We start from the raw sequence: 216,644 nt of genomic DNA on the forward strand, positions 1-216,644 counted from the left end.
TTAATTAAGTGATAATTACTGATTATCTGCTTTGACTCGGATATCATTTTATTTTTAATAATATTGTAGACCCGTACATATTATATTTAAATAATAAATGTACATATTTTGTATTGCTAACGTTTGAAAGAAGACGATGTAGGTTTCACACGTCTTATATGATTGTCTGAACCTATGAAACTAACTACCACTGAGTTAGACCATGCCATTTTATACCCACAGAGTTTAATTACATGATCTTTAACGTATTTATTATAACATTCATTAGTATTTAAAGTGGCAACGGGCAAACTAGACAAACCGTTACATTAGAAAGTACTTTATTTCGCAATAACCCAGGTGTAAAAATTAGAATTTTTTCGGAATATTTTCTGCTCTTTTATTGTCAATATAAAGTGTTTTTAAAGCAAACAAATACGTATAAAATACTTACAATAGGACATGGCTTGAATTAAAGAATATAATAATAAAACGTATAAAATAATTCATCCAGACAACGATCTCTAATCAGATATGTACGTCGCTATCAATAGAAAATAAATTAACAATTACACACTATCATCATTAACTCCGCGGGTTTTGTAAACTCGTATTATGTTCATTTACAACTAATTTACTACAAGATGTGTTCGTTGTTTGTATGCGGCGTCTCCAGCGCCGTATTAGGCGCTGCATTAGTTGTTGTGAGTTGCGTAGTTAGTTTCGTAGTTGTTCCCGATATCGTAGACAGGATGATTATTGATGTAAGTAAACTTTAAGTAAGACTTTTCCTCGAGACACCGAACCTTTACACTAATTTTTAAATGGTTCCAACTTGTATAAAACCACGAAAGTGACACGTGTCCGCAACTTTGCGTTTCACAGTGAAATAAAATTATATTACATTTAATACTCATATAATAACTGTAAACCTATAAAAAATTGCACTAATCTGTCGAACCGTTATTCGCTTTTTATCGTGTGACTGACTATTCACTTGATTGATTCTTACAAGGCGCATTATTAGTTATGTACAAAATATATCAAATATTAACAACGGTTTAATGAATTATATTAGATATTCAACGTGTGTAATTGATTTTATGCCCAGCATCGGTAAATGGCTTTATGACTATTCTTTTTATGTGCAAAAAAGTTCATTGATACATTTGCAAAAAAAAAACAAGTTATTGAAATATTTGTAATCTTATCGTACATTATGTATGAGTATCTATATATCTTTGCAGGGGGACATAAAATCGATTATATCCGATGCTATACTGTGATATAATTGTGTTATTTACTTTTACTCATATTGCAATAAAGAAAGATGTTTTATAACTATACTAGCTTTCCACCCGCGGCATCGCCCGCGCAGTCAAAGAAAAACCCGCATAGTTCCCGTGGGATTTCCGGGATAAAACCTATCCTATGTCCTTTCTCGGGTATCAAAATATCTCTATACCAAATTTCATGCAAATTGGTTCAGTAGTTAAGGCGTGATTGAGTAACAGACAGACAGACAGAGTTACTTTCGCATTTATAATATTATGAGTATGGATATGTATATTGTACAATTTAAATCGACAAATGCTTAATCGATTTTGAAAAATATGTATTAATTTTAAGGATGACATCTTTATCGAGTGACTTAGGATAATATTTTTTATGCCGGGTCTATCGGCGGACATCGGGCAAGGTTATACATATACAATCCTCCGTCAATAAAATACTGTAATTATGATACAAGTATCAAGATACTTGATCAAAAACCTAACATAACAATAATATACCACTAAGTATCTGCTTAATGTTTTAATTATAGGAAGTAGCTCTAGTTAATAATACCGAAGCTTTGGAAAGGTTTGAGGAAATACCTTTCGCACTATCGTTCAAAATAAGGATTTTCAATATCTCCAACCCAGAAACTGTCCTTGCCGGTGGAGTGCCCGCGCTCAACGAAGTGGGTCCTTATGTTTATAAGTAAGTTGTACATGCTATACAAATATAGGTAAGGTACCTACCTATATTTTTACTCATCCACTTTTGAATATCTCTCCTGATATCTATATTCTATATAAAAGAATAATTATAATTTGTATCTGCATATTTTTCTCTTATTCAATGTTATTTCTGTATTATTTTCTTCCGTTTGTTCAATAAACGTGACTTTACTGTGTTATTGTTCTAAATTATTATAATAATAATATACATTACGAATTAATAAGATTCTTCGTTTAAACCATTTTAAACCATTTTTTAAAATAAACTTTATTTATAAGCCTTTTTCAAATACAATAACATGATTAATTATTTGTTAATTACTCTCCTGGAAAAATACAAGTTTACGTTTACAGTTAAACAACAAGTACTTAACAAGGTTGATTTATTTTAAGAAAAAGGTGGGCGTATTGATTAGCCGTAGGCGTTTCTTCCTTGCGAAGTTTGTAATTAATTCGCAGTAATAGGTATTAACGAGAATAATATTTAAAAGGTTGTACAATCGGAGGGAAGTAGAAGAAATGGAAGTGGATGTAATTAAATACCGGATGAGAGATATGTTCGAGTTTGATGCTGAAGCCTCTTATCCTTACACAGAAGACGACCTCGTTACTGTAGTCAACATTCCATACCACGTGAGTGATTTCAGTTATTAACCTATTTCAGAACTAAAACTATAGCTGCTATAGCTAAGCGTAATTATATGTATATGTATAGTTTTAGGTGTGTTTGAAAATCTTCTAGACAGATATTCCATATTTTTTGATAATAGGTATCTATCTAATATCCTTAATCAAATCTCTGGCCCTCTGGGATGTGGGCTTATATTAATTATAACTAATTCCTTTAAAACTTTGTAAACACTTGACTTAATTCTGTATATAGGTATATCTACAAGGACTAGATATATTTATACGACAACACTTTTTTTACAATTCGTCTAAATATTAATAATATACTCCAACTATAAGTAATTCACAAGTAAATGACCTTATACGAACGAACTTATAACAAACTAAAGAAAATTTATTTATCGAATACCTACTCATAAGCATTTGAAATGTCATCATAATTCATTAGCGACCTCGCAGAGCGATTGATAAAGTTGTTAAATAAATAAATGCGAATAAACAACAAAGGCATTGCGAAATACTAATAATCGATTTATTAAAAAATATAGCTGATAAAGTATTGAACAACTGAGTTATAGTAACAATAGACTATAGTAGTCTTGAGAATTGGTTTGATTATAGTAGGGCTTGAAACAAGGTATGGAATTTCACTTTCCAACTATCCCGCAGGTACTCTATCTTTTATGAAATTCGCTGATACAAGGTATATTAATTTTTAAAAATATACAGTACCTAGAAATCCGCTGACTGACTATCACCGTACAAGCACAATTATGTACGAACGTCATGCTTTTATGGTTTTTTGTAAATATTTGTTTTTCTACTGATAATAATGTCGAGTGTCCGAACTAATGAAGGTAGGTTAATCTAATTAATTAACTTTTCTGTGATTTTTTTCTTCATGGAAAAGTTAGATTTGTCTAAGCATTAAATAAGTTTATGTAATAAAGCAATTATATGCCGGTCTTCCCTGTTCATTCACATGCTGCGCTGGGGGTAATTAATCTTGTCATTATAATGATGGCAACGTTTTTACGTTTCCATTGTCTAGATATGCGGTTATCACACATTCCTATAAGGATAGTGTTATTGTGAAATGCTGTGTACTTTGTACCATTTAATAATATGAAAAAATTGAATAACTTGTCTTACGTGACACAATTAATTCCAAGAAGACAAAAACATCTCAGTATGTTTACTTTACAAACAATCTTATATTTTGCTATGAGATTCATAACAAAAACACAAATTCAGGGCCTTTATTAAGTATCAACATTCACCATCACTAATTTGACGAGCCCATTGTATTGACAGACCTTTATACAACGCACTTTACCGGCGTCACATGCATCCCGCTAAATCAGATATCGGAATGTTGTAATTGAGTCGTAGGCTTTTGTACCTCGTACTCTATTGTGGTTCGCGTGTGCCCTAATGGATTTTAAAATTACTGGAATAATGTTTTACTTACACAGCTAGTAGTGGTGAAATTCAATTATTTTAATACTTAAAACATAGTTTTATAAATTATAATCTTGATCATAATAATTCATAACATCATTAGATAGATAACTAAACTGCTTAATTTATAATTAGTAGTATCTACATAAAAATGATAGTAATAATAATGATAGTATAGTTGCTTTAGGGAAAACGCTAATGTACCTACATATTAATATGTATGTACCTACCTAAGTACTTACCTAGCTGAGACTGTCGTTATAACAAATGCAGTTAGTTTATAGGTTTGATTATAATTTAATCGACTCTATTAATTAATAAATGATAATGTTATATTCTCATAATCCAACGCTCCTGAAGTGGAAACCAAAAATTTTCTAAAGTTTTCTGCGTTCCAAATTACGTTTGTAAAATCTGTATTTCGTTCGATCTATTGTATGTTTAAGCCCCAAAAATGCAGACAGGCAATGGTCATAATAACGATGAAATAATAAAAGGCCCTGCAGGGGCTATTTCAAAGGCAATCCGAGATTAATGAAACAAAGGGAAGCGCGTTTTGCAATAGGAAATACCTAAATGGAAATTGCATTCTCAATTAATGCGTATCATTATTAATAGTCGAGCTTATCGACAAGCTTTTAAAATAGATATGTTGCTAATTCATTGTTCTGCTTACCTATATTCATTCATAATATAATACCACAAACATTCAGATACAGATCTATAAAGTAAGTTAAAATAAGTTTGGTATTGTTGTAAAGTATATTTAACTTCGAAACTGTCCAGATTGAAGACACCGATTTGGGTAGCCGTGTCGCGATGGTAACATTAAGTTAAGGGTATCATTTTAGAAATCAATTGATAAAGCAGTATTTCAATTTTCAATACTTACATGTCATTACTTACTGTTAAAACTTAATGTTCACTTAGGTATACTTACTTTTAAACAATAGCGAAACAACACTCGGGGTTAACAATTCTGGTCATGTGTAGCTGTATATTCACATATACATGAATGCCACCTTCTTGAGTTAAATACCAAAACAAAACAAATTATACATATTTTAAGTAACTATACATAAATTGTAGACAATCCGTCGCGCCCTATTGTCGCGGCACTGGTTTTGCGCTTTTGGCTTATTATTCCTATTAGCACAGACTACTATTAGGTATGTTTATGCATATGCGATACTCAAACATATGTAAAGCATTTGGGATAATTAATTTATTATTACCTAGTGACGAAATGAAATGAGTTTTACGGAATTTTCAGTGGGGTGGCGGAGGTAGCCACCTCCCTACTCCCTCACGGATTTAACCGGTTTGTTGGAGAACGGGAAGCCTCCATCGGATAATTGTGTTGTCTGATGCAGTCACCTGTTGCCTGCGTAGAGATCTGATTCTACTGTAATAAACATTTTTGGTTTCGTGAATGTGCGAACAGCGCGGGTAATGTAATTGAAGTTCAAGTCCTGATCAAACGTCGGAGGAAATTCAAATGATTACCTCTTCGCTCAGCGAAGACGTTCCTTATTATATTGATACGATATTTATTTAATAACAAAATAAAAGTTATTATCCAAATCTGTCTATCTTACGAGTAGGTACTCGATATAGGTATAGGTATCCTCCGATAAAATGTTGTATTTACCTATGCAATTTGTATATTGAAATATCAAATAAGAATTCATGTTCAGTAAGAATTTCCCAATACCAATACCAATATACAATACAATACACAATCAGTATACAATCCCTGCAATATGCGAGGTGAAGTCTTACAGTTCAGAAATATTTGCTGTAAAAGGTAGCATAGTCCGTAGGTAGCGATAAAATTATTTACCCATTTCACAAATATGATGTAGGTACATAGTAACTTTATTTACATGACTACCTAAAAATTACAACCCAATTGTAAGATTTGTAAAATAATTTGCTTAAATTATCATTCTTTTAATCGGAACATTAATGAAAATTTGGGAAACTTTAAATTGACTTCAATTTTGAAATTTACCCACTTATTTTTCTACATCACACTATTTATAAAAATGTATATAAAATTATTAGATCCATTTTGTAGAATCTATGCTTGCATCAACATCATATTGATTTCCCATCAATGAGACGGTTCCAGACTTCCGACGATATCAAAGCTTTGTGATGCCTAAAAGACGACAATTTAGTGTTTCCAACTCGGTCGCACTAATTCAATCTAATATTCCTCTCCGTTCAAAGGTGGTTTCGAAATCTAGTTTTTAATTAAATAATAATTAGTTACTAATCCGATATTTGTTATCTTTGCTTTCGTAATTCGATATCTAGGTTGAATAAAAGTGTTTGTTATCTTAATCACATTGCACTGGTATTTCTTAACAGTAGGCATAAGATAAATAAAGATACCTACAGGTAATTGTTTATCAACATAAAAAATATTAATTATATCCACTGCTGGAAACGTAGGTACCTACCTACTACCTATGCCCTCATGAGAATAAACGTACAAATATACCTACGTATAATCTGGGGTGCAGATCTTTCGATAAATTAGAATCATAGTACTATACTAGCTTCCGCCCACGACTTTGTACGTGCATCCCCGTTTTACCGCGTTCCCGCAAGAATTTCGGGAAATCCTTTCTTAGCGGATGCCTACGTCCTAACATCTACCTGCATGCCAAATTTCAGCCCGATACGACCAGTGGTTTGGGCTGTGCGTTGATAGATCACTATATCAGTCACCTTTGAGTTTTATATATGTATATAGAAGTATAGGTACCTGCCTAATGTTTTAATCACAAGACTAATGTTACTACCACAGTATTACAATAAAATAATATTGTAATACTGTGTTACTACTATACGTCATTATTTAACTTAGATACCTCCTTCCCTTTACATCACTAATAAATGCTTTTGTTTTATAATATATGTAATAATCATCGTAAATTCCCGTTTTAATAAGCTAATAAAATTGAAATAATAATGCTTCAATAATTTTCCAATAAATTTTCATCAATCAATTCTGTTTTATTTTCCGTTTAGACTAAATTGAGCCAAATTAAATTTTAAGTACATAGGTATGTTCTGTGAAATACCTCTGATATTACGAATATCAAAGGTTCATTTTAAACTATTAATTAATTTTCATTATACAAATAAATACCGACCTGTTATTCGGACTATTTTCGCTCCCTGGTATTTTTATGTAATACTAGATAAGTGAATACATTATTAATCTATACTAATACTAGCGGTACGCCCCAGCTTCGCCCGTGGTACCTACATGTTTAAACTATCCTATCTCTCAAGTTGGATCGAACTGCACATGGTGTGCGAATTTTATTATAATCGGTTAAGTGGTTCAGGAGTCCATTGAGGACAAACATTGTGACACAAGATTTATATATGTATATCTATACTAATATTATAAAAAGGAAAGGTTTGTAATTATGTATGTATGTACCTATCTATGGTTTTCACGCATAAACTACTGGACCGATTTTGATGAAATTTGGCACAGACAATCTTTAGACCCTGAGAAAGAACATAGGCTACCTTTTATTGCGGGCGAAGCCGTGGCGGACCGCTAGTACCGTATAATTTTGATCAGTTGTATTGTTACTGTTTTGCGAAATATAGGTATTCATGAAACGGATACCTTCGTGATCAAATAGATGACAAATGGGACTTTCAAATTTAAATTAAGTAACGTGGAAATAATGATCATTATAGGTACATATAATGGAGTTGTGTTCTAGAATAATAAATGTTAATATTAAATCGCTGTGCGACTGTACCTAAAATGTAAAATGAATTTAATTTTTTACAATTTGCAAGAGCAAAAATAAATTCTATTTTATAAAGTATAGCAGTTATTTTATTTAAGTCAGTGTAAAGGAAAATTTCATTTCCTTTACACTAACTCTGTATATTTTCATCATATATAGTGGCAAATATCTTGTTTTCAGGGCATTCTGCAAATGGCTGAGAAATTATTCCCGTACCTGATGCTTGCGTTGAGTTTAGCCCTAAATAGCGTATTCGGGGAACACAATGGTCCAATTATGACGACCCGTGTTGGAGACTTATTGTTCGACGGCATTCCAATATGCAAGAACCCTGGGATTATAGGCGGTGTAGCCTGCGACCAAATTCGGACAATTGGCGCTGATGTAAAGAACTTAGTGGAGCAGGAAGATGGCTCTTTAATATTCACTGTTGTTGATTATGTAAGTATGAAGAATCTTGTAGATGTAGTCGAAAACATAACTGAAGCAACATTTTGTTGTTGCGTATCCATATGGAATTTCTCAGTTGCAATCTAGTTGGTCTCGGATTAAGGTAGGTACCTAGAAGCGAAATATAAGTAAACTGCACGTGCACGTTTCCAAGCCTTCGGGAAATATAGATTTCATGTCTATTCCATATTGTAAATGTACTCAGCATTTCGTCATTCTCACTGATTCCACTGAACTGATATTCGATACAAACGGCTAGCGATCAGGTGGACCGTGGAGCCGAACAAACAACTTTAGGGGCGCACCGAGATAGAGGTGCAAAAGTCAAAACCACCCACACCCGGTTCATCATTTACCATCTAATATCTATTTATATTGTACTTACACAAAAAAATATGTACACAAATACGTATTGTTTATTGCATTACCTTATAAACACTTTATTATATTTCACAAAATAATATAAATTCTCAGTAGTTACCGTGTATTAAAGTTAGAATGCTTTATTCCGTACCTAGGTACGAGCTAGCTCGTATATTAATATGAGCTAGGTATTAGCCCTTTCCAAGAATTAAAACGTAATAAAGTGCTGGAAAATTCTTCTTTCAATAAAAAATTCCATACTTTTTATATCGTTGAAAGAAAGTTTCCAACTTAATTAGCAATTCGTTTAAAGACAATTAACAGTGATCCTCTATCCATTTTCTTGGAACACTGCACAGACTTCTGTAAGAGGACTTTATTCTCAACGTACGGATATATTATCAATCAATCAATTCAAACAACTCGGTACTGATGAATATTTATACATTTATACGATATATTTTATCATCTTAAAACTATATCTAAGTATTTTTTTCAATTACCATTTAAATCGGCATTCGAAACTAATGTAAGATATTAAATTATTATGATATACTATGATATACTATTACACATAATATATAGAACTAAAAATTAATATTCACAATTATTCAAATATTTCGTGCACAAAATATACCAAACGTACTCCAACAACACATTGATAATTAATTATGTTCTAATTGGAATGTGTTTCAAATTTATATAGGTATTCTATTGTATGCTTTAAACTATTATTTCACTGTTAACAATAAAATAGATCACAATAAGCATTTCGAATTAGCTTCCCCCGGCTATATTAATTAGGTAGTTACAACATAAATGCAAATTCACATCATCAAAATGGCTGCAGGGTATAATCGCTAATCGATTTAATTAAAACTGTACTACATAATTATAAAATGAAGTGAGGATTGTTTAATCGTTCTGGTCTTCAGGGAGCAGTTATACGTCTTGGACCTGACCTTTATCCCGTCTCTCAATGCCTGCAGTTAATTACCTCTCCGTTGCATTACTGACTTAGTGCATAGTGTGGTTCATTAACTCGATTGGATGCCCTCGTCACTTCTATTCTATTTAACTAAAAGGACGGTTTACTTTATAATTTATTTACGCTGCAGCTTTTATTGTTTAAATCACTTACACACAAGTTATATTTCATTTGATGTAGCAGTGAGTTTTGTCTTAAAGTAACAGGATCGCTTCTATAACTATGAACATAATAACTGATGAATTGCAGGTGTTCATATATATTATTATGTTTATGCTTGTATAGTGTAGGTACCTACTATCTCTGTTTAAAGTAAGCCTGAATTAAAAGCATATACTTACTTAAAAAAATGGACAACAAAATATCAGTCTGGAAAATTGGTGGTTGTAAAGCAACAAACACAACCCTTTCAACTTAATTACATGCCATTAGATGGTAACAAAATGGAGAGGATTTATTCTATTTTTAAGTTTTGTTTTAAAACATTGCTTTCTGCCTTCCTTCCTTCGTCTCTTTCCTTCAAGAAAAAATACGCAGGAGTAAAAGAATAGCATATATGCTTTTCGTATTCTGTCTGCAATACAAAGGCAAGGTAAAGAGACACGAATATGTGTACGTGATAAAGTGAAGTCTGAACGATGTGTGTGTGTGCGTGTAAAGAAAACTAAATGACATTGGTCGCTAAAACTCATCCTGCTTAGTGCTTCCCTTTAACATTATAAATGCAAAACTTTTTACGGTGGAATATGAATATGTTTAGACGAGGTGGTGAATATGACATGCAAAAATAATTTTCTTGGAAATTTGTTAAAAAAATAAAAAACCAAGAAATAATCCTTTTATGAGGTTATATTTAAACAATGACTAATAGGTACTATGTAAATAATATGGCAGAAATAGCTAAATATATTATACTAGCTTTCCACCCGCGGCTTCGCCCGCGTTTTCAAAGAAAAACCCGCATAGTTCCCGTTCCCGTGGGATTTCTGGGATAAAACCTATCCTATGTGTTATTCTGATGTATAAGCTATATTGTGGTTCATTCAAATCCATTCAGTAGTTTTTACGTGAAAGAGTAACAAACATCCATACATCCATACTTACAAACTTTCGCCTTTATAATAGTAGTAGGATAAAGGATTGGATATTTATAAGATACTAATAAAGAACTTTCGAGTGAAAAAAATTTCGACTGCAATAGTCTATAACAAAGCTGATTTTTTATTTTTGTGTTGTTCATTTATTGAGGAAGGCTAATTTATTCCATCAAGCATTGATCAATAAGATCAAGGGGATTAAACATTGAAAATGTTGCAAACGTGTAAAAAATATTTTTATTTTTTGCTATCGTTGGTTGCGTGTACACGGATATATGCACAAATAGTTTTATTTGTATACGCGGGTTGATAATGTTGTATGTCCGGATAAATGTTTTCTCAGGTGCTTATAGTTATTGCGAAGGAGCTATAATACAGAACTTACAGAAAACTATCTATTACTTTAGGAAATTTTATTAAATGTATTGCCCAAAGGACACAGAATGACATTTTAATATTATGAGCTTCGTCGGACATACTACACAAGGCACAATGCGACGATGAACAGAATAATATATCTTATATATAAAATTCTCGTGTCACAATGTTAGTCTGCATACTCCTCCGAAACGGGTGGACCGATTCTCATGAAATTTTCTGTGCATATCGGGTAAGTCTGAGAATCGGCCAACAATTATTTTTCATATGTACCACGGGCGAAGCCGGGGCGGACCGCTAGTTAATTTATATTATGTAATACGCTTTTGTAAATTATATAACAAAGGTGAGTAGGTCCCTCAATAGAATGAAAGGAAAGTTATTTTTAATGGAAATACAAGCCTAACATGAATATTTGATGTAGGTAGGTATTATTAGGTGCGTTCAAAAGCACATGAGATTTCTATATTTAAATGTCGTTTTACTGCTAAATTGGCTATAATCTATACGTATAGGTATATAAAAAAATGAAACCCGTTTTCCTTGGTCATGGTACGCGTTAAGGCGTTACCAGGCAATTTCGACTATGTTCAACCTCTATAAAGTCTGGTACAACATAAAGCACAATACCGAAAAAAATATATAAAATAGGATGGTCTTTGATCTTTAATTGCTCGCGAGGACTTTTTTCCAAAGTTAATAGATTTCTAGAAAAAAAATGTGCCGTGGTCATCGATTTTTCCGCATATACTCTATAAACTTCGTAACCTGCTGACTTAAAGCTCTGAAAATTTTATGTTTAATAAATTATCAGTTACACAACAGTCCCTGACGAGGATTTTTTGTTTCACTGATTGGTATCTTTTTAAATACAAAATGCGAGGAAAAAAGAAGGTGCAGCGGGATAGGTTTGAGATCCGTCAAGGTTATTAGCGCATGTATAAGCCTTAACGGGTGAACCGATTTCGATAATTCTTTTTTTATTATATTCCTTGAAGTATGAGGATGGTTCTTATGAAGAGAAAACGTAAATTGTAAAATGTACCACAGGCGTAGCCGGGGCGGACCGCTAGTAATAAGATAATGATACTTAATTTCGATGTACACACAACTTTTACGACATATACATTATACACACATCGTAGTGAGATTTATCTAACACTAAATTGCGGTTTATTGAGTGACTGTAAGCAAGACAAAGACAAGCACAATATTCAAACATGATTAATTTCATTCTAGATAAGATTGTTAAAATTTTGAAATAAGTAAGTAGGTATACCGTAGTATGCAGGAATATTTTCGTCGGGCTATTTTGAAATCAATCCAATCTAATTATGTTGTATCTAAATATTTTTAAATTAAATAAAAAAAATAGTATAAAAACAGATAATAGTCATATTGACAGCACAAAAATCATATTGAATTATAAATAAATAATTAGTTAAAATAAACAAAAAAAGCCTTTTGTTTCCATACAACATCAATTCTAGGTAATTTACAATTTGTAAATCAGATATTGTATTACCTAGGTAGTAATTATTTTACAATACAAACTGTTGTCAAACCAAACTTATATTTGAACGAGTATAACTTTTGCTTCGCTTCGATATAAAGCAGGAAATACAATTTCGGCAGTTTAGGGTGATAGGAAGTCTAGCCTCTACTTAAATTAAAAATAAAATATCATTTAACAAAAATAACTTAATTATTGGACCCGCCGACGGGCGGTCGGTCTATAGAACCCCGAATGTATAGGGAGAGAATGGGTTGCACCCCCTTAGCGACGCCCGTGTTTACAGCAGGTAAATTAGCAGAGAAGTTATTTGACGGATATTGATCAACGTCGCCTTTAGACCACTGCTTTGTTCTAAGTTACAAGATGTTACAAGCCAGTCAAGCCATATACAAGTATAATAAGACACTACGCATCTGCCGCATACTTAAAAATTAAGTAGGTAAAAACGTTCTATCGCTTTAACTACATTAATTTTAATGACTTATGTTTATGTTGACAGAAACAAGACAATCCCAGCGAGATATTCGAAGTATTCCGAGGTATCGAGGACCCCAGCAAGCTCGGCATTATCAAATCGTACAATGGATCGTCATACGTCGACTACTGGGTCCCTCAACGAAATGAAGCAGGCGACACATATCCCGGTATATGTAACATGATTAATGGCACTGACGCCGCCATATTCCCGCCCTTCGTTGATAGAGATGAATCTAAATACGCTCTCAATCTCGACATTTGTAGGTAAGTGATTATGAGACAAGAAGCCTTTTAACGTTTGTAACAACAAAATATTTGTAAAGAAAAGTTACAGATAAACTTGAACATTGAAATAAAAGAAAGGGCGGAAAATATAAGTTTATTTCGTTACCGATGAAGCCAAATTTACTGCTTTGCGAAATAGCGAAAATTGCGATACGAAACTCGTAATCAAAATTAAATTAACATTTTCTTTTATGCGAACTTTAATTAGGTTTAGAGACATTTATTTTCAAAGAATTTAGTAAAGCTTTATAATATTATAACTCCAATTAACTTATAATGAGGCAGATTTCATTGCATGATATCATCAATATATCCTATATTATCAATTTATAATATAAAATTTGTGTAACTTCAATTTCACCAAACTTATATATTTGATCTCGTATCACCCGTGCGCGCGATTCGCGAAAACTGATTTGCAGGGGATCATTCCTGTGGTCGGATGACGATTATCATTTCTGTCACCACAAATTAATTTGATTATAGGAATTCATGACAATATCAATCCGTTGCTATTGTTGAGCCAATTTAATAGGCAACATTTGACGTCTATCAATTTTATCTTCATAGGGTGGTAACCTGCTTAAAAACATCGATTAAAGTGAATTAATCGATACGGACTTGAAACATTTGTCAATCGAACTTGAAACACATGTCAATAATTTATGATGATTTTTATTCCCAAGTAATCAATGCATTCGATTCTAGATGTCAGTTTTCGATTTTTAGAGTAACGTCTCTGGTATTTAAAAAGAAAAAACGTTTATTGACACAAAATTGTAGCGACGTCTGATCTTTAAATCAGAAATTGTTTATTATGTTTATAATGGTTTATCAGTATAATCAAATCCTAAAATTACTTGTATCGGTCATTATTGTTATAAATATGTAATCGTAATTGAAAAAAAGTTAAGCAAATGTGGAGTTCTAACAAAACGAAATATCATGTTATTCTATGTCGTCGTTACTAGGTTACGTTGTTGAATTTTGTTGAAATGTTGCCTATTAAAATGGCTCTACTATATAAATATTCATTCGGCTTCAGGTATTTATTTTAGTAATTGATGATAATTAAATTCCATATAAATTTGGGAGAGATCGACCACTCGTGCTAATATATTTTATTTTATTTCGCTGAAATTTAACTGATTTCCTCGTAATCAAATTAATGAAACTTTAAATATTGTGTCATTGATACATATTTTTTGTGGAATAAATTGAATGGTAGGTAATGTAGGATGCGATTACGGTCGCGGTGTAGTGTACCCCTATATGCCGTCGCCTAGACCAATTCGGCCACTCAGTCAAGCTGACATCATATCGAATTTCGTCCGTGCTGTCAACCGTGCCGCTCATTGCGCTCAGACGATGTTTGTCATCTACCATAGGCTACAAGAATATCCTCGAAAATGATACGTTTCGCGCATAGATACATGAAGACAAATTAATACGATTCTATGTGATTCTATTGTCGACATCGGTGTCTTGTAAAGATTTGTACACATTAAACGTTGTAAAATTTATTTTGTGTTTACAAAGTAACGGTCAATAAAGTTAAATTAATGTAAATGTGTCATAGTTTTGTTGTTGTCTTTTATTTTATTATGTGATGTCCTTTTTTATTTCTATTTTGTACATAATTTGCCTTAATTTTCTTTACTTTTTTTTTCAATACATTGGTTGGAAGAAATTGCTTGAAGCAATAAAGCCGCCCTTTAGATCAAATGTCCTGTCTGTGTGTGTGAAATTTGTATTTTGTTTTGTATGCAATAAAGATTAGAAATAAATAAATAATAAATGCAATTTTCCAAAGTATCGATTGCTTTGTTATGATAGGATTCTTTACTCTTTAGGAAAATACATACCATTTAAACCTGTGACTTTATTTTAATAAACTGTAACAAAAAGCGCAGTTACAAGAAACAGCGTTTAAATTAGACCTCAAGCATTAAATATGGTGCACAATAATTAAATAGATGCTTTGTCTCTAAATACGGCGCTGCCACGAGCTTCCTCCAAACTATTCGAACTTCATCGTTTTCCAACAACAATGTCATCCAAGATAGATTCCCCTGTAACTTTCTCTGATTACTTTGATGAAACCAAATTGTCTCCTATAAATATCTATAACCTCAAGTATTAATACAATCTGTATTTGATAGGGAAGGTATTTGTGAACATAATATACTGAAAATACGAATTACTATAGAATTCCAATTATGTGCAAAGTGACACATTTTTTAGCGAGTGTAAAGTTTATTTTGTTTTTAATTTTATTCAATGTAATTTTTATAAATGTGTAATTTTATATTTAATTTATAGATCGGTAGAATTAAGGTATCAATACGACACGGAGTATAACGGGATCCCAGTCGCAAGGTTTGCTGCTCACGAGTGGTTTTTGGACAACGATGAGGGCTGCTTCTGCCTGAACGTGACTAGCGGCATCACGAGGGAAAACGGGTGTCTCCTCAAGGGCGCCATGGAGCTGTATAGTTGTGTTGGTGAGTACACTTTGATGCCTACATAACACGGAGGCTAATTATATTACCGCTCGAAAAATCTATACGCACATATCCGTAAGTCTAGCTTGGCCACGCCACCCCCCAGGAACGCAACTCGCCCCTCTTCCGCTTCTTGCTCCGCATGATTTTCGTACCTATAGGTACAAAGATTTCGCTCCACTATGCCTTTTCCACTCGAAATGCGCTAAATGAAGCTAGATCCTTTTAGATAGGTACCTCAAGAAAGTCCAGTGTAAACGCGACCTTAAAATTTGTAAATTTGAAGCCCAATCAATATCTGTCAATATCATAAGCCAATGAAGGATCGCTCGTGGTATCGATGAGCAATGCCACGACAAGTCGTTTGATCCGTCGTGACATCGCTTTGAGCTCAACTGATGCAAGGACATGATAATCAAATATAGGACTGTGTTCAGTCATCAGTGCTTACTTATCAAATGATCAAATAATTAACTTTTTACATCATTCATTTATATTTTGGCTTCCGCTATAGACATTTGCATCTACTCGAAATCAAGTAGTAAAGTCGTCGGCAAATTCAAACCCATTCTTGCCAGGAAAGGCTTATAAATATTATTTAACGAGGATGATATAAAAAAACTCGGCAATTAAACTTATATTAATCTCAATCAAACGGCTTTTAAATTCGAGATCGGACGGAACCTTGAATTAGTTCATTAATTAACATATTAAAACGAATATAATATTTGTGGCTATGCGTAACCTACCTAGAATTTTCCTTTAAAATTCGTGAGTAGGTATTCACATAGTATTCTTCGGAAACTTACAGGAAAAATGCAGACAATATTTTAATTCCGTGAATATTAAACAGTTTAGTGTTCTTAGATTATATTGTTCAATATAATCTAAGAACACTAACCTGTTTAATATTATCCCCTTATGTGATAAAGATTGTCGGGAAAACCATCAGTGAGTAGGTATTCCCTTAAAATCTGGGTAGATTATTTTCTTTCAAAGGCTTTCCGGCGCCCGTCTATTTGTTCCAAATTATCCCTAATACTAACTAAAAGTAGTCCATATATTTAGAACAAATTATTTGCTTAGATTTGCTTCCTTGCGAATTACAAAGTTCATAAGCAATCATTATTATTAATTATTATACATTTTTATGAAACTTTCATATAGGTAATAAAATGTTAAGAAAATTAGATCCAATAGCATCCAATGAAATTAAAATTGTTATAAAACGTTGAATCATTCGAAAGCTTTTTCAAGTTGCCTGATGCCTCAGTATTGATTATCACGACATTTAATTTCTTATTGCTCGGTATACCGTACAATAAATGTCTTGTTATTAAATGTCTTGTTGTTATTCATTGTAATGTATCTGAAGGATTCAGAAGATAATTATAACGATAAAGTGTAAGTACACATTATTGATCGTTGCAAGATTATTGGAGGCGAGTATACACAGATCCGACCATGCCGTTACATACAGTCTGTAATCACTGTATTGTCATGCATTGCGACTGTATTAGGTGGCATTAGTCTCCATTTTCATCTGAGTAAATTCGGTATCCAACGGTCACAGGAACGTTCTGCTTTAGTTTGTTTGTAGGTAGGTACCTATAACTCAGAACGCTCACAAAATTAATTAATTTAAAATGTATAGTTGGACGCTACTTTTGTAGACCGTACTAAAGTTAAGTATTACATTTGTATGTTTTAATACAATAACAAAACCCAACAATGCAAACTATGTAGTGAGTTATTATGTTAACATACTTGTTATAATTGTTTCATTAAAATTATTTAGCGGAAATCCCTTACGCTTAATTCCCTCATTGTTGCTGAAATGAGTAGGTATTTGTTATGATTCCGTAAAATATATTTCATAGTGAAGTGATTGTCGGTTGCTAGCACATAAACAGATAGGTAAGAGGATTTTATGCAGCGCGGCTGTAATCCCTTTGAAGTACTTTCGATACAGATCATAATATATATATAGTAAAACCAACCCTGCTTTTAAATTAAATTTATTTATAGATATTTTATGGAAAATCTTCGGAGAGGGAAGCCTTTTGATAACGTTTTACCTACTCAATTTGTGAATAAATGCTAAATGGGTATTAGAATTTTTACTCTAATCCTACTGTTAATATCACAAAATACTTAGGTACTTACACATGAATTCAAAATAATACAATTTGTGATAAAGTAGTTTTACAAGCATAGAAATGGAATACGTAAAGTTTACTTCATTCATTTTGAACGACATAATACATCTTCTGAATATAAAGCAAAACGGGAGACAAAAGGTACGTATTTAATATCTAGTGCACGTTATTAGCAAGGTCTTGTGTCCTGTGCAGTGCATTGTACACTTGTACGTTAACTGTTGGAGAATAAGAATGAATAAATCGTATTCAGATATGTTTTTACGACAATTTTATAACAAAATATATAATAGTAGATAGAATCCCTCATTGAGTGTGGAACCGAATATTTCAACTAGGTGTTACATCAATTTCCGAACAAAGAATTTCTCTTATGATCTATTTGGAATAATTTCAATATTAAATCAGGGAACTGATTTACGAAATTTTATAGCTCAAGTGCTGGATTATTATCGTTAAAACAGTATTTCGTAGCTTTTAAATAATTTGTATTGTTGAAACATCCTCGGGATATAATTACGAGCGGATAAGAGGAGTAAGCCTTTGAACGGGGCTTTTAAAAATAAATTTACAACAGGGTAATTTCTTCCGTAGGTACTTATGTTCGATTTTTTTTCTAAACTGCTATAACCAGAGGTCTTTTGTTACACCAGAGAAGCAATTAACTTTTTATTTTAAGTTTTCCATAAAATTCAATTCGGTGCCTTTTTTAATTTCATGTTTCTTCTTCACTTTTCGCCATTTACTTTCATATTTTATGTTTATGATTTGGTCTATATTATATTACAAATCTAATACGTTATGTCTTCATTCTAATATAACTACACATTGTATCATTAATTCACAAAAATATAAAATAATATTACAAAGTTTTAAATTAAAACACCAGTTTATTAGCATTGTTAATAAGACCTTGAACTATTATTGAAAAAAAAAACAAGAATAGCTCATTATGCACACATTAATTACAAAGTGTAATGTCCTGAATTATTGAATAGTTGAATATTAAAGAAGTTTAATTTCAGCAATATTTTTAAAAAAGCTTATGGTTGGTTAGATGATAGATCGCTACCGGACATTCTATGTATATTGTATAGATATTTATTTACACTGTGATATTTTATTTTATATACATAACATGTATGTCTTTTACTAAAAATTGGCGTAGTACTTACGTAGTAATTTAATCTGTAGTAGTACCTGTACATTATATCAGCTCTCAACTTTCAACTTGCAGTATCAATGCTATTTGTTCCATTAACACGCATTTAAAGTATCTCTTCATAATTATTATTAATCGAAAAATATTGTCAATTGATAATAAAAATAATTACGACCATCGCAAGCTGATAATAGCCTCAGAAACAATTACATTTTGTTATTTGTGTTTACTGATCTACCGATTGATATTGTTATAATTTAATAAACACGAGCGTTACTTTTGTAGCGATTTTCCTTTGTGTTTTATTTACAGTTGGCACTGTTGGTAAACATAAACTTCGTTATGCCTGTGAAATTTCACCCTTACATTTTTCAGCTCCAACAACTTTCAATGTTGTAACAGCTTTTTTCCTGAACAATAGCAGAAATTGTATTATCAATCACTGTGCCTCAGTTACTGTAATAAATTTAAAAAATTTAAATCTTCATGGTTATTAAAATTGTTTACACTCGCTCCAAAAAAAATCCTACTATCCTACTATGAATAAATAAAATTATAAATGCGAAAGTTTGTGAGGATGTGTAGGTATATATGTGTGTTTGTTACTCTTTCACGCAAATATTACTGAACCGATTACAATGAAAATTTAGCACGCGCATAGAGGGTAACTTGGATTAACACATAGGATAGGCTAATCACGGAAATCCCGGTTTAAAGGAACTATGCGGGTTTTTCTTTGAAAACGCGGGTGAAGCCGCGGGCGGAAGGCTAGTCTTTTATATTTTACGTAGGTACGTATGTTTTAAACTCCCTCCATCTGCATCGCAGACACGTTCCTTTAAAGCTTTTGTTTTTTATTAAGCAGGTATATCATTTTGTATTATGATAATTTATGACATAATTTATTTTCTACTTAAAAACTTACTTTAAAAAAGTATAAAGTACCTAGGAACTTTTTATTTTATTTTCACTATTATAGTGCGCAGAACTAGAAGTATTTATTTACAGTTGCTCTATATAAATGAATCGATCGTATCTAATTAAATAAATTGTTTCAATTGATATGCGTATAATGAGCGATTGATTTATATTTATAATTCAGGATCCATCGCCCATTTTTGCAAGTGACTACTATCAAGCTAATTTTCCGTGAGTAGAGCCCTTTATTTTGATGAGACGACCAATAATTTCCTGTACGAAACTCTCGATTGTGGTAGCTAACAGAGGTAACAAGGATACCTTCAAGGCTGGCACTTTGACCCTGTCATAAAATTTTCTCTTAAGTGTAGGTATACCCCCTATGCAGATGAAGTTATTTATCATTGCTCCAAAATGCATGGCACTTTAATCTGCTGCAGTCGAGATTACCGTTAGCATGCGGGCACGGCAGTCGGCACGAAATGGGCGCGGGCGCGCGGCGGGAGACCACAAGTAAAAAAGCGCGCACTCGGTTATGGTACGCAAACGCAAATTGAAATGTTCGGCGTCGCGTTGTTGACTAGCGCGCTTCTTGCGTCGGCCGCTGCACGTATTTACGATCGCTGCGAACTCGCCCGCGACTTGCAAGCGCTCGGTGTTGACAAGGACCATCTCGCTACCTGGGTGTGCATCGCTTTCCACGAATCGCGTTTCGACACCGCCGCCCGCAATCCGCACAGTGGTGATCATGGACTATTACAAATAAGTGAATTATATTGGTGCGGCCCTGGAAAAGCATGCGGAGCACCCTGTTCTGCGTTCCGAGACGAAGACATTTCAGACGATGTTGAATGTGCTCAACAAATATACCAAGAACACACGCGGCTGCAAGGCGACGGTTTCCTCGCTTGGGTGGTTTACCCTCACCATTGCAGACATAATGCCAAAAAATATCTCGCTGATTGTGATAGTCATTTAAAAAATGTTTCTTATAAACTTGACGTCGATAGAGGGCGAGCTTTGAAGACTAGGCATCGAAATCGAGGAAATAACAATGAAACCGTTCCTTACTACAAAAAATTCCCCAACATCGACGATCTAAAACCACCCTATATTCCCATAAATACCCTCTTAAGAGGTAAATTTGAGGAATCAGAAAGAGAGAGAGAAAGAGAAGCGGTTAAAAATTATGATAATAGTAATTATTATAATGTTTATAACGAAAATAAAAAACATCCCTTCGAGTGGCTTAATAACAAACTATTTATCACAAGCTCTATGAAAATTCCTCTAACAAAAATTTACAACATCGATGAACTCAAGCCACCAGTATACGATGGGAAAACAAGGTTTGAATACAGTGAAGCTCCTGTTGTTCGCACAACAACAACTCTTCGTACCCCTACTACTACTATCGATCCTGCATTAAGGAATATAAAACCACCGAATCCAAAGAGGATAGAATCAAATCAATTCCGGCGCCGAAAAATGATGTCCTTTGACAATAACAATGAAAATAAGAATTTCCAAGTGACGTCTACTCCTTCGTTCCATGTGCATAATTTTCGATTTCCGGTTATTACAACGACTGCTATACCGACCACCACGACTACTAAACGGCCTACATACATATCACAGTCATATTCCCAATCCCCGATAAATCAAAATCAAACTTCACATAAATGGAACAAGAAAGAAGAGTCACCTCGAGAAGTCAGTCGGAAAAATAATCGCCAAGAAACTGTATTTGTGCCTCTCTCAAGAGCAGAAATTCCTTCAAATCATTCTACAATTTATGCAAAACGTCAAGAATTTAGTGCCTCAACAACACCAACTTCACCAGCTCATTCGCCACTGCATAAAGATTTCGAAAAAGACAGAAGTTTGACCGTGTTAAATTCGGGGGCTTATCAGACAACTACGGCGACACCTATTAGATTTCATTATATAGGTCAAAATAGCAATAGCAATATATGGCATGTACCAAGTCCGGCACCAGGTACTCTTCAATCTCGCTTTAAAACCAGTAATAATCTAGATCTATCATTTACAACAACAAAAAGAATAGAACCGCCTATAACACCTACATTATCGACTTCCACGACACCACACACGTGGATAAATCATCAATTTAAAAACCAACAAGATTATGAATTTAGCACTGTCACACCTCCACCGACACGACCATGGGTGACATTTACATCCCGAACTAAATGTGCCTCAAGTAGTACAGTTCAAATGGAATCGACCACAGCTAGATCTGCAGCATCTTCCTCGACAACAATAAAACATTCAAACATATTTCCAAGTCAACAACCTCGTACTACCGCAACGGAAAGAACTACCACCACCACTCAATCTATATTTGACCTCTATTTAAAGCCTACAAAGCGTCCAAATATTGTATTAAATTTTCCTGAATTCAAAGACAGGCCAGTCAAATTAAGAATATTTTCTGAAGGCACCACATCTTCCCCATCCCATTTCTACTCGGGACAGGTCAGATCCTACAGCACTGACAATAAAAAGCCGGACCAAAAGATAAGTTGATCGATCAATCTTTAGTTTCCTTAATTATTTTACAAAAACACTGCCATATGCTTATTTTGCATAATTTTCCTAGGATTAGACCAAAAAGCATTTATTAATTAGTGTAAAGACATGTTTATTCATAATAATAAAATTTAATGTGTTGCTCTTACAACTGATTTTTATTCAAAGTTATTCATTAATAAGTACCTAATATTATATTATTATATTTGTCTTCCTAGTATTTAGTCTGATGAAAATGAAAATAATAATAATTTAAAGGTTTCAAGCTATGAGTTGTTATTGCACAGCGAAAAGATTTTGCAAAGCCTCACAATTTGCTTCAAATTTATAATATTAGATATGCATATTGCATACGTAGTATATCTGTATTACAAATTGTTATTTTAATGACTTTCGATTACCTAGTCTGCTTTTATTTTATTAATATACTAGCGGTCCGCCCCGGCTTCGCCCTTGGTACATATTTCCCAATAAAAAGTAGCCTATGTCCTTTCTCGGGTATCAAAATATCTCCATACCAAATTTCATGCAAATTGGTTCAGTAGTTTAGGCGTTATTGAGTAACAGACAGACAGACAGAGTTACTTTCGCATTTATAATATTAAGTATGGAGTATGGATATGGATAACATCTTTGTACCTATTCGCTCACATACAGCGTTTATCTTTAAAATACGCATCTCGTTTATAATTTTATGCTAATATAGTAGAATAACGACTTTAATATAAAAATTAGTTAAACGTGTTTTAAACAGAAAATAATATATTGAACACTATATTATTATAGATCGACCTTGCAACGAACTCTGACCTTTGTCAGATTTCTAAATAATTTATTCCAAATAATTAATTAAAAAAATACGTTCGACGACAAAGATCTACTCGATTGGAACTGGCTGTCCAATAATAAAGTAAACATAGATAACTTCCTGCAAATCTAAAGCTTTTGGTCTAAACTCTAAATTAATAAATACATATTTAAAGTTCAATTTATATTCATACAATTTATAAAATCTTTGCTTCTACCTACTACCATGGTAAATAAATACATGTGTTTGAACATAAAAAAATGATAAAGAAGCCGAAGTCGTCAGCTTTATTTATTGGCTACCTATTACGTGTCCTTTGACACAGGTGATGTTAAATGTTCGCTATTGCGGGTGATTATTATTCATAATATGAAGCGTCGGAAAACAACTTGACCATACAGCAACTCATCCCGTCCTACCGGTTGTTTAAGGCCGCTGCTTGACCGACTGAGAAAGATCACCTCACCGAGCCAACCTCACTGTCACAGGAAAATATTTAACAATTAAAGTTTAGTATTATTGATATTATGGCAGGAAGCAATGCATATGCCATTATTAATAAAAGAAATTATTAACCGTCGTTAAAAGTTAACCTATCAATGATATTACAATATTTAATTCAAGGTTCATTCTTAGATATGACTTAATTGAATGTTATTATCTAAAATCTTATCGTAATAGAACAATTATTTATATTTTAATACAATAACTATTTTGCGAACTTTATTTTTATTAGAAATAAATACAAGCGGAATTTATCACAAATCAAGCCACTGAAATTGAGAGAGAACTGCGATTTTCAATCAACCTAATTAAATGTGTTTCCATTACTCGTGGAACGGCAAACATTGCAATGGTTTTGTGATGTTGAAATTGCCCTTTCATTCACTAAACATCTACACCGCTTGAATACATTTTCTTTTATTTTACAAATCCCGATACTTCTGCAATCTATTCTATTTACTTAGAATCAATTAAGATATTTTGAATTTTTTTTCCAAACTTTAATAGAGATTCACCAAATTACCTTATTGCGAAACAAATATAAAAACATACAAACATTGATTGATTTGACTCTTGACCTGACTTCTTGTGCTTGATACTTGTTTAAAATAAAACGTATTTAAAGGTTTCGAGTTATGAGTTGTTATTACACGATTAGGACATCATTGAATAATTGCCTAAATGTATGAGTTTAAAAATATTCCAAAGGCGTCTCTCGTTCATCATTTCATTTGTAGAGCACACGTCGTTTAAATCGCGTCCGACCAGTTTTCCAAATTACCTATTTATAAAAGAACTTTTCGCTTAACGTAAGTACGTCAACGTATCACGTATGTGATAACTTGAAATCTTCAGAGCGTACCTATAACTTGCGCGATATGTTTATATTGGGCCGAAGCCCGAAATGCATTTCAACTGAATGCATTATTTAATGAGAAGTATATTTCCGACTTCATTTTGGAGCCAGATTTTATTCCGGTGACAGTATGAATTGTTCACGGATGAGCAAAGCTATAAACAGAAAGAAGATCGTTATTGTAGATTCTTCAAACCCTATTTTAAATTTTTGATAAATTTTATTTTTGATGCAAAATAAAAAAATTAATAAGCATTTCATATGATTTTACTATTAAATATTTTTCCATTTAACTAATACCATGCATACAAGGATCTTGTATAGAAAATGTTCAAAAGACTCGTATCGTTAACTTCAATGAATCATTATAACATTATATAATACTATAATAGTACAATCGATTGCATGTATTTATTTAACAGTCTTCACACCTAACGTAAGTAATATACGTACTCAAATAATAAATATTGAAGATGTGTGAGCAATTTGTCGCAAATAACTCAACTATGCGTAATCAATATCCACATTTAAACAAAAATTAGACAGACACCCGTAACGCAATCAATGTCCAAGGTTGTAATGTTAATGTCAAGGAACTTAATTTTTAACACAACAAGCAATGGAGCCTACAAGTATTTTTTTGATAGCGGACATTAGGTACATGTACACACATCTCTACAGATTCAACGGTATATCTCCGAAAGCATAGACGCGTAACAGCCAAAGGTTAAATGAAATTAATAGTTTATTGTAAACACAATTGTAAATAACAAGATAAGATTAATCAATATTGAGAGGTATCAAAGAAGCTCGATAGTTCGAATGATACTCCTACTAATATCTACAGCAACGTTGAAATTAGTCATACCTACCTACTTAGAATAAATCAAAACTCCTGGTAGCCTCTGGAAATGCAAACGCATTTTTAGTTGCGTTTATAAATATATATATATATATATATATATATATTTGAAAAGCTTTGATACAAAGCTTTCCAAATAATATTTACCTACAGTTTTAACTGGTTATATGAATTTTCAGTTTGTTCAACGTAAACATTCGAATGAAACTGTATCCTTTGCCATTCGAAAGGTCGAAATTCGAGAAATAATATAATAAATACTTTTTAATTGTAACGTTTCCATCAGGTGGGGTGGCGGGCAAACATCGACCCACCGTGAATAATAAAACCCACCGTGAATAATAAAACAGGAAAACATATATTTAGTTAGCCAGGCTCAGACTGATGGACCGAAAATCTCTTTAGCCCTGAAACAGATCCATTTGCAGTTCTTTCTTTTTGTTTTCAAAATATTTCCTATAACCGAATCTCTGTCTATCCAGTACTATTAAAATAGCATATTAATGCTTGGTTCAAATAAAAAAAATATGTAGGTATGTGTAATGTAGAGTGATAATAATTATTAACGAGATTATGTTAAACAAATAGGTAGGTAAACAGTTGACAGTTTACAACTTCTTACAAAAAATAGGAATATATGAATAGGTTTTATTAAAGTTTAATTTCAGAACCAATTTAAAGGTGTGTTGTAGGTATATGGAATTAAGTGTCGGTATTAGTACCGGTCAGCATTTTAAATTATATTTGTACCTTTGTTAGACATTTGCCAAAGACAAATGGTCGACGATACAAATAATAAATTGATCACATTGATCGGTTACTATAAAGAACGTCACCGTTGTAAATTAAATAAATTTTTAAACGTAACTGTACCATTAGTAGAGGAGCCACACTTTGGCGTTTTATATTATTATTTATTATTCGTATATGGAAAAGTAATTTGTTACCTTTAATACATACGCATTTTTCCATGACGTGACATTTTTAGAACTGCTCGTTTAATTGATCAGGCCAAACTTTTTAATTTTACCCCTAACTTAACTGTTTTGTTCCTATGTTATATGGTCTCTATTGATAGTCATTTATATTTTGCAATGAAAAGATAATTACGTATTAGTAGATATTTGTAAATTGCATGATGAATTAATTAAACAGTTAAATCTTTAAAACGATAAATAAGTTACTATCTTCTATAATTTTCCACTTTTGCAAAATTTAATTTATCGATAATTAAATTAAATAAATGAACTTATATTCTAATATAATAATTCACAAACTAAATTATTTGTATTAAGTATTGCCAACTAAACGTCGAACTAAATGAAATATTGAATCGTACACAGCTCTATTTTCGCTATACGCTTCTACAGCAATTAAATTATAACAAAATTGTGGTGACATATAAACTAATTGGACTGAATGCATTGTTTTGTCTCGCTAATTACCTTTTAATCTCGTGCAATTATCGAGAATGAAGATTGCTTTTAATCGGTATGAGGACAATTAACGTACTTACAAATTAAATTGATTTACATGAGAATGAAAGGGATGAACTATTTCACCAGAGAGAGACAAGTTATTTTCAGTCCACTTGTAGAAATCTTAGACTATTTTATTTGAGCAAATATCATAAGGTACACATTAAAAGCTTCTACGGACATTTGGAGCGTGTTGTATGCACCCTTGCGCTGCGACGAGACCCTCCACTGAACTTGACCTACTTTGTATTAATGGTGCTTATTGAACTAGTTAGAAATAAACGGTCTTTAGTTTTGTTTTTTTTATTTCTTCACATTAAATAAATGAGTGAATGATAAATTCTATTAAAGCTTATTCAACCAGCTTAAATTCATATAAACGAACTTTAGTCCGTGTAACTTATAAGTGCTGCAAAATAAAATGCTTATATTCATATCTAAGTTTTGTAGATCATACAAATGTATGAAAAGACTGGTGAAAAACTCATACAATTCGATTTTTTTTTATTCATAACATTTTAAAAATCGTAACCATAGAAATCTAAATAACATGTGTCTTGTTATTTAGATTTCTATGATCGTAACATACTATACATAGTAGCTTATTAGAATAATTTTGTGTATTTTTAAAAATTTACACATTATAAAAATAAATTTTGACATTAAAAAACTTGCGTACAATACGTAAGTAGGTATTTGTCTTTAAACAAACAGTGCAGTTGCAATTTAATTAGTTATATTTAACAGAATTCGATATTGAAACAAGGTTTAAATGGACGAGCTCAGACGAAGTTTAAACAGCGTTCTCTTTGGCAATAAGTTAAAATCACAGGAAGCTTATCATAGTAGATTCTACGGAACCATTTGTAGACGTTTTAGTTAATATAATTATTTTAAATTGTGTACCGTAAGTGCATTTCAAAATCAAGGTATGAAAATAATAATATATCTAATTTATGTAAGCCAATTCAAAGGAAATAATACACTACAGCGAATAAAATGACAGGCTCTATGCTCGCACCTCTGTGTAAATATCATATTAAACAAGAAATATGTAGACCTTGAAAATTAATAATTCGCGGAATCGCTGTAGGTACCTAAATAAGTTTAGATAATATTTAAAATGTTTTTGATTCTACGAAAAATAAACCACATAATTTTTCCGATAAGTTTGTGACAATATTTATTTCTTTATCTATTATACCTAAGATAAATTTAGAAATTGTTTTGATTGAGCAGGTACAACATTTTATTTTTCAGGCCACATTTTATTTCGAATATTTAAAGCAATTTAAATTCGTTTCTTTTGAAAACATTCGGATTTAAAAATTATATACATGGCAGGTACGTAAAATTTTATAGTTACTCACTTCTAAATTACCTAGTTATATATGAAATGAGTTATGATGAACCTACCGCTTAGGTACGTCTTCTATTCTTCGTACCTACTTTACTAACACGTGTAACGTAAATAAAGGTATATAATATATATAATCACAGTTTTTGTCGAACTTTTAGTGTTTATTTTTATTGTATGCATTTTATACATTTTAACCAGTTTTTAACATGATTTGAGAGAAAGAACCCGTGTTACAGGAAGCAGAAACGTCTATTCTGTACAATACGAAAAAGCGATTTGAACAATATGTATGTGTAGTATAGTTTTAATTTAATTACAAAAACTTGTATGATGATCATCCGTTTACTTTCCTTAGATGTCGATGGCTTTGTTTACACATAGAACTGCTCTCCTTATTTGCATAATATCTCTATGAATTTTTTCTTCAATACATATAAGATATCCACTTTTTCCATAGTACTCGAACCGTTGTAAATTCTTTGCTATGTTTTTATTCATATTGTTATTAAACGAATTATGAAGTTTTTAACTGCGAATAATTCAATTTTCGCCAGCGGCCATCTTATCACATAAACACAGAGCTTGGCGCTTGCAGCACCTCTACCAATGATTAATGTAACTATTTTACGATATGATCAAATAATTTTGATCATTTCATGAAAAAACCGCGCGTTTAGTTGGCCATATCGTGAAACAATTTCTTATCATTGATCTGCTCAAGCCACATCATGATGTGGCCAAATTAAATTGGCCATTTCACGAAATGCGACCATTTCGTGAAATGGCCTACCACTGGTATATACCTATATTTATTTTGTATCATTGTATTCCGTCATCATAGCCTAAATTAGTTCCAAGCCCAAAGGTAACACGACATTCATTGACTGCAGGGCCCGGGCGGTACAAAGTTCGCCCGGCCAGCTAGAATGAATCGCAAAATGTGTTGGTAAGCGCATAACTCGAGAACGGGTGGACCGATTTCGATAATTCTTTTTTTATTATATTCCTTGAAGTAACTACCACGATGGATTGATGGATGGATTCTTATGTAGAGAAAACATAAATATGTACCACGGGCGAAGCCGGGGCGGACCGCTAGTGTTAAATAATTCTATTAGCAATTAATTTATCTAACATCTTATTACGTATTGGGTTGGCCTTGTCATAATCCTCGGTCTGAGGATGAATAAAATAATCACTTAATTATGCATTAAAACAACAAAGTATTTCCAACTCATAATCATTTTTATCGACTCTAGAATTATCAATATTGCTTATTATTAACACGATTGTGTTAAGTTCGTTAAAGAAGCAAGTTAATTACTATTATTGACGTTCATGCAGTCAACCTACGAGTATCAAGTAGTTATGTGTTTAAGTATATTTTTTCACTCTTTGTACTACGACGGCAAATTATGTTGAATTGTGAGTTAAGTACCCACCATGTGTTCAGAGTTCAGACATGAGGGACCGAGCGTAATTATAATGCAACAGAAAGAACGTAAAACGTTTCCAAGTTTTTGTCGATGTCTAGTAGCTACATAGTAGGTAATTAGAAAAAAAAATCTCAATAGGTAACCTAAGTAACTATGTATTTATATATTTTGAAACATCACTTTAAGATAACATGAAAACATCTGAATATCAATAATTATCTATCACTATATGACTTACTATAAAATGAATTCATGATACCTACACCTTCAATTCAAAATTAAATATAATACCTATAGCAGAATTATTTAATTCTTAAATACTTATCTTTTTTTTTTTGGTAACGGGGAGGAAATCTTCAAAAGATACTCTCTTTTGGGGGAAAAAGAGAGCATGTGTAAATACTTATCTACTGATATATTTTTAAGTGGCGACTTCTTTTATTTTATTCACGCTCAAATCTATTTTTAAAAAGCTTTACATCGATAGCTCCTTAGCAATCTACAATAGTTTCATCGAATCAGAAAAGCACCTACGCTTACTTTATTTTATGATACCGAACGTATGGAATTGCAAATAGAAATTCTAACAATAGCCGATAGGAAATTCATTCAATTGGAAACGAAAGATTTGATGAAAGATTTCTATTTGATTTATTTTATTGACCTCAACAATTTCAGATAGCTTGAAAGGAATTAAAACTATAAACTTACGAAGATCTACATGCCTACGAGACTCTCGTAGGCATGTAGATATTGATAGATCTTCGTGAAACTGTGGAGGTCAATAAAATAAATCAAATAGAAATCTTTCATCAAATCGTTCGTTTCCCGTTGAATGAATTTCCTATCGAGAGTGTAATGCACATTGGTAATTCTAACTTCTCATAATTATTATAGGTACTTATTTGATTTTTGCACGTAGGTACTTAGGTAAATTATTATTAAATCTACTAGTCATTACATGATGTAGGTATGTGGAGGGATTTTGGTGTACAGAACTTATATAATATAGGTAGTTACTATCGAGTTCTTAATACAGGGTGTAATCGTTAAGTGTGCACAGGCGATTTTTCCGTAAGTATTACAGATAACAAAAAACTTTAAACTGATATCGAAAGTACTTAACCTAATGAGTAAAATGGCCGTAATAAATTTTTAAAAATAAATCGAGAAATATCAAAAAAAATATCTTTAAACCCTCCCATACATATGAATATCCCGTATACATTTAATATGAAAGATTTTTAGCTTTCTTTTTCTTTTTTGGTTTTCTGCTTTAATTACTTCGCAAATTTGAAGTGGCATTTTCCACGATTTTTCCGGACATTTTCACGCATTTTCCGGATATTTTCCGGGGATTTTCCGAGCATTTTCCGGGCATTTTCCATGCGTGGAAATGTCCGGAAAAGCGTGGAAAATGCCTGGAAAATGCCCGGAAAATGCTCGGAAAATCCCCGGAAAATATCCGGAAAATGCGTGAAAATGTCCGGAAAAATCGTGGAAAATGCCACTTCAAATTTGCGAAGTAATTAAAGCAGAAATCCAAAAAAGAAAAAGAAAGCTAAAAATCTTTCATATTAAATGTATACGGGATATTCATATTACATACTTAATGTATGGGAGGGTTTAAAGATAATTTTTTTGATATTTCTCGATTTATTTTTAAAAATTTATTACGGCCATTTTACTTATTAGGTTAAGTACTTTCGATATCAGTTTAAAGTTTTTTGTTATCTGTAATACTTACGGAAAAATCGCCTGTGCACACTTAACGATTACACCCTGTATATGTAAATTGTTTATTAGGTACAGTTATGCACACACGTTTTAAAAAAGCATCCTTTTCCATTTTTACTTACCCTTTGGTAAGCTTAAAAAATGATTCAATATATCAATCCTGAAATAAAAACATCATCACATTAATAAGATAATTTCTCACATTATTATTTTTAAATCATTGATTTACTATCTATGTATAACATAAACACTCTATTCATCTGTTCTGTCCTAGTCCTCTTTATCGAATTGATTGTTTCTAAAAAGTGCCTAAGGCGCAAATAACAATTCGTCAGCCAGAAAAAGACATGGACCGTTAGGGAGTTCAAAAAACAAATATTCGACGTGCACTCATAAAAATTGCAGATTACTGAGGATTAACGTCCACTGCGTACTAAGTGTTAAACCTTTTATTTCAGGTGCTCTGTTGGTCCTGTCGTATCCGCATTTCCTGTTTGCAGACTTCACATATAGGAACGGCGTTTTAGGAATGCATCCGAATTTAGAGGAACACAGAATTTATGCTGATTTGGACCCCGTATGTGATTTAATATATTTCATCAACCTTATTTTCACTAGGTTATTTAAAAGAATATAATAATATTTCTATTTTAGGGCTGATTTTTCAATCCTTGGTTAAAACTTATTCGTCGAATAATGTATAAAACTACCATTTTAAAAACGTATTCTAATTGCCCGTATTTGACAGTTTACGTGACATTTTAATATTATCGTGTAATACTTTATTGGACGGATAAGTTTTATCCAAGCATTGAAAAATCGGCCCTTAAAAGTATAGACTTAAGAGGATAGATAATCACTAAAAGCTTTTCAATAAGCCTACTGTAGGTTTATTGAAAAGCTTTTTGCCTGAACAAATGCATTGTAATAATTAAAGTATGTGTAGTAGGGTGGAGTGAAAAATATTTTTTTTGATTTTCGTTTCGGCATACCTGTAAAAAGATGTCATTATTGCTCATAAATACACATGCAAAATTATACTTTGCAGATGATACATTTAGAGGTGCCCCCAACATCATGAACTTTCAGAAATTCAAAAAATTTAGTCGAAAATCATTAAAGTTTAATTTTGACAAATTAACGCTAAATCAGATTCTGTGTTATCTCGTTGGTTGCCAACGGGAAGACACAGAATACATAATATTTCAATATATAAAAAAGTGGCTATCGCTGGCTACCAGTGGCTCTGGTCGGTGGCCCGTTTGCGCCGACTCTTATTGTAGGAAACGTTGATTTTAAACAGTGCCGTTAAGGAAAAAACACTAATGTTAGTAATATTTCTTAACTACATTTTACACGTAAATACAATTAAGATCATAATTAAATATTTTTGATGTGAGTTCTATCTATAATTTCGCTTTGTTACAGTAAAGTGTTGCAAGTCAAAATACGACAAACGACATGTTGTCCTGTATTTTGTTTGCCAGAGAAGTACCCAGTGTCTCAATTACCAACTTGTACTGATGCTAAGAAACTATTATTTATTTATTAAATATTAATTTAAACCTGATAAAATAACAAAATTCATGATTTATCCGAAAGATTAGCTACGGAAATGTTTGATGTGTGGCGAAAAGCATCGCTTCCCACTATTAGCTTGAATAGAGTTCTACAACTTATTCGACACACCGTATTCGATGAATATAGACGCTTATTAAAACCTTATCAAGACCGACAAACTAACAAAAAAGAACAAGAAAAGATAACTGAAGTATTTTGTCACTCAGTACCAAAGGTTATTTGATATTTGAAGTTGCAAATGCATTTTTTTATAACTCTCTTGTACTTGCTCAAACGATTATACCGACTTAACTATGTGGCAAGAATGTAAGAAAACTGAGCCTCTGACTTCTAATTTATCTGAAGAAACCTTAAAAGACATCGTGAAACGCGGTTTGACTACGTTTCAGAATATCAAAGATTTTCTATGCCTTGCCCAGGCCGTAAAGCATATTATCAAATTGGTGACATAAGCTTCAAGTGCAGTTTGCTGAAAAAGTAAACAAAATGATTTTATAATGGCAAGAGCATCAGTATCACGACTGCGAATGCCTAATTTTGAAAAAAAAAACAGCGTTATCTATACTAATATTATAATCTATACTAATATTATAAAGCTGAAGATATTGTTTGTTTGAACGCGTTAATCTCCAGAACTACTGGTCCGATTTGAAAAGTTCTTTCGGTGTTAGATAGCCCATTTATCGAGGAAGGCTATAGGTTATATATCATTACGCTTAGATTAACAGGAACGGAGCCACGCGGGTGAAACCGCGAGGCAACCGCGAGCGCAGCTATAGTACTAAATAATTACTTATTTCTGATATTTTCATTCCTCTATAATATCATTTTCATTAATGAAATACGTTAAAACAACTAATCAGGCTATTATTTAGTGTATCACAAAGAAGTTTGTTATATAATAGACTTGACGGCCATAAAAATACTGTGATTAAAAAAGAAATCAAAGTTTGCGAAAAAATCATATTTTTCTAATTTTCAATTGGGTTGGGGCACCTCAAAACATCAAGACAGGTAAACAATATTTTGTATGCTGAATTCACTCATTAAAAGGCACCTTTCTGTCGCTATGCCGTTTGAAAAAAAACAAAAAAAAATTTCTTCCATACATTATCACTCCACCCTAATGTGTAGTCTAATGATTATACATATTGTATTTCTAGTACACAGGAACAGTGATCAGGGGCTACAAAAGGGCACAGTTTAACATATTCATGCGACCTGTGACATCGATAAGTGCAACAAACAATCTACGCGTTACGCTCACTCCTGCGTTTTGGGTGGAAGAGGTAAGATTGCTATTTGATTGACTAATCATCAGTAATTAATATTGATAAATTATCACTTACTTTGTCTTAATAAATATAGCTTAGCGTTTAACAAAATAGCGCTGGGTTCAATCCCCACAGGAGGATAATGGCTCTGGAGACCGATCAGTATAATAGGCATGAAATGCAACTGCCCATGAGTAATAAACATTAAATATATATTAAACATTCATAAATCTTTTATTATCTATTAATATCTTTGTAAATAAGAAAGCTGAATACCAATGCTGATCGACTTTTACATATTAATCATAATTTATAGTGCAAAGGTACATATTTCCGACCATTAATTATTTATGTATTCATTCTAATAATTAATTTTCTTTTTACAGGGTATGTCCTTACCGGACGAATATGCAGATATAATAAAAAATAGATTGCTCAGTTCCTTAAACCTACTTAGTATATTTATACCCCTTATCATAGCTTTATGTGCTGTTCTTACTGTAGTCGGCTTCGTTATTATTGTATGGGCGAAAAGACGACAGAGGAGCAACTTCGTAGCTACGTCGTCGTGAGAAGTTTCAAATAGTTTAAGTTAATTACGGATTACACGGGGCATTTGATATAAATTTTATTTAAGTAAATCTAAATGGACTTTTATATTGATTTTTATTTACATAATATATTTATTAATAAACTATTTAAATACTAATTGACTGAGTTTTACTTCAATAATCCTCATAATATTAATTAGGTAGGTATATTGTATTAGATATTGTCTAATACAGCTACCGCAAGTTCACCGGAGTATGCATTACGCCTTCGTTATCATGAACAATATAATTGTTCTATAACATCCGTGACCTATATTAGATATCAAATTAGCAATGCTTATAGTTTGCGGAAAGTCCAGGCAGTGAAAGCTAATTGGCTCACGACTTACGTGTGCATCCTAAATTGTAATTATGTAATAAAAAACTTTAAACTGATATCGAAAGTACTTTACCTAATTAGTAAAATGATAAGTCTGATAATTTTTTAAAAATAAAACGGGAAATATCCTAAAATTTTATCTATACATTAAACACTCCCGTACATTTAGTATGAGATATGACTATCCTATACAATTAAAATGTAAGATTTTGGTTATTCTTTTGGGTTTGTGATGTAATTAGTTCGCAAATTTTAATGAAAGTTCATTTAAAAACTGTAAATAGAGCTCATTGAGGAATATATTATGTAATATTCCACAACGAGAACGTCACTTCGAACATTTGCTTTGAATACAAAATGTAGGTATGGGAAATAAAATGTATGGGAGTGTTTAATGTAAAATTTTGGGATATATCGTTTTATTTTTAAAAAGTTATTAGTGTCATTTTACTCATTGTGTAAAGTACTTTCGATATCAGTTAAAAGTTTTTTGATACCTGCAATAGTTACGAAATAATTGCCTGTGCACACTTAACGATAACAACCTGTATATTGCATTTACTACTTTTTAAGTCAGTGAGACATGCCATTATTCCCATGGGAATTTTATTATAAGGCCGCAGCCGGGGTAGTACATTTTTGTTTTAAATAATTCCTTCTTTTTTGGTTTTCCTTTCTTATTTTTAACTAGTGGTCCGCCCCGGCTTCGCCCGTGGTAGTACATATTTCACAATAAAAGGTAGCCTATGTCCTTTCTCGGGTATCAAAATATCTCCATACCAAATTTCATGCAAATTGGCTCAGTAGTTTAGGCGTGATTGAGTAACAGACAGACAGACAGAGTTACTTTCGCATTTATAATATAAGTATGGATTAGCTTCCGCCCACGACTTTGTACGTGCATCCCCGTTTTTCCCCGTTCCCGCATAAATTTCGACAAATCCTTTCTTAGCGGATGCCTACGTCCTTAACATCTACCTGCATGCCAATTAATTTCAGCCCGATACGTCCAGTGGTTTGGGCTGTGCGTTGATAGATCACTATATCAGTCACCTTTGCGTTTTATATATATAGATACTAGCGGGCCGCCCCGGCTTCGCCCGTGGTACATATGAAAAATAGATGTTGGCCGATTCTCAGACTTACCCGATATGCACAGAAAATTTCATGAGAATCGGTCCACCCGTTTCGGAGGAGAATGCAGACTAACATTGTGACACGAGAATTTTATATATAAGATTTCCATTGAATTGTAAAATCAATAGATATCTATGCATGCAGGTGTATTTTATAAAAAATAATGTAGGTATTATAAATTAAAATACCTAGAGTAACTGACTATTTATAAGTAGGTATGGCTAAGAATTAAGATTGACATGAGACCTGCGCATGATTGTCATATAAACAATTTTTACTATGAAAATGCAAAGAAAAAATAGCAAATTTGCAGCTTGTCAAACTTAGGTGTTTGCTTACCTCGGCCGAGTAATATCCACATGACCGAGCTGCTTAGCGCAGAGAGCCGCCTAATGATTTTGGCTATACATAAGTTGTAGGCACTCAGAATGAAAATATATAAAACGAATATTTCGTGGATTTTTTAAGCCGCAGGTTTTTTTTAAACTCAAATGATAAGACAAGCCATATTTTTGTTTTTTTTTTTTAGATAGAATATAGTAAGCGCAAATACTTAAATCTCAATAATTAAGTATATTTTTGGATCAGAATTTTCATCAATGTGTGTATGTGTGTGTTTGTGGGTGTTAGGGTCAGAAATAGAAGATAGTAGAAATAAAAATAAAAACACGCATTCTCTAGATACCACATATATTTAAAAAGTATGTATTCATAATTTATCTTAGAAATAACACTGATTTATAATCATGACACGCAAATGTATCTTCAAGACAGCAAAGTACATCGATCGATATAACAAGACATTTGATGGGGAACCAGGAGCCTGGAGCTAATATGTAAATTTGGGAGACGTCAGCTAAGTATACAGTGACATGATTAACACAACATTCAATACATTTACCATACATATATCGTGTACGTATCGTAGGAATTATGAAACCACTGCAACACTGAAAGACATACAAGTTATGACATTGATATGAGAGGTAATTAATTTTTCTAAAGTGCTTATTGTATCAATTATTCCGTGAGACTAAATATATGCATCGTCTCATGGAATCTATAACCGAAATAACGATTGTTCTAACACAAATTGGAATATTATGCTACATTACGACCAGTACATTTACGTTATCAGCTAAAAACAGCATATAGCAGCTTCCCTATATGGAAACTGCCTTACATATAAAAATTGCACGTGGTATCAAGCAAATAAAATAAATTATTGAGCTTTGTCAATGTCATTGAAAAATAATTATTACAATATTATCGATCGTCGATTTCCATGATCGTAAACGCAGTTAAAATTAAAATTGATTTAAAATAGTAGTCTTATTTTTGTTAAAATAAATCACATACCCTAGAAGGAGGCTGATAGTGGGGTTATAACTTTTTTACGCTGGACTAGATAAAACAATAACTAAAGCTTGAGATTTCATTTGTAAAGTGACTATTCAAAAATATCTTATGTTTAAAAATAGTTAACAAATTAACCAACTCAAATTATACACGACATCCAGACGCCATCATATCAGCCCCTTTCAAACAAATGAAACAAATTCATTTCTATTTTATTTAAACTAAACAAGCATAATCATGCAAAATATAATTTTGCAACTTCTAAATATAATATATGTTTGTAAATTAAATACATTTCATATAAATTTATATATAATTAATTAAAATTTTTCTCATCTAATATTATGCAAGGAACACATGAATAAATTTATTTACATAAAACGTATCAACAGTCCTAAACGTGGTGCTTTTAATCAAGGACTAAATTAAAAGGGCTTTTGTTTTAGTGTTTAGTATTAAAATGAAAAATGTATTATTTTTATCAATAACTTATGAGGCCAAAATTGTTCTAAATATTCTTAAAATATTATGCTTTTGACATATTATATAAGCTCATGTCGAAAGCTGTGCTGCTCCACGACCTCGTTAAAAAATACAGAAATATAAAACGAAAATATAAAAAAGGCTTCACGACCATCGATTTAACCAAATTTAACTATTACACATCTTATTAAAATTAAAAATAAATCAAGTCCCCACAATGCGCAGGATCACCTAAAATTTAACTAAAGTACGCTATAAACGATATACAATATGTACAAAACTCAAACGAATAAAAATTTAGCTTTTAAAAGTTTCTGGTCAAATGTCATGAAAAATGACATATGTAAAGAGCTAGAGAATATTATGTACAGTATATTTACAATTATAACATCTAAAACTTAATCTAATTTTTACTCAACCAAATGACGTTTATCGTCATTGTTTCGTTTACCTTTAGCGTGCGCTAGCATCGTAACTAATTTCTTATGGCTATCGCCAACAATCCAGCCGTGTTGTTGGACGTGCTCCGGCTCGTCCTCGTCGTCGGACCAGTAGTAGGGCGGCGGGCGCGGACGCACCTTCTTGCTGGCCACGCCCACTGCGCTCGGCCGCGTCGTAGGGACGACTCTTGCGTAGCTATCGCCCGAGCTCCGATTGCTGCGCATACTGTCCTCGGCTTCATGCTTTTTCCCTAGAACTTGCCGATTGTTCACTTTTCGACCGCCGAGTGCGTGACTCTCTTTCTTCCTGCCTTTCTTTTTTCGACCCACGCCCGCAACCACTGAATCGGCGCTGTTGGGCCGCGGAGGAATTCCATCTGGTTCAGACTCCGAACTCCACGTTTCAGCCAGAACGTTTTGTTTTCCCACGGTGCATTTCCGACGCGCCCGCTGTCTAGCCACTCCAGAGTCTTCAGCATTGTCAAACATGCCATCGTTATATTCAAACTTATTACTGTTCATGCTCTTATCGGAAGCCTTTATAGTAGGTTTAATCTTAAATTCCTTTTCTTTTGATTTCCGTTTATTATAACTGAAACTATCATCAGTCTGTGGCAAAGATACGTCAACTCTCAAAAGTGAATCATCATCGTAATTTGGAGAATACGTATTTCGGCGTTTCGGCGTGTCAGCTTCGTTGTGTGAATTATTCTTCTTTCTATGTGATGATTTCTTATGATGTTTTTCTTTATCCACGTTCTTTTTTCCCTCATGAACCTTTGATGTTGACGGCCTATTTTCATCTATTGATGACACTATTTTCCTCGTTGGTGTTAAAGAAGATCGTTTTTTCGAAGATGCAATGAGGCTGGTGTAGGGTATCGGTGAAGGTGTTCTAATTACTTTTCTATGTGACACGATATCGGAATCGTCTACAGATTGGTCGTCGTAACATCTCATTGAAGTTGATTTAGAGTCAACCTTTGATCGTGCTTTTACTTTTTGATCCGCCAATGGAGAGTCTAGATTGTACTCGTCATAGTTTTCATGCCCGGGAGAGGGAGAATTTTTTTCAAGTATTGACGAATTTGGTTCTTCTTCCAACAGGCTATCAAACAGTTGATCCAAGTTTGCTTTTGGTTTAACTTGATCTTTACTTTTAATAACTTTTTTCTCAGTACGAACAGCATTGTGCTTAAATATTTTTCCCATGACAGCATTCTTTTCAGCAGTTTCCTTTCTCTTAGGCGGAGTAAAAGGCTTTTTAGCTTCTGGTACACCCTTCACATTTCCAAATTCACATGACAATAAGCTGTTTTCAGTTTCAGCATCACTACAGACATAATCATCTGACATGTACACAAAATCGTCACCATCAGACCCACTTTCACTAGATAATTCTTGATCCTTGTAAGGAGCTTGGGATTTGGAAGTGCTAGGCATATCTTTATTGCCGATACTTTTAAAACGTTCCATTAGTGTGGACGGTCTAAATTCAAATAGTTCGGCATCTTCATTATCCATAAACTCATAGACATCCAATTTACTTTGTGGATCTTCTTTGATCTTGTCATCACTGTCACATCTACTAGTATCAGAATAAGATCGTTCTCGTTTCCTTTTTGAAGTGCCTTTCTTCTTTTTCCTTAGAGCAATTGCTGGTGGGGGCAGGATTGATGACATATCAATTTCTGATGTCGAAATTGAAACCTTAACACCATCAAATCCTTTCAATGCACCCTTCGTTGGTACTGAACTGTGAAGATTTTTCTTGGGACTCTTTTTCCTCTTCTTTTTGTCGACTTTCTTCCGGCTTTTATGGCTGCAAAATAAACAATCAAGAAATTAGTTATTGTCTGTAATATAATTGACATAAAACAAAATTGAAAGATAAATACCACCTTGTACTTGTCTCTACATATTGAGTTTGTTTAGCGGCCTGGGATCTACACTTTCTTTTAATTTTGTCAAATTTATCTTCAAACATATCAATATTTTCAATGATATCTGGGTACATTTTTTCTTTAACTTCAAAAACTTTTTTACATTTCGCTTTGGTGGCTTCAGCTTGATTTTCAGAAATTTTTGAAATATCTTTATTAAGTTCTCTGGCAATTGTTGTTTCTGATCCGTAGGCTCTACTAATGTTGTTTGCGTTGAAAGTATTTGCACATGCGGCCTCTTTCAAACCGGTTATTAAGTCATTCTCCAAATTTCGCACCTCTTCACTTTCTAGTATATGTTGAGCTGTAATAGAATCTACATCACCATCATCACATTTGCCCTCAAGAGTTTCATTTATACGTTTTTCTAATAAATTTAAACATTCAATAGAAGCGCCTGAACATGTAAAACAATTATTTGTACATCGCTGAGAAGGCTTGGGCCTACCTGTACCGTCATCTTTATGAGTTGCGTTCAATAGCTCACAACAATCTAGGAACAGTGCTTCGTCTCTACTTAGTCCTCGCCGCGCAAGTTGTTGCTCCTTGAGTGTGGTTGTTAGATCTGCAATAATGTCCCCTAAAGTTGGTAATGCAATTTTTTCAAGAGGTTTACAGTATTTTTTCCTTCTTTTAATTTTATCCTGTAAACGTCTGAAACGATCTAACTGACGTTTAAAAGTAACTAAATAAGTAGCTCCATCCATTCTGAAAGGGTCACTCTTGACTTTTGAGTCAGCTTCAGAGACCCTAGTCACATGAGCAAGTGTCATTTGATGTCTTAAAAAGTTATCAGGCCTATGAAACTCTTTCCTACATACATCACAAAAAGAAGGTTCTAATTTAGCAGAAATTTTCTTTTTCCTACCACGTTTTGAAACTTTTTTATTAGATGAACTAATAGATTCCCTCAAATTACCTTCATCGTCTGCTGATTTTCTGCTCTCGAACTGCATGCCCTTCTTGTTGGAAGATTTATCCTTTGAATGGAAGAATGTGTCATCTTTTTCATTTGCAATAATGTGAAAGGTTTCAGATATTTTTTTAGTCGCTAGTAAATTAGACTTGCGAGGTTTCCTTTCTGAAAAAAAGCCAAAACTTTCCATAAATTGTTCAGACCTAATTCTTTCTTCATTTTCGTCTCGACAAAGTTCACCACCAAGTTTGTTCGAATAAACAGACAGAGAATGTTTATTTTTTTTACGTAGAGCTGTCTTGGATTCTTCAATGTTTTTATCTTGAACTTTTACTTCTAATTTCTTGCGTTCTTTATCTTGGACATATTTTTTTAAAGGAATATCGCTCTTTGAGGAATCATCTGAATCACTCATTACCCCTCTAGTCTCAACCATTGATTCAACCTGGATGTTAGTTTCAGGTTTTTTATTTGTGTTTGAATTATCTTTGAAATTAGTTGATTGCGTTTGTCCTTCAACTTTTTTCTCAATTTGCTCAGTGAGACCGCTTTTATTTATTTTCTTACCAATAGGATGCTTTAAAGATCCTTTTTTTGGGAAGGGTACCGTCTTGGGCACCATATCTTCTAAGTTTATGTCATAAGGATCATATAATTCAGACACCGATGATTTTACAAAGACTGATTTTGAGCGACCTCTTCGTGCAGCTGGTTTATTGTCACATTTTAAAGTCTCTACTTGACCTAATGCTTCTTTACTTTCTATGTTCCTTTTGGTGTCATCATTAAGGGATGGCTCTTTTTTCTCATCATCGATGGTTGATTTCAATTTCTTTGGTATAGAACTTATAATAATATCACTGTTGTTTGAGTTATTGGATTTTCGTTTAACAGTTGAAGGTTTTGAACTCTTATCAATAGCGTCAATAATATCTTCTGACTTTTCAAAACTTTGCTCGTCAATAACAGAATTAGGCAAAATGTTCCTCTCCGCCAATATTTTTTCAGTATCATCATTTAGTTCAGGTGTAATCGATTCTTTCATAAGTATGTGTTTATCATTATATGTAATTTCCTGCACTTTTTGAGATAATTTAGCATCTACTCCAATGCATTCAACTTTATCTGATGATTTTTTTCGCTTTAATTTTTTCTTTGTCATCGGCGACTGCTTACGTTTGCAAGTTTTATTTGTAGAATTGTTCTTATCTTCGCTATTTTTTATAACGAATTTAGCCGAAACTGAATTTGAAACATAAGTTGCATTCTTATTATGATCTTCCTGGTGGTCAGTATCGTTTTCAATCTTACTAGTTTCGTCAGTTGATTTATCTCCGTCCAAAAGAAGTTTAGAAAATATAAGCTGCTTTTTCGTGAGAGGCCCTCTGTGATCGGCTACATTATCGTTATGTTCTTTAATATCCACAGATATGTCAACATTATCAACGAAAAGAGACTTGCCCCGCCTACTTCTACGTAGTGGAGTTATTGATTTATCTTTTTGTAAGTTTAAGTTTTTAACACTTAGTGAGTTATTGGTTTGAGGTTGCTTAGAATCACTGCATGCTTGCTTTTCTTTTTCTGTTACTTCAGAAAATGTTACTGAACCTGTTATTTCTGTAGGGAAATCTTTAAGCGTCTTTACGGGTGAATACGTTTCTGAATTATTTTGAGTTAACTTTTTAACTTTCGTTTTACTTTCAATATTTTCGGCAGCAACTATTTTAGAAGCATTTCTAATTTCTCCGGTATTTAATTTAGAATGCGTGGAATAAGTTTGTTTATTTGTATTTTTCATTTCGTTTTCAATAACATTCGAATTTCCATTATCCGTTTTTTGAATATTTTTCTCATGATTCAATTGTTGGTCTATGCCTTGTGCTAAATTTGGTTTATCTTTCAACTCAATTTTTTCTTCACTGTCTTGGATAGTTATACCATCGTTTTCATGTGGAAGATTTTCATCAACGTGATTTAAATGTTCAATGGGGTTTTCTACACATTTTTGTTCACATTCATCCGATTTTGATACTTGTGTGTCATCATACAACACTGTATTTTCTTTGTTAACATCGGCCTCGTAGTTATTTTTAGCGATATTCTCATTAACAACCTGTGTCATATTAGGATTAATATTTCGCCGCGATCTTTTTACTTTTCTATCTTTTTCTTTGGAATGTTTATCTTTTGTTTCTTCAAAAGCAACCGCATTTTCAGTAATCATAGTATCTGTGTCTTTATTAATGATATCATTAGATACTAAACTTTCAGTTTGAGGCACTAAATTCTTTGTAACCGAATCGTTTTCTGATTTCTCGTTAACTATTTTCTCAATCTCGTTTTTTTCTTTGTTTTGTAACTCTTGATCTCTTAGTTTTTGCTTTACTATAATTGCCAAAGAAACATCGTCTTCAGAATCATCTTCATATGTATCCTTTACCAAATTCTCTCCTTCATCTACATTAACTTTAAATTTATTTTGTGACTCATGCAATGAATTCATTTTTTTGTCAACATTACCCAATGGGGGTCGTAGATGTATGCTGTCATCTTTCATAATAATTTCCGATTTGGAAGGAGAAATTTCGGGAGGCACAGGAATCGAAGGTATGTCATTTAGTAATTTAACGTTTTCAACCATAGTTGAGGATGTGCAACATAATTTCGAACCATTATCATCTTCTACAACGATGTCGGTTACAATAGGTTCAAAATTAGAATTCGTCGATTCTCTTTTATTATTTATGTTGAAATCTACTTGGACACTAGGTAATGCAGTAGGTGATTGTGTATTTATTTCTTTTGCTTCCTCAGTAGTGCTAATTTCAAATTGCTGAACAGCCAAAAGACCTAGAGTATCTTGGCTGTTCTTATCAGGATTATTCAATTTAATAGTGTTGTTATTCTCTTGGTAAGTTTTCTTGAATTGTGTTTCAGCAATCATAGACTTGTGTCTTTCAGAAGGGGCTTTAATACGAACTGCTCGTAGGCTTGCAGTTTTTTCGTTATTAGTTTTCGGTAGAATAGGCTTCAATGGCACACATGAAGTTTTATTTTCTTTATCGGGAGATGGAGTTTGAGATGGTTCAGTTTTATCATCTGTAAGATCAATTATTCTATCTTCTATTAGAAAACTATCACTCAACCTTTTCTTTACTGTAAGGTCATTTCGTGTATATCTGTTGTCGTTCTTTTCAATCCTAGAAAGCATTTGTGCATTATCCATAAGAGTGTCATTTGTATTTTTTATATTATGGGATTTCATGTAATTAACAGTTGAATGTTGTAACTGAAATGCATCAACTGATGGATGTTGGTGTTGTTGGTTATGTGTTACTGAATAGGGGTATTGAGACAGATTTGAGTAACTCAATGAATCTCCTTTGACCTCATCATTTTGTGACTTGATATTTGATGAAGGTGAAGTCGATGTCGATACATATTGTGGTAAGACATTTAATAATTGATTTCTATGATCCACAGGCATGTTCCCCAAAATATCAACAAGTTCTTTTGGCAGCATAGCAATTTTTTTAGCTGTTTCTGGATCTTGTTCTAAGCTGGATGTTATTACTTTATCTTTTATTTCAACATTTATCACAGGTTCTATTATGGGAATAGATTTAGTTTTATATCCAATAATATTCTTGTCTAATGCTTTTTGTTTGTCTGTATTTGATGTAGACGGGATCGAAGAAGCAGTTTCCGGTAGTATCACATTTGGGGTATCGGTCATGGTAGAATATAAATTGGTATTAGCAATTGACTCATGCATTATCTTAGATGATGACACACAACTCATGTCTGAATTTGCAACAGTCTTAGCAACACGAGGTAGCATGGGAGATATTGTAGAATTCTCACTGTTTCGGCGAGTTATCGGAATACCTGGATTACTTGTAAATCCAACATTTGTGGACTCACGGGAATGACTGTTTATAATGGTATGCGCATTTCCCAATAAGTATGTTCCTTTATTAACATTTATAACGTCATCGTGAGGTTTATCAAAATTAATATGTTTATTTACACTTTGAGAAAAGGCATTGTGTTTCTTCATTAATGAGATAGTAACATCAGCGGCGGACATGAAAGGGCGTTTTGGAGTGGTATCAGTACGATTAACATTAAAATGAGAACTTCCAGGATATAAATGTTGTTCGTGAACATCATATACTGATCTCTCTATATTAGTTTGGTTATGAGAAGATGGCAGAGTTGATTTTCTTGTATTGCATTCTGAGGATGGGTGTGTTATGTTGCAATCGAGCGTACCAATTTGTCTATCTAGTTTACCTCGGCAAGATAGATCTGCAGGATTTATGAACTTGTTTTTATCGTTAACAATAGAGGAACTAGAGTCTTTATAAATTGTATTTTCAATAGCAACGCGAATATTAGGTTTTATTGTATTTACACAAAGACTTTTAGTAGATAAATCAGTGGGTATTTCAGCATCCTTCGCTGATAAATTCAAACAAACATTATTTGCATCTCTATCAGGGTTATAAGGTGTATCAACAGGGATGATATCCTCTTTTCTTATGTCATAAATTGAAGTAATCATTGTTTTTCCTTTAATCGATAAATCTGTTGGAGTACAATCGATTTCGGTGTTTCTTACCGATAAATCAGTAGCAGCAATAATATTACTACTATTACCTTCAGAGTAAAGAGATGAATCTGCCGTTTGAGTAGTGGTTATGTGTTTAACACGCAGATCAACTACTTCATCGTTTAGCGTAATTGGTGCAGCTACAATATTATCTTTATGGAAACCTTGCTTATTTGATAAGTCCAATGTTTCATAATTTTCACAGACCCTCGTTTCATAAGTTGTATTTTGTTTAGAGCAATGTGCTGTTACATCATTGTCATATTGTCTTCCAGACAAATCTAAAGGAGCACTTATTATGGATTCTACGCCACTATTGCAATGTGCTCGAGGAATCACTCCAGCACTGTCTTTTTTGGATGTTGTTGTTTCAGTTGCTAAATTATTTACATCCGTTTTTTGAGGAACTTCTTGGTTAGTTACTATAGGTAGCCCGGTTGGAATATTGCCGATATTTTGTTTATCATAGTTTACCTTTTTTTCTAAAACGTTGTCAGTATTAATATTGGATGAGACTAAAGGGATGTTTGCTTTATATGATGAATCAGAGCGTTTGATTTGAGGCATTGGTGCTGTCTGCGCCCGTGCAGACTCATTATTATTACACTTTAAAATTTCCAATACATCTTTCTTTGTTGGTTTGGTTTTCTCAGGTTTACTTTCATTACTTTCGCGCACTTGAGGTTGTATCGTTGGCTTTGGTGTATTCAAGGGAGCAGTATGAACATCATTTGGCTGTTTCGATTGCCGTGTATTGGGACTAGTTGATACTTTTGTCGAACACATTTGGTTTTTAGATTCAACACTTTGATAGTTAACCTCACAGTTTAAACTTTCATAAACCTTATGTTTTATTAATAATTCCGGATTTTGTTTTATGTATTCACCTATTGTTGGTAAATTAGCTATTTGTTCTTCAATAGATTTCTCATTAATTGATTGTCTACGACGTGGTGTAATAATCGTATCTGTGCTTGAACTATCTGTATCAGGGCATTGTACGGTGATGTCAATTCGGTTGGAGTTAACCGTCGTTTTTGGCACCGGAGGTGGTTTCATTGGTTCATCAATTTTGCATTGGATTGATACGTTAGGTGCCGTGGTAACAAGTCGGTCATTAGGTTCGACTAACTTGTTTTTCAACATTGCAATACAATCATTTAGTCCCTTTCGGGGTTTACTGGATTTTCCTTTTTGTGTAAATTGATTATCCAGAGGTTCATCTCTTTGATTGATGTTTAAAGGCGGTTTATCAAGTTTAGTAGCAACGGCTTTATTTTCGAACAGAACCGGTTGACCAGAAGGTACGTGTTGTGTCACATTATTACATTCTTGCTGAACTAAAAATAAATGATGGAACTGCACGGCTTTATCTTGGGTCTCATAATCAGCAGTCAAACGTGCAATGGAATGTTTTAACGGAACATTTTGAGGAGGTGCACCTTGATCACGAGAATTGCCATTATGATCATTACGATCATTATTCTGATTGTCCCGGTTATTTGATCCGTTATTGTTCGATCTGTTTGCCTGTTCCCTCGTATTATAAGGACCGGTATTCACATCCACTTTATTTGGCGTATTCTGGATAGACAATTGTTCAATTTGAACTTTATTTGAACTTAATTCAATACTTGGTGACTCAATTTGTGGGGCATCTTTCTCTTCTTCTATATTTTCAGTAGTTGGTGTGACTAGAACCGTTTTTCGTCGAGTTTTTGTCAGCTTCTTTTTGTTCATAATTTCGCTACGACGCGATCCTTGATTCTGGACTCGTTTAATACTACTTTTAAGAGATCGATTTTCTTCTTGTACTTTGTTAATTTTATTAGGATCATTATTTTCAGGTCTATCGCTGCCACATGAAGCCGTGCTAGGGTTGGTTTTTCTACTCTTAGGTTCTTCGGTAGAACGTCTTTTTAGCGTCAATTGATTTCTTTGTTTAACAATTTTTCTTCTGGGGCGTAGTGACGAATTTAGAGGATTAATCATCACACGCTGTCGCTTAGCAGGCAAATCGGCTAACATTTTCCTTATGGTTTCAGCTGCAACAAAAATGCTTGGTATTAAAAAAAATCACACATAAACTTAAAAATAATTAATAAAGTTATAATTTGTAGCTTACCATCTCCGACTTCGGTTCTAATCTTTGGTCTAGGTCTTCCATTCTGTCTTTGAATTTCTTTTCTTATTTTTTTACGTATTCTATTATCTGCGATTCGCGATCGGCGTTTACGAACTCCAAACTGTCGATATCGACACTTTCTTCGTACCGCAGGCATATCCCCAGCACAATCCAGCATGTGCTGGTGTAAGTCCTCAAGTGTAATAGATTTATTACATTTGGTACACTCTCGAAATCCGCGCAATGGCCTAGTCCTGTTATGAACTGGACTTGGAGGAACATATAAATGTTTGAGAATATCTGCATTTATTAATTCACCAGCTATTTCATAATGTTGTACTTGAGCAATGGGGTGTTGCGTGGAAATGTGCGTTGAAAGTGCTCTCGGATCCAGTGTCTGTGCTCCACAAGCACAACAGACGTAGCATCGGGGTCGCACCCACTCTCCGCTTAATACTGCTGGTTGGATTTTATATTTTGGCACGGTTGGTGCTAACCCCAATGATGCTGGAAAATCTAATCCATCACGAACAGGAGTAGGAGCTTCAGAAGAAAAACTTCGAGAAGAATGCGACGTAGATATGGGCAATTGTCTACTCTCAAGTATCTCTTTTAATTCTTTGCCAATTATATTTCGTTTCTCAGTTTTCTTTTCGACTGGTGTAATTTTAAACTTTTCTTCAAATTTTCGTCGCATACATAGTTGTGTCCATATGTCTAGACTCGAAACCAGGGTCACAATACAATTATTAATATGTGAATCTCGTTTAATAATATCTGCGCTAAATGGATTTTTCTCATTTTCTAAATTATCCCATTTCCATTTGTGCTTTGGGGCGATAGCTCGTGGCATGTATCCATCAAATAAGTTTCTCGAGTATTGTTCACATGATAAAAGAATGGGAAATCCCTCTACGGTATTAATAGGGACACTATTTTTAGCTTTTCTAGTTTTTATAGTGTGGTTAGGGTCTGGGTTGAAATTGAAAGACCCATCTAGAAATTTTGATAAGTTTTCTTGAACATTGCTTGCTACTTTAGAGTAGAAGCTTGTATCAAAACATCTTTCAAACTTCTGCGACGCATCGTCTATTGCTTTAATCCAATCCTTTCGCGTAGATTCACCGGTTCTTGGAGATCTATGAACCACACCTAATCTTGATAGTATTTGGTCGGCATCGGTATTGTGAAATGAAAAGTTATGTGAGATACGCTTGTTCCACTGCAGATCATCCAATACAATTACAGCGCTTTTGTCGATAACTTTGTTAGTTAAATTTTTACTAGATGGCAAAATTAAATTCGTTGTTATGTTATCTTCAATATCAGCTGCATCATGCACATGAGTAGGTTTCAGTTCACAAGAAATTACTATTCCGTTGTATCCATGTCTATCTTCCTCTCGGATAACGACTTGTCTCTCGATGTTATGAGATTTTTTATTCGGTCTATTAGATTTTTTTCGCAATTTACTCCTATAAGGTAGTTTCTGTCTTTCGCAAACATTTATCTTATGTTCTGCTAATTCTGTGGTAGATGGAAATCGAGTGTGGCAATCGAGACATGCGAAGTATTGATTTGGGTGACTGTCAATCATATGCCGAACAATTTCATTAGGTTCAGCTTCTGTATGATTACAGTACAGACAATTAATAAACGTATCTTGTTTAGAAGTTGAAAAATGAATGCGCCTAGCGTGTTTGGAGGCTGCTTGTTTTGAAACAAAACTTTTATCACAGTAAGGACAAAGAAAATCTATAACAGAGGTACAGTCAGACTTTTTGGAGAGATCATCTGGTTTATTTAGCAAAGCTTTGGATGGGGTAGTGACACGTTTGGATTTTTCTTGAGAAGTTTTAGGATCTAATCTCCGAGAAGTTTTTATTTTTTGGAGACTAGAAATGTAAGATTTCCTCGGCCTCAATCTTCCATTTATGCCAGACGATACATCATCGTCACCCGTGCTCATCGTGTTAAGTTGCTCAATCCTAAAAATGAAAAAAATATTAGATTTCTAGACAAAACGTTTATACTATTAATGCTACCCGAAAGTTTGTGTGGATTAATGGGAACGTGTTTCACGCCAAAGCGACCGCGTTGGTTTAAGTGAAATTTGGTATGCATAGAGCATGACCTGGAATAACATATAGGCTAAATGATATTATCCAATATCCACGCCAATGAATTCGCGGACTTTATCTAGTACCTTATATAAGATTTTTTTTGGGCATTGATAAGTGTAAGGGTAAGTGAGCTGAACAATTCTTATTATATTTTATGTACAGCGGGAGACTAGATGTCTAATGAGTAATGCTGTACCTATATAGAATATACTACATTACGTACTGGATTGTTTAATTAGTTATTTTACATGAAAATGAAATTGAAACTAGACAGTACTACTTGTATATGTATCTAATAATACAATTTTACAATAGTGACACCAAATACCCTTATATTCAAGTTTAAGACCCGTTACTAAAATATTCATACATAAAAAGTTTATCCTTACGGTGTCAGCAGGTCCTCGTTAGCCGGGCCAAAAACATCGAAATACTGATCCGTCGTATCATATGGATCAGGAGCTATGATGTGTGGATCCAACCCTACATCATGCTTACATTGAGCCTTCGTCAATATATCATCCGGGTATCTGAACCAAAACGATTTCCCAAATTACTATTAAAAATCTACCTTACTATGATTTTACATAAAAAAAATATTCAAGACCAAGTGTCATATAAGTCATATATTAGAATTGTGTATAGTCTAATGCTGTTATTGATTAGTCATCAGAGTATTATTTCCCTCACCTATCACATATTTACACCCGTCACAGCAATAAAAAAATTTGCTATCTGCTTTCATCGCAACGCAAAATCGTCTAACTATTTGTATCATTATTTGTTTAAATTAATGAACCATAATATTTTCAAATGAATAATTATTTTGATGAATTGACACAAAATTTGCTCAACTAGATACTAATTGCTTTAGTATAACGAGCGTACATATTTTGAAACACAACAAAATTCGCTTGCATTGCATAATCAAAACACTATTGTAATAAATTTATTCAAATGTTTGTTTAAATTAAATTTAAAGTATTTTTCAAACTTTGGCCACTTGTAAGTGATGTAGTCATTGATTTTTAGAAGATTGGTGTACCTATTTGTTGATAAAATGTATAACCTATTTTTTTGTTTAACTTAAACGATTAACATAACAAATAGGAACGCAAAAACTCAAATATAAAATGAAATAAAAGAAAAATATAAGTGGGTTATGGTAGCACATGTAACGAAGTATTGAATTATGCATACAAATAATAATAAAATGTAAAAAAAAGTAAAATAAAAGCATGCATTGCAACAAGTCAATTAATACATTCGCATTTGCATAGTAAAGTAAACATTTTATTTGTTTCCATTTCATTATGGGCGTTGCCTATTGCGGATATTTTCACAAGCCCTTCAATTAATATTGAAGCATCTTTCAAGATTTATAAAAAAATCTAAACAGTGCATTAAGTAAGTACCTATTTAAAATACCAAATAGGTATGCACAAACATTACGCAAAATTTTCGCATATAATATAATGTATTATTTTATTAATAACCGCAACAAATTTCAATTGTAAAGTAAAAAAAAAATTACTAAGTAGCTCAAATTTCAATAAAATCTAAATATATGACAATCCAATCCTTTTTCCTATGAGATCAAGAATTTTTTTATCAATGCTCACTAGATATTCTTTTTTACTGAACTATTATAATAACTGCGAACAAAGTAATCGAAATAAACCTAGCAAGCCTAGTAGATAAAGTACCTTTCACAGATATAATACAACGCGAAGCTACTGAACATATTTTAGATAAACTTTGTCTGAAAAGAAGAAAACATTGGCATATGCACGGCCTTATTTAAAATACACGTCACACATCAGCATAAGAACATCGCATCACAATCACAACACGGTTGCTAAAGCGTCCACTGACACTTGAGAAACGGTAACATCTAATTAAGAAAATATTTTCTGTAATGCTTACGTATGAAGTTGTGGGGCGGCGCAGAGCGCCCGCCCCCGGTTGTACGCAGGCCCACACGTGGCGCCTTCTCCCCGCTTTTTCGAATATTCAAAAAACTGCTACTTATTATTTCACAGTGGTGACTTATCACAGCCAGCCCTGGATAAGCACAGGCTTTTATTGAATAACAGTACCTGAAAGATATTTTATATGTTAAAAAAGAAAACATATAAAGAATACATATAAATTTGCGCAATAAGTTTATTTAATCGGTATTGGAAACTAAAAGCTATTCTCCTTCCCCTACTACCCTTTCATAGACCGGAAGAAAAAATCAGTTATGGAACAGGGCCTTTAGACAAACGTATAGATTGTCTAATCTAAAAATGAACGCCCCTCCACTGTGTTTACGCTCACATTCAAAGTACGTGTATAGACGCAATACACACAAATTGGTCTGCCTCATTGGTCGTTCAGTCCTCCAGTCCCGTCCATGCCCGAACGACAGGACCAGTTGGCCAACTAGTGCATAAATGACGGGATGCACGACAGAACGGACGTGTCATTCCGTACATAGCGCGCTCTCCCCGCCATACAATGCTAGGCACCTGAACTGATCGCCCGATTAGTTGACAAATCAGTGTGCGAGTGTCAAAGTTTGCAGTAGAATTGACGCGCGCACACATATAAAGTGGTTCAATAATTATTTGTCCTCACACATTGAAACAATTAAGTTTAGTGGAGGGGCGTTCATTTTTAGATTAGACAATCTCTACCTAACGCCATGGAATAGAAACTGCTAACGCTAATTATTGACATAAGCTCATGAGATTTTGGTAATGGTTCGTTCACACTACCAAAGACGACGACGACCACGACTAAAATTACAATCTTGCCGAAATTTGTTCAAAATCAAAATTAAAATCTCCCGTCATTAAACTCGGAACTCGGAAATAAAAAATTTCGAGGTCAATTAATAAAAAAAAATAGGTTTTTTGCGATTTTCGCCGAGACGGTAAGTTTATCATACAATCAGCTGAACCAAAATTGTAGATAATCTAATTATTATCTATAAAAAAAGGTTAAATACATTTTTTCTAGGAGCCACCGTTTCTATTAAAAACCTGTTTGTTTATCCATTGATCTCAAAGATTTTTTTACAAAACACCAATACGACAGGAAATTCTTAAATTTAATTTTTAATTGTGTTTTGCACAATTTTATTTAATTGCGACTGGATGAAAATTTTTTATTTGGTCGTCTTTGTCGTTGGTAGGGTGACCGAATCCTTAGGCAAAACATCATACGCTTATGTCAATTTCTATCGATAGCGTATTCTATTCCTTGGCGTTTTGACGTTCGTCTCGGCCTGCAGGTAAGTATGAATGAATTAATAGGCCGTGGCGGAAACGTTCCGGGCCGCTGTTTTGGCATGTATTTGACAGAGGATTTTTTGTAAAATTGTTTTGAATTTTATTTTTGTAAAATTGCATTGTTATTTTAAGTAAACACTTGTTTTGTTTAACACAACAACTTAATTAACAATAAATACATTGAATAAACAAATAACGTGCATAAGGTTGCCAACATTATATTTTGGATAAAATAAAATAAAACATGTACATTCCATCAATAAAAGATTTATTAGTGACGAATGATAACATAGGTAAGACTTCACCTAGATTCTAGAAGGCATAAGGAATATAAAAGGCACATTAGACTAAAGCATGCAAATTAAGCGTATTAACGGGTCACTACCTCTGAATCTAACATATCTTGGATAATATGTAATCTATAATGCAAAGAGACCTATGTAAGCCGGAGGCACGTATATGATTATTAATATAACTGGGATGAACCGACAGATTTATGAGATAATAGATATTGAATAGAATGCGTATTAGCATGGTTACAAATGTACAAAACCCAACCAAGAATTGACCCGTTTGTTAAAATGTGATTTGCTACGCATTTGTTACTAATTTACCAACCACTTTCACATGTACAATATTAACTAATTGAGCAAGCGATGTTTTTTTTTATTGCGTCGGATAAAAGAATTTCATCACCTTCAGACAAGCCAATCGAAAAAATATATAAAAGAAACGCGCACTCATAAACAATGTAAGTATAAGAATATGTAATTTTTCCCTTATTTATTATCTAATTATTCTACTAGTTGGTGATGTGGAATAACGTTAAAAATATCTTCCAACGTTGTTGTAAGTTGTAACTAAAAGCTTTTGAGTTTAAGCTAACGCGACATGGTCAGTAAAAATGATATTCATGAATAAATAACCGGATGGCTTAATAAAGGTCGGTGAAATCTTTCAATAATGTGTGGGTTTCGTTTTCTTTGTGCCTTATTTTTGTCATTTCCATTTACTCGCAAAATTTTCCATTCATTAGTCAGTTGAGATGCTTCTGTTTATTCGCAACTGTAGATTATTTAGAAACAAGGTTTTTATATTATTTCGTTTGTCAGCAAATTATAAGGACCTAAAGTATCCCTTGTGCAAATTGGTAAAATCATAAGTTTCATAATTAAAAAACGTTCAAATCCAATAAGATTTATTCTTACCACTTAGGGGTACGAAGAATAGATTTTCTATAATACCTACCCGATATGCACACAAAATTTAATGACGAGCGGTCGAGCCATTTCGTGAGTTTAGGTACAAATACGAGACATTTATTATACCTGAACCGCAACACGATAATTATATACCTATTATAACATTTTTAATAAAACCGGAACGAACCTTCAACAATCTACGCAATATCGCCTAGTCTATATTTAAAAAGGGGACTTACACACCTACGTCCTACAGTCAACACGTAGGAAATCAACCTGACAACGTCCCCGTATTGCGAACCCACGTAAACAATTAAATAAGGCAGGATCTACATATTCAGACTATTACGGCTCGACACCGGCGCGGTGTGACAATCGAACCGGATGAATAATCCAAGCGCTCTTCCGAACTGGAGCTAACATACACGTCGGCGTTATGCGGGACAAATCACTGCGTATTATTGCATTGCTTTCAGAACTATACATATTATCATTTTTACTTTTGAACACTTAAATCTGTGATGTTTATTTCAATTTAAATGTTGAGATGAAGTTACAACTGTTTGGTTTTAAATATTAACGACTAAAAAGATTATTAAAAATTAAAAAAAAAATAATATTATATTAATAAGATTATAATAATTGTCAATTACTGTAGAAAATCGTTAAGTTCTTTTCTTTTGCGTTATTCCTGAAGTAATGTAAAAAAATAATTTCCCTTCGTAAAAAAGATGATTCCATGGAATATAATTTAATTATGATTTTTCTTTTATTTTTATTCTCTTTTTTAATATTACAAGGGCATTTATTTTAAATCCGATTATCTGAAGAATTATATAACGGTAAAACGATGCTAAAGAGCTTCCATCAATAGCGATCAAATTTTGTTTTTTTTTTAACGAGACGAATGAATACCTATTAATGTCTACAAATTGAAAAGGAAGAAGATACTTAGACAATTGTTTTTATTCAATATGTTTCAATATCAAATATTTTTATTGATACCTGCTGCGCCCTTTGAGTAAAAAGCGCCTAATTGTTTCACCTACGACCGATATTGTACACAATTAAAAAGAAATTAGTATTAAACTTTTATATATCCAGCGATCGCCGGGGCTCACATAAATCATCATTATTTTTCCGCTCGCAGCATAAAGGCATTTGTTTACCAACGATTATAGCGTGCTCGTCACCTTTACAAGTCTATATTTTTTAAACGTTTATTGAGCTTTCTAGTTAAGTAAATTTCTTGTGCAGATATCTTGTAAACAACAAACATTATTAATTGTTCGAAAAAAAACTCGATTTATGGTCCTGTCCAATAAAAAATGATTAAACATTACTTACGTGAAGTCATGAATGAACGTCTAACAATCGGACATATAAAGTAAGAAATTAAATTGTAACGATAAATGAAAAGTTTCAAAACAAGCTATTAATCAAATTATAAATAATATTTAAAAGAAATTTTTAAATAATAAAAGAAAGGCTCAATTTAAATGAAATAATTAAAAGTGCTTTAAGCTTCAAAAAATACGCCGCCCAATTAAGAATAAAAGTCTTCCAAGAGAGGTAAATTTTAAAATAAATTAAAACAACAAAAAAAATTTGAATAAATAAAATCGTAGTATAATTTAAAATGTGCTTTATAGTTCACTAGCTCAAACAATTTCCCGCCGTAAGCGGCACCGCTCCGAGGAGCGATCGCAGACTACGCGGCACTTGTTGCAGCTAGATGCGAGTTGACCGATGCATTTGACAGATACATCAGAACTGAAGCCTCCGCCTCGCCACCCACAGGTCCTGCGCTATGGGTGCGACGGTTATGGGCGTGCACTGCCGCGGATTACCGGGAAATATCGCGCCGCCATCATTGTAATGGCGAAACTTCTAGACATGCCGCCATATTTTTATTATTTCTTGAATATTATTTAAACAAACTTCTAGGCTGCTTGAAGATGAATTTGCTTTTTATATTTCAATTTAAAATGGATTACTTATGAAACTTCAACGTTAATCAAAATATTTAATTAGAATCTTCTTCTGAAAAAAGCTATATTTCCCATGAAATATAATATAGGTACTCAGTATGATACCATGTATTTATGTACCAAGGGACCTCCTGGTTATTGAAAAGGTCGTGTGATTTTATTGTATTTTCACCCTCGTATGTGGGCGGCCGGCGGTTGACATGGTAACGGATTTGCTTCGTATTTATAAATTAAGTCCATTATTGATTATTCAATAATATACTTATTTGGTATTTTTACCGGAAAGAAGGCGGAAGCTCTCTTTGAGTAGGTAGCTATTATCGTTTAATATAAACATTCGAAATAATGATGTATCTCTTAAAAATAGAATGAATAGAATGAAGTCCTTGCCTTAATTCTTCCTTTTAAAATGTATTGCGATAGAACAAAATAAGAAAAATCATATGAAATTTTATACATCAAATATTTAGAAAAAAAATTGAATGTCGAATTAAGAAACAAAATTAGTTTTATTGAAATGTGTCTACTTTAATTCCACTATTTTGTTGACTTTTTTTTCCATTAGGTGCCCTGTGGTAATTTCAAAAAAAACGCGCAGATAAAGTTTTTATGCTTTTAAAATTTCTTTTGAAATGAAGTTGGATACATGTCTTTGAATTTGTTTGGGGTTTTTTGTATTTTTTATACAGTAGTCAACGGAACACACTGTCCATTAAAGTGAACATATTCATTTTAAAAGTATATTTATTATTCAATAAGACTTTAAACTATAGAAGTACTTTTTAATCATCGCAAAAGTAAAAAGAACTGAATAAAAAGTACGGGATCCAGCAACTAATTGCTAGTATATAAAAAGAAGCGACATTTAATGTTTCTAAAATCGTAGCTTATTCCGTAAAAAGCAACTGAGATTGCCAAGGTTAAGGAAGAATTAAAGAAGTGTGACATAATGTTAATCTTACCTAGTCTATTATTACATCTATAAAAATGCAATACGGCTAAATAACGGATTAGTCCCTAGAAAAGTTATATTTTTTTTTTGTTTATTAGAATTTAGGGTTATTAGAAGCTTAACTTCAAGATTTTGGGAACGCCACCCTTACCTCGCGTCCGCAATCTTGAAAAAAAGGGTTTAATTTTTAACACATTGTCAGTAGTATAGAAAGTATAGGAGATAAAGCGTAAAACCCTTTTATCAAAATGGCGGTCGCTGGCTTGAAGTTAAGCTTTAGGAACTAACTTGCACCCAACAAAAAAAAATCACATTTCAACAGACTAGAACATACTATTTTTACACGAAATGGGGATGAAACTCATCTAAATGCCAACGTTGCCGCGGCCCGCGAGTTAATTGAGCAAACCAGATATCCAATGTCCAAGCAAGTTGTCCTAAACACAATTATCTCTTTGTGTAAAAATTAAAACCATTTATATTTCATACCAGCAGACAATTATGATATTTTTTGCTTGGCAAACGCTATTAGAGAAAAATCGCTTGAAAACAACTCTTTATATAAACAAAATGAAATTTTGTAGGTACCTATACCTATATCTTTTACAGAAATGATCTATGTAAGAGAAGACGAAGACATTTTAAATTTTAACAGGAATCATCGCTGATAAAAAAGATACAGATATATTATACAAAATATAAAAAAGTTTGATAATTAATTACTGTTTTGTTACAGGTGTCGTACAGGTAATATGATAAGACAGATTATTCAGTTTTTTGGTACTCAAATGTCCACTTTTCTAGTTACTTGTGAATGTAATATATCATATAAATATGTAGTATGTATTATGAAGCGACTACACTGTATCCTGACCGGATCCAAGAGCTGTCCTTTTCCCTTGAAATAATAGGGACATACTGGATCTAATTATATCCTTTATCAGTAATAAGCAACTGACGGAAGTAGGATTTCTTGATTTTTGTGATATATGCATTTATAAAACATTATCAACAGTCATTCGTGGATAATAGGATATAATCTGTAAGATACACAGATTACTATTGATAATTACCTACTACATTATTATTTTGTCATGAGATTCAGAGCTAGAAATATTGATGTGGCTATTCCAAAAATTCAATAATCTACACAAAAAAAAGATATTTTTGTTCATGTTTAATGACCGATACGACTATACGGGCAAGTAGATGATCAGCTTTCTCTGACCTACTAAACTGAGCCCTTTCCGATCCACCCATCGGAGATCAAACCCTCCTAGTTATAAAGCTGACGTGCTAACTACTGGAACGACGCGTTGGTAAACAAATTACTCATGCTCAATTAAATATGCCCCCAGCAACCTGCCAGCTTTGTTACGCATATAATATAATATCTAGGGTACTCCCTACGACATTCTTGCATAATAAAATTTCAGTCACAAAGTAAATTTCGTCTTTCGGATTGAAAGTACGGTGTACCTATAGGTATTATATACTTATTTCATTTCATCAAACAATATTCTGACTCAAGACACCAAACATAAAAAAATATTGTTTATATGCATCATGACAATTGTCTTATAATAAAGTGGGCTCTACAACCAGTAAGCAACCTCCATATGTTTCAATAAGCTGGATATAATAGGAAGTAGGAACCACTAATGTTAGGTACTTATTAGAATGACTTGTGTGAGATTAAGTTTGAAATTCAAGAAAAACAATTTTTTGAAATAGAAGCTATAATTTACGCCTCAACAATTAAAGAGTTTAGACTCTTTATTAAACGGCGGCGTTTAATTAATGAATTGATTAGCTGATGCTGAGATTTTTAGTACCTATTAAGAGATAGTTACCTACTCATATTGTTTGTGGGTATATTTGTTTGTAGAAGGGAAGGGCAGTTTTTAAATATGTATGTATAAGTCATACTGTGCGGATGTCAACGACAAGTGGTAGAATAGATCTAACTTTAAATGACTTGCCTAGAAAAGTAGATATTAGTAAATCCAAATCATTTGCATAAATGTTTCAATTCATGACGGGACATACATCACAAGACCGCAACAACACAATTATTGTAAGTCCTTTTAAATATTCTACGGTACCGACACTGTCTATAGTACGAAACACGCTAATGAAGTGACAAATAATTAGGTAATATTAATTCCCCGATTCGAGGAGTAAAGTCCAACAAGTTCGTAGAGTTCCCTTAAAACCTAATAGCATGAACCACAAATGTGTGTTAGACACGAATACGACACAAAATCACGACTTATTGATGGCTGTTTTAACCTTTTGACCGCCAGAGCAAAAACGCATCGCCGTGCCCTCCACGCCAAGCCACAAATTCAATGAGATAACCTTGAAAATAGTAGGGATTCCAAGATGTTATCGATAAACATAATAATTCACGTCTGAATATTTGAATAAACAGCTTATAACACAAAAATAATATTTATTTAACCTCATCTCCTACTGTAAAAACTTAAGACCACATTAATAGCAACTATCAACAAAAAAAATCAACCTTTTGAGATACAAAAATACATATAAAATTGCAGCAAGTTACAGCACTATTCTCTATCAGTTACGCCCCATTGGCATGTATACATGCCAATGGCGCGGGCAACCATCCTTTTTTTTATAATCTCTCGCTTCTGATTAGGGATGTGTAGCTGTATATTATTATAACTTATCGAGTTTATTTATTAAGTTTATATGAACTATAGGTATTATTGTGGAGTGTTTATTTGTAAATATCAAAACAACTATTACCTTTAAATAAAGGGAATTGCATTAAAACTACATATTTATTTTCCAATCATTTAGTTTAATACTTGAGTTATTACAAATACTAATTATATGTAGGTACCTATTTAGGTCAATTACCATATTTTGATATGACATAGCGACAATTTGTATCATAAGAATATTATAATAAAGGCACTGATTAGACTTATTAGGTAATAAATTTTGAAAACTGCTCGCTCACGCGCCCGCTACTCGATAAAATATTTTTACAACTTTCCGCACTTAACAACACGGCACGCGCTTACGACGTCACCAGTCCGACATCTATTCATGTCAATGGCGCAGAAGGGATTGCATATCGATACTGTGCTAGGGATGCGCATGATTGGCGAAAAGGAAAATATTCAAATCAACAATATCCACAATATAGACAATATGGTATTATACCAAAGAATGTAGTATTTACCTTTTTTCTCAGTGACTAAGCTTATATATTTTTTTTGTAGTTATAACAAAAATTAAGCGAATTAGAGTAATTTCGCTGAAATTTTAATGAAGTTACTTGAATATTACACTACATCACTAGTAGGCACGTATACATGTCATTGGCGCGAGAGAACATGCTTTTTTAGCCATTAATTAAGTTATTTTTTGTCATCAAATATTTGAATAACTACTTGGCAATTTTGTTTACTGTGTACAATTATGTAATAACTGGGGATTCAGTTCATAAACTGTATAAATAAAACACGTAAAAGTAAAGGTTTAATATGTTTATTTTGTATTTATCTATGATCTGTTTCTTGGCATGTATAGGTGTCGTTGGCGCACAGGGCACGATTGCGCATGACATCTATAGATGTCATTGGCGTTCAAAAGGTTAATGAGCTAGCTAAGTTCTCCCGATACTAGGAAACTGTTTAAAACAATAACATTGCTTACTGAATTATGAAGTTTAGAACGTTACCGGAATACACATAATAGGGGATAATTAAGGGAATCATGTAAACAAATTCATAAATATAAGATAATATCTCTCCTATACAACAAAATAGCTGCTTTCATTTTAATACTTTGCTCTCATGTTGTGTACATAATAGAATAAGAGCTCAGAGCGCCGAGGCATAATTTATTTTATAAAACACAAAATATTCAGTCTCAAGGGTTCATACGAACACTAAATGCTTGCATACCTGCCGACGGCCGTTTTACAGGCACAAGACGGGAAAGGTAAAATCTTAAGTTCATTTTTTTACATAAAGTAAAGCTGCTTTTGCTGCTTTGCTGCTTACAGAAAAGCAATGAAAGCCACCAGTCATTTTCCGGAGCCTATTAGTATGATTAAAGTTCCAAAAAATAATTGAATTTATATTCTCCAATCATGGACAATTATGAATGTTGTCTCTTCTGAAAAAAAAATGGTTACTGCATGGGTCGCAATGCAAAACAATATAGTTAATAATGTATTATGTAGTATAGGTATAAGCATTGGAAAAAGGAAGTTAAGTGTATAAAGACGGTAAATAGTACATGAATTATAAACTGAGTATAAATATAAGCCGCAACAGTTAGTACCTATGTATGACTAAGGATTGGAACAACTTTAATATTCTGTCAACTAATAACAAACTTCCTATCAAGTGTCATGAGGCTTCTTAGGCGCGGGTCAAACACAAGCGGCGCGGGCGCGGGCGTGCCATAAGCGCACCTCTTGAATCTGTTTTGCACCACGTCCTTCTTATACATTTTGTATGAAAGAATTTTGGAAAGGCGACGAGGCGGCACGCCACGGTTGCGCCGCGGGCGTACCGCAGGCGTACCGCAGGCGCGGCGTACCGCAGGCGCGCTTCCCCCATCGCATCCAAATAGAGGTCAATTCACGGTCATACACAATCAAAAACAAATCGGGTGGTAGTGGTTAGGGAGCCAGGTGCAAATTTGGTTAACTATTTCCTCTCAAGAGATAATTCGTCAGACTCATGAGAGTATAGTATTATAAAGCCTCGTGAACGTCAGCTGGCGCTCGGTTGGGGGGGTGAGCGGTTGTAGCCTCCCACGCACATAGGAAAAAAAAATACATTCATTCATTCATTTCCTCTCAGCTAAAAATTTGTCAAATTGTAGCTAACCCAATATCTCAACGAAAAAAAAAAGTCAGCTGGTTACAACATGGTGTATTATACGTCAGCTGGTGTCTCGAACATGAAAGTTAAATTTAAAGAAAAATTTATTTTCCGTTATTTCCTCTCAAACAAAAATTTACCTGATGATAGCTTATATGTAACTGTGGATAAATATATATGTCAGCTGGCTGTATCTTGGTGGAAAAACCGTCAGCTGATACGGGAGGCTACAACCGCTCTTCCCCCCAACCGAGCTCCAGCTGACGTTCACGAGGCTTCATAATACTATACTTTGATGCATTTTACTAATTACCGCTTGAGAGGAACTTGGTCATAAAATCTGCTGCTGGCTCCCGGACCATAGGAGACGGTAGCCTGTCAGTCAAAAATGTGTTCTCTCTGTGTGGAATTATATAGAGCTGCTATTACATACCCTTCTTCGTTTTGTTTTTAAAGGTGAATTGAATTAATCGATGAAATGATTTACACAGGTGATGGCAGTAGGGAAAGTGAAAATGAAGAAGAGCATAATGAAAGTTCCCATGTATTTACAATGTCAGAAATAAAGATAATCCTGATTTTGATTGTGTTTTTTATTTATTTGTAATTGTAATAATATTGTGGAATGATCAGTACTGTAAATACTTTTGAACTGAGATTTTAATGATAAGATTTATATGGTTTAAATGTAAACCTGTGTTTGAAAACCATATTTTATCTATACTAATATTATAAAGAGGAAAGGTTTGTATGTATGTATGTATGTATGTATGTATGGTTTTCACGCATAAACTAGGTACTGGACCGATTTTGATGAAATTTGGCACAGATAATCTTTAGACCCTGAGAAAGAACATAGGCTACCTTTTATTGCGAAATATGTACCACGGGCGAAGCCGGGGCGGACCGCTAGTACAATATAAATTTTGTGTTATTTTAACCTTCTTTTCTTCCATCATTACACCAGTACTACTTTAAAATTACTTTAAAAGTACTATAAAATTTTCCAAGTAAATTCCAACATTTCCAACAAAGATATATTTGCAATCGTGGGGTTATCCTCGCTATTTACTTACAAGGAATTATCAAAACAAAATCGTTACTTTCAAATTAATGTTAATCTCTTTTAGCACAAAAAACATTACTAAATTATGCATGAAGAAAATGCATTTAACCACTCTATATAAATATCATTTTCGGACGCCAACAGCGCGCCCGATGCGCGCCGGCAGCGCGCCCGAGGCGCGCCGGCAGCGCGCCCGCGGCGCGCCGGCAGCGCGCCCGCGGCGCGCCGGCAGGTGCGCCCGCGGTGCGCCCGATGCGCGCCGCGCCGCTTGTATATGTCCCGCGCCTTAGTATCTTTCAAAGTAGAAAGATTCCCACCACTTCAAATAATACGTTCTAGAGCGTTCGTGAAACTTTTAGAATAACAGATCAGTATATTCCACCAATAGATTTCACGAATAATCACTCAGATTTTGTGCATAACCAATAGCACTGGATACGGAATAATTGAATCATATGCTTAGTGATTATTAGGCACGCCTCATATACACATTTTAATTTCTATTATTTTAATTATTTAAGACTAAAAGATACATTTCAATGACGACGGTAAACAAAAAATCTGACTCTAAACTCTGGTTACAAAAAGTAGAAAAAAATGGAATATAAGAAACAATATGCAAAACGTAAGTGTAAAATACTAGGTTTTACTTGCCACCTTCAATCGATCCATGTTTGAGAATAGGTCATTATATTATATAATTCATAACAGCACTCGATATAAGACGTAGATATAGCTATGAATACTTAATATTCATGTTGCATTAGGTACCTGCTTCAAACTTATTTTCTTTAAGTATTGTCGCAAATAATACCATATTGTTTAATTATAATCGACATTATCAATCGTGCAAACGCTTTTTACTTCACATTTCATAAGTATTGAAAGAATAAGAGCAACTTGCGAATATATTAAACTTTATACGCAGTTATTTGAGTACGTTTATTCAGGAGCGATATCTTATTATCGAAAGAATTCATTTCAGTATTAGAAAAAATTAATGTGAAAAGTTTGAAATACAGTCACTCAATTCTATTTTTAACGTTATCGATTTTTTAACGTTACCTACCCGCTGGACTTTTATGCCCGCATTGTGTTTTGTCCTATTTTATAATTACAGTATATTTTTTCTATTTAGAGGCGAATGTTATAAAAAAAGATAAGAAAAAAACTATCAAATCATTAAAATACAGAAAACCCAATTTACTAAAGCGAATTACTTAAAAAATTACCTATTATATTTTTTCCTTAGAATAAATTCAGTATACTTAGCACAATGATAAGCACTATACTGGTCTCATTCACACACAGTCATATAAACACACACAACAAAGTTAAGGGATATTATAACCCCAAACCCTTTTTTATTCTCCACAACCTAATAAATAGTACTGCGAAACCCGAAGCACATTTCAAATGTGTTCATTTTATGTGCCGCTACATTTCGAGACTAGAATTAGACAATATGCAGTGATAATAATTAAAAGTTACCTACCCACCTGAAAATGTAATCACTATCAAGTAGAAAATACTTGGAAAAATCTATGTTATAATAACATATTTGGATCTATAATACTTATTATATTATATTTCAAACGACTCAAAGTGAATGCAACTTAGCAAAGCTTATTCAGGATAGCTTTTACAGCAATATTTCGGTTCACATGCAAACTATTGAACTAAGCTACTTTAAAGCTAAAGGACTTAGGCATTACATGTGCATTATTGTAAACAACACTAGTTAGCCGAACTCGAAAATTCTAGCAATAAATTAGGAAGCGGATCATTTTATATTTAATCAAATAAGCTTAATAATAATGGAAATCTGAACTAATAGTCTTCACATTTTCATTAAATGGGGATTATTAATATGTCTGTATTAACCCGGGACTAACGTGTTAGTTTTTTTTAATAACAAAATGGTTGCATTTTATGCAACAAAATCACATGTTTATCAGATTCATTATTTTAGGTTTCAATTAGCAGCAACGACATGTAGAGTGACAAATGAGTAATGAAAGAACACTGGTGATCAAAAGCACTCAACAGAATGTGAGGGAATGAAACCGCTAATTGTTTTTACATTGGACAGGTCACCTGATAGAACTCGACGGCACGCTACAGAAGCATCCTCTACACTCAGTTACAAATACACGCAACACAAGCTCTAATAGAATAAACCTGAACCTCAGCAAATTTACTAAGAATTCAACTAGAGAAACGACAATTTCCAACTTAATATTTAAAATATTATATCTATATGTTTGAACTTGCTTCAAATATTATTGCGTATTGTGCAAACAGATACGTTTCGTAACATTCGTTTTATTAAACTTTACATCTTTATTACAATGAGAAGGAAAATTTTTGTTTACAAAAGTATCTTAAAGTCGATAGACGGATGACAAACTTAGCATTTAAGCTTTTTCTAAAGCTAGTAGGTAATTTGAGAAAAATGTAATAAAATAAGCAATAGTATCGCTTCAAACACTAAATGCTTCAATCTTCAAATTAAATGAAGCGATATGATTGGTTCTTTACAAACACATTCCTCCCTACATATCCTCGCACATTATTGGTGGAAAAGCAACCTTAGCGCCCTCCACACATCCCTTATGTTAGTAATTTCCAACAAATGTATCATACTTTTTTTATAGAATCAATTTATAAATGATTATAGCTAATAGTAATGTGTTCAATGTTTATAACTAGTTTATAGCTTAACTTAAACTGACAATTTTTTCTCATGTCGAAATGTAAAATTCTTGGAACCGAAATTCGTCGATGGATCCGGGCGAGTCCACCATATGCGGCAGCCGCCAGCTTACGCACACCATTGCGAAACTTAATTTGAGATGTGATGATTACACAAGTCAAAAGATTAAATATTTTGTTTTAGTTATTTATTTCATATTTTAGAACAAACTACAACTTAGAATATTTAGAAGAGGACGGAGAAGGCTTTCGCCAATATGTTATGAACTTTAAACAACATGGCCAAGGACAATATAAAGAGAACATGCTAGTTGCTATTTATAGTTTTCTTATAGTTTTGGATATTTATCGAAAAATTATTAACAAAGTTATTTTTAGTTCGTAGTTAAATTTTGCTTTCGTAGTAACCTTAGTTAAGGTTACTACGAAAGCAAAATTTATCAAATAAAAACAATTTTTTCATTATTTCGTATTTAATCCTATTTCGTATTCTACTTAGTGGAAGGACGCGTTATTTTTGCTTTATTAAATATTTTGTAGTTAATATTAAAATTTAAAACACCTATTCGCCAGAACTGGGGCTAACAGCTACTGATTACCGGAACAGCTACCGAGTAGAGATTTTTGTAAGTTAATAATTTGAATTAATATTAATAATTAACCAAGCCGTTCTTGCGCGACTTTTTTTTCTTTTAAAAGTTAAATTATATTTGTTTGTTAATTGAATAGTCCGGTTTTTACAAACCCATTAGAAAAAACATCTTTCTTCGTTGTAATTTGGTTTACGGTGTAATTTGAATACACTATAAAAAAGCCATTATTATAGTATTTTAGAGTATTTGGAGATCGATTACATTTTCTGAGGTAAAATGCATTGAGAAATCTACGAAACCACCTTCGACCCCGAATAAGATTCGAAGCACACATGGGATAGATATGGACGATTGGCACTTTATTTGTAATGGAAAACCCAAGGTTTCTAGAATAATTTGACTTGATAATAATTTCAATTGATTGTCTAATTTTATAAGTGTGTTGCGCAAATAGCCCCGTGCGAAATATTAAAGACGCCTTATGTGTCGAATAATAAATAATATTAATAGAAGTAAAAAATAATGTAAAATTACCTACAACAAAATATAGTATTGATGATGAATTTCGACCTAACTTTCGACACTAACAGGAATACTCTTAGGAAAAATATAAGTATGAAAGCATCGTAATGGTCTAGGCAAAAAAAAAAAATAGTTCAACACCACTTCTCAGTTGGGAAAGTACCCTTAAGTAACGGAACTACTTTACATTTTCTTTCAATGACAACAAGAGCAACGCAATGCGCCGATGCTGAAAGTGGGAATTTTTATCGCTCAATGAAAAATAAGTTTAGTAGTGAGTGACATAAACGTAAGAAAATAATTTGTGAGGGCAACTGTTCTATAAAAATTACTTTTTATTTTAACCCATTGAGCCCCGAACGGCCCGATCGGTCCACGTCACAATAGATTTTCTATTGTGTCTGTGATTCCGGGGCCTGAGTTATTAAATTAACCCATACTAATATTATAAATGCGAAAGTATATCCTTATGTCTAATACGCTTGCATGGCAACACAATACAGATTTGGATAGAGTTTGGAAGAAAAACATGTTGGTTGTTAAACATTTTCAATGATTTCAGTCTATTTTTTTTTTTTGGGTGGCTATTCAGTTTTTTAATATACGTAAGTCAAAATTGGAGTGGGGTGGCTATATCCGCGGGTAAAAACGAGGCTCAAAGTGCGTTATTTTTATAATGATTCAAGTCACGTTCTTTTCGCCTTGAATCTTATAGATGGATAGAAATTAAAGTAATTGAATGGGACCAATAGAAATAAACTTCCTATTCCTAGCACTGTTCAGTGTTCATTTAATAGATATTATAATATATGTAGTTGATACAGCTGTACTATTTTTCTAATTATGTATTATCATTGTAATGGACCTTTTTTGTAAGTTTTACTTGTAAAGACAAAAAAATCAATAATTTATGGAAATTATAATGGAAATTTTGAAGCTAAACATAATGTGAAAATAAATTATTATATTCATTTAGTTACTTAGATACAAAAAATAATTTTGACTATTTTATTTACACCTTTCCAAAAATTACTTTTTATTATAATTTTATTAATTCAAAATCAGCTGATAAGTTCGCAGTTTGGCTCAAATCAATTTCCAAAAATTAAAACAAAACTGAAAGCTGAACTTTTCTTAAACACAAAGTAAGCATTATGTTATGTTTAGTGAATAGAACTAGGTAAAAGAGTAATGAACTAGGCATGCTCTTTTATCTCTTACTATATTTAAATTGTAAAACCATAATGACTTTATTAAAATGAAACAAAAATACAAATTATTTCTATAGTCAACCACCTTTAATAAATTTGTTTAAAGCATTGAACAGAGTTGTTAACAGCATTGAATGGATTTTTATATGGTTTTTATTTATCAGTGCGGAGAGAAGAGATATAAAAAGCTGATGAATTAAAGCTTGATCTCTATTATGGTCATGAGTTTATAATACAAGGATGTTGACAATTATTTGTTGGATTTTGAGAAACTAAAGCTAAACCAAAAGCTTTAAAAATCAATACAAATAAATATATCTACTGCACATAACAGTTAACTGTTTAGGTAGATATAATTCTATCAAGTCCATGTTCTATTCATAGTGTGCACATTTTTTAAATCAAATAATATATTATTTAATTTATTTTTACTACTTCAACCATTATAATATTGTATATTAAGCATTAATGTCTGTCTATAATACGGTCATCATAACAAACTCAAATTTGAGTGTCAAATACATGCTATGTATGCAGTATGCATATTGAATTTCACGTCTTATTGATACACAGTGTAAAGATATTTAATACCTACTGTATTTTGGTTTAATGACACATGTTTACATTAATTAAAAATGAAACAAAAGAGCAACCCAGATAAGAACGAAAGTACTTAGATGGATACTATTTTTTTAACACTATATATTAGTATGTACCTACAAAACTACAATTATGTTTCAAAGTAACTAACCAATGTCATGGCATTACTGTTAAATGTGCAAATGCTACAATTTACTCTTCAAGACAAAAAGATTTCACATAAAAATGTCCTCTGAGTGATGAGGTCACTGTTTGATGTCTCTTCATATTATATATTTTTTTATATGATTACATATAAAAAATTATATTAATAATCCGATCCTTCAAAATTATAAATGCCAGTGTGCATTATACATATATGTAGTAATGATATATATATACGTATATACGGTTTTTTGATTTTTTAGAAATTTTCTGCCTTTTACCAAAATTATGAATTATGATCACTTAAAATAAAAACTTGCATCAACTTAAAAAGAAAAGGGTCTTAAGTGGAATAAAACTTATTTTTTTTAGTAAATTTTCCATAAGATTGATGAAGATTATTACTCGAAAAAATGTAGTAAACTTGGTGTACAAATTAAAGACGTAATTTCCTTGTTTAATAAGCTTTCTAAAAAGGCACAAACGTTATCTACTTTTGCATGGGATCGAAATAAAAATCCAAAAAAAAGATTAGACATAATTTAAATTTTGGTCAAAAAACCGTCATAGCTCAATAACCATCTTAATTTGTTGACTTAATTTGTTGCAAATGACCTCTAGTATAACCCCTTTGAAGGATCACGTCGAATTTCCAGTCACCCGGTATTGTCAATTTAGTTATTAAGCTACTGTTTTATCAACCCAATATAAATTTTGTCATAATTTAGCGCATTTTTAGCAATGGTTTATAGAATAAATCTATAGTCTAAGTTTATATTAGCTAAAATAGCTACTATGAACTGATGAAACAACAAGTCCTAAAGTAAAGTGAAACAATAAGGTACAAAGGATTAGTACTTTTCGTGTGTTTGTGACTTTTATATGTATACCTGTACCGTTTAAATTGAAACGATAAAGCTAGTTTCAAATTGAGATATCTGTTCTGATTATCTGTTGTATAACAAATTAAGTTTTCCTATTTTCATGCTTTAATTATCTTACATATGTGACAAATAAAAATAATCTTCTGTTAAATGTTGAATTTTTTGTTCCGGAACATGCCAGTATGCCAAATGCATTAAGTGCCAGTCCCCTTCGGTACCTTATTTAAGAAAAATAGCATCAATTACTAATGAAGCATGAAAATATTAATGTATTATATAAAAAGATCTTAAAGAATTCAATACAAACATGAAATATTATTTAGTTAAACACAGGATTGATGGTGTTAACATTAATGTTGGTTAGCTTGAAGAATAAAATGATGTAAGTAAATAATTTTTTTTGTTTTCAATATGTTATAAAAAAGTGGTAATATTTTAGGCATTACAAAAAAAAAATTTAATAATTACAATTTACAACCATTTGATTTCATACAAAATGTAGACTTCTATTTTTATTTGTTTTTATTTTTCGAAAAATCAAACCTCCGAAGTGACTGCATGGTCAGTGACCTTTGTCTTATCTTCTAAAGAAGATTTTTAATGGCCCAATTTTTTGAGATCGCAAAGTACGCAAATAGCATCTATTGAGTAAAATATCTTAATTAAATAATCGAAATGGTTTCCGAATATCTAATATTTAAGTTTTTTGACGATATAAATATACGAATTACGATAATTTGCGAAACTAAAAAAGGGTACGCACCCAACAAACCTTGGAATTATTCCGTATAATATTGGTAAAATATACGATGAATCTATATTAAACCCATTAAAACAACGAAATAAACAAAATAATACTAATTTTATTCAGTAATTTGAACTTAAAAACCAAAAAGGCATTATGATGAAAGCTATAGCTACTCGTATTATGTAGTTGGTACCATGCACGTAGCAGTAAAATATGGAGGATGCATAATATACGAAATGATCTAAAAACCTTTAGAACCAGAATATATTCACATAAATTAATACAGTTAGTCAATGTATAACGTTTCTTAATGATTTATTATTACTGTTAGTGATAAAACACATGTTTCACAAAGAAATGCTTTCATTTTCGATAAAATTGTACCGCCCTATGCCGATGTTGATGTAGCATTTTATTACTACTTACCTCGTCGAAGAATGACATATTCCACACAAAAAAATAAATATTAACAAACAGAGATTCAAACTATATAAAAATGTTCATAAAATAATATAGAATTTAGTTAAGTTTCACAATTTTTTTCCACAAAACAATAACACTACGCGCAATACTATCGCACCACCACTCTGAAGTTGTTGACATCGAAATCAATACAGCCAACATAACATGAAATAAAATAGTTCAACAATAAACAATTTATTTGATATTTTTGTGAAAATAAAACATAATATTTGAATTCATGTACAACTGATGATATTTATTTTTGAATTAAGTATGCGATGAAATTGGAACCGACGCCAAATCTCATTCGAACAAACTTTTTGTACGCATGTCCCACACGTATTGATTTTTATTTCATACAAACTTTAGGAAAATTTAGTTTTGCTCAGCACAGACAGCATTAGATGAATATTCCTTTATCACTAATAAATGGAAAATAACAATATATTAATAAATAAGCGTATAAATTTATATATATTCAACTGTTACTTTTGTGTACTGACTAGTCACTTACTAGTTGTGTTGAATAAATAGTTGAATTATTAATTGATGATGTAGGTATACTTTGGGTAGGTATTTCATCGTATTACTATTAACTTCAATCATTTATCCGTAATTTTGGCATACCTACAATAAAAACAACTAACCTAATAATTAATATTTTTTTTTATTTACTTGCTTTTTTATATTCAATTGAAAATAAAGTTAATTACTTGCTGACGTTAGAGATTCGCAATAGTTTGTCGCCGTTGCTATAATATATTATATTATGTAAAGAATAATATCAAAAACATACAATTAATTTTATAACAGAAAAGCTAATACCAAAAGTAAACCTACTAACTTGTGATTTGAACTTATAATGTGATATTTCACGCCTAAAGTTCAAGTGTAAAATTATGTAATTTAGATCCTTGTTTATATAAACTCTTTAATCTAAGTTTTATAAAATTTTAAGCATTCATGTCTTTTTTTGTTATCGATTTGTTTTTTTTTTACTTTAAATTAGAATTGATAAAATTTATTTAAATTTAGTTTAGAATTCTAAATTTTTGTAATCATTCGAATTGAAATTTGAACAGTTTGAAGAAGACTAAAATTAAACATAGACTAATAATTATTATTTTACCGTCACGTATGTATCATTTTAGTTACTCTATGAAATTAGATGTCCATGGTCCGCATTTGACATAGTGACAGAATTTTCACAGTTGTTGTCAATATCAATATGTACTGTGATATGTACTGAAGAAAACTGAAATCTATATTACACATTACCTGTGTCATTTTCTTTCATTTGCAGACTGTTTTTCATTGAATTAAATTGTTCCTTCTTGTTCATGAGCTCGAAATCATTGGGAAAGGTTTCCTATTTTTTTTCTTTAAGGGAGATAAATTTTTTTTAGAAATAATTATAGGTACCATGTATAATTTTTCTGTATTTGCCAGTTAAATTTTTTGAATAAATTAAATTAATGCAGCGTACAATGAGATATTGGAAATTGTTTAAAAACATTTTTGCCATGGGTATTATAATAAGTGTAATGTGGTTATTGTTTTCTTGGAGTAGTGTTGAATTATTAAGGTAAGTTTTAGGAACTCCTTTTTTAAAATATACTTATACATACCATAAATACATACTTACATACTATAATATAAAGCTGAAGAGTTTGTTTGTTTGTTTGAACGCACTACTCTTAGGAACTACTGGTCTGATTTGAAAAAATCTTTTGGTGTTAGATAGCCCTTTTATCAAGAAAGGCTAAGGCTATATAATATCATCACGCTAAGACCAACAGGAGCAGAGCAGTGCAGGTAGAACCGCAGGCACAGCTAGTGAATTGAAAATATAGGGGCAACTATAAAACAACATAAAAAATTGAGAATTTCCAAATTTCCTATTAAAAATATATTGATTTTTTTTATTAATTTTTTAATTTTTTATTAATGTGAAATATCCAAAGCATATTTTATGAATAACTTCATTGTATTAACTTGTTATTTAATTGTTAATTTCGCGCTCACAAGTATGATAAATGCATTCAACAATCTTGTTTTATATTTTAAATGTAATGCATTTTTCATACTTTGCAGCATGCAAAATTAGCAAAATCAAAACAAATACAAAATATCTGTAAAAATAGTAACTGGGATGAAAATTTATTTGATCTTTTTATATTTCTATAAATAATATAAAAAACACTGTTTGCTTGAAAATTAACACATTCTTGCTAGTGTTTAAACAATATTTCATGGTGTTGCCCTATGGTAACATGCATTTCAATATCAGCAGTAAGGTAATTTGAACAGAATCACAAAAAATAATGAAGGTGGAATAATTTTAACTTTTAAGTACTTGTGCTCCTAGATGAAGTAAGGGTAGACTACATTTTTTGGCTCTAGTAGATGCTTTATAAACATTGAATTATGACATTCAGAGTTGCTTCCCTTTTGCTAAATTAAATGAATAGTCTAACTGTGGGGCGGAGGCAAATCAATTGATGTATAGTAGATTATATTGTTGCATATAGCTACTCTAGCAAAAGATCTATAATTCATTAATTCAAGAAAACAAACAGTCTCTGTGGTTTTGGTTTGTGGTCAAAATTTATGTTTCTGTGGTTCCAAATCAAATAAGTATTAATTATTTAAAACCTTTATTTTGCTAGAAAGTGTGTATAATATCTTGAATCTTAATTGAGTATTTGAATTAAATTTTTTTTTGTGATAAATGGAAAGATTATATATTAGTTTTATAACAAAACTGTTTTTATTTTTATTTTTTTGCAATAATTCAAAAGTTATTTCAAAATAAAAATTAGTCTTTGAATACAGTACCGAAGACACGCCGACAACTCCCGAAGCGTCACCCGAGCGCGTGTGACGTCATAATGTTAGTTTTCACTCATTGCAGTTGATAGAAAATTAAATATAGTTTGAAAAACTAAACAGGATAAAAAGATAAATTCATGAAATTATTGTATTGTTACCGGGTTTTTATAAGTATACAAAATTTAAATTAAATCCGTCGGTTTATAGTGGGTCTAAATCGAATCGAAAGGAGAATTGGTTACATACAAACATATGTTTTAAACTGATCCTGGCGATCCTTATCAGGATAAATTTATGATATTATTGTATTGTCATCGGACCTTGATAAGTGTTCAAAATTTGAACAAAATCCGTCGGTTTTAAGTGGGTCAAAATCGAGTCGAAACTTCGAAAGGAGTCGGTTACATACAAACATACAGGTGAAGCTAATAAAAGCGTGTTAATAATAAAAATAAAAATAAAAAAAAAATAATAAATACAGTGTTTTCATCTATTTAATTTTATTGTCATTATTAAATTACATATTAATTATATTAATTATATTATTTAAATTTATATTAAAAATGGCGAACCTCAAAAGTTATCGTTTTGTACCATTATGTACGAATACTACAAAGGCAACTCCTGACAAAAATCGGTGATCATAAATATATCAACATCAAGAATATTATTCGTAACTAACTAACTAATTCGGAACCAACTAACAAATCGTATGTAAACCCTATGTACTGCAGTTAATAATAGTTATAACATTATGACGTCACAACTGTGGTGACCAGTCATGGCGCGTTTTTAGTCACGTGATTCTAACTTAAATTTCATCAATTTTTAATTGCTTATAATTAACGGAAAAAAATTTTTTTGTAAGTTATTTGCATTAAATATCAATATTATTAATAATAAAGTTTCAAAATACATAAAAAAAATCAATAATTTTTTTTTATTCAATTGTCATAGGAAAATGCGATTTTGATTAGATTTTAAATTTACTTCTAGTTTATCATCACTGGATACTAGAAGCATTCCAATTGCTGTGAAAAATAAGATGTGCCATGTCAATTTTAATGATGAGCGCCAGCACATCAACAACAGCACTGACTTGAAAATGATATATTACGTGACTCCGACATACCCTCGGCCGGAGCAGGTGCCGGAGCTCACCAGGCTCGCATATACACTGATGCATGTACCAAGACTACATTGGATTGTAGCTGACGATCAGCCTATATGTTCTGAAGAGGTCTCCAAGATACTTAAGTAAGTTTCAAACATGTTTCATATTATTATGGAAATTAATGTTGTTGTGTTATGTATAAAATACCATACATCTTTATATATATAAATCTCGTGTCACAATGTTTGTCCTCAATGGACTACTAAACCACTTAACCGATCATAATAAAATTCGCACACCATGTACAGTTCAATCCAAGTTGAGACATAAGATAGTTTAAACATGTAGGTACCACGGACGAAGCCGGGGCGGACCGCTAGTAGCCATATATAATGGAGAATGTGTGATGGAATGCAGGTTTACATAAAATAAGTGATAAAAAAATTAAAAATATGCAAAGTTATTCATGAATTCACAATCATGTGTATAGAGCAGTTGTGTAAATGAGTGTTGAATAAAAAAAATAAGTTTATATCACATAGTCACTACATGTAACAGCTATTTTTGTTTGTACAGACTGAAAAAAACAGCACATAAATTTTTAAAAATAAATAATTATATTAAACTACAAGCTAAGTCACTTCACTATTTAATTAGAACTATTTTTACAGACGAACCGGCCTGCCATATACTCACTTGTCTAGTCCAAAGCCATACTTGTACAAAGGAACAAACTTTCCCCGCGGAGTGTCCAACAGACGTGCAGCGCTCACTTGGCTTCAAGAGAATGTGAATGAAGGTGTGCTCTACTTCGGAGACGATGATAACACAGTGGACCTGCAGCTATTCGACGAAATTAGACTGACAAAGAAGGTGTCCATGTTCCCTGTGGGTCTGATTGGAGATTATGGTGTTTCATCACCCGTTGTAAAGGACGGAAAGGTATGTTTACATCTTAATGTTATTTGTAAGGAGTATCTACCATGATTTCCTTGAACATTATTCATTAGTAGTTTATTATGGATATTTGTTAAATTAAATTTTCATCAAGATATTTATATAACTCACATTCATTTTCAGGTTGTTGGTTTCTTCGACTCCTGGCCAGGATCTAGATTATTTGCTGTGGACATGGCTGGGTTTGCCGTGAACATTGAGTACCTGAAGCCCTCTGCTAACATGCCATACATTGCGGGACATGAAGAAGACAGATTTCTTGTTAGTATTGGCTTGAAAATGGAAGACATAGAACCACTGGCTGCCAACTGTTCCCGAGTACTTGTCTGGCATACAAAAACTGTTAAGTATAAAAAACCAACCATAAAACTTGATATTAAAAAACTCGATAGTGTTCCTGCTTATAGAAATTTCGCGAATTTGCTTAAGGAAACAAATAGGCTCGGTATGGCCACCCTCAGCGACAATAATGGAACAAAACCTTATATAACTAGAAATAGGAAATCATATGAAACACTAGCTGGTCTAGAATAAATTATATTTTTCTCAAATTTAGCTATTCTTAGCAATTGTTTGTTTTGCAGAAGCTTATGCAGTACACTACATATTAATACTTCTATAAAAAATAGAGAACATATTTTTAGGTCTTAAAGGCTTTTTGCTAATTCAAGTGTGGCAAATTAATATGCACAAAAATAGCCATATTCTGTATGAAATGTTGAAAAATAGAACTTTAATATTATATAGTCTAATAATATAAATAGTCCATCCAACATGTGCTCCACTATTATTGGTTTTAAAATATTTTGGAGATGTTATTCTTAATTCTGCTATAGAACATACATAAACGTATATGCCGGTCAGATTTTTTTTTAGATTAGTAGATAGGTTGTATGTACAAGATAATGTATAAGATCTTATAGGAATAAATTATGAAGAGTGAAATCCAGTGTGATGTTAGATAGGTTTTTAAATATTTAAATAATAAATATGTTGTTTTCAAAGACTAGTCTTACATATAATTTAACAATTATGTTGAAATAATATCAAAGCATGATTAGTACAATATTGTACATTGCTGTGTTGAATTTTTATTTGTTGGTATTTGTTATTTTAAGGGAATTTGTGTTGTCCTTTTTGATTGGTATGAAATATTATTATGATTACTATGGGTTGGAAATTGCTATTAATTTTAAAATAACATAATGATAAATGGTATGAATATAGCCAATATACCACGGCAGATCTTACTTAAGATTAGATAAACAAACATATTTTTATTATTTTAGACTAAGACATTTTTCATTATATTAATTATTGATATATCTCATGAAAATACTGAAATATTTTATTATATTAATTATTGATTTAAAATAATTCTAATACATATTAACATGTCTTGTTGATTCATTATATTATAGTATTTATTAGGTTAAAAGAATGAACATTTGTTTATGTAAAAGTATTATATTAAAAGGACCACGAAAATAATTATAATTTATAAAAAGACTATTATGTACTAAATTGATACTAACTGGTTATGATGTTTTGCCATTGGTCAATTGTGTGTTATAAATGAGTCTCATTATTAGTCAAAGTTATTAGTTACTTTTAAATTGATATTACCTGTGCCCGAATACAGCAATTTTTTCCTCACTTTGATCTTTTATAGATATTTGAGATCATAATATTACTTTTAATAGTTGAGTTGTTGTGCTGATCTGATAATTGATTTGAATCTCTTAAAAGCTTTGTTACTATCAGATACAGTTATATATGATAAAAAAGACAGTGTGTGCCGAGCACACGTATCAGAAGTGAAACTCCTTTGGCAAGATTCAAAGATACCTAAATCGTCGCCACTCCATAACGTGACGGCATTGCCATGATTCTATCAGAACTTGAAGTGAACAAAATAAAACTTGAAGTATTTGATAAACAAGCTAAATTTTATGTCTGAATATTTTTTTTTTGTAGAACTATGAGTTGGAAATTGATCTAAATTTTTTTGAATGTAAATCAAAGCGTAGACATTATTGTTATCGCTAATATTTTACTCAGTGCAATAGAAGTTTTATTTTATTACTTGTAACTTACTAAATACTAACAAATGTGTTTTAATCTTGTTTTAATATATTTTATTTTCAATTCCAGTGCAATATTTTGTAAAACATCCGGTGAATATCATATACAATAACTATAATTTAAAATTTAAAAGTAATTCTCTATAAAAATATGTAAAAGATAATTATAGCTTAACTTTTTTATGTTTGGAATGAACCAATATTGCTTTTATCTCTTTGTCTGTGTATAATATTATTTTTTTTCTAATATAATTGATCTCTTTTAGTGATATTATTACGTGTTAAAAAACTAAAACAAGAATAAATGTTAATAATCGAAAGTTATGTTAATATTGTCGGGTGACACGTGTTGTGACAACTTTTTATTGCAGAAAATAATGAATATTATACATGTAACATATATGTCTGATATTATTATTTATAAATATTATATTTTGATCTTTAGCCCTGTTGCGACCAACTAAATTTAGATTTGACGTAACAAGCGACCAAGATGTATGAACAAGAAGCTTACATACAATACATATATAAGTTTCTTGTGTATGAACAATGAAATAAGGACAATCAATGCATGTAATTATTATTATTAGTACGTACTTTTTGTTATATGCATTAACGTAAATTGTTATATTATAAATAACTTGGATTAAATATTGTGTTTAATTTTTTTAATATCTTCATCATAGACATAATTTGAAAGTGTTCACAGAAGAGTGATTAATATGATAGTAAGACGATAGTTTTAAAACTTTATGGACAATTTCTAAATTCAACACGTTCCGAGTTAATAAAATATGTATTATTATATACAATGAATAGCATATAGCTACCTATTATGCCATTTAATTATGTATTGTGTTAAAGTAATTAGTGCCACTAAGAGACAAATAATGATGGAGGACGAACAATACAGATCATAGATTTACGACTTGTAAAATTGTAATAGAAGTATTTCCATAGAAGGTACTTAAACCTTGTTCCTATTTTTATAATTAATAAACACAGGAACCATTTAGGTTTATGAATTCATAGCCATGTATGTAATATAGTACGGTTGCATAGGTACAGTTCGGCTCGCGGCTTTAATAACGAGACGTACGTGCTGCAGTCTTTAATTGTTTAAAATAGTTAATCAAAGTTATCAGTTCTACAGAGCAGTTACTTATATTATTGGTGAAGTGAACGATATTTCAAGTGCATAAAAAGTAATAAAAAGTGTCTTAATTTAAACAAATTACGAAAACAATTATATTAACATAAACTTTTTTGTTACCCTACCTGCACATCACTTTATGATTGCTTTGTCACGGAAGAATCGTTAGTACTTACTACATTAAAGTCTAAAGGATCAAGTTTAAAGTTTATTAATATAGTGATACATAATTGGCTTTATAAATATAATCACAATAATATAATAAGCCACCAATTAACAGAAAACAGCTGAAATTATTACATGACATCGCCATCTATTGAATAATTGAGGTATTATTTTGTAATAAATCAATAATTGCAACCACAGATAAAATGACAAAATGCAATGGATGTGGTAAATTTGTCTCGTCAACAGAGGGCGTTAAGTGTTACAAATGTTCAGGTGTTTACGATAGAATTTGTATAAAATTATCGAAAACTTACAAAGTCCCAAACGATTGGTTGTGCCCGGGATGTGTAAGTAAGCTCCCCAGGCGGGATAATACTGAGACGCCCATAAAGTCATTCGGAACGCCAACCGCAAGAGCAAATTCTCCATCGGATTTTAATCATTCAACTATTCTTGAAGAATTACATGCATTTAGGTCAGATATGAGATCGCAACTAGCTATGATACGCGAAGAGATTGCGGGTTTTAGTGACAAGATGGAAGAACTATCCAAAACAGTCGATTGTGTCACTCAACGCTTGGAAACAATTGAACAAAGAGTTGAAATATTAGAAAATAGCCAGATTAACTCGTCTTCAAGCACGGAACTCCAAAATACTATTACACAGCTAAAAAAGGAATTAAACGAGCGAGATCAAGAATGCTTGCTCATGGATGTAGATATTACGGGCATCCCGGAAACTCCGGGGGAAAACCTACAACATGTTATAAGTTTAGTTGCTAAAAAGCTGGCTGTAACCCTGGATGTAAATGATATAGTGCACGCTCAAAGAAGCGGCCCTCAACGTTCGCGTGTCGAGACAAATCGTGAGAACTCACCACGCCCTATATCTGTTCGCTTTGCAAGACGCTCACTACGTGACAATTTCCTAAAAAATGCGCGTGTAAGAAGAGGCGCAGATACAACGGACCTCAGCCCTGGAAACAATCCGCGGCGTTTCTATGTGAATGAGCGTTTAACTTATATAAATAGACAATTATTTCACAAAGCGAGATTAGAGGGAAGTAGACTTAAATGGCGGTATGTATGGACCAAAGACGGTCGTGTATACGCTCGCCGAGACACTGATACGGTGGTTAAACGTATACGATCTGAGGCCGATTTTGCAACGATTTTTGGGTCTGGCTAGTTTTCGTTAATTGTTTTTTTAATGTTAAATTGTCAACCAATATTGTTTCATGTAGTTTTTGTCATGTTTCACAAAATCATACATTGTATAAAGTAAGCTTCTTATTGTTTTATGAAATGTTAACACTCAACCCTAATTCATCTTTGTCATCATTATTTTTCTCGATTTGCAATGTGTTTGTATTTGTTGTGTTTTATGTTTTTTACAGTTTATTTAACCGATTCTATGTACTATCCAGACTAGTCTGTTTAACAGAATATGTGATGCCAAAATATCATAATGTGGTATTTTCATTGATGTACATGATACTACAGTATAATAATGATATGTTATTAAACATAGTAAAAGTAATTATTCTGGTCTTAAAAATGATAAGTAGCCTTGCCGGTCAATTAACCCTTTTATTTAATATTATTTTATACATGTGTATTATGTCTAATTCCATACGATACATATTATCAATTTTTTTGTATATATTTTTTATTATGAATTTTAAAAAAATATTCCATTCCAACCATTTAGAAGTACTATATAATACACAAGTTTTATATTGTGTTATGATCGTAAATTCTGTGATATATAATTTTTTCAATTTTATTACACCCTTTTCTATACAAAATTTATTTACATTTTTTATATGCGTAATGTCTGTACCTTGTATTGTTTGTGTTTTGAAACATGATTTATATTTAACTTACTTTTTACAATATTGTGTTCTATTGTTACATTACCTTTACATTATTTTGCATTCATACATGTGTATACTGCTTAATTCCATAAGATACATAATATTTAGGGATGTAACGATACCGATACCGATACCGATATATCGGCCGATATATCGGCAAGCCGATATATCGGTATCGCCGATAATAAATCAACCGATACCGATATTTTTTTATTAAATTCTTTCTTTTCTTTTATGTTTTTGCATTGTATTCATTCATATTGTTTAAAACTACTTTCTGGCCACAGTGATCCGAAGTGAGTGTATTGAGAATATTTTTCTCTAAACAGTTGCAGTCGCAGTATATATTATCAATACAGGTTGCAGAAGTAGGTGTGATTCGTGTGGGTTCATTAAAAAGTTTATACAGATTAAATGACTGAAACAAATTAACAATTCGTGTTGCCGTTTGTGTTTGTAAAAGTATATCAATATTAAAATCACCACATACTATAACTTTTTTTTTACTCCTACTTAAACGCTTTAATATTTCTTCCATGACTGTCTCAAACATATTATAGTCACTGGAAGGGGGTCTATAAACGCAAACAATAATATAACGCTCCAGCTCCACACAGGACAGTTCAATGGTCCGTTCTACAGAAAGACTAACAATGTCAGTTCGTTCTTTACATTTTACACTATCATGTACAAAAATAACAGAACCTCCGTGAATAGCCTGTGTCCTAAAGTAATATTTCTGTTTATATATTAGTTATTTATATATTCTGTTTCTGTAATAGTGTTAAGGAAGAGCGGAACCTCCAGACACAAGCATTTTATTTGCTTACTAGGAGTGTTCCAATCACAAATTTGTTTATGTAAAGGAAAAATAAATAATTTTGAATTTTTTTAATTTTTAACGTGATAACGTTTTTAAAATCGTTTTAGTCGGGTGACATGTTCATAAACTTGTGTCACACCAAAACCTCACGAGCGCGATCGCAGGTATAACGAGAGAGAGACGGACCGATCTCCCGTTTCATCTCGAGCGCTGCCACTGCATTATGTTATCACGTAAACATCTCGATCGTAAACCTACTTTACAAACAACCAATTTTTTTGATATCAAATAATTCAAAAATCCGCGCCCAATGAACGATGCGGGAGGCCGCCCGCGCGTGCGCACTTTGTTTTCTGATAAAACTCTACCAATATAGTAAACTTTTATTAGGTACTGATTGTATGTGTATTACTTAAAGTTTAACTGACTTCGTAAAATAATAATACTAAAATAAATGGTTTTGTTGTTTTTTGATTTGGCATTTTTATTTGAAAGAATACGATTAACAGTCGTCTCTGTTAAATGTTACTTAAGGTAACTTTTTATGCATAATTCACTATTTATTTTTCTACCAAGCCATCGATATCGGTATCGGTATCGGTATCGCCGATACATTACTACAAATATCGGTATCGGTATCGTATCGGCAAAATCATGTATCGTTACATCCCTAATAATATTATTATCAACTTTTATGTCTATGTCTTTTATTATGAACTCTTTAAAAATATCCTACAAAAACAATTTAGATGTACTATATATACAAGTTTTACATTACATTGAGAACATTAATTCTGTCAAGAATCGAATATATTATGTTTTAATAATTATAATCACTGCACCCTTTTATTTACAATATTTATTTGTGTTTTTTATGTGTGTAGTGATTGTAAAATGTACTGTTTGTGTTTTAAAACATGAAATAAATATTAATTATTTTTTACAATATTGTGTTCTATTATTATATTACCAATATATTATTTTACTTTATATGAATTCATTTTTAAATTTTATTAACTTTTTTAAAAATTATTTGAAAACTAAATTTTATAATAACACACTTTCAACATTAAATGCATATCATTGCTATCTAATCACATATTCACTTGAGGGTCGTTACAAGCACAGAATAATGTTATTATGTGGTATTATGTTGTCTGTCATTGCATTATGATGGTCAAGAAACATGTTAAAATTGGTCTACTTAATCCTGGCTCACTGGCAAATAAAGCAGATGAACTGGTACCCGTTGTGCATAGATCCAATCTAGATCTTTTATTTATAAATGAAACATGGATTCGCTTACATGAAGAAGGCCTGGCACCTAAGTTAATCGGATATCATTTTTGGAATATCCCTCGTCCACAGAGCATACGTACCCGGGGTGGTGGCGTAGGCGTTTATTTTAGGAAGGGTACGCATCTACAAAAATTGAAACATCCGCTGCACGCGAATGTTGAGCAGCTCTGGGTAAATCTAAACATCGGAAGTTTCAAAATTCTAATTGGCACAGCGTATAGGCCGCCATGGTTAAATATTGATACTTTCTTCGACGCACTTACCGATTCTATATGTTCTTTTCCAAGATTTGAAAAAATAATAGTCTTGGGCGATTTTAATATAAATCTGCTTCAAACCAATCAACAGTCTGCTAAGCTATATGAATTCCTCAATTACTGCAATCTCAAACAACATGTAGATGGGCCAACACACTTTACTGATCACAGTCATTCATTAATAGATATTATAAGTAGTAATATGGACATAAAAAACGTAGATATAAAGCACATACCTGAACTCAGTAGTCACGCATTTCTCTCATTTAATCTTCCTATGAATAAAGTAGTAAAAATTAAACCTTGCTGGAAAATATACAGATCGTTAAAGGACATTGATATTGAACATTTTAATAATGATTTAATGAATATAGATTGGAATAGTATTTCGTGCCTACCTAATGTAAATGATACAGTAAACGTGTTTACGGATATTTTGATACTGTTGTTTGATAGTCATGCGCCATATAAAAAAATATTTTCTAAAAGTTCTGTTTCACATCCTTGGATTACCTATACAATAAAAGAAATGATGAAATTGAGGAATGAAGCTTTTGACAACTATCGAACTACTAAAAGTGATACACATAAGGACTATTATAAACAACTAAAAAAAATTACTAATACAGCATTATTTAACGAGAAACGTGCATTTTTTAGTAAAAAAGTTAATGACCAGTTTACTAATCCACGTATACTCTGGAAAAATCTCAAAAAGTCGCTCAACATAAACAAGAAACCAGAAATAGAGATCCCACCACATTTAAATAATCCAAATCTTATAAATGCGTCATTTCTTAATGCTCCCGGCAATAATGATATTGGCATTGATATTATTCAGAGGTTCAGTGATTGTAGATATGGAGACTCTAAATTTGACATCCGCACAGTTTCCCAAAATGAAGTAAAAAAGGTTATTGATTCTTTGCATTCAAATGCGACAGGTATTGATGGTATTAACTTGGATATGGTAGCTCTAACTATGCCTAATAGCCTCTATACTATAACTTCTATAATAAATAAATCAATTGAATCACACACCTTTCCAGAATTATGGAAAAGGGCTATAGTGAAACCATTACCTAAAAACAATGAACCAATGAATGTGAAAGATCTAAGACCAATCAGCATTTTGCCATGTTTATCTAAGGTTTTGGAACGTATAGTGTACATGCAGACGATCTCATATTTGGAAGAAAACAATATTTTACCGTCACGTCAGTCAGGCTTTAGAAAGCGTCATGGTACAGCCACTGCACTCTTAGATGTTACTGATAGTTTGCTGACTGCTCAGGATCGCGGGGAAGGGTCCATCTTAGTACTATTAGATTTTTCGCGTGCGTTTGATACAATAAATATTAATCTGTTGCTTGCTAAACTGTATTTTTATGGATTTGAGCCTGGGACCATTGAGTGGTTTAGGAGCTACTTGTGCGGTCGAACCCAAGCTGTGGAAGTTCGTGGAAGCAATGGAATTGCCGTTCAATCAGACCTACAGCCGCTTACTAGAGGAGTGCCGCAAGGCTCTATTTTAGGCCCTTTACTTTTTATTCTTTATACAGCAGAGGTTATAAATAAAATTCAATATTGCCAGTATCATCTCTACGCAGACGATATTCAAATATATTTGTCCTTTAAACCTAGTGATACACCCAGGGCCGTGGTAAAAATTAATGAAGATCTGGATAGGATAGCAGCCTGGGCAGATTCGGTATCTTTAGCGTTAAATCCTAGTAAAACAAAGTTTATGGTGTTGGGATCTAAAAAACAAATAAAAGATATTGTTAGTAATAATTTGGACATAAAGGTACAAGGTGTTCCAGTGGAAAGAGTTTTAGAGGTTCGTAATCTAGGACTTATTTTTGATCAAGAGCTTCGATTCGAATCTTACATACAAAATTTAGTCAGGAACTGTTTTTATCGTTTAAAAATTTTATATCAAATTCATAGTTTTCTTAGCACTGATATTCGAATTAGGTTATGCGAGGCTCTTGTACTTTCCAAATTTAATTATGCTGACTGTGTATACGGGCCTCGACTTCTTGCAAGAACAGAGCGAATAGTGCAGCGAGTGCAAAATGCTTGTGCAAGATACTGTTTCGACATTCCTCCTCGCACTCACGTGACACCTTACCTCAACGAGAGAAACATTTTAAAGATGTCTCTCAGAAGGGAACTCCACATTGCCACTTTGCTCTTCGGTATTGTGACCAGTAAAAAACCAACTTACCTCTACGAAAAACTGGAATGGTGCAGCGGTATTGTTAACACTCGTCTGGTGAGCAACCCGGCACTGCGCTTACAGCGGTATAGCACGGCGGCTTTTCGTGGTAGTTTTAGATACGTTTCGTGTAAGTGTTGGAATAACATTCCACCTCCCATTCGTAATTTAGGATCTGTATATACATTTAAAAAACACTTAAAAAATAAACTAAATCATCACCAAAAACAGTTTCCTCCTGGCTCACGCGTTCTTCCCACTTACACGGCGTATATTACATAACTGCTGCAGCTGTACTTGCTTGCTTCATCAGTGTCTAGTGCCGGCGTATTTATTTGTTTTTTGTGTGGTTAATGGTAGTGAATTGTGCTTGTTGTGTATTTATATAATAATATATATGTATTATGTGTATATGTGTATGTATGTATGTATATATGATGTGTGTATGTGTATATGTATATGTATTATGTATAAACGATTATTTGTTGTATAATATATTATATAAATATTTATATTCGTTCAGGTTAAATTGACTGGCAGTCGTGCTCTGTTATTTGAGCCGCAAGTCATCAGTATTACTGGTCCTCACTGAAAACCAGTGTTGCAGAAACACTCTGTAACTTTTGCTGACGTGGGGACCCTTTTGGCATCACACTAATTTTATTTGTTTAATTTTAATTTTGTTTTGTGTTTCTTCTTTTTGTTTGTTTTTTATTTTATTTTATTACCTTATTTTTGTAAAATTGGTGCCAAATAAATGAGTTTGAGTTTGAGTTTGAGTTTGAGGTACATAGCAGCATTCCGATTTATAAGTTGTTGTGAAAATAATTGTATTTATTAAGTTTTACCTTATCTATCTTCGCTTGTCTTCACAAAATTTGGTTATTGGTAAATTATTGGTCAAAAGTCAAAACGGAAGGTTTTGTATTGTTCGCTATAGATCTTTTGATTTTGTTCCGAATACAGTTTGCTAAATTAAGATAATTTATGTCAAAGTACGACAAAGCTGTGTTAGAGAATTATTTTCTTTGACAATGAATGGTATGTTTTAAAACAGAGTCATACATAATACGTGTCGATTAAGTGCTCACGAAATTTTATTACTTAGAATACTGCACTCATACACATAGTTTTGTTGGACTTTACCTACACACATTGTATAATATTTCTTTGGCGGTGGACTTTTATATGTTTGTGCTATGAGCAAGTCTAGTAAAACATGTAGTTTTTAGTTTTTTTGGCTATTATCCATCGGGAAGAGAACGTGAGAAATAGAAAAGGTTATTTCTAATTCTTTTCTCAGGAAAACTGTACTTTTAAAGGTTTTTGATTGTTTTTAGTTGAATTAGTTTGTTAGAAATGCACCGGTAATATTCACGTACCTAGGGAAGATATAATATCATCGATATTATGTTTGATATTTTGTTATTCTGCAAAGAAATAGGATTTTAGTGGATTTGTTGTCTTAAATAACGCTGACCGTTACACTATTAAATTTAGGTAATAGATAAGTAATGTCTGAAAATGAACTATTATGTGTAATTTGTCCGTGTTACCAAAAATAAAAAATTCAATAAATATTATGACTTTTATTGGAGTATTACATCTTAATCTTAAATACTAACACATAATAATAATTAAAATAAGTGACTTTGGTCTTTGGCAAATTACTGGTTATCTTCTACTTCATTTAGCTTGGCTTTGTGGGCAGGTAGTTCCACATCATCCCAATGCAGAGTGATTTTATCAAAATATCTGCAAATAAAATTAAAAAAATATAATACCGAAGGACTGAAGGACCGAATGATTCTACACCTGTGTGGTTAGAGGACCAATAAACAATAAATAAATACTACTAATATTATAAATGCGAAAGTTTGAGAGGATGTGTGTGTGTGTTTGTTACTCTTTCATGCAAATTGTACTGAACCGATTACAATGAACTTAGCACCCATGAAGAGGGTAACTTGGATTAACACTTAGGATAAGTTTGATCCCGGAAATCCCACGGGAACGAGAACTATGTGGGTTTTCCTTTGAAAAATATATTGACATATTAGTTCAAGTATTACGTATCTAGTTACACAGTTGATTTATTTTCTTATTATATAATGAGTGCTAATTTTATTGTACTGTAGTATGGGAAGATTATAAATTTATAACAACTGCCTCGTTAATTATTATTTGACAAGGTCAATCATAAGCATAGAACCATACATAGAACTGACTTATTACTTAAACGGTCATACAGCTTGTAGGCTGTAGCTTACTTTACATAATTATTTATGTATAATTTATAAACACATTAACAATCTATTGCTCGCGAGTCGCGGCATCCCTCGCGTCTGTATTGTAGGTAATTCTAAACCGTTGAACCTTGAACCCGCTTGAAGACAACAAGAAACTCCTGTTATTATATTTAACATATTTTTTCTTACCTCATCTGAACCTCAGCAAGTATTGTCTTTTCGTGATCAGTCAAACCCTCCTGTAGCACTCCAAGGGTATCCACCATTTGCTCTATGCTGTAGAAACCACAAATGTTGGTGTCTATGCCTGGTTGGTTCAATGTGAACCAAGTCGCTATTCTAGCTAGTTCCACGTTACGTTCCTGTAAATAATGTTCATTTGAAGTATAGATATTTCATATTTGGGGGGAATTAAAAAGCAATGTAGTAAATCTGGGTTAGAACTTAGAACCACAGTTAGAACGATATTCTCTAAAACCAATTCTTATTAGGTAATATTTTGTAGAATGTAGTATTTTTATTATCTGAATATGTATTATATTTACGTTTCTAAAATAGTGAGTTTTTCAATTTTGTTCCATGTACGAACTAATGTCCCCCAGCTAAAGATAATATTTGAGTAAACACCTTACAGAACTCGGAGGCTTTCTTACAGATAGCTTTTATATCATCGCTTGCTGGATGCCATGGTTGAGGCCCTTTGTTGGTAAGCAGCCCCATACCAGTGGCCGCGGCATTAATTACACCGATGCCTTTATCCTGGAGAAGTAATCAATTTCGACATTAAATTTGCGCCAACGCGTACTCGTTCAACATTCCTTACAATCAGGGTTGCCTGGAAGAGATTGCTCTTGAGCAATAAGGCCGCCTTTTCGTGCATATGTGCCCGTGTGTTATTATTGTATAAAATTATAGTCTAAGTTTTTTTGTCCTGGTATGTATGTACAATAAAGCATAAATAAATAATAAGATATCATTTCTCAAGTTATTGGATTATTTTGTGTGAAAGTGATTTTTATTGTTTTGTCTTTCAGTGTAAGATTCCTACTCTGCAAAAGCATATATATATACGGCTCTAATTTTAATTATCTTCGACAGTATTTATAAGAAGATTCGGTCAAGAATTATTATACCTTATTCACAAATTGTCAATGAATCTAGACCACCTAGTAGATAACAATCATCTATGATCTATCCTGACATACTTTCATGTTAATAATATTAGTAGGATTCAATACTTATCAAAGAGAGCACTTATTTTTTATATTTAGTTCTGCAATTAATCCGTAAATAATAACGATGCTATTAGATACGTATACGAATTCAATATAGAGCATTCTACACTGATCCACAAGGTGATAATGTATTGTAATCAGTGCCTTCTGGATTCTTGAACATTCAATAATATCATGTCAATCACAAAATTAATGAAACATAAACGAGCATTAGATATTGATTTGTTGTTAACAGCTTCTAATACAGCAGTGTGTTTATATATTTTGTACACGTTTAAATATATTAATTATTCAGTTGTTTCTATCCAAATTATAATAATTAGTAAAAATAAATATCAAAGTCAAATATTTTTTTTATATCCGGTAGGCGTTAAAGTAAGTACCAACTACTATTGGGTGCTTGACGGTTGAATTTTTGTTGGTTGGTTCTCTAGAGAAAAATATCGATATAGGTACGATCAATGTGTATAAAATGCATTGTTTGGATAATAGGACGTAAGTTATGTCTACCAACAGTGACAAAATAATTGTATAATATTTATTGTTGCTTATCGTAATGAGCAACAATACCTACTGATATCGGTCACAGTGAAGTGTTATTAAAAAATTATCTGTAGTACTGTAGTGTAGATAAAATTCATATACATTCAAGAAACTAATAAAACAAATAGCGATCGCTAGTACTAAAATAGCGGAACTCCGTCATTTCATTCATAACTCGACAACTATCGGTGCCGACTGCCGAGCCAAATGTTTCACACGATAAAGAACAAAATATGATGCTTCTAGCATTCTCCCTACTTGATGCTTCTTGTGACTAGTGGTCTTTGTAAGGGTTATTTATTATAGTTCTCTGACATACTAATAATACAAGACAAACTAGCGAAAATAGTAAAATATACAGTTTTAAAAATGTGCATATAAATATAATTTACCAACTTCAGTACATTAACACCTTAATTAAATTGATAGCTATAAGCTATCTTATTATTATCGATATTCTATAGATTGAGAATCTACAATCTATTTACCATATACCTACTTTATTTATGTACTTTATTATTGTACGCGCCTTGTCTCACATAAGTTATTGTTAGACAAGGCGCGTTATAATTACGTTTTCTGATGGACCCAATGAAACTTTTATAATGTCGATCTGGATAATGCCACAGATAATTTAGTTTCTGTGATCTGTGGATAATGCTTTAATTTGGCTATGTTGGGAATAGATATTATAACGGAACTATTAAGTAATTATACTTACCTATTAGTTTTTACCAGCGGTTATAGATACACCTTACCTTAAAATACTTAACGTAGTTTTGTAGCCTGTTATCAAACAGAGTTGATTTAGCGTAAGACAATATAGTTGATATCTTGATTTCTGATTCCTCAACGATTTCCTGCATCAGATCTATGTCGTAATCAGCTAAGCCAATGAAACGCGCTTTTCCATCACGGACTGCACGTTCCAGAGTGGGTAAGGTTTCCTTCAAAATTACCGATGTATCTGGAGCGAACGTGACATCATGAACCTACAAACGAAGGTTCGTATGAAGGCAATAACATGAACATGCTTGAATCTCGTGTTCTATAGAAAAGTATTCATCTGTGACCGAACCAATGAATACATTCTGCCTTTGATTAAATCTACATCAATAAAATTAATATTTGCATATATTTTGTACTTATCATTTAGGCACCTAACTGTTAGGTTAGGTTAGCTTGTTTTCTGTGATATTACATTACGTGCACTATCAATTTTTTTAAAGGAACTAAAAAAAGTACATAAATATAAGGAAGATATTCAATATTAAAAAAAAAAAAACTAAAAACCGTTCAGTTTTATAAATAATAATTATTCCAGAATTCACTATAAAACTTCACGCAATTTTTATTGTTTCGTACAAACTAATTTAGATCAAATTGGCCGAACACCTTGACATCTGACCTGAATTAAATCAACGTAATCTAAACCAAGGAGCTGCAATGTGTTATCCACGCCAATTTCGGTTCTTTCGGCGGAAAAGTCAAACATCTTGGTAGTTTCTTTCTCATATCGTCCAACCTTGCTGGCTATGTAGAACGAATCCCTGGGTACGCCTTGTAGGGCCTGTAAACATAAAATGATAAGAAGATATATTATTCGTACTCCGCAAATGCTGTGGGCTTCAGCGAGAATAAGTTCAGCTTACTGATAGTATAGGTAGTAGGTACATATATCTATAATATAAAAATGAATCCCAAAATGTGTTGGTAAGCGCATAACTTGAGAACGGCTGAACCGATTTCGTTAATTCTTTTTTTATTATATTCCTTGAAGTACGAGGATGGTTCTTACGTAGAGAAAACGTAAATATGTACCACGGGCGAAGCCGGGGCGGACCGCTAGTAATATATAAAAATCGACAGTTGAAACGTACCTGTTCTAACCGAATATTTTAAATATCTACCACCCTTATTTCCATAAGGGATGTAGAAACTGTTTGTTTGTTTTGCCTACAACTCGAAGTCAAGACTCAAGGCTAGGATGCTGTTAAAACAAAAGAAATATCTCGTCGTTGCGCGTGAATGTACCTATTTTTAATTTCTTAGAGCACATGCTTTAGGAATTAAGTAGGTGCCTTTTTCTTAGTCAATTTGTTTATTTTAGCAAAGCTTTAATTGATACTAGACATCGTCAAGATAATCAGACATGTTCCATATGATCCATATCAACATAGAACAAAATAAATTAGATTATATTAACCTTTCCGATAGTTTTCTCCGAACTACCTTGACCATACCACCGGCCAGTTTCCAAATAGTTTATCCCTCGTTTCATAGACTCTTTTATTAGTTCTATGCCGCTTTCCTCATTGAATGTTCTGAAAGTAAACATTACGAAAATTTGTTAATAAAATTATTTATGTGTCTATCTATAATCATCCTTTAATGTGTATATCATTATCCATATACAAAAGTGATATTTTTTTAACGGAAACGGAAACGAGTCACATAATATGCAAATACATACCTATGTTACAAATACACTGCATCTAGGTAAATAAATATTCTTCACTACATATAAAACAAAGTAGCTTTCCCTGTCCCTATGTCCCTATTTCCCTATGTCCCTTTGTACGCTTAAATCTTTGAAACTACGCAACAGATTTTGATGCGGTTTTTTTTAATAGATAGAGTGATTCAAGAGGAAGGTTTATATGTATGTTTTTAACATCCATTAAATTGTGGAGAAGTACTGTTATTTTTGAGGTTTCTAATGTGATGTCGTAAAAAATTACATTTTTTCCGCTTACATTGAAAACGCAGGCTGAACCCTACGAGTTTTATCAAAATAATGTACTAAGTATTATACACATTGAAAAGGTCTACAGAAAAGTCCGCGATGGTATATGTCTATCTCTTATGGATAACCCAAAATAACTTTTTTTTGTCATTTACTTTTTACGACAAATAATGGATAATTTTCGAAGCGATTTTAACTAATACAGCATTAATCCTTAACCAATTAAATACCTTGAATACATTGTTCATTTAATATAGATCTATATGGCCCTTTACACCGTATGATTTAAGTGAATATTTTCGAAGATATTAAAGACTAGCTGCTCCGCGCGGTTTCACCCCCGTGGCTCCACTCCTGTTGCCCGTAGCGTGATAAAATATAGCCTATAACCTTCCTCGATAAATGGGCTATCTAACACCGAAAGAATTTTTCAAATCGGACCAGTAGTTCCCGAGATTAGTGCGTTCAAACAAACAAACAAACAAACAAACAAACAAACAAACAAACTCTTCAGCTTTATAATATTAGTATAGATTTAAAAATTGCGGGACGTAGCGTACCGGTACCGGCCGCCCGGCTATCTATTTTATACACGTGCGAAGCCGGAGCGGGCCGCTATGTTTTTAATTTTTATATACAACGTTCACAGTTTTTCTGTAGTGTATTTAGAATCAGCATTGCACCCGTGCGAAGCCGGGGCGGGTCGCTAGTTTAATATAAAGGAATAACTGAAAGCAGTAAAACTAAAAAGTAAACTTATTGGGCAATGGTAATTTATTAAACAAAATTGAGCATTGAATATGAGTCGAATGAATCTTATATACCTACCAAGTTAGTGAATGTTTTAATCCACTATACTCTGTCCATTATATTATTTGCTTTTTGACAGCTTCACGCCTATGTAGGATTGTATTGTCTATGTTAAAATGTCATACAAATAATTATCGTACTTCATAGGCAGGTCCCGCCCACTTAGTGATGTCTACACAGAATTATTCAATGATGGGTCGATAGATTATAATAATCGATAGAAATACTCTGTATAATATATCCGATACAGAAAAACTCTTCTATTATGTTATATAATTTAACCGTAAAGACAACCAAATTGTAAGATTGAAACCAATAAATAATAAAATATTAGTTTAGTTTAGTTTTAACATACAATGCGTAGATATGTGGTCACATTATAACACATCTTATTAGTACGTTTACGTTGTAATTATTATTTACGTACCTGATTCGATTTATGATAATATTTTGAATTTATAATTGAAATGGTATCACAATCGATAATCTTTTGAACATCACTTCTGGTATCACCCGTCGAGCTGTCAAAAAGCAATTCTTATAGTGGACAGACTATAACTACGTACCTACCTAACAACTTTTATTTCAATTAAAAATAGTTATTAGTTAACTTAGTATATTGTTTTTTTTGCCTATAACAATTATTAGGTATTAAACATAAAATTTCATACTACACAACAAGAGTAATAATAATTGTATGTACCTACAAGTTACAACCTAAACTAGGTACCTACCCTAGTTACAACCTTTTTTTTTTAAGTGGGGGAATCAATTAGCCTACAATCCTATCCCAATATTCGTATTTCGTATACAATCTATCCACTTGTTGACTTGTAGCGTAGGTAACTAGGTGTGGATGGAAAGTGGATAGGTAGTTATACTTTTGAATACTAAGAAATATATTATTATAATAATAATTATTATATTATTATTAACTATTAAAATATTAAATATATTATTATTATACGCTTTCTCATTTGCCTTGGTGAGACATTTACATGACCTAGACGCAAAATATGTAGTTGAGGGAAAACAAAAGCCACGATATAATACTGACGAAGACGAGTTACAAGACATGCACAATTTAAATGGCCACTGCATTTTCCAAGATGAGAATAAACCAGACCTAAAAGGGATCACAGAAATGATACGCTTGGTTGAGGGCTATTCAACAAATGATTCATCTTTCGACGAGTTTATCTTATTTTCGTATTGTAAGACACGAAAATAAGAGAAACATTTACTCAAGAGGCTGTAGCTGCAGTCAGCTTTCGTTTCAAGTATCAAAACTACATCCTAAATTCTACGAATCAGCCTTAGTACCCGTTGCAGTGTCTGTCACCATATTATTTCATCTCTGATAATATTGTAAGTAAGTATGGTACTTAAGTACATATAAATTATAGATAATAATTATATATTATATCTTATTGCACGCCTCATAAGCGAAGCGTTGAGGTGGGTACTACTGTCACTTCGCGCAAAACATCTGATTTTTCAAACTTAAAATGTCTTTATGTATCATACATTGCACTTGTAAGATAATACATACACACACATATTAAGAAAAAACACTATTTTTAACATTCATGATATTTTTGAAGTCATTTTTGTTATTTAAACTAGTTAAAAAACAGTTTAAAAAAGTTCTGTCTTGGACGTCCGTGTGTCTGTATGTGCGGAGGATTTTCTTGTTAACACGATAGCGACCGAAATACTTTACTAATCGAGTCTTTTTTTTCTCTTACGCTTGAGTATGCTCAGGAATAGAACCCTTTCATTTTTCAGGGTCTGATTCGATGTGGTTTAATTGTTATTAAATAAACAAAAATAATAATTAATAAAAATTATGAGGCGTGCACTTTTGGATTTTCCAAACTATTTTTAATTTCTTGTCATATTGAATCCTATATAGTTCTTACTTATATGTTTACGTTTATTTTTATTTATATACCTACGCACCAACCCACCCACACATACACACTCACACACGTGCCCCTCCCCCACACACACACATCATACAGGCTGTAACTCCGACTCAACAGGGGTTTCTGAAAATCAGTGCTGCTACTTGCTAGTTGACAGTCATTGCAACTTTATACTGAGAGGCCCCTTTTGATAACAGACGTTGCCGCACAGTACTTGTGTTATTTTTTAGGCTGTAAGTTTTAATGTGTAATATTTTGTTCTAGTTTTTAAATTGTTTCCTATGTTTTTTTTTTACATTTTTCTGTTTCTGTGTGGTTTTGTTATCAATAAATGTTTTATTTATTTATTTATTTAGTAGAACTGTATAAGTAAATTAAATCCTTCAGTACCTTTCGTACCAAAATTTAGTACAAATTAAACTTCAAGTACCAATTCAAATATAAAAAGAACAGTCGAATGAGGCGATTCGACTGTTCTTTTCAACAAGACTTAATATGAAACCAAACAAACAAGACATAAGAAATCCAACAGATCTTGCTCAGAAGAGAGGATTACTCTCCATTAAGTGAATGTGATAATATCGATAAGACTGGAAATAAAATATCTTATATAAGAACCGAATCAAGTGAAGAATGTAAGTATCATTTGCAAATGAAAAAAATCGATAGAAAAAGTAAACACGTGGTTGAAGGGTCCCGAAGAGCAAGCCAAATCTTGTCTGTTCTTAGGGCCAATTACTTTTAAGAAGAGAGAAACAAGAAAGTCTCCAAATAGTCAAACGGACGGAACCAGGTCTGTTGCAAGTGAGCCACTAAGGGTCGAACCAACACAAAAATTTGTTCCTTCAGCGTACGCTATTGAACTGTCACAAAAATATATGAAGCGTGTAAACGACAAAACTGTCTCCACACAACATATCTGGACGAAATTGAAAGCGAGCTTGAAAGTTAAAGATGAAATTATTAGAAAGAAACTTTCTAGCCCAAATTCTGAATAAAGGATAATCACAAGTAAAATAAGAACTTGAAAATAAGGTCCATTATAGAAAACTGCACCTTTACCCATCCGTCTCCAAGACGTCAATCCGAAGTCAACGTCTCGATTCTCAAGGAACTTAACATCGAAAATAGGCTTTCGTCGATTTTGCAGATGCGAATTTTGAAGTTCTTTGGCCACATCACCAGAAATAGGGATTCATTGGAGATATTTGTGTTGCAGGGACAAATTGAGGGCAAAAGATCGCGGGGCCGCTCACCTACACGTTGGACCACACGTTGGACCGACCTTATTGGTAAAACAACCCATTCCAGCCTTGTGGAATGTGCTCGCAACGCTACCGATCGTGAGAAATGTAGACATATTGTTGGACAGAGAGCACACAAAGAAGTGACAACATATAGCAAGAATAGAGCACTATCACCATAATCACGACCACTCTGTCAAGAGTGCACGACTAAGAAGAAGAAGAATAGAAAACTGTGCAAAAAGGTCCACCATCTCAAAAATGTTGTGTGGTTTTATGAAACCACGGTAAAAGTGAAACTGTTCGAACGGTTCCGAACACTGCTTTGTGTAGCGCATGTCGCGTGACGGTCGGCTGCCAAGTAGGTATACCTACTCGGCAGCCGCGATACACGCGACATGCGCTTCACAGACCAAAAAGTTTGAGACGATGTAATAAAAGTTTCACTTTAAAAGTAAGCATAAAAATACGTTAATTTTTTTTAAACGAAGTGGGCAATGTTAGGTCACACTTTTGAGTCGGTTCCTGAAAAGTAAAAATCATAATTCATAACCAATATTATGAAAATCAATTTTAATAGTAACTAGTTAACTTAAACCAAAGCAAAAAAAAAGCTTATAATAATTACTATATTTTTGTAACGCAATTAGCATATTATATGCTATATATTTTTCTTACTTTTACTTTTTTTACTTTACTATTTATATGCTAATCGCGTTAAACCGAACCTATGTATCTAGGGTATGTGTAGTAGGTACATGCCTACTTTCATTATGAATTAATTCTTAAGTCACAACCTGTAACACTGTATCTGCACAATGTCTCATAACATTGCCCAGCCATATTTCTTTGAATAAAGCGAGCAAAAACGTTCAAAATACGCAAAGGAAATCTTTATTAATAATATGACACGCAAACAAAAAAACACTCGCCTTCAGGCTGTATCTTTGGAGAAACAATCAACAGTAAATTATTGGCACCACCTTCGACAACCCCTACTTCGAACTATGCTGACAGCTAACTGAACGAGTTGACGAACAAAACCGGGAATTGGTGCCGCCACAACGACTCAAAAATGATGCTACATACAAAAATAAATTTACTACAACGCATTTTGTAAATTTTTCACATTTGGGCAAAGTTGGGTTGGGTACTACTGTATGCTACGTTGCTGTGGATGCGTTTGTTATCCACCAATCATATTCATTAATGCACATAGCACTGCAGGTAGCATAATATCTACATAGCACATCCCTGGTAGAAAGGTACCCTTAGAGAGGTCATAAAGCTCAAAATTGTCTAATAGTAATAATTTATGGATCTTACATGACCAATTAAAGAACAATAAAAGTACTCAATACATAGTATATCTATAATATCATGTACCATAAGTAATATGAGCATCATTTATCGACAATTTATGTATTGTTTATTGTTCTAAACAATTTGAACCTATTATCAGTGAGAGAAAATTTACAACATAATATTAACAATGTAATAATACAACAATATCAACCATGATGCAAGTTGATAGGTTTATTTTTTTGTTACCTAAAAATGAGGTATAAACGCAACATTAATTATATCGTATAAAATACATGAGGACTAAATTACATTCAAACATCCTTAAAAGGTCAGCAGACGAAAAATTCTATTCAATCTTTACAAGGTAATGTGAGCATAAAATCTGATATAAATAACAGAAAAAGCATTATTCACATACCCATAAATAGTACTGAATGCTGCACCTCCTATGCTCACATGAGATACATTCATCCCCGTAGAACCGAGAACGTTATAATTCATTGTAATAAAATTCAATTGTAATCTGGTAAAACGTGTCCTCTCGGAACGACCGACCGGCGGCAACTGAATTCTCCTATCAGTTTGTATCGCGTACATCTACGATACTTGTTTATACTCTAGCTATAGCATTCGCTTCTAGTTTACAATTTATTTACAACAGATTTAACATATCTACGTTTGATTGCTTTTTACCCAAGGAATCGGAAAATGAGAGCATTTCAAATTATATGCAATTTCCGATTTCAATTGTGCATCGATTTAATTTAAATCAAGCATGTCAACTTCTCAAGCATTATCGTGGGTATTATACGACGACGCAAAACGGGGTCTATAAGTTTAATGTACATGTTTGTCTGTCTGTGGTATCGTAACTACAGAACGGGTGAACTGAATTTGATTTTGTTTTTCTCATTTGAAAGGTGAAATATTCGGGATTGTTCTTAGCAATGTGTTATGATAATCATTAAATAAAAAATGTTAATTGACAACAATAATTTGTAGTAATGAAGTGTCTGATTCCAAAACAAAGTAAAAATTCTGTATGAATTGTATGATAATAATATGTGAAGGGTAGCCGCGGGCAACCACCGTCCACCACAAAATAGGGCCGGGGATTATATAATATTATATAAGGTGTACCGTGTACAGTGTACACAGTAAGTATACATAGTGTACTTCGCATGGTATATACAAATAAAGGAAATACTTAGTAAAATAAGGTAAAATGCATTATACGAATACGTATGTAGGGATAATAGGGTAGCCAGGATGCTAGAAGTGGATTTAATCGAGCGTAAGCCTATTGGTACTGGTTGATTAGACGATAGCAAGAAATAAAAGTCCTATAATGTTTGCACTTATAACGGTCTACAAATTTCCATAAAACAGGAACAGAAAATACTCAAGCGTGGCAGATATTGATAATTTCAAGATCGAGGATGGCTCTGAAATAAAATATAGACCGTACATTTATCATTTTGTGGCTACGGATGAAAAAAAAAAATTACTCAAGCGTTTCAGATTAAGGAATGAGGGCTTATTATTATTGCTATACAGGGTGTAATCGTTAAGTGTGCACAGGCGATTTTTCCGTAAGTATTACAGATAACAAAAAACTTTAAACTGATATCGAAAGTACTTAACCTAATGAGTAAAATGGCGGTAATAAATTTTTTAAAATAAATCGAGAAATATCAAAAAAATTATCTTTAAACCCTCCCATACATTAAGTATGAAATATGCATATACCATATACCTACATTTAATATGAAAGATTTTAGCTTTCTTTTTCTTTTTTTGGTTTTCTGCTTTAATTACTTCGCAAATTTGAAGTGACATTTTCCACGTTTTTCCGGACATTTTCACGCATTTTCCGAATATTTTCCAGGAATTTTCCAGGCATTTTCCGGACATTTCCCTGACATAGCCTGTAAATGTCTGGAAAATCCCCGGGAAATGCTCGGAAAATCCCCGGAAAATGTCTGGAAAATCCCCGGAAAATGCCAGGGAAATGTCTGGAAAATGTCTGGAAAACATCCGGAAAATCCCCGGGAAATGCTCGGAAAATCCCCGGAAAAGCCAGGGAAATTCCCGGAAAATAACCGGAAAATGCCTGGAAAATGCTCGGTAAATGCGTGGAAATTTCCGGGAAAACCGTGGAAAATCCTTGGAAAATGCGTGGAAAATATCCGGAAAATGCGTGAAAATGTCCGGAAAATATCCGGTAAATGCGTGAAAATGTCCGGAACATGCGTGAAAATATCCGAAAAATGCCTGGAAAATCCCCGGAAAATGCCAGAGAAATATCCGGAAAATGTCTGGGAAATGCGTGGAAAATCCCCGGAAAATGTCAGGGAAATGTCCGGAAAATGTCTGGGAAACATCCGGAAAATCCCCAGGAAATGCTCGGAAAATTCCCGGAAAATGCCTGGGAAATTCCCGGAAAATGTCTGGAAAATCCCGGAAAATAACCGGAAAATGCCAGGTAAATGTCTGGAAAATATCCGGAAAATGCGGAAATGTCCGGAAAAAGCGTGGAAAATGCCCTGAAAATGCTCGAAAAATCCCCGGAAAATATCCGGAAAATGCGTGAAAATGTCCGGAAAAAGCGTGGAAAATGCCACTTCAAATTTGCGAAGTAATTAAAGCAGAAAACCAAAAAAGAAAAAGAAAGCTAAAATCTTTCATATTAAATGTATATGGGATATTCATATTTCATACTTAATGTATGGGAGGGTTTAAAGATAATTTTTTTGATATTTCTCGATTTATTTTTAAAAATTTATTACGGCCATTTTACTCATTAGGATCAGTACTTTCGATATCAGTTTAAAGTTTTTTGTTATCTGTAATACTTACGGAAAAATCGCCTGTGCACACTTAACGATTACACCCTGTATACAGGATGTAATCACATAAATGTGCACAGGCGATTATTCCGTAACTATTATCGAAAGTAACTAAGTACCTACTTAATTAACCTAATGAGTAAAATGGCCATAAGCAAGTAGCTAAAAAATAACTTGTAAAATAGATTCCAGAAAGAAAATTGTTCAAAACAAATTGTAGTAAGTACCTACTATACCTGTTAATACTAGTTAGAATCTTTATTTGCAAGTGGCAAGACGTTCTCTCGTTGTTTGTATACATATTATAATTGTATCAAAATTTGAAAAAGTTTAATTTTGTGTTCCCGTGTGGATTTGAACTTGGTTCTCTGCGATCATTCGTTCTCGCTCGCTAAGTCAGCTATCAGTTAACTGCGTATGCGCATACAAGCCCACCCTGAGTCTTCAACCTTCAGCATGAGTTCGTCGTGTAAACGCTGTAAGGAAAAGGTATCGGATGGAGCACATTGCAAGAATATTCTAAAAATCGATGATATTTTTCCTAGTACGTCTCAAGGACGGACAAATAAACGCAAAATATGCCGATTTTGTCCATATAAAAAACGCAGAATGACTAAAAACTCATGCCACTCATGTAGAAAGGCAATTTGCGGCGAGCACACAATTCCTACATGTAATGACTGCAAAGATTGGAAAAAAAAAACCTTCTTATTTCTTAAAATAATATTTAGATAACTAACTTGGCTATGTTGTTAATTATTTGATTTAAATATAACAAATAAATAAAATACATGCATTTTAATTTGTTCGTCTGTGAGTCGAATGTTTAGTGTCAAAGTAACAACGAAATATGTTTAGTGAGCTAGGGTTAACGTGCGAGTGAAAAATCCCCGGCCAAAGGTATTTCGTCAGAAGAAGACTTGACTTGATTTCTTATCAGCGCTCTCTAACATCAACTTTTATACACCTACTCCTTACCTACTCAGAGAACTCGCCACACACCCCTTTTCCATGCAGGTACCTGCTGTATTAACAATTTATCTTAAAAACACAGCGTTTCTAAGACTTCCCAACGTTTTCAATTAAAAATTCTCATCTGTTGACATTTTCCACTTTTCTCGCGCTAAATTTAAAACTGCGATCATTGATTTGATTAATTTAGAAAATAAATAATAATTTGCATACTTACAGTAATTTCTATTATAAAAAGTAAGCGACTAAAACCTACTTAAAGCGCGAAATTATCAATTAAAATTAAATAAGTATAAATAAAGACTTTTTTCCTAATCTCTATTAAGGATAATATTAACTATTGTATTTATTATATTATAAAGAATTTAAAAACACATTAAATTTATATATTTTTCATGGATCAACAGTACCAAAATTGAGATATTCGAATGTTTAAGAATTCATATCTCTAAAAATATTAACCGTATTGTGAAAAGTTATAGGAAATTATTTTTTTGTATTTCAATAAATAATATAGAAATAAACCGATTCGAATTCTAAAAATACCAATTCATTTCAAGTTTATAAAAAAATTATGTTGCTCCAATATGACACGGGTGATAGGGTTGCGCCATTATAGCATGCATTTTTATCATTAGACCATTAATAGGCAATTCTTGCTGCATACATAAACTAATACATATCATGTAAAATTTAAAATTCAGTCTTCTGACTTTCATATTTTAAGTAAAGATTTATCTTTATTCAACTAGGTATCTACACTGGTCAGTATGAAGTTGGATGTAAATCATACTTAACTAATAGAAAAACTTTTTTTTTTAAATTATATTTTATCATTAGTGACCCTAGCCAAAATTTCAGGCTTTGACTTCGCCTGTCTGTAACATGTTTACACATTTTTTTCCAAATAGCGGGCAACTACGTGAGCTGTCCAAAACAGTAAAAGACTAATCAATGGAGTAGCGCGGTTTCGTCGCCCGAGGCCGAATGGAATAACGCTTTATTTTTTAAATTGCATGGTCTACATGCGTACGTTGTAGGTGGTTGTAGGTACACAAGCTCAGGAACTAATAATTTCAATAACTATCAAACATCTTTTAATAACAATTGGTTGTCAATATAGTTGTAACCTTTTAAAAAAATATTCAATTTACAGTTTTCACTTTCACTACGGTTTTATTATATATAAGCTTTTTCTTCTTTAAATGACCCATTTTAAACGCAATATTATGGTGTAGCCCGTGTACTACATAATATTTTACTAGTGATAGCTGCCCTCTATTCATTTTTATATGAACCGATACACTGATAGGAACTTGAAATTAAAACCATCAATTGGGATTCATTACCAATAGATGTCGCTACTATTAATAACTTGCGTGAAATCAGGTTATTTATACCTTAAAAATATTATTTTCTTAAACATCTATTTCAAATCTTTTAAAATCTTAAACTCGCGTCAGGACACGTGACCTGATCAAAAAAGCGTAAGACGGATGCATATCAAACATGCTCAACGTTAATAATCCAGTTTTCACTTCTGCCGGCACTCCCGGAGTGCAACCCGTCTTTTTTTTTCATGATTGTTCTAAAGATTCTCTAAATATTTCAAGCGTCTATGTGTTGCCGTTCTCAATATCTAGCAACAGTCTTTAATTCAAGCCTGTTGTATTGGAGCCCTTAGGGTATAATTTTTTTTTTTAATTTTCAACTGTTTTACTATCACAGTCCAGGAAATACAGCCTAGTGACATATGGATGGACAGACAAACAGACTGCAGTCTCAGTAATTGTTTTACTGTATTGTTCAGAATCCTAAAAATACTTCATTTATTATTGATAGTGCTTATGTACAATTGTTTAAATTCTTATTAATATTTTAATTTTTTAGACTGATTCGGCAAAAATTGTAAATTTATTTATTTTTAAAAAGACTTTGATATATTAAAAAAAATAATGTCTATAAAATGTTAAGGTAAAACTGCAATTTATAAAAGAAAGGCTACCCTTCGGTACAATACTTTTAAATGTATGTTAGTGTCACATCTATCAAGTTACGGGCAGTTTTTGTCAACAAACCAGATTGTCTCATGAATAAATAGAAAAATATAGTCTATCTCACTGCAACAAAATGTAGCTTTCTACAAGTGTGGTAATTTCACATTACATTTCTTAGCCCATTGAGCCCCAAGCGGCCCGATCGGTCCCAGACACAATAGATTTTCTATTGTGTCTCTGGTTCCGGGGCCTGAGTTACTACGAGTAATGTTCAATAATATAGTGTCTTAAAATAAAAAATTTTTACAACCAGGTGTACATGAGAATACCACATAAAACCAAGGAGTCCCAGTTACAAATACACTAAAGATACAGAACTCATAATTTTAATGTACTTGTTATAAGACAAAATGAACAGTGTAATGGATATGTCACAGTCAAATTGTATTATTTTGCCGTTTACAAACGCTTGGCATTTTGTAATAAGTTGAGAATTCGTATCAGAAGTTTTTGGTTTAAGGTGGTGGGTTAAGTTAGGTTTGTGTTTTTTTTTTTTTTCAGAATTCAGAAATAGGAGCCCCGCGAAGAGCATTTTTATCAAAACCCTTATTAGTCTTAGGAGGCAATTTTGGTTTTAAAAAATAGTTTCTATTGTAGGATGAATTTGAACTATTTACATTCAATCTATTTGTGGTTGAATAAGCAGATGAAGACATTAATACATCCCCAAGACTTTGATTCATTTGGGTAAAGTTTACTTGCTTCCCCGTAAGATATATTTTTTTCAGACATACTTATTTTAATATCCTTTTGGCGTTTAAATTCTGGACAGATTTTATTAGTTGCGAAATGGAAGCCTGAACATAACAAACATGATGCACAATCTTCTTCGACTGTACAAGTGTCGCCAGAATGATCTTGACCACACTTATAACATCTGGGTTTGGAACGACATATATATTTTTAGTATGACCATATCTACAGCTTTGAAAACATTGGATGGTAGGGAAAATGTAAAGATTAACTGGCAGAGAGTTATAACAGGCATACACACGTTCAGGAAGAATTTGACCGTCAAATGTAAGAACAACAGATTGTGTTGGTCTCCAAGATATGGAACCATCAATAATAACCTTATAATTGATCCTTCTAACTTTTATAATATTTCCACAGCCAGCTGGAGTTGAAATATTTTCTATTATTTCCTCTTGGGACCATTCAGAAGGTATTCCTTTAACAATATCAATGCGACTTATGTTAAATGTTGGTATTTTTGCACTTAGCTTATTTAATTCTAAATTTTTATTTTTAATAAAATCATTAGCATCCTTTGGCGTTGAAAATGCTACAATACAACAATTTCTCCCTATTTTTTTAACACTACCAGATACTATATTTTTTATATTGTTATTTTTTAAAAATCGACCAAAAGTAATGGGATGCAATGTTGTTCCATCGCCAGGTGTTGACTCTGTACGCTGAACATGAACAATATAAGGGAAGGAGTCAGTAGATAGGTATTCTGAACGTAAATTTGGTAAAGCCGATTGTTCATTCATATTATTATTATTATCATTCTTATAGGATTCAATAAAAGTAACATCAGAATTGGACTTTTTATTAGGCTTAGTGCTATCACTGTCCTGTTTCCTTAGCCTGCGTTTTTTAGGAGTGCTTTCCACCCAACTATTTTTTAATGCAAAATCGTTTTCACATTCTATACTTGGAACCGTAATATAACTAGCTACTTCAGGACCAAGTTGGAAACTTGGTCCTGAAGCTATAGGGTCGGGAGGATCGTTCATCGATCAGCCCGCCAAAATTTAAGAGCAAAATTTTTTTTACATACTATAAATCAGAATAAAATAGACTTACCAATGAAAAAACTACTAACTACACTAATTTACAAGTTTATATATAGTAAACAAAAGATATATACAAAGCCAAACTCAATTGAACATTAATTTAATTTTTTTTTCAAATTAAATTTCAAAAATTACACCCGGCTCGTTCGACGATTCCCGCGCTTTTCGACAGATGAGTTGTTTTGAAGTTTGTTTAAAAGAAATGACAATGACATTTCACATTTATATTTGAAAGGTAATATAGTCTTAGATACTAGGTGTGTCAGTATAAAAATATATAATTACGGAGAATTTAGGGAGAAAAGCCTATATGAAAAATATTGTAAATGCAGAGTTATATCAGTGAGGTGAAATTCGGAAAAATGTAAAAAGAGCGTGTGTGCCGAACACGTGTCAGAAGTGAAACATCTTTGGCAAGATTCAAAGAGACCAAAGTCGCGTCTATGACGCGGGCGTGACGGTATTGTTATGACACGACCTTGAAATTTAAGTCTTAACGCGCTTAAAGAAGTTTCACTTCAATAATATTTTATTAGAACATTTCTTACTTTTATTAAAATACTAGCTTCCACCCACGACTTTGTACGTGCATCCCCGTTTTTCCCCGTTCCCACAAGAATTTCGGGAAATCGTTTCTTAGCGGATGCCTACGTCCTAACATCTACCTGCATGCCAAATTTCAGCCCGATACGTCCAGTGGTTTGGGCCAAGGTTTGGGCTGTGCGTTGATAGATCACTATATCAGTCACCTTTGAGTTTTATTTAAATAGATTTATCCAAGATACAGCCTAGTTTGAATCTCATGTAATGATGTATGTTTTAATTTTTTTGGTAAATGAACAATTTTTATTTTTAAAGATTTTATTACTTTTTATTGAAAATGGCAGTAGCTCATTGGTTGAGCATTAGAGTCTGTCAAGCGAGTCGAGTCCACAACCCTTTTACTGATTTCTTATAATGGCAATACTATGATCTGTCAAACAGATTGTCACAAATTCAGTTGTAACCTCGTAATAATCCGGTTTTTGTTGAGTTTTTTAATGATACAATGCCGAAACCTATTAAAAGTAGTGTCAGGAGCTTGTTGTTTACAATGATTAATAAATATAATCATGTACAGAGTGAATCTGACGACGTATTATCGCAAAAACGACGACTTTTGGATGAAATCGTTTCAACATCAGGTAGATTGGCAACAACGTGTTGATACTTTTAGCACAATTGTCTAACTTTTTTTATTTTACTGTGATGTGATCACGATTTCCGTTTTGGTCTATATCCAGACGTCGTGTTCGTGACCTTGAAACTTACTGGGGCATCTTTAAGTGAAAACTACTATAAAAATTGTTGTTTTTTTTTCAGCCACCTTGGATGATGAATTAATAAAAAGCACAATTCATAATTAAGTTAAGCAAGTCATAGCCATATAAGACAATAAAAAAATGAAATCTGAAACAGACTATCTGACAAAAATTGCTGCTATGACAGGTTACTTTCATCATTTCTGTGCGTAGGTAATGATGATACTGACAGTGATTTTTCACATGAAGGCATTGATTGTCTTGATTCTGATTTTAGTTCTGATTGTGACAAATAAATACTAACATTGAAATGCTTTTTTTATTTATATATGTAAAAATATGTTTTTTTTTTCAAATATGTTTTTTTTATCAAAAATTCAAGTATCAATAAGTTTTCAGCGTTCTATATCAGTGTTGACACCTAAAAGATTTTTGAATTTGCCGCCTTTTTCATGGGACAAGACTCGCTTGACAGACTTCTACTATTTTTGCTATATTTTGTAATCACATATTTAATTTTAGCTTTTTTTTCCACTATATATGGTACTAACATATGTAAAATTTTAAGCTAAACGTTTTTATTGTATGATTTAATATTTCTTAAATTCGGTGCTCCCAAAGTACAGCAGTTTGTAGTTGGCAATACCTGCAGTCAGATAACCAAACTGTTTTTTTTGGCGGGAAGTCAAACTAAGCGGGAGGTTTAATTTTTTCTGCGATTAAATTTTTCAACATTTTGTTTAAATACTGTAAATAATTGTTTATATAGTTAATTAATACACACCAAAATATATTTTAAATATCATGGGAGTCGATTCTGACGGTGGCGAAAGCCCCGTTGAAAAAGAAACTAAAAAAAGAAAATTGACTACGACGAAGAAAGATCTCGATTTCAAAATTTTTACCAAACCGAATTATACGAGACAGTTCCCAGATAATCATAGCACAGACTGTATAGTATACGTAGAATCTCTCGACAGTGAAAAAATTGGTAATAAAAATCCAATAGCGCTTACTAAACTTTTCACTGAGCATGTTAAAGGTGTTGCTGGTGTGCACAGAGTCAATGCTTTCAAACTTGGTGTTACATTTAAAAAAGCAGTATCAGCTAACAATTTCTTAAAAATGGAGAAATTTCTTTTAAAAAATAAATTAAAAGCATTTGTGCCGGCGCACTTAACAGAATCCACTGGGGTCATTAGGCATGTCCCCACAGATTTAACAAATGAAGAGATATACAAGATTATCACTTGTGATGCGGAAGTGATTTCAATAAAACGATTCCAGAGAAAAGTAGATGGAAAACTGACACCATTAGGTACTATTGCAGTAACCTTTGCGACTACGACACTGCCACAATATGCTTATATACAAATGTTCAGATACCCGATCCAGTTGTACATCCCACCCCTGTTACAATGTTATAAATGCCTTAAGTTTAATCACTCAGCAAAAGCTTGCAGAGGTACTCAAATGTGCTCTTCATGTGCTGGACAGCACTCATACAAGGAATGTGATGTTGAAGAAATTATATGCATCAACTGCAGCGGTCATCACTTAGCAATCTCGAGAGACTGCCCAGTAAAACAAAAAAAAATAGAAGAAAAGAAAAGTAAATACATGAACCTCAGTCGATCATATGCCACTGTGGTGAGTACCGTACCCACTATCCCTGATAAAAGATTCCCAGCTCTTAATAAACCGGTTAAGCCGATTGACACAGCTACTGGCACTAATTCAAAATCACTCAACCTTGAGCAAATTGTAGATAATGAAATAATTATAAATGCATTAGTCAAGTCTCTCATAATGCTTGGTAATAGCAAAAACAGTACTCCAGTAACAAATAAAACAATTAAAGATATTTTATTAAGTAATTTAATAACATAATGGATGCATATTTAAAGATTTCACAATTTAATATACAAAGCTTACAAAGCAAAAAAGCCTTATTAAAAACATTTCTCTCAGAGCATGATATAGATATTTGTTTATTGAACGAAACCTGGCTTAAAAGTACTAGTATTATTCCTAATTTTACACCATATAACCTTATATATAAAAACTCAGTAAATACGCATAATGGAGTAGGTATATTAATTAAACAAAATTTAAAATACAATATTGTACAAACAACTTTTTATGAAAGCATTCAAAACATTTGCATATCAATTGATACATCTATAGGTAAATTACATATTCTTTGTGTATATGCTCCTCCAAATAGTAACAGATTTGCCACCAACAAAATGAAAAAGGTCTTACTCGAAACTCCTAAGCCGTGTCTTGTCATGGGTGATTTAAATGCACATCACATTTTATTTGGATGTGCGACTAATAACAATAGAGGTAACAGTTTATATAATCTTATTGATGAATTTGATATGTGTATTCTAAATGATGGTCAGGCAACAACTGTTCAATATCCCAATAGAAATGCTTCTGCAATCGATTTATCCCTGGTCACTCCCTCATTGGCTCCTCTGTGTGAATGGCATGTCCACGATGATCCAATGGGTAGTTATCACTATCCAACTATGGTCGTTATGAATGTGAAACCATCTATATATGAAGTACGTCCTGTGGATGAAAAATATATTTATAGCAAGGCAGACTGGTCTAAATATCATGAATTATCAGAAACCTGTTTTTCAAATTTAGATATAGATAACACAGAACCAATTGATTTGTATAATAATTTTGTAAATATTTTATATGATATTAGAATGTCAACTGTTCCAAAACAAAAATCCCAACAATCTTTAAAAGTAATGAGGAAACCTGCACCTTGGTGGAATAATAAATGTGAGGATGCAGTCAAAAATTCTAAGTTAGCCCTTAGAGAATATAGACAGTCACCAAGTATTCCTAATTTTATTAAGTATAAAAAACTTGATGCTCAAAAGAAAAGGATATTAAAAGAGGAAAGTATTAATTCATGGCACAACTTATGTACTAGTTTTAATAGAATGACACCTGTTTCTCAAATATGGAGTTATGTAAAAAGATTTAAAAGAATAGGTTCTTGTCACAATAGGAATTTCAATGATGACTGGATTCCAAGCTTTTTAGATAACATATCAGATTCAACACAGTTAAATGAAGATAGGTTATATGCCATTTTACATAAATCTGTTGAAAACTCTAAAAATGCATTTCTCAATAGCAAATTTACCATCAATGAACTGTACATTTCAATTAAAAGTAGGAAAGATACAACACCAGGGTTAGATAGTATTCCATACTTATTAATTAAAAAGTTACACCCCAATGCGCAAGAAATTTTATTAAATATATACAATAAACTTTGGTTAAATTTAGTAATACCAGACTCATGGAAAACTCAATGTGTAATCCCGATTTTAAAGCCAAATAAACCTGCGAACAATCCTCTATCATATAGACCTATTTCTCTGTCATCATGCTTGGGCAAACTTTTTGAAAATATGTTAAAATTACGTTTAGATTACTTTGCTGAGACACAGCAAAAATTACCAGACATACAGTTTGGATTCAGAAAAGGAAGAAGTTGCTCTGAAAGCTTTGTATCTCTTATATCAGACCTTAAAAAGGCAAAATTGAGTCACAGTAATGTTATATGTGTCTTTTTAGATGTTAAAGGTGCATTTGATAATGTTAATATTGAGAGCTTGATAAATGTATTGCAAGAGTTGGAATTACCAAGACATATTTTAAACTGGATTTTAAACTTTTTATATAAAAGAACTCTATTTGTAAAATACAACAATAAATTACATGGACCTAGAACTGTAAACAAAGGGACAATGCAGGGAGCAACATTATCACCTTTATTGTACAACTTATACACATCTCAGATCCTTAATTTTGTAGACACATCAGAAGTTAAAATATTGCAATTTGCTGATGACTTGCTTTTATATTGTGAAAATCAAAATCTTAATATAGCTATTGAAAATATTAATACAGCATTAAGACAATTGCATTATTATTATAGTAACATATTAAAACTTCAAATAAGTTCGGAAAAAAGCAATGTTCTAATTTTTAGTAAAGATCCTTTTGCACACTCTACTGTAAATATTAAATATAATAATGAAATCATTCCTAGTACCAATCAACATAAATTTCTAGGTGTCATACTAGATGATAAATTGAAATTTGATAAGCATATTAATTACATATGTCAGAATGCTATGAGGGGCATAAATATCTTAAGAAGCTTAGCAGGAACTTTTTGGGGATCTGATCCAAAAACATTGAGTATGCTATATAAAAGTATAGTCAGAAGTCATTTTGATTATAGTTCTTTAGCTTATATGAATGTTAGTAATACATTATTAAGAAAATTGGATGTGATACAAAATATGGGTCTGAGAATAATTAGTGGAGCCATGCGCACCACTCCTATTAATTCTATGGAAATTGAGAATTGCATACCTCCATTGTGTCTTCGACGATTACAGCTGGCTGAGAGATTTTGTTTGAAGGTGTTATCTTGTAATAATAATATTGTTCTAAATAATATCATTCATCCAATTCTACAGTCAGCTGGTACTCACAACATCACGGCTAATACAATTATCTCAGGTAATTTGCCTGAAATTATAACAATAGTGAATTATGTAAAAAATCTAACAAAAGATATGTACATTAGCAACAAATGGCCAATTTACAAATTCCCTTATGATACATTACTTAATTTTCTAGATATAAAGTGTGATTTAGATTCTGTTAATAACAAGTTTGAATTCAGACAATATATATCCAATAAAACTGATTTTTACATTGTATATACCGATGGCTCTAAGAGTGATTGTCATGTTAAGGCTGCATTTTATGACCCACAAATGAAAGTAACTAAATGTTTCAGAATGCCAAATAGTTGTAGTATTTTCACAGCAGAAAGTTGGGCCATTCTGGCTGCTTTGACATATGTAAAATCTAATGTAATTAATTTAAATATTTTGATAGTTTCAGATTCCAAAAGTGTGTTATCTGCTTTATGTAATTGCAATTTTGTATTTAAACAGAATTATATTTTGTATAGGATTAAGGATTTTTTACGAATTATTGGCAAACATATTGAATTTGTATGGGTTCCCTCACACAGTGGCATAACTGGTAACGAAATTGTAGACGAGGCAACACGTCAGGAGCATGATGAAGACCTGACAGGATCTTTCAAAGTTCCTTTTACGGATTATTATCATAAGTTTAAAACTTTAATGAAAAATATGTGGCAAGATTACTGGGATTTGACCACAGAAAACAAAGGAAAATGGTATGCAAATTTACAAAGAAACTTACCTACAACACCTTGGTATAATGATTTCAGATACACTAGTCGAAAGTTTATAACGATCATTAGCCGTTTGCGGTTTGGACATTGCTTGGTTCCAGCGCATCTTTATAGGATGAAAATAATTACAGAAAACATTTGTACCCATTGTTCCCAAGAAAATGCAGACATAAACCATATTATTTTACAGTGTCGAACGTTTGGTATTCAAAGATTGACACTTGTCAGTGAAATAAGTGATATCGCCCAAGGACATTCAATTAGTGTTCCCCGCCGGGTCGAAGATTTATTATCTAACAAAGATTATTTCATTCCGTTATATAATTACATTGTTAATACTGTAGAAAAGATTTAATTTCTAATACTGATTTGAAAAACGATCGAATATATAATATGTATAATTGTATTGTAAACTTAGTAAATAAGTTAAAATATTAATGTTAGTTCTGTATCTTATTATAATTATTTTATTTTTGTATAATGTATGTTTTATATTATATTGAAATGTATATTACTTTAAGATTGCGACTGAAGGACTTGTATCCATGGTCATGAATAAATTATTAAAAAAAAAAAAAAAAGATAACCAAACTGCTTGTATCTATGCCCTACTGTATTTCTGGTGAAGAAAGAAGAGTCAGATGCCGATTTCCGAACAGCAATCGGTATTGTTCGGTGTACTGCAGCGCTCGCTGTTGACTAGCGTGAGTTTGTTGTTGCGACTAGTGTTCAATTATTATCGTCATTATTATTGCCGCTAATTTTTATCAATTTGAAATTAAAATGACAAGAAACTTTATTACATTCAAAAAATCATTTTAAATGTAAGTATTTAATTTATGCGACACTTGGAATCTTAAACTGTTTACATGTTTACAAGTTTTAGGAAGGTTAATGTGGTGGTCTCAGTTTTTGTACCAAAGTTGTACGCTTTAAGATGTTCAATTTTTTTCACGCAAATATGTTGTTTTTTGTTTAAATTATAAGAATTCATGCTTTGCACAGCGATTGTATAACTCTAAAAAGTTTAAAGTTTGCATGATAAAGTAATAAACTTAGTTACGTAGAATTAATTAAAAAAAATGGTTATATTATTTGAAAATTTTTAATTAAATTATGGGAAGTTTTTTACTCATGATCTATGATCGTGTGGGTAATGGTTTAAAATTTTTGATATGCTTAAAATTATAAATACACTTAAAATTCCACTTTTTGGTTATTTTAGTTTTATTTTAATGTGTTATATTATTTCATATCAATTTATTGTTTTAAATGGTCTTTAAGAAGAATAAGATTTAATTTTGATTCTTAAAAATTAAAACGCTAGGTATCTACTATATGTATGTATTTCAGGAGCACATGTAAATATGTTGGTTAGCCCACCGGGCTGTTTGATTATTTTTGATTTTAATTCAATAAATTGTAAAAGAGTAAATAATTCAAAGTACCATTAAATGGTACCCATCTTGCCCTATTTTTATACAATGTGAATGATTTTGAAAGCAGCCCCTTTGAAGATATCTGAACTTGTTCCCTGCGAATAGCCCGGGCTCCATTTACCTTACAATGTTGTATAGAGCATCTCAAACTTTATACTGTATTAAAAATACAAGTTTGTATTTAATATATATGTATTTTAAATATTTGTACATTGTATTAATTTTACTGTGGTACGTTGTACTATAGTGTTGCCCAATTTTTTATAACATCAAATGTCATAATACAGAATTGAAATTAAGAAACAAAAATGTTTTCATTATTAAAACAGCCAAAAAGTAATAAATTTAAAATTACAGTAAAATAAAATAAGCAGTTACATTTTATATCTTTTAATCTTAAAAATAATATTTTGAAAAACTTTACTTAATGGGAATTGGGAATTGGGTAATCATTAAAAAAAATAGATCATTAATTCATTAATTATGAAATAAGTGATCTTAAATCTATTATTATAAGTAATTCATTTTACACCAATTTGTATCTACCACAAGATACAACAAAAAAATAATACTAATTTTGTCATATACTTACAATAAAATATTTCATGGCACCAATTTATATCTAACACAACTATGAAACTAACAATTTTTTGCTTTGCGAAAATATATTTTATATTTGCGACTGGATGTTATAACATCGTTATAATTTTAGTGATGATTTAAAAATCGTTTATAATCCAATATTTTCAGCAGGATTGTAAATGCAATTAAAATTCCGTCGCAAGTAATTGCGTATCATACTGGTTCTACTTTCTTAAAAAGAGACCATTAATTAAAATACAAATCCATGCTATGCCGGTATTGAAATAAAGCATTTTTATATCTTTATTAATAAATAATAATCTATTCTCATTTTCAAATAAAACACGTCTCTTTCAGTTGCCATCGTCATTAAAATACATTGCATTAAATGCCCCGTTCGAATCACATATACGAGCAAGATAAATTGATACGTAAATAACTACATACAAGGAAAAACTATTTATACCTATTATGTCGGTCAACAATGCGCCGTTATTTAAAGTTTCTGTGCACTATACAAAAATACTCAGGCCTTATCTGTCTGACTTTGTACATAAATACATAGTAATAAAATATTCTACAATGTCTGGAAGAAATTTTTCCGAAGCGATAATACCTACGGTTGTTCTAAGTTTTAAGCGATTTAAATGATCTGTTTGTTCTCTTTTAAAAGTGCTAAAAAGAAAAAATTAAATGGTAATGAAATATTTTTGTCAAACAGTCACCATGCGGTCGCTACGGTTGCTCCGGTGCCGGCCCTTCTCAACCCGATTCCTGATCCTGTCGTTTCTGGCGCTGGCCTTCGGTATATACTGCTATTACTACACTGTGACACCGGCTTCTTACCCGAAACCAAGTAAGTGGATATTTCTAGAGATTTCTAGATGGAGAAAGAGGAAGAGTGGAAATCTCAACTGGCTGCCGTCTTTCGGTTTTCCAAGATTATATTATGGAGAAGGTAAGGTATACGGAGTTATACGGGCGCGGCGCCTGAACTTTCAGCGGCGTAGGTTATAAATAAATTAAAAGAAAAAATTCCAGAGGCATACGATGTATATAAAATATAAATTCAAAAGTACTGTTCGAAAGTGAATAAATAATAAGGAAAGCGTGTTAAATCCTAGGTCACCAAACTCCATTTATAAGCTTACCATCAAACGAAAATTTCATCAAAAGCTTGTGTATTTTAAGATAAAAAGATAAAGCTCTGACATTCAATGAGAGAAGCTATAGAATCATTAAGTATATACGATTTTCCTTTATGGATACATTTAAACATTTATGAATTGAAAATTCAATAGCGTGATTCGTGATAAGTCAGCTTAGAACTTGTACATTCAAGCGCATCTTTTTAGTATAAAATACTAGCGACCCGCCCCGGCTTCGCACGGGTGCAATGCTGATACTAAATACACTACAGAAAAATTGTGAACGTTGTATAGGTATAAAAATATAGCGGCCCGCTCCGGCCTCCGGCATCGCACGGGTATAAAATACATAGCCGGGCGGCCGCAAACGCTACGTCCTGCAATTTTTAGATCTGTAATATCTTCGAAAATATTCACTTAAATCATACGGTGTAAAGGGCCATATAGATCTATATTAAATGAACAATGTATCCATGGTATTTAATTGGTTAAGGATTAATGCTGTATTGGTTAAAATCGCTTCGAAAATTAGCCATTATTTGTCGTAAAAAGTAAATGACAAAAAAAAGTTATTGTGGGTTATCCATAAGAGATAGACATATACCATCGCGGACTTTTCTGTAGACCTTTTCAATGTGTATAATACTTAGTACATTATTTTGATAAAACTCGTAGGGTTCAGCCTGCGTTTGCAATGTAAGCGGAATAAATGTAATTTTTTACGACATCACATTAGAAACCTCAAAAATAACAGTACTTCTCCACTACTTAATGGATCTTATTATACATATAAACCTTCCTCTTGAATCACTCTATCTATTAAAAAAAACCGCATCAAAATCCGTTGCGTAGTTTCAAAGATTTAAGCGTACAAAGGGACATAGGGACAGGGAAAGCGACTTTGTTTTATACTATGTAGTGATAGTGATAAATCCATTTCACATGAGGTTGCATTGACGATGGTACGGATTAATGAGCACAACTTTTACTTGTAGATATTAGAGCCAATATAGGAACGTAATGATGCAAATTATTTTTCTATTTTTCTACGTTAATTATAGATAACTAGGGGTCCGCCCTGGCTACGCCCGTGGTACATATTTCGCAATAAAAAGTAGCCTATGTCCTTTCTCGGGTATCAAAATATCTCCATACCAAATTTCATGTAAATTGGTTCAGTAGTTTAGGCGTGATTGAGTAACAGACAGACAGAGTTACTTTCGCATTTATAATATTAGTATGGATTAATAAAAATGAGCGTGTGAGCCGAACACACGTGTCAGAAGTGAAGTTAAGATTCAAAGATTCCAATTCGTCGCCTTACTCCATGACGTGACGGTATAGACATGACGCGACCATGTAATTTTTCTCTCAACGCGCCTAAAGAAGTTCTACTTCAAAAGAATTTATCGGTTTACTATTGGCGAAAATATCGATACATAAAAAGATACATAAAAGCGAACAAAGAATCTCCTACTTTTGTTTAATTCAGTTAAAAATATGTAAGTAGTAATGCATACGTTTTATTCCTAGCTTGTAATTAATTTAAATGAGAATACCTTATATAGACCATAAATTAGTTCTAAGAGTTACAGTTAACCACAATTGTTTTCGCGTTATGCACATTTTGAATATTTCACTTGTATTCGTATCTACAAATAAAATGTACAGCAATAACTATTCGTAAGAAACTACGCGTCTGCTGGATCACCGTGCAGCGTGCCATCAGACTATAAATAAAACAGCTATATGACGTGCACAAATCTTCTAGTCTTAACATACTGGAAAAAATTATATCGTATTTCTATTATTCAAATAATTCGGTTTATATATTTTAAGCACTTAAAAGACAAGTACCTATGTTGTTTCTAGCTGTTTCTTTGATGTCGGCGTTGAAATAAATCTGAAGCGCCATCATATTTATTTTTAGTTACTATTTGCAAATTTATCTATTTATTATGCATTATTTATGATGCATTGATATTATTTGCGTCACCGCTACTCTGTGGTTAGCTATATAACCTCAACGCACTGGATTAAATTCTCAATAGAGACCGCTAGATATGATTTCAATCAAAGCTCATGTAGATTATCTACTTGGCCGGAAAATTAATGGATACGTGTAACAGATGTAGGTACGTATGTCTGGGTGTATCGAGCCCAACACAGGACCTCATTTCCTCATTTAGTTTATGTCTACGTTTTACAGCTTTTCGTTCTCGGTTCTTCATTTGCTTGATAAGAGCTGATTATTGGAAAAGCAAAAACACAACTGCAACCTTGCTTATTTAATTTGTATAACGGAGACAGTTGTAACAATGCCTCATGCATATAAATCCGTTTAGGTATATTTTAAATGGTATCGTGGAACGGAAAATTGGAAACATGTAACCTGAAATTGTTGCCCTCTTTTTGGGCAGTCGTGTAATTAACACACTTCGTCTTGTTGTTCGTATTTTCTTCATTGTTTGTAAAGGTTTTATAGTTTCCATAACTCTATAAATTTTATTGTCTCTATTTTATATCTCTTTAACAAGCGAGAAAAATATTGTTCAAATTTGTTTACACTTTATCTTTCAAATCCTTTGTTAAGTCATAATGCTATTTCCCTGTCTTGTTCCTTTGAGATAAACTTGCATCCAAGCATTGCGAGCATTGCAAATCTTGGTAATTAGCGGTTGGGTTATTAATTATTGACTTCACGAATGAGGAGGTTGACATTTTCTAAAAGTATATTGTATGTATGTACTTGTATCATGTTGTATACATAACATATAATATAATAAAGAATATAATATACATCTATAGAATATATATCTTAGAATATACATCTATTTCACTAAAACTCTCGTTGATCTGTTATAGAGGATCACAATAAAGCAAGATAAATAAAAAGTTCAGCCCTAAAAACGAAACGTATAAACTATTAAGTATAGTAGATATTTTTTTCGCCTCACATCTTTATTGAATTGAATAACTACCTAGTAAAATAAAAGATAATACTTATTTAAAAAGCATCATAGTGTTGAAAATTCATGCTAAAAATATGAGATGTTCAGAAAATAACTGTTCCCGCTGAATATGCAAATTGGTATTTAAATAGATGTTATTTTTGCATATTATATTGTGCATTTAGTTGATGTCCATACTAAAATAGGAATCAATGTATTATTAGATAATTTCCGTATATAGGCACATAGGTACATATTTCTTAGCTGTGTGCGTCCCGTTTGAACCGGAAGGCATTCCGGGTCAAAATTGGCTTATAATATAATAAAAATTTCGCTAGAATTGCGAAGTATCGATTTGGTAGTATGGTATGTGTCTATGTAACTAACATCTATGTAACTTTGTCCAAGCACAATTGTATTCACAAGAGCAACTTTTGTCTCCGCAACTATTTTGTCTCGCCCATCAACTCTATGGGGAGTTGCGTCGCTACGTGCGTGCACTTTCCTAGCCCATAGAGTTGATGGGAGAGACAAAATAATTGCGGAGACAAAAGTTGTTCTTGCGCGCTAGCTCTGATTGTTTTTTTATGGTATGGCGGTATAAGGTGCTGTTTTTTAAATTGTCTATTAATTTTGTGTTTAAAAAAAAAAAAAAAAAGTTAAGTTAAAAACTAAAGTTTTTTTAGTAGTTACATCTTAATTATTAAACAAGCTATGAACGCAGCACTATAAAAATCATAATCTTTTATTAATAACAGTAGCATATAATTAAATTCCCACAAGACGTGTTGACTGTTGACTAGCTCGTCAAGTTAATTATATCTTACCTTTAACCTGTTACTACATCAGACCGTTTGAACTGGGAATTAGTTGAGTATCAAATGCATTTTACTCAAGTTTCCTCGATGCACACGTTTTAAATCTGTCTTAAGTAAAAATCGTTTATAATTAACTAAATTTGCCCTGTGGTTTTATCCGCATTGCTTCCCTTCTATTGGTCTTAGTATGATACTGCCTATAGTCTTCCTCGATAAATGGACTATCTAACATAATATTTTCAATAATTGGACCCGTGGTTCCAGAGATTATAGCGCGTTATAATATTAGTAGTTATAGATATATAACTATTGGTAATGTTCAACAGCATTTCACTTAATTAAAACTATAATAAGTAACAAATGAAAGAGATACGAAATTATAAAAGTCCTTTTTATTATATTTGGTTGTTTAAAATACAAAGCCTGGCATATAATAACGCGAATATCTTTCACAATAATTAATGAAGATGGATAGTTTTTATTTTATCATTTTACTTCATTAAAATCTGTGGCGTGTCTGAAGTTTCGCAATATTTTATGTACACGTAAAATAATAATACAAAGTGGTTTCGGGATGCATGCCGATACTTTAATTATAAATAATAGCGTTAGTAAAGAAAACTAAGCCCAATCTTCCGTGACTCACTCATATGGAGGCCAGCTGTCGGCGCTGACGGGGTCACGGAAGAATTCTACCATACCCGTGGCCCCGTCGTTGATGCGGCTTGACGGAACACAGTGGGGTTTTGGTCGGTAGGAATCCGACATAACCCACGGCCCCTTCCCCGGAGGCCGTGGGTATCTATGCAAGATTTCCCCACTTAAAAAAAAAAAAAAAAAAGGCCAGCTGTCGGCAGTATGCTGGAGATTTACATATCTACAATCTACATAAATTATGTTTAGCTTATACTGAAAATAATATCAGTCAGACCGAAATATATTTTATTATTAACTCCAAGTAAGGATTTTATTCAATTTTTCTGCTTTACCTTTAATTCTGTTATCGGAATGTACGTAACTAATCACATTTTGTCGCGTAAAAGAAATTCAATTTTCAAGCGTTTTAGTTTTAAATACATTTATTTAATAGCAACTTTTTGCTTTCAAAGTATTTTTAACATTTATTTTCACAAACACAAACTAGTATATCGATACAAAGCTAAATATTTGGTTTGAATAAACCATTGGTATTTATTTCTTGCCTAACGAGCTGTATGAAAGCAGAAACCTTCAGATTTTATATTTGTACAAAAGGTATTATTTTCGCGAACAATCAATTCAAAATTTTATCGGCTTTTCAATTACCGAGGTGGACTTTACGAATAAAAACGTATACAATCAAATAAAACGTGTTAATTGTTTTTGTATTTTTCTTAAAATCGAAAATAAATAAGTCGCAATATTAAAGTAAAGTTATTTCGTACTAGCGGTCCGCCCCGGCTTCGCCCATGGTACATATTTCGCAATAAAAGGTAGCCTATGTTCTTTCTCAGGGTCTAAAGATTATCTGTGCCAAATTTCATCAAAATCGGTCCAGTAGTTTATGCGTGAAAACCATACATACATACATACTTACATACATACAAACTTTTCCTCTTTATAATATTAGTATAGATTTAATGCATTAATCATATTTTGTTGAATTTTAACAGGGTGGAAATTTATTTATTTAACAATGTAAATATTTTCCGAAAATCTTGCTATGGTCATATGATTATGTTGATTTAGTAAATAAAATTTGCTAATCTTTGTATAAAAAGGTCTATGCACCATACAGCTGCAGCATACTTTCATAATATCCTAAATAGCTTGTGATACCGGCATCGAAGGGAAAAAAGTTTATGAAATTAACACCCGCGCTATAGTTAAGATGCCGCGAAATGAAAACTTCTTTACATCCTGGAACTCGGCAAGTGAAATGTAGTAAATACATGAGGCAAATGTTCAGTAATGCAATACATCTAAACATGTCGAATGCCTCAAGACGAACGCTCCTGGTTGTTGCAATCGACAACAAAGCAAAGCCAATTTCCTGCCTCATGCTGTGTCAAGTGTCAAGACCTACGACATGGAGGTGCTCTTGTCTGAAAATTTGTCTGGATTTGAGTAACTCGTTCACGTCTTACATGTTTATAACCAGTTATTTATGTACTAGTTAAAATGTTAAATAAATATTTGATATTTTAACCTGACTGATTAGTGATTAACCTGATTTACAGGCACGTCTTATATTATCGCTATAATATTATATAGATAAATAATTGTACCAGCGAGTAACACCAACATTTGTTATCTAGTTTAGACTTTGGTAAAGTTTATGTTTGACTTGTATTGTTTGCAATAATCGTTTTATTATATCACTTTTTACGGATTCCCTCTGCGCAATCTAATTGTTTTCGCGTCGCGTTGTTTGTACATATCACAAGCTGCTGCATCTCGTCGGAGCGAAAAAGTAAAGAAATTTACATTTCTGTACTTTGTTATTTTTTAGTTTCGTGACCGGAGAGCAAATTGTATTTTTCATTCTCCACTTTTGATACAATGATTGCTCGCTACGGGTAACGGGATATATCGTGTGCAAGTTTTGACTACGTATTTGAATAAACTTTAAAAATGAAATGGGAATTATTTAGACGTGGTTTTCAGTAAGCATTTATAGTGTGCTATAATAAATAGTAGTAATGGCTGCACCCGATGCCATCATGCCTCTCTTTATTTTATTTTAAAAATATGGATTCGTCCAAAGCTGTTTCAACTTAAGCTAGATGGGTGGGTACATCATGGTAATATAACGTCTATTGAAATTTCTGCACGTGGGAATTTAATATCCTAGCGCGTATGAAGGAGCAATATTCTTGTAAGTTTTATGTTGATATTAAATTATTTTCTTGTATTTTTTGTAAATTGTTAGTTGGCACACGAAAGTCCCTTTTATATTTTATTTTATGCTGATATTGAATAACATTACCTGATTATGTTCTATTCTCATAAAATATAGGTTTTTTAATTATAAATGAAGATAAATGTTCGTTTTGTAAGTGGTTTTATTAAGTAGGTTAGGCATAAATAAAAAATTTAAAATCATTTTACAATTGCCAAAATGGAATAGTGGAAACTAAATGCCATATGCAATAAATGTAGGTATACTTTATACCACACACATGACACAAACTTCTGAAAAGGGTCACAAATTGTATTTATTTTCGTGAATATTTTACCCAACTTACTGCAACAGTTTGTAAGAATTTTGTTGGACAGTGTCAGGACTGTTTATATCTTTTACGCAGACATAAACATGATCTCAGACAGACTTGTAAAACGGATGATGCAGTGCATTGTCTAACTGTCAAAATTCATCTAGAACCTTTTAGAACTCTACAAAGTTTCGTGCAGAAGTGTCATTATTAATTATTATTGTGTTAAAGGAACTTTAGCTGTTTACAAAGAAGGAAAAAAAACAAGTGTTCTATAATGTTATTGTTTTTGATTAAATTAATATCCTGTCGTTTCAGCCTCACGCTGGTTTAAGTATTCTATTATTCTCATTATAGTTAATTAAATGACATATGTTTACGACTTCACTTTAATTTTAAATCATATTAACATTCAAATAAATATGTGGCTTCGTAAACAGTATTCAAGTTAATTAAAAGAACATCACAATACATTATTGAACTTCTTATTACTCTGCATAATAATTTCGTTCGTTTAGAAACGAGTGCAAGTCCTCTAAGCATTATCCTGACTAATAGTAAAAAAGTGTTATTGGAGAGGATAATGCTTTGAGGACTTCACATTTACATCTAATAAAAGCACTTCAATTATTTCATTGGCATTAAAAATCAATAGTCAAATCAGTAGCTTGACGGCTATTATCTTTCTTTGTTATAAGAAATGCATGGTATGACCTTCAATATGAAACGCGAACGTGGTCGCTCATCGCATTACGCAATCAATAATAAAATTGTTCTTCATCAAGAATCGGGGTAAGTAGGGTTGTGCTCTCAAATAACAAGAGACAAGTGCCCGGTTCAGCCTACGAGAGTCGTTCAATGTAGACAATAATTGTTAATTTCAGTTTACCTACAGTTTAACATCGGCATGTTTGATTATTCGTCTGTAATAATTTTATTCGAACTCGACTGCCGAGAATCAAGCCCTGAATTTTGGGAATACTAAAGCCGACGCACATTTGTGGTATGCGGATTTTATTCGGCTTGTGTTTAAATTTTATACATTGATGAAAAGAGCGTCTGCATAACTGATACCTCATAATATTTAAATAGTGGCGTATTATTTTGCAAAATTGCATTTTGGAATATTAGCATATAATATAAAATAATTAGATAGACAAGAAAAATGTTAAAAATAAATAAAAAAAAGACGACGACGACGAGAAGTTGATATTTTGGAATGGTATCCGTCTTTCGCTTTTTCCATGAGGTCACGTGTCCTGACGCGAGTTTAAGATTTTATACCCATTACAGAAAAAGTGCTCAACGCCGCTAAAGAAGTTTTCACTTCAAAAAGTTACGATTAAATACCAACAAAAGCTTCGACATTGTTATGCCCTTTATTAAAACATTTTTAACGCATACAATAAAAATTGTATAGGAAGACCTTCTAACGTATTCTAACTTTTAAATCCAGTTGAACAAAAGAAACGGAGCGTCTTAAACTTTCAGGCGATGCTTTGAATTCTCCATAACATCTTAGAGCATCTAAATTCTATACCGAGCTTTTGTATTTTGTCTAACAATGACTTAATGAAAACGTCGCGTTCGTCGTGAGAATATTGCACCCTCGTGTTAGCGCTTAAACGTTCAATGTGACATAAGAACCAGTTTTACTAGTTTCTTGAACAAATAAATCTTCAATTACGTCCATATAGTTATTAATCAACTCACTATCACAACAAAGAATTATATTAAGTAAATGAGGAAAACGAATTAAGGATATTTAGCTAAATCGAGTCGGAGTACATTATAAGTAAACGCTTAACTGCGTCGTGAAAACTAAAACAAAAGTACAGTGACGTATAGTAAGTTGTCGAGTGGTTTTTGCTGCAGCTCTTTAATGACTGCAGGTATTTAGCGCATAAGTGGGGTTTAATGTATTGACTTCTAAATACATAGTACTATTAACATTAAAGTAATAAGAATTTAGTGGTTGGAAGTAAGCAAGAAATACTTCAGATAGGGGGCAACTCATTATATTTGCGCATTTGAATTATTTTATCTTTTGATCAGTTACGCGAATTACTAATGAAAAGTTTAAGCTGAAGGCGCTTTAGTCTGTTGAGAATTATCTTTCATTACGATCTTTATTTATTTTGTTGAAGATCTGATTCCTGTTATCATCTCTTTACCTTTTTCATTGCAGAGCGAGACGGAAGTTTAAAAATATCTGAGTGATTTCGACTTATGTTTGTGCGACTTAAGTTCAGCGAATACAGTTCTTGATATTGCAAACATATTGCGACATACAGATGGTGAACAAATTCGCTTGCACTTGATAGGGTTCCTGTGCAGTTTTATTACCGTTTCGTGGTACAGCTCCCTACAATTTAACGGAACCAAGGTATTCGATATGTCCCACTGTAATGTTATCTCCATTCTAGATATGTAGGTCGATGTTATTATAGGAATAGGAGGAATAGTTACAATGATAATCAAATTTTTATACATCTAGGGGTTTTGGAGATATTTCATAGCTATGCCTATATGTTTTAGAATGATAAGTTTATCATGAATATTCAATATAGTCGAGTATTTAAAATAAAATAAAATGAAACTATGATCTATGGTTAAGCCAAGGATCGAAAGAAAAAAAAGTACTCATTGAAATTTATATAATATTGAATGTAAGGTAATATTGAATGTATGTTTAAACTTTTTATTACAGTATCCAACTGAATTATTAAAGATTTTTTTAACATTAAAAAAGTTCAACTGACATTATCATAATACATGAAGTTACACTTCCTATAATTTGTACATAATAATTAAGTGACACTAGGTACATTAAATTGATAGAAGTAGTCAGTCCCCTTTGTTGGTAATTGAATATCCAGTCCCGGTGTGTAGTACTGGTGTGTGAAGCAGTGCAGATTTGTGCAATGATATTTATGAATTAAATAGTACATGGTTTTAAATACATTTGGTTCTAATTTTTCGAGGAACTACATCGTATCCATCGGATCGTGACGTCATATCTAAAAAGAATATATGACCAAAAGATCTCGATCCTTTGATAAGTTAGATGTTGCATATGCCTATTGCCTATCCGGTATGAAAATAGCATAAGCGGAAAATGGCACAAAATAACGGCTATTCAACGACTGACTAGCATAAGGGCTACAGAGGCTTTAAATTGAAATTTAGATTATAGTTGTCTCATATTTCTTTAGATATCGACAACCCTGTGCATGTGTGAATATTTAATATTTAGCACTATTATTAATCCTGTGGCTTTAAATTTATACACCATAATTAGTATTAAGGGCTAATATAGTAGATAGTGCAAGTTGTATTCGTGTAGATTTTTATTTTATCAAGGGTTATATTGACATTTATAAATTAGAAATAAAAGAGGATTACTTTTTAACTCATTGATACATAATTTAAAAAAGTCGATTTAATAAAAAAATCGTTTATTTGGGATTTATAATTGTATTAAATTATTCTTAATCATATAAATTGTTACTTGTGCAAAAACACAATCAAAGAAAACAAACATTATTACCAATTTATATACAAATGAGCACTCTGAACTCTTACTACTAAACTCACCTCTAGGTACTTACATATCACTTATAAGTAATATTGTTCCCGAAATAAAAGTCAATTAGAAATACATAATTAGGTACTCAATTGGTAACTATTAGGTCTTTTTATTTCATAAAAGATTCAGACAAGGTTATTGTGACTATTAATTATAGACTGTGTTCGCCAGTCAAATGCAATACTTTGAAGTACACTCGAGGATTTATAAAAATCTTATGCAGAATTTGCGTTGTGTACGTGGAAGCTTAACATTTTTGTTTGATTGCTTTCGTGCACTAATTGGCGATGCTTGTGAACGATGCATTCTTGTTTGGTATTAGTCGTTAGCTCGCTTTTAAATTCGTTCAGTATAGGATTCACGTATGACGTTAATGAGCCCTGACTGCAATTTGTTTTGATTTCGAATCCTGGAATCAGCCTGGGGCATTCAACGTATCAACTGACTATGGATGGTATAATTGTGTAAGGTATAATGTACATGATACATCACTTCTTAAAGAGAAAATAAGTGTGTCGTCTATTCAATTAATAAAATAGAAATAAAAAAAAATTTTATACAAAAAGTATGATTTGTATAACCTGCTTTGTTTTTGTACCTTCAAGTCATGCTGAATACAAAAACTACCATATTTTTCGTATTACCTACCTTATATTTTTCATATAATTCAATTTATAAAGGTTCTTTTTTCCTATTCTGTAAATTAGAGCGAGGTTATGTGTGAAAAGTTTTAATAGCTTTTGTTACATAATACTTAGATAAGGCTCTTTAAAATCGTTCATATTCGGACGTGACTACGCTTAAATTGAGCCCACGCTCTGCCAGAGAATTCTTTATAGACCTTTCTACTATCCCTTTTATATGGACATTCTGTGACTATATTCTATGTAATTTCCCGGATTGCATTTGAAGGAAATTACTGGAAATTTTTTACATTTTTGACTTTCTCACCATCCAGTAAATTCGATATCGATCGATGAGCACGACCAGGGGAAGTGGCTGTTTTTTTGTTTAAATTTAATGTCAACTTTTCTATTGGTCAACCCTTATACACCTTTAATCCGTCAGTCCTCGGATCACAGACACAATAGAAAATCTATTGTGTCTCGGCCCGATCGGGCCGCTCGGTGGTCAATGGGTTATTTATTTTCAATAAATGTTTTAGTTGCTGCACCTGTGTAAGTTTAACTATGTGTGTAAATCACTGAATGTCGCAAACATGTATCGATTCGGGATCGCTCTACCATAAGATGGATCTCTCTCCATATATCCCATGAAACTCTTTACTCTAAACATAACCTTTATTTCCAATTTTTATTATGTATTTGTTTGGTCTGTTATAATCGATTTTATTCCACTCAAATCCTCTATATTACCAATAATATTTACACGTTAAAAACTAAACTAAGACTGCGGTCGATATTATTGTATAAAAGAGTCAATATTTAATAACAAATTCATAAATTAATGAAAAACAAAGATTGGCTCGCCAAAGTGGAAAAAGGAAAGCGCAATTTAATAGTTTCGAATAAGCCGCTCAGTTCTCATCGGTTTTGTTTTTTTATTCGGAGCTTTTAGGGTTGAGCTACTGTGTCGGTTAGAGCTCAACGTATAAGTTAATATCGTTTGTTTTGCCCTGGGTCAGGCCAATTTCCGTGACGCATTTACCAATTACGCGATCGCTCTCCACCTAAATTGTTCAAAAGACTGCATTTTTTGCAATATTTCCTCAGATAGACCTTTAATATTCTGTAAAACAGATACGTTGTAAGCTTAAAAAGAACAAAGTAATAATTGAAACGAAAAACAAAAGATACTCCCGATAGCTTTCCACTGAAAGTGCAAAATGATTTAATTCGCTTCCATTATGAAACGTATAAGGCTTACGTTGTTGAAAATAATTAACCTTTTACCTCTCGTTTAACTCAGGCACGGTTTACGTTGCTACAAATTAATATTCAGATAATTGCAATAGTTAACACTAGGTCGACATCTATGGCAAAATAGTTTCGGCGAGTTTCGAGTAGGTATAGGAGACGTGTTTAGGTGTATCAGATTGTTATAATAGCTTACTATTATTTTACCTTTGTGAAGGTTTTTGTTCATTTTTTATAATTTATTTGGAAAGTTCTTTTAAGTAGGAGTAGCAGCGAAATAAAAACTAAATGTGGTTATCATTTTCTATATTAAATATGCAGATAGACATTTAAGTAAAATGTCTTATTTATTATGTATTTGTGTAAGCAGTTTATTTTTAACCAACCTTTTAAGGTTGAAATCCGAAGAAACGGAAGTAACGGAAATGGAAAACAGGATTAGATTCACAATTCGACTGTATTTTTTTATAAATTATGCTAAACCAATTAAGGTATTAAAAACCTGGTGTTTCTCATGTGGTATTTTTAATCAATAAACGTCGTCTGTATCAAAACTTCGAGAAGGTTTTTCTACAAAAAAATGTAAGTTGAAGTAAAAGTTCTACTGGCATAGCAACTTTCCGAGAAAAAATTAGTTCTAGATTCTTGATCTCAAAAAAGTAAGGATAACTAAACTTTTTTGTGTGATGTTTGTTTTAATGGAAAAAATACACTCTGCAAGAAGAATTTTTATTTGAATAACGAATATTATACAACGGAAGCTTCGTGTCCCCGTGTACATCTGTTTCATAGATCGATTTTCTTTACGGACAAGTAGGTGATCACTGATCAGCCTTCTGTGTCCTCCCAGGCACAAACATTTATTTTCTTCCTCTTCACTAGGAACGAGGGACCCTTAATTCTACGCTCACGCGTTAACCACTGTACCAGGGAGGCAGTAGTATTATAAAGAAATCAATAATCATTATTATTTGAAATAGTGCAATGGAAAAATAACGGATCAGAAATTCTATGTTATAGAGAAAGAGGTTTAACTCACTCAACTGCATTTATTAATCATGTTAAATTGGCCGTTTGATTTATAATTGAGTGTAATAGAGAAAATTAGTCATAAAAGCTATCATCCAACAAGTTGAATCGGTCGGGGACAGAACTTAGAAGCGGTCTATAATTTAAATGTTAGAAAATATGGTAAAATATAGTTTCATATAATTTATGTTATGTTTTGGTAAGCAAAAGATTGTGAAACACATCTATAATATTCAATTACTCGATAATAGTTATATGTATATTTATTTTAAATATTTAACTTCATCCTTAACGATAATAATGAGTGGCGAACGTATATTGAGGAAATATGTGTATAAAAGATGTTTTTGCTTGGTTCATTAAGAACATTATTAGGAACCTAACAGAGGGTTTAAAATCCGATTAAGGGTGCACTCACACACATCAGTCACCGTCACGGCACGTCACCGGACAGGATTAAAAAAAAATATGTATCAATAGTTCTAGTATGACTCTGTTCCCACACGACAGTCGCCGGCACGAAATCTATCAGTGACGTCCCCGGTCAGGCACGTCAAATAATCTTTCCATACATGTATCATACTTTTATCCCCACTCACCCGGTGCCGTCACGTCTCAGTTCAGTCAGCGTCGTGCTACCGTCAATTGCTACATGTTCTCTAGCGTGACACACGTCTAATCACTCACTAACCTGATGTATGTGTTCAATGATTCAGTCAAACCGGCGACGTGACTGACGGACAACATGACGGTGACTGGTGTTTGTGGATACGTACACAAACCGTCACCGATCAGTCATCGGTGACTTGACGGTGACTGATGTGTGTGAGTGCACCCTAAATCATTACGGTGCGGGCAGAATGTGATAACCAGCTGGCGGCTGCATTGTGCAAAGCGCCGGCTTTATAAAATATTGAAAATATTACGGTGAAAATCTGTTTAACACTTCATTTATAAAAGAATATCCAAGGAATATTATCTAGATAAATCGACTTAACTACGAGACAGAGATACGAGGAATTGTGAATAGTTTCTAGTTTTTATATCGGAAATATTCAGAAAATAAAAACTGAAATACATGATTATATTATTACAGTTATATTTTGTATAATACTTCGTATCTATCATGTGCACAGTGCAACTTTGTTCTCGACAGTGCAAATACCGACGTCAACAAATCAAAAGATTGTTTTATTCTATTTGTTAAACTTTAGCTGGAAAATTTTTGTATTCTTCCTAGAATAACGAAATATTTTTACTAGATAGTTTTAATATTCGGTGAATGGAAAATACTCGAACTATAAGCGTATAATTTATGGTCGAAACGAATGTGACATCGTAAGTATTTTGAACTCTTTGAAATTATGTATGTAGGACTCGTTAACTTAACTATCGCCCTCAGGGACCAACTACGTAGAACTGTCCTGAAGTTGGGAACATACGTAATACGATTAAAGTACGTTAAGAATATAGCAATGTTGAGAAGTAGCTATACACTTACACGTTTATTTTACTTAGCGCGTAATAGAGCCCGTGTGGCTTTTTATTTCCTTTGTACTCGGAAAGTAATCCACCTCGTTCGCGAAGGTATTATTAGAAAAATTTCAAATCAAAATAGTAAATTACAATGTCTAAATGGAACAGCGCGTACATAATGCAGTCTCGATTGTTAATCCGGGTTTACTTAGCAATCTTTATAAAGCATGCATTGGTTTAAATCCGTACTAGAGAACGTTAATTAGCGTGTAAAATGGGTTTAAAATTATGTGATATTCGTGTAATATTTAGACAATTATTTACTAAATATTGATAAGTTCCTTACCTACAAATTCGTGATCTATATTTAGACAGCTATTATTCATCGATACGAGTGAAAAAAATTGTTAAGTGTTTATTACACACTTCAATGGTCAATCTGAAATATTGTATTCAGAGACGTGACGAGCTTCCAATATCGCGGATTATGAAATCTAGACCTTACAATTGCAAGCGTTCTGAGGAGAGGGCGCCTTAATACTGTAGCTTTACACTGTTTATTAGGAATTTTACCAGGCGAGATTGTTGTTTACAATTTATATAAAAGAAAATAATAAATAAAATATACCCTTACTGAGCTCACAAGTCACAATATACACAAACACCTACACATTGTTATTAAATGATATATTTCGTTAACGGGCGCAGTGTAGCAAAACTTTCCATGCTACCAGCTGGTAGGAGTCTGACTGACTGACACTGATCTTCCAGGGAAAACTATTTTCTAAAATGGTAGTACCTAATTGTTGCATAATTTGACGATTACAGATGTCTAGTTAAATGAATAAGTACCTACATATGTGTTTGATGTAACGCGCCAGGCGGTGCCCATAAGCGTCGGCGGCACTTAGCCCCATAAAAGGCATTGGATATCTAGACAGGAATGTAGTATACGGACGCAAATACGTACGGATCGCGTAAGCAAATATGCTGCTGCCATAACGCACGCCGGTCTTCGAAGGTGTGGTAGCTTGACCGATCTGAGCTTGACCCAATTCGGGCCGAAATAAACTCGACTTCCACTCAAACTTAGGGTGCCATACATTTTATGGCGCCTGTGTGTCTAGTTGACATAGCTACCTTAACCGTTTGATATTAACTCAATCAATCTTGTAAATACAAAACTTTTTTTAGTAGATCAGGCTCCTGAAAAACATGTTAATTACTTTATTAGGAGCCTGGGTCATTAAATGTATGTAGCTAATTATGGTGGAAAATAAACGATTTATTTATACGTATTTATTTAGTAACTAGCTGCTCCGCGCGGTTTCACCCCCATGGCTCCACTCCTGTTGGTCGTAGCGTGATGATATAGCCTATAAGTTATAACCTTCCTCGATAAATGGGATATCTAACACCGAAAGAATTTTTCAAATCGGACCAGTAGTTTTACCGAGATTAGCGCGTTCAAACAAACACACTCTTCAGCTTTATAATATTAGTATAGATGAATAGCTGTCTTTAAAACCGCTGGAGGAATCACTTTTATATATTCTCGTATAGTTCATGAAATGAAATTAATTGATTACAACCGGATAAACGTATATTAAATCAATATAATTAATATGTTATAGCTACACATTCAACCGTTTACCATTAATAGCTGTATCAAATTCCCGACCGATTTATCAACACTTAGGGCCAGTTATCCCAGATTCTAACTCGTAACTATCCTAATTCCTAGTAATGGGCGCTTATATGTAAAATTAACTAATTAGAGCAATTTTCCTGTTAGAGCAAAATGAAACCAGTTTGTTAACTTTGAGGTACCTATATGTATTACGGAGGATCCATAGCCTAAAACTTATGAATTAACCAACTTTAATTTGCTTTTAATTTATTCACGAGTAGGATGTTTGTAACAAAGAATTTTCTATTATTGAAGAAAAAAATACTTACTTTTTTACTGTTTATTGAAACAAAAAAAATAATGGCACGGAAACTAAAAGTGCCATCTAAAAAAATATGAAAATTCGCTATACTAGCCAACTCATGACATTTTCTCTTTTGTGTGCCAACTGCCAACATGCAGTTCTGCGCTAAACTTTTAAGAATGCCCCTTTATTAAAAGAACTTTACTATACAACTATTCTGGTAATACAACGTAATGAAACAATTCAGTTTCCATATACAACTTTGAATATCATAGAAATTAAATAGACCATCAGTTTGAAATAACGTCATAACCTGCTTTATTTTCACTCACTTCCAGGTATTTCACAACTTACAAGTTTAAAACTAACTTTTCCCCACGGAAATGCATTTGTAATGCTATACATGTGTGGAGTAAGTTTTTACCGCTGCTACGCAACATTCATACCAGCATAGAAAGTGGTTTCAATTTCACTCTCGAGACAATCCGTTCGTTTGTGATAAACCCAATCATACGATAGATTTTCCCTTCATTTGTTACTGGTTTAATCGTTCCCTTTACATTGTTAAAATAGACTGCAATTTGAAGACAGTTGATTTAGTATATTCTACATCTTATTTTAGTTTACTTTTATGATAGGAATTAATCCGAAATGTTTATAAAATAATATTAATCATTATGAAATATTAAAAAGGATATTTTTACTCAGCTAATTTAAATATACATATTATACATAATAGTGTTCTTTTATTTAATTCTAAAAAGGGCAACAGTTTCAAGTTTCACTTTATTGAATAAAGTTATTAAGATGCAGTATCATCAAAGAATACAGTAAATACTTCATAGAACCCACGCTACTCTTGCTGATAGTGTAGTTGAGTATATAACTTAAAATAAATCAAATTCTATTTGATTCGTATAATGAATTGCACTTATATTTAGAAGATGTTTTCAACGTTCTATATTTAGACGTATTCCAAATAAGTAAGATTATTTCAATATGAACTTATTTCATTTAAATGTTCAGAATATTTCCTTCGTTACGCTAGCTTACACTATACAAGAATATTACTCATCGTAAATTACGCTACATTTCCCCGTATTCACACCAGTCTGATGTTGTTATCCTATTGACATCGGAGATCTATAAAATGCAATGTAAATTCGAGTCGAGCTAAAGCTATCGTCGCGTCCTTCACAATGAGCGAGAAGACTATACTTGTATAGGTATACAAGTCTTATATTTACTCTTACTTTCCTACCTTATTCACATCCTAAATCGAATTTCAGACTAGACACTCATTGTACTCGATATCTATACGTGTACCAGTTGAGCTCATTTGCCTTTAAAAATGCATATTGATAAAAGGATACAACAATAAGATAACGTTTATTTAATACGCTACGGGCATATTTATTTTTAACGTGTAAATAATTTTGCCTGAAAATATTAAGCGTTAATTTTGTTTCGCTATTGTGCTCATTTGGATATTATATCAGGCGCTTTTCATATTATAATTAATTATGTCCATAAATGATATTTTAATGAAGAGAGAATATATTTGAGTGATATAAAAATTTAGTTCAGGATATAAGTCAATATTGCGTATATTGAACTTGAACACAGACTTATCATCTTTTTCGAATTACGAGTACAGGCGTAGATAATTTTTGTCTTATAATTGTGATAACGATAATGTTATTATTACATCGGGAAGGAATTTAAATGTCTATAATTATGTGGTATTATACGATTTAGATAAGTAAAGACACGAGTGGTACATGTGTAGGATGGGAAAAAGAGGTAAAATGTGACAAAAAATACATTTAACAGATATCAATAAAAGGAATAATTATAATAATATTCTTATAATATAATTATATTATAAGACTTACGAAATTTTCCTACTAGGTGTCTTATACTGATTATACAAACGATATTTAGATTTATTTGTATTTATTTGAGAGCTTTTAAACGTAGGCCGTCCACCTGTAGTTCCAAATCAATAGAGACGATAAGTTAATTAATTGAAAGCTCAAAGTGCAGTGTCTATTAGGAAAGTTAATGCGATTGTTTCTTTAAAAGAATGTGAACACTGGATAATTGGTAGAACAAAATTCATTTAAAATAATGGAATTTTAGAGTGCTATTTTTTTCAGAAATTCAACCTGTCTCGTGTGGGTCACTTAATAGTATTAGTGTGGGATGTTTCCGCGACAGTAATCGAATCAGCAATCACGCCGCTTCATTCGTACTTCGTAGCATTGTCCCGCAAATGCAGTACCCGCGTCTGTCTGAATTGTTACTTGGCTTTGACCACGGCATAATTAATCCCTACTGCGGTTTTAGAAAAGCCATGTTCACAAGGAACTGCACGTGTAAATAGCGGTTATTACGTGATGGAACCAATTCAGTTTATTGTGATGCCATGTAGCGCGCCAATTGCGTCTGATAAAGCTTTATGCATCATCATGGCGTGTTACACGTTCATAAATTGTTTGAATAGTAAACAATAATATTATGATCGCCATCGACACCGACATGTACGGCAGTAACTAGGTCTATGGGAACACTTATTTTGTATATTTAATCTTAAATATCTAATTATACCTATAAATATTGTGTTGTAATGCATTTTTTTTATATAGAAACATGTACCCTAGTACGTTGCGGATTTTGAACAACAACCTTAATCTTACTTTAAAAATAAAAAGGGACATTACGATCCTACATTTTGATGCTAAAGCCGAGGGCGTGCCTTGATTAGAAAATAAATTTATTAATAGAATTACAAAATAGCCGGCTATCCGATCATGTAGAATAATATATCTTTTCACTAATAAAATATATATTACCTCTATATCACCATACGTTACCTAGTTACCTACATATTTCGCACATTGAGGTATATACAAGGGTATAAGCCTATACCGACGTTTTTTTACATGAATGAGTTTCTTTTCCCTCGACTGCCCCTAGTGAAACGGTTATCTTATACTTATAGATAGTTATATTATATTGTGTCATTGGAAACACATAATATACCTCTATTTTTAGACTTTAACGTTATTATTCGTCTTTAAATATAATATTGTGTTTTATGAGATACTATTAGGGATACATGTTATAAGCAATAATACCAATCATGAATAATTACAGTAATTCTTACAGTCAACAACGTTTCATAAAAAACATTGAAAATCTTTTTAGACTAACTTGAAATCATGAAAGGAATATCGGGAGCATAAAATAGAATTAATATGTGAGTCGTTTTATTTGTCCCGACATGTAGGGGCTGGGCTGTTGATGTAAGCCTTACCTTTACGGGAAAAACGCAATAAGGCTTCCATTGTTAGTTTGCTGTGCAGAAGTTAAAAGAGAAATTGCAGGCTCAAAGCCAAATAAAGAAATGCGAACTATGTCTGCTTGGCCAAACTCAAAAGCTGTGAAATATATTGGTTATCAATATTTCCTTTGTTGGATCTTTTCTTTGATTACATTCCGTCGAAGTCTTAAATATCGCGACAATATTGTGTGTGAATTTGAAAGGAGCATCTAAGCTTTTATTTTTTATTTAAGTGTCAGCGCTATTGTGAGTGGCAAAGAGCGGAGACAATGCTTTATGCTGTGTAAGGCCTGGTAATTACTTACCTGTTTATTATTATTGATAATATTCTTGTAGTGATTTAAATAATATATTTTTCACGAAAATTACTTAGTCATAATTTCTTCACTAATCCATATTCGTCACTCACTTCATATTAGATATAGTTTTATTATAAAAAAAAATTGTTTGCGTATGGAATACAGTGTAGTAAAGTTCGTAATGTGTTTCAAATGTTGTATGAAGGAAATTCAATATTTAAACGACTTTTTGAGATTGTAATTTTCTTGAAGGTTTTGTGTAGAAAATTTTATGTCTATTTTATGCGTTTTGTTCTCCGGCCACCCATTGCAGAAAGAGTTATTACTTACGTGATACAGCTGTAAATAAACAATATTAATGACTTCAATGTTGGGTTCATTTAAAAGAGAATTTTATTTAATGCAGTGCAGTTTGCACAAAAGATCTTTAAAAAAAATGTTATAGTTATGAATTAGGAATATAAATTGAACATTTTAAAGTATATGAATATTAACTCTTTATTGATTGTAATATTTTGTTTGTTTTCATGATTCCTTCACTAATAGAAAGCTACATTTTTAGGAATTAACATAAGCTATATTTAGTTTTTGTCCTGGGTCAGCCCACTGCCCAGTGCCCAGGAGGAGCTGTGACGAGCGCGGCGGCCAGTCTATATGTATAAGAGAAAGTTAATTACGCTACTTTTAACCCAAGAACGGCTCAACCTATTTTAATATTTTAGGATTCGTCTCCGCCAAGATAGAAGATAAAATTTGGAATCCAAAAAAAATTCCGGGCGGAGTCGCGGCGAACAGCTAGTTTATAATAATGGTCGCAAGATTCACTATTGGATAATACATTTACATTTGGTCCCATTGCGTATAGAAACACTATAAATTGGCTCAAGGTCCCACGCCCTCATTAAAATGCCAAAAAAGGAGCTGGTTTAATCTTCTCCGTAGAAAACCGATGTGGTTAAAGTATTCTCAAAATACCAGTATGTTTTCAACTCTATTATTAAGCCAAATAATTTGTATAAAATGTTACCTAGTGAGTGAATTTTTTTACCCTAAATATGTCAGCAAAACCGAGAAATTCAGAGGCCGTTGATTAAGATTAAGTAACACTAGATGTATTCATTATTTGAATATATTTGTTTTATAGTTAAAATAAGGTACAAACGCCTTTTTTTAAATACTTTATAGGATTTTATAGGATGCTTATTATGTGGAATTATCTGAAAATATAAACACAAATTTACAACAATATTCTTTAAACTTTACACTATTGGGTATGAGATCACAAAGTGCGCCCTATTGTTATTTGTCGGCTTGCATCAGCCAATTGAAACAACATAAACCAAAGCTACATGTTGGCGAAAAGTAAGGAACTCAAATCTTTACTTTAAGCGCTATTACATTTTCAGCAATACCGTATACCGAATAATATTTGTACAAGCATCCAATTAAGCAATGCAATCGTTATATTTCACGAAGCTTGTAGATATTGCAAGCTAATGCAAAAAGTAACGAAAGTGGTACACCTGCAAGTTTTCCGTACTTAAAACTTTTGTTTACTTCAATAAGGCTACAGCTTCTTCATCTCCGGTTAATTTTGCAAAGCCTTTAGTAATTTTATATTCCAGTAAAAAGTTGTGTTTTAATAAATATTCTATAAACTATAAAATGCATTATAAATTTATGTCTAGGAAGTTAAAGTGAGCGTCATTTTTCATGGTAGTTTGAAGTGTTAAAAATTTCGACTAAACTAAATTGTCTCGATGATTAAAGTTCCCTTTTGGCCACTGCTGGTGTCCGGTCCCCTTTCGATTTGGTTGCCCTCGGAAGGGTTCAGGTTCAGCATGCGAAAGGGCAACACGTCCACTATTTATTGGTGAAATGGAATTAATTAGTCACTACCAGTGAATACGTCTATTCCTATGTCGGATGTGTCGGATCAACCAAAATATATTAACAACACCCCATAAGTGATCAATCCTTGCCATTCAGGCCCGTCAAATTACATGTTTGCGGATCTGTAATTACACAACTTATACATAGAAATGACATGATATAAACCTCTTATTAAAGACAAAGGATGAAAAATTCGCATTAAATTTCATTCGTTCTTTCATTCAATACGGATGCCATTCGCTGAAGGTATTGTTATAACGAGCGGCATTTTTAAAAATAATTATCCCTCTGGTTTTCACTACATTTTGATATCATCTTACAAATAACATTTCATACATCGGATACTTGCACTGCAATGCGACATATAGATTTAACAATTTTTTTTTATGAAAAAGTTACAAACAATAAATTATAAACTGAGCTTTGTCCTTTATAAAAAAATCCTTTCTGTATCACATTCATCAATTTGAAATTTCAAATGCCGATCGAAATATTAAAACCTTTGGATTGGAGGCGTACAAAATGGTAATTTTGTTTTCGAAATTGAGGAACAGATAAAAACAAAACTACATGTAAGCTGAGTGGATAACGAGCTATTAACTTTGTTGAAACAACGACGGATTTCAGAGATAAATTTAAAACGGCGCCTCACACCTGATTCACTTGGTACCTTTTTTATTTATTTCATTAACATACAAAACTTTTTGCTCCCTTTGCTTATTGTAATTAACTCAATAGTATCTAGTTTATGAGTATGATATAAATTACTTTTCGTTCTAACTGAATTTAATAATACCTACTCACTTGAACTTTAAAGTAAAGTTTACTTTAGATAGAAGCGAATACTTGTTTTATTATTGCAGCTTGTATTTCTACATTTTTCCTACTTACAGTTATAGTCTGTTAATTCTTAATTTGTAAAATAAAGTACTTTAACCTATTGAATCTTTGAAAGGCTCTTTGGTTTAGTTATTTTTTTCGTTGAAGTATTGTTTTTGAGTCATTTTTTTGCCTTCACAAAGTATGTATCACTCCTAAAATGTAATTTTAAAACTGATAGAATAACCGCCGATTTTTACGTTACTAAAAGCTAGCTATCCCTTTGCATAATAGTATAAATTCTAGCGCAAGTATTCCCAGACATTTCACATAACGCTAGCTAAGCCAAATTCCAAACCAAACCAAGCTTGTTTGTGGCTACCGAGCATCTGATAACAATATTGAAATTGATACCCACAATATATTACAAATATCATACAAATGTTGTGCGCCACTGAAATCGAATTTGTACAAAATTAATACGGTATGTGCTTAGTGATAATGAATCACTATGTTATATCTGCGACTGTTATGAATGAGACCGTTTCCTAGAAATATTAATTACTGAAATATATTTTATCTGAAATTGTACGATCTACCGTATTTTAATGTGAGCTTTTAATTAGGAATTTTCATAAATACATGATATCTAAGTCGTTAATCTAGTAATCCTTTGAAAGGACTGATTTGGGTTTTATATGTTATGAACATATTAATTATTATTTAAAATAAACTCAGTACGTTCAGTGTGTAACAAAAATAATATGAGATCATAAAAACTACAGGGTGACAATAAGAATACAGTCATTTTCGTTATAAGCTGAATTATTTGACGTTCTGAAAACATGCTTTTGACCTTTATTTTAATGCCCCGGGACATGGCGAACGTTACCTCATTTTTAATGTATAGATGGATTAATAAAGAACTTTCATCTCTCAGTACATTTTCCTGTTTCCTGCAAACATAATGGTTAATAGAATTATTGCTAAATTCATTCGTATCTCGTATGAATTGGATCGAAACGTCTTAACGGCAAAGCTCAAGTTATAGGTATACATCTAAATTGGTTCGAAATCTTGGGACCTCGAAACGTGACAGAACCCAGTCACTAACTTAAACAATACCGGTACCTACCTTAAATAATAATAACATCATAATATTAATCGCTTTCCATACTCGCGTAATTTTTTCCTTGTATTTTTGTGAGAAGAAGTGGTGCGTATTTAATATGTATTAGAAGAAATAAATATTTATCGATATTATAATCAATTTAGTTTAGATTTTTTTTATCTCGATAAATATTAATAACAACATACTTGATTGTGTAAGTAGGTAATTTTCCGATTGAACATACTTAATACTTTGCTATCTAAATTATTTAGTACCTACATAACGCACAATGTAGATATTTATAAATATACGTGTGCGTTTATAGTTCTAATAATCTCAAGTTAAGTTTTCTAATATAAATCGCTAAGAATCAAATAAATGAATGCAACGCCTGCAAAAGATGTCTCTTAGTGTAAGGTACCTACACTTCGAGAACAGATTATTTTATAATCTTTTGTTTGAGAAAATGTACCAAGGCCTACGGGTATAAATGAAAAATAATATAACCTATTTCAAGATATTGTAAATGTTCATAAAAATAAGCTATTTTTGTGTGTTGGGATCTCTTATTATATTAGAAAAGAAATGACTTAAAGCAGGTAAGTACCATCCTTAAATCGTGCTCAAGTTTGTACTAATGGTTATAGCCTATAGGTACGGAAAGTTTTGTTGGTAAAGGGTTAAAGTCCTATAGGATTTAGGATAAAATAGTTGTCTACTTAAACTTGTTGGCGCTCCAAGCTAGGTCCAACAAATTTGCTCTAGGCAAAATTAGTAAACGCTGAAAACTAGTTAGGTCGCTGGTTGAAACACATCAATATGAACAGTTTAATAGCTTATAGGTAAAATGTAGTGAAAACATCTGATACACTTAGTATCTAGTTTAAAGTTAACTTTGCTATGCGTTATAGGATCCAGTATTGTTTATAAATATTAATATTATATTTATTTGCCCCTCATAAGTCTAAGCCCCTCATAAGTCTAACTCCACGTCCGGCAACAACACCACGTGAGGGGTGGAACATCATAGCCATAGGCGTACACTTTATGATGGCCAACGGAACACTAGCATGACCTTCTATAGAGAGTATAAAGAGAAATCTTAAGCAAACTATGGAGAGACAGTTAAATAATAATGATTTAATTAAGGGGATTCTAAATACTTTTATTCTCGTGGGATACGAGACGGAGTATTTAAAAGGAACCGACATCATGTCGTGAAAGTGGGCATCCACAAAAACTTTATTTTATCTAGATGTTGAGTTAGCGTTATTTAATTATAAGTCTTGTTGTTTAATTATAACGAAGCCAGCCAGTGCCAGTGGACAATGTTTTATTAACATGCTTCATTAAAAAGGAGAATACACTGATCGACGAGTAATTTTTGAAAGCGTGTGGAAATTCATATCTGTTGAAATTATTTATATTCTCTTCTTTTTACTTCACAATAAATTAATAAATTACCAGTAAATACACGGTATAAGATACGGCTTTAATAACATAATGATGATTTATGTCATTAATTAAGACTGCAGGCGTTGTTTCTGATATTTTTTCAATTCTGTGTTAATAATGTATGTGGTTGCTGGTTGTGGTGTCTGATAGCTTCGTAATTACTTACGTACGTAATTTTAATTAAAAATGTTCAAAAACATGTACCTCTTTGTGATAATCGCGACGGCAAAATTATTGTTACAATTTTAAATTTTTCGCAGTTCTTTCGTATAGGGATAAAATTTTTGAATCGAATACCCTAAATAATATAGAATGATGCGAAGCGCGGATGCAGGGGAAATGAACTGGGAGCGGCGTTTGCACCTAGCTGCACCTGACTTCGTTATGTAATATTTAGAGCGGTGGTATAGTTTTGTTAGGTATATTTTTAATAATGTGGTAGATTTCATACAAAACTTGTATAAATTTTATATTAGTACGAAGCCACCTTTCAAATACATCCTTTTTAATCTCCTGTCGATTAAAGAGATTCTAAATAATTATAGATGGTAAGCTAGGATAATGATGGTCACAAAGCGTATCTCACGGTAATAGAGCTCAAGTAACTAATTATGAATCCAATCAACCTCCAGAGGAGGATCTTAATAGAATGAAGGAGACGTTATTAATTTTATCTCTTAAAGTTTCCACATCATAAACTATGTGCCGGTTAGTGTTCCTGTGTCACCCACAGACTATATAAATTGATTTTCCCAAAATTGCGGTTCAAGAGGTAAGTAGAGTATATTGGCTGCAGTAAGTTACCAAATACTTCCCTAGGAAATCAAATATAAACTTCTCATAATTTTAAGCCTAGTCCTTATTTAAAAAGTACTGGAGTAACTACTTGTTTATTTTATTTTGTACAAACCACGTGTACCAGTGTATAATTGCTCCTGAGAAATGCTCAATATGTTTCTAACTGTAAGTTTCCTATCCGAGGTATTAATTTTTAGAGTTCCATTCCCAAAATGTAGACAAATGGAAACGCTATTACTAAGACTCCGCTGTCAGTCCGACTGTTGTGCTGTATCTCATGAACTGTGATAGTTAGACAGTTGAAATTTTAACAGATTGTGTATAGGTGGGTAGGTTATATAGTAGGGTGGAGTGAAAAATATTTTTTTTCATTTTCGTTTCGGCATACCTGTAAAAAGATGTCATTATTGCTCATAAATACACATGCAAAATTATACTTTGCAGATGATACATTTAGAGGTGCCCCCAACATCATGAACTTTCAGAAATTCAAAAAATTTAGTCGAAAATCATTAAAGTTTAATTTTGACAAATTAACGCTAAATCAGATTCTGTGTTATCTCGTTGGTTGCCAACGGGAAGACACAGAATACATAATATTTCAATATATAAAAAAGTGGCTATCGCTGGCTACCAGTGGCTCTGGTCGGTGGCCCGTTTGCGCCGAATCTTACTGTAGGAAACGTTGATTTTGAACAGTGCCGTTAAGGAAATAACACTAATGTTAGTAATATTTCTTAATTATATTTTACACTTAAATATAATTAAGATCATAATTTAATATTTTTGATGTGAGTTCTATCTATAATTTCGCTTTGTTACAGTAAAGTGTTGGAAGTCAAAATACGACAAACGACATGTTGTCCTGTATTTTGTTTGCCAGAGAAGTACCCAGTGTCTCAATTACCAACTTATACTGATGCTAAGAAACTATTACTTATTTATTAGATATGAATTTAAACCTGATAAAATAACAAAATTCATAATTTATCCGAAAGATAAGCTACGGAAATGTTTGATGTGTGGCGAAAAGCATCGCTTCTCACTATTAGCTAATAGAGTACTACAACTTATTCGACACACCATATTCAATGAATATAGACGCTTATTAAAACCTTATCAAGACCGACAAACTAACAAAAGAGAACAAGAAAAGATAACTGAAGTATTTTGTCACTCAGTACCAAAGGTTATTTGATATTTGAAGTTTCAAATGCATTTTTTTTAATTCTCTTGTACTTGCTCAAAAGATTATACCAACTTAACTATGTGGCAAGAATGTAAGAAAACTGAGCCTCTGACTTCTTATTTATCTGAAGAAACCTTAAAAGACATCGTGAAAAGCGGTTTGACTACGTTTCAGAATATCAAAGATTTTCTATGCCTTGCCCAGGCCGTAAAGCATGTTATCAAATTGGTGACATAAGCTTCAAGTGCAGTTTGCCGAGAATGTAAACAAAATGATTTTATAATGGCAAGAGCATCAGTATCACGACTGCTAATGCCTAATTTTGAAAAAAAAAACAGCGTTATCTATACTAATATTATAATCTATACTAATATTATAAAGCTGAAGATATTGTTTGTTTGAACGCGCTAATCTCAAGAACTACTGGTCCGATTTAAAAAGTTATTTCGGTGTTAGATAGCCCATTTATCGAGGAAGGCTATAGGCTGTATATCATTACGCTTAGATTAACAGGAGCGGAGCCACGCGGGTGAAACCGCGAGGCAACCGCAAGCGCAGCTAGTACTAAATAATTACTTATTTCTGATATTTTCATTCCTCTATAATATCATTTTCATTAATGAAATACGTTAAAACAACTAATCAGGCTATTATTTAGTGTATCACAAAGAAGTTTGTTATATAATAGACTTGAAGGCCATAAAAATAGTGTGATTAAAAAATAAATCAAAGTTTGCGAAAAAATCATATTTTTCTTATTTTCAATTGGGTTGGGGCACCTCAAAACATCAAGACAGGTAAACAATATTTTGTATGCTGAATTCACTCATTAAAAGGCACCTTTCTGTCGCTATGCCTTTTGAAAAAAACAAAAAAAAAATTCTTTCATACATTATCACTCCACCCTATTATATAGGTTTCTGTTTCCGATGTAACAACAAAACATGATACGGAGTCAAATTAATATGTGTACTTAAAATATATCCATAGAACAAAAAAATTGATTATTTTGGAAACATATTAGAACAGGAATTAATTTTTTATTCATACAGTTACAGATAAAATAGGATATGTGATTATGATTAACGTACCCAGACGCAAATGAAAAAGTATAAGTCGGCGAGCGAGACTATGAAAAAAAAAAACATTGTAATAAGATAATATATATTTTAGCATTCTAAGAATCATTCTGTTGATTTTAAAAGAGACCATTATCTCCTCTGCTAATGGATGATTTTTTTCCTATTCTTAGATCCATTATCTATTTGCCCTTCGGACACTAATTTATTTAATACTGAAAGAAAAGAAAACAATAATAAACAGATAGTGAAAACTTTTTACAGAGCATTAACTCTTAGTCTGTGTAAGTTCTGTTGGTAAATTGATTTTTCCCTCGATCAGTCTTCACTTAGTCACCCCGGGGGACTTTATAATAGGTTAATTGTGTACAATTGCAATTAGTGCAGTGCCCGCCATTGTCATTTAAATACATTACACTCGCCTCTTGGAAATTACATTTTGGTTGTGTTGTAAATTTTATTCCAGCTTTTGAACACGGATTGGGTTTTGTTCAGTATTGGTAACTGTGATATCAATTAAATCAATATTTCAATTTGTTTATTATAATGGAATCATGCCATTTTAATTTAAATATTTCGTCGAATGGAGATTTTTATTTGCGGGAAAATTATAAAGCATTGCCTGGAGATATGGATATTTCCTTTTTAAATGTACCTATCTCAGCGACAACCATTTCTCTCACTGCTCAGCTATTGCTATAACCAATTTATTTTGAACGAGAATCTGAAATACAATTTTCTTATGTTCGTTTGATTCCGGTGTCCGACGATATCTTATATCGTAGAATGTTTCATCAAATTCTATGAAAGACTTGAAAGGAAATTTTTAAATTAGCATAGATTATTATACATACCTACCTACGGACGTCAAAACTGATAAGAGTATAATATAATGCTATTCTACATTTTTAAAATTTATTAATTCATGTTTAAAATTTGTGTTATCTGCTTTTTCAAGAACCTAACTAATTAATAAAAAAAATGTATGTCCGTGTTCCTGAAAAAAAACGTGTATTACATTTTACGTGTTGGAGGTATAGGTACTTTTGTAATCAAAAAATTACGTTCACCACGAGTATTGGAAAAGTTTGTTTAATTTATTTGCATTGCGAATTAATTTCATATTTCAAAGCGTATTCAGAACAAAATAACACACGACGGAAGTAGTGCATGCAACGGAAGTCATAAAGTTAGTTTGTGTATTAGCGTATATATTGTATATAGCGTCATCTCGCCGCGATGTATCGGAACTAAACGGTGTGCATGTTACATTTAAACGCATTGTGAAAATCAGTTTATCACAATCGAACTCCAAGGAGGCTTTTTGTTCACTTGTTGGCGAGAGCGTGTCGGATTTTATTGGGTTTATCTCCTCTGCCATTCCACCACGCAATGGATCCCCTTACGGGCACGAAACTGTAGTGAAATGCGAAACCTATTTGGGCTTCGGCTCGCACAATCATGCCTCGCCTCGATATACAACCTATCCTATTTCACATCTGTTGATGTATGTGTCGTGTTTTCACGAATTGTTAAATTGTTGAAGTATGTAATGTAACTTGTTACTTGTATAAATGATAAAAATCTCTTAAGGTTTAAGTTACGTTTAGTTTTATTTTAACAGAAATGTCTTCTAAGCGACAGATTACCAATAACGTGACCTTTTAGGTACGATGTTCACTATGATCCTTACATTAGGTGTCCTTAGAGACGACCGTTTCTTTTTCCTCTGAACACAGACAAGAGCCATCTCGCAAGAGAAAGCTCTATCACTATCAATTAGAGAAAATCGGACTCAAGTCGAATCCGTCTAGCCACTATTTACAGATAAAACTTTAAGAATCTTTTTTTTTACAAACCATGCGTATGGTCTTCAAAGAATTTTCAAAGCTGTAGGTACCTTGAATATGATAATGCGCTTACAAAGTATACTGCTTGTTTGTATAGATGCAGAAATATCAAAATATAATGCGAACGACTTTAAAAAGTATCTTCAGTACAGTTTCGTTTTGACTGGTTTTGGTTTTAGCGATTTATAATGAATTTTATAATATAACTAAAGGTGACACATTGATTTAATCCGTGTTTCGGAATTATTATTTTCATACAACACCATTTTAGCTTGGAGATCGCGTCCGTGATCGTGTCCTTATATAGACTTATCTGTATATAAAGGTAATATATTTTTGTTATTTAAAAAAAGAGCATGAAAGTTTTATTGCTCATTCACCCCAACTACGGAACCTCACTGGGTGTGTGCGCTTCACATTTGACCGATTTTCTACCAATTACATTTTCATCCACGTGGACAATATACACTCAGCTGATTGATACGATCTAACTATTAGAGCACGTTTTAAAAATAACATGGAAGTATATTGGTTAAGTATTAATTCCCACACTGTATCGTAGCCGTCTGACACAAATAACATGAGTGGAGACGTAACAGTGGCTTATTCACGGTCATTATCAAACGGCCACTTAAATGTACAACAATGTGGACTTGGAGTCACGAGGTTATCGCTCAAAAGATAATTTGATTGCGGATCGACTTAATGAAACTGTGCTCGTAGAACAGCTGTTTGCGCTTTCGGGTTTTTATAAGAAATATATGTGGGTAAAATTGAGTTAGGTCATCATATAGATAAACTTTGAAAATTGTGAGCAGCAATGATAATTTAAAATTTTATAAAGCCACTTTTAGTAGGTATATCATTGTGAAATTGAAGTTGTTTTAGTGTTCAATAAAATCGCGTGTTATCTACACTGGTCATCAAAAAAATCGACCCACCTGCATTTTTACGGAAAATTGCGGTTTTCTCACAAACTAAAGAAAAAAATTGTTTGGAAACTGAACCGATTAATTAAACATGCATATTTACACGAATATAAACACATAAAATCATTAACATAATAAAAAAATGTCAATTTCGAATAAAGTTCAAAATCCTCAATTTTCAGCTTTTTCTTTATTTAATTTCAAATGCAGTTTATTTTGTAATCATGAAACTTATGATCACGTTTCCTTCGAATTTATACTCAGTACTTTCTCTTCTTTCTTGAATGATAGCCTGCGTTCACCATTTTAAAGAAATAATCAAGATTTTGATGGTCTCTTGAGGAATTCGTTATCATTCTTCCCTCATGGCGGTTTCCAGGTCTCCTATTGTTGTAGGGGCTGAATTACGAGCTCTAAGCTTTATTTTTTAATTGTCCCACATGTGCTCTGTAGGTTTCAAATCAAGACTTTTTGCTAACCAGAGTGTAACTCTAATGCGGACCTCTTCTAAATACTGGATCACGATTCGCTCTACGTGTTTCCGAGCATTATCATGCATAGACTCAAAGTTTTTGCAGATACAGCCGGCATATTACACCATATGATAGTCCAAAACCTCGGTAATGTATTGAACAGCATTTAATGAGCATCTTTTTATCGTCAAGCTCCGTGCGTCTTGTCAAAGAAATGCCACTCTAAAACTTTACAGAGCCTCCATCATAATCGACCGTTTCTCCTACCTAGCACTGAACAAATCGTTCATCTGGTCATCGCATGACATAAAGACGTCTATCAGCACCATATAAAGTCATTTGCATCTTGTCACTCAAAAGTACTGACTCCCATTGGCCTATAGTCCAGTTTACGTGATTTCGAGTCAATTGAAGTCTGGTTTGTCGATGAGCTGTGGCTGATTGTGGCCATGTTTCTGGCTTGTGTGGTCTTAGGTTCTACTCCTTAAGTCTTCTTCTAACAGTTCTGTCATTTATACCCACCTCCTTATTTTCACGCAGGCGTCAATAGAGATCTACACCAGACAGATGTCGATTTTGTAGAGTTGATTTCATTATCTAGGGGTCGTCCCTTTGAGGTGCCGCCCTATTTCTTGCAGATCAATATTTTCATCGATACTGCCCAGTCTCTAGAAACCTTTGGTAAACTCATCGAACTGCAAAACAGCTCAGATTTTAGTTTTTAGCCACAGCAAGTTGACATAACCCCTGTTTTAGTAGAGCCACAGTTTGGGCCCCCTCAGCTACAGCAGTATCCATTATTTTGAAACAAAATTTATCAAAACTACAGCATCAATTATTAAACTTAACGTTATGAATAAGAGATCCCGAAAAAAGTTATTTTTGAACTGGGAACACGGGCATAATTTGTCCCGCCGTAAACCGTCAAATCAACACTGTACAGTATTTCTGTATAAAAATTTGTTAAGAATCATTAAGTGCAGTAAAATTTACGACAAACATAATGATTAGCATGTTATCAGACCCTTACAACAAAATACAACAATATAAGACGACTTATTTGTGAAATAATTGATAAATAGCAAACATAGTGTAGGTGGGTCGATTTTTTTGATGGAGCTATAATAATAATATTTAAAAGCGTTTGACTGTGTTATTATGAATCAGATAAACTCAATCGTATCGACGGAAAATTTTAAAGTAGCAACTACAATAATTATTATTATCGTATGAAGTTTTTGCAAGTTATTCACAAAGGAATTATAACTAGGTACTTCACCTGAGCGATTCACAATTTAAATTATTATTCTTGATTTTATCCTCGAATGTTTCAAAGAATAAAGAGATTAGAAGGCTAATCATATTAATCGCAAGCTCTATCGGACAGTACCTATTAACTTTTCATTGAAGACACTCAATTTATTTATCTATGAATTTCCATCTCATCTCGTTTTCAAATGTTAACTTAAGATTTATTTTTATCGATCATACTGTAAGACCTGCCGACACCGCGGCGACTTAAGACCCTTTCAAGAAAATATGTAGTAAAAGGCGAGTGCAGCTTATATCGTTACCTACTTTATTTTTATAGGAAAATTTTCATATTCCTTTTCATAAGCGACCGTCGAGTTCACGGCAAATAATTTAATTGGAATAATGAACGTAAACATTAAAAGTACGGCGTACCCATGGTATCCATTACGTTACTAAGGCAAAAATTAATAAAGAACTCAACAAAAACAAAAACGACGGACTTTAATCCGTGCCGCGGAATTATAAATTCAATTTGGAGTGTTAAAATATGTAGGAAGCGTTTGCATTTAGAAACGATTTAACGCATTAACAGAATATTATCTCTGCATGTTTTATATAAAACATTCAATAGTGGCAGAGCGATGCTCTATTTCCATCTACGGGATACAGATATTAATATCTCCTACTAATATAAACGTTCTTCCATCGCAAACGTACAAAGCAAGAGATTAAACTGCAAGGCATACATTACAATATGCCATTGTTACTTGTACAAGGATAAACATGAAGTTTTTAGGTATGACTCGTTGTTGTGGAGCGTATTATTGTGAAACATTTTTTATTTCCTAATCCATTTTCAAGTTACCTTCTGAAGCGATGTCCCAATTTGTGAGGAAATGTTTTTGTATTAATAACCGTCGAAGGGATTATATTTCAAGTTAATAAACAATTTTAACGACTAGGTACTTGATACAAGAGATCGTTTTCTTATTGGAACCTGTGACCGATTACAAATGCCAATCATTATTATGTAGACAATAGGCATACTCAATTAAAATTAATCTTTTAAGATTTTACGTTACGTCACGGTCCGCGAACCAGGCGCATATTTCGTCAATTATTTCTCTAGGCTTATAAACTTGTACAATGCTAAAGATAATTCTGTCATTTCCTCCGGCTAGAAAATTTGTAAGATTATATTTAATTCATTATTTTGAAGAAGAAATTGGTCACTAAATTTGTGTATACCATAAACTGTATTTAAATAAAATGCGAATATGCGTTTAAAGTTAAAATAAAATGTAACTGCTATAAACACTTAAAGCAATTCAATTTATTAAAGTACATTTCATTCGTAACTACGCTCTATCGTATTATTTACTGCTTGTCTCCTCTCTTTTTAACGTGATTCATTCTGTGTAAAGTACCCTGTTTTAATAATTGTGTTAGCGTTCAGTAAAACCAAAAGATAAATACTTTGCACCGTAAAGGAAAGTTTTAAGTGGCTCCTTTGATACAGCCGCGTAAATATTGAGCCGATTTGTATTAAACTTATAATGACTTGTCACCGCAATGTAATGCGTTCAAATTTATCTCAAACTTCGCCTTCTGTCTGAACTAGGTCTTAATGAAGTAACTAAGTACTGACACAACGCGGGGTCAATCGATACATCTTTAAATGAATATTTCCTGTTCTATTTTGCAGGAAACTTTAATAAATTCCTATTTGTTCATTTAAGATCAAGAAATTATTTAGGATTTTATATGACATGATTTTTGATAGATATTAATAATCAAATGTACACAAGGTGAAGGAAGAATAAATAATAAAATTTATATGGCGTGTGATTACTGATTAGTATCTTTAAGATTGTACAAATGAGTGTAAATCTGTATGAAAACAATGGGGACTAAGAGCGTGCGTTTAACGCTAGGACATAAAAGTTAAAGACAAATAAATAACATTGTATTAATGGACAAGTCGTGAGGAAGGGTGAATAACAGGAACGTCTTTTGTATTGTTTTGATACCTGGTAATTGGATTATGAGCTATAAAGTTTATAGGGAGTCTAATTAATGTTGTGATACTTTTGATAGTCAGTATTTAATATTATGAAGATTTGTTAAATTATTTTTGTTCCAAAGTTAATCTTCCAAATTTCGCAAGTTTTTGTTGACACACAACCTTGAAATGTGACAGAAAATCATTAAAAATCAATATTCGTGGTGTGTGAATTAGATAGGCACAATTCAATCCGATTACTTCAATCTAAACTAGTAATATTATGAAGAGGAAAGATAAGATTTCTTGTCTGTTACGATTTAAATAAAAAAACTAATTTACCTATTTCATAAATTATTGTGCCATTGGAAAGGAACCTTTAATTTATTTTTTTACCAAGGAGCAAGCTACTAATATAATTTCAGTTTAAGTTGCTTCTAAATGTATTTCTTTATCATTACATTTATTAAGAAACGATATTTTCATGTAGATTTATTTGCTAATAGTTATTACGCTCCGCAAGAAAACAAACTGGGGTAATTGGATTTGATTCAGTTATTATATTTGTGTACATGGGTGGCAATGACAACGTCATATTCGGCATAACTTTCAGGGCAATCGCCGGAACTTCAGACTAACTCGCTAGTTCTCTTTGGAAAATAGATTTAAATATTGCTCCTTTTATAATTAAAATGTTTAAAGCGTTGCGCTATTTTTTAATGACTGCGGTTTTTAATAACGTCGTTTTTTCTATAGAAAACACCAAAAGGAGTGAAGAAGTACGTAACATGTATTTAGAAATTATGAACTCTTACAACAGAATTTTAAACGGCATATTAAATGAGTGATTACTGATTACCATACATAGTACATTACTTACGCAGTAATAATTGTACGACTTAACCCAGCGATACATCACACGAAGGGCGAGACTACGAAAGGGATGGCAACCCTCCGCGTTGACCTCCAGTCGTAACATTGTTATGGGCGCTTTGAACTTAAGTAACCTCGATGAAACCATTTTTATTCCAAAGTTTCTTTAAACCGTTTCCTATATCTTCAAATTGAACTGCCTCGCTTTAACTTTACAATTTATTTAATATTTATTAACCACACAATTTTAATTAAGTATGTTTATTAAGGTGTACGGCTCTCAACCATTAATTTTCGTTTAGTTTACTAATGTTCTAATGAAAATTTATTCATAGTTAAGTAATACGTAAACAGGATTATGTACGTGACATTTAACGTTAGCGCTCTTTGTTTTACAGTGACCCAAGTAGAGAAGGAATTTGCATGAAAGTAGCTTAAGATGAAGAACTACTTTTGCATATGAAATTTTTCTAACAGAAGTTTTATTACTAAAGCGAAAACACGAAAGGTTTTTTACAGGTTTCTCGTTTTCAATGCGGCGCAGACGGAATACGTAACTCGTAAAGTAAGACTTTGTCTATAAGTTTAGGATACTTACTTATCTTATCTGCTAAGCATATGTCTTTTATAATTTAAAATATAAAAATATGGCACTTTAAATGATGACTAACTACAAACTATCAATAAAATCGTTATTAAATTAGTATGGTTACTTCTGTATAATTTACTAGTTGCTTGTTCCGACTTTGCCATGGTTGACCGGGGACACAAAAACATAGACTATGTAACTCGGTAAAGATGTAGATTTTTAGTCGTATAAAGATTTATAAAATCTGTCGAATAGTTTGTATGTTTACTAGTTACATACTAAAACATAAATCTTTCCTCTTTATAACATGAGTGTATAGATTCAATATACACGTACAATACAAGGTGCACTTTATAAAGCTCAAAGCGTGTTCAATTATGTTCCCAAAGACTTGTCCTGATAACCGATGTCCGAATCCGGAATGACACAGTCACGGCATTGATTACCTTGTCTCCATCGAATCAAAGTGAGCATCATGTTAGATAATTTACGGTTGAATAGTGAATAGTACACTCACTACACATCGTACCATTGACGAACATCAATTAGTACGACTTCTGTCAAATTATTTGTAATTCCCAAAGGGAGAATCTAAGCCAGACATTTCATTAGCGTTCCACACGGAATTTCTGTTTTGTGAAGTTATGCACTTATCTCGTTAATATTCGTATCTTAGTCGATAGAGGCTAATTAATATAAAGGCTTGATGTAGTCTAAGCTGATGGTATTGAATCAATACTAATTCCCAAATGCAGAAGCTATTACATGGGTGATTAGCTGTTACAATTTATAATGCGAGTAGGGACACTCTAAGCGTGTTATACAGGGAATACTTAAATAACCTACTTATATTGAGAGTGATCCTCGATTTATTATAATATACATTTATATATTTTAATTATTAAATACTTACGAACACTTTGTTTCATATACGATCATATTTAGCCACAGTTTATCCATATAATAAAAAAGAATCGCTAAAGTTTTTGCTAAGCTTAAAAGTTAAATCTCGTAAACGACTCGACCAATTAACACGAAATAAGAACAAGGAGGTTAGAACAACGCCTACTGGGAAAGCTAGTTTAAAATAAGTGATTTATTCACAGAATAATAACTAGTGTTTTAGTGCGATATTCAATACATACTTAATAGTGAATACTCAAAGCATATTATGTTATAGGCGAGATACAGAGACTATATAAGTATATCAATATTAGTTAGTAAATAGTAGTTTTTGTAGGTTATTCTGGTTTGTCAATCGAAGTTCAGAACAAACAGAACGCTTGTTAGTGAGTTAGCAATTTTACAAAATCGTTATCTACTAACTTTACAAATAAAAGCACACATAATATGTATAAAGCTATAACGTTTTATAACACGCAGGTATTATATAAGGAATTTATATTGTGAAGCAATTTAAAATTTTATTCAAAGATTTTGAGGTGAATGATAAATGTGATGGAAATCGAAGGGATGCGATAAAATGGTCGTGGACTAAGAGCTCGCATGAAATCTAGTACGTATGTTACCTATTACTTACAAATGTGATTTTTTATTTGAAATATTTTGTAAGAAAAATGTTTAAAGTTGCAGAAAAATATAGAATTCAGTACATGTATGTAAACAATATTTTATACTTTGAGTATACATATTAAAAAAATACGATCGACAATTTCAATGTTAAGTAGTTATCGCTGAAAGCTGATGTTCATTAACTGCCCGCTTTGATTACGCTCGTGTAGATTTATTATCATAATTATTTAACCACAAGTACCTAGTCATCAATTCAAACTTTTATTAACGAATTTAATCCATACTAATATTATAAATGCGAAAGTAACTCTGTCTGTCTGTTACTCAATCACGCCTAAACTACTGAACCAATTTTCATGAAATTTGGTATGGAGATATTTTGATACCCCAGAAAGGACATAGGCTACTTTTTATCCCGGGAAAATGACGCAATCCCGGAAATCCCACGGGAATGGGAACTATGCGGGTTTTTCTTTGACTGCGCAGGCGAAGCCGCGGGCGGAAATCTAGTATACTATAAAGATAATTCATAGTAAGATGTTGAACAGAAAACATACATACTTCTACAAATATAAGAAAGTCTTTTTACCACCGCTCGTGAACCTTTGTAGAGCTAGGACCTAGCTAGGAGCTCCTCAAAAGTGTCGCCCGCTTCTAAAAGGTAAAGCACAAGAAAAGTATTTGACGTGTAAAGAAAGGACTGGCAGGTGTTTCCTCAAACGGTCTCTGTATGTGTTAATAGTTCCGAATTAGTACAGATCGTCGGTTTACGCAGTCGGCTCTCCATCTAGCACTTAGGCACGCGGAGAGCGTCAAGTGGCCGTCATCGACCGCACGAGCTCAGTGTCACATTACCAACACGGTATTTTTCACCGTGTATCAGACAATTGATAAATCACTTCGATGCCTTTGTACGATGATTACAATTTAAAATGGGTATTTTTGAAAAATGCGACGGATTTCCAGATCGGTTTACGGTTTTCAAGTTAGGTTATTTATTGTTTGTGTTTATCGAGTTGAATATTATAATATCAATTAAATAACTTCTTTTTTAATTTTTTTATTAATCCTAAAAGCACCAAATCCAAAGGATTAAGGGATTAAAGAAAGCTTTACCTCACAAAATTTAATTGTGATATTATTTTGGTAATTGGAAAGCTTATTAATCTACCCTTCATACACATAAAAAATATCAATTATATGTACAAGACTTCCAGCTGACAAAAGCTAAATATTAATACGTATTGACTCTTTTATACCCAGTTTGGATCAATTAAAGTTGCGACCGACAACACTCGAGGTAATGTAAATATAAATTAAATTAATAATTGATTTTCGCATTGTATTGATATAAGTTTTCCCGTTGTACTGTGGTTTTATCTCAATTACGTCTGACGCATCTTAATTAGTGATAATAAAATTCTGGTGTTCTACGAAACTGTTTGATGCGGCGAGACATACCGTATTGTATTTTCATACGCATTTTCAAGAAATCTGTAAAAAGATTTCATATTTAACTTGAATTATACTTAGTGGATTTATTGTTTTTAAGCGTTGTTTAACTTATCGGTCTGAACTGGGGAAAATAAACAAAAAAAATAATAGAAATTTTCTTCGATGGAAAATGTAAAGTAACAGTGTACTTTTTGTATATATACGCATATACTGACACTGTATGCTACATTTTAAGCGGATTCTCTTGTCGCCGCTCCGTAACGTTAGGGATCTATTAGAAGTGGAATATTATATTCTAATAGCAAAGGTTACCTTAAGCTACCTCATATAAAACGTTTTATCTTTAAAGCAAACGTTTCACGTCGCAGACTCACACATCATTTTATCGATTTTTACAAAACTGATCCTTCACGCCGCTATGTAACCGTTTTATGTTTGTCTTAAACGAGTATTTAATCTTACTAATATTTATTTTATAGTCTATACAAATGGTCTAGTTAGTATAGTAGGTAAGTACCTAAGAAAATAGTAAGTAAGTAAAAAACGGTCTTGTTTGGTCTTTGCCACATTTATTTGTTTACTAGCTTCCGCCCACGACTTTGTACGTGCATCCCCGTTTTTCTCCGATCCCACAAGAATTTCGGGAAATCCTTTCTTAGCGGATGCCTACGTCCTAACATCTACCTGCATGCCAAATTTCAGCCCGATATATAGATTAAATAAAATAACGCAATCCCGGAAATCCCACGGGAACGGGAACTATGCGGGTTTTTCTTTGACTGCGCGGGCGAAGCCGCGGGCGGAAACCTAGTATGTTAGACGAAGTTTAGAATAAGACGGGTAGTAGATATTCAATTTATTTAAATACAATTTTAAGTTATTAATATCAAATCTAATAACTGATATTTATTTTTTCATTACTTAGTTCGGAACACAAATACGCAAATTAAAAATAAAAAAAGACTACATTGAATGAACCTATGAAATGAATTAAAATTCTGAGATTTCGTCCAAGGATAGGTACACCAAGGCTATCAAAGTGAAATTACTGTGAATAAGTTACAAGAACACTTAGTTCTTCAGTAAAGACTAATTTAAGTAAAGACTAACTTCTTAAAACAGTAGTATTAATCAATTATTGAAAGCGTGCAATGTCTTACAATAGTTCCACAAGACATGTTTGTATTTAGAAATGCCTTTTCGGGATCGACGCGGTCGCTTTGAAATTGACCCGGAACAAAAAATAAACAACTTGTGTCAGTTTTACCAAGCGAACTAAGCCTACGTCGCGTCAGCGTCACCTACACAAAAACTCGGAAAATATCCAAACAGAATTCTGAAAGGTCGGTTTGAAATTTTTGCTTCATTGTACTAACTGTTAGAAATGAAACACGTCTGTTGAAAACTATGCAAACATTTCCATAGCCGATATGCACAGAAATGCAATGAATTGTCAATAGACAAACATCATATTTTAATTTAATTAGTTCCTCGTGAAGTAAAGTTTATCTGAATACCAAATGTCTAAAATGACGAGCTCTCTTTAAATTTATTTATATGAAAATTGGGCAAATAATTTAAACTAGGTGACAACGCTACGACTACGTTTGAAAAAAAAATTCTATTAAATGATCTACGCTCCCAAAACGTTTCCTGGATAGTTTCACAGTAATACCTTGTACAGTTGACATCTTTACTGTTTATATAACTTTGGTTTAGTTATCAATTCGCTAAGACTCCAGTCAACTTACTAGATTGCTCCGTAGTTTAATTAAGCGATACTATTTTCTAGGAATGTTACTAAAATCGAAGCAAGTGATTTGGCCAATCATACGCTTGTTATTAAGATCATTCATTCTGTACACTAAAGTATGCAAAATTAAATACCAAACTACCACAGTAACTACGAATATTCGGAACAAAAAGGCAATAATTTATTTTGACAGAAAACGTTTCTCAATTACTATATGTTTGAAAAAAAATGATCGGAAGAAACATTAACAAATGAAACAAGTATATCTGATACAAATGGACTTTTTATACACGATACTATGAAAAAATAAATAAACCTATTCTACAAGGAACATCCAGGCGGAGAGGAACGAGAAAAGGAATCTGATGGTTAATGAGCGTTTTGAATGTAAAGAAGAACGTTGAATGCAACTTAAGCTTTTGGAAAAGTATCAGCTGTTTATAGTTGTTAACATTTATAAGAAATTAAATGAAAACTGCTGTATTGACGCTTTGCCATTGCAAGTAAATGTGGGTTTCATAAATTTAAAATTCACGTTGAATGAATTTCGGTTTCGTGGTTACTTCGGAGAGGTACTACAAAAAGTATTTCACTGCTTGAAAATGTTCAAAGCTGCGCGATACGTTAAACTTTATTGTGCACACGAGTTCGTATGAAAGTGTTTTCTGCGCCGGACAGAATTAGAATGAAACTTGTCACGGCAAAAATGTTCGCACCATTCACACGTTGGAAACCCTTTGTTAATTTACAACTTGGTAGCTACATATGAAACTTTTACGTAAGAGTTGTTCAGGTGACAAAGAAATAAAACGGGTTCTTCAATCGGTATGTGATTTACAAACGTACGGTGAAACGAATCAAAGAGTAGAAGTGAAACAATATATATAAAAGTCAAATGTTACAATGTAACTCTATGAGCTGGAGTAATTATTCGTTTGTTGATATATGACACTAAAAGCTGCTTGCTACTTCTACCTATCGGTATCTACCTAGTGATTATATTATATTGAAACTATTAAGCCCGGCTTTTAGCTTATACCCATTGATAAAGCAGCGATAATAAAAAGCGCAGCGCGATCCTTCGATCATTATTTTGTATCAGCCCGCTTCGCTTAAAACATTTGAAGAGTTTATAAAAAATATTTAATCCTCGTGGTGGCTTTGGAATTTAAAAATATATTTCGTATCGGAACTTTATAGCATTTTAATTATTTTAATTCAATGTACAATATTTGCCGAATCTATTGAAAGGATTTTTTTATTTCATTTTCCAGACACGCTTCGAAATATGTAGGTACATGAATGGGTGAATCGCGATTAAATACAACGAAAACATTTATTGGTTTCCTTACAAATCTATTTTCTAATTCTTTAATAGGCATGGTATAATGCGGGGTCGGTTATTGACAATCAACTACTATTCATTTGGGCTCTCCTTATAAGTTATAACCATTTGGACTGGTTCGCTATCAAAGCCAAGACCTTACATTCGATTATTTAAATATTTTTAAATTTAAAGATTTTGATTAGTTATTTCTGTTGAACATATGCGACATACAATTCACATCATAAAAGTTTAAATATGTTAGCTATTGAAAAACTATTAGCCTTGTGCTTCGACCACAATCCTGCATTTTTTCAATAATGAAACACATTCATAACTATACAATTGTTTCGTTTAAGTATGTGGTAATGTATAATATCTAGCTAGTTTTCAAACGGTAAAATATCTTTGTACTCGCAATTTGCGCTCTCATTTATAATATAAGCGTGGACCAGAAAATGTATCTCTTCTCTTATTTCCGAAATTACACACCGGACTGTACAAATCATACGTTCCATACTTTTTGTTTCAGTACGTACAATGTGGGAGAATTTGCATCACTTGTGCTTTTTATACTTTCTCTCTGTTGTGAATAATTACTAGACGAATACAAACGCTCTAATTTGTATTTACCGTCCTAATAATTACGGCTACAAGTAGAACAATTATCGCGTATTTCACTTCCGTATGGCTGTGAAATTTGAGAAAATGAGATTCCTATTAATAGTGGTTTTGTATATTTGTAGGGAGGTGTACATACAAAATATCTAATGTACTTTGTACATTTGCTGGTAAATCAGGGACGTAATATTATTGTCATCAGTACATACAGCGAGGAAACGCGTGTCAGACTTTATTTTGTCTGTTCCTGTAAAATCCATTTCCATCAACGATGTGTATTTTGGATAGTCCTGTTATGTATGTATCGTATAAACGCATTCGCTAGTTTAATTTGTTACCTATCACATTAAAAAAATGTCGAGTTCTCAAAAAGTTTTAATTATATTTTTTATCCTTATTTATTATAGTATCTAGTTACGCTGTACATAAAAATAACGTAGCTTCTATGCAACAAATGCGATTATTTATATAAATTAGATTTTAGCTTAGCACCCTTGCAAGGCAGACACGGTAACGAATACGAATATTGCTTCCGAATCATTGGCTTTCATATTGAATATTAATATGGGTTCGGCTTAGACTGCATCTAATAAACTCTATATTCGGAATCTATTTCTAACAGATTTGAAATTAGTTAATTTTCCAGCTTATAATCTTATACCTATTATAAAAATGAATAGTGGGTGCCAATTTAAAGTTCAAATAGTTCTTAGAAACAATTAAAAGTTTTATGTCTAGAATAAACGAAATTTTATTATTCTTATAGTTTTCTGGGAAAGTATATAAAAACTTATCAAAACGAAGTTATTAATTCAAAACCAATTAGCAAAATGAGACCAATACAATGAAAGTAACTAAAGGCTTTTAAAAATGAAAAAGTGACACGGGACTTTGACATTTGGCGTGATTTCTGTCACACGTGTTTGGGTTATTAATTTAGTGTTTTGGCTATTTTAACAATAATATATTCACTTTGAGCTGTTTTGTGTTCGTCTTTAAGTGTTTAGTCTGTGGTTATAGTGGTAAGTGTACTAACAATTCACTAATATGGGCCCTGATCCACCCGATCCTAAACCCCCGGACGTCCAGGAAAGAAGCATGGAATTGGACATCTCTCAGAATAAGAGGCAAAGGTGTCCGTCACCTGAGTCTACAGATGAATCTCCAACCAAACGCTTTGTTCCATCTGATCCCATTTCACTTGTTAATCCGTCTATATTTGTTGATCCTATTTTAAATAATCCTATAAGATATAGTGGTGATGAAGTTGGACCATACATTGTCCACGTATCTCGCATAGAAAACGATCCTTCTGCCGGCCTGTCCATCCGTCCGATCAAATTTGGATCTTTCTTATATAGCCAAAAAGTACCTAATATTTTAAGAGACGGAGTAAAATCTGTTGGCCGCAACAGGATATCGGTTGAGTTTGCATCAGCTGAGGATGCTAATAATTTTTTATCTTTACCTGCTTTGGCTGAAGCTAAATTTAAGGCATTCATTCCTACCTATCATATCACCCGCATGGGTATTGTAAAAGGAATACCGATAGAATGGACCATGGATGATTTGGTGGAGTGTGCAGAATTCCCTAACAGGCACGGTCGCATACTTAAAGCACGTAGACTTAACAAAAAAGCTAGCCTTGATGGAATTACAACTTGGGTTCCATCCCAAACGGTGGTTCTAACTTTCTTAGGTCAAGCAATGCCATCAAAAATCTATTGTAGATACACTTCACTTCCTGTAGAAATTTACCATTACCCTACCATCCAGTGCCACAAGTGCTGTCGCTTTGGGCATATCCGCGACCAGTGCCGCTCAAAAGAGAGGTGCTACAAATGTACACAAAACCACTCGGGTGACTCCTGTCCCATTCCTGAATCTCAAGCACTATGTGTCCATTGCAATGGCACTCACTTTGCCTTTGACAAAAATTGCCCGGAACACAGCCGGCAAAAGTCAATTAAACTTTTGATGGCCACAGAAGGTATCTCATTCGAGGAAGCCTCTAAGCTTACCCCTTCAGTGTACAGACCCTTTTCGGAAACAGCCAGTTTCGTTTTTGCGCCTAGACCACAACAATCACCTGTTTTCCCCACCCCTTCTATGAAACAATCCAATAGTGTTCGTCAAACTCGTCCTCTTAATAAAACTTCATACAAAAAGACCTATTCGATACCCCCTCGCACTCATGCACCACTAGGTAAAACATATGATGTAGCTGCACACCGCCAAATAACTCAGGAATTACCCTCTACTCAACCGAATGGTTGTGCTTTATCCCAAAACCCAGACCCCCCGGTTGTACTTAGCTCTAACGTTGAGCTTTATGTTTCAGCCTTAGAAACTTTTCTTAAAAAAACAGATTCAATACCGACCAACGTTGCCCATAGACTTATAAATCTCATCTCTCTATTTAACAGTAATGGCCCTCACAATCCTCCAGTGGAACGCTCAAAGCATTCGTCCGAAATGTCATGAAGTACTTGACCTTATTTCAACCCACAACCCTATAGCTTTTGCCATCTCGGAGACATGGCTAGTTCCCGGAAGTCACTTTCGGATTCCTGGCTTTTTCTGTCTGCGAGATGACAGAGCCGATGGGTATGCTGGAACAGCACTTTTACTTAAACATTGTTTAAATTTCTCTCGTATTCTATTGCCTATGCATGATCAGCGTATTAACGCTGTGGCTGCAAGATGCAATAATGTCTCTATTATTTCTGTCTACATTTCTCATCCTCATCCTTCTATTATACCTGATCTTTCACTTATATTTTCCTCCGTACCGTCTCCTCTTTTAGTATTGGGCGATTTTAATGCTCAGCACACTTCTTGGGGATCTTCTGTTTGCAATACATTTGGGCACCTGCTAATGGATCTGCTTGATGACCTTGACCTCTGTGTAATTAACGATGGATCTCCCACTAGGAGAGTCCTTCCTAATCAGAGTCTCTCCTCTGTAGTTGATCTATGTATTTGTTCTTCCTCCTTGGCTCCATCCCTCACCAATTTAACTCTTTCTAGTACTCATGGTAGCGACCACTTTCCTCTTCTCTCTTCCCTTTCCCAGTCTGTTATCCCATTGACTTCCCCTTTCCCACCCCTACTCATGTATAGACTTTGTAAAGCAAACTGGCAGGATTATGCTACTGGTCTTGACAATCTGGTTGAGTCCCTTCCTTCCGTTTCTCTTCATAACAATTTATGTACTTATTCTGACTTTGTGGATTGTATTAAAAACGCAGCAGCGAATAACATCCCTCTTAAATCCGTTTCCAACTCTGGTTCTCGCAAAGTCTCTCCGCCATGGTGGGACGATGAATGCTCAACTTCTGTCAACTCAAGGAGAGAGGCCGAAATTCAGTACAATGCTTCCATGTCCGTTGAAAATTTTATACATTATAAAAGAATAGCCGCGCGTACCAAGCTTTTTCTTAAAAATAAAAAGAAAGCAGGCTGGCTATCATTTTGCGAGAGTCTGTCGCCTAGAACACCTGCATCAGTTATTTGGAAGAACATACGTAAATTTCGTGGCTCTCTTTCTTGTAACGACATAGATTCCAATGACTCCTCAGTGTGGCTTGAAGAGTTTGCTGATAAGTTCTCCCCTCCCTTTGTTCCTTCTTTAGATTCTTTTCCTATGGCCACTGGTCCGCTCGTCTCATCTCATGACAACAATATGGAAGCCATATTCTCCCTGGAAGAGCTAAATGTATCCCTTAGCGGCCTTTTAGACTCTTCTCCTGGATTAGATGGCATTCCTTATTCTTTCATACGCCAATCCGGTCCCATAGCCAAGCAGTACTTTTTAAACTTAGTAAACTCCTTTTATGAATTCGGTTACATCCCTGACTCTTGGAAATCACATCTCATAATTCCTTTACTAAAACCAGGTAAACAAGCCTGTTGTGCCGACTCATATCGACCAATCGCTCTTTCTTCGTGTCTGTCTAAGATAGCTGAACACATGGTTAAAAATAGACTCGAGTGGCTTGTAGAAAATAGGAGACTGTTATCCGGGTCTCAATTTGGATTTAGAAAGGGTATGAGCGTACTGGATTGTTTAGGCATTTTATCCACTGACATTCGATCGGCCTTTGAAAGAAAGCAGTATTTGGTAGGCGTTTTTTTAGATATAGCGTCAGCCTACGACAGTGTACTTCTTCCGGTACTCAGAAACAAATTGTTACAGCTGAGTATCCCAGTGAGGATGATACGATTTATCTGCAATCTTTTAATGTCAAGATCCATTCAAGTGCGTCATAACTCTCATATTTCTTCCACTAGGCTTACCTGGAAGGGGCTCCCTCAAGGATCGGTATTAAGTCCTCTCCTATATGCTATCTACACTTTCAACTTGGACACGACGGTCACATCATTCTGTGACATACTTCAATATGCAGACGACATAACCTTATTTGCTCAGTCCCATGACATGGATGAAATCACCTCGCGCCTTAATTCAGCTTTGTCGTATCTTCGTGATTGGCTGTCGGATCATGGTATGACTGTATCTGTACCAAAATGTTGTGTTGTAGTTTTCACTAAAAAGCGCCACATTCCCGCACCTACCTTAATACTGGGCGATGAACCAATTCCAGTCACTAATAAAGTTAAGTATCTAGGCGTTATATTGGATTCAAGGTTATCTGGTTCCCCACATGTTAACTACATCAGTCAAAAATGCGAAAAAGGGATTAATATATTACGATCTCTGGCAGGAGTATGGTGGGGGGCCCACCCATACTGTCAGAAACTTATTTATAATGCTGTGGTGCGTAGTCACTTAGACTATGCTTCTTTCATACTCGATCCATGCAATAAGACGGCACTGAATAAACTAGACAAAGTGCAATCTCGTTGTCTACGCTTGATTACCGGTGCAATGAAATCTACCCCTGTTAACGCCCTGCAGGTTGAGTGTGTTGACCCTCCCCTAGCTCTCCGCAGACAGTATCTGTGTGATAAATATTTTTTTAAATCCATCTATAACTCTTCCCATATCCTTTGGCCCAAACTCCATAATCTCCTTCAAATCTCCACTAATCAAAATCTCCGACCCTCTGCTAATTTTTCTTGTTTACTAAAAAGCTTCATAAGATTCACCCGTCTGCCTGATCCTACTGTTCAGTTTGAACTTTATCCTCTCTTCTCCGTTAACTTCCAGTCACTTACGTACAATCCACCCATACTTTTAAATTGTGGCATAACTAAAGATACAATTAACGCTAATGCTACATTTAATGAAATTGTAGCCAATAAATGGCCCAATTGGCACCTCTTTTTTACCGATGCCTCAAAAATGTCCGATATGTCATGTGTGGGAGTCGCTGTTTGGTACCCTCAATCCAGCATTATTCTCCAGTTTAAGTGCCCCCCTTTATCCACTGTTTACACTGGTGAAGCTACAGGCATTCTCGAAGCCCTCAATTTCATTAACTCTCACAACCTTGATAAAGCGGTTATATTTTCCGACTCATTAAGCTGCCTCCAAGCCCTTCTATCTAATCCTTTTCGATCTAAATCCTGTCACCCCTTGATTTTAAGAATACGTGTGGTGCTTCTAAATTGCCTCAATAAGGGTCTCCACATTCAAATCACTTACATACCAGGTCATACTGGTATAGGCGGTAATGAGATGGCTGACTCTTTGGCTAAGTCTGCTACGCAAGTGGGTTGCAATACTCACTTCAGTAATTATAGTCAAGACCTTGTTCCACTATCAAAATTGCGTTTGGATGGGAAGTGGTTGAATCTTTGGCAAGAGTCCAGCCGCACAAAAGGTAAATTCTATTGGGATATTCAGCCTACTATTCCACACAAACCGTGGTTTTTCCGTTTTCGCAAATTTGACAAACTAGTAACATCCACTATCTGTCGACTCCGCTTCGGCCATGCGTGTACTCCTGTCCACCTGGCGAAAATTAGAGTACGTGATCACTCTATTTGTGAGTGTGGTTTGGATGAAGGTACTACTGACCACCTATTCTTTGAATGTACCAAGCTTCGTTCTTCATTACTGGATGTCCTCCCTCCTGAAATCCCTCGTCCCACAAATTTTAAATGTTTGTTGACATTAGTGCCTTCCAAATTTGTTGAAATTCTATCTAAATTTATTTCCTTTAACAAACTAAAGTATTAACCCCTTATTATATTTATAAACTATATTAGTGTATCCTGTAGTCTGTAATATATATAACCTGTATTGTCTTATGTGTTTGTTCTAGCCGCTCCAAGTTGATCAAAATTTCTGCATTTTCCCACTCGGTTCCAAATGTTAAATGTCACAACCGAACAAGTCTAACTGGCTGAAATTTGAGTCCTGTCTCTCCCATATATACTGGACATTGGCGAAGTCCCTTTTTATTGGGTGGAGCCATTAATTAAGAGAAGAAGAAGAAGAAAAAGTGACACAAGACCATTATTACTTCTACCCTAAAACAACAAGTTTGACGGATCTAAAATTGGCTGTTCAAAGAGTTGCAACATGTGGCGGTTAAAAACAATAACAACCCTGCATTACAAAGGGCGGGACAATCGCGGCGTTTGACAGGAACTCTGGGGACAAAGTTGACACAACGTCTGATACCTCTTTGTACAACGGAAGAAAAAATACAATGCTCTAACAAACCAATATTGCTGTTTGCGCGGTGCATTCGCATCACCACCCCTTTAAATGTTTCAATATTGATTCGGAAATACAAACAAGTTTATTCAACATTCATGGCAGACGTTGATTTATTTTAAACAAATAATAATTACAAAGTCAACAGTGTCCGCCTAGTAAAAAAAATATTTTACTTTATGTGAATTTTGTACTCGTATACGATTAAACCAAATACGATCCCGATTTCTGATATAAGCAGTCGCTATTGATAGATTACTGTCTGGTGACGCATGTTATCATGCACTGATCAGTATATATTTGTCTGCGTTTATTAGGTCAGAGATGGAGTCCGCAAACAACTCGTGCAGTATAGGCGGTTGGGATTATTGAACCTTCCATGCCAAACTTCGTAGTGCAGTTGCCGTTTTGTTCTGAACGTGTCCCGTGACAGAGATTTACGAGCAGCGGCACTAAATACGCAGCAAAACCGCGTGTACCATTCCTAAAAATTTTTTCTCCGTTAAGGACAGTCGCATTGCGCTATTCCATTGCTTGCATTCAGCTTAATCACTTTTAGCATACTTATAATTTTTTACCGATGTGGTTAACAATATACTGATCGGCAACGATATCCTAATGTGTCGCTTTTATACAATACAAATAATGTACAAGCTACATTTTAAACAGGGCATGTTGGCGGCGGAGCCCAATTAGCGGTCCACCACACGGTGCGTAGCCATATTTTCAGTTACCGTGCCCATTAGAGATTAACTCGTAGTGGCGAGAGGACAACGCGAGTACGTCGACGGGAGTCCTTCATACGGCAGACATTGATGTACCGATAAATGCAGGATTCGCGCGGATGCGGGTATATTTTGTGGCGCGCGACAATGTAGAGCTATGCGGTAATCAGAGATACTGTATATACCGCATGATAATGGATGGCAGATCGTCAGCGGAGCGAATATCCACTGCGTCGAAACGTCACATAACTTGTGAAATTTTAGAATTAGGAATAAGAATTAGTAATTTTAGAATTAGTCTGTCCTTTTTTAATTTGTCGCATATTATTGTGTTTAAATATTATGATATACTTTAAAAATAAATTTTGAAGTGGAAAATTCTCTAGTCACGTTGAGAACTTTTTGTTACAGGAAAATCTTATGAGTTTTTTGTTTCTTTGTATAGGAGTGTTCCAAAAAACACCATAACCTTAATTTTGATAAAGTAGTTTCTATCGTTTTTAAAAATCACAAAAAATGTATTTCAAACTAAACTGATCTAAACTTCATGAAGAATTATCAACAGCACATATAAAAATAAACCGTTTCAGCTCTCACGTCTTACTAAGTGTATTGTAAACTTTTTCTTTATTTGCAGGTAACAACAATATAAACAGCGACAACTCCGTCTCATTGAAACACGTCCGAGAACCGCAGACTGTAAAAGTAAGCACTAATTGAAGATTAATCACTAATTACTTATGGCTGTCAACTGAGACACCGGCCCGGTACCTTGGCTAAATTCGATTATGGTTAGATATTAACACGTGGACATTCAATTAATACATAATACTGCTACAGATTGTACGGTGGTGTTGGAAATTGAGTTATTGATTATTATTATAGGGAAGCGTTTAGGTACTGCTAAATATCTTAAATAAAAAATAATTATACATTCTATTACCTATCATATTTGCCTTAAATATAAATTTGAAGTTAACTGACAATATCTTAGATTTTTGTTGCACATTTTTCATGTGTAGTTTGAATAGTTATAAAATAAAAAATATTTTTTGCAACAGTTGGAGCAATGTCCAGTGGTGCGTTCTAGTCAGGCAGAAATTGATACGGTCTCCATTTTTCCGACGTTTGACTTTCAGGTAAGCTCAGCATTAAATGCTTCTTTATTCTTGTTCCGTTGAGTAAAAAGGAGAAATAATACTTAAAAAAAATTAAAATGCATTATTACATATCTGTTTGTTTTGTCATTTAAATCAAATAATACTCTTTGGGTGGTTAATACTTAACAATAAAAGTTAAATGCAGTTTAACAAATGTGAAACGATTATTTGCATTCTCATGAAAACGTCAAATCGATAATATTACAACCTTGATTACAACCAATAGTTGACATTGCAGGCATTAATAATTAACGATACTATTATCAGTGCTATTATTGACATATTTGAATAATTATGTGGTAGATACACAGTAGATATAATATGCATGCGTCACTAATATCTAAAATATTTAAAATAACTAAATAATATATATTTATCGAGCACAAACACAAGGCACCTGTTTTTCCAGTGGCAATTTTTTTTTAAACTGATTAGAAAAACGACTTTCCCATACATTATGGATACAAGGTTTTACCATTTGCATTTAGCGGCCACGTGGCACAGTGGAGTGAAATCGGATAAAACGACAGATGCATATGAATGTATCCGTGAAAATAGCAAAAATCAATCAATCTGGACTCCAGAGGTTTTTGCGGCACGTAGCTCTGAACACTTTTTTCAATCTGGTTGTTACGTAAAAATATAAGCCAGCTTCAATTAGATTATAAATGGAATATCTTCTATATTGAATAAAGTTTTAATCCAGTATGTATTTTCTATAAAATAGCATATGTAATGCCCAGACTATGACTTTTATTTGTGATATCGTAAATAGGTGCGGAGTTTTTTTTATTTTATTATATTAATTCAATCTGCTAGGCTTCTAATACGTCTCTTATTTTGTAATCCGTCGAATAACGTATTCTAGAGAAGTGCTTTTATTCCGAAATATTTATCAAAATTTATATTTTGTCCAGAAAAGTTATTCTTATAAAAATCAAATGTTTATTGTAGCTAGTCTAGTCGGATTTATTTAAGGTTTTTAATGATTACTTTGAAAACATAAAAATAGACCTTGCTGTAATTGAACTCTCAAACTAATTAATTAACTCTAACTCCTAATAAGTTCCAATTATTTCGAAATGATCTAAAATAAATAGTATTGTAACAATTCCATTTTGTCTCATACAAAATTTACAAGTAACTACGAGTAGCCACTAGCCAGTGACATTAATTAGTGCCAACAGCTACGCCGGACTAAAATAGTGTTTAAAAGAAAAAACTCACCAAGTGAGGAAATTAAAGCTACTGTTTATTTTTCGCGCAATGCGAAATACGCACTTGACACAGTATCAAGAGTCAGTCGCATGTGAGCCCTTGTTAATCTTACCCCAGCTTGAAAAGCCCGTACTCATCGTAATTTTCGTTTAGTTCGAGTTTGGATTGAATCACGTTGACGTTATGTAAGTGCTAAGTGGTGTTATGATTTGTCAAACACGTTCGATTCAAATTTTGCTTTGTCAATGCAAGCGATTTGTAACATTGTTAACTCGGAAAGGCAAACAATGTTTTATTCATATATTTCGTCATCGTCAGTGAACCGACGGAAAATTGAACACAGCTGACTGCAATCATTTAAAGGTTCATTGAGCTAAAAAGTTCCTAATATCGATAATACTTATAATTTATATATTAAAAAAAAACACCACGAATGTGATAGCTTTGGTAGTTACTATTTTAGTTCAAGTCAAATGTGACATTTCGTTAAACGTGAATTGTAATAGTCCGGGATACATCGCCCATTTTTGCAAGTGATTACTATCAAGCTAATTTTTCGTGAGTAGCTTTATTTTGATGAGATGCCCAATAATTTCATGTACGAAACTCTCGATTGTGGTAGCTTACAGAGGTAACAAGGATAAAAATTTTTGATTTGACGGTTCTCAAATATTTATTACGCAATTTGTAGGACAATATGTCTGTTGAATTATATAAGTATTAAATAAGTGAAAATAAAAAAATCAGCTTGTTAGTAATCATTTATGATGACTTCGTTATCCATACACATTGGAAAGGGGGACTCTTTGATCAAACCATAGATTTTGTAGGACAAATATTTTTTCGAATAATTTAGATAATTATCTTGAGATTGAACAAAAAAAAAACATTCAGTTAGTAATTAATATTTGAGAACCATCAAATCAAAATATTTTATCCTTGTTTCCTCTGGTAGCTACCACAATCGAGAGTTTCATACATGAAATTATTGGGCATCTCATCAAAATAAAGCTACTCACGAAAAATTAGCTTGATAGTAATCACTTGCAAAAATGGGCGATGTATCCCGGACTATAATGGTTTCAGTGTCCATATTTATGCAGACCTCGCGGATACATTATTTATTTATGAAACAGTGCTATTGTAGCGAACTTTCTGTAAACATTAGTTTGAAATAGTTAAATACACGTTTAAACTAGGAACTGGCTAATTCATTAGCTCACACCGAAATGTATTTCGACGTGCTCTGATTTATATTTGGGAGTACGACAACTGAAATATTGTTGACATTTACAAACCTTTAATTTAGGATAATGAATGGTTCAACTATAACATGAGTATGACAAATGCGAGCGCGGTTCTAATTGAATGGAATTCGGCTCGAAAGAAATGTTCTTCTATTATTTATATGACGTTTTATAACGAAATGGGGATATGTAATGGTACGGGAGCCAGGAACAGATTTTATGACCAAGTTCCTCTCAAGCGGTAATTAGTAAAATGCATCAAAGTATAGTATTATGAAGCTTCGTGAACGTCAGCTGGAGCTCGGTTGGGGGGAAGAGCGGTTGTAGCCTCCCGTATCAGCTGACGGTTTTTCCACCAAGATACAGCCAGCTGACCTATATATTTATCCACAGTTACATATAAGCTATCATCAGGTAAATTTTTATTTGAGAGGAAATAACGGAAAATAATTTTTTCTTTAAATTTAACTTTCATGTTCGAGACACCAGCTGACGTATAATACACCATGTTGTAACCAGCTGATTATTTTTTTTCGTTGAGATATTGGGTTAGCTACAATTTGACAAATTTTTAGCTGAGAGGAAATGAATGAATGAATGTATTTTTTTTCCTACGTGCGTGGGAGGCTACAACCCCTCACCCCCCCCCCAACCGAGTGCCAGCTGACGTTCACGAGGCTTTATAATACTATACTCTGAGGCGTCTGACGAATTATATCTTGAGAGGAAATAATTAACCAAATTTGCACCTGGCTCCCGTACCATAACTCTGCCAGCTGGAAAAAGAATAAGTCAATATAGTTGTAGAATTACAAGTTGTAGAATAATTGAAAAATATTATTCCAATAATACGTACATGTAACATGTAGTCTGAAAATGACAGGCTCTTTGTTCTCCACAAATAAAGGAACAATAAAGTTTAATTATTTTTAACATCATGCATATCAGATTGGTGAAATAAAATTGCGAAATAACATTATCTGTCCGTCGAGAGCTTAATGCACATTTTTTTTTTTCTATCATTACTATAAAGTAAGACAGTACCGTAGCCGTAAAATAGGATAAAACGGTGTTTTTCTTAGATTAAACACATAAATAAGTTCCACTATACATTTTTAATCTCAACCGGCGACGCGAAACGCCTCGAAAAGTAGTGGTGAACGTCGTCACAGGTTGACGGACATGAAGTCTTGATAAAGATTGAAACATCTGATAATAAAACCGATTGTTATATAAATGGCCTTTGAGAACTAACAATTTAGATAATCGACATCGTAAGAGCCTAGCTCTTCGTTATGCAAGGTTGCTTTATTTTGATCTTTTCTGTCTGAAGACAAACTTTCTTCACACCTAAAATGATAAACAGTTCACAGATCAGGTGTTGTCAGACATCAAAAAATATTAACAATACAATTAAATATTCTAAATAATCACAACTACAACAAATACATTTAGTTCATTAACTTTCTTCTTAAAACTCTTTGTGCAACTGCACTGTTATATATATCTACGCATTATGCAGTTACGGGTGATAATTATATTTCAAAGAAACTGTTTTCATTTTAAAATATTAAGTTTACGGCGTAACTCGTGTTTACATAGAAAACATAATAGCAGTGACAGAGCCTTTGAAATTCAAAGTAGCGTGTGTCGATCATCAAATTGCAGTATAAGGGGCACAATCTACTTTATATAAATTGTTGATCCCTTTGACGGCTTACGTATGAAATTGCATAAAGCAATATCTATTCTAAACGATACCTGGAAAATAGAAAAACAGCATCAATCTTATCGATATAACTCTGATCCACAATAAGCTTTTGTTTTTATAAATTAAAAAGGTACAATTTTAAAAATATATATGGCCGTCAGTTTCTTTAATGCATTTAACGATTAAGATTGAAACTAGTAGGTAATTGTAATTATTACCGTTGCGTTTGTCTGGTTTCTAAGTAGGCTAGAAATAAATCTATGTAATGCAGTTACATACATCTGTTACCAGGCTATAATTAATGAGTCAATTTGTGGAAGATTCTAGCCCCTCCTCCTTAATCGAAAATATCGGTGAATACATCGGGTAGATATCGTAGTTTATATGAGCTGCTTGGAAACACAAATACAAATATTAGCATAGTAAAAAATGAGGTAAACCAATCTTGTTTCGGGATTATTGTATAATGCATACCTAATCTACATATATTTCACAGTTTTATCACATAACTCGGAGGATCAATTTTGGTCAGTGGTTACAATAATAAAAAAATAAACATTAAAATACGTAAAGTAGATAGTGTTTAAATGAGCATTCAAAAATCGTTCACGATAGCAAACAATAATTAATAAATACGCGCGAAAAAATATTTTCAATTTGAACACGGCACCGCTGTTGAAAATGCGTCCAATAAGCGCTTGGTGGTGCATGCTGGTGCATCGCATGTGATTTATTTCGCCGTCCGCCGTGACGAAGCCATATCAAACCTACCCACGTTACGTGAACATACAATGTGTTGTCGAAATGTGCATCACGAAGGTGCATTTCCTCGTCTAGACAAAAGGAATGCTCCACATTGTCCCATGATCGATCTGTTCATATTCCGCTCCGATGCGTTTCATTAAAGAACACATTAGTGATTTGGGTAACACATTATACCCGTACGAGATAACTAGATGCGCGAATTTTTATTACTAACGCTTCATTTTGATAGTTAATTATAAGCACTTATGCTTGTGCCGATAATTAATTTTAGCGAAGATCAAATTAAAGCGATGAATTTTCATTGGAACACAAATGAACATGTGACGCGTATGAATGGGTTGGTGCTCAATCGAGAATAAAATAAAGTATTTTGTTGTCGAAAGCCGCTCGACCAATATGCAATGAAATTTACTCTTGGACCAGTCGTGTGAAAGATTTTGATTGGAAATTCGATTTGAGGTTGTTGAACTACGCAAAATGCAAAATACTTGGAAACCAAACTGTAACTATCATGTTGCTTTTCCTGTTGCATGCTCACTCACCAATTTGGTTTGTGTAAACGTATTTCTATATTGTACCCGGAAGATACCTTACCATTTTCGTTTCAAATTTATTATTATTCAGTTGAATATAGAGATGTTGCATTGCATTTTGTATAGACATAAGTTATAAAAATACACATAATGATTTTTGTTCTCCTCCCGAGTCATGTGACTTGTGAGTAGGCAATAGTGGTAGGGAAATAGTGGAGGATTGTCCTTTAGTTATAGCGCTCCGTACAATAAATTGTACAAGTTTTTGAAGATAAAATGATTTAAGGCCTTCTGCAGATAAAATGGTTTTCATCTACAGAAGGCCTCTCGTATAATGTTTGTTTTCATTAAGTGTATAATGTAAAATAAATAACCCGTTTGTTATATTTTAGCCTAACTGGCTCCGGACAAAAGAATTTTGGGATCGAACCTTTGAGGAGCGATATGAGAACATCAAAAACGATAGTCGGCGTCCGAGATTAAAGGTAAATATTTTATTATACCCATTTACTTCACTTATATTCGCCCGGTAACTATATAGATACCATTTTTAATGTAAAATGACGCAGCCACTCGAATGTATTTTCGAGATTATGACCTAACTAGACGGTTGAATGAGCTTCACGCGGACTCACTCCGTTGTTTTTGTTGATAGTATTCATTTCGTAAACAAGAGCTGCATAATAGACTGGCGATATTAAGCCGTATGTTTTTGTCGTTTCGAGAGCTGAAACCGTTCAGGTGTTGCGTCGAGTAATGAAAACTGAAGAATATCGGAGCTAGATGCAACGAATTGCAGGAAACCCCGCGAACAAAGCTCGTGGCGATATCGTAGGTGTCGTCAGATAAAGGACAATTGAATTACTGATGCACTCCACTGTAGAGTGTTGCGTCTCTGTTGCGGGCTGCGCGCTGCGGCCCCTATCGCTGTGACGTTTATCCAATAAACTTCCATCATCCAGACATTTATGTACCATTAATAGGTGTTAAGTGACTATGCTGTTAGAGTTTTAAAAAAGAATGGCAATGTAACATAATAGTATAGTAATTGCCTGTTATAACTGGAAGCAACAACATCTTATACTTTGACTAAAATGAGTTTGATTCATGATTACTTGACTACAATTTAAGCATGTTCACAAATCTATATTTATTACCATTTTAACAGGTATTTGTTGTGCCTCACTCGCACAATGATCCCGGTTGGCTGAATACGTTCGAGCAATACTTCGAAACAAAGACGAAAAACATACTCAATAATATCGTCACGAAACTAAATCAGTATCCCAACATGACGTTTATATGGACAGAGATATCTTTTTTGAATGCGTGGTGGGAACGCTCCCATCCCGTCAAACAAAAGGTAAGTTTGTGGAATCGGCTGAGCAACTTAACATTAATGAATATTAAAAAAATTATAAGATTTGGATAATAATATATGCATGCGACATCTATTATCAAAATGTTCATTAACATCCCACATAACAACTAATACGCTTAGAAGCAATCCGCTAGACGAATTCGCAATCGCGTTATTAGACTCGTTCGTATGCTTTAATTGAACTGTTGTCGGGTTAGCAGCTTGTTCCATTGAAATTTCATTCATTTTATTTTTGGCTGTAAAACATTCCCCAAACAATGTTAAGTATTCGAAACATTTATATAGTTAACGTAGATACTTAATGCAAAATGTATGCGACGAATTTATAGAGATTTAAAAATATTATGTAAGAATGTATATTATGCAAGAATGTATTTCACGATTGAATTACAGATCGCAACTTAAATAAATATTTTTTTTTATATACTTAACTAACTAGTAACTACTAAAGAATTTTCTGAACTATTTTTTTTAACAAAACGCATAAGTAAGCAAGATACGTACCTACAGAACATCAAATTATTTAGAATGATTACATACTTACCCTGGCCACAGTCGCAGACGATAATGACAGAAGGTACCTATTTAAAACGCAACGGCGCACTTGCAAACTAGTTTCTGTCTGCGAACTATTTAAATGCATTTGAAGTTTGATACAAATAAAATCAAAGTATTGTTCTCAAAAGGAGAGGCTTTATAGTCCAGGATCCTTCGCCCATTTTTGCAAGTGATTACTATCAAGCTAATTTTCCGTGAGTAGCTTTATTTTGATGAGACGCCCAATAATTTCCTGTACGAAACTCGATTGTGGTAGCTAACAGAGGTAACAAGAAAAAAATGTTTTGATTTGATGGTTCTCAAATATTTATTACGCAATTTGTAGGACAATATGTCTGTTGAATTATACAAATATTAACTAAGTGAAAACAAAAAAATCTGCTGGTTAGTAATCTTTTAGGATGACCTCGTTATCGATACACATTAGAAAGAGGGGACTCTTTGATCAAACAATAGATTTTGTTGGACAAATATTTTTTCGAATAATTTAGATACCTAATTATCTTGAGATTGAACAAAAAAAAATCAGTTAGTAATATGTAAATACATATTTGAGAACCATCAAATTAAAACATTTTATCCTTGTTACCTCTAGTTGCTACCACAATCGAGAGTTTCGTACAGGGAAATTATTATATTCATCAAAATAAAGCTACTCACGGAAAATTAGCTTGATAGTAATCACTTGCAAAAATGGGCGATGGATCCTGAACTATTAAATGTATTCTATTATTTTATACTAGTTTTTATTTCTTAAGATAATATTTTCATATAAAGTCAGGAGACGCGCATTCTTTATTTTAGAATAGCTCCTAATAGCATTAATCAGCCTTCAATTGAGTTAAACAGTCTCAGTATCAATATATGCAACCCATATTACTTGTTCAATTGAATCACAATAACATGTTGCGCTAACATCCCATTCAGTCTGTAATTTCTTATTCGCATACAGTTCAAGAAATACAAGCTTTAATTTAACTTGCATCGTTCGTGTATACGTCATTCCTGTTCAAATGCATTTCCAAAATCCATTTTTCAAGCACTTGCTGACATCTATCTCACTTAACTGAAATTTGGTTTACTGTGTAACTAACTGTAGTGGAAATATTTAAATCGAACTGTATAGGTGTATTTCTTTGATCCTTATTTTGTACTCGCAACTCTAAATACAAATACAATGTTACCATTTCTGAAATATTTATCAATTACCATTGTCGTTCTTTATATTTTAGGAATAAATAAAATTAATCTACTAATTTGTTTTACAGGCCTTCAAAAAATTGGTGAAAGAGGGTAGAGTCGAAATCACAACGGGTGGCTGGGTAATGCCTGACGAAGCGTGCACTCATATATACTCATTAATAGATCAGTTCATTGAAGGTATATGTTTGTTAAAACTGTTCTAAATGTGCTGTAATACTGTAAAATACTTACTCCTGTTTTATATTCACCAGGTCACGTTTGGGTCAAAGCCAACCTTGGTGTAACTCCAAAAGTAGGTTGGTCGATAGATCCATTCGGCCACGGAGCTACGGTGCCGTACCTGCTAGACAAAAGCGGCCTAGAAGGCGCTATCATACAAAGGATACATTACGCTTGGAAACAATGGTTCGCGCAAAAACAAATTGAAGAATTTTATTGGATGCCCGGCTTCTCCTCTAATAAACCATCCCTAGTTATTCACAACCAACCCTTTGATATTTATTCTATTAAGAGCACGTGCGGCCCCCATCCTGCTATTTGCCTCAGTTTTGATTTTAGGAAAATCCCCGGCGAATACTCGGAGTACACGGCGAAGCACGAGGACATCACGGAACAAAACTTACACAGTAAGTCAAAAACGCTCATGGAAGAGTACGACCGCATCGGCTCGCTCACCACACACAACGTTGTGCTCGTACCTTTAGGCGACGACTTTAGATACGACTATGGCATTGAATTCGACGCTCAGTACGTCAATTATATGAAAATGTTCAATTACATTAACAAACACAAGGAGATATTTGACGCCGATGTTTCCTTCGGTACACCAGTTGATTACTTCAATGCTGTTAAGGCGAGACACGGCAGCATTCCCACATTACGCGGAGATTTCTTCGTCTACTCGGATATTTTCAGTGAAGGGAAACCGGCTTATTGGTCTGGTTATTATACTACGAGACCTTATATAAAGATTGTTGCGAGGCAGTTCGAACACCACCTCCGGACGGCGGAGATACTATTTACTCTCGTGTCGAATTTCCTTAGGCAATCTAACAAGCACATGTTCGAATCATCGGAGCGAAAACTGGAAAAATATTACGAACAATTGATCACAGCTCGACGAAATTTAGGCCTTTTCCAACATCATGATGCCATCACTGGAACTTCCAAAGCGAGCGTCATGTATGACTACGGAACGAAACTCTTCACGAGTATTTACCACTGCATTCGCTTGCAAGAAGCCGCCCTCACTACCCTGATGATACCCGATAGTAAACTTCACACACAGTCCATTCTTCAGAGTGAACTGGAATGGGAAACATACGGAAAACAACCCAGAAAAATGCTAGTGTCTGTCGTCGATAAAAAGAAAGTCATTCTTTTTAATCCTCTGGCAGAGCAAAGGACGGAAGTCATAACGCTCAGATCAAATACTACTAACGTCCGAGTATACGATACGCATAACGAAAAATATGTGCAATACCAAATAACGCCCAATATTGATATCCGTGATAACGGGAATTTTGCAATAAGCGACATTAACTTTGATGTAATGTTCGTGGCCACCCTGGAAGGATTTAGCGTAGTGACTTACAATCTCGAAGAATACACGAACCATTCCCAGCACTGCGTAGTATTTTGTAACAACTGCACTGAACAAAAATCTGACCCTGACAGAGCTAATAATTTTGTTATTAAAAAAATGATGCCAGGAAATATACAATTAGAGAACGAGGTTATGAAATTACTCGTCGATCGTAACACTGGATTTTTAAGACAAGTGTACAGAAAAGATATTCGCAAGAAAAATATCGTGGATATTCAATTTGGTGCATATCAAAGTGCTCAGAGGCATTCTGGGGCTTATTTGTTTATGCCGGATTATGATCCACCCGAGAAAGATGTATTAGGTCAATATACGAAACCGAATAACATGCAAGATGAAAATGTTATTATTGTTTCGGGGCCAATATCTACTGAGATCACCACTATGTATTTGCCTTTCCTAGTACATACACTTAGAATTTATAACGTGGATGATCATGCACTTTCACACGGAATTTTCATGGAGACAATAGTCGATTACGAGAGCCCTCCCAAAAACAGGGATACAGAATTATATATGCGAATACAAACCAATTTACAGAACGGGGAGGTACCAGAATTTTACACTGATCAAAACGGTTTTCAATATCAACGGAGAGTGAAAGTTGATAAACTGGGCATCGAAGCGAACTATTATCCGATCACAACTATGGCTTGGATACAGGACGATGAAACAAGAATGACTTTGATTACAAATCACGCTCAAGGAGCGGCTGCCTTTGAGCCCGGTCGACTCGAAGTTATGATGGACCGTAGGACCCTTTATGACGATTTCAGAGGCATAGGTGAAGGTGTCGTTGACAATAAGCCAACCGTGTTCACTAATTGGTTGCTATTGGAACCCTTAAATACTAAGAGAGCTAAAAGAGATACACATCGGCAAGGTACCGGACCGTTCCATAAACGGAGATTTAATACAGAACAAAAGGCGCCAGTTTACGAGTTGCCTTCGCAGACTGCTGACTATTTGAGCAGAACACTCAACTATCCCGTGAACGCTTATGTGGTGGATACGAGTGAGGTCGGTGAAATTGAAGTGAAGGAACATCAATCGTTTTTGACAAATTTCCCGAGCGGAATACACGTTGTATCAATGCGTACTATCACTGACGAAGTGTTGGAGCAGTTTCCGAGCAATTCCTGCTTTATGGTACTGCATAGACCTGGATTTAGTTGCGATGTTGGGAATACTTCGCCTCAGACGAATTCCCGATTTACGACTGAAACTAAATTTAATGGACTCATTGTTAACAACCTGGTTTCGGTCAGTCTGACCGGCCTTAAGACTTATAAGAATCTAAGTAGTTTAGCTAATATCACTTTGGAGCCAATGGAAGTTAAGACGTATCGAGTTCGGTTTTAAAGACTAACTTGAAATAGTATCTAATAATACAATTATTATAAAGTTTTGGTGACCTCTTGTCATCGAAGACTAACATATAGAAAGACTTATAAATCTACGCATTGGTATAAGACCAGCTACAGATCTGATAGTATCTGACGAATACCGAGATTGGAGTCAACTGTACGACGAACCTAGAAAATTAATTAGGTATAGTTTGAATGTAAAATGTAAATGTTTGATAGGATATTAAATGAAAATATGAAATTCGCCTTAGCTTTGCAAGATGACATAATTTATTAAATCTATTATGACACGCTTATTTTACATTTGTTTTGTTAAGCTAAGATTTTCAGTACCTATGCACTATTTATTCATAATAAAACAAGTCTCGATTTAGAAGTATCTACCTCAGGACCAAATAATGTAACTTTATAAAGGATTCGAAATCTTTTAAATAATTTATTTTTAGTCATAATTTAAATCTTTCCCTGTTTTGAAATCAATTACATGCCGTCGTTTGACGCAGTGTTACTATTGCTATATGAAACTGAACATTTTTGACATATTTATTGTAGTTTAGATAATAATAATCTTAGGTAATAATATTAAGTAACTGAATCGTATTTAAAGTTAGGTAGGGTACTCTGGATCTCGTATACAAACTTATTTCAGTTGTGATATTATATTCAAATGTACAGTATGGGCTTGAATGTTAATTTAATAAGTGTTTAGTAACAAACGCTTTATTTATCTATGCTTATTCCAATAAATTTCTTCTTTTAAATTTTAACTGTATTAAGTATTTTTTATTCGTATATATATTACAATCTATGTTAAAACATTCCAATAATACTTCATTTATGTAATATCAAATATGTATTTATTGCTTTATTTTACATTGATACAGTTTAACAGTGCATAATCCTTTACCAGTTATAAATGAATGAAATAATCATAAATGTTTTTGTGTTCCATTATAATAATATTATGTAACTGAATGTCTAGAAATAATATAGGAAAATTATCGTGAAATTGATCTTCTCATAATAACATTTGTATATATTATTTACATTTTTGTATATATTGTATTATGTAAAACTTAAGTACAATGATTTGAGTCAGTTAGGTATGAAAATAAAAATAAAAAATTATGTTAATTTAATTTATTTATAATCATTACAAATAAACATATTTTTTTTTTGTAATTATTTGTGATAAAAATACATCGCTCTTGAAACTAATTTTGTAAAAATGTTTATATATAGTTTTATTTATTTTACATAATTTTACTATGAAGATTATTGAAAGCTTGGTTGTATTTATGCACATAGCATTAAGAGTATCATGTACAATCTGTTCACGAATCAATAGACGAAATAAAACCATCAATTATTATACTTTAATCTTTGTTTGATTTATAGTTTATAACATCCAAACCAATACATCTATTATGCAAAAATCGTCTTACATAAAATACAACAATTATTTCTTTAAAATTTATTTATTAAAATATTATTATCCATCATATTGACGTTCTAACAATAGAGCTTACTAATAAACTTAATCACAAATGTGTTCGTCATTTCTTCTTTATTCTACTGGCTATCCATTCAAGGCCGAGATGTAAACTGAAACAAAAATTAAAATCGTTAATATTTTAGTCTATTTATATTTAACCATTAATATTTTAGTCCTAAATCTTTGCTTTTATCAAAATGTATTAAAGTACATAAGTATAATTTGTGGAACTTTTTATCGCATTTATACTAGTTGCTTAAGAATCAGTTAAATCCAAACAAACTAATATTGACATAATTTAAAAGAGCAACTATGGAGTTTCTTGCCGATTCTTCTCCATAGATACTGCTTTCCGAATCGGTGATAAATGTTAAAAATACTCATGTAATGACGATTCGAAAGTGCTACTAAATAGTAGTCTAATTGAATAAATGAATGTTTGAGTTTGAAAACAAAATATGAAATCTATTCTTCATGTTAATACAAAACTCAAATTATTTATAACTGTTGGAAAAGCTGTCACTCTTAGGGCCGATTTTTCAATGCTTGGATAAAACTTATCCGTCCAATAAAGTATTACACGATAATATTAAAATGTCATGTAAACTGTCAAATACGGGCAATAAGAATACGTTTTTAAAATGGTAGTTTTATACATTATTCGACGAATAAGTTTTATCCAAGCATTGAAAAATCGGCCCATAAGTGATAAGGCCGCATTCTGTGCTGGACTAGTTATAAGTTTTAATTTTAAGGATTTATTTGTATGCCACCACAATAAAGTGTAAATAAATAAATAAAAAGCTTACCCTTCTCCAGTGAGCGCACAGCAAGCTTGGATATGCCAGGGGTGATGTTTTATAGACGTTAAGTCCAGTTGTTCAGAAATTTCAGCAGCTGTCATAGATCCTTTTACATCCTATAATAAAAATATTATATTAATTAAGCTTCTATCTTATTTTAAATATATGATGCCTCATGCCTGCCTCTTTGGTACAGTGATTAATGTACGACTATAGAAGCATCCTGGTTTTGATTCTCAGTCCTGGACTTACACAAAAAAGTGGGTCTAGCATGACACAGATGGCCAATCACCTACTTGTTTGTAAATAATATGTAGTATACTAGCGGTCCGCCCCGGCTTCGCCCGTGGTACCTACATGTTTAAACTATCCTATCTCTCAAATTGGATCGAACTGCACATGGTGTGCGAATTTTATTATAATCGGTTAAGTGGTTTAGGAGTCCATTGAGGACAAACATTGTGACACGAGATTTATATATATATATATTATGATGTGAAACAGATGCATATTGCATCACACCAAATATATGTATTTTTAAATACTTATAGATTTTGTCTACTACTAGTTTGCATAGCCTAACTTGCACACATAAAAATTATGCATCAATTAAACTAAATTCTAACATGACAATATAATATTACCACTTCACAATTGAACAAGATTGCATTACAGAAATAACAGATGAACCATTATTTACTCAATTGATTGGTGTTTGACGAATGGTATGTACTTATCAACCAAACCAACAAGTGAAACATATTGAGACTAAAAACTTTCGTAAACACTTTATACAACCTTATTACACAAGAGTTGTACCAGTTATGCATTATTCGATGAGGAAATTACTCCATGTTCAATCTCCATAAATGTTCAATTTGAATGCATTAAATATAGATCTCAAACTTCAACATTCATATATCTTACTAAGTTTGTGAAAATATATGAGTTCACATATTATCCTAACTAATATTATAAATGCGAAAGTTAGTCTGTCTGTCTGTTTCTTAACACCTCAATCAGTCAACCAATTTGGACAAAATTTGGTACAAAGATACTTGAAACTTAGGTTTTATTTTGGAAATCCCACAGGAACGATAAATGTGCAGGATTTTCTTTAACCACGAGGGCAATGCCACAGACGGAAAGTAAGTATGAAATAAAATATTAACTTAAACTTGACAGCCTATAACAAGTTTTTTTACAAGTCAAGCTATAATTGAGCATCTTATATAATTTAATGAAGACTCATGTTATTCTGATATAAAATGATGATGTCATATCTGAATATTTATTCATGACAAATATTGGCTTCCAAAAACGGTTTGCATATGTGTTAACTTCATTTTTGATTTGGTAGTTTAATTTCTATAGTAACTATTTTTCTATATGCTAAAGCCAGGCTAATTTTCTTTATATTAGTATGTACAAATGTAAAGTAATTATAATTGATTAGATGCAATTTGTACATTTACAAAGTTGAAAAATGTATATTAATATCTTTTTTTATGATAGATGTAGATTGTTTATCATTTTCAATCATCTGGATTATGGGATTGAGACTTACTAATTATTATTGATATAATAGATGTTTGCCTCTTTTCTCCTTGATTATAATTTTCAATGAGATCCACATTTTTTGATTAATATTAATGAATTTTCCTTCTAAAATTATCCATACAGATATATTATTTTTTAAATTAAATTACCTGTTTATTAGCATATACAAGAAGACAAGCCTTGCTCAACTCCTCATGTGTCAACATTCTATGAAGCTCCTCCCGGCTTATGCTTAGTCTCTGACGATCAGTTGAGTCAATGACCATTATCACAAACTGTAACAAGACAAGAAATAATTTTGTATTGTTTTTATCATGTTAAAATATTTTATACTTATGCATAATTTATAGCAAGAATTTTGATTTCTGAGCAGGTAGAAGCAATTTTTATTTCAATACAATAACAATTAAAGTTGGTGATATAATTGATTCTGGTATGAAATATTTTAGGGTTCATTAATGATAGGATTGAGGATGTGTGTCAAATTTTTCAATAATGAAACAAGGGTTAACAATATTTGCTATTAATATACTAATTCCAATCCATGAAAGATTCATATAGCTAAAAGGTGCAATAATTATTCTTACAATTAGCATAAAACCAAACTTTGCACAGCAGTTTATGTAATACATTTCGCAAATGCTTGAATTAAATATAAGAGAAATACATTGCATTGGCAGCAATTGCATAAGCTGGTACTTGAATTCATCTATTATGAGTATATTCTAAATAATAATGTATTTATAATTAATATTAGCAATTAATTAATGAGTGTTTTAAATATTTTGGTATAATTGTTTTCCAATAGCAACTTATTGTTTTGTAGCTGCAAAATTTAAAATTATTTATGTTACTTTATAAATATAATTATTAGAACATGCAATTGAGAACATCATAATCATTTATTGCTCTTTATAGTTGCATATATTTACACTTGAAGCAAGTCAACAATGATGAAAAACATAGAAAGTTAACAAAGCCATGTAATATCTTTATTACATAATTGATCCTACCTCACTGTTAGTGTAATATGTATTCCAAGCAGAGCGCAAGCTCTGTTGTCCTCCCAGGTCCCACATCACAAAACGCAGGTTTTTCCACACCACTTCTTCCACATTAGACCCAATTGTGGGCCGTGTATGCACAGCCTCTCCCAACAGTAGCTGATAGAGTATTGTCGTTTTACCAGCATTGTCCAAACCCACTAGCACCAACTTATGTTCTGAAATAGTTAATTACAATATTTAAAACAGTTAAACCTTCAGAGACAATGATAATGTATGTAATGCCGATTACGAAAATATCTGTTTATTATTACTACTTGAAGGCCAAATATCTTACATTTAGGCCCATCTCAAGTTATCTTATCATAAAACATGCATGCTCGAATTTTTAGATATTTTAAGCAATATATATCAGTACTTACCTTCATTGCCAAATAAACTCCAAATTTTCGATATAAGAAGACCCATGATTATGTTTATTTAATTAATGGAAGAAAATTAACAGCATACTACGTTTTATTTACAATAACATTTTCCAAAACTATAAATTACATAAAATGTATTTGATCTATTAACAAAACTATACAACGTTTACAATAAAATTTCGTTTAGAAAACATTGTTGAAGCTCATAGTCACTGTGATTAATAAAAAAATATGTTACACGTCGTCCATTCCTTACTTTTGTTGTAAGTGAAGGCATGTAAGTAGTACAGCTACGCTGTAGATACTCATTCAATATTTGCCATTTAGTTACGTTACTAATTTTACAAGTAGGTCAAAGACAAATCGTATTGAAATACACTTAACAAAAACCCGAACTTATACGCAAATTTTGTGTAGATAATTTTAAAAATAAATTAATTACACATTATCTTTTTAAAACTATTTGACAAGATAGCACTCAACAAACAGTGGTACTCAAAAAATATGAATTGTAAATTCCTGTCTGATGTCTCCTGTAATGTTAATTTCTGTGCTGCCAGCTTAAAATATTCTTTACTAATAGGAACTCAAGAATATTTTTAAAACGCAAAAGGAAGAGAAGAATACTTTTATATTATAATAATTACTTTTTAGTTGTTTTACATAAAAAGATCAGATATAAGCTTCGCATAAGATCAGATATAAGGTTAACTTCATTTCACTATGACAAGTGACAACCCTTTGTTAAATAAACATATTTTTGTACCATATCTAGAGTGCGTTTCACGAAAGAGTTCCCCTGCCGTTATGTTGGCTTACCTGACTATCAAAAACGAAAATATTTTTTTTTAATCAAAAATGACAGAGAAAATATTCTCCTTTCTAGGCAGCCGACCCCGTAAGATACGGGATAAGGCTAGGAAGAAAGGAGAATATTTTCTCTGTCATTTTTGATTAAAAAAAAATATTTTCGTTTTTGACAGTCAGGTATGCCAACATAACGGCAGGGGAACTCTTTCGTGAAACGCACTCTAGGTACATCTTTCATTCTGGTAACATTAATTTGTCAAAATTAAATGATGAGTGATGAAAATATTATGTCCCAGGATATTTTCAGTTCTAATTAAAATTTAACACATAAAATTTGCTTAATAAATCATTTATTTTCTATATGGTTTTTTGCCAAATTATGCCAATACTATGTGCCAAATGCCAATACTAAAATATATTACGCAACGTGAATGCAGTACCGCGGATGTGGCGCTGTTGGCGCCAAAGGGCGTATTCAGAAAGAAAGCTTATAACTTATCAGCGCTTATAAGCGCATGTTCATATATTTTCCTACGCGTACGCGGGTTACCAGCGCTTATAAGCGCCGATAAGCGCTTATAAGTTTCAAGCTTTCTTTCTGAATACGCCCAAAGAGAATACAAATATGTACTACGTGTTGGCGCCTTAAATAATGTTGCCCGTATTTTTTTTTACAAATTGCCTCACATTTGGGGTAAATAGAAAATGAAAAGGGTTGAATAAAATGTTCCGTCATTGGATACGTATATTTTATTATTTATCTTTTGAACAATTTTGATTTTACTTAATTATTTACAGACGGTTTAAATTAGCTACTTCATAACCCGATGTACTTTGTTCATTCGTTACTTATTTTTTTTATGTTTTTTATCCTATAAACCTACCTTCCCTGTACTACGACAAACATTTCAAATCCAAAATCATCGTTATCGACCCAGCCGTTCTCGAGTTCTAGATTATTATTGAGCACTCAGACTTAATATATTGTGTGAATATATGCACACATTTATTTAAATACTTCAATGCAATTTTTCTATTCATCTGAGCCTAAAACTTTATAAAGATAACAATTATTGTAATAAGGCAACTCGTGACCTTAATCCAAATTCTAAAACATAGCCAACCTTTCAAATTTAGCTCAAAGAGTAGAGTATTAATACAAAATTTAGCTCATATTGGCTGTTTTCCAATTACAGAGCATAATGCGACTCAGTGGCGCACAATGCCGAATTATGCTGATGCTTAATTGGAACGTGAAACGCACCAGCAGGTTGCGCTAATCAGTGTTGGAAAAAAAAATATTCATAGAGTTAGCAATAACCTCATTAACCCCTTGACCACCGAGCGGCCCATGTGTGTGTTAAAAAATAAATATAAGTATAGACATGGACGTATAAAAAAAGACGGACGCCGTATTACGAACAAACAACGTGAAGCCACCATAGTAAGCTAGCGATCGTGTAAAGACAATAAACACGCACACACTCTCACCATAGTAAGCTAGTCGGCCGCCATTACGTCGTGAACTACCGACTGATTAACTGCGTCACTGTTTCACAAAAAATATTTAAAATGCCGTCTTGCGTGGTTAAATGGTGTCGCAACAGTACAATTTTAAATAACAAAACACAAGGGATTACATTCCACAAGGAAGCAAGTTATTTCTTTTATGTTTTAATGACAAAATTATTACAGCAAAATTTATAGAAAAAAATACAGCCGCCATTGTCATCAGGACAGCTGTTGCCATGGCAACATGGCACACACACATGAATGTTTCGCCGCCATAACTAGGCTTCACTCAATGTTTAGGCGATATACCGTCCGTCTTTTTTTATACGTCCATGAGTATAGACTTATATTTATTTTTTAACACAATTTGAATAAACTTTGATTATTTCAAAAAAACTATAATGAAACGAAAGCTTTAAATTTTTTTTTCCAACAATTTAATAATTAATATCATTAAATTGTTAATGGATAATCTTCGTGAGACTCTAAGTACGTTTATGAATAGCAAACAGCAGTACCTAGTACCTATTTTTATAACAAGAAACTAAATATATCAAGAAAATAACTTTTAACTCAATTAAAAACACATTTATTTGTTCCAACTTTTATTTTTGATGCAATTTAAATAGAAAACTCAAAATTGCATATTAGTATGCTTACCTAAGTAAACTCGACTTTTAATGTTATTAATTCCATAGCTGGAAAATTTATAAGGTTAATATTAGTAATAGGTATACCATCACTTGTACCTACTAAATTAGTTTGATATACAACTTTAATGTGATGCAAAACTTGATCTAAATTAAAACTATCATCGGAATTACATTGAAATAGGTCAGAATAAGAAATCTGGCACGAATAACTTTGTCTATGCAATGTTATCAGGGCAGTACTTGGAATAGAACTTAGCAGCCGTTTGGATAGTGTCCTAAAATTAATGACTATTACATCGCATGCAAAAGTACTCTGAATTAACGGTAAAAACGCATAGTAACATAGATCAAATAAATTGCGATCTATGAAAAAAAGATCTAACGGGTAGTTCAGAGTATTTGCTAAATGAACAGCTAATATACTTGGCATAGAAATTGTTGGTTTTGATAATTGATTGTCCTTTGATTCATTCTGTATCAAGTTTTCTAATAAAATATAGTGCACGTGAGTCGTCGAACTGCTATCTGCCAAGCCCTCATCAATTCCACGACCATCATTAAATAATACTCTCCTGTCAAGCATTACAAGTATTTGTCCTTCTTGTAAAGCCGTGACTCCTTGAGCGTGATCCGTTATGAACGTTAATCTGTAGGTCTCATCTTGAATGTATGCTGAACTAGTCAAAACAAACATATTTGATTCCACGGGTCTGCTTAAGTTTAATTTACGCGGTGTATACTGAAAACCATTATTATCTAATATTATTTCTGGAGGATTACCGTTACTTATATCCGTTTGAATAGACAAGAACAATTCTAGTTCTCTATTTTTTGGGGACGCTTCATAATCTATTTTACTCTCAACACGTATCACATGTGACAGGGGACAATTTGCAATGTTATTAATTTGCACGGTGTGTTGCAAAAGTCGACCGTAAACAGAAACAAAGTCAGTGGCGACGTTGCCAGACACAATTAACACAACTTTAGGATTGGTACTCTTTTTTGGTTTACCAAAAATATTGAATAAAGGATTTGAGGTGTTTGCTTTAAATAAGAATATACCTGAATTACTATCGGAACTTCTGAATGCACCGTAATTCATTAAAATTTGTTTTTCACGGAAATTTTCTTTTTCGATAACTGTTTTTAGGAATCCCGTAATTTCGTCGAATATTAATCGAAATTTATGATTTTCAATTTGTATATCCCCTTTTTCTATAGGCTGAATGCTAAACTGAAAGTTATGACTTCCATCCGTTGATGGTTCTTCAGCACACATCGTACAATATACTGTAGAAGTGCTAAGAGTTACGTCATACGTTTCTTTAACTTTAAATAATTCTATCGTCATGGGAGTGACGTTGGTAACAAAAATAATTTTATAAAACTGTCTAGATATTTGTATAACATTCCTTTCACTGTTATACTTCCAAAATGGATTAATTTGAATAGTGATGTCTTTCTTATTGTGATCGACAATTCTTATGTTAGGATTTCTTGTTATTAATTCTATTACCTCACTTCTCTCGTGATTGTATGAATTAAATACATAAAGATAGTCACCAGGTGCCACTGATTTAAAAGGGGATATAAATTCACCGTCCCTATACACATACTTAAAAACATATTTTTCATTGTTATCAGATTTGCTAGTGAGAAGGCTAATGGAATATTCTTGAATATACCAGCAGTCCTTAACTGCTACTAAAATTTGGTTCTGAACATATCTAACCATGTTAGCTGGTAAAGTTCCACTTATAACGTTGCGATCTTGGAGCCGAGCAACAATTTCTCTAACATTTGCTAATTTGTCAAACATGTCAGATACGTTACCTCGAAGGGCATTTAAATTTAAAGTGAATGTGAATAAAATTTCTGTTGATCGAAGAGTAGCATGGAGACGCCTTAATAAAATTTTTAATACAGGTCTTGTGGTAAAGTAACCAGTCCAATAAGCGGCATTACTATCGTGTATATCAGCAAAATTTAAAAAATCTCCTTTCAAAGTAGGATAGTATGATTTATGTCTTTCAGTCACTGCAGTAAAATAACTAAGTGGCGTACCAAACTCTACGGTTGCTTTATAAATATTTTGGTTTGTATTGATAAAGTCAGAAACTCTTAAGTAATTATTATATTGGTAATCAAATTCTGTTTGTGTGCTGTAATGATACGGATTGCCTATGGGAGCTATAATAATGTTATGCGGAGAAATAGTTCCTGTTTTTGAGTACTGTTCCAGCAATCTCTCAGATTTAGTTTTAACGTTATACGTATTTATGTCGAGAATTTTATTGGCAAAGTTAAACTCATTGTTACAAATGTCTTTGCTTGGCCCGCAGGCTTCAAATCCGTCTGAATTAAACTGCAAATAATGAGTGAGCAAGCTGTGCTTTGGATATCGATCTTTTCCAATTCTATTCAAAACTTGATTTATAGAATTATGTGCTGTCTTGTCATGATCCCAATTCTGTAACCACATAAAGTCACTATGCTGATATTCAGCTAAAAATTGCTCCCATGCAAAATGGACATTGGTAAAAACCAAATATGAAATTCCAGATGCTGATAAAATATATGGAAATGTAGGGCTATGTGTCACACTATTCGTGAGCCAAGCTACATTTGGTTTGTACTTTAAAAAACGATGAAGCCACTGGTGACCTGAAATCATAAGAACGTTTCATAACTTATCTCACAAGACTCTATAAACGAATAAACATTCAATTAACGCAACAGTACCTTCAATAAATTGATGAAGTATTCCAAACAGACTGGATGTAGCTTCATCAGTTTCAACCCAACCACCTGTTGTAATTTCAAGCCTTCCTTCCCTGACCAAACGACGCAAACTCTGTAAAAATTAATTGAAATCGCTATGAAAATGCCCCTGATCACAATAACCTCAATATCCCAAAGATAATCTTACTAACAACACGTCTTTTCTGTGATGCGAATTTCCACCATTCACTTAAATGAGACACTTCGTTCCAAGTAAATGTAAGATTGGGATAAAATTGCAATTTCTTAATCATGTTTGTTATTATTTTCTGTACAGTCTCCTTGTGGTACACATGGAATGGTTTTTTCCAAATAGTGTCTACATGAGTACGAGGTACAAGAATTACCTAAAAATAAGCTGTGTTGATAATTTAATTCTTTATTAATAAATAACATTCATTAGACTTCTTTCATACTCACCTTAAGTGGTGGCCAATTTGGATTTCTCATTAGAAATTCGTAGCGATTATCATAAATTTTGTTCCAAAAATGTTTTTTTGATATCCACGGCGACTGAAACATTATAGAACATTTTATTAAAATCTATTCATATCTTGGATTTAATAGAACAGAAGAATGATTACTAAAATAGTCAATTCTTCGATCTAAACTACTTAAGTTAAAAAAAAATTAAAGTCGATTGTTATAAGAAAATTGAAACTTCCGCTTACATCTATATCAAATTCCAAAAACTTGTATTGGGCGTCAATATCTACTTTCCCTTGTAATATGTTTTTGCAATTGTAAGTTAAAATCGGTATGTTGTGAGTTTGATTTGAAGGACGAATACCAGGTTCTTCTATAAAAAAATCTGCCTTCTCATGATCAACATCATATTCAGTTACTGCCAGACTTGCATTCATATCGAATTTTTTTGAACCTTGTTTTGAATATTGAACCTCGTATACATTTTGTAAAACTGGATTGTTATTATCCATTATAATGTTTTTGTCTGATTTCATTTCAATTGTATTAGTTTGTGGAAAATTACTCAAAGACGGTACTTGACCTATTTCTTCCAGTAAAATTTCTCCTGAATTACTCATATTTGATATTATGTTTGGAGAACCATAATCAGGAAATAGCACATTTGTTTTGCTCGGTACATCCGATGCATTATAAAAAGTATCTCTTGCCAATCTAAGATCATTTTGATGATCATTTTTATTTAACTTCATTTTCGAGTACGTTGCCTTGCTTCTCGCTGTTTCTACTGATGATAAAATAGTTGATACTCTGGGTCTTTGCATTTTGTGCACACTTCCTTTCACATGAGTGTATCCAGGAAACATCAAAAAGTCTCTTAAATGTGAAGATTGAGAATAATTAGTATTCATATACTTAGTATCACTGAAGGGTCTTTGGATCATTTTTGATTGATTTCGCACAATTTTTCGTAAAGCTGTAATAATTAAAATACATAGTCATTGTCGCTTTTATACTTTTCACCTCAACAAGAAAACTTTAACTATACTAATCTATCTAAAACAGGCACTTACTTTTTTCATAGCAGAAAACATTATAAATCAAAATGAATACTAAAATTCCAATAACGTGAATACTGTTTACTCCCATTATTGTAAGGAGTCAATGTGAATCGATCGTATCTATTACAATACAAATGAAGAAAGGATGTTTATTGTTTAATTTTAAAATTTCAACAAAGACGAGTATTTCCTTATTTGCCAAACTCATGGTTGAAAACACGATTAATGTTCAGATTGAATCAATGTCTTGACTGTTAAAATTATGGCCATTTTACTAGGCTCGCTACTAGGTCGATAATTACACCAAAATGTTTTATATTATCTACCAATAACTTCTCATAATTTTAAGCTGTTAAATTAGCTATGTAAAAAGTTGAATAAGCATTGTCTTATATAATAGCTTAAGTGATAAGCTGACTTTAATTAAATCTTTACTTTTAGATTTTTAAGGGATTAAGAATCAAAATAATTACGGAAGAATTTTGCAGAATGCCATTTTTTATCAATATCATTCAAGATTCTACATAAATTAGAATTTACTTCTATGTAATCTTCAAAAATAATTATTCTCATGGAATTAGGTACTGGATATGGAACTGAGTACCTACAGGTAAGGAAAGAATACCTAACATCTCTCTGTGTAAATAGAGGATTGTAAATAAAAGAAACGATTTCACATTGCAGTATATTCAGAATTACAATTTAGTCGCTAAGCCAAACAGTGTCCGTATTTCTAATAGCTCTAAGAAGGAGAAGATTGCAAACATATTCAAAGCTGGATTAAAGACGCAGCCAAATTTAGGGCATTTGGTGCAGCTGTCTTTAAATTAGTCCTTGTCAAGCCCAAATTCGATGGACCACCGCTATAACAGCCTCGGCGTCCACATAGCGAGTTCCATCCTCAGCGTACTTAGTCAGAGACTCGAGGATGGCATTAAGGAAGTTCTCTTCCTCGGGAGTTGACGGCCAGCTGTAATGGGTAATAATCAATAGTTAATTACCCTTTTATTATAATGATTTAGGTAGATATATATATATGTAGATAAGTCCGTGTATGACTTCATTACCGTAGTATTGCTTATTGGGGTAAGCATCGATGAAAAGGTATTTTAAAATTTAATCTTTATCTTTAAGATGGATTTCCTTAAAGATGAATTCCGAATAAAATTAAAATATAAAAATTTAATTCACTTAGTTAAATTCCTTTTATAAATTTTATGGAGTTGCAAGGGTGAGCACTGAGCAACTACCTGTTGATTTTATTCTCAGCAAGCAACGTTTAGAGAGCATAAATATAATACGGACTACGGAGACAACTATTTGCAAATGCTCCAGTGCATCATGTCTTCTATTTAATTAATCGTCAATATAATTTAATTATGTTTTCTTATGATAATTATTCGCTACACGTAAAAACTCAAATATAAGATATTTCATAAACATCGCAATTTATTTTACTTTCGCATTTCAGCATTGCGTTAAAGCTAATAAGAAGAAAATGTTCGTATTATATTTTTATCACAAAATGGAGTATGGAGAAAATTAAAATCAAAATGGCCTCTCAGCTTCGCATTGATAAAGTGCAATCAATTGATTTGCTATTAAGAAATTAAGACAAGTATAGTATATTTAATATACCGCAACCATGTACAAATAGTTGAAAAATGAAATAAATATGTCTTATTTCAATAGAAGAATCCCCGTTTCTACGATTAAATCATATTTCGAGAACAAAGAAAATTTTAAGTAAGTACATGGTTACAGAAAAATCATGAAATAAACGATATATATAAAGTATAAACCCAATACATTACAGTAAGGATAATAAATTCAATTAAGGAAAGAAATATGTTATATTGGAGGGGTATCTTAGTATACTTACTTTAAAATATGCTCAAGATCCATACCATTCACTGGGGCGGACACTTATGGGGCATTTGTTTCTATAATGAACGATGTTGCACTTTTGCACCTCAGCATAGACAATAATATTTTTTTAATAGTAAAGACTAGCTGTTGTGACTTACCTTGATCGGAGGGTTAAGGTAAGTCAAATGAAACAGTTATTTTACCAAACTAAATCTTTTCGTGTTTTAGTGACTGTTGAAAATATTTAATATCTTATATTTAAAAGTTTCAATATATTTCATAGTAATAATTTGAAAAAGCTCGTAACAAGTCCTCTATTTGAGTCAGTTGGTAAGTTTAAGTTGAGTCAAATAAAGCAGTAATTTTTTACAAACCGAATCTATTCCTATTTCGTTACTGTTGAAAATATTTAATATTATAGATTTATAAATTACAAGGTATAAACAATTATTCGAAAAAGCTCGTAGCAAAGTCCCCTATTCGAGTACCAACATACAAAAATGGGGCGACGCGCTTTTATTGATTTTCTAATATTTCCGTTCTCACCCCTGCGCGAGTTTTGCCACCGGTGTGTCAAGCTTTAAACGAAAGTGTTAAACATAGTAAGGCAATAACATAAGTTACAAAATGGTAAGTTATCAGTGCACAACTTAATTAGCTTTATTGTAGGGTAGTTCTAAAAATGACACGCATGCAAATGGAATTTAAAAAATCTATGCTCTGCCAAAATTTTATTCAAATGTTGCGAGTTTTATAGAACCAACACAGCAGTTACACAATAGTCTGATTTTAATCAATCAGATTCGGTATGCAATGTTTAGTTTTTAAATGTATTTTATTGTGATATAAATCAGGTGTGGCTACTACTCACTAATGTGGCTAATTGAAACTGACTATTCAGTTTTCCTTATGACTTTCTTTTGCGTGCGAATAATTAAATATTATAATTTAATCAGTAGATAATTTAAAACTTTGGGCGAATAAACTACTTATGTTATAGATATGTATTACATATATATTATTAAATGTTAATGAATATTTATAAATCAGCAATATGTTTTCTCTCCAGGATACGAGTGCCATGAGCACATCTGGTCTGCTAGAGTGGGAACTGTCTCTGCCATCAGACCAAATTATTTCACACGCATGGTACCATGGCGCTCTCAGTCGAACGGCTGCTGAAAATTTATTGCAACAGGATCGAGAATTCCTAGTCAGGGATTCCTCTTCACAACCCGATAATTTTGTACTCAGTTGTCGTTCAAATGGTCAACATTTACATTTTGTTATTCAACGCGTAAGTTCTATTCAAGAATTTATTATTATTCATTTCATGTTTATTATTTATTATAAGTTGAAACTTAAGACTAATTAATATAACGTTATCATTCGTATTTTCAGATTGTTGTTCATCCAGAAACAGTTTATGAACGGTATCAATACCAGTTTGAAGACGAAGCCTATGACACTGTAGCTGATCTAATTACTTCTTATGTTGGGTCAGGAAAACCCATATCCGCCGCTTCCGGTGCAAGGATTCAATACCCAGCTAACAGAATGATGCCTTTGACATCGTATATCACTGGAGATGAATCGAATCCTATAATATCACCAGCCGGAGAAAGCAATTATGGCAACCCATACAGTCTATACAGTCATTTTGCAGCAAAACCAGGAATGCAACTAAGAGTGCCTTTCAAAAAACAACGCTCACACTCGCTAACACCAATAGACATGACACAGCATGTAAATCATGGAAAGAGCGCAAGTGCCGATGGGGTAATACAAACGAATAAACATTTAAATAAATTTTCGAGTGAATCGTGTTCTAATTCAAATACTTGGGACGCCAATCTTCCCACGAGTCCTCCGGCTAAACCGGCGAGATACGATGGCCCAAAAGCCGACGAGAGGCGTTTAGAATTACAAAGACTGTACCACGTATCTGGATCTGATTCCGGAAATGGATCTGGTGATTCTACGCAAAGCTCAGCCCACAGCGATCCCAATAAATCAAGAGTAGAGTCGGATTACAATTTAATAACGCCCACATTAAAACAACAATTTGATTACGACTTGACAGAGGCTAAATTGTTGCAAATGGAAAACTTAGATTACACGGTTGAATCAAGGATCAATCTAGAGAACTTCCAATCGCAAATAATTCCACCAAGCCTAAATAAACCCTTGGAATCGGAAACCTTACACACGATAAAGTTACTTCTGAGAACTTCTGGGCCTCGTATTTTAGCAAATCATTTAACGAAAATTGATTTGCTTTTTTTGTTAGACGAAGCAGTTCAAATTGATGGACTGGACAAAACCGCATCTGGTTTGGAACTATGCTTCTTGCCACAAGGAAGAAATTTGCGTTTAGATATTATAGAACGGTAATTTAATTATAACAAATAAAATTGATACAATTGTATAGATTAATGTGTGTTGAAATAAATGCTTTCTTACTTAGACGGCCATAAATTAAATTTTTGTTTCAGAATTGAAACATTTCGTCTCCTCATTGCTGTTACCATTTTAACGTGTCAGACGGATCGACAAAGGGCTGACATAATCAATGATTGGATACTTTTAGCAATCGAAACAAAAACAGCTTTAGGGAATTTATATGGATTTTCAGCTATTATGTTTGGACTATGTATGCCTCAGGTATTTGATCTGAAAAAAAAATCACTAGTAAATTTTCATAAATAAAAGAAAAACTTATAAATATGTACTCTATGAGTGGTATTATAATATTCACATTTAATAAATGAGTATTTATTCTAGGTGGAATGTCTTGAAAATGCTTGGAATATTCTTCGACGAGTTTACACCGACAATGCATTTATGTTCGAAGCAAAATTACGACCTTGCTTTAAGAGCATGAATGAAGGGACTAATCCTCTACCTCCCAACACGACCACACCATATGTGATACCGCCTATTCTATGCTTCCATATATTCGGTAAGGATGTAGGTATTCCTATATTTTCATGTAAAAAACGTGTCACCGTGAAAGTAGAAAAATACGATATTTGACGTCGTAGCAGTTACAATACAGATAGGTCAAACATCCAAAAAATAATAGCTATCTGCATTATAAATGTATTAAGCTTCCTCTTATTTTCAGATGGAGACGGTGGAGCGCTGTTGCAAGCAGACGACACTTTTCCCGGTAGTCTCATAAATAATTTAGAATTCGATTTCAACGCAACAGCAGCTCACCTCGAGGCAGCCAGACATTATCCTGATCAAGTGGAAATGTTCAAGAGAAACGCTCGAACAGTGGTCCAGGAAATGTCTTCCCTGGGCTCAACTTTGGATCCCTCTTTACTAGAGCTGTTCCGTACAGAGTTCCATATTAATTTCTTATGGGGCGAAAGAGGTGCCTTAACTACTCCTAATCAGAGATTTGCACGATTAACTGATATATTGACTACTATGGCGACCAAACTAGTTGGCCACGCACCAGATCCTGATGATGTTGTCTAATTATTATCAATTAATATTGCTAAAAAATATTTAATGAGCATCTTAGAGCTATCTTTCATCTAAGATGGCTGAAAACCCTTAAATGCGTAAGGAAGATGCTTCTGATTTATTAAGAGCTATGTTTAGTTATTAATGAACATAACTATATATATATATATACATATATATATATATATATATATATATATATATATAAATTAATATAAATTAATATAGCGACATTGTATACTTAGATTTAATTCAATTAAGTATTACATTATTCAATTATTCATTCTTTGATCAAATGCAATAATTTTTGAAGACCTGAATCTCACTGCCAATATATTGTTACTTATTTATTTAAACAATTCTAGTAATAAACGCGATTATACAGAATTAAATAAAATTTATACCAACATGATATTATAATAATAAAATTAAAACGTTGAATAAAATAGCAGTATAAGTAACTTTCATATTTATTTTAATTGACTTCCAATTGATTGTTTTATATTTTATAAACAAGTAGGTTGTTATTGGTCAATATAGTGGTATTTTAAGAAACACTCCATTTATTCAGTAGGTACGAATTATATAGAGGAAAACTAAGGATTAAAATATTATATACTCCTACTTTTTTATTGTACCGATCAGTAGCGATTATGATAAATTATTTTTACCGTTTGTTATACCTTTTTATTAAATAAACGCAGAAATATAACAGTATTAATTGCTTGTGTTATTTCCCCGTAACCTTGGCGAAAAATCCACTACAATCTGCATATTTTTATATCATAAAAGTCAATGCCCAGTTCTGTTATGGTGACCTTTGTGGCTGTAAGCCAATATATTTTTCTTACAAACAGCTACGGAATTGCCAAACATATTTTTAGAACCAAAATGCATCACTTAGTAAGCTACTTTTATCTTATTTACGCGCGCACATTACGCATAGTTGTAGCATTTTGTTTTATTGCCTTATACACAAAAGGATTAGGCTGAAAATAACACACAAGGATATTTATCAAGTTTTATTTATTTTCAGAAATATAGTGCTACTTATCTTAAAACATTCATAATTACAATTCCGTAGAAGTCGTAATTCGGCATTAAATATCGTCACAATGAAGCCTTACACCAATTATGTTTTATGTTATCAATTAGACAATATATATGAATGTAGTTATATATTAGAAGTAGTTTTACACATAAAATGTTATACACCATGTTTAATTATATAGTGTATCTTATGCATATTATAATCTAAGGAATAATTGTTAAACGTCAACATATTTGACTGATTTAAATCTATACTACCTTAATTTCAATCATGCAATTTTTTTTTTGTTGTATATCTAAGACATTTTACATCCATTTACGACAAGAGTTTACAATATAAATAGGTATTTTACGACTCTAATTGAAAATACAAGAATATAGAAAAAGAATTATCTTTTTAATACAACCAAGAAAATAATTCGATGCTTAATATCATAAAGAATACAATTAATAGACTTCTATAAAACTTACATATTTTGAGCCGATACATTACATACGTTTGTATGATTGGAACTTTAGAGCTAATAAAATAAGCAAAATTGGTTAAGCGAAATAAAATGCCGCCAAATGATAAGTAGTAGCACTAAACTTAACACAGGTAAATATAACAATTCTATGGAGCTTAAATCTACTAAGAGTTAAGAATATATAAATATATTATACCTTTTACAATACATGTAATATATAACGTAACCTCTAAATGCTTTCCATCATTAAAAGGTGCCATTCCATACCCATTCCCTTAAAACTAATTTTACCAACTATTTGATCAAAATATTTTGATTTAAATTGACCTAATTTTAATAAAACCATCTCTGAGGAAAATACCCACATCTAATGCTAACCCTGCATGCAAATAGTTTATAAATCTAGACACAGAAAATATAGTTTGATTTACGAAAGGTATATCGATTAGGATTACTTTAAAACATGTATACACTAAATGATTTATGGACTTAATACTAGGTAGACAATAACTCATACGCTAAAACGTAAAATATTAAGATATGTTGCAGTAATATCAAATTACGTTATAAACTTATCACTTAGGAGATATTCAGTGCTGAACAACGAGACGGGATAAAAATGCAAACAATACGCGCCAACACTGTCCTTTGGCACTTCTTAGACCTATAATCAACTAGGAAATACTTTTAAGTACCTGTACAAACACCACACTACAATTTTCAATAAAATTCATCCAAAAATCCATCCTTTAACGAGTCTTTATAATTTACTGTTTACGATTATTATCACGTTTCGTTTTTCGAGTCCGTAAGATAATTTTCACTTATCAAGTATACAAATAGAAACTTATTTGTTTAAAAAGCAATATAAAAATATAATTGCTCATTTGTAAGTCCGTAAAGAGTATAGCAAGTAGCGAAGTTCATTTGAATAGGCAGTAAAGTTGACAGTCGTAAAATTGTAAAATTCTTTTAAATAAAGTAAAAAAAATAATAATAAAAAACGAAAACATATTGTATTAGCACAGTTCATTAAAATTAGGGGTTTCACACAGGGACACATTTAACAAGAGTCTAAAATAGTAAAGTCTATTCGGTCGCATTGTATTGTCGCAGTACACCGAGAGGCGAGATATGTCACTCCCACGCCTTCTTAAGCACAAATACTTGCGCTTTAAAAGAAGACCAACCCATAAGTCGATCAAAATTTTAACGACTTCGCAATTAGTGCCAAAGTCGCCTGGGCCTTATCGCCGTTGAAGCGGCGCAGCTCATTGATTGCCTGCAAAAAATTACAATTATATATTATATAGAATAAGTATTTAATTCATATTATACAACATCTTTATTCTTTCATAGTACAATGAATCAGTTACAAATATACATATATATTTAAGTCACAATAGGCCAAAAAGTCATGTATTGGTGTTAGTTTATAAAACTGTATTGCATATGCATCACCATTACAACATTAATATCAAAATAAAAGCCAGTCCCATACATAATCATCCATATATTTTATCTACTCTCTAGCATAACAATGATTGACAGATACGTTACTTATGGCCGGTTTCACCACTTGCTGACAGTGTCCCTGAAAGCCTATTTAACACTTTATACATTATCTGTCATTTTAATCGACAGATAGGCTAAACAGAACATATGCAGAAGCTGTGCAAGCGGCCATGAGAATAATAAAAGTCTGACCTGCTCTCTAGTAAAGCCGAGATTCACAATCTCTTCAACCTCAGTCTCAGTAAACATGTCCGTTGGTAGGATTGTCAGACTCGGGTCTCCTAGACCTAGTTATAAATGTGTATGATAAAATAAATTCAACAATTCAAAGAATTTTGACAAAGTTTCCAAAATATTTTGAAAAATGCTTACTTCATTGCTTTGGTTACTTCATGTACACGAAACATATCAATTGATATATTTCGATTAAATATATTATAAAATTATTTTGTTTTAGATATATGTATTATAAAAAGTAAGAAAATGAGGTACAGACTAAGGGTGTCGTGAAAATGTATCGTTATATGAGAAGTCTTCGAGTAACATACATATACATTATTGTATATTTTCCTAGTGTTAAACATTCAATTTTATTAACAAACGAATAACGACATATTTATTATCAATAAGAATACAAAAAATACTTGTCTTGTTATATTTTAATTCCAACCCATACAAAAAACTGCGGAACATTACATACGTCGACTGTCGATACCTATAATAAAAATGTATGACTAGCAAATGAACTAAGCAAGCAAACGGTCGATTAGTACATGAGTCAGAAATTGGGTTATATCAAGCGACTAATGCGATAAAATGAGTGTAAATGAACATTTGGTGAGATCGCAGACGATGGTCATATTTACCAGCTCTTTGGCTACTTTGTCCAGTACCAGACGTCGATTGACCACTGTGCGTGGACCGTGTACTTTGATTTCCAGCCTCTGTATAAGACACAGATAAAATTAATGATCCGTTCGTGTTCATACACCACAGACCTAGACGTTACAGTTACTACGAACAAAGCGTGGATCGAAAATGAAATGGAAATGAGGCGAAATACACAAAGATGAAAGTATTTTGATGCAGATGCGATGGTGAGAGTACGTTAGACGGTGATGAGAAGAAGCGACGGAAAGCAGTCAAGTTTTGGAAGAAAAGTGACTAATGAAACGATCGTGTCAAAGAGTTACACAAGAAACGTAGAACGTTACTAGGTCGTTATCTATTCAATGGTGAAAATCGATACTCGATAGAGCTTTTACATCAAAGGATTAGATTCGTTAGCGTAATAACAGCGGATTAATCAGACGTATAGAGCTCGAATAGTAAAAGGCATGTTCATTTGCTTAATGGAGATTATAGGAAGATTATTCGATAACTTTGATGAATAAGAAATTTATCGTGAATTCTAAATGGTATAATTTTATATTTTTTGTCGGTATCCATTATTAGAACACATTAGAATTGATGTAAATATTCACGAAAAACTGTCCATTAATAAAACATGAAAAACGAATATTCAAATACGTATGCATTAAACTACGATACGAAACAAAGAGACCCGAATTAAATACAAGATATTGAGTTTGATTTGATCTAACAATATGATGGTCATGGAAAGGTCTTATCAATCATTTAAATTGATCGTATGTCACGATGTGTGTGCAACATGAAAAATCTAGATTTATACGAATGCATTTTAACTATCTGAATACGTATGTATTCACACACGCGACAATTTTAAATCTAAAAAGCAATTTCACACAAATAATAACAAAACTACAAACACTAGTGAACTAACATACCCGTTTTATATTTGAACACAACACTGCTATTTATCCTGGTCAATATTTTAGTTGAGAAAACACCATTCGGAACACGTGCAGCCAATAACCGTTTGTTATTTAGTTATTTAAGAACATTCGCATTAGAATAATAGGAAAGCATGTTTAGTTAGCAGCCAATGAATGAAAGGGTGCCAAGTATAACCAGACGTAGTATTTATTTCAGTGCGTAGTACTGTTTCGTACTATGTTTTTACTATTTATGAAGAACCATCAATTATTCGTTCCAAAAACACTGGTTATACATTTCTACAAAGTTAGCAATATACAGCTAGTGAAGATATGGAAAGAGCATTAACGTTAATTGCCAAACCACCACCCGAAGTCGCAATGAAATAGCCCGACCATTTTACGATTTTTATTATACTTGTATCATGCAATGTATATTTGGTGAAACAATAGATGTAATACATATATAGATTAGTGTGTAAATATCTCGTGTTTATTTCTTTTTCCTCCCACCTTGTCTTGATTTTTCAAGGGCTTCTCTCATGAGTCTATCCTCATGGTCCCTTACGGATTGGTTGACGATTTCGTCTTCGGAGACTCCGGAGAGTCGAGCGCAATCCGGCAACTCGGACTCGGGCAAGAATGGCGTCTCTGTGCCGGTTGTGCCGATCAGCAGCACGTTCCTCTTTAAATCTATATTGCACTGGATGGATATGAAGAACCTTTAGGTATTTTGCTAAACGCAATATATATTTTTTGAAGTGAAACTTCTTTATCGGGGTTGGACAAAAATTTAGTGTAACATTTTTGCGTTACGCCGTACGCGTGACATTTTTGCGTTACGCTGTACGCGTGACATTTTTGCGTTACGCCGAACGCGTGACATTTTTGCGTTACGCCATACTCGTGACATTTTTAAGGTCATAAAGAAGTTTCACTTCTTACATGTGTACTCTAGTACACGCATACATTTTTTTTATTATAAACTAGCTTACCGCCCGCGTATTCAAAGGATAACCTGTAGGTACAGCGTACAGTTCTCGCTCCCGGGATTTCCGGCATAAAATCTATCCTGTGTCCTTTCTAGGTTCTTAAACTGTCTATGTACCAAATTTTATCCAAAATCGGTTCAGAAGGATTGGCGTGAAGAAACAGACAGACAGATTTACTTTCTCACTTATAAAATTAGTGGAAATAGTGTGTGCCTTAATACGAAGATCTTTAGAAGGTTTACTAATTTCATCAGCACATATTTGTTCCTGTTTTAGGAACACAGACTTCTATGTTAGTTTAAGAGAATAAGAATGTACTCAGGATAATGATAATGAGATTGTATCGATTTAATTCGTTTTTATGAAATCTTTGAAAAAATATGATTATTAAATAGTTACTAACTTTACTGACAACATTAAATAAATGGAAATTTTCTTATAAGAAATATACTTTATTAACATTATCTGTGATAAACCTATTTTCCTTTGATCGCATGTTATAAGGATGAACGTTTAATATGCGTGTATGCACAGCAAATCCAATAACATTTATATTCGAACGAGTGGGCCGTAATAACAAGCTCAAATCTCGTTTTAACGACAGCATTTCTAAAAATGCACTTCATAAATCTGAATTCATACGATTCGCTATATATTATACATTTGAATATTGCTTTTAATAAACGTGAACTTTTCAAAGGGAAATCGTCTTATGCTAAGCCCGAAGCAGATAATATTGCGTGGGAAATGTTCGTGCTTTGAGTTCTAAGAAGATTATTATGTTTGAGAATATGTAATGGAAAATCTTAAGCCCGTAAAACGTTTATCCGATATATTTAAAATACAAATGTAAGGAAAACTATGTATTATAGGTAAATAAATATTCGAACTTTACTTCATTTTTAGATCATGTTACAAAATCATTAAGTTTCAATATTTAAAACAGAAAAGTGAATTCAATATAATAATTAATCACAAGATAAGCTTAACTCTGTATGCAATTTTATTATTATAAAACTCTCTTCGGTAAATATTGTGTTTATTCAGTCATTATAATAACACGATTATTAAAACGAAAAAAGGCGTTATAACCGCTTTGATACCTTGTCATTGCAATCGTTTAGATCTTTTTATTAAAAAAACACACAAGTTAAAAACATGAAATATTAAAAAAAAATCAACTAGTTATAAAGTGGAAAATTTTCAAAAAAATACAGACAAAATAACAACAATTCGATGAAAGTTAAATACCTGATGTCTTTTGAGCATATCGAGGCCGAGCAGCATGTCCATCGGCTGTTCCTCAAGTACGGAGAATGACGTAGTGAGGAAATCCTTCTCGATTCTCATCTGCACCATGTGTATACGGCCTATAATTCTTTGTATACCGACGCCTTTGGCAATGCCCGCCCATCTACAAAGTTTTTATTACGATAATGCAAATACGCAATCCACTATTTTGGGCTCGGCCAAATATAGATTTAACAACAAAAATTCAAAGTCATCCATTGCACTCGCAACGCAAATGAATCATTATGTTTTCATACAATGTGAGGTAAACAAACTGCAAAATTGGTGTTGTGATACACAAAGAAAAATATTCGCATTTTAAATTGCATCTTAGCATATGCATTAAATAGATTTAATGAAGTCCTGACCTTGTGTCAACGAGACGCATGATATTACATCTCTCGGCGCAGGCAGCCGACATTATTGTGGTTTGTGCTCCCGAATCAATAAATGCCTTCACTGGAAACCTAAAAACACCAAATAGTATGAAAATCTCAAAAGTTTCTAAAAATTAATCCGTGTTTTAATACATTAATAATGCCAATTGAAAAAAAAAGCAAATAATGTATTTATCGTGTTTAAAACACATTAAGAAATTAGAAATCTTCGATATTATATAAAATGCACGATATTCACATATTAAGTATTTTACAAAAAAAGTTACCCATTAACATGGCAGTTAATATACAGCATGACCACAGTGCCGAATGTCTCCGGATTATATTCCATAGCAGCTTCCATGTTAGCTTCTATGTTTTTCTGTCTGATCTCCTCAGCGATCATTCTTTGTGCTTCAGTGTCGAATGGGTCTGAGTTCATCATCCTAGACATGAACGAATCAGTTATTCTTGGCCTGATGTCAGTTTGGAGATTTTTTTAAATAATTCTATGTTAGAATAAGTGAATTATAAATTCTTTGAAATAGATTTCTCTAAACCTTTATCTTAGAAGTCACCTATCACGACATAATTTCCGCCGCCACGTTTATTTGCTCGCTAAACTCAAAAATTACTGCACCGACTTCATTCTGAGATAGTTTTAGAAAAAAAATGTATTTTCGTTTATTCGAAGATACATTACTACTTTGTTCATCTTTGTTTTACCGGCTCAACAGCCACTAAGCTAAGTCAGCCTTAATAATATATGTAGTTATAAATGGTATTATAAGTGTTATTTGGAAGACATTTTGCAAAACCTCATATTGCAAAATACACTAATTTCTTTTAAGTATGCGGTTTCCCAAGACTGACCAATTCGAAACCCAGATATTTTACTTCGCGAGTTTGTTTTCCTTGTTGATTATTTAGAAAAGAAAGTTAATTTGACGTATTTTAGAGTATTGGGCAATGTATTGGGTTTGTGGTGGAACTTGGAAGCCATACTGTTTCTGATAAGAAAAGTTGAATAGAAAGGAACTTTTTTAATTTCGTGTTTCTTTCAAAAAAATTGTCATTACGTAATGATTGGTAATTAATTCTTAAGGTTTCTTTTATTACCAGCCTTAAATATCGGCACAAGGCCATGTGAAGAGAATTTGGAAAATTCCATTCCATTAAATACTCATTGACTTATATTATAATTTATTTATTTAAGAGTTTAATCTAGTCCTTTATAAAATTGTATTCTTTAACATATGGTATTAACTAGTAACCATCACCATGTGGGGGTAAACTGGGTTAAAGAGCTGGTTTTATGACACATTATTTACTTGAACATTCTGCATATTAGAAATTTTAACACATTATGAAGATTTTAAAATTAAAACATTTCAGATCATTTTATCAGTTACTAGCTTTCCGTCTGCGGCTTCGCCCGCTCTGTCTAAAACTTAATAAATTATATACTAAAACATTTCGGAAATCGCTCTATCTATTTAGCTCTAAAAAAACGCATCAATATCCGTTGTGTAGCTTTAAAGATTTAAGCATACAAACAGATATAGGGACAGAGAAAGTGGCTTTATTTTATACTATGTAGTGATTAAACTCGTTATCATTATGTACTGTGGAATTATAATGATGAGTATATAAATTATAATATGGCTCCATATCCTTCTTTGTTTTAGAAATTTATTGAATAAGTACTCTACCATATTTATAGTTTTTTTTTTAATTCTGTTTATTGAATATATTATTTCTTTTATTCATAATAAATTATATGTTATGTGTTAATTTAAATAATAATATAAATCTTGTCGCCATACATGATAATAAACTACATTAAAAAAAGGCAAAATATTTTTCCATGTAGCTAGCAACACCAAAAACTGTCATGTATTGAGTTATATAATATAGTCACCTTATTCTCTGTTGCTGACGTTCAGTTCTAGCAGAGATTTGTTCGCGTAGCACTGAAGCAAATGTATCTATGGAAACAGTCAATTGAAAATTATTATTGCGCTGTTGTGTCTATATTAAAGCTTTTTCAAATAATTTATTGTACCAAAGAACAAACAGAAGGAATTGTGAACTGTATAAAATTTATCATCTTAAATAAGAAAGCAGGAAGGAACATAGCAATTTACGATACTGCATTACACTATTATTTGAAACAAAATATTTTTATGTCTTTAAAATGAATGATCAGTCACTTCAGTATAAAGAACAAAACACATATAGACATACAATTATTATATTTTAAAATAAGTCAATGGAACTGGATGATACTTAGGGCCGATTTTTCAATGCTTATCCGTCCAATAAAGTATTACACGATAATATTAAAATGTCACGTAAACTGTCAAATACGGGCAATAAGAATACGTTTTTAAAATGGTAGTTTTATACATTATTCGATGAATAAGTTTTAACCAAGGATTGAAAAATCAGCTCTTAGGGCCGATTTTTCAATGCCCAGATAAACAGCTAGATAGACTTTATTCTTCAGTTAACAAAATATTCAATTTTTCAATAGACGAATAGGACTTATCTATCCAATAACTACGTTATTTGAGGAATAAATCTATTTGCCGCTCCAACGGCCAGATAGCGCGCTATTCGACTGTTAGGCGTTTGAGTTGACAACTGACGCGTCAAATTTGAGATATTTTCGTATGTCATAACATAGAGCGTAGAATTATTAACAATTAAACCTCTTTCTATATAATTATTATCAATTAAAATCATATTGAAATTGGTGTTTTTGATAGTACTGATGACCATGCCATTGAAAATTTGCCGAACGCTGCCTTTAAGTATGTCGTTTCCATCGTAAAATATATAAATTGAAACACAAATTTAACCAAACTCTTTACTCGAATCAAAACAACAATCAACAATCATAGAAGACAAGTGCACTCCTGACGTGAGTCATAATGACGGTTGTTGACAAATTGCAAGATTTGACTCTATCCCGCTCTAACTTGACTAATTTAATATGTTTGTTTCGCCACTCCGAGAGCAGTGCTGCCAATATGGAAATATTTGGTCAGATAGTTATTCATCAAATAAATCACGATTGAAAAATAGGCGAGCCGTAATGAGTTAGATAAATAATTGAATAAATCTATTCGATGGGTATTTATTAGACTGTTTATCTCGCGATTGAAAAATCGGCCCTTAATCTTATAAGATAAATTGTTTCACGTTCTGATATCCAGACTTTAGTGTCACATTGACTAAAGTAACCGTCATGAGAAGCTATAAATTTTGTAAACAAGTGTTCAGGAGTTCACAACATTTGGACCAACAAAAAAAATGAATTTGTTTAAGATTTAATAAATTATTAAGTAACAAATATTAATTAACATAAATATTATATATTTTAGATAAATTGTATTACGCACCTTTTGACGTTTTTTTCGTGGCGAATTTATTTCCTTAGATGTACTGGCTACTGGCTCCATTATACGTAATAACAAATAAAATTAACGCAACAATTAAAGTAACAACAATAAAAAAGTGATAACGAAACAATAACAAAATTAACAATAACAACCAGATCCGCGATATATGCAAAGCAATGAAACAACTCAAATGATGCGTTTATTTCAAAATGGCGTCCCGATAGTTCACAATCCCTGCGACGGACGCGTTCCGGTACCAAGAAACACAAACGATAGCGCTTTGCGTCGTTAAAATATGATCCGACTAAATTAAATAGGTTGTTACTTTCATATAACCCGTCTATATTTCATGTCGATTGAATATGGTCAATTTATTATTATCTCGCAGTATAAAATGTTTACTTAGTAAAAGATGTTTGTTTACATAATTTATAGCTTCTCGTGACGGGTACTTTAGTTAGTTTCATATTAATTTATTTTGATTTTAAACTTTGTGTGGCCAATGTTTTCTATTAATATACTTCAAGATAAGCCTGCTTGCATCTCATATTGTTATTTTGATAACATGCACAATAAATAAATTTTCAATAACAATGAAGGAGTGAGGATTGTCATGTTGTTGTTAAATAAATGGGGAACAATAAAATAGAATTATTCAGTGGGTAGTTGGTAATCTTGATTTACCAATTCATATATACGCTTGAATTTATTATAAACAAAATGTTCATATTCGCGATATGAAAGTTGTCTGTATCCATCGTTTATTATGATTTATGTATGTGAATGCTTGGATTACAATTATAACTATTTTAAAAAGGCCTAACAGGTCAGCGCAGGGTGAACAGCTATTATTAGTTCCATAAATCATTGTATGTATGTTATTGTTTGTAAGGATCTTTATTGGGCTTTCTAATGAATGTTGTTGAAAATGCTTTTTGTTTAGCTCGTAAAGTATTATCATATTTGCAGGACTGTTATGGATATTAAAAAATTTTGTCACTTATTGTCAGCCTGGAATGTGCAGTATCAATTCAAACAAAACCACATAATAGCATGAATATAGATATGACATCAGCAACATAAAGCTAATAAAGTCAGAATAATATAGAGAATATTTATTAATTTTTTAATAAAATTAATATAAACTTACCCAGATTACCACTAAGCAGTGCATCAGCTAAGCGAGGATTATTTTGCTTGAGCAAAGCCAATTGATCTGGGTTAGCCAGAAACATTTCGCGGATAATGCGAGGGTCTTCTTCTACTGGAGTCGTAGCTCGTGTGGCCATTGATGTGCTTGCTCCAGTTGGCACTCGGATATTACTAAAGTCTAGATTGGCTAGACCAGATGGGAGTGCTGCAGACAATAATACAACAATTTATTTTATATTTTTTATGTAAAATGCATCTAAAATACATTAATTTTTTTGACATGTGAAATGTCATTTTTTTTTCTTAATTTAGTTTTTGAGCTACAAATTACAATAATTTATAGTGCGTGAAAGGAGACAACAGCTAGTCACGCAATGTCATATATGACAACAAAAGAACATGACAATGCAATTCCAACAACGTATAGTGAAATCTCGATAATTTTTTTAATTACCTACCTTGATTTGCATCGCTGTTATTCAGATTTGGAGCGGATTGCAGCATGTGAATCAAAATGATGACATCTCCGTCGTTTACCCCATGGTCTTTGAGGGATTTTTTATCATCAAGAAGAGGTTTCCCATTAAAATTAAGAATTATGTCTTTAGCTGAGAATCCCGATTCTATTTCGCAGAATGCTTTAAAATTTTCTAATTCCAGATCTTCAGATACATCCAAGACGAAGATGTCGTCGTTTAACGTGGTCACTGTGATTTTCATTTTGATTTTGTGCCGAGACTTCGGATGAACTGTTTAAACGGTGGCAGGTTTGTGATATTTATATTTCGGGAATGACTGTCCAAAACATTGTAGATTATACGCCACTTATTAAAAACACATCTGCCTGCCGAAGAGACACAGACACGTACAGTTTCCTTCAAACTGATTTTTTATTAAATATGTATAATATCTTTGCTGCTATCACAATGTACCAAACTTAAATGGTCAATGGCACCTACAATAAGAACAAACTAATCACTGATCGACATCAAAATTCAACTCGGTACAACTCATCGAATGATCGGCTGCCTTATTACGGATCTTGCAGACGATCAGCAACAACCAAAAATTGCGCAATAGTTGTTGTCAAACGTCTATTTCTTATTACGTAAAAGCAGACAACAAGCAGACAATCTGCCGTCAACAGTGCTGCCTCTGTCGAGCAACTGAAAAACTAAAAATGCAGTTGTCGCTAATAAAAACTCAAAGGTTGCTTTGCAAATGGTATTAGCTATGACTTGCGACAGCCACACGACAGCAACTACCAAGCAATTGATTTGTCAAATATGCGACAGCTCTAATGCTTGTTGTTGACTTGTTGCTGGTTGTAATAGGAACAATAAAGTATATAAAAATCTCAAAATAAAATAAAAATTATAGTTTAGAAGATTGATTCTTAACTGAGATCATCGAATACTTAAAAAAACTTATTAAAATATATTACGGTAAGTGTGCAAAATATTTTCATCGGTCTAGAAAAGGTGTTCGACAAGTTTTCGAATATAATTTTACTAATAATTACATATTAAATTAACTTTCGGGAATATTAATCATACCTTCTTAGACAGTTTTATATAAAATGGCACGAGCATTCTTATTAATTGAGGCACTCGAGGCCGAAGTTAGAAGACAAGAAGCTCATGATGTGGCTCAGTTACGGCGAAGTCTTCGTAACCAAGCAAGGACTTTGAGCATGACAGATGTTGAGTTCAAGGCACACTACAGAATCTCTCAAGATTCATTTGAAGAGTTGTGTTATGAACTAGCTCCACTAATGGCTAGATCAAAGAGGCAAACAAAGGTTTCTGTAGAGTGTAAGGTAAGAAATTGTTATAAATTCTTGACTTGAATACATTCATAATATTGTTAGCAGCATTGCAAGACCATGTTTGTAGTCTGCCCATTTATTAAATTATAATAATCACTTTTCAGGTCTTAACAGCTCTGTCTTTCTATGCAACGGGTTCATACCAAAAGCCAGTAGGAATGAGCTTTTTGCATGGTTTAAGCCAGCCTAGTGTGTCAAATGCTGTGAGAGAAGTGACAACAGCACTAAACAATATTAATATACTGAATAAGTATATTAAATTTCCACAAACACAGCAAGAAAGAAATATCATCATTAACAAGTAAATTTCTATACCTATTTGATATGTACCATGAAAGTTTCACATATCATTAATTTTGTCTATAATTCCAGATTTTATAATAAATTTGGAATTCCTGGTGTCCTGGGCTGTGTTGATGGTACACATGTGGCATTAGTGAAGCCTTCAGAGCATGAAGAACGTTTTTTTAACAGAAAACATTATCATTCTAGAAATGTTCAAATAGTAAGTACTCACTTACTTAACTAAGCTTTAATTTATTTATTACCTATATTTAGTTTGTACGAACCTTTTATTACTACAATTATTAAAAAACTGACTTGCACAATGTTTCTAATACTGTGAGAATATAAGAATTAATTTCTTGTAAATAATGTTTTTTTTAGATATGTGACAGTGATCTTAATATTTTAAATGTGGATGCTACTTTTGGCGGAGCTACTCATGATGCATATATTTGGCGCAATTCGGAAATAAATAATCATTTGCAGCAGCTTCATAATAATGGTGAAAGCATTTGGTTATTAGGTAATTATTTTTTGTATTATTAGTGTAGTGTGTGTGTTAAGTGTAACAGAATTAATGTTCAAAAATACCTGTTTACTAAATATTTTAATTTTATTATTTATTTTATTTCATTTTTAGATATCAATTTTGTAGTAATTTATACATTATAAAACACTGACTATGCTTTACATTTGCAGGCGACTCTGGATATCCACTGCGGCCATGGCTTCTGACTCCTATTGTTAACGCTGTTCCTGGGACTGCAGAAGAGCATTACACAAATGTCCACTGCAGTGCTAGGAATACTGTTGAACGTTGCATAGGAGTTTTGAAAACTCGTTGGCGATGTTTGTTGGCACATAGAGTACTGCATTATGACCATCACACTGTAGCAAAAATCATAAATGCATGCTGTGTTTTACACAACATCGCTAACCAACAAGGAACAGAAGTCATAGAGCTATCAGATGAATATACTAGACATGATTCTGACCGCCAAATATCTGACACCATCAGCATTGATGATGAAACACACCAATTAGAACGTGGTCGTTTACAGCGATCACTTATTATGCAGCGTCTATGGAGGGAGAGGAGACCATAGCCTTTATTTAGCGTTGTATAAACTTTTTCTAGTATTTAAACCTAAGAATATTTATATTTATATAGCAGAAACCAATGATGATATCATTGTTAATATTTGTGTGTGGTTAATAAATATACTGAAATAAAGGCACTAACTCACCACCTGTAATGTAACGTTACAAAGTCGAGCATTACATAGGCAAGCTAGGAAAAACTGTCATCACAAAATCGAACCTGAAATGTTAGATTATAGATTGTGAGGAAGCACCTTATTCAAAAAGAATGTACTTGAACTATCTGTAGGTACTTACTAATAATTGTGTAGAGATAAAAATATTATACATAGCAAAAGTAGTTTATGATAATAAGTACCTAGTTAATTTAATACTGTTCACTGATGATATTATTTTAAATTTAAGAGTTTAGTTTGGACATATAATATGTAATTGTAATAATTATTTAAAATTTTTCTGGTTATTATTGTATCGTTATTATTTGGTTACTTATTTTTAGTTTTACAATTTTTAGATTATTAGAAGATTTAGATTATGTTTAGATTATAAATATAATGATTATCTTGTGTACTGAACCTTTCTATTTTTGTGGTGTGATTGTGTGATGCAATAAACATGTCGTATTATTATAGTACTCTTTGAAACATGTCTATGTATGAGTCAATGTGTACTGAAACCTTAGGTATGTACCTTCTACCTTCATATTTCACTTGTGTAAATTAATTCAATTTTTTGTATCAGATATTTCAAATATTAATAACTATATTAGTAAAAAAAATGAAATATTTTCAAATAAAACCATTTTAAAAATGTGAATGAGAAAAATGTCACAATATAGAATGTATAAGAATAATAATTAATCAGATTTTGAATACGTCAAAAATAATGAATTTGGAATTAAAATAATGATAACACAAACAATTAAATAAAATAAATGTTATTTATTTTCTAAACAATTTTTTAATACATTGGTTAGTTCGCGCAGCGCCTGAGCCAGAGTCTCTGTAAGGGCTAGTTGTCTGCGCGATATATCTAACTCGTCCCTCCTAGCCTCTGCAATTATCATCATTGCATCTACCAGCTTCTGCTCCGCGTCGATCCGTCTATTTTCCATATCAACGATCCAAGACGGGTCAACTCTTTGACGAGTCCTGAGATCAGCTGATATATTTCGGCTCCTAACAGAGCTCCTGGGTAGTCGCCGTGACACTGGACTATCTGTAAAGAAAAAAATATTATAATTACAACTAAATAATTTAAAGCATTCGTATTTCAACTTTCAGTTCATAGGAAGCACCACCAGCTTTCAAGTAAAAAAAAAGAAAAATTAAAATTTGTTCAACCAGTCGATAGTTCTGACTTCTGACATCAAAAATATTAAAAAAAAAAGTGACAATTAGAACTATATCTGACCAGCATTTGATCTAGGACCCCGCGTCCTGTTAGGGTCAGCAGAAGCCGATGCCTGCACTCTATCTGAAACTAATAAAATAGGATATTTTGAAGCAACAGTATGTTTGCAATTTTGAAATATTTGAATCATTTGTCAGGTTTAAAACAATATAGATAATCGCATGTATAATAAATATTATACATGCGAAAGTAACTCTGTCTGTCTGTCTGTTACGCAATCACGCCTTAACTACTAAACCAATTTGCATTAAATTTGGTATAGAGATATTTTGATACCCGAGAAAGGACATAGGCTACTTTTTACCCCGGGACATAGGATCGGTTTTATTCCGGAAATCCCATGGGAACAGGAACTATGCGGGTTTTTCTTTGACTGCGCGGGCGATGCCGCGGGTGGAAAGCTAGTTCAATATAAATCTCTATGTAAATACCAAATTTTACCTAAATTGTTAAGAGTTACATATAATAACAACTGATTGTTTATGTAGGTATGTTTTTCTTATATTATTTATGTAATGTAGATGTATAAGCTCAACTAAGAAACTTTACCAGTATTTCCTCTCGTTGATGGTGATATTGGCGTTGTGGTCTGCCCAATATCTATGAGCCGTTCACTGGCTGGTGGTGGTGGAGAAGACTCTAAAATTGAAAGGGTTTTGGATAAATTATATACTTAAGTAACAGATTTTTTTTCACTCCGAAGTTGGTTAAAATAAATGTCTGTTTACCTATGGTTATCTCTACACATTCAGTTGCTATATCCTCATAGATGGCCGAGGAGGTACTTGGTGTTGGTATAGGCTGCAATGCAAAAATATGATTATAATCATTACATATTAATTTCAAGGATAAAAGACTATTTTTTTTCTCTTACAAATGCTGGCACTCTATGCTGAGTATCTCCATATGCAGCACCCTCTCCAATAATGGCCAACACCTTTTTATCAATTTCTGATAAGTCGTCTTTACAAGCCGGCCCACCACCAGTACCAGAAGCTGCCCGTCTTTGGGCTGACGCCCTCGCCTTTACCTTATGCTTCAGGTCAGCCCAATACTGTAAGCATAATGCATGCAAGCTTATTTAAATTTATTTGTTTGAAACCCACAGCTCTTAATATATATATAGGTATATATAGTTATATATATATTATATATAGTTTATATAAACTTTTTTTTAACCTTTTATAAACTATAATTTTATGCATCAATATGGAATTGATGTACTAAAAATGCAAGTAGGTAGGTATAGACAGCTATTTAGTATTTCTATTTTCTGCGGTGTAAAAATACACACATGGCGGTGTGAAATCAAGTGATGTGTTAGAAATATGAGCAAAAAGGATTCAAATTGTATAGAAATAGCAAATAAATAATTATTTATCAAATATACTTACACGTTTCCAGCGATATCCAGATTTTGAGGCACCACTGCCATGGGCGTTTAATTTGGAAGCTAGTTCTTCCCACTGGCGATCGACTGTTTCTTTCGATCGTGGACCCAAACCAACGCCTTTGGCCAGAGCCTGATGCTCCATTAAATAATTAAGGAGGTCCTCTAATTGAGACTTGGAAACTCGGTGTTCCATTTTTTTCAACTGAAAAATTCACAATATTTTGTGAGTAAATAAGTAACGTTTAATGCATATATTGTAACTAGCGCCTTCATAAACAAAGAGTTAGACTTACCTACTTGTGCAAAATTACGAAAATTGTAACACTAATATTCACCGCTGAGCACAAACCACGACAAATCACATTCACGAACTGATTACTGAATACCTTTCCCATATCCCACTAATAATATATTACGTTGTTTATGTGACAAGACCCACTTACAAGGGTTATCGCAAAAAAAATCCCTGGAGTGGTCATGCTGGGATCCATCCACTTCACAAGTTTCTTAATCTTAACTTTCATTAGTTTTTTGCTAACGCAGATCACAGATGTGACGCACAGATGTGACGCAGTTATGAATATGAGAGCGAGTATTGTTTAATGTTTAACAAACATACGTAGTACCACCAGTTGCCACCTGATTGTGAGTGGCGCTGCTTTCCATACAAAATCAAGTGCATCGGTCGCAGGAAGCAGATGTTGTGCGACAGCGGCGCAACAGCTTACATAATACGAAATTTTTTGACGTTTCGCGACCAGTCGCAAACCTGTCGCGTTGCTGTTGCGCGTCGCTTGCTATCTGCTAATTTTTAGCTAATAAGGCTGCGGCTTTGTACTTGTAGTTTCTTTGGTTTGTGCGCACAGCGCAGTACGCACTAC

The 216,644-nt window shown here is 32.8% G+C and overlaps 12 protein-coding genes and 3 long non-coding RNA genes across 25 annotated transcripts; 8 read left to right on the forward strand and 7 right to left on the reverse strand.

Annotated features, from left to right (window-relative positions):
* Positions 1 to 290: 290 nt before the first annotated feature.
* Positions 291 to 35,316, forward strand: LOC149911166 (sensory neuron membrane protein 2-like). The gene is made up of 9 exons (XM_090103700.1): positions 291 to 743; positions 1,805 to 1,962; positions 2,474 to 2,615; positions 8,042 to 8,302; positions 13,153 to 13,394; positions 15,738 to 15,919; positions 32,211 to 32,329; positions 34,497 to 34,622; positions 34,994 to 35,316. Exons 1-9 carry the CDS (start codon positions 624 to 626, stop codon positions 35,177 to 35,179), a joined length of 1,536 nt encoding a protein of 511 aa, XP_089959826.1. The 5' UTR covers positions 291 to 623; the 3' UTR covers positions 35,180 to 35,316.
* On the forward strand, positions 20,686 to 22,862 carry LOC149911167 (uncharacterized). The gene has a single exon (XM_090103688.1). It carries the CDS (start codon positions 20,717 to 20,719, stop codon positions 22,706 to 22,708), a length of 1,992 nt encoding a protein of 663 aa, XP_089959814.1. The 5' UTR covers positions 20,686 to 20,716; the 3' UTR covers positions 22,709 to 22,862.
* Positions 35,317 to 37,347: 2,031 nt separating the features above from the next.
* LOC149911168 (uncharacterized) lies at positions 37,348 to 52,619 on the reverse strand. 4 transcript variants are annotated; one of them, XM_090103845.1, is made up of 7 exons: positions 52,605 to 52,619; positions 51,068 to 51,208; positions 48,556 to 50,543; positions 41,819 to 48,475; positions 41,348 to 41,464; positions 40,858 to 41,203; positions 37,348 to 40,778 (listed from the first exon to the last, which is right to left on the reverse strand). In XM_090103845.1, exons 3-7 carry the CDS (start codon positions 50,522 to 50,524, stop codon positions 38,927 to 38,929), a joined length of 10,941 nt encoding a protein of 3,646 aa, XP_089959971.1. In that variant the 5' UTR covers positions 50,525 to 50,543; positions 51,068 to 51,208; positions 52,605 to 52,619; the 3' UTR covers positions 37,348 to 38,926. The 4 variants fall into 4 exon arrangements, with proteins under 4 accessions (XP_089959971.1, XP_089959959.1, XP_089959966.1 ...); XM_090103833.1 differs by having other exon boundaries at positions 41,348 to 48,475; XM_090103840.1 differs by lacking the exon at positions 52,605 to 52,619 and having other exon boundaries at positions 40,858 to 41,464.
* Positions 52,620 to 73,126: 20,507 nt separating this feature from the next.
* On the forward strand, positions 73,127 to 78,291 carry LOC149911169 (galactosylgalactosylxylosylprotein 3-beta-glucuronosyltransferase S-like). The gene is made up of 4 exons (XM_090103708.1): positions 73,127 to 73,505; positions 75,749 to 76,009; positions 76,538 to 76,808; positions 76,947 to 78,291. The coding sequence occupies exons 1-4, from the start codon at positions 73,396 to 73,398 to the stop codon at positions 77,355 to 77,357; spliced, it is 1,053 nt and encodes a 350-aa protein (XP_089959834.1). The 5' UTR covers positions 73,127 to 73,395; the 3' UTR covers positions 77,358 to 78,291.
* Positions 78,292 to 79,142: 851 nt separating this feature from the next.
* LOC149911170 (uncharacterized) lies at positions 79,143 to 88,286 on the forward strand. The gene is made up of 2 exons (XR_016456932.1): positions 79,143 to 79,969; positions 87,493 to 88,286. It is a non-coding gene; the product is annotated as an uncharacterized LOC149911170 (long non-coding RNA).
* On the reverse strand, positions 88,281 to 131,885 carry LOC149911171 (uncharacterized). Of its 3 annotated transcripts, none has more exons than XM_090103752.1 (7): positions 131,763 to 131,885; positions 92,940 to 93,057; positions 92,142 to 92,303; positions 91,492 to 91,725; positions 89,583 to 89,714; positions 89,145 to 89,317; positions 88,281 to 88,461 (listed from the first exon to the last, which is right to left on the reverse strand). In XM_090103752.1, the coding sequence occupies exons 2-7, from the start codon at positions 93,012 to 93,014 to the stop codon at positions 88,374 to 88,376; spliced, it is 864 nt and encodes a 287-aa protein (XP_089959878.1). In that variant the 5' UTR covers positions 93,015 to 93,057; positions 131,763 to 131,885; the 3' UTR covers positions 88,281 to 88,373. The 3 variants fall into 3 exon arrangements, with proteins under 3 accessions (XP_089959878.1, XP_089959870.1, XP_089959863.1); XM_090103744.1 differs by lacking the exon at positions 131,763 to 131,885 and adding an exon at positions 106,460 to 106,617; XM_090103737.1 differs by lacking the exon at positions 131,763 to 131,885 and adding an exon at positions 99,185 to 99,348.
* LOC149911172 (uncharacterized) lies at positions 105,554 to 106,369 on the forward strand. Its single transcript, XR_016457634.1, has 3 exons — positions 105,554 to 105,664; positions 105,758 to 105,809; positions 106,047 to 106,369. It is a non-coding gene; the product is annotated as an uncharacterized LOC149911172 (long non-coding RNA).
* On the forward strand, positions 113,662 to 180,837 carry alpha-Man-IIb (alpha-Mannosidase class II b). Of its 2 annotated transcripts, none has more exons than XM_090103725.1 (8): positions 113,662 to 113,735; positions 115,774 to 115,908; positions 167,707 to 167,774; positions 168,131 to 168,208; positions 174,096 to 174,188; positions 174,872 to 175,066; positions 176,911 to 177,022; positions 177,097 to 180,837. In XM_090103725.1, the coding sequence occupies exons 2-8, from the start codon at positions 115,779 to 115,781 to the stop codon at positions 179,811 to 179,813; spliced, it is 3,393 nt and encodes a 1,130-aa protein (XP_089959851.1). In that variant the 5' UTR covers positions 113,662 to 113,735; positions 115,774 to 115,778; the 3' UTR covers positions 179,814 to 180,837. The 2 variants fall into 2 exon arrangements, with proteins under 2 accessions (XP_089959851.1, XP_089959844.1); XM_090103718.1 differs by having other exon boundaries at positions 113,680 to 113,855.
* On the forward strand, positions 160,730 to 162,197 carry LOC149911174 (uncharacterized). Its single transcript, XM_090106512.1, has one exon. It carries the CDS (start codon positions 160,761 to 160,763, stop codon positions 162,195 to 162,197), a length of 1,437 nt encoding a protein of 478 aa, XP_089962638.1. The 5' UTR covers positions 160,730 to 160,760.
* Positions 180,838 to 180,943: 106 nt separating the features above from the next.
* Positions 180,944 to 185,404, reverse strand: Arl5 (ADP-ribosylation factor-like 5). Its single transcript, XM_090103761.1, has 5 exons — positions 185,103 to 185,404; positions 184,690 to 184,898; positions 183,826 to 183,951; positions 182,123 to 182,232; positions 180,944 to 181,423 (listed from the first exon to the last, which is right to left on the reverse strand). Exons 1-5 carry the CDS (start codon positions 185,146 to 185,148, stop codon positions 181,375 to 181,377), a joined length of 540 nt encoding a protein of 179 aa, XP_089959887.1. The 5' UTR covers positions 185,149 to 185,404; the 3' UTR covers positions 180,944 to 181,374.
* A 2,683-nt stretch (positions 185,405 to 188,087) lies between these two features.
* On the reverse strand, positions 188,088 to 192,439 carry LOC149911176 (alpha-mannosidase 2-like). Its single transcript, XM_090106523.1, has 6 exons — positions 192,364 to 192,439; positions 191,536 to 192,266; positions 191,285 to 191,377; positions 191,017 to 191,211; positions 190,826 to 190,937; positions 188,088 to 190,747 (listed from the first exon to the last, which is right to left on the reverse strand). Exons 1-6 carry the CDS (start codon positions 192,437 to 192,439, stop codon positions 188,088 to 188,090), a joined length of 3,867 nt encoding a protein of 1,288 aa, XP_089962649.1.
* Positions 192,440 to 193,022: 583 nt separating this feature from the next.
* On the reverse strand, positions 193,023 to 194,404 carry LOC149911177 (uncharacterized). Its single transcript, XR_016457648.1, has 2 exons — positions 194,234 to 194,404; positions 193,023 to 193,321 (listed from the first exon to the last, which is right to left on the reverse strand). It is a non-coding gene; the product is annotated as an uncharacterized LOC149911177 (long non-coding RNA).
* Positions 194,405 to 194,774: 370 nt separating this feature from the next.
* Positions 194,775 to 197,862, forward strand: LOC149911178 (SH2 domain-containing protein 3C). Its single transcript, XM_090111375.1, has 6 exons — positions 194,775 to 194,850; positions 195,290 to 195,517; positions 195,622 to 196,610; positions 196,716 to 196,884; positions 197,005 to 197,182; positions 197,348 to 197,862. The coding sequence occupies exons 1-6, from the start codon at positions 194,848 to 194,850 to the stop codon at positions 197,707 to 197,709; spliced, it is 1,929 nt and encodes a 642-aa protein (XP_089967501.1). The 5' UTR covers positions 194,775 to 194,847; the 3' UTR covers positions 197,710 to 197,862.
* An 844-nt stretch (positions 197,863 to 198,706) lies between these two features.
* On the reverse strand, positions 198,707 to 210,765 carry rngo (DNA damage inducible 1 homolog rngo). Of its 4 annotated transcripts, XM_090103778.1 has the most exons (10): positions 210,202 to 210,765; positions 209,742 to 209,948; positions 207,106 to 207,172; positions 205,472 to 205,630; positions 205,176 to 205,274; positions 204,769 to 204,931; positions 203,039 to 203,228; positions 201,596 to 201,673; positions 200,922 to 201,016; positions 198,707 to 200,496 (listed from the first exon to the last, which is right to left on the reverse strand). In XM_090103778.1, exons 1-10 carry the CDS (start codon positions 210,461 to 210,463, stop codon positions 200,416 to 200,418), a joined length of 1,401 nt encoding a protein of 466 aa, XP_089959904.1. In that variant the 5' UTR covers positions 210,464 to 210,765; the 3' UTR covers positions 198,707 to 200,415. The 4 variants fall into 4 exon arrangements, with proteins under 4 accessions (XP_089959904.1, XP_089959911.1, XP_089959918.1 ...); XM_090103785.1 differs by lacking the exon at positions 201,596 to 201,673; XM_090103792.1 differs by lacking the exon at positions 200,922 to 201,016.
* A 3,118-nt stretch (positions 210,766 to 213,883) lies between these two features.
* Positions 213,884 to 216,281, reverse strand: LOC149911180 (uncharacterized). Of its 2 annotated transcripts, none has more exons than XM_090111561.1 (7): positions 216,061 to 216,281; positions 215,765 to 215,965; positions 215,245 to 215,424; positions 215,099 to 215,171; positions 214,920 to 215,009; positions 214,371 to 214,439; positions 213,884 to 214,175 (listed from the first exon to the last, which is right to left on the reverse strand). In XM_090111561.1, exons 2-7 carry the CDS (start codon positions 215,954 to 215,956, stop codon positions 213,895 to 213,897), a joined length of 885 nt encoding a protein of 294 aa, XP_089967687.1. In that variant the 5' UTR covers positions 215,957 to 215,965; positions 216,061 to 216,281; the 3' UTR covers positions 213,884 to 213,894. The 2 variants fall into 2 exon arrangements, with proteins under 2 accessions (XP_089967687.1, XP_089967613.1); XM_090111487.1 differs by having other exon boundaries at positions 216,057 to 216,281.
* Positions 216,282 to 216,644: the final 363 nt, after the last annotated feature.

The sequence above is a fragment of the Colias eurytheme genome, chromosome 1, assembly GCF_061535395.1.
Source record: "Colias eurytheme isolate Ceu_HAF_F1 chromosome 1, ilColEury1 Martin Lab GWU primary, whole genome shotgun sequence".
NCBI classification, from domain to species: domain Eukaryota; kingdom Metazoa; phylum Arthropoda; class Insecta; order Lepidoptera; family Pieridae; genus Colias; species Colias eurytheme.

Bases quoted from the DNA above. Each gene is read 5' to 3' on its own strand.
- LOC149911166 (XM_090103700.1), top strand. From the start codon at position 624: ATGTGTTCGTTGTTTGTATGCGGCGTCTCCAGCGCCGTATTAGGCGCT. The intron at 13,395-15,737 runs GTAAGTGATTAT...TTTAATTTATAG, and splicing joins CTCAATCTCGACATTTGTAG to ATCGGTAGAATTAAGGTATC. The intron at 15,920-32,210 runs GTGAGTACACTT...CTTTTATTTCAG, and splicing joins GGAGCTGTATAGTTGTGTTG to GTGCTCTGTTGGTCCTGTCG.
- rngo (XM_090103778.1), bottom strand. From the start codon at position 210,463: ATGAAAATCACAGTGACCACGTTAAACGACGACATCTTCGTCTTGGAT. The intron at 201,674-203,038 runs GTGGGAGGAAAA...TGTCTTATACAG, and splicing joins CCTTGAAAAATCAAGACAAG to AGGCTGGAAATCAAAGTACA. The intron at 201,017-201,595 runs GTAAATATGACC...ATTTATAACTAG, and splicing joins ACAAAGTAGCCAAAGAGCTG to GTCTAGGAGACCCGAGTCTG.
- LOC149911168 (XM_090103828.1), bottom strand. From the start codon at position 50,524: ATGAGCACGGGTGACGATGATGTATCGTCTGGCATAAATGGAAGATTG. The intron at 48,476-48,555 runs GTAAGCTACAAA...TTTTTGTTGCAG, and splicing joins TAGAACCGAAGTCGGAGATG to CTGAAACCATAAGGAAAATG. The intron at 40,779-40,857 runs GTGGTATTTATC...TTTATTTTGCAG, and splicing joins TATGTAGAGACAAGTACAAG to CCATAAAAGCCGGAAGAAAG.
- LOC149911171 (XM_090103737.1), bottom strand. From the start codon at position 99,267: ATGAATTATAACGTTCTCGGTTCTACGGGGATGAATGTATCTCATGTG. The intron at 91,726-92,141 runs GTCAGATGTCAA...CTTCGTTTGTAG, and splicing joins ATTACGTTGATTTAATTCAG to GTTCATGATGTCACGTTCGC. The intron at 89,318-89,582 runs GTGTTTACTCAA...CATTATTTACAG, and splicing joins AAGCCTCCGAGTTCTGTAAG to GAACGTAACGTGGAACTAGC.
- LOC149911180 (XM_090111561.1), bottom strand. From the start codon at position 215,956: ATGGAACACCGAGTTTCCAAGTCTCAATTAGAGGACCTCCTTAATTAT. The intron at 215,425-215,764 runs GTAAGTATATTT...TTATGCTTACAG, and splicing joins CTGGATATCGCTGGAAACGT to TATTGGGCTGACCTGAAGCA. The intron at 214,440-214,919 runs GTAAAGTTTCTT...CTATTTTATTAG, and splicing joins ATCAACGAGAGGAAATACTG to TTTCAGATAGAGTGCAGGCA.
- Arl5 (XM_090103761.1), bottom strand. From the start codon at position 185,148: ATGGGTCTTCTTATATCGAAAATTTGGAGTTTATTTGGCAATGAAG. The intron at 184,899-185,102 runs GTAAGTACTGAT...TAACTATTTCAG, and splicing joins GAGTTTATTTGGCAATGAAG to AACATAAGTTGGTGCTAGTG. The intron at 182,233-183,825 runs GTAATTTAATTT...TTTTTATTATAG, and splicing joins TTGTATATGCTAATAAACAG to GATGTAAAAGGATCTATGAC.
- alpha-Man-IIb (XM_090103725.1), top strand. From the start codon at position 115,779: ATGCGGTCGCTACGGTTGCTCCGGTGCCGGCCCTTCTCAACCCGATTC. The intron at 167,775-168,130 runs GTAAGCACTAAT...TTTTTGCAACAG, and splicing joins GAGAACCGCAGACTGTAAAA to TTGGAGCAATGTCCAGTGGT. The intron at 168,209-174,095 runs GTAAGCTCAGCA...GTTATATTTTAG, and splicing joins TTCCGACGTTTGACTTTCAG to CCTAACTGGCTCCGGACAAA.
- LOC149911169 (XM_090103708.1), top strand. From the start codon at position 73,396: ATGCAGCGTACAATGAGATATTGGAAATTGTTTAAAAACATTTTTGCC. The intron at 76,010-76,537 runs GTAAGTTTCAAA...CTATTTTTACAG, and splicing joins GAGGTCTCCAAGATACTTAA to ACGAACCGGCCTGCCATATA. The intron at 76,809-76,946 runs GTATGTTTACAT...ATTCATTTTCAG, and splicing joins CCGTTGTAAAGGACGGAAAG to GTTGTTGGTTTCTTCGACTC.
- LOC149911176 (XM_090106523.1), bottom strand. From the start codon at position 192,439: ATGGGAGTAAACAGTATTCACGTTATTGGAATTTTAGTATTCATTTTG. The intron at 191,378-191,535 runs GTAAGCGGAAGT...ATAATGTTTCAG, and splicing joins TTTTGGAATTTGATATAGAT to TCGCCGTGGATATCAAAAAA. The intron at 191,212-191,284 runs GTGAGTATGAAA...GCTTATTTTTAG, and splicing joins CAAATTGGCCACCACTTAAG to GTAATTCTTGTACCTCGTAC.
- LOC149911167 (XM_090103688.1), top strand. From the start codon at position 20,717: ATGTTCGGCGTCGCGTTGTTGACTAGCGCGCTTCTTGCGTCGGCCGCT.
- LOC149911174 (XM_090106512.1), top strand. From the start codon at position 160,761: ATGGGCCCTGATCCACCCGATCCTAAACCCCCGGACGTCCAGGAAAGA.
- LOC149911178 (XM_090111375.1), top strand. The intron at 195,518-195,621 runs GTAAGTTCTATT...TCGTATTTTCAG, and splicing joins TACATTTTGTTATTCAACGC to ATTGTTGTTCATCCAGAAAC. The intron at 196,611-196,715 runs GTAATTTAATTA...TTTTTGTTTCAG, and splicing joins CGTTTAGATATTATAGAACG to AATTGAAACATTTCGTCTCC.